Source organism: Myodes glareolus, chromosome 1, assembly GCF_982192425.1.
Source record: "Myodes glareolus chromosome 1, mMyoGla1.1, whole genome shotgun sequence".
Classification (NCBI taxonomy): domain Eukaryota; kingdom Metazoa; phylum Chordata; class Mammalia; order Rodentia; family Cricetidae; genus Myodes; species Myodes glareolus.
The window spans coordinates 35,268,308-35,495,918 of NC_142026.1; the positions used below are offsets into that span (position 1 = coordinate 35,268,308).

Here is a 227,611-nt window from a genome sequence, read left to right on the forward strand (position 1 = left end):
TCTGGCATCTATTCTACTCTGCCTGCTTTTTTGGTCCTAAGTCAATTGACCTTTTCTCAAAACGTGCAGCCACCAGTAAGTCTGAATACGAAGCAATCTCTCTCTCTCTCTCTCTCTCTCTCTCTCTTTTTCCACAGCCACCCACAGAGAATTTTCTTATTCTAAAACCTTTGAATTTCCACATGAATCTTGGGCTTATTTTGTCTGTTTCTACAGAATAGTTTCCTGGAATTTTGATTAGATAAGGACAGTAGGAATCTTAGAAATACCATAAACTTTGAATTCATGAGCATTAATTTAGATGACTTTAAATTTCTGTAAGCAATGTTTTAGATTTTCACTGTAGAGGTCTTGCATATACCTTTTTGTTAGATTTATTTCTAAGGAGTTTGCTAATATTATAAATGGTATTTACTTTTTTCATTTCCAACTGTTTCTTTTTAATATGGTGTTTTATATTAGGTCACTTTTATATATGGTGTTTTATATTAGTCCTGCACTTACTGACCTTGCTACGCTCATAGTCTAATGACTGCTTCTTTGTATATTTCTTTGGCTTTTCTAAGTAGACAAGCAAGTTGCCTGTAAATGATGACATTGATATATCTTTTCAAACATGTACCCTTTTCACCGGCTTTCTTTCTCACCTTGCTGAGAACCACAAACCCATTGCAAAAAAAAAAAAAAATGGTTAGGAGACCGACCTTCAGTCTTAGAGAAAGTGTTGAATATTTGAATTTTAATATTTTTATCTATTTGGTGTGTGTGTATTTGTGTTCAGCTTATGAATGGTACCAGTAGCAGGTTTTCTGTAGTTCCTGTCTACCTCAGTTTCCTATTTTGCTGTCAGCAGGGAGCTCACAACACTCCCACCCTTAGCTACTGTGCAGGACTTCTTAGGTACTAAGTTACGGCTCAAACATCACTTTCTTCTCCGTTATTTTCTGATAAAGCTTATCTAGAACTAGGGATAATTTCTTTCCCTCATGTGTTTGATAGAATTCAACAACCTAGGACTTACGGATGGAAACTTTCCTTACAGAGAAATTTAAAACTTTTTTCAACACACGAGTCCTTCTGTCCCTCCCTCCTTCCCTTTCTTCCTTTCTTTCTCCCTTCTTCCATTTGAGACAGGGTCTCCTTACATAGCCTGAGTTAGCCTCAGATTTGCCCTCTGCTTGCCTCAGGCCCCTGAGAGCTGACTGGATATGGGTTCTTCCTTCAGCGTCAGTTTTGAGAATTGTACGATCCATGGCATGGTAGCTTCCCGTCTCGAGTGCTAGGTGTGCTAGCACAAAGTCACTCACAGGGTCCCTTCACGGACTTTCTGGGTCTACATACGGATTTGTAGTGATTTTTCTTTCAGCATCCTCTATATTGGCAGCTTATATTTTCTCCTTTTTTTCCTGTTCATCAGCCTTGCCAGAAATATTGATTTTATCTGTCTTTTCAAAACTGCAGTGTTCCTTTTTCTCTGCCGTCTGTCCTGTACTGCCGTCTGTCCTGTACTGCCGTCTGTCCTGTACTGCCGTCTGTCCTGTACTGTCCTCATTTGATCTCTTGTCTTAATTTACTCCTTTAAACTTTTCTACATTCTATTTATTCTCTCTCTCTCTCTCTCTCTCTCTCTCTCTCTCTCTCTCTCTCTCTGTGTGTGTGTGTGTGTGTGTGTGTGTGTGTGCGTGTGTGTACATATGTCACGATATGTAAAGGACAACTGGCAGGGGTTGGTTTTCTGCTCCTCCCCTGGGGGTCCTGGGAGTTGAACTCAGGTCTTGGCAGTAGACACTCCTACCTGCTGGGCCATCTCACTGGCCCTTCTTGGAAATTTTGGATAAATTCTTGATTGACAGATAATTCTTATCCACATCCCAGGAGGGGCTACTCTTGGTTTCCTGCTTCCTACACCAGAAACTTAAGTATTGATTTTGAAACACAGCGTCTCTTCTAGACGTTTCCAACTAAGGTCCTCTCTCCGAGCGCTGCCTCGGCTTTGTCTCCAAGCTTCGATAGGCAGTGTTTTCATTGGCGCCCAAGTCAAAATATTTGATGACTTTTTTTTCCTGGGACTTATTCTTGGAACCATCAATTATTCTGATTCATGTTGTTTAATTTTTAAATATTTGGAGGAAATTCAAAATATCCACTAGGTTTTTATTTTCAGTTTGTGTCTGTTGAGATCAGAAAGCATATTGTGTATGGATTTTTAGCTCCATGTAAATGCACTCAAACCTGTTCTTACTGAGCAGGCCCGGCTTCTCCAGAAGCATTCAGGCTGCTGGAGACAGTTCTGCAGCTCTGCACACTCGTTGATTTGTTTCCCGTCAGGTACTGAGAGGGAGGCGTTCATACCTTCCTTCAGGTGCCCACATGTCCCCGTGGGTCCTCGTGGGGTATGGAGACTTTTCCCATCAGGTACTGAAGGTGGGGCATTCCTGTCTCCAGGTGCCCTCATGTCCCTGTGTGGCCCCGTGGGGTATGGAGACTGTTTAACTTCAGAACTTCTGGGCTTTCCTGAGGACTTACTTTGGAAGTCATCCGCAGTCACCTTCACCCCTGTAATTTCCTTGTCTCTGCGTGTTTCCCATGGGCCCCTTGTCTCTGTAGTTAAGGAATAATTCTTTGTCTTGAAGCTCTGTTTCTGGGAGGACCATTCCTCATTGCTGCCTTCCAGGATTCTGAGTGCCCAGAGAAGTTACCAAGGCCAGCATGAGGTGAGGGGGAGGCCTGGTCACCAGGCGTGATGACAGATGTACAAGTCGCTGTTCTTGTAACTTATCTGTCCCTCGGCCCGCTTGACTGGCCCCAGATAGACCGCATCCATTGTCCTCCAGATCCATGCTGCGTTGCCATCATCTCCCACCCCTGTCAACACACACGGGGCCTATGGCAGTGGGAACAGGGTCACATGGTGTATCAGGCTCCTTCTGCTGTGTGTGACAATCCCTTGCTCCAGGGCCTCAGTTCCTATGCTGGGGCTTGCAGGGATCCACAACACAAACTTGCCATAGAAGCCACTTGTGTACTGTTCCCACTCAGAAATGATAATCATCACAGTCACTTAGTTGATGGGCATTTATAGGTGAGGTGTAGAGAGTCTTCAAGATCCAGAGAGGTCACCAAGAATCAAGGCAGGAAGGACAAAGTCCCAGCCTATGCTGGGCCTCTGAGCCCAAGGGTTTTGCCTGTGTGGCTGACCTTGAGAAGGTACAAAAATTCACCCTGTTTGAATTATGGAAGGAGTGCATTTTGTAAGCCTGTAGGCATGTCCAACCTGCGGCCCACAGACAGCGGGAATGGAACCCAGCTCATTCGTAGACCATAACGTCATGTTGAAGTGTCAAAAGTTGGACACCTGGGTAAGGCACTGAAGAATTTGCCAGCAAACCTTCCTGGCCCTGATCTGCATGGTAGCATCACAGAACCATTTTGTAGTGTGTCTCCCATGGTCTGTCTCGTGCCAATAGCAGGAGGGTTAGCTTTGACCAGATCTAGAACTTATACGGTCCTCTTCCAACACACCATTTCTAGGCCTCCCTTGTACTGGTGCCTACAGAGCAAGTTCCAGAGGCCCTGCCATCCTGCCCTACCGTAGGTCACATGTCTAACACAGCATCTCCCCAACACTCACTACAGTCCACCCGGTTCTTACTGGGGCTGTTGGGGTACACTTTAAGGAGTGTTGCATTCTGTTCCTGCACCCTTATGGGGTGTGTTTGGGTAGACTATTTAAAGGGAAGTAAGTGGACTAGCGATAGTTTCAATATACTCCCTTGAGGACTGGTGAGATTGCTGAGTGGGTGAAGTCCTGAGTTCAATCCCTGGACTGACCCATGTAGGCAAAGGAAAGGACCAACTCCTCCAAGTTGTTCTGACCTCCACACATAAGCCATGGCACCCATGTGCATGCACACACACACACACACACACACACACACACACACACACACATTGATATACACACTGGTATAAGCAAAATATATATGCAGAATATAATTCTAAAAACTTTTACCTGGGTGTGGTGGTGCACACCTTTAATTCCTGCACTCAGGAGATGGGAACAGACATCTTGAGTCTGAGGATAGCCTGGCCTATTTAGAGAGTCCCAGGCAAGCCAGGACTACATAGTAAGACCATGTCTAAAAAAAAAAATTGTGTCCTCTTGGCCTTTCCTGTGCTCATAGCTCTCATCTCTGTTAAGTGCAGCCATTGTGATTTATACTCATCTCCAAGGAGGTGGCCAGGGTGGGCCTGGGTCAAGTTCAGTCCCACTCTTGAAACAACATGGCATTTCCCTTGTGCTGATGATAGCTCAGGCCCTGGTCCCACAACACTCAGAGGCCCTGAGCATTGCTCATTGTATAGCTACTCTGACAATGCTATCAGTCCTTGGAGGACACCGGGACACTGGGTGTCCTGCGTACATATGGGACCTGGATTCCCTCCTCAGAGTCGGGGGTGCAGTCTGCAGTTCTGAAGTCAAAGAGTGAATGTCACCAAGGGTCAAAGACAATGGAGCTGGGGTACCCAGAGGTCCCTGGGCTCCAGGGAACTTGCTTCAAGCTAATGGGAAGACACGAATCATGGGATTCTGGGGACAGGAGACAATCCTCCAGTGAGAGAGCAATAGGTCGGACCAGTATAGGGGAAGGGCAGCTGTGAAAGTCCCTCTTCTGGCTCCATTTCCTTCTGAACTGGAGAGTAAGGAAGGACATCTGTCCAGGGGGACAATCCCTACCTGAGAGTGGAGAAGGTTTGAAATGACATCATCTTGGCACTCAAGTCTTTCATAGTCTTTAGAGTCTATATTTGCACCAAGAGATACAGAGAGCGGGGGTCCTCTCCACAGGGCACACGGGGGCATGAATGTATTCAACACCGAACACACAGTATTTCAATCCCAGGAGTTGTGTGGAGCAGAGGCAGAGCAAACACCCATTGCGGTCTCCTGCCTGTATCTGTTCTGACTGTCAAATGGATGGATCCCTGGGTCTCTGGGAGGCATATAACCACCCACCTCAGTGCCAGTCTGGAACATGGCAGCTGCCTCAAGACCACAGTGCCAGGCACTTGGAGTCTCACAGCCATCCCTTGAACAGGACTCCCTAGGGACCAAGTACCTCCACCAGCCACTCAAAGAAATAGCTCTGGTTCCCCATTTCCTTCCCAGAAGTTCCAGGGAGCTCTGCAGGTTGGTAGAGACTGGACCTGCCAGCCCAGCTCAGCTGTGGTCACTTCCCATGCTCTTGGCCTTCTGGAAGATGTTCTGCATGGCTGAGAGTCTGTCCTTATCCTGGATGTCAAAGACCTGAAACTGCAGTGGGCAGGGACAGAGGGTCACAGGGAGCCAGGCTGCACCTGTCTCAGACACCCCTCTCTGACCATCCTAGCTGTGAGTGTCCACCTGGTCCGTCACCCCTGCAGGTGGACCACCCCAGCACCCCTCCTCCAACAGCCCTGCCTCACACAATGTATGACACAGGAATGAACCCCTGCCCAAAGAGGTCCCACTAACAGTGGTTGAAGGCTTTTTCCCTGCACATTCCTGACTGAGAAATGTCAGGCATGCTTTGGAGGCAGTATTCGGGCCTGGGTGGATGAGTCCCTGCCTTTGTCGGGGATCAATGGGCTCTATAGGTGTAGAAAGAACAGCGGGTAGGCACCCCGAAACAGCAGACCAGAGAACATAAGGTCCTAAAGGGCGGGACTCTCAAAATGCCAAGTCCAGGAATACACAGGAAATTGATCCCAGAAGGTCCAGGGAAAGTCAAAGCCCCAAAGTAGAAAGGGCTCTGGGCATCTGCTGTGTGGTTTAAGGTAATTCTGTGGAACACGGGCGCAATCTCAGGCACTCTGCCCTGACTTCCAGAGAGCAACCTTACACCCATGGCACCTCTCCTGAGGTGGCATTTTTATGTCCCATCTGACCCTCCGCCATCCTTGAGTTCCTGTCCTGGGAGAGAGTGGTCAGGGTTCAAGACCAGGACTCTAAGCCCCTCCCCCCATGAAACAGCTGCACCCACCTTATCAAGCAGAAAATCAAAGTAAGCAGTGGTCCAGTAGGTGGGGTCACTGGCAGGGAGTTGCAGGAGTGCCTTGACTCCATTGTCAATGCGTGGTGGACGGCTGTGGCCCAGGTGGGTGACGTGGATCCGTAAGGACTCTTCGGGCTGGCTGGCGAAGTTTTCTACGCGTTGATAGATGACACCAAGGTCCAGGCCGCTGTCCTGCAGCAAATTGTGTTCCGGGTACAGGAAGTGGGGCAGGTTCCTGGTAGCCAGGCAGCAGAGCAGCACCACCAGCAGACGGTACACGGCGCCCTGCAGGTCCGTCCAGTCCTCGGGGGCTGGGAAGAGCACGGAGGCCCACAGCAGCACTGTCTGCAGGACACAAAGTCAGACCTGTCAAGGGGCAGCTGGACCGGCTCCCCACCACCCGTCTGTCCACTAGCCCTGCGCCAGCTTACATCCGCCAACCCTCCTCAACATCTCCGGGTGCTGAGTCACTCTGATATCTGCCACCCTAGCAGCTCCTGGGGCTCCCATCACCTTCTCTGCCTCTCCCTCTCCCCTCTGCACCTCCCTTTTCAACCTTTGCTGAACTCCGGTCAACTTCAGAACTCCACGGGGTTACCTGAGGCTTCCTCCATGTGGAGGCTTTCTTCATGTTCCTTCATTGATCTCTGTAGACCAGCCCTAAGGGCCCACCCCAAGCCCTCCTCCTCCTCCTCCTCCTCCTCCTCCTCCTCCTCCTCCTCCTCCTCCTCCTCTTTTCTGCTCCAAGACCCTTACTAGATTACCACCCCCATTACCCAACTTCATTTCTGTGCCCTCAAACCGTCTTCCTCCTCTACCATCTCTCAATTCATCTAGTGTATCAGACCCCAATGGCCACTGGAAACCAGAGCCCCACCTCGGGCAGAGGTCTGAGACAGCAGACTGACTCCCCAGAGTCAGTATCTGACGACACGGACCCAGCAGAGGGTCCTTTCCATCGTGAACACACACCCTGGGAGGGTCCCAGGGCTTCACAGTTCTACCCACTTGCCTCTCACTGCCCCGGGGGCTAAGGGTGATGGAACCCCTGTTCTTCATCTAGAGCGGAATGTAGATGTGACTGTCCTTCCCCAGGGAGCATAGGAAATTGGTTCCAGTCCATAGGGGAATCTGACGAGAGGACTCGTGCCGGGTAGAGGTCCAGCCCTGTGTGACCCAACCCAGTCATGTTTCCGATTGTAAGTCCTCCCATGACACCTGCCTAGGAATGGCCAAGGCCAGCATGATGTGCCATGACATCATTCTACAGCCATGCCTACGAGACCTCATGGATTGTGATCTCTTCCTCAGGTGAACCTGGAATCCTTGCCATACCTGTGACTGCTCATCACGGGAGCTGGGGTGAGGGACACACCCAGGGGGTCCCTGCCCTCTATCGTCTCGTCACAGATGTGAGAGACAGAGCAAGGTAGGTGATGAGCTACCATGCATACCTTCAAGTGGTCAAAAGTTAGGCCGGGGCTCTGGCTGCCACCTCGCCAGCTCTCTAGGTTCACCCGGTCGAGGATGGAGAGGCTGTCCAGGCGGTGACCAGGGAAGGAGCCTAGTGCACCAAGCAGGCGGCTGAGCAGGTAGCTGGTGGAGATCCTGAAAGCCAGACCCACCTGTCAGGTCTGGGGTTCACAGTGCCCAGCACCCTGTGTACCACCCAAAAGAAAAAGTCCAGGCAGCTGCTGCTCCCCAATACTAGAACCTCGTGAGTCCCATAGGAGGGTCCTATCCTTGCTGTGGTCATCCTGGGGCTCCACGACCTACGTCTCTCTTAGCAGTTGATTCTGTTTGCTAGCTTGAACATCTGGGGTTCAGACTCCCCATCAAAGACTGCAGGGATTATGGGAGACCTCAGCCAGCCCACCCTTTCTTTAGACTGGGGTTTGGTGGAGCTTTAGGCTGACAGAGGGTGTAGGCTCCACTCTAGGTTGTATTAGGAAAACCAAAGTCCCCTTGTCCACCATGGGAGCCAAAGGGTGGATAATATGTGGAGGGTCTTCATCTAGGACCCTTAGCACAGGGCCCAGAACATCACAGGTTCTTACTTCTGTGCTTGCTGAACCAAAATTGGGTAGGACCTCCACATCCTGTGAGTCTCAGTCCTAAAGGGTGGGCAGAGGTGGGGCAACAGGAAGGCCATGTTCTACTCGACCCCACCCTTCACCTGCCTTGGTGGGCTGGTGCTTACTCAGTATGCTTGGCACAGACCCTCTTCTGCATGAATGGGTCAGCAAGGGTGCAGGGTATGCGACCCACAGAGCCCTGCAAAAGCTTCAGAATGTCACAACAACATATAAATGTCACTTATAAGGAGCAACTCGGTTCCAAGACGGCAGCACCTTGGGCATGGGAGTATTTTGTAAGTCCCCCAGCAGAATCACTATGGTCTTGTAGGAGGGAGCCAGCGATGTCAGTCTTGGATGGGTCCCAGGCCCTGAGTCCTGCTGGCTGAGCTTCTGTCCCCTTCACCTTCTCACAGACATTGACTTGGTAGCAGGTAGCCCTCACTGAACTCACAGGCTTCAGGGGACTCAAAGAAGTCAGGGGTGGAGATAAGGGCCAGCACACGAAAGGAAACATCTACAACTAAACATCTCATGTGGGGGAACATTCTGAGAAGGGCTCTGTAAATCTGGCAATACCACCCCAAGTAAAAGGTGTTAGCAAGCCCAAGTTCCTTTTATCAGTGTGAGCATCCTTCATGTATGGATGTTCTCACTGTATGGGCATCCTCACTGTGTGAGCATCCTTGCTGTGTGAGGACCTTAGACAACCTCTCTGCTAGAGTTTAGCTGGCTATTGGTGAAAGACCCCCTCCCATACCACCTTCCACATTGGATATCTTACCATGACTTTATGCTATTGGTCACCCGTGCAGAAGATGGCCCAGCCATGTCCTCCTCAAAGCTCCCTGTGAGTCATTAAACACTAGAACTGCCCCAGAGATTCTAGAAACCTCAGCATGACACAGATGTCCACAGGGCAGAAACAGGCAAGAATCCCTCAGATCCTCCTACATGAGGCTCAGGGAGCATCAAGGTGTTTCTCCCTTCCCTCAGGTCCAGAGTGGCATTTACCTCCAGTGCTGGGCATTAGCTGGCACCAGGTCCACCCCGTGGCTGGCAATTCTTTTCAAGATGCCCTCAGGGAATCCAAGCTTCAACTGGGCCTGCTCCAAGGCAGGCACCCTGTGCTTCTTCCTCACCACAGGCACAACGTTGAAGCGGATCTTCCTCCAGCCGCTGGACACCAGCAGGGACAGGTGCAGCTGCCCTTCCTTCAGGTTAGCAGCATTCAGGGAACCTGCAACAACCTTCCATCAATCCAGCTCCCCTCTTCTGGGTCTAACCCTGCTTTGGTCTGGGACACCCTCCCTGCTGTCGTGACTGCCCTTCTCCGTATCTGCGGCTCCTCTACCTGCCCATAGGAACCATTGCACAACCCTACCCATGGAGCAATGCCAGCTGAGCTACGTCACAGCATCCTTCATAACAACGCCTTCCCTCATGAGCCTTCTGTCTGCTAGGCCCCTCTTAAATCTTGTGCCCTGAACCTGCTTCCCACACCTCCTGGACCTGTGGGATCTGCCCCATGTCTGTTCTACCTCTGCTCAAGTCAGCTCCATTCAGTGTCCAGGCTGGAGCCAGAAGAGAGACTAAATCCCAAGAAGCGCTGGACATGTATGGTGCTTAAAGGTGGAGTGTGAAGAGCTGGGCTGGTGGAGGTCCCCTGCCTCCCTGGGCAGCTCAGAGCCTGCAGCTCTTTTGGCGGATCACTGAGATAAAGACATCTCATTGCTTCATTCCGAACCTTTCCAGTCTTTAAGGAAAGTCAACAGGGTATTCTAGGGCCTAGCATCCCATGCCAGGGACTCTGTATCCCCTGGACACTGATAACTCTAAAGGACAGCCTTTAGCTATAGTGTTTGCAGTGTCTGCAGACTCACATCCCTACTCCAGCCAGCTGTGGCCAGGGAGAACAGACATAATAGCCCCGCTCACCTGAGTAATAGCAAAGCTCAGGGGATCAATCCCAGGCTGGACCTCTGCTGATGAGCTGGTGGGTTTGTGCCCATCGCATCGCCTACACCGAGAGCCTCCCTAACAACTCAGGTCAGAGCCACCCATGCATGCATGCATGCATGCTGGTCCTCATACCAGACAGGTGGGACTGGGCCACAAAGGACAGGAACAGCTTAGGATCAGGAGAGAACTGCCCATGTTGGGAAAGGCCCTGATATCCTGAGAGGAGGAACTAGGTGTCCCCATTTCCAGGCTGCCATGACCTAGAAATCCAGGCTAAGCCTGAACATTCTGTATGATGAGGTCTGTATCTACCTAACACTCCAGAAATTGGTTACCTAAATTACCTCATGAATGACACATTAAGACCGAGAGACTTCTCTCTCCTCTCCCTACTGAGACCTCCCCCTGAGCTCATGTCCCTGTCATGAAGCTCTAGGCCACCTAAGAGGGAACATTTCAGGATATTGGTGTATCCAGGAGCCTTCTACCTCTGTGCTCTCTTCCTTTCAAAACAAGTCAGCAACAGAGACAGTGAGGGGAATAACAAAGACACCCACGCCATCACACAGGCTCAGGATGGAACCGTTTCCCCTCCTACCCCAGTGCTGTCTATGCCCAGGGGCCTGGGTCAGAGGCCAGAACAGCCAATCGTCCGGAAGCTGGGTGTGCTCAAAACAGAATCCCCAGCCCAAGCCTTGCAACAGAGCCTCCATTGCAAGGAAAGAGCCAGGCCTTGCTGTGTATCCCTTCAGCTCCCATGATCTGCAGGATAACTCTGAGGCAACCTCTGGAATCCTTCATCCTGCATGAGCCTCAGTTTCCCCATGAAACGGGAGAGGACCCTCTCGGCTCAGCATTTAAACGTCTCCTTGTCTTCCTCTAGTCACACATTTTTATTTGTGAAATGGCAGCCTGGAAGACAGCCAGCCACACCTGTTCTCACCAGGCTACCTTTAAGCCAGGCCTGGCTGGTCTCACCGGTTCCAGGGAGTGGATAGCTGAACCCTGTCACCAGCAATAGCTTCCCTTTTAAGGAATGTGTTGGAAGCAATGCCTGGAATGTCCCACGGGCCCTACTCAGCCACAGCAGCAGGAATGGGCCTAGGCTAGGGGGTCTCCTTTCTCAGTCAGGAGGCAACCTGGTTATGCATGTGGGGCCTAGAAGTTTGGACTGTCCTTGATGACCCATAACTTGGGAAATCTCCTAGTTACCCCATAGGTCTGTGAGCCTGCAGAAGCCAGGGCCAGCTGGCAGTGGCAATGACTGTGTTAGGTCAAGCAAAAAGTCAGAAATGGTCCTGCTGAGTTTGAGGGTTCAAGAGATGACCAGGTAAGATGCCCAAGGAGCTGCAAAACACCAGACGCTTAATAACAGTCTCTGGCCACCTGAAGGTCAGTCTTCTGCTCCAGGACACCCGGCCTAGCAGGTCTGGGAGGGACCGCCCGCAGAAGCTGACCCCTAATGTTGGAAGCCTAAGAGCCCAAGGGCTTCCTGAATCCTGCAGCCCAGACTGAAACCTAGGTGCCCAGCTGTGGGCTCTGCTAGACACTCTTCCCCAGGGCCCTGGGAAGAAACAGCAGTCCACTGCCCCAGGCTCCACTATCCCTGGACATGCAGCCAGGCCGAGACTCCACACATTAGGGATCTCAGGCATGTTACTGCCCTCTGGGGGAGGCAACTACCCATTCACTGACGACACAGTATAAATACCAGGAAGCTGACTTGGGAAGACAAACATATGAGAAAACAGCAACTGCCACCATCATGTGTCTGTCTCCTCCCAAGAAAAACAGGGCATTCTCTTTTGGCCTCCAGTGCCCTATCAACCTGACATCTTATACCTGAACTCAAGAGGACGAGTGTCTTCACTTAGGGTCCCCAATCTTCTTGCTTATCACAGGCTGTACCTACTATTGTGTAAAGAGACTGGCTGCTTCTGGTCATGCTGAGACCTACTTGAAGCTCTGATACCCCAGATTTCATAAACAAGATGTCCCGCAAGAGACTGAGGCTGGGTCCCTGGCATATTTGAAAATACTCAGTCTGGGTCTTAATGTACCAAGTTAGCATCTCAGTCATAAATTGGAACAGGCAGGCACAGATGCCTGTATAGAGAGAGGCACACATTCACACATATGCATTCACATGTGTACTCATGTCTGTTCACACCCCCACATACTCATATGTATGCACACTAGCATGTGTTTGCATCCTGACTCACATACAGTCTGACCAATGGTGACCGAGGCTGAAGTGGGGACAGGCGTTAAGCATCACCAACCATAGACTGTAACAGGTAGCAGACTGATTTCCAAGAACCCTGCCAGAGACCCTGTGTGGCAAGCTGGCCAGCCAAACCACAGGCTTGCCCTAAACTCTCAGACATTTGTAAAGTGACATTCGTTAAAATGACTTCCCCAAAGCACCATGCAGAAACAGGTCACATGTGATTCACAACCTGTTTTCTTAGGGACGCTGGGGGTTCAGGGGCCAGAACAAGTCTCCTGGCTCACGGGGCCCCCAACACACAGTGCCAACTCACACTGTACTCATATGCACAGGGAATACACACACGCGCACACACACACACACTTGCACACACACGCACATACACACACACACACACACACACACACACACACACACACACGGGCCCCCAACACACAATGCCAACTCACACTGTGCTCATATGCACAGCGAATACACACACACACACACACACACACACACACACACACACACACGGACCTGTATGCAGCCCCCCTGAGCCAGTCCATACCCTGAGCCCTCAAACACAGTGGTCACACACATATATGCACACACATATTATACATATGTGCAGAGTACCTCCCCACTCCTCACCCCATTACCTGGCGGGACGAGGCTGTGGTGCTTGCAGTGTACAATAGCAGCCACCAGAAGATCTTTAAGGACACACAGTACTTTACTGGGTACAATGTGGCCACGGCACTTGTCTCTGCTCTCTGAAGAGACGTTGAAGACATCACCAGTCATCCATGGCTCCAAGCCAGATGCTTCCTTGAGGACACCCAGGCGACAGACTGCAGGGCCATCCCTCGGCTCAGTGGCTTCTGGCTCCTCAATCAGGAGAGCCTCGGCGTCCACCCCCAGGGGCACCTCCACATCCAGCGGGTCCTCTGAGGAGCGTAGTGCAAACTGGAAGGCCTCCAGGTCTCGAGAATAGTCGACAAGGAAGCGGGGGTCCAAGGCGTGGACACGCTCCAGCACAGTGAGCAGGATGTTCTCCGCTCTCTGGTAGTCCTGGACACGGGGTGACTCCCGGGACTGGATGGCCAACAGATAGTGGTGCCACAGGGGCACCTGCTCGGTCATGTCTGGAGCAAAGACACATGGGGCTGGCATCCCTGAGCAGTAGGTGGCAGGGCCTAGGGGCCCTTGGGGACGGCTCTTCAGCTGGCGCAGACTGGCGAGGAGGAAGCGGTACCTGCCCAGGTGAGGCGAAGGTCTGCAGGCAGGGCCCAGCTCTCCACAGGCAGGGTTCCAGAGGGGCAGGCGCCGTGCAGCAGGTTAAATAGCTGAACCAAGGCCAAGGCCTTTGAAGTGGGGTGAGTCAGTACCTAACAATTAAAAGTATCACAGGGGGCTGTCCAGGGAGGCGGAGGCCCAATTGCTTACTACTCTCCTCTCTCCCTCTTCCCTCCTGAACATTAGGTTCAAAACACAGTGGCCTAACCTGGAAGAGAGCAGGTGTGTCTAATGCTTCACACACACCCCTCACCCGGACTCTGTATGAGTCCTCTCCTCTCTAAGGCGGCTGGGAGAGGAGCAAGACTCAGGCCTGACCTGGGTAGTACCTCCTAACATTCCCCAGATACCAGTGTAAATCAACCCATCTCCATTTGTCATTCATATAATTGGCCAGCTCGGCCCCTCGGGGTGCCTGTCCCACCCCTCCAGTCTCCCTCTGAGAAGAGTTAGCACGCACCTGCCTGGAGCTGCTGCCTTCTAGGAGAGAAGAAGCCTCTGACTCCACCTCATGGCTGGAAAGTCTTACCCTACCGAGCCACCTGCCAGTGCCCTGCCCACCGTCTCCTCCCTGCTCAATGTCATGCAAGTCCAAACAGGCAGGAGGGAGCCGCCCCTAGCGACCCTTGGCCCTTAGAGGAGCCCCAGTTGCACAGGGAGCAGCTCGGCTTCTAGTCTGCAAACAGCCAACAAGGCGACAGCCCCATGGGTGTCACGGAGATTCCATCTCTGCAGCCACACCACGCGTGACCTCTGACCCCAGCCATCTGCACTAAGTCAGAGCTACCAGATGATAGGATAGGAAAACCACCCTTCTTTGGAGTGGCTGCTCAGAGCCTCTGAGGGGTTGCGGCCTGCAGGCAGGCCTCTGTGAGTCTCCGTGACAGAAACGGTCTTCCTTCCCTACAGCCTAGTGCAGCTCTGGCTGCTGGGCTGCCCAGCGTGTGGCTCACCCTCTCCAAGGCTGTTCAGGTTTCAGAGAGCTGCCTCTGCCCTTCACGCTGCTTTCTCTGCCCCACCCAGCTCCCCCACTGCGCCGTAGTCTGTGAGAGGTAGGCCCTGCAGCCCTAGATAGCCCAGCTCTGACACACCAGGCCAGACAGCTCCTTCCTGGTTGAGACCCTGGGCTTTTCCACACAACCTCACAGAAGTCCCTTCAAGCCACCTAGGAGACGGGACCACCCCCCAACCAAGGTGCTGCCTAAGAGTCTCACCCTCTGCTGCCCCTCCCCCTCTGCGACCTGGCGTGTCCAGCAGGCCAAAACTCTGTCCTTCCTTACTAGACCTTTCTAGAGGATAGTGAAAGCTCCCCGTGACTGGGGCGGTGTTGTCATTCTCCTCCGTGTGCTCTCCATCTGGTCTCGATACCGAATGGTCAGCACCACGAGAGATGGCCAGGGAAGAAGAGCATTCCCTGGGCTCTGCTTGGATGTCTAAAGACACTATAAGCAGGCAGTGGAGAGAGGAAGGTGGAGCTGGTGGCTGTGTTTGACTTTGAAGGGACCTACAGGAAGGGCCCAAGCCTACCACCCTGCAGACCCCAGAGCGACGATATATAAAATAGGGAAAATGGAGGAGACAGGGAAACCAGAGTGGTCAGTGTAGCTGACAGAGCCCATGGGTTTCACAAGACCTTGGTGATTGGGGCCAACCGCAAATGTATTGATTCAACCTCTCAGTGTAGCACAGGGACAAGTACACTGATTCTGTGCCTCGGGAATTCCCAAATGTTCTGGCAGGGAGGGGACACTCCAGTCTAGATGGAAGCATAGAATGAATCTCAATATGAGGTGCAGGCGCTACACGGCCTCAACATTTCACACATGGCCCCATGGCTGTAAACTCTCCATGGATATTGCCCAGAGCCATTGTGAGTCCCCTGGGCTACCAGGTCTCCCTAGTAGACCTGGCTTCCTGGGCACAGAGCCTGGAAACCCTGGGTCAGGGTAAAAATGGCTGAGCTCCCTCAGAGAACTCCAGGAAGCATTGTGGGGTTCTTCTGGATCTAGCTACAGCTGCCTCAGTGGCATAAAGCTGCCTCTACCTCATCCTCTAGAGCTCCTACCTCACGTCTCTTATGAGGAATATTGAGGTGGCATCCAAGGCCACCAAATAAAGTTCCCAGTCCTTACCATCTCCTTGTGAGGGCCACACAGGCTCTGTCACTGCAAGTGGCCAGTTGTCAGGCTGCCGCAGTGGGCTAGAAAAGTCTGGGCTTTCCTTGCCTTGATCTCCACCCAACCTCACAGATGTTTCCTAAAGTCACTCAGGGAAACTCAGCCACCCCTGAGCAAGGTCTGCCTAAAGTCCTTGTCATCTGGCTGCCCCTCCCCTCCTGTGACCTGAAGACACACACACCACCACACCAGGACTCAGCAACCTGGCTCCTGCATTCCCAGTCTTTCCACCAGTCCTACATGGCCACATCGACTTCCCAGGCCACCATTTCTACTCTCTACTAGGCAGTTCTGTGCCAACCTTCAGGATTTGCAGCAATGACCAAAGGGAAACTCATAAGAAGGCAGGCACTGTCTGGTACCCTAAGAAAGGCCAATGAGGTCCACTGACATTCGTGGTAGATTCTGGGATGGACCCCTTCTCTGTTGTGAGCTGTGCTGGTTCTCTCTGGCACTCTGTGGTCTGACAGGATCCCTATGCCCAGAGTGCCTGTTACCTGTTAAAGCTCAGACATGGACACAGAAAGTCAGGTTCCGGGCGCAGGTGTTCAGAGGTCCTCTGCGTGACCCACAGAGAGTCACTGTCTTTCTGGGCTCAGAGTCCTTGACCAAGAATGGGAGATCACAGGACACTCTGTGATCCACACTCTGGCAATGCCCAGTAGATTCTTGACTACCCAGAGACCCTTGACACAAGGTATTTCCTGGGGAAGCAAGTGACCACAACAAGATGGGTAGCCAGGATCTCAAATGGAATAGTGGGGCTCACCATGCTGAACAAACCCTAGACCTCTCTCACAGGCTATACCCATTGCCTGCTACGTGGCATCTAACTCCGGCATGGATGACTGATACTGCATACAGCACCCAGCTAAGTTGGGATTTCTGAGATTCACGCTGGACACGCGAGAAGGTCATAAGCATTCCTTGTTACGGAATGGTGAGAGACTTGCGTTTTATGTGCTCAGCCTGCCCCCACCCCCACCCCATGAGGTGGAGCATGTGTGCGCCCACTGAGAAGGGTCAGAACAAGAGAGACGACTGTCTACACTTGGTGACCTAACGCTCACGGCAGCTGAAGTCATTGTTGGCTCACATGCCAGTCCCGCAGCCCACCTAAGGGTGCTTATGAGAACTCCATGGTCACCATCTGTGGCATAAGCAAGTATCGGGGGCAAATACACTTCAGGAAGGGCAGGAGCCAGGGACAAAGAGCTGGGAATGGTCTGGAGGACAAGATGGAGTCAACAGGGTGAGCTCCAGCATGGAAGCAGGCCTGGGAAACCCTAGCCACCCAGTTAAGGGCAGAGTTGAGCAGGGTCCATTGTGTCTGTCACCAAGCTGGATCTCAAGAGAAGGCAGATGTCCACAGTCATACCAGGACAGTGGTTCTCAACCTCCTAATGCCATGACCCTTTAATATAATACTTCATGTTGTGGTGACCCCCCAACCATAAAATTATTTTTGCTGCTGCTTCATAACTGTAATTTTACTACTGTTAGGAATCATAATGTAAGTATCTGATAGCAGGCTATCTGATATGTGACTCCTGTGAAAGGGTCATCTGACCCCCGAGGGGTCATGACCCACAGACCCACAGACCGAGAACCATTGTCCTAGGAGGTAAGGGAGGAACTGTCTTCAAGGCTGGGTTTGCTCAACTGACAGCCTGGAGCTGATCCGCTGTGCGTTTGCTGGGACTGGAGCAATGGAATCCAAGCTTAGAGCTGACAGGCGGGGAAGAGGGACAGGCAGGACGGTAGCTCCCAGGAGCCTCAGCTTCACCAAAGGATGACCAAGAGACTCCAGACAGGAACTGGAGCTACTGCCTTCTGGTTGTTTCCTTCCCTCACACAGCTAGGACACCAGAGCACGCCCCACAAAGTGTTCAAGCTGTAAACCAAAACCCTGCTGGCCTCTCCTTTCCCTCTGTTCCTTAGTCAGGGGAAAGATAATGCTAGCATCAGGGCCCGAGGTGGGAAAGTTCTGCAAGAGAGGGAGGCTCAGCCCCACCTCCTCCTTCCACCTGCCCAGCGTCTGTCCACACAGAGGAGGTGCAAGGCCACACAAGAAGACCATCTTCCCATCCGTCCCTTGCATTCTTCCTTGCTCCTTCCACTCACCCCTGTAGTTCAGGGGTGCAGTACAGTCTCCCTGCTCAAGTTTCACCTTCTCCCCCGCCCCCTTTGTTACTCAACCTTGGGCCTCTATCAGAGAGATGATCTGGGCCTCAGGCACCTCTGACACCATATGTAGGAAACTTATAATATGTGCAGCTCTTCTGTGTCTAGTGATTTACTGGGGACATGTTCTACAGGGCTCTGGGACACACACTCTGCTGACCCAAGACTGGGCTCACCAACTGTCATCCACCCTCAGAATGTCCTTACCATCACCCCACAGCTGCCCCAAAGGGACACTGTGAGCCCTGCCTGCTACTCAGTTACGTGGGGGGTTCAAGCAGCCCTGGTACTCAGCAAGCGGAGGTATGGGACTGTTCAGGGGAGCATGGAACACAAAAGATAGACAAAGGGAAGTGGCACCAGAATAAGGGTGAAAGAGAGTGTTGGGGGACCTGTCAAGCCATGGAAACACAAGTGTGGATCACCTCAACACATGGGGTACACAAGGCCGTTCTACCTGACCCATGGCCACCTAATCAGCCCAGGACAGACTAGAAGCTAGCCAATTCTGGGTTTAGAATCTGCGGGTACGGTCTCTGCTAGGTCTCCCTTTGCCTCCATGTTTACGAGAAAGATTTTTTGCTGTTGTTGGGTTTGGGTTTAGGACTTTATTGAATAAATAAGCACAGTGTTTATTATTTTAACCATATTAAAGTATGCATTAAAATGACATTAAAAAGTTCACATTGTTCAGCCACCACTCCTACCATCTACCTTCCTTTCTTGGAGACAGTGTCTCACTGCGTATCCCTGGCTGGCCTGGAATTTGCTATGTAAACTAGACTAGCCTTGAACTCAGAGAGATCCACTTGTCTCTGTCTCCTGAGAGCCAGATATCTCCTGAGAACACCACCATGCCCAGCTAGACTCTTGTCTTCTGGAGCAGAAGCTGTGTCACCATGAGACACTCGCCCCTTACACACCTCGTCAGTCGTAGCAGCATGGGGAGAAGGGTTGCCTCTGTAGATATGGCAGCCCTAGGAACTTCATAGAGAAGGAATTGCACGGTCCTGTCTTGTTATGACTGGCTTAGTTCACTCAACCTGACGTCCTCCAGGTCCATCCCTGCCACAACATGTGTCAGAACGTCCCTTCTGCTAAACACGGAGCAGTCATCCAACTGTACAGACAGCCAAATGTTGCTTATCTATTCACCCGCCAGCAGACACTCGGTTGCTAGGAACATGGCGGCCAGATCTCTCCATCTCTGTTTTCTGTTCTTCTGGGTACACACCCAGATGTGGAATTGCTCGATCACGTGGCCTGTGTTTGATTTTTGAGGAAGTCCCCTGCTGCTATCAGTCAGCCTTACCATTGCACATTCCGGCAGCATCGAAGGCCTCCAGTTAATCCACGTCCTCATCAACATACTTTTCTCCTTTCTTAACAGCAGCCACCCTAATGGGTGTGACGTTCATTGGTACAGTTTTCCCCTAATAATTAGTAAGGTCGGACATTTCTGTAGGCTTGCGAGCCCTTTGTGTGTGTCCAACAGAGAAATATCTAGTCCCATGCTTGATTTATTAAATTGTGCTGTATTGCTGAGTGCTTGAAAAATTTTAGATATTCTAGATTCTATTCCTCTATCAGATGGACGATTTACAAGTATTCTCTCACATACTATCCTGGCTGTTGTCTTTTCTCTTTCTGAATATTGCCCCGAGGTATGAAATGCTTTAATGTTTATGAAGTTCAAGTTATCTGTTATTGTTGACAGCCAGGCTTGCCTGACTGTATCCAGGAAGTAACGACCAGATCCGGTGTGTTGGGCCTTCCTCATTTCTTTACACTGTGGTCCTTGCCAAACTGGGAACGACCAGTAGCCCCACCCCCTCTCCTGTCACTGAAGGCAGTCTCTTCCTGGTTGTACCTTGGGATTCCTTGAGAATGGATGACAGAGGGCAGGGTCCCTGAGCCACCCTGGCAGTCACAATCCAGGACCATTATCCACCAACCACCATCCTTTGAACGGGCCAGGTGAGCACTGAGTGGGTAGAGAGCAAGGTTCTCCTCTGCCCATGGGGACCCCTCAGGTCATCCTTATCTGGACCCTTCAGATGTAGTTAGCATCTCTTCTTTATGCCATCGGCTGGCTCTATGAATGTTGTAATTTGCCACCCTGACCCAAACCTTTCTGGAGTAGGAAAGGGACATTGGAAGTCCTCATGAGGGAACCTGTCTGTACCTTCTGTGTCAAGGCTGGGCGCCCACAGCCTCACCTCAACCCTGCCCTGGCCTCTCCACCTCACTCAACGGCCAAGAATGAGGATAGTGTCATTCAGTATCTGAAGGAGCCCTGATGCCTAGCCCTGTTGGGCTCTGATATCCTCCGAGCCCAGTTCATGTGGGGGACAACTCTTGTTGGGAAGAGGGTGGCGGTCACATAGGAATGCCATGTCCTGTCCTTGCTTCACAGCCCCAGGATAGCCTTGTCTGGCCGGAAGTGCTCTGGAATCTGACTTGCTGTCTACGGCCATCTCTGTCCCTTTGGTGGCTCTGTGCCCCGGAGACAGGGCGGACTCCACAGGTGCTGAACCCACAGGTCCAGAGGCAGCAGCCATTGCTCACAGGGAGTGGTTACTGAGGGTAGCCAAGGCTGGGCTGACCAGGGTGCAGCCCCTTTGCTGTCAGAAGTGCATGCCCTGTAGGCTCTGGAGGAAGTGCCCTGTGCACTGGACTTCTTCTGGTTCACTAGAACGCTGTTCGGTACCAAGGCTAACCTCCCACCATCACCAGGGTGTCTGTGCCTATCCAGACCGGTGGCCAGCCATGACAGTGCTCATATTCGGTACCAGAGAGCTATGAATTGTCCTCCAAGGAACTGGAAATCCAGGGTTTGCGGTGTCCTGGAGCTGATTCAGGTGAGGTTTCAGGTGTGGAGGAAGGAATGACAACAAACCCCCCTCTGAAAAGGAGTCTCCCTATGAGTACGGAAGTATTGAACAACCTGCCAGACAGGTGGCCACAGACAGAAGCAAATCAGTCATACGTCAGGAGGATGGACAATAGAGCCAGAGCCTGGACTTGATAACTACAGTGGAACTCGTTCCCCATACTTCAGGACAGGAGGTTCGGGGTACTGGGTCCAACAGTCCAGTCTGTTAGGAGGGGGGGAGTCAGGACTGGACGAGACCCTCCTGAGCCCTGCTATCCTCAATGGCCAGTCCCACAGGGTTCATTATAAAGTATGCTCTGGGATGACCATGAAGATTCTCCTTGCCATCAATAGCCCTGGACCAGAAGCTACATTCATGGACCACACAGAGCATTGGGGGTGGATGCAAAGGCAGGGTCTTAGGCTCCTGTGCGTGGCCAAGAGGGGTGAACTGGTGAACAATGCCAAGGTCCTCTCAGAAAACCCAGAGGAGGACAGACCAAGATGGTTGTCAGCTCATAGAGTGCATCCTAGAGACTGAATATGGAGATCAGACGATATGCCTGAGAGGGGACAGGGTGGCCCCACCTGAGAACCAGCCCTCCAAGTCCTAGGACATTCTGAAGATGCCTCGCTATCGTGAGCATGCGATGCCAGAAAAGCACATGCATGTCCCACACAAAGAAAACCTATTGGTGCTTTCCATGTCAAATTCTATTGAATAACAGTAAGTACACAGGTTTAGCAGTTTCAACAACGTACAGTTTTCTTACAATTCCACCATCCTTGGTCACCTGGCCCGGGGGGAAGGCAGATTCCTTTATTCCAATTATAATTACTAATGTTAACTTTGGTATCATGCACTATGCAGTAAATATATCTCTATATCTGCATGCATATGTATAGGTTACAACACAATGAACAGAAAGAGGCTGCAGCAAAGTTCAAAAGGTCTCAGGAGTAGGTTGAGAATCTGTGCCGATAAGAGTATGAACCAGACCGATGCCAACAGGATAACTGGTGAGAGATGTGATTCTGTACAGCCTAGACAGGGCACACTGCAGAGCAGGTAACCTGCCAGGCTCCAAGGGGGAAGCATGCAGAAGATGGAGCCCCCTTTGCTCCTGGGGAAGGTCTGTTCCTCCCTAATCCTTGGACATCCATGACATACATCTCACTACTGATCCTAAAGTTCTTGGCACATTAACTAAGTTAGTTTGTGACCCTGAACGGAGAACGGGCTTGTGGTCTGCACCTTCGGGTGTGGTCGGCAAACAAACAGTCTCTCTGGACGGTAAATGGGGGCTCTAGGAAGAGGCTAGTCCCGCCGTTGGGTCAGCTTCACTCCAGGTCTCCAGGGAAACCGCTTCGGCCAACAGTGTTCCTTAGCCCTCACAACAAGCCCTTACTCCTATTTCCAGGGAAACCCAGCCCTCGGCGTCCTGGTTGCCGCAGCAACACTCATGGGCTTGTTTGGTGTGTGGTCTCCACAATCAAGGTGGGGCAGTTGGGCACCCGGGAGCAAGTGAATTCAACAGGGCAGAACCAGCATAGTGGCCCCAGGTACTGCACACCGGTGTGGGGAGGCACAGAGAGGAGGGGATTGGGAGGTTGAGGTTCAAGAAGGAGACGTGCTGAAGAGTCCAGGCACTGCTCTGAGGTTCTGTGCTCTCGGCCAGAATGAGCTCCACCTCCAGCAATCCTGAAGACGGGGACGCCACTGAGCAGTCTCAGCTGGGGCTGGCCACCGTGATCCAGGTCAGTGAAGTGGCTGCCCTTTGTGACCCCTGGAGAGCAGGTCTTGAGAGCACTTTTCCATAGGACGTTGCAGGGAAGGCTGCTGGACCTCCCAGGGGCATGCACAGCACGTGCTCATAGTGAATATGAGCGTGTAAGCACAGACCTTTAGACTGGCGCAGCAGCTCAGAAGGAGCCCTGGGCTTGCAGCCTGCACATCAAGGTGGGGGGAATAGGGGCTCCTCTGTTCTGGTAGCCAGGTATGGGAGCAGTTGGAGCTGAACTGGAAGGGAGACTTCAAATTGAGGGTACCCCCCAATACCCACTCTGTAAGCTGCATAAGTCTCTTTTCTATCATCATGGAACTTGCTTGCAAAACAGCACTGATGGAATCACCCATCCCCACAGCCCCGTCCTCCTCGCTGCCTCCCATTCCTCAAAGCTCATCTACTTGCCGGTCCTGCTGTACCTCATCCTAAGCCTCCACATCCTGCTTGCCCTTCACCGTCATCATCCAACCACGCCAGCCAGGCAGTGCCCATCCCCTGGGGATCGCAGTGTGCCCCAGATGGTCCTGCTGACTCAGGGCATTCATTAATCCAGCTCCCAGCCCCTCAAAGCCATGCTGCAGGGGGTTGACGTGGTCCTAGGTAAACAGTGCATCAGATCCCCTGGAAGGAATAGCTGCACAGAAGGAGACAAGTGGCTAAATGACATGGTAGCACCTTTGCACACATAGGCATACACATCTGCCCACATAGGACAGACCATGACACAAACAGAGTATTAAAGCCAGTTGGGGTGGAGGAGACGGCTCAGTGGGTGATGGCTGTTGCCATCAAGTCGGATGACCCGAGTCTGATCCCTGGGAGTCATGTGGTGAAGAGGTCCAAATGCCAAAATTTGTTCTCTGACCTCCCCACATACCTTATGGCACGCGTACACACACACACACACACACACACACACACACACACACACACATCAACCCCGCACACAAATAAATAAGTGTAATTAAGAAATAGGTTAGCTGATGCAATAAGACAAGAGATTGGAGGCCACCCTGCAAGCTCCACCTGACAGGGTCGCGGGCTAAGTTCTGAGAGCAAGACTGATGGTGGGTTCAGAAGGAGTGGTCAGCACACCACAGCTCACAAAATACTCCAGCCTAGCACATCTGAGCTTCACATCACCCTGTAAGGACCTGGTCAGCTCCTTTGAGGCTTCAGGGTGGAAGTGAGTGACTGTGTGTTTGCCAGGGGATTTGAGAGAGAAACCCAGGGTGACGCAAACACCTCTGGGCACCGGTGATGGGGGCTTCTGCCTGCACCTAATCCCACTGTCCCTGGGAAGCTGTCACCTGAGAGTCATACAGGGCCTGGTGAGACTGTTCTGTCTGCCGGGCCACACCCGCTATTTGCACAGCTGTGATTGAGATCTCTGTGCAATTACATCAGGTGAGCATGCAGCAGGAAGGCGCCATGAGATACCCAGATAGGCATATCAGACTTGTGGCAGGACCCTAGGGACCTCCAGCTCCTCTGGCTACACACAGGAAACTGTGGGACCCAGAGAAGGCCAGAGCTTGAGTGGTGGAAGCTTCCTATATGACCAGGAGCGTGGTCTTTGACATCAACCTGCCTCCTGAGACAGGAAGAGCTCCTCAGCATCCCTCTTCCTCTGGCCAGAGTCTGCACATCTGCACACCCTCCCCCAACAGCCTCTGCACAGTGCCCCAGAGCCCCACCCCCCAGGCCTTTTGAGAGCTAGAACTGGAGACAAGGATCAGGCTTGGGAGCCCTGAGCTTGATCCTGATGGGCGGGGCACACTGACTCGGTGAGTTCAAAGACCCCTAAAATTGCATATGCAATGAGGGGCTCTCTGTGCACCAGGAGATGGAGCTTCCTGAATCCTCTCAGACCCAGGTGATGCGAGCGAGCGGTGTGGGAAGAGTCCCCACTCTGGACTTGGTTGCTTTAACAGCATAGAACTTTTCGAACTATTTCTTTTGGGTTAAGTTCTAGTTTTCTGGGAACTTGTCCATTATAAATTTTCATATTTGTTGGCAAAAGCTGTTGCTATGGTTTGGGTGTGGTTTGAATGTGCCCCCAAAGGGTTCACGAGCTGGAAGTCTAGGGGGTGACGGTAATGAAGAGTGGAAAGTGTTTAGGTCATAGGGTACTGGTCCCAGAAGGGATTGGTGGCTTCTTTCTGGCCCCCATTTCCTTCTAGGATGAGTTGTTAAAAAAAAGAAAAAAAAGGTAGCAAATCTGGCTCCTGCACTCTCCGGCTCCTTCCTTCCCTACATCATATACCCTTTTCTTTCACACATACGTCCACCACAATGGCTTCTGCCATGTTGGGCGATAGCCAGGCATCTCACCAGTACCCGTCAGAGGTCCTGTCTCCAGCTCCATGACCTAAATGACCCCCATTTCTATCTATACGAGGGCCAGGCTCACCGTAGCAGCAAGACATGAACAAGGGTAGTGGCTCATATGCTTCTGACTTCTTAATATCACAGGACCTGAAGCAGAGAGAGCAACCACCTCTGCTTTCCAAAGGGTCTGAAAAAAAGGTGTCCAGAACTTAGGACATGCTTCTTAAATACAAGAAAGTGTTAGACTAACCAGGGTGAGGGGGGTCTCCCAGAGCATCATGAGCTTCTTCTTCTCCTTGGCTGGTAATTTATGACTCTAGTCTTAGTTGGGGTTCCTATCGCTGTAATAAAACACCATGATCAAAAACAACCCGGGGAGGAAAGGGTTTATTTCACCTTACAGCTGTAGTCCATCATCCGGGGAAGTCAGGGCAGGAACCTGGAGACAGGAACTGAAGCAGAGGCCATGAGGGAATGCTCCTTAGTGGCTTGCTCAGCCTGATTTCTTATATAATGAAGGACCACCTGTCCAGGGGTGGTACTGTCCAGACAGCAGCCCTCAAGACTTGCATATAGGCCAGTCTTACAAAGGCATTTGTCACTATACAGGCCCCCACATAGTTTCATCTTCCCAAATTGTCATTCTCATTAAACACCAACTCTCCCAGCCTGTGGGAGCCACCAGCTTGCTCTCTGTCTCTGTGTATTTGAACCTCACGAGGACGGAACTGTCTGTCAACTTATTTCACTTAGCATAGTGTCTTCTCAAGGTCCTCCCAGGTCATAGCATGGCTGAGGGACAGTCCCTCCTGTGGATGGACCATGCATTGCTCACCAAGTCATTCCTCCATGGACCACTGAGAGCATCAGTGGGCTACAGGCTCAAATGCCTGGATCTCTGGTTTCATTTTTATAGGGCCTGTCCTAGAAGAATTGAGGGATCCAGCGCTAAATCCACAAGAACCTGCCTTATTTTTCAGTGACTCCCCTATTTTACATTCCCCACTTTCTTTTGCGAACACATGTGTCTAAAGCAAGACGTTAGCTGTAGGAACTGTTCTCACCCACCACTCATTCAACTGCTGACCACAGCTGATTCGTCAACGCTCTGGACCCACCTGTTCTAATACCAGCTACCCAGGGGTAGTGCTAGGGCCTAGCCTTACAGGAGGAAACACGTTAGACACTGTCGTCGTTTGCTGCCCTTTGCCCTCTGACTGGCTAGCTAAATCAAAGATTCCCCCCAAAACACTCAGGCATCACCTGTCGATGATTTAAAGGGTGCCTTCAGGGAAATTTACAACGTGATGCCTGGGAGAGCAGATGCCGGGGTACACGCTGGCCCCAGCCCTGCAGCCACACCAAGCCCCTCACTGGGGCATTCATGGGTGCTTCCTGTGTAAATACTACTGATTATATCCCCGGGGACTGAAGTACTAGATCACCAGATGTCTTGGGGGTGGGCAGAAAGATCCAGAGCTCTCACCCTGCCTTTGCCATTCTGGAGTTCCCCAGGGACCCAGCGACTCCCCCTCACACTCCCCTTTCAAAGTCACTCCTCGCTCCTAAGATCAAGGGTGTGCGGTCCCAGGAGGGCAGCCCGCTCAAGGACAGGAGCTGATGGTGGCCCAAATGTGGCCTGGCCAAGGTGCTAACCACATGCCAGCTAGGGAAGGACACACCGACTAGCTCTGTTCCCAGGGCCACATGTTCAGACACCAATACCACTGCACTGACCAGATGGACCACATCTTCTGCTCAGACTTCTCTTACCCGTGTTCCAGAGACAGGCCCCGCCCTCCTCGGCAGAACATCCCAAACCTTGACAATGGCACTCAAGTTTTCTACCATGTCTATCCCACCTCCCCTCTCTCTGCTTCCTCCTGTCTCCTTGCTCTTTATCCGGGACCTTTGCTTGCTCTACGGGCCTGCTGTCTTCCCCAGGATGCCTGTGCGGGTGTCGGGACATAGGAGCAGACAAGACAGACAGCATCTCCATCCTGCTGAGCATTCCCTGCTGTGAGTCATTTTGTAGTTAGTGAATCATACCTTTGGCCATTCCAACACGGCTCCCAATTACTTGTGTTGGGAACCTGTCTGAGCCTGTTTGGATGCCAAGCATTGTGATGGGGGTGGAAGGATAAGTTGTCCCCGTCATCCTCAACCCCTGCACCAACATCTAGTCCCCTCATGACTTTAGACGCTCCTGCTCCAGGGGCAATCAATGCCCATACCCCAGCTTGACAGATATAGTCAGGGGTGGGAGTGAGGGGTGTCAGTCAAAACAGATGTAAAGCCAGCCTGTGAGACACAGAAGTAGGCATTACCAGGTACCGAGTCCAGGGGTACCGACCAAACCCTCTGCAGGAGGACAAAGTGCTCTGTGCCTACAATTGGGCCTGCTCTTGATCAGGCCAATTCACTGAGGGGGTGCAAGAGGGTCCATGGGCATCCAACCAGGTGCACACAAGGCAGGGGAATATTCAGAGACCTGGCTGTCCAGAAAACTAGTCCCACAGGTATCTGGGGACCCAGGGTTGAGTCTCAGAACTAACACAGACCCTGCCAGCAGTGCTAAACTTGCCCAGCCCAGGCTTTCCCACACAGAGGGAGAAGGGCAGAATTTCCAAGATAACTGATTTAAAAACATCTGCTCCTGGACAGTGGACAGCGCTAAGGAACTACAAACAACCTAACCTGCCTCAACTCACACACTGTCATAGGTTCTCATACTGTCCATCATGATGGAGCCCCTGCGTTCCAGCTGCTGGGTAGGCCCTGCAGCCCTTCTGCAGTACTGGATGGGGCCACACGGGGGCACTGTTGGAGCTCAGCATTCAGACATTAGCAGCAAGCCTAGCTACCCCTGCACTGCACTGAGATAGAGACAGGACAGCTCTCGGCTCTAGGACTCCGTCACCCAGTCATATCCTGCCTACTGCCTAGATTAGGGCCTGAGATAGCACCCATGTTACATTGGGCTTGTCTGTTGAATGCCCTCTCCCTCGGAGACTTTGGGGGGCCCTGTCCTGCTTGCTACTGAGTTCTTTATTTGAAAGGTATGGGTGAGTTCTGCCTTTCTCCACACCTGAAGCAGCCAAGCTCCTTTTTAAGTCCATTCTGCCCTCCCCTGAGTACCAGCACCTAGACGGTCCCCCTGTTTGTGACCACAGTCGTGAGCAAGACGCTGTGAATTAGCTTTGCCCTTTCTGCTGTTGACCCCCTTTGTCTCCATGTCACACCAGCCCTGCCACAGGAAGACCCTGACGGTGCTCAGGGAGTAGGCCAGTGCTGCTGGCACTGTAAGAGGACTCCGGGGAGTCCATCAAGGGGAACTTAGGGGTAGTGGGAGCTTCACACGCACGCCTTTGCAGTTCCTGCTTGGTTCTGGTTCAGATGGGAGCATGGAAGCCAGCCCTCTTACACCCCTGGAGAGTTTAATGAGTTTTGTTTGTTTGTTTTGCTTTGTCTTGTTTTTTGTTTTTTTATCCTTCACCTGCATCCCAGAAGGTACCAGGCTACCCGCTGGGACCACTTGGGGTGCCTGTCTCTGTGTGCTCTGTTCTGCAACAGTGAGAGGCCACCCAAACCCTGCTCAAGAAGCCCCCTGCAGTAAACACACTTTGACTCTCCCTCCTGCCCTACCTAGACAGCAGCCCAGGCAGAGCACTGGGGACTGAAAGAGGCCTTGCTCCTCTGAGTCTGGGATCCCCACCGGTCCTTAGCAGTGGGTTGTGCTTAGATGTCACCTGGATAACCCTTCAGGGTGATCACCATCCCAAATCTGGAAGGGTCATGGCTGTGGGGCAGGAGCCTCGGAGGATAGGAAAGGGCCTGATCTGGAGCCCATCCTTGTGATAGGCTCCTTTCCTGGATATGAACCCACACCGAGGACTGGAGCCCTGCCCCTGACCTCATCCTCTCATCCACAACAACTGCTGCCCCCCCACACAATGTTTGAGTCAAGATCAAGAGTGAGGGAGGATGCATACCCCACCCCCCAGAACTCCCCATTCCTGTCAGTCTCTAGGCAAGGGCAAAAGTGCAGTGTGAGGTTCCTAGGCCACAGGAGAATGGGGAGGCCAGTTTACAAGGAAGATCTGAGCAGTTTACATTCCCAGGGGACCAGGGGGGTGGTGGGTAGTGTTGGGGCACTATTGGGAAGTGTAGGCAGTTGGTGCTTAGCCTCCCTCCTTTCCAGACCTGAACCCCAGCCTTCACTCAACAGCCCCTGGGGCCCTGGAACCCAGGATTGCCTGAATTTCATAATCCATCACTTCACTGACGGTGGTGTGATATATCCGTGGTCACCTTTCATTTGATGGCACAGCGGGGACCCCTCCTCAGTTCTCTTAGAAGGGAGTTCTGCTCTGACTCTGAGAGTGAGGTAAAGAGGTCAGTCCTCTAGATGGGACTCCCTCCACACAACCACAGAATAGGAGACAATGGCGTTTGTCCCCACTGTCTCAAACAAACCCTCTTGGGGCTAGATCTACATGCATAGGCCACTGACAGGGGCGGTGGCCTCCCTGGGGTCTTTGGCATAGGTTAAGCTGGGCAACACAATAGGAAGGAGCTGGTCCACAATAGCGAACGTGGACCAGCTCATCTGAATCCGATGTCTTTTAGGAAAGTGACCATGGAAGTTCCTTTTGCCAAACCTTGGCGTCCTTCCAAAAGTCCGAGGATCCCCCCCCCCCCCAGGAGGCTATCCAGGTCCCGCTAGAACCTTCCCCCAAACCAGGCTGGATAGGAAAAATCCTGGCCCTGGAGATGGTGACCCACCCAGGCTGGGAGGCCACTGGTGGCAACATGGACAAAGTCTGTGGGGCACACGCTGGAAACTCCCCTAGTCCCACTCCCCACCTCGGGCCAGACTTGGGGATGGGGAAAGAGGCGGTCCCGGGTAAGATCCCACGAGATCCAAGCCCGGGTCAGCACAGACCTCCTCGCAGGATGTAGCAGAGCCCCGCGCCCCTCCCCCGAGCCGTTTGTGTGGAGGCGGGGCGGCCCCCGCTTGCAATCCTCCCGCGCGCCGCTAGGGACCAGAGGCGGGAGGGGAGGGCGGGCTGCCAGGGACGCGCCCCTCCCGTTCCCCCTCCGCACCCCTCCTGCTCTGGCTGGGCGTCGACCCATCGCAGGCACCCGGCCACAGCTGGAACCTATTACGCCCCCAGCGCCTCTCGGGACGTCCCGGCTAATAAGTGACCCTCTGTAAACGTTAGGAATGAGTCAAGTTTGTGCTGCGCTGCTGCTTTCCCGTTAGCGGGTGGCGCCGTTGATGCTCCGGGGAGAGGAGGGAGGGGAGGCAGGCTCCTTCCGGCCTGGAGGGAACCTCTAAAAGGAGCCAGCATCACGTCTTTAATCTGGGGGCCTGGGGTGCTGTTTGCTACCCCACTAGGCCTTAGGTTTCTCCTATGCAAAACAGGGCAGCCACGACTAGGCGCTTCCAACTCTTAGAAAAGCAGGCGAGGCCTTGGTGGTCTTGGGAAGATGTAGCAAGCAGAGCTCTGTTCCTCACCAGTGGAGCTGCTGCACCCAAGGAAATTTGTTTACCACCCACTCAGAGCAAGACTGGGAGGTCCTCTGGAGGGAAGCAAAGTGAAGGCACCTTCCAAGACCACCTAGGGGAGTAAATGCAAAACCTTAAGAAAGTAAGCCTTTGCCCAGCCTGAAGGGGCAGACTAGCCAGGCCCTGAACTCATTCATCTGCAGCATTTGACCTTTGAAGGGTTCTTGGGAGACTAGGACAGGCCCTGTCCAGGGCCCTGGAGAATTTGGATACTGGGGAGACTCCAATGTGACTAACCTAAGAGAGGAGTCAACTGGGCAGTAGCACACACCTTTAATCCCAGCACTCAGGAGACAGAGGCAAGTGGATCTCTACAGTCGAGGTCAACTTGGCCTACAGCGCCAATTCCAGGATAGCTAGGGCTACACAGAGAAACCCTGTCTCAGAAAGAAGGTGGGGGTGGTCATTATATTTAGGAGGACTAAGTGAAAGTCCTGGTTTATCTCCACAGAGATGTTCAGGATTCAGAGTAGAAAGAGGCCTGGCTACAGTCAAGAGGAGGTATGGATAAGGAAGGGGGGCCGCTTGGAGAAGCGGGACCTCCCCACCAACACAGGCCTGAGAGTCAGAACCAGCAGGGCTCCAGATAGAAAAGGTTGTCGGTGGGAGTCAGGAGACCACTGAGTGTCACCTGAAGGAGCCCTAGGTGGGAAAGGGATCTGGGGAGTTCCACTGTGGCTGCTACCCTGGGGAGCTCTGGGAGTGGAGCTGCCGGCGTCCATCACCAGTCGTTAGCCCAATGCCTCTAATTCAAACATCCTTCATGCACAGGGCAGGTGGGCCACTGTGGGTTGTTCTTAATCCTCATCATATTGTCCCATATCTGGAAGTTTCCAGCTGACACGGAACAAGTCTGCCCACAGGACCTAACAAGGTCTCAATCCTAGGCCCATTGTTTCCCAAAAACTGTGCCTCCCCTCAAGAAAATGTTGCTGAGAATCTGAGAGACCAAACACCATGTCTAGGTAGACAAGAAGCTGATGACCTTGAGTTTTAGGGCCTGAGTTTCCAAAGCCAGAGGCCCACAGTCGCACTAAGTCTTGGGACCAAGAGGCTTATGGCTCCAAGCTTTCAGTCTGAAGTTTATTGCTTTGGGTGCTTGAGACCAAGGGCCATTGCTCTGGGCTCAGACTACCTGCCGGTGTCCTCCGTTCTAGGTACCCCAACTTGCCTCTAGAACCCTCAGTAGCTCTTCCAGATTCTTCTGGGGCTTGCAGTCTACCAAGTCTAGGCTCCACCCTTGGGTTCTTCACTGAGTTCTGACTTTCTCGTTAGCTTTCTTCACTTACGAGTTTCTGCCCTCAGTTGCTATCTTGAACACTTCAGCTGCCATGCCCGGCATTAGAATGGCTCACGGCTCCAGGTGTCAGGCTTCTTGGCTCCTCGCACCCTTTAATGCAGCTGCTTCTACTTCTAGCTACTTCTGCTAAGACTTAGAAGCTTGAGGTCTTGTCTCTAATTCATTCAGCCAGTCCAGCCCGTGTTGCTCATGCTAAAGACCACAATGCGGACAAAGAAACCATTCCGGAACAAGTTTTTTATTGGCTCTGATGTTGCAACACCAGAGGGTTGAAGACAGGAGACGGCTCTAACTCGAGAAGAGTGACCGGCAAGCTGCTTAGATAGCTGGGAAGGGGCGCCACACGCTTGCGGTCAGTCAACCACAAGCCTCATGTTTTCTACTGAGCGACTAGAGAAAGTGCCCGCCCTTTAGTTTGAGTCGGCCCAGGACTTAGCCCAATCTGCTTAGCGCTAGAAAAAGGCTTCGAGGTGAGTTGTGCTGACCTCAGCTAGGAAGCCTCGCAAACAGCCATTTTCTTGATCACCTCATTTCTGCCAAAGCACGGCCTGAGGCTGGCACAATGCCACCCCACAAGTGGGCAGACTTAAGGAATGTGGCTTGAGTGACCAGTCATGCCCCACTTTGCTATCCCCAGGACTCTTTGCTACATGGAAGTGACCATGTGGTGGCACTCATTGACCCCAGTGAGCTTGCGCGAGGGGCCTGCAGGTCGCTCAGGGCCTGCAAGAACCAGAGCTCTGGGTGTTTTTCAGAAGCTGGAAGACACCATCCTGAGCCCCATGGCCAGCAGGGAGGACCGGGCACTGACTGTCCGTGGAGAAAGCCAGCGGGCCTTACCCACCCCTGTGCCAGCCCGTATCCGAGAGATCGTATCAAGCAGCCTGGTGGAAGAGCCACTCTCAGGTGAGGGTGCTGAAGCTGCTCAGGTACCTGTGGGACCTCAGAGCAGCACACTGGAGTCTGACCTTAGGGAGCCATACCGTTAGGACTGTCTGTGGCCCTTGCTGCCCATCCCAGACTCTCCTAGCCCCATTTTTCCCAAATGGGAAACAATCTCCCCATTGGGTCCCCAGGAGTCATACAGAGGCTGTTATCAATGCTATATGGAGGTGATCTCTGTGTTGTGACACCGTTATGTCATTGTGTCTTGAATTTATCCATCTTCATTTTTTTTTCCCTCCAGAGTGAAAATCCTAAAGATTGACATTTCAGTTTAAGTTGAGCCCAGACATCCTGGACTTTGTCTTTGCCCTCCATCCAGCCCCATGCACATCCTACGATCACACTGCAGGAACAGGCTCCGAGGAGTTCATCCCTGCATGGAGGCCAAATAGGAGTCAGGCTCCCTGTCCCCCACTTGAGCTCATGGCTCCCTTCTGCTGGGGTCTTGATGACCCCTTTGTGTCGCAAGGGCCTGTCTAATCTTCTGATGGCCCCAGGCTACTGTTGGGAAAGAACAGAGAAACACCGCTGCATATTTGGAAAAGCAATCTTTCTGGTGGCAGGGTCCTGCTACCCCAAAGCAGCATTTCCACTACTGCTCAGGAGCCAGACACGATGGGTGGTACCCAGTGTCCTTCACACATGCTTTCATGGGTAGGGACTTGGCCTGGCCGTGCATGAGTCTGAGAAAGTTAAAGATGTTTACTAAAGGCAATAAGGGTAGGAAGGGTGCTTCGTTACAGGAGAGGAAGTGAAGTTCCTTATGGAAGCTCTCTCCTGTTGGTACAAACCTAGAAGTAGGATGTTTGAGGAGGGCCCTGGCCTGATCTTGATGCTGTGCTCACCACAGGGCTGCGGGAGCTGCCAGCTACTACAACCCATACACAGGAGGAGAGCGAACTCCTGCAAGAGGAGCTGGCCCGGTTGGAGGACCTGTTGGCTCAGGCAGATGCTGAGCGGGAGGAACTGGTTAGCAGGTGTCACACGGTCAGCCAGAGGGTGAGTGTGCAGCTGGTATCTGCCGGCCAGTGCTCCCGGTCGAGCCCTTGTTAGGGACCACCTCCCAGGACTGGTGATTATAGTGGTGGGTCCGTTAGTTAGTCTCGGGACCTGGGCAATAGATGGGCTAGTCATAAGCAAGTGAAACCGATGTCCCCTTCAGACATATGTCTGCTCCAGGAGCCCTATGGTGTGACCTGGTCAATGATGACCCACTGGTCCCAGGGCTTTGTCAGTCATAATCACAGAGCCAGCTTCTGAACAGAAGGGAGAGCCAGGAAGGGCTGGCCTCACACCCCAGGCAGAGCCTGTGTGCAAACACTTCTGCCCCAGCCCCCAGCCCTTTCTCATGCACCTACTTACTGCCAGGTCTTGGAATGGGAGAAGTGAGGGGTGACTTCTGAGGTATAGGCTTCAACCAGAGGTTTGGGGGGATGCCTGTGGGCCAGGGGATGCCTTTTTCTATGAAGATAAAGAAAACCGGGCAGAAAAGTGAAGGCGTTGTCCAGGCCGGAGCCCTTTGCACACGTTATTCTCTCCGAGTCACGAGAGCTTCAGAAGCAGAACTGAAGGACAGGACAGGGAAGGGAGAAGAGTGGGGGCTCTGACTCCCTAGCATCTACCACCAGGCCATCCATGTACCTAGCCCGAGCTCTGTGTGGCAGGCCAGATGAGGAAGCTAAGGCTCAGCCCTGGCCAGTGTTCCCCAACACAATGGTTCTTGTGCCCGCCTGGGGGGTGGTCACATAGCAGATATATTGCACATAATATATTTACATTATGATTCACAACAGTAACAAAATTACAGTCATGAAATATCGACAAAATGGTTTATAGCTGGGGAGGTCACCACAACATGAGGAACTGTATTAAAAGGTCGCAGCATTAGGAAGGCTGAGAACCAACCACCCTAATGCCTTACAACCATGCCCAGGCCCAGTCCCGCCCTGGATCTGCTCGTCCTACAGCATGTAATGGTGACAAACCAGAGGCTTGCCATGCTTGGCCATGCCTTGCCCATGTCTCCGAGTACAACCACATTAGCCCTAAGATGCCCACCTGCCGCTGGGTCCCAGTTCTCTGATGCCCTTTCCACCAAGCATGGGAAATGCTGTTTTCTTTAGCTCCATTCCCTAGAGTCCCTCTAAGAAAGACCGCGAGGACCTTCTTATCACGGCCTCGCTCAGGAGCTCCATGAAGCTACTCTTCCTGTGAGCCTCTGCCCTAGTGCATTCTGGGGGTAGGGATCTTCCTAGCACAGGGCGGGAGATGTTGGGAAGGGACCTCAGGGAATAGAAGCTGCAGATGTCCTTCCAAAGAGGAGTAAACTAATAAGCCATGAGTCAGAGCTCAGCCCAGAGCCAGCTACATGGGGGTGCTAGGAGACCCTGCCCCAAACTCTCCCCAGCACACAGGGGGAACTGGGCGAGGGGTGTCCAGCATGTCCTCCTCAGATGACAATACTGTGCCTTATCATTGGAGTCCTCTGATCCCAAATGTCACACTGCTGGTGGCTGGGAAACAGGTCTTTGGCCATCGGCCACTCCTGTGTCCCATCACCGTGCCCTGCTGCGCTTTGTATTTTCTTCCCAGAACTTCCTGGACCCCATGACTTCCTAGGCTCTGGGTTCAGATCCCCACTATAGTAATGGCTGAGAGGCTCTGAGCGGTAGGCCTTGGGTGTGCCTTCCTGACTCCCGCATGTTCCCAGCCTCCTTTCCTAGCCCCTTGGGATAATACTCTGTATTGGTAGCAAGGGGACTTGGCTTCATGTGAGTTAGTTCCCACCTCCTAAGAATGGGGGTTGAGAGTGGAGGTACAGCTTGGAAAATAGGTCAGGTCAGAGGGTCCACATTCATGCCCCATGCAGGCATGGCAGAGCCTGCTTTTCAGCTGTCCCTGCTCCAGCCACCTGGAGTGAAGTATCTCCAGGGACCTCCGGAGCCCTGCCCCCTGCTGCTCCCACCACTTCCATAGTATTCCCAGGACTAATAGCACCCAAGCATCATCCGCTCAACCAGTATGCTTCCCTTCCCCCTCCTCTGTGGGCCACAGGCACTGGACAGAGAAGCAGGGTATAAACAGGTCCCTGGGAGGTCCTGTCTCCTGCCTCTGCCCAGAGTGAGCTTTATGTCAAAGACGTCCTACCTGGATGACTAGAGAGAGGTAGACCAGGTGGGCTCACCTTCCTTCCTAGCTGCAGGCCCGCCTGGATACCACTGAGGCCCGGCTTCGAAAGTCAGAGCTGGAACATAGCATGGACTTGGAGGAGGCCCTTAGCCGGCTGGAGGCCTCACAGCAGAGGTGAGGCCCAATGGACAGGCTATCGGGGTTGCAGGAGTGCGGCCATCATCCCAGAGGGGGCAGACCTCACTCTGCCTCACAACTACTGGCCAACCCATCAAAGCTATTCTGAATTAATTTTGACTGTGAAAATTGGCACAGGGGAAGGACCCTTGGAAGGAGGGGTCACCGTCAAGTAGAGCTGGGTACCATGCCGCTCCCCCTTGCTTTCCACTGGAAATAATTCCCATATCCTCACATACAGCTTCTCACCCTCAGGGCCAGGGAGAGCGAGAGGGGAGAGAAAGGGCAGTCTGTAGAGTGGGCAGCAGGTTCCCTTCCCTTCCCTTCCCTTCCCTTCCCTTCCCTTCCCTTCCCTTCCCTTCCCTTCCCTTCCCTTCCCTTCCCTTCCCTTCCCTTCCCTTCCCTTCTCTTCCCTTCCCTTTCTTCCCTGTGGCACAGGCCAAGGCACAGATAGTACAGACCTGAGAGCCCTCTCATCACTGCTGGGTGAGAGAGACTCCTTTCAGTCTCTTTAATAGTGTTTACCTTTACCCCTGAGTACAGGAAGCAAAGACATCGGAGAGGCTTGAAGCCTTAATACCCCAAAGTTGGGGCCAGGGTTCTTAAGAGAGGCCATCTACAAGTGACAGCCGGCATTAGAGATGGCCTTGTTGTCCTCTGCCCACACTCCTTAGTATATATTCCCACCCCTGGACATGGGAGCATCCATGTCAGGCCCAGAGCAACTGAGGGGAAATCTGCTCACTCCTCCCCATCCACTGCAGGAGTAGGTTTGGGCTCATGGGCAGCCTCCCAAGGCACAGCCATTGCCAAAGGCTCCCTGACCCCATTCCCTGAGTGCGATGCCAGGAGGCTTGGCCATCACTGTTGGTGGGTTACCACAGTCAACCATGAGCCATTGGCATACACAATCCTGGGTGCCCTTCTCTAGCTCCCCCTACCACGCCAACCACAACGGCAGAACTCTTGGCTCCAAGCCTCTCCGATGTCAACAGGCCCTTTTGTTCAGACTTGGCAAGAATGCACCACACCCCAGTCCCAGAAACAGCCCTTAGAGCCCCACTTGAGCCGATCTCGCCGTCACCAACATCCTGCGGTTGGCTTATCCTCCAGGATTCTGGCCGAGGGAGAAAATGCTGAAGAGCATTTTGAAAACCCATGTTGAGGGGGAAGAAGAGCCCCAGGGGAGCCTGATGCCTGAAAAGCTGACAGGATGGCTAGCATCTCCCAGAGGTGCCCAGCTCCTGCCAGCCTGCCCCTCCAAGGCTCCCTTTGAGCCTCCCGTACTTTATAAATTTCTTACAGGGAAAGGAGTGGCCAGGGGTAAGGGAGAACTTGGGAGAACAGGAGTCTTGGGAAGGAAAGATGATGCTGAGCTGGCCCTGGGGAGAGTTCTTCTGATGCTGGCTTCGTGTGGGGCTCATTGTAGGTGGTTGGTGCCACTTGGGAGCACAGGCGGGGGCGTGCACCTGAGCAAGCACGGGAGCCTCGGGGCACCGTGTAGGCCCTTGGTTTAGACCCACAGTTTGGACCCCCAGGCTCCGTGTGCCTCCTTAGGAAGTCACCACACATGAAGCTGTGGGTTTTGTCCATCTAGGAGCATGGGCCTCTCCCAAGTAAACACCCTCCTGCGGGGACAGCTGGAGCACATGCAGAAGGCCAATGACACACTGGCAAGGGAACTGGCCAGAACAACACACAGCTTGCTCCGCCTGCAGGGTGAGCTGGAGCTGCGGGAGGTATGTCGCTGGTCCCCAGAGCCGACCGTGGTAGGTGGGCAGCAAGGATCAGGCAGGGGGATGCTGGCTTCATACAATCCTTCTTGGTAGAAGACCTCACCATCCACCTTCTTGGTCACAGCAGTCTGTGTCATGAGGGACAGCTCAGTCCCCTCTCCCCTTAGGGAAAGAAGAACAAGACTGGAGGGTTCTTGGGTCATTCCTGGCTCTGATGTGGGACATTGTTGGCTGCACAGAGAGGCTGCTTAAAGGACCTGTGTCACATAGCTGTCCTTAAGCTCCTAGCCAGACACCACCAGAGATCCATAGTCTTGCCTACTCGAAGTGTAGTCTCAGGGAATAGAGTTACAGGCCTTGGGAGGTATCTGGGTCTGGTCTACTGATCTGTCAATGGACGTGGGACCTCCTGAGAAGGGCGTGGTCTTGGAGAGGTGACACTTTACAACTGAAGCTAAAGGAGTTCTTTGAGAGCCCTGCTCCAAAGGAGTCTGGATGCACATCCAAGTGTTCTGCACACACCAGTAGCAAGATTTCCCTTTTGAAGTCCCTTGAAGAATAGATGCTCTCCATATGAAAGCAGGAGCTGAGATCACTGGGCCTGGGTCCATATACATCCCTTCATACAAATCCATGTCAGAGAGGCCATCACTGCCCTTCCCTCCAAGGTCAGGAAAGGCAGCCATAGAGACCCCCTGTGCCCTGCCCCCTGTCCCCTGCTCCCAGCCCCCGTTCCACATCTGCCATGCCTGGCAGCAACTACAGTTGACACACCTGCTGTCACCACTTCTGCAGGAGACAGGAGGATATCCTCGACAGTTAAGGTATGAGGAAGAGGCACCAGAGAGCCGGGTCTGTCGTCCCAGGAGGTCTGGGAATAGGCTTGCTGAGGCAGATAACAGCCATTGCCCTGCCCACATTATGTATCTGGGTGTGGTTCATGCCACCCACCTGAGTGGCCTCCACCAAACCATGTTACCCAAGCAGGGTCCATGGTCACCTTGACTTTGCTCGTTATGGGTCAGGTCCTTCCTCTCAGGCCTGTGAAGGGCTCGGCCTGTGAAGGGCTCTGCCTCTGGACTGTTTGCTGCTGCCAACAAGGCTGAGCCTCCCCTAACCCTAACTCGACACGAGACTGTTGGTCTCCTTGCTCAGGCGACTTCTCCCACCTCGTTTTGACTTTGGCAGGCTGTTGCTTTCTATGACACACCCCAGTGTGGGTTCTTCCTGTTTATTCTGCTTATCCAGCCTCTGTCCTTCCTCATGCCCGGAAAGGACCGTTAACCCTTTCAGTATTACCTATGCCCACCTCCCCCTCCTCTCATGCCAACAAGGGGTCTGTGCCAATCTTACACCATCGCTAGTCTGCAGAATCATTCTGAGTTACTTTGCCTCTTTTACCCTGAGCCAGGCTAATTTCTTCAGACTCATGTTCCCTTCAAATCTTTAATCACCTTGGGCTCTGCCTCCTTGACTTAAAATACGAACAGCAGACTTTTCATCTGTAGGCGAACAGATGGAGTCTTTTGTAAACATCCCCCTCCCTGGCTGGTGTGGATCCCAAGCAGCTATGTTGTGCTTGGTGTCTGATGTTCCACCCTCGGCCACCGCCCGAGTCTGAGCCCATTGTTTCTGCTGACTTCTGCGTTGTCTCCTTATGTCACTGGTGATCTTTGATTCTCTAACAGAGAGCTGGTTATTTTCCTTGGAACTTCCTGAAAATTCTTTGAAACTGGGATGAATGCAGGATTTTCCCAGAAAGGATTTTTAACTGCGTTTGATGGGGGCCTAGAGCCTCCAATAGTCTTTGAGCCACACTGCAATAGGCTTTCGGCTTCTGCATTTGTAAAAACATAGATTGTGTGCGCTTAGGCTACATGATGCTTCATAGTGGTTCCAGGCACAGGGAAGAGCTGTTTCTTTTGTTTATTTGCTCTAACATTTTAGACAGGCAGCTTCTCTGCAAGACAGTGTGTGTGTGTGTGTGTGTGTGTGTGTGTGTGTGTGTGTGTGTAAGCCTGTGTGTATGGTATGTGTAAGACTTGTATATGTGAAGATAAAAGTGTATTGTGTATATGTGCATGTGTGGGAGTGTGGTAAGTGTGCACGTGGAAGTTCACTGTGGTGAATGACTGTCTGAGTGTGTCAGGATATGTGAGTGTTTAAGTTTCTGAGAGCTGTATGAATATAGTGTGTTGTTTGTATGGGTGTATGTTTGTGTGCACGTGAATCTGCATGTCTGTGTCTCTATGTGAGTGCTGGTATATTAGAACAGGATGAAAGTGTAAGCGTGTGCTTGTGGCACGTAAGAGGTCTTCTTGTTCTCTAGTCTACTCAGTTTTAATGTGTTGAGTGCAGCTTTGGATGTCCACATGTTACATGGTGCCGGGTTTCTCGCCTGTACCTGGCTGCACTGCTCCCTGGGCTAGCCTACTCAGCCTTGTCAAGAAGCGGAAAGGTCTAGAATTTCATGCTCCTATGAGACAGGAGCCAGTACGCCTCATCTCTGGGATGTGACAGAGTACAATCAAGTGTTCCTTGCTGTGTCCCAAGGTGTACAAAAGTGTGGTCCTGAGATCAGGACCCACAGAGGGCTCAGACACGGGGTCTGCTGAAGAGCTGGGAATGGCCTCACATAGGAAGAGGCGTGGCTTTTAGACGGACATAGGGAGAGTGTCCGTCCGAAAGCCATGCTGAAGAGTCCTAGGTGGAGCTAAATCATGCAGGGACCTGCAAGGAGCTATAATGGAGCAATTGATACAGAGAACGCTGTAGGTCACAGGGGTCAGCATACAGGACACAGTGAGATATGATGATAGGAAGGTAGCATATAGACCCCAAGAGCCTTCTGGTTCCCACTGTTCGCTAAAAGCTGTGAGCACATGTTATGATGGGCATGTCACTTCACCATCACCAGCCTCCTCCTCCTCCTCCTGCTGCCTGGCTTCTCTGCTGACTCCTCTGCTGCTGGCTGCTCTAGGGTTCTATTGGTTCTAAGAAGCTGTTACCCAGTTTCTTAGCCCCTACAGGGCACGGGTCCTGCACATCTTGTAGAACCTCCTAGCATTAGACCTCCCATGGCACTAAGGGGACAGGGGAGCAGCTCCTCCCTCAGAGGGCATTACCAGTTCCTGGGTGGGACAGTACTCCCTGCTACCATGGTAGGACCTGAAAACAGTCCTCTCTTGGAGGACATGGCAGTACCTCCCATGTGGCGTTGGGAAGCCCGTGGGATGGATATGAGGCTTGGATACCTAATATGTGACACAGGTTCCCCTTGAAGTCGATGATAGGGTGATAAGAGGGGGAAGGGACGTGGCCTAGTAAAGGCAACCTCTTATTATCAGACCCAAAGGTTGGGCCTGAGACAGACTCGGGACATCTTCCCCCTGTGGAGACAAGCCAAAGCTCTGCAGACACACCTGGCTGAGCTCCGGGCATCCACTGAGAGGTAAGCAGAAGTGCCCACCCCGTGGCACCTGAGTGGTAGGACACGACTCCTCCTGGGCTACAATTGTGCTGGTTCTGGCTGTCCCCTGGGAAGGCGGACAGCTGGGGAAGAGATGGGTAGGAGGAGGAAAGGTCAAAGGAAGGCAGGGCACTGGCACATGTGTGGGAGGGTGGACACTGGCTTTCATAGGGTTTCAGGGATCCATCTAGGCCTTTCTGAACATCTCATGGTGATCCTAGGCATGCCCAGTTACCCTCAATGTAATCATACCCCCTTTTACACAGGAGGAAATAAAGGCCCAGATGCCAATGTCTTACTCAAAGTTGTCATTTCTGGTCAGGCCCATGCCTGTTCACTCTTCTTTGACTCTATCCACGCCATTCTATGACATAGAAGCCAATTCATAGCATACAGTAGGGCTTCTCCTGAAAATGGTCATTGTTCATGTGACCTGCCTCTCCCTCTGAGATCTCGCTTGCAACATCCTGGGTCCTAAACTCCCAGCAGCGTCATGAGGCTCAGTCAAGGTACCACTCTTATATTCCAGGGGTCTCGCTGACGTTCGAGCGGACATGGCCCAGACGGCCCAGCGCTTGCACGTGGCCTGCCTGAGCCTCGACTCCCACCTGCAGCTGACAGCCAGCAGCACGACCCGTGACCTGGAGCAGCGGCTGAGGGAGCAGGCCAGGGAAATGCTGCAGCTGCAGGGCCACTGGGCGGCTGAGAAGGTGGCGCTACAAGCCAGGTGGGCCCTGGGCTCTGCCTGGTTAGTGGAGGGATGCCCACGAGGCATGGACTTGAGAAGAAGTGGAGAGAATGGTTGTAGTTTTTCCGGGTGATGGCACCCAGCATTCTGACACGGGGCTGCAGATCTGAGTCAGGGTGAGAGCATGAGCCATGACAGCTGAGCTTCAAGATAGCAGGAGTTATCAGGGTTCTATAGCAGGGAAAGCATCCAGTCGGGACATGGACTGAGGTATAGCCTTAGCACTGTGTGGAGGCCGTACCACAGGGAGGGGTCCTGATGGGCCTCTCATCATCACCCCGTCTCTCTCCAGACTTTCAGAGCAGACCCTGTTGGTAGAGAAGCTCTCTAAGCAGAAGGAAGACGGAGAGAGATCCATCTTGACACTCAAGACAGACATCCAGAAACTGGTTTGTGGGGTGGGAGATTGGGGTGCTTTGCCATGGGGGCATGTCTGCTCGGCTCAGGGCTCTCTGTCCACAGAAATCCCAGCGCAGTGGGGGCCAAGTGGTGGTTGATGAACTAACGGATGAAGTTGAAGCCCTGCACCATGTCCTGGCCAGCATCAAGGAGGTATGGTCTTGCCTGGTGTTCTTCCTGGGTGCAGAAGGCCTCTGGGAGCACTGATTTTAGTGGATCCTCATCCAGAAGGTACTGTTTAATGGTGGCCCTGTACTCTCTCCTCTTCTGTCTCTCTCTGTATGACCTGAAGGTGGCCCAGTCAGATGTAATGAGTACAGAGCTGACCTGGACCAGCAGCAGTGAAGTCAGGGAGGTACAGGGCCGACTGAGAAGCCCCCCTCGTTCTGTGTCACCCCACCGGCACATGTCCCCAACACTGAGCAGTTCTCCAGTCGGCCTGGATTCTGCACTTCAGGCTGTGCAAGCAGCCATTGAGAGGCGGCAGCAGAGGGAGCAGGTGTGTGACCACAGTCCACAGGATCACCAGAGCCACAAATCTTGCCCAGCCGGGGCACCTTTATAGAACTTTTCACAACCTGCCCTGGTGCAGGGGGTGAGGGGGGGTGGAGGGGGGTTGGTGGCCAGGTCTCCATGGAGCCTGCTGCTGAGCTCCAAAGCCTGGAAAGGGGCTTCAGGTGTCGGGAGGCACTTCTGAGAGAATCGAGGAGCTCTGGATGGCTGTTGGTGCTCACTATGGGTTCTTTTACCCCGGCAGGAGCTGCGTCTGAGGCTGGAGTCCTCCCAGGAGGAAGCAGCCAGGCTCCGGGAGCAGCTGTCCGGGTACCGGCAGGAGCTGCGGGCCTCACAGAGACTTCTGCAGGATAGGGCACAGGAGCATGAGGGTCTCCTGGGGCAGCTGGAGGCCCAAAGGCAGGAGGCCCAGCACTGCCTGTCATCTATCCATCTCCTGGAAAGGTGATGGGAACGTCAGGGTGGGACGAGTCAATACTGTGAGCTCTCACGGGAGGAGCGAGAAAAGGCCGTATCTCCAGGGAAGACCTTCTGGTGACCAGGCTACCCCTCACTATGCACCCCCTTTTCCTGGATTGAGTAGCTCCTCTCCCTCTTCCATGCCCCCTATACTGTCCCTGATCTGGCTTTTCCTTCCCTAGAAATCAAAAGCACCGTTTGCACATGCCCTAAGCTCTCTGCAGGACCAGGCCCATATCCTATCCCCAGAAGCTTCGGCCTCATGCAGCCTTTGTCCTTCTACCACCCCTGCCCCAGACTCCCCTCTAGATGACCTTTCTCTACCGGTGACCCTCTACCATGGCCAAAAGAACCCCACTCCCCACATACCCTGTGGCTTCCGTGGCTCCCTTGCAGCTACGATAGAGTTCTGGCTAGTTTCTACACAGGACTCTTTGACCTGGGACTGGAAAGAACCAGGGCCACAGAGTGTACAGGGAATCTCTGGGATCTAATGGATGCAAGCTGAGTAAGAACCAGATGTTAGCCATGAGTCTGGAAACCTTCCTGAAGGAGATGTACAATGCCCCAGGGAGCAGGGGCAACTATGCCCCCTTTACCATGGTTTGGGGACAGACCACACATCCATCACAGCTCCTCCAAGCAGACTACACATTTTCTGGGTGCTGTGGCACACAAAAAGAGTATGAATCAGTCTGTCCTGGAGAGACACAGAGCAGGAGGGCACAGGGGTGGGCAGATCAGGGCAGCCTTACCCAGGGGCTGAAATCCAAAGGCAGCAGTAACAAGATCACAGAGGGCAGGGAGGCCTTCCCAGAGGGAAGGCAGCACTATGTGGGGCAGTCTATAGGGAGACTTCGGTGAGCCCGTTGGGCAGGCAGGGCCATGTCACAGAAGGAGGTCTATCCACATCTCCAAAAACAGAGGCCACAAGAGGCCACATGGGATGGGGTGGCTGTGGGGTGCTGGAGCAGAGCAGAAGCAGCAGGGGCATGCTGGGAGGATATCAGCTGGACACAATGGGCCCATGCAGTGTCAGATCCAAATGACCTTCAGGAAATGGGATCTGATATTCAGAGGACAGGGTAAGAGAAGCGTGGCTAAGCACCCAGAGTTCCATGGCCACTGCACAGGGGTTTCAGGACCCACAGGCGTGTAGGCCTGAGGGCTGAGGGACAGATCGGGTAGACCAGGGAGGTGTCGCTTCTATGGTGGCTTGCAAGGATGGGGTGGACATTACCTGTGTGGCAGAGAGAGATCTGTGACGACTGCCCAGACTTGGCCTATGTGGCAGAGAGCTGGACCCTAAGCTCCTGCAAAGGAAGGGGAAGGCTGGTCTAGCCAGACAGTGGCCATGTCATCTCAGCCAGCTAGTGAGGGCCTGAGGCTTTGGGTCACAGTGTCAACTCTTCTTCCTGTTCCTCCCTGAACTCCGTCTGCCTTTGAGACCCCTGAGGACCTGCACCCACCTCAATCTCTACGGACACATACCCTATTGATCCATACCCACTCACCCCTGACCACTCTCCCCACTCCAGTAAATCTTGATGGCCTCAGGGGCTTCCCCCCTGAAGCATGGCTTGAGGCGACCTCTCCCTTTGCTCCTGCTCCCAGGGAGAAAGCAGCCTTGGAGACAACAATGAAGGAGCTAAGAGCTCAAGCAGACATTCGGGATGCAGAGACACAGAAGCTGGAGGTCACAAATGCAGAGCTGCGGAGAAGCCTCTTGCTGCGGGCAGAGCAGAAAGTCGAGCTGGCCCAGCGGAGTGAGCGGAGCCTACGTGAGCTGGAGGCCAGGTGGGTCCTAGAGGGGCTGCAGGCTGGCAGGGTCCCTTTGGCTGTGAGACCACAAGTGAGACACCAACAATGCATCAGGGGCAGTGGGCAGGCAGCTCCTCCTGAGCAGGGTAGCACACAACCCACATCCCCACACCTCTATCAGCCCAATGCCTGGCCCTATGTATACAAACCTCCCATGTTTATACTTCACCCAGGCATACAGCCAAAGGCTGCTCTCGAGGGGGCACCCTGCAGCTTTGGGGCTCCCTGGGCTTAAAGGGGTTTGTTAGAGTTTTCCTGCCTATAAGTCTTATGGAGGCATCTCTGAAGAGACCACTTGACTTTGCCTTCTGGCCCTGGGCTTCAGTCAGGGCCGCCTGAAACAGCTGGAAGAGAAGGTCTCTGGACTCAGGAAGGAGTTGGCCACAGCCCGGGAAGCACTAAGCTCAATGCAGCTGCAGAGGGACATCGTGGAGTCCGAGAGGGAGAGCCTGCGTGATGCCCTGGCCCGGGTATGTGCCCCAGTACACATCGTCCTTGCCTCTGTCCTTACTCACACGGCCTGGTCCACTACCTGGGCTCCTGGTCACCACCTTTGTACACCAGCCTCACTCTTGACACTTTGCCCTCCCAACCCTTCTGGCCACATCTTCTAGGGAATCCTCCCTAGGCCACCAGTCACCATCTCTAGTCAGAACCTTAATTCTCCTGGGAAGAATCTGAAGCCTCTCCCCGGAGCCAGCTCTGGGTGACCACCACGTCTTTGCAGGCCGAATCTAGCAACGCTGATTTGGAACTGATGGTGGCACGGCTGAAGTCGGAAGGCATAGAGCATCGGGACTCACTGGCCAAGATGACATCCTTGGTGGAAGGGCTTTCCCAGGACAAAGGCACCCTAAACCACCTGGTGCTTCAGGTAAGGCAAGAGCCAAGGCCTCAGTTTCTCCTAAGGTGCCCCTGAACCTTCTCTGAGGGATTGTCCTGTCATCCATCCCTCAGAACACCTTCCTACCTAGACTGAGACCACCATCCCAAGGGTAGGTGCTAGAGATGGGAAGCAGGCCCCAACCACCAACAATAGCCAGTCCTGAAGGAGGGGGTCACAGCATCTCCATGGAAGGCCTACATGGGTGACTGGCTCGTGGGGACTAGAGGTGTGTGGTCCACAGATTAAATGTCTTCCTACCTGCTCTGCAGCTAGAGCAGGAGCGGGACCAGCTTCGGGAGCAGCAGAAGATTCTGGAACAGGAGCAAGCCGACGTCAGGGAGCAGCTGGCACAGACAGAGCAGCAGCTAGGTCTCATTAGGGCTGAGCGGAGAAGTCTGCAGGAGACTTGTGGGCACCTGGAGCAAAAGCAGGGACACCTAGAGGGGCAGGTGGCCCTTCTCGGGCAGGAGAGTGCCCAGCTTCGGGAGCAGGTGGACCAGGTGAGACCAGGCAGTGAGCAGTCAAGCATCTGTCTTGCTATTGCTGGTTGTACCTCTAAAGAGGGGTGGAGAGAGGGCTCAGGGGATAAAGAGCCGGGTACACAAGCATGGGGACCTGAATTGAGGTTATCAGGACCTAGAGGATGGAGGAGCCACCAGCAGCATATGTGATCCCTGTGGGAGCTTCAGTGAGCAGGGGTAGGGAGTTTGCAGAAGGGAGCTTTAAGTCAGACCTGTTCTCCACGTTTGGGATGGGGCTCTGCTCCTGGCCCCTGGGACTTGGTCTGTGTGCTCACAGTTGAACTCGCCTGCCACTCATCATTTAAACATCTGTGTTTTTGTTTAGTTCCTATCTTTCGGTTGTTGGGGGTTTTGTTTTATTTTATGTTTATGTACAGGTGTACATGCACATGTGTGTACATCCATATGTGCATATCCATATGATGATCAGAAGACAACCTCAGATGTAATTCATATTGGGTTTTTTCTTTTTAATTTTTTTTATTTTAAAGTGTTGAAGTGTCTTGCCCACGTGTATGTCCGTGCACTACCTGGATGCAGTGCCTGTGGAGGCCAGAAAAGGGTGTCCTAGAACTGGAGTTACAGATAATTGCCAACTGCCATATAGGTGCTGGGAATCGAACCAGGGTCTTCTGAAAGAACAGCCAGGGCTCTTAACAACTAAGCCAACTCTCCAGCCCCTTCCACCTTGTTCATGAGAGAGGGTCTTTTGCTGGTCCGGAGCTCACTTAGCTAGACATGCTTATCAGTGACCATGGGGGATTCCTTGGTCTCTGCCCAGTGCTGGGACTACAAGAACATACCACCATGTTCAGATTTTTTTCAACATTAGCTTTGGGGTTGAACTCGGGTGTCAATGGAAGTTTCTCTCCTGCCCAGTCCTACAGTCATTCAGCCCCCAACAAAACACACAGAAGCTTATATTGATTATAAACTGTTTGGCCTATTAGCTCAGGCTAATTATTATTAACTAGCTCTTACAACATAAATTAGCCCATAATTCTTGTCTATGTTTAACCATGTGTCTTGGTACCTGTTATCAGTGAGGCATTCTTATCTTGTGTCCTCTGCCTCTGACTGGTGACTGCAGACTGAGCCTTTCCCCTTCCCAGAACTTTCCTAGTCTGATCACCCTGCCTATACTTCCTGCCTGGCTACTGGTCAATCAGCATTTTATTAAACCAATACAAGTGACAAATCTCTGCAGGGTACAAGACCATTATCCCACAGTACTCTTCACCCACTGAGCTATAGGAGAATCACTCAGTGTGGACTGATTCTGAAGCCATTTTTGGTCTTTTACAATACATTTTGTGCAGAAACTGTGTTTCTGGTGGGTTTCAGACCTCTGGTGACATCCGGGAATCCTTGTGGGACAGCGTGACCTCTCCCCATTCTCAGGCCCTTATTCTTATCATAATGTTCCCCATTTTTGGTAAGTCATAATCAGTATGCAGTATTGGTGACAGACAGGACAATGAGTTTGATAATGGTGTACCCTGTAGATGATCAGTCAAGACAGAGAATGTGCTCACCAGTCCAAAAGCTTCCTCATAGGCCACCCAGTTCTTGCTCAAATTCCTAAAGTCCCAGGAGCCTCTGGTCCAACATGGAGCACCCTGCACTGGTTGTGTGGGCCACTTGTACCAAGGTTCTCTCTCTCCACACACCCTGTAAGACTCATCTATGTAAGTGCATGTAACATAGCTCTTTGCTTTTGCACATAACTACACACTGTGGTAAGTATAAACACAGCTCCTTCCTCACTGCTTCTGCACACCTGTGCTATTTCTGGCTTGGGCAGTAGACACAAGGCTCCTGAAAACCTCTGTATACTCATTTCTCAGTATTCTTGAGCAAATACAAAGAGTGAAAATGAGGGGGTCGTTGGGAAGGAGTGCGCTGATTGAGAAGTGGCCCTAGCATTCCAGCTGCTCCTTGACCTTGTCAGCATTTGATATTATCTGTTTGATTTTTTAAGCTCTTCTGTGTGTGATATTCTACATGCTGAGGCTTTGATTCCTGTTTCCAAGGTAACTAATGGTGTTTGGGGCACATTTTCAGGTGCCTGTTGAATTTGTGTCTTTTTTAGGATTTTGTGTGTTTTGTAAATGTAGATTTTGTGTTTTAGTCTATATAGGAGTTTTTCATATATATGGATACAAGTACTTTGTCAGACAGATGTACTGTGAATACTTTCTCCAGCTAGTGTCTTATCTTTCCATTTTCTTGTTTTTTTTTTCTTTTTTTTCCTTTTTTTTTCTTTTTGGTTTATTGAGACAGGGTTTCTCTGTGTAGCCCTGGATATCCTAGAACTCACTCTGTAGACCAGGTTGGCCTTGAACTCACAGATATTCACCTGCTTCTGCCTCCCGAGTATTGGGATTAAAAGTATGCACCATCATCCAGCTCCATTTTCTTAATGGTATTTTTGAAGAACATCAAGATTTAATTTTGACAACTTTCTTTTACATTTTTAATCATTGCTCTGTTTTGTTGTGGTGGACTTGTTGTTTCTGTTTGGTTTTGAAACAGTAGCCAGAAACTCACTATGTAGCCCACCTTGGCCTCAAATGTAGCAATCCTCCTTCCTTAATCTCCCTAACTGCTAGGGTTATACAAATGAACCACCAGGCCAGGCTCTCTTTATCTTACAGTCAGTATTTCCTATGTCCTGCAGTTTTTGCAATGACGAAAAGATCACCTTCTGTGTTTTCATGTGGCCTTGGTTGAGGCCTTCAGTCCACTTCAGATCAATTTCGTGGATCTCAGTGTATGTAACAACACAGGTTCTTGTGCCCATCTAAGAGCCACTGAGTCAGACACTCCCTCAGTAAGGCTTTGAAAGATGGATTTCAGTTATCCTCCAGGTGACTCTGGTATCATCAGAGCATAAGAAGCACAGGTAGGGGTGCGTTCACCCTCTGATACAAGGGGACTGATCGAATGAGAGCTCACCAAGGCCAGCTGGACTGGGACTGAACGAGCATGTGATCAAACCGGAGTCTCTAAATGTGACTGACATGGGAGCTGACTGAGAAGCCATTGACAATGGCACTGGGTCTTGTTTTGTCTGCATGTACTGGCTTTCTGGGATCCTAGTCTGTTTGGATGCTCACCTTCCTAGACCTGGAGGGAGAGGGGAGGAACTTGAACTTCCCACAGGGCAGGAAACCCTGACTGCTCTTAGGACTGGAGAGGGAGGAGGAGAGGGAGTAGGGGGAGGAGGAAAGGGAGTGGGAAGAATGGGAGGGTATGGGGAGGAGGGGAGGAAGTGGAAATTTTTATAAACAAATAAATTAATTAATTAAAAAAAAGCACAGGTGGGCGGGGGTGGGGTGAGGTGGGAACTAACACCTGCTGTCTCCCATGCTAATCTTCTCTTGACCAGGCCCTGTTTCAAGGGACTCCCATGTTTGGGTTGCCTTGCTGGGTGAGTTACTGTCCTGTCATTGTGGCAAAGCATCTGACATATTAGTTGTGGTGGTTTGAATGAGAATGGCCTCCATAAGCTCATATGTTTGAATGCTTAGTAGCTAAGGACTGTTTGAAAGGATTAGAAGGATTAGGAGGTGTGGCCTTGTTGGAGGAAGTGTGTCACTGAAGGCGAACTTTGAAGTTTCAAAAAGCCCACAGCAGGCCCAGTCTCTCTCTCTCTCCTTCTCTCTCTCTCTCTCTCCCCTTCTCTCTCTTTCTTTCTTTCTCTCTCTCTCTCTCACTCTCTCTCTCTCTTTCTCTCTCTCTCTCAGCCTGTGGATCAGTAGTTCTCAGCTACTTCTCTACCTAGAAATACCCAGTTCTGTCACAGTGCACCAAGGTTTCAGAGTGGCCGCTCCCTCTGTTGGAAAGTCCATACGTGATTTGATGGGTGTCCATACGTGATTTGATGGGTGTCGATGCTTCTCATGTCTACCCACCTTCTCTACGGTCACATCCATACAACTCTGCATCGCATTCCTCTTCCCGCGCCTTCTCACCTCCCACAGCCTCTTCCCATTGACTCACTCTCTTCATTGTCCCACGGCCCCTCTTTCCTCCCCTAGGTCACCTGCAAGAAGCAGGCCCTGGAGAAGCAGCTGGCACAGAGCCTCCAGGACCAGGAGGCTCAGATGGACGTTCTGCAGGAAGCTCTCCACAAGAAGAACACTCTTTCGGAGGAGCAGGCCCAACTACTGGCTAAGCAAGAAGCCCTGGAAAGACATAGTGAGCTTGTGACTAAGGAGGCAGCCGATCTGAGGTACCAGTGAGACCACTAGTTGGGGCACACCTCTCATGATCCTGCCTTCAGGCAGCCCATGGGGTTATGACTTCAGGGGTGCTACATAGACACAGTGGCATAGGGCAGGGCATGTCTGCTATCAGCATATGGTATTACGGGTTGTACAGAGAGGAGGCACTGTGCCTTTGAGATGGTTCAGTATTCGATGAGGGACCCTGGGGTCACCTTCCTGAAGACAGGGGCAACCCTGTGAGACCAGAAACTCAGCTGAGACCAGTAAAAGAAAGATATGCCATTTCTTCCTGAAGAATGAGGAGTTCAGGTCGGCTGTGTCTGGAAGCTTCTACGACCTCAGAGATCCTTCCCCTCCTCCCTCTGTTGAGTGCCTCCGAGATTTCATTCCCAGGGAGACACCTAGAGGTAGCAAGAGAGCCTGCCTGAAGTTCTATCCAGCAGCTGTTCCCTTACAGTCCTGGGAGACAGAGAGACGAAACTGTGCAGCCTGGAGTAGGGTCCACCCAGGGAATCATGGTCCTGACCGTGGAGGTTGGGAAAGCCTCACAACCAACAGGACAACATGCAAAACTTGGAGTGGGAACACGGCGGCAAGAACAGTGGTGGCTTAGACTGGTCCCACAGCCTCTGCAGGGACCCAAGGCTGGTTGGTGCTTTCTCTCCCTAGAGCCTGTTCAGTCATGGAGGGCTGGCTTCCTCCGGGAACTCCAGAAACTACGGCCATGGGGAACTAGAGAGACCCAGACCTTTAACTTCTCAGAACCGAACTTTCTGAATAAAGGCTGGTGCAGACCTCCGAATGACAGGTTTGGGGGAAGTTTCCCAGGTGGACAAGAGCAGAGTGGGTCCTGAGCCCTAGAAACATATTGCTACCCAGAATGTGAACCTGACTTCCGTGAGCCTGGTCAGAGTCCTCCATGGGTAGAGTCCCGCCCCCACGCTCCCCTGGCTCCAGGCTTGACCTCTGATCCCAGAGCCAATGCATATGGCAGCCCTGAAGAACCACCGATGTACCATGATGGCCAGTTTTGGTGGCAGGACTTGCCTGAACTAAACCTCTATCCATTCACGGAGTACTGGCTGCTCATCAGTGAGCTGGGCCAGGCTTACATCTGTCCATGTGATGTATACACCTGTACATCACCGTGCAGCTGGTCCACTCCCCATATGTCTTCCCCTTGTAACACCAGGCTTCCGCTCTTGATCTCAACCACAGTGAGAGGCTCTTGGGACTCTGGGAAAAGAAACTGGACACACGCTCAGATTCCCAGGTGTTGAGCAGACCCACATCAGAGGGTCAGAGGTCAGGTCCCCTAGACAAAACCAGGTACAGTTCTAGGAGGGGCCTTCAAGGCAGCCCAGAGGAAGGATGTTCTCCATACACAGTTGAGAAGAACACCTCGGCAGAGGACGTATTGCCTCGTAGAGCGGAAAATGTGTAGTTAACAAGAAGGGCAGGCTATGGTGAGGCCAAGAGTGAGGTTTCAAGAGTTTGTAGCCTGGGCCCAGGGAACTTTTTCCTCACACAGCAGGAGGTCCTGGCAGGTTTCTGGTGCTCTCCAAGACAACACAGGAGCTGTGGCGAAACTCTCAGACCGGTTAAGGACCATGGCCTCCCTCGTCCATTGAGCGCACACCTTGATGTCATGTTATGATGCACATTAAATTGGGGTGCTCGTGGTGTCACCAGAGTCCAGTGACAAATCATGCCGGTGGCTCTGGGCTGGCAGATCACTGTCAGCTGACGTTCAGAAAGTCAAGCTGTTGGCAGTTACCTCACCCCCACCCCCGGAAGCAGGCACTGTTGTGGGGTGGTACACCTCGCTCCAAGACGTACCTCTGAATGGTGGCCTCTGCCTTCAGATCTGGGCTCCATTTCCCACCGTGGATCACACTGCCTGCAACACTCTAGCTCTGCTGGTTGTTCTGAGGGTGAGCCCTCCCTTGCCAAGGGTGTGATGCTTCATGCATTAGATGCCCCACCCTGTCTACAACAGTTTCCCGTTTGTGGGCATTCCAGTCAAATCCAGCTCCCGCCCCGCGTCAAGCCATAGTGAGCAACCTGTCTTGCCCTGGGTAAAGTCAGCACTCTTAGTCTCCCCCACCACTCCTGCGCTACCACTAGGCAGGTTGCCTGTAGCCCTTTGCTAATCTGGGGTATGATTAATGATGCTGCCTGGCTGGACTTTGAATTTTCCTGGGCTCTGCTCTCTCATGGTACAGTAAAGTACGTTTCATGGGTTTTTTGTTTTTTGTTTTTTTTTTTTTTTTTGGTCTTGATTTGAAGTTTTCTTTGTAACTGTTATTTTTCTCATTTTGCTGACTTTGTTAATGATTATCAAGAACTCTTTACATAGGATGGATGCTTATCCCTATGTTTATATACTAAATACAGATTTTCTTCCAGTTCTGCCTCTTGTCATCTTTTTTTTTAATTTTTAAAGACCAGTTTCTTAGGTTAGCAGTCGAAGTGATGGGTTTCATTACCTGCCCTTTCCTTCCAACTTTATTTATAGAATCTCCTCTATGGAAAACCACCCCTCCCTCCTTTAAGTATATCCAGATCTGCTGGCCTCTTTATTTTTTTTTTTTAATTGTGGCTTTCGTGTCAGGCTTAAGATTAAAATATCTTCCGCATCTGTTCTATTTTTACAGTTCTGAGTTATTATGCGATGACTTGTTTATTTTGTTTTGTTTCTGAATTTGTTTTTTTTTTATTTGGCCCGAAACATGTTTTTGTGTAGAGTGCAACCGATTCTTACATGTTCAAGCTATGAGGCACCTCGGGACCACGTGGGTGATGTGCCTGCTCTCTGATGCTTCTCCACAGGGCCGAGAGGGACTCTCTGGAGAACAGCCTCTTTGAGGCTCAGCGGCTGGTAACACAGCTGCAGGCCCAGCAGGAACAGCTAGAAGGAGAGGCCCAGGCCGCTCGGCTGGCTTGCAGGGCTTTGCAAGGTGCGGCAGTGAGTGGACCCTCTCTGCCCTGACCCCCAAGTCACTGTTGGGGTGAACTCAGTCCCTATAGGTGCTGTTCTCTCTCCCTGGGCCCTGTAAGGGAAGACCCAAGGGCTTAGAGCTTGTGTGGGATGTACAGGGCGGATGGGGGGGGGGGGGTGCCTGGCCCCTTCTGCTCTGTAGCCGACTCTGAGCTCAGACCTGAGGTGCAGTCACAGGGATGGTATAGTGGCTTCCTGCCCCGCACCCATTCCCAGTGTTTGTGTCCCCGCTTGGCCTACCCACCGTGTGCTAGCAGAGCAGGCAACCACGTCTTAAGTGGGTAACTTTGAAGGACAGAGGGCACCGTGATCTGACGCTCCTGACCCTTCGCAGTGGAGATAGAGCGGCTGAGAGGTGACTGGGAAGTCGGCGAGACAAAGCTGCAGCAGGAGCTGGGACAGTGGAAGCAGCAGGCCGCGCAGCAGAAGCAGGAGGCACAGCTGGCCTTGGAGCGCCAGGGACTGGCCCACAGAGAGGACCTGGCACGGCTGCAGAGGGAGAAGGTCTGCCGTGTCCTCTGTGTCCTCCCAACAGGCCGAGGTGGAAGAACAGGGGGAGGGACCTGGCAGGGAAGGCCTTGTACGGTATGGGGGAGGGGCAACTGATGTGCAGAGCAGGCTCTTGCTTGGAGAAGGAACTGAGGCTGAAGATCCATTATCCTGGCTTCAGGCCGCTATAGAGACCAAACGGTTTCACACCTGTCAGACTGGACCACTAGGGTCATGCGACCCTGGAGGCCTTGTTTGTTCCATCCCATTCTTCTACCCACACATCCATCCATCCGTCCATCTGTCCGTCCGTCCATCCATCCATCCACACATTTACCCATCCATATAGACATGCACCCATCTGTCTATCCAAACACACACAGCCATATATCCATCCCTCCATCTATGTGTATATCTATCTACCTGTCCATCCATTCAGCCAGCCAGCCAGCTAGCCAGCCAGCCATTTATCTATATACTCATCCTTCTTTATGTCCATGCCCCTGTACCAGTGACATTTGGTAGAGATTCAGGAGCATCTTAAGATCTGCTAGATTACTGTGGAATGGCAGATGCTGAGACCCAGAGAGGCCCTTCCCAGCTTCTGTTTGTAGAGAAGACAAAGGGAGAACTGATTGCTGGACCACCGATCCCTAGCTCTTTGGGGCTAGGAGGTTGATAAATCTCAGAGCTTCAAGTGCCAACCAGTCTCCCAGTCCTGACCTCACAACCTACCCTTTGCCTTGGCCAGGAGACCCTCAGTTTATCCCTGGCAGAGCAGAAAGAGGTGGCTGCCCAATGGATGGAACGGCAAAAGGAACTGGTGACAAGAAGTAGAGCTGAGAGGGAGGCTCTGGAGGGAGAAATTCAGAGCCTGAAGCAGGAGCGGGATGAGAGCCTCCTCCAGCTGGAGCATGAGATGCAGCAGGTGACGGCAGCACTGGAACTGGGGTCCTTTCCCGCTGCGCTCTCTTCTGGGTCCCAGCACAAGGGCTACAGTGAGGCTTCCCCCATGCAAATGCATCCTTTACAGGCTGCTACAGCTTTGAGCTGCCACGGGAATCCTGCTGAACAGACATCCACCCACCCACACATCCACCCATCTATACACCCATCCGTTCATCCACACGCCCATATATCAACCATCCATCTACACATTCATATGTCATCTAACCAACCATCCCTTCACACACACACACACAATCACACTTATATCTTTATCTATTTCCTTGCACATTCACCCACCTGCCCATCCACACACTTGGATGTCCTTCCACTCATCCATCTTCCTTCTACTTTCTTGACTATCCATCTTTCTTTCTATGTTCACTGACCTCTGCTTACACACGTGGCCATCCAGAAACACACACAGCTCTCCATCCACACAGCTGACCATGCATCCATTAATTTTCCCAGCCATCCCTCTGTCAGTTTCCCTGGCCATCCATCGATCTACCCACTGAGATGCCCTCTCAGCTAGCCATGCATTCAGCTATCTACCCAGGTACCCAACTCTTCATCCATGTATCTGTCAACTCCCTCACCTGATCAGCCAGTTACCCCATTATCTGCAAGGTCCAGCCACACAACTCTCATCCAACCTGAGCGTTCTTCCATCCCACAAATCTAGACACTGGGTGGGAAAGGTTACCCTTGAGCCCAGGCTTTTCCAAGAAATTGGCCCGTCCTCAAGAATTCATTGCTGAGTAAATTGAGCAGACAAGTACACACACGCAAGCATGCCATCACAGTGAGCAAGGACGAAGATCTCTCTGCACTGATGGCAAATTGCAAGGAGAGGATGTAGGTGACTGGGAGAGGTGGGGGTTGTGACAAGACTGTGTTTCTAATTAACTAACAATCAACATTCTAGCCTCATAAGTTATTTGACCAGTAGGAAATTGAGAAGGGCATGTGTTGGTCTCCTGTCCATGCACACTCTGGACATGGGAGTTATGATTTCAACTGTGTCCTGTACTGGAGGAAGCTAAGGCCTTGCAAGAGGAGCAGGGTGTTGAAATGGGAGCAAGAGGCTGGGATGAGTGCATTCAGTAGTATCTGGGATGCATGTGTCAGTTTAGGCCCCAGCATCTGTGTGAACTGGATGACAAGGACTGCAGAGGAGCCCTGAAGACCCTACACACCAGGTTCAAGTAATGGAAAACAGAGCTGTTTCCAAGCAGGAGTAATATGAAGGGGGCTGGGGTAGAGAGGCTGAAGTCAGAGAGGACACAGAGAGCTTAAAGCTGAAAAAGCTCCACCTGTGAAGGATCCTGTGACATCATCCCCATGCATGTGTGAGAAAATGCTCAGAGAAGCAATCTACCTGGGGCAGTGGTCAAGGCCCAACACAGTCCCTCACTGCCGTCTGAGACCACCCACCAGGCCATACCACCTATTCCCATCAGACTGAAGCTTCCTGATCTCAGAAACAGCTCCAAGAAAGGAGCGTCAATAAGAGAGAACAAGCTGAGAAGATGGCCTCCAATGGTTTCCCCGGACCCACAACAGGACCACAATAACATTGTGCTCCAGTGCTATAATCCAGAAAGCCAGGCGTGTGGGCAGTGGTCACCACAGCAGCCAGTGGACTCTCCCTGGCCCTCTGCCCACACCATCTGCTCCCCCTCATGTCAACATGAAGAAACGGTGCCTGGTGGGGAAGATCTGGCAAGCAGAACTCGCATGCCACGCCTCTTAGAAGAAACTGACAATTTCAACCATAAGGCAATCTTCGGGAGACCTCAGGCAAGAAGAGAGAGTCCGCATGGACCAGGCCTCAAAGAAACAAGACAATTGGCTATGAAGGACCATTTCCCCTTAATTCTCCACTCTTGTAGTCTGCTGGGCCTGAGTCGTGACCTGCTCACCTCTCCGCAGTGAAAGTTACACTCTGTCCTTCATGAAGTTTTGCTTACGATTTCAACAAGTATTTATATTCTTGCCATGTCCATTAGTGAGAACTTCAAGAAGGGAAATCAAGACCCCAGGTCTCAAAGGTCTCACAGGCCAGGGGTGGGCGGGTTACCAGAATAAGTTACTAGAATGAGGCAGAAGAAAGCAAGCATGTGTTCTGACAGGGAGAGGATAGGTGAAGACCAAAGGGTTTTTTTTGGGGGGGGGGGTTGTTTGTTTGTTTGTTTGTTGTTTTAATTCTTTGAAACGTGAAGAGTGGCATTCCTGCCTTGCCACCTCTTCTTCAGGGACTACTGTCATTCTTAAATTCCTCAGCGATACAACCCATCCTAGCTGCCGTGGGTTAGATGTATGGTGGCTGGAAGCTAAGGGGGTGCTCTCCCGCTACCCCTACTTCTGACCAGCCTCTCTGTGAGTGTGGGAAGTACCGTGACCCACAACTGGAGAGTCAGGGGAAGGACTGGATCATGAGGAATGTGCTGTGCTTGCTGCTGTAGTTTTATCTCAATCAGGACAAGCCAGGGCACCAGTTTCAGTGCAGCTCCCAGTGGGACCAGCCCATCACACTCCTAGCCTGTCTGTATTCACCAACCAGAACTCTCCCTGAGCTGGTATCCGAGGCTCTTGGGACTTCTCTGCCTGGCATGATCAATGATACAACTGGGACATGGTTAAAATCTGTTTCCAGCCCTGCCATTCGAGGAGTTGGGTCTCCCCGAGTCTGGCTGTTGTGTCCTGCTCACACCCTTGGTGAGACAGACATTCTTGGGGTATAGTGCCATCAGCGGCTTCTTCGTGATCACTGTAGGAAGCGGTAACCGGGACAATAGGGAATCATGAAACACCAGTCTGTCCAGTGAGAACCAGACCTCTGGCCATGGAAAAGTGGGAGCAGCATGTAAGATTGTTGAACCCCTGAAGAGGAGAGTAGGATGCAGGAGTATGTTGCCATTAAAGGCCTGAGCTCAGGACCACCCCCTGCCCAATGGCAGGCAATGAAAACAAAAGCTGGTAAGCCTGACAGGAAACTTGACACGGGGCATCCTGTTGTGCCTCAGACAGGGAGCCCTAGCAGTTCTACTGAGCCCCCTGACTCCTCAGCTCGCTCACAAGCTCTGTCTCCTCATATCCAGGCGTTGTCTCTGAAGGAAGCAGAGAAGAACCTGCTGAGCAAGGAGCTCTCTGGGGCTAACAAAGAGCTGGAACGGACCCGCCAGGAGGCCCAGCACCAGCAAGCGCAGGCTGAGGTGAGGCCCGCTGATGACAGTTCCCAGGCAAAGGTCAGACAACTGCCTGGTCCTGTAGGGCCAAGCAAATCCTGGCAGAACACCCAGAATATCCTCGTTCTGTCTGCTCCTAGAAGTATACCCCCCTCTTTGTATCTTCCTGAGTCTTACGTTCCCTTGGCCTCCAAGTTTCCTGCTGGAAGAAACTACGATCTCAAAGGCAGAAATAGCCCAGTGATTATGGCTCTCTATGGCTTGGCCCCTGCCTGTGCTGGCTATGGGCACTGGGACTCTTCTGGCTTGGTGCTCCCAGGACTTGATCAAGACTGACAGGAGGGCCAGGCTGGATCATATACTGGATGGCAACAGCCAGGAGAGTAGACCCAGGCCTATGTCCCCACCTTCTGGTCTATATAGCACCTACATAGAACCTTGTCTGCCTGTGCTCAAGCTAGTTCTAATAAAGTCCAGCTGTGGGAGGACATACAACTAATCTTACTGGTGGAGACTGCCATTCAGAGGAGGTTGTTCCTGCGGCCAGTCTTTGGCTCTTGGAATCTGTTCTTGTTACCCACATGGGCGATGAGAGAAGATCACCCAGCTGGAGCAAGAGGCAGGTGCACAGAGGTGGCAGGCCCTTGGGGAGGATGTCCTGGTGGCTTTGATGGAAGTAGGCAGGGGCTGGTCCCCAGTGCTGTGCAGTAGGAAATGGTGTGGCAATTAGGTATGATCCCCCAGTACACATACTCTGAACCCCCCATCACAGATTAGGACAACCGAAGTGGTACCCAGGCTCCAGAAGCTTCCCTCTGGCTCCTCTTCCTCTTGTTCTGTCTTCTCTCACCCCTAGTCCCTCACTAGGGCTGGACAGCCCTTCCTTGGCATGGGCCCGGAGGAGGGACTCTATGGCTGTGTTCTTCTTTCCAAGTAGCACCTTTCCCAATCTCTGCCCTCTGGGCAGGAAAGCATCCTGAGACCCTGGGAGCTGCTGCTTCCTCATAGACCAGCCTCTGCAGCTTCTGGAGTCTTCTTTCACGCTGGCCAAATCTCCCCCTGGGCTAGGGACCAGGCCTTCCAGCCAACTCGGCTCCTCGGGGAACTCATTAAGGGTTCTTTTGCCACCTCGGCTTAGAAAATGGAAATTAAAACCCACTGAGAGAGGGGAAGTACAGCCAAGGAACCCCAGCTGTGGGGTGACATGGCACTGAGCCACTGATGGGTGGAGGGGCCTGAGTCATCATTGCCTCCAGGAGCTGGTCCCCAAGATTCACAGGGAACCGCAACCTCACTGAGCAAGCAATTCTGGACCATGTGGGCACAAAACCATTGACCTGGTCATCCTAGGTGACTCGTGCTCATTGAGAAGTAGAGCAGGGGCCAAAGGCCAGAGCGAGAGGTGGGGCTGATGGAAGCCTCTCTGTAGCCTTAACCCCAGGTGGTGGCCTGCAGAACGCAGGGGTGGGGGTGGGGCCTCCACGGAGCACCGGTGCCTCTCTGTAAAACTGCAGGTTCTGGAGGGGCCCTGACACCACCTGCCTAGATGTCTCTATCCCCAGCCTATCGGGCACAGTAGCCTATCATAGGGAAAGAGTGCTTTCTTCCAAATGCTGAGGTCCTTGCAGTCCTGGGAAAGAACAATGTGAGGCCTAGGATGGGGCCCAGAGTGAGTGGGGAAGAATCCTAACCAGGGACTGCACTGGGCCTCATCAAGGTGAGGAGAGGAACATCTTTGAACAAGGAAGTGCTTCAGACTGAACCCAGGAGCTGGTGCCTAGAGGACCTCAGTCTCCTCTGGGTGCTCAGCAGTCTGCAGGAATCGTCCGTGGTACAACAGGACAGAAGACCTGGGCTGCACTGAGTCCAGGGCACTGCACAGCTGCCAGGCTATGATGGCAGCATCCGACATATGGAACTAGGACACAAACATTCAGGGCACATTTATTTATAGATGGCAGGATGGTAGCTGTCCCCTATTGCCACCTACCTATTGGAAAGTTCAGGAAACTGGGTACCAGGTGGACAGGACGCATCTGGTGAGCAGTGCCCAGGCCCATTCCACATCTCTCTCTCCACTGGGATTTCCGCCTCCTTGTCCCTCCCCAACCCGACATTGACCATAGTGGATGTCCCAGGACCAGCCAGACCTGAGTGACCTGAGTAGCAGGAAGTTTTACTGGGGTAGAGGTTCAGCCCCAGATCCATTGCTTGCCCAGTAATGCCACTGAGGGCAGGACCTGTTCACTTGTTAAGCAACTGTTCCTGTCCCCTCTTCATGTAAAGTGGGCTAAACAGAACTGTTAGACAGAAAAGGACACCTGAGCCCCGCCCCCCCACCAACCAGGCCATGTCCACTCACTTGCTATGAGCTGATGGCTTAGGAATCCCAGAAGGGTGCTAGAGAGATGGCTCAGCGGTTAAGAGCATTGCCTGCTCTTCCAAAAGTCCTGAGTTCAATTCCCGGCAACCACATGGTGGCTCACAACCATCTGTAATGAGATCTGGCTCCCTCTTCTGGTCTATAGACATACACACGGACAGAATACTGTATATATAATAAGTAAATAAATTAAAAAAAAAAAAAGGAATCCCAGAAGGAAAGTGAAGAGTTGTGGGCATGGGCCTCCCCTCAGAGCATCCATACCACGTTCCATCTCATGGCCTGGCAGTCGGGCCGCAGTCCAGCCTCCCAGAAACCCAGTGGTCCCTCTCTCCCCAGGCCACCATCACCGCCATGACGGAAGAGCTGAGGACTCTCCAGGTCCAGTTTGAGGTGGCCATCTCCACCCACCAGAGGGAAGCCGAAACTCTGAGAGAAAAGCTCCGGGAGATAGCGGCTGAGCGGAGCAGTGTGAGGAGGGAGGTGAGGAGATGGTACTGAGAGGGGAAGGATGCAGGAGAAAAGAAGATACCACGAGACCAGCAAGAGTCAAATGGACTGCACATTTGGTTCAGCAACCAGGGGCATCTCTCCGAGGGGCGAAATGGTACCTGGCTCCTGACGTCAGCTGGGGAAAGCGGGCCATGGCTTAGTATTATTTCTAGACCAAAGTGATAGAGTGGGCTTTAAGAGACCTGACGGGACGGAGCTGAGCCACAGCTAAGTGAAAGCAGAGCCACTGTAGTTAGCTGCAGGTAGATGTGAGGCCCAGTCATGGCTACCACCGGTCCTGTCTCCTCCCAGGGAGACCACAGAGCATCTGTGCTCGTGATGGGACAGTCAGAGCCTGGGTACCCGGGGACACTAGCCATGGACAATTGATCAGAACCATGGCATAGGCTCCAGGGTCTCCCCAGCCTAACCTTCACCTCTACACAGTTCAGAGACCAGAAGTCAGAAACAGGGAGCTGTCATTGCACAGTGACTTCCAAAGCCTGTCTGAGGGACCACTGTGGCACAAGGGTGGGAGATGCTATCTAAAAATCTGTCCACCTAATGAGCCACGGGGAGCCTTACAAGAGGCATGGTGCTGGGGTGGCGTGAAGCTGAGTTTAGAATATGCAGGGCAGAAAGGCAGAAGTGGGATGGTGGTGGGATTTTCAGGGACAATCATGGGCCCCGATGCTCACACAGAGGCTCCAGGAGTCACATGATCACAACAGGATGGGGGACAGTCTTGGGCGGGGCCAGAAGAGGCCAGGGCTAGGCCAGGCAGGGGCCCAGCAGGCCGGCGGATGGAAAGGTGTTTCTGAGGAGTTCTGACAGGACTTGGGGGCTCCTGGGAGAGGCAAGGGCAGGAGGGTATGTGGATTGAGGATGGAGGGGGGTCAGCCAGAACCCAGGTGGGGCCTGTGGGGACAAAGCGGCCTCACAGCTTCTGGGCTGTGTGCCAAGGCTGGCAGGCAGGGCAGCTGGCCTGGTGTGGTGAGGAGAGGGGCTCTCCCTCCCCAAGCACACCCCAAGGGGCCGGCCAAGAGCCCGGGAGAGGAAGAGAGCATGACTGAACATGACGGGCTGTTTATATTGGCCCCAAAGAGAACGGGCTCCTTCCAACAGATTTCAAAGCCGAGGCCTGGTCAGCGACCACATGGAGAAGCAAAGTGTAATTTCAAAACTGGGGGCAGAAAGAGGAGGATCTGGAGGGGGGGGGGGGCTCTTTGTTCTGGTCAGATGAAGGATATGAACCTCACAGCAAAGTCAAGTTTTCAGTAAGGAAGCCTCCCAGAAAGTGATAAGGAGTGACGGGAGTCTGAAAAGGTGGGGGATGGGATGGAAAAAAGAAATGATTGCAGAAGGGTGTCCCGGGGGCCAGGTTGGCTCACAGTTCCCCCACTTTCAACTGCGGGAACTTGCATGTTCTCACAGACCTTCTTGGGGTTCACACCCACGTAAATACGCACACAGATATGTAAGCCTACATGTTGATAACCTCTCATTTGTATGCACATATGTGCACATCTCGTGCAACCTAAGACAGCACACATCTATGAACACAGATACACGCTGGTATTTGCACACTGAGCAATGTGCATAGGCACACCTAAGGCATTCACACACACTTGCAGGGCTTACAAACGAAAGCACAGACATCAAGAAGCATATGCATGTGCATGTAGATGAATAGCAAACACATATGCATACTTAGAAGCACACCCATCATACATGTGTAAACATACATTTATATGCATGCACACATATCCTTTGGGTGTGCACAAGGCACACATGAATACCTCATGGATGCATGCATGAATGCACACACAGGCTACCCCGCTGTCACCTCTCCCCTGCTTGCCTTGCTGCCCTCCTCCCTGCAGAGCTCTGGAGTTGCCTCCCTGCAGGAAATTTCAAAAGAGACTGTTTATACAACTTCTAGTAAAGAAATAATTATTATAATCACATTAAGCGATTTGGCTGTAAAATTCCTGCAAAAGGGATGGATATCCTCAAGAGGCGGTGGGTGGGGGTGCTGGACAGCGAGGGAGGAGGTGTCCTGGCAGCAGGGGGGCCCTTCCCCCATTTGTTTTGCTTATTTTCATCTCCCCTACTCCGGGAAATGAGTGCAGCTCCTTTTATGATGGACAGGCCCTTTCCCTGGTCCTTGACCTTCTGGGTGGATTCTGCTGAGCTCAGCGGAAAATGCTCTGCACGGTTGTGGCTCCCACATGTGGGGGGTGGGTGGGGAGCAGTGGGGAGGCCCTGGCCCTTCCCAAAAACAGAACAACAATAACAGCGGGCGTACTCTGGAGCCAGGCCGGCCGGGGGCCTGGACAATGTCCCGTGAAAACAGCTAGCAGAGAGGGGTTTGCTTTTGGCAAACCAGCAACTCAGCATCACTGAGTTCTTGTGGCTTCCTCTCTCAACATGTCCCTGCTGGCTTCCTCCACCTCCTCCCCAGGGACGCTTGAGAGCCAGGATGGAGCCTTCTCTGAGGCTTCTGGTCAGACTTGTAGGTTGGGACTGGGAGGCCTCAGCAAGTCTATATCCCATAGCCTGGGAGTTAAGAGTGTGCTGGCCCTTCTCTGGACCCTTCCATATAGAACCTGGGTGCCCAGAGATGCTTTAAGCCCCAGGGCAGGAAACCAGGATTTAGTACCCCTGCAGTATGAAAGTCCTAGCCTCAATTCCAGAATGATGGGGTCATCCTCTGGGCCATGGGCCAGCCAGCAGGAGATGGGAACTTACACTGTGACCCCTTGCCTTCCCTGGGTCAGTTCACAGAGGTACTAAGTGGCCTCCCTTATGTTTGAGGGTATCCATGCCCCTGCCTTGGAGACTCCGTGATACTGATAGCCTTCTGCTTCAGCAATGGAGCAGCCTGGCCTGAGAAGCCCTGGGTCTGCTGGAGAATTTGAAGAGCACAGGTGCCTGAGCTCTCCCTCCTCCCCTCCTGTCTCCCTCACTGTTAAGAGGCTGGAGAGGATGGTTGAGCTCACTATGACTATGTGACTATGTAGTTACTGGTGCTAAGCACCCGGCTGCTGGCCCACACTACCTATATAGTTATCCAAAGGGAGGAGCAGGCCCCGGGTTAGCAGGTAAAAAGAGCTATCAGTAGTCGAAGGTACATGTAAACAAAACTATGCCCCAGGAAGGCCCTGCTGAACGCCGATCCACATCCCAGCATTCTACAGAGTGAACTTAGCGTGGAGCCGGCTCCAGGAACAGTCAAGGCGAAAGCTATCTGGGCCTTGTACCCCGGGGACCTGCTTTCTCTCGCAAGCGCCGGGTGACTCAGGGATCTCCAGCTAGAGTCAGAATCCTGTACCCTCCCTGGTTCCTGGAGCAGCTGCCTGTGCACCCACGGGTCCCCAAACTGGTCACTAGAGCACATTTCTCCTGTAGGCTGAGGGGCTACAGGCCCAGCTGAACATGGCCCATGAACGGCTGTCTGAACTGCGCCAAGAGCTTCAGGACAGTGAATCGAGCCGTGAGGGGCTCCGCAGGGAGGCCTTGGAGGCCCGCCGGGCACTGGACGATGAGGCTCAAGAGAAGAGTGTGCTGCAGCACTCCAACACCAAGCTACGGGCCACCATCCACAGGGCTGAGCAAGAGAAAGCCAGGTACGGACAGGACTTGATGGGTACCCTATAGAGTAGTTCCAGGAAGAGCCTGCAGCCCTGCTATTCAGTCAGGTCATAGTGAAAGAGTGCAGGGCAGGGGTAGCCTGTGAGCTGGGTCAGAAAGACAGTGAAAGCAACCTTCAGCTACCCCGATTAAAATGCCTGCAAACGCTAGTCTATTCGGGGAGGCTAAGGACCAAGACAACCTGTTCCTGTCCTCAAGGAGTTCCCGTCCAGCAGACTTAACAGGTGAGGGAACTGGAGTCGCTGTGAGTGGCTCAGGAGGCTGGGCTGGACAAGGGATCTTTGGGGGTGTGATAGAGGGGTAAGAAAGGTGGGCTAAAGAGGAGCTGAGAAGTGAAAGTGGACAGGGGCGCCCTTCTTGGTACTAAGACTTGGGTAGACTCTGAATCAAGGGTAACGGAAGCCCTCCAGAGGTCAGGTCATAAGGCAGCGCATAATGCACACACAAAGAATAGCATCTCCCTGGGGAGGGTCTGTCTGATGAGCTCTGGGCCCAGTGTCCAGCCAGCCTATGGCCTGCTTAGTTTTAAGAGGTCCAAGGAGGAGCAGGAGCAAAGGCTGCTGGTACTTCAGGAGGCCCAAGCAGCAGCTCAGAAGGACGCCTGCGAGCTGAGGACCAGGCTGCAGGAGTTGGAACAGGCTCAGGCGGATACCCGCCGGAAGCTCCAGGAGAGCCACAGACAGGTGAGGGGACCTCCACCCAACCAGGCTGCCCCAGGTCCTCCTCCCCTGTTCCTGTCTCATAGCCATCCTGGGTGCCAGTTTCTAGTCCTGCTCTTTTCTGTAGAGTGACACTGGCCAGAGCTACTCCCCTAGGGAGAGCTATAACCAACACACGGCTGCTTCTCATCCTCACCCAAAGAGCCCCGCGTGTGTGTCTGCAGAGTAAGAGAGGCTGGATCCCAAGCCCTCTGGCCTGAACTGAGGTCCCTCGAATGTGGACAGCTCCTAAATGGAGGCCACGTGACAAGAGGAAAGGCAGGGGCTATGGGGACTGCTGGGTCCCTGACCCCTCAGCACCACCCCTACACCCTAGATAAGGACACTGGAAGCTGAGAACCTGAGGAAGAGAAAGGAGGTGAACGAGCTGCAGGCCCAAGTCTCTCGGGATGCACAGCAGCGACGGAAGAACCTGCAGGAAGCACTGGAGCTGCAGAGGCAGGTAGCTGAGGCCCAGGCTGCCTGTGACGGTGCCCAGAAGGAGGTAGGAAGGCTTTTCGCCCCTCTTAGGGGGACCACTGAGCTCTGGTACACACGGGGACTGAGACAAGGTCCATGGGAACATCTATGGGGGAGGCAGGAGGCAATGAGTAGGGTTGGTGGAAAGAGGCCTGATGTCCATTTCCGTCTTCATCCGCTGTCCCCGTGATAACCTGATCATGTGCAGCAAGGGGTGGGTGAAAGGAATCTGAGGGCAAGGGGGTTGGTTAAGCTCTAACCTCTTAATTTCCCCAGATTTGTTTTAGGAAAGAGCCAAATCTTGCCCAGGTGCTAGGCAGAATTCTGGGCAGGAGCCAGGTAGGGAGGCCTCAGGACACGGAGTTAATGCCTAGACCTTGCCTGCCCACATCACACATGCCCACCCTTTGCACACACACCCCTGTACCCTGGACTCACACAGTCCCTGGGCCAGCTCCCAAGACACTGTCTAACCACAGCCCAGGACTGTAGTTCAGTGTACTAAAGGTACTGCATGCCTCCAGGGACAGAGGGGCCTTTCTGAGCCCAGCAGTCCCCAGCTTTCCTACCCGAACTGCATGCCTGGCCACCCTGAACACCAGTCATGCCTAGAATGTAGGGGCTTAGCTCCCAAGCTCAGGCGACCCAGAATGACCTCAGCCCCACACCTCCTTCTGTGAATAGGGCCATTGTTAGGCTGCAGTCACCCAGAAAGGGACATGAGGCCAGGCTCCCCTTGCTGGCTCATGGGAAGGGGCCAGCTGCCTTTCCGTCTTCTCCACGCCTGTGCATCCCAGCTCATGCATGCATGAGTATGTAGAGCACAGGTATTGTCCCATGGCAAGAAACATAGCAAAGCACGCTTTGGTCATGACTGGGCTCTGAAGTGGCCGATGAAGAAGAGTGGCTGAGGTGGGTCCCTAGCAGGAGAGGGCAGCCAGTCTGTGGCCCTTGCTAGCTGCAGTTTTGCAGACAGCTGCCAGCAGAGTTCCTTGCTGCCGATGGATACGCCATGATGCTGAGGCGGCAGTCCTAACCTGACTTGGGTATACCCACCTGCTAAACACTAGGAGACAGAGCTAGGGCACCTTCCAGCTAAAACCTGTCTTGAAATGATGCTTCAAGGGGTGTGCAGAACAGTGTTTTCCTCCTGGCCTGGCTGAGCCACTGATTCAACCAGCCTAGATGTCGGAATCCTACATCTGAGTGCCAACATCCTTCCAACAGGTTCTAGGGCTACAGCAGAAGTTGGCCGAAGTCGAGGCAGCAGGGGAGGCCCAAGCAAAACAGCTGGAGGGACAACTCTGTGAGAGCCAGAGAGCTGAGCAGGCCCTGCGGACCGAGCTGCACAAACTCACCAGGAAGCTACAACAGGCCAGAAACAAGGTTGACAGCCTCCAGGGCAGCCTGGACAATACCTGTAGCCGGGTCCACATCCTGGAGCAGGAACTGGCCCAGGCTGAGGGTGCCAGGCACAATGCAGAGGCCCAGCTGGGCCGACTGTGCTCCACACTCCGCAGTAGCCTAGGGCTCTGGAGTCAAAGCCACGTGACCTCTCCAGAGAGGTCCCATTCTCCCACAACAGGTCAGTGACTTCGGCTCTGTTATGTTCCCAACCTGAGTAACCCAGCCTCTCCTTAGGCCTAACAACCCACATAATAAGGAGGCCAGACCAGTCCCAACAATTTTAGGAGTCTGTGCTTACCAGAGCTTTGCTCCCAGCTCCTACAGGCAGGATATCTATGTGTCTGCTCCTACCCACATCCCCTCGGCTCTCACCTCCTGCAGGCAGCTCCCAGACTCGCCCTGGACGGCAAAAGGCCAGTCCTGCTTCTAGATCCTATTCTCCATCCCGATGGCCCTCACCTGTACCTGGAGACCCCGACTCACAGATCATAGATGTGGCCTCTGTCAGGGATGCCCTGAGGGACTTGGTGCAAAAGCTTCAAGAAGCCCAGAAGGAGCGGGTAAAAGGGATTCAGGTCTTCCACCCCTATATGGGCATATACCCCCAGGGACTCTGGGAGGCAGGGAGGAGTTTAATCACTCACTGTCTATGTGTCTGTCCATTTCTGGGCCTGCCGAGAGGCTGGGAAACACTCTGTGGTCAGTTTTTAGACTGCCCCGTGGTGACAAACACCAGGAATGCCAGCACCTCTCAGACCAACTGTCTCACGTGGCACAGGGTCACTCTGTCCTTCAGGGTAGGCAGCAGCAAATGCCCTGGAGCTCACATTGCTGAAGCTTTTAGAGTCTGAGACACACTGCATTATACGCCTGGGCAGGACACCTGAGTGTTCCCCATGATCTCTCACATGAAGGCCTTCTCCCTTCCTATTAACCAATGCCTCTGGTGCCAGGACTCCACAAGGGACACAGTGGCTGTCCCCTTATGACTTCCTTGGTAACAGATGAGTTCGGGACAGACCATAGTCACAGAGACCACAGGGGTTGTCTACCTTTTCTCTTTGGGCTCCCCCTTCCCACAGTGCTAGATCTGGGGACAAATTTCACAGCTCTAATCCTTAGTCCACTGTTTCAGCCTCCTATGCCCACCCCTGGAAGCTCCCCACTCTATGTCCATGCCCCACCAAATCTAGGTTCCTCAGGCTCTGCCCAAAGCCAGCCTTTATGCCTTCCAAAGCTAGCGTCATCCACCATAGCTGGTTCCCCTACACCTTATGGTTTCACAACTCTGTTCCATATGTTATGGGCTAGATCAGAAGATGCCTGCCTGGCCTCCCAGCTCACTAGTAAATATTTTGCCTCCTCCCTCTTGCCTGCCAGAACTCACCCTGCTGAATTCTTTCTTTCTGCCTAGGACAACTCTTGCATCCAGGTGGCCAGTTTGAGCAGCCGCTTGAGAGAGGCAGAGAGCGAGCTCATCCACCTACAGAGCCGTGTGGAGCAGCTACAGAGGGAACTAGCAGATGCAGCAGAAGGTGGATCTCTCCTTCCTATGAGGGGGCCCTTCCATGGCCCTTCCTTAGCCACTTTCAGCGTATGGTCTCAGGAGGGCTCTGGGCTAGGCCTGGGACCGTACCCAATCCCCAGGATGGCTCAATGCCACCTTTCTCAGTAATGACTTCCTATTAGAGGGGTGGACTCCAGAGACCTCTGGGACCTGCTGAATCTCACCATATCCCCCCCCCCCACCTCCTGTACTTCCATCCCAAGCCATCTGCAACTGTGCCCTCTACTTGGCACCCTCCCTTCCAGAAAGTCACATGACTCCCCTTGTCACCTCCTCAGAGAGGCCCTTTGCTGCCCTCCCCCCACTATTTTAAACTTACTGCTTCCATTAAAAAGGCAGTATGTGGTATGTGGGGGAGTGGCAGCCCAGAGCCCAAGAAAGAAAAAGGGAAGGATGATGGGTAAAGAAAGCAAGACAGATACAGGGAGCAGTGACCCAAGGTCAGACGATCAGCCCCAGGACCACTCCTCGCACCCCAGCTGAGAAGGGGAACCTCTCCCATCCCTGCACCCAGGTGACCCTTGCCTCAAGTCACTGAGTCTATTTGCGGTCTGTGAGCTGGGGAGGGGCAGTACCAAGTGGCAGTTACCCCTTAGATCTGCCAAGCTTGGGAGCCTCAAGCCACACTGCTTTGCCCCCAGGCCAACGCAGGGCAGAGAGTGCACTGCACAGTGCCCAGGCAACTCAGGTCCTGCAGAAGGAGGCACTCCAGAGGCTGGAAGCAGAGCATCTGGCAAGGACACGGGCTGCAAGCCAGGAGAGGCGGAGGATGCAGGTAAGACTCCGGGGACGTTGCTACAGACAAACCAGATGGTCATCAGAACATGGGTCTTGGGCCCATCCCAAGCGCAGTTATTTTTGAGGTGGTTCTAGACTTTATTGTACAGACTGGCAAAACTGAGATCTGGTAGGGGCAGAGCTGGCAAGGGGCAGAGCTAGGCTGAATTCCTGCCTTCCAGGTCCACCCATTTATCTGAGGCCCCACAAGCAGGCACAAGGAGGTCCTCCTTAGCTCTGAGATCCTCATGGGGCCCTTGGCTGTTGCTCCTGGCCTGCTTTTTATTCTACATCACTCAGACACAGAAGGGTTTGCGTGGGACTTATGTACATTTTCCTATGCTGAGTACTGTGCTATGGGTAGCTGCTGGAGTTTTCATGTTAGTTGAGGACATGGGGCCTAGAAACCCTAGAGAGGGAGCAGTCAAGCCATAGATCAGGACCTGGCTCTGGCCTCCTTCTGCCTTCTCAGTAAAGGGATTCTACCATGAACTACAGGTAAAGGAATGCAGAAAATGCTAAGCTTTCCCTGGTCAGGGGTGGGACTCCAGAGTTCAGCTGAAGCCTTCCCAAATGTTCCGGGCAGGCCCAGATGTGTAGGGAAGAACACACCCAGCTGGAAGGCCTCCACCAAGTATTGGGAAAACGGGATCCCCTGGGCCGATTGCCAGAAGGATAAAGTTGGCAACCATGGATGGGAATGGGGGAATGCAGTAAAAACTGCTGGTCACTTGTCCCCAAGTACCCCTCCAAGGAGGGAGCGGCAAGTGAATAACAACCTTTCGACATCATGGGGTCACAGGCTTCTATCTAAGTTTCAACCGGAGAGGCAACTACTGGGCCAGACTGGTCACCAGCCTCACTCAGGCCTACACTCCCTCTCTCCACGCGGGGATCATGGGGGGAGTCTAGCCACCCTCAGAGGACTGCTGCCCAGAGCAGTCAGGTGGGCAGGGGCCTCCCTCGGCCTATAACGAGGAGCCTCTTGCTGGGAGACAGAAGGCAGAAGACAGAGCCTCTCCTGCCTCCAGGAGCAGCTTCCTCAATCTGCCCAGGAGGTTTCAGAAAGACCCCTCTAGGCACAGCTGCTGTGCAGTGTGTGTGTGTGTGTGTGTGTGTGTGTGTGTGTGTGTGTGTGTGTAGCGTGCTTCTCCTAATGTAGTGACCCCACATCGATGGATGGAGACAATGGCCTTGGTTGCAGTTAAATGGCTTAGATGGGCAGTGGCAGGATTGGTGTACTTGGGAGATGACTGGGCTAGGTCAGTTTTATTTTACATGTATATTCACTTTGTGTGTGTGTGTGTTCTCCAAGCAGAGCTGAAACTAGCTTATCGCTTATGGGTTATTCATTTGGAAAGGGGCTTTCTAAACCTTTACAAAGCTATGACTGATATTCTGCCAATGTGATGTCTCTCCTGAATTCCCCAGGCCAAGAGAAGGGTGTTGATGTCTACTATGACTTTTTTGTCACTATTTTTTAAAGATTTATTTATTGTTTATTTAATGCACAATGAGTGTTTGCCTGCATGTGGATCTGCACACCAGAAGAGGGTATTGGGTACCATAGGACTACAGTCACAGATGGTTGTGAGCTTCCATGTGGTGCTGGGATTTGAACCCGGGGGCTCTACAAGAGCAGCTACTGGTTCTTAACTGCTGAGCTGTCTCTCCAGCTCCTCTTTCTGTCACTCAGCTGTTTCTGTGGATCTTCAGCACAGACTCAATGGCACGCTCCTCCTAAGGTAGTGCCCCACACCGGCGTACAGAGCAGAACGGCCTTGGCTCCAGTTAAATGCTGTGTCCTCAGTCGTGCCTGACCCAAAGCTGACGGGAGCCCCACTGCACTCATCTGCCCAGCTAAGCTGTCGCGTTTTTGCCCTTTATGTTCATTCCCAGCTGTTTCTATCCATCCTTGCCTTTTCAGGGTGTTTACCCCGCACACACACAAGTGCCACGTGATGAGATGCGATTTCTCCTCGGAGTGCATCCGTGCTTACTTCTCTGAGCTTTCTTCTTACCCACAAGAAGGAAATTCATTCTTTGTTTTCCCGTCTTCCTCCAGCCTCAGTTCTCAGGTCTCTCCCTAGGGTTGTCTCAAGGGTGATCATCGCTAGTTGTGCTCAGGGGTCCTCCCACTGCTGGTCTAGGTCTGCTTTCCATGTCCTGTGACTCTTTGGGTCCTTACTCCTTCCCCCTGTGTCTTGGTACCAAGATCTGTCTGTCTGTTCCTGGACCTCCTGCTGCCTGCCACCACATCCCACGCTTGTGTTTTGAGCTTCCATGTCCTTTTCTGCTGCAGATCCGGGCTTTCTAGCCTGAGCTTGGCCAACAGCTTCCCTGGACTTTGCAGCTTGTGACCGTGAGCTCGTGATCTAAATTCCCTCGTGCAGGAAGCCCATTCCCTGAGACAGCACTGGCACAGAGAGCCTCTCCAGGGGAGATCTGGCAGGATCCCCACCAAAGGCCTGGAGAAGGCCCTCCAGGCTTGCTAGGGCAAGTCCAGCTCCTTGCCATTCTAAGACTGAGGTTCTGGACCTGGGCCAAGTACCACTTAGCTTCTAGGGCTCGGGCTCCCAACCATGGGCCCTCTTGGGTTGACTCACAGAAACAGAGTGTGAGCTAGGCAACTCAAGACAGTTCCTGCTCCTCTTCTGATCCCAGCTCAAAGCTCCTGTGTGACAGGATGGAGCTGAGCAGTAAGCTAACCCATCCACAGATGTGTAGACTTCACACCCCCTACCTAGTGCCTTGCTAGGTGACCTCACAGGATCTCAGCACAGCAGGGTGATGCAAGGGTCCCTAGGAACCTGACTGGTATATGGTTTCAATGGACCAGTCCAGATGACGTCACTGGTGAGAAAGCACCATGTGAGCCAGTTCCCCTGGGAGGGAGCTGCTTTCTCTTAGACTTCAGGTTACTTGTTGCTCTCTGAGCAGCATCTCAGGTGCGTTGTAAAGATGTGACTCTTTGCATTTGTTTTCTGGGGCTTTCTCCAAGGTAGAAGCCAAAAGGCTCACTTGTCTTTAAAATTCAAATGCGTTGCCAAGTCTAGGTGTGGTGGTGAATCTAGCACTCAAGAAGCAGAGGCAGAAGGATTGCCACAAGTTCAAAGGCAACCTGCTTCATATAACAAGAAAGCTCCAAGCCAGGCAGGGCTGTGTGAATTACCAAAATGTTGGCTTGCCACAGTCCCTCTTAACCCCTTTGGCTGTCTCCTTGTGAGACTTCTCCACCAGCAGAGCTGAATCCCCTGCCTTCTGCTCACATCCTTCCCACTTCAGAAACATCTCCCCAGCCACTCCAGATGCTGATGCAGGAAAATTGAAAGTTCAAGGGCATTGAACTAAAACATTGAGGGAGTTCAAGGACAGCCTGGGCAACATGATGAAACCCTGAGTCCAGGAAAATGGCTGACGATATGGCTCAGTAGTAGAGCTTTTGTCTAGCGTATGCAAGGCCCTAGGCTCAATCTCCAGTACAAGAATAGACCAAACAAACAAGCAAACCCCTTTTCTTTATCACTCTCTTCTTAATGCTTTGTCCTAACCTCAAGTCTCCTGATCCTGAGTCCCAAGTTAGACTCCTGGCCCCTGTCTCCCACTTCTCCTTCCTGTCACCGTTCCCCCAAATCCAGAACTTGGGTCATCAGTCTTCCCTGCTCCCTGGGCTGTGACTGGCATTTTTCTGCTCGTTGGAACTCTGGCTCCTCACCTTAAAAACAATACTCACTTTAGTCAGAAGGCCTCAAACCTAACCCCTCTGAAGAGTACTCTTCCAGATTTTATTTTTAACTTTGCGTATCTGTGAAGAGGGGACCTCTGCTATTGTTGGAAGTCAGAATGGGGACAGAGCCAGTGGGAACTCAATGATACTCTATTCTGACATCTTAGGCTGAAGAGAAAGGCAGGAAAAGGTTCCAGCATCCCCCTGTGTAGAGAACCCTGATGGCCTGCATCAGAGTAGTGCCTCTTGCTTCCAAAGACCCTCTGTCCTGGGAACAAAGAGACAAAGACATGCTTTCCCAGCGACACTGTTGTAGAGGGGCGCTCTGCTTCAAGCTTGCCAGGGTGGGGTCCTGAGGAGGACAGGGGACCAACTCATCCACATGAGCCAGGTGGGATTGGGAGATCTCCCCTTGGGGCCTCCCACCCTCAAGGTGCAAGGAGCAGCTCTGTGTCTCTCTGCTCTCCCCTGTCCACAATCACCTCTGAATTCAATGAAGCATTCACTTTGTTTTTATAGCAGAACCTATCAACATTATGCCATCTTTTTTCCATAACCCTAGAAAAGTGCCATTTGTTCCTGGCCAGCTGGAGACCTGGGGACATGGCTACCCTTATGGCTTCCTCGTACCGCCCCGCTTGCCACATCTGGGTAGTTGCCGGCCCCCACAGGGCTGGCCTAGTGCCCTCCTGGTTCTGCCAAACCTAGGGCATATTCCAAAGCAAGCCCTGAATTTTCTACAACTTCTTTCACTTTCACGGACTGATTCCCCCTTCTCCTCCCCACCACCACTTGGTTCACATAAGCCAATGTGTTTGTCAAGAAAAAGTTAATTAAAAACATATTTTTCTAATTAAATGGTAGGCTGTGCTATGCAAACAGTACAACTCTTGTTTGAGAGCAACTCCTTCCCGTTGCCAGGGCTACTCCAGGACCAGCAGAACAACAGGGCACACAGGGCTGCCCTGAGAATCTAGACGAACAACAAGGCACACATGGCTATCCTGGGACCCAAGAGAAAAATGTGACACAAAGGTTATTCAGGGGACCCAGCAGAATGACAGACACAGAGGACTGTCCTAGGGACCCAGCAGAATGACAGGACACACAGGACTACCCCCAGGGAGCCGTTATATGTCCAGCCATGTCCACAGCATGAGGACATTCATCCACCCATCACCAGGACCCATGCATCTGGATAGGATTTCAAGCAGAGGAATCAAGAATCCCCCCCCACTTCCCATGTACATTCCTCATGCCCCAGTGGAGAGGCCACTGATGCCTCTGTGGCACCAGGTCACAGCCCCGTAGTCCCAGCGGCGCCTGAAGAGTCCTTGGACTCCTGCCCAGGCCTCCCCTGTGACAAGCACACCCTGAACAACTCCACTGGCATTACACAGTCCACTGCTCTCTCTCTCTCTCTCTCTCTCTCTCTCTCTCTCTCTCTCTCTCTCTCTCTCCTGCCAGCATGTGAAAGCCTCAGGACCAAGCTCTGGGTTCCAGTCCGGAGGCACCTGGCCTGCCTTGGAAGCGCACGTTTGCTGGGGCTGACACCGCAGACATGAGGCCATGGTTGCTGTCAACTGTTTGCAGCTGTAATCCCTTAATGATGTCACATTTGTTTGGATTTATCTGTGCTAAGAATATTTCATGCTATAAAAAGAATTGTTGCGCTTCCTGCCCTTGTCTATCAATGGAGGGATAGAAACTGCACAGGGATCAGCTTTTCAAGACAGGTTGCCTACTCCACCCTACAGCCCCGGCTGCGAACGCTGATCTCCATTCCGCACCAGTCTTTGTCTCTGCCACTTTTTGGATGGGCGTGTCATTTGGGAGTTAGGCATGTCAAGAGCCTCTGTATACATCTGCTCAACACCCCCAACCTCAGCAGGCTTACACACAGGTGCAAATTGTTACATGAATGCATGCATATGCACAATGGTTTACTGGGTGAAGGTGTGTCTGGACCCATACACCCTGCTGTCCCTAACCATTGCATTGCTAGTCTGTTATTCTTAATCTGCCTTACTCAAAATCTGTCTTTTCAGATAATCAACTTTTATCTCTTCTCTCGTTTGCATCTCATCTATGCATTTCAACTCTTATCTCAAATAATACTCTATGTTATTGGGGGGTTTTTTCTGTTTTCTGTTTTGTTAATGTGGAATGCATGGCCGGTTGGTGTTTGAGCTTCTTCAGTTTCCCCTAGCTGTGATTTGGTGTGTGTCCTGCAGTAGCTTTTGTTTGTTTGTCTGGTTGGTTGGTTTCATTTTTTTCAGAGTCACGTAGCCCAGGCTAGCCTCAGTACCTAACTAAGGGTGACTTAGAACTTCTAATTTTCCTGCCTCTATCTCCCTAGTACTTCCTTTACAGGAAGACACCATCATGCCTGGTTTATGTGGTGCTAGGGATCAAACGCAGGACTTCACACATGCTAGGCACGCACTCTACCAGCTGAGCTGGGCCTCCCTTGTGTACATGCTCCCTAGAGGGGTTGGGCTCTGGTGCAGCAGAAGATGGCTTGCTTGAATCAGTTTCATGTGGGTCTTTATGTCTGTGTGGGCTTGACGGCTGTTTGTTGGCTGGGTGCTTTTGGTTTGGTTTTGTCTGTTTACAAGGCAGATGATATCTGAGATATGCTAGCAAAATTTTGGAGGAGAATATTAAAACCACGGTGGCCAGCGTGATCAGATAGGTGAATGAGCACAGAGCAGACAGGGGTGTGTCTGTGACCTCAGCATTGAGGAGCGGGCAGGTGGAGCCCTGAGCACACTGACCAACCAGCTTAGTGGAATAAAGGAGCTCTAGGTTCAGTAAGATGCCCTGTCTCAAAAATTGAGGAGGAGCTGGAAAATGGCTCGGGGGTTAAAAGCACTTGCTTCCTTTGCGGAGAACCTGAGTATATATGATTCACAGCACCCACATGGTGGTTCTCAACATTCCATAACTCCAGTTCTAGGGAATCCAATCAAACAAAGCTCGTTTCTGGCCTTCTCAGGCACCGGGCATGCATGCAGTACACACATGTACATGCAGGCAAATACTCTCACACATAAAACAAAAATAAATTAAAAAAAAACTAAGGTGGAGAATAATCATGGACGATGTACAACATCCTTCTAGCTTCCCCATGTAAAGGCATAAGCACCTATACACGTGTGCACAAGCCTTATGAACACATACATACTTGCCCCTCAACTCCCCATCAGTTGGGCCCCAAGGAACAGGTCTAGGGTTCTTGATAACCTATTCCGTCCTTTTATTAAAAAAGAGATTTATGGGGCTGGAGAGATGGCTCAGCGGCTAAGAGCATTGCCTGCTTTTCCAAAGGTCCTGAGTTCAATTCCCAGCAACCACATGGTGGCTCACAACCATCTGTAATGAGGCCTGGTACCCTCTTCTGGACTGAAGAAAGACTATTGTATACATAATAAGCAAATAAATAAATATTTAAAAAATAATAAAAAAGAGATTTATTTATTTATTATATGTACAGTGTTCTGCCTGCATGTATGCCTGCATGCCAGATCTGCATGTATGCCTGCATGTATGCCTGCATGCCAGATCTGCATGCCCCAGTTAAAGCACAGCACATTATGCTCAACTGTGGCCTTGGCTATCTCATCTGCACACACCTGCAGGCTCTCCAGCAGACGCCATGGCTCTCAGGTTCTCTCTCTCTCTCTCTCTCTCTCTCTCTCTCTCTCTCTCTCTCTCTTCCTAGGAGCAAGTAGACACCCTGCGCCAGGCCCTGGAAGAGAGCAGCAGGCACAGTCAGAGCCTTATAGAGAAGGGAAGGCAGCTGGAGCCCCTGCAGCAGGTAAGGGACCCCAGGAGGAAAGGGTCTACCTGTCACCAGTGCGACGCGCATCCTGACCAGCAGGAATGAACGCCACTAAAAACGAGAATTCCTTCCCTGGTCACGTCTTTATTCGGAGCATTTGATTGAGGAAAATTGGGGGAAGGGAAGATAGAGCAGGGACGAGAGAAAACTTAGAGAGAGGAAGTAGAGCCCAGAGGCAGCTGCTTTTAAACGGTGGAGAGGCTTGAGCGCTGTCCTGATTGGTTAATGCCATTCTGCTGGTCTGAGCATGTGCAAGCAAGGGTGCAGGCAAGGGTGCTCAGCCCCACGTGGCTAAGCCAGGTATACCTCCAAACTGCAGGACCACCTGTGCCTCCAGGTGGCTTCCTACAGGAAGGCAGCTGGAGCCCCTGCAGCAGGTAAGGGACCCCAGGAGGAAAGGGTCTACCTGTCACCAGGAGGCAATGAACCTTCTCACGGTGGCAAGATGCTGCATCTGAATACCTAAAATGTTCTTCAGCCTAAAAGGAGGCCTAGAGGCCATGGTGGCCCACACCTTTAATCCCAGCACTCCAGAGGCAGAGGCAGGTATGTGTTAGAGGCCAGCCTGGTCTACAAGAGCAAGTGCCAGGACAGGCTCCAAAGCTACACAGAGAAACCCTGTCTCGAAAAACCACAAAAAAATACTTTACATTCAAAGGGAGTGGCACTATTAGGAGGTGTGACCTTGTTGGAGTCCATGTGGTCTTGGTGGAGGAAGTGTGTCACTGTGAAGGCTGGCTTTGAGGTCTCGTATATGTTCAAGCCATGCCCAGTGAGTCAGATCACTTCCTGTCGCCTGCGGGATCAAGATGTAAGACCCTTCAGGGCATTCTTCAGCACCATGTCTAGCTACTTGCCACCTTGCTTCCCACCTGGAAAATAATGGACTAAACTTCTGAACTGTAAGCAAGCCACTACAATTAAATGTTTTCATTTAAGGGGGGTGAGGGGAAGCCTAGGCAGATGCCAGAGGCAAGTGTGAAGTTGTGCAGAGACCCAGACAGCATCCAATTCCCAGATGACAGGCAGGAAAACCGGTTGGAAGGACACCACAGGGAGTCAGAGGACTACTTTCTTGCTTCACAATAGGCACCTCCAAAGGAGGGGTTATTCGCAGGTGTATAGTTTGGGGGGCGGGGGGAATAAGTAAGCTGAGCCCAAGACCGTCCTCAGACAGACTGCCTGTCCCCATCCCTGGCCCACGCACATGCAGCTTCTCTCCACCCAGGTGCGCCTGCAGAGTCGCAGGGAACAGGAAGCTGCAGCGACACAGCGGGCAGAGAGGCGAGCCCTGAGGGAGCAAACGACTTTTCTGCGCACCGAGCGGGCCCGCCTACAGGGGGAGCTCGCGTCCCTGCGCACGCGCCTCATACAGGTATTGGTTTTGAGGCGGAAAAGATTCCTAGAGATGGAGGGAAGGGCTGCAAGAAGTGGGGAAGATCCACGGGTGGCCATAGAGCGGATGCTGAGAAAGGAAAGATTGGTCCAGCAGGCTTCAGTGTCTGCATTTCGCCTGGCAATGGTGCCAAGTTCAGAGCCAGCCCCAAAGCTTCCAAGCACCTTGTAGAGACCTCTGGTGGTGGCAATGCACCCATCTTGATTGTTGTTGAGGGAGGTGAAACATCCTCCTTGGGCCACCCCTGACTTTGTGGCCAGCTCTGCCCCAAAATGAGCTACCTCCTAGGTCCCTGGGTCCTGCTCACAGTGGAAACAGCACCCGACTTTGAGGATGTCATGCGCTACGTCGGTTCTGCAAACCTCTCTCCATAGTCACAGCCTTCCCCCCCACCACTCCACCACACACACCTTATTTCTCATGAAGAGTACCACTGAGCTCGTGTAGAACAGAGCAGACAGGCAGGCCATGAGACCAGGGCAGAGTTGATGCTGTGTAGGACTAGGGATGGTCATTGCTCAGCACAAGTCAGGGTGCAAGACAGAATTCGTGCAGTCCAGTGTCCACTATGCTACAAAGAAGCAGGAAGGAGCAGGACACGGCCCATTCAAGCTAGCTTTGCAGAGTACCGGGCTAGACTGTGATCACAGAGCTCTGATACCTTCACTGACCTCTCCAAAATAGAAAAGGCCCAGAGTACTGGCTCCAGAGAGAGTCAGGGTGAGATGGCATGTGGAAGACTTGAAGGGAGGATAAAATCTCCCAGGCTGGCCAAGTAGCATCAGCAACCTGATTACTCAGGGCTTTGGGTCTCCATTTGCAAAACAGCGAAGCAGGAATGTTTGTGTTCAGACACTGAGGGCCTCAGGCATGGGTTCCAAGGTAGGCTGCCCCTCTCAAGGCCTCTTGACTCACCCTCCACCCCAGCCTGCTCAGGGCACAGGAGCCAGCAGGCCAGGGTAGTTACAAAAGCCACCAACCAACTTATCCGTAAAAGGCCACCTGCCTTCCCACAAAGGAAAGGTGGTATCAGCAGGATATAGTCACCGGAGTCTTCACGTAGTTGCTGGAGGGAAAGATGAGCTATTCCCAGCCTGAGCCTGGGCGGGGAGTAGGATCGTGCCTTCCCGGAGGTTGCTAGGGCAAGGGGAGGTGGCACTGCCTAGGGGTAACAGAGCAAGCTATGGGCATAATGCCAATATTGGGTCCTTGGGGCCTAAGAAGGGGAGGGCAGGAACAGCTAATTAGTTCCAGGAGGTCAGCTGTGAGGGGCCCACAAACCCATAAACCCTTTATTGGTGTCTCAGGAGGGGAAACCCGGATGCGGACATTATTTATTTTGGATTTCACTTTTCTCTTCTCTTTATAACATGCATTTCTAGCAGCGTAGCTAGATTTTTTTTTTTTTTAAAGAAACAGGGTTCCCTTTTTAGTGGAGAGACCTCTTTGTTTTTCTCAGTGCTGAAGAAGAAAGTTTTTATTTTTTTAGGGCTCAGACCCTGACCTTATAACCTTGCCCGTGCAAGCAGCTCACTATACCCCAAGGTCCCTGAGAGTTTCGTGTGGGCTCCAGGCCCCAGATGAGAAAAGTGGGTTTTCCTAGCACTGGAAAGGGTGCTGCATGGCACTGAACATGACCCCAGCAGGCCAGCAGCAGGCACAGAGGCAGACTGGCTCTAATCCTGCCTTGGTGATGGCTGGCCTGGTGAGACTATAAAGCCAGGGTCCCCTAAGTTTCCAAGAGCACTGTGCAGCCACTTCAGGCTCCTGGTGCGAGTAGGTAGGCTTCTGCTGATCTCAAAGGAGAGGATGCTTCATCAGCTCTGTCTTCCTGAGGTCCCAGCTGCAGGGTTAAAGGATCCCTGGCCTCCACATGGAAAATGATTGTGTCTCATAGCTAACTTCCAGGCTACTCCAGGATACTAGCCTGTATCCCTCCTGGTGGGGGTGAGTGACTAAGACGGCTCTGTCCCAGGATGGACGGCAGAGAGAGCTATGCCACTCTGACACAGGTTTGTTGGCACTGTGACAATGACCATAGTCAGATCCGTGGCTTTGGCCATGCATTGCAAAAGGGCATAGGGGCATGTAGGGCTCAAGAAGCCTGAGGGAGTCTTGTAAGAGGTAGAGACATAGGTCTTCAAATGCCACATCCCTTACCAAGGATCACTACACGAACTTCTGCTGATCCAAAACAGGGAAGGCACTTGCCCCTTCTCCTTAACTCCTGCTGTGGCTGCAGATGCTGATAGACATGGACAGGGGGCAGTACCCTTGCCAACAGGAGATTTGGATTCCGTCCCAGAAGCACCCTTTACTCTCCAGAGGGACGTCTAACCTAATATTGCACCTTTTCCAAAAAGACCCTAAATTCCACCACGGTTCTGCCTCCCTCTCCCTGCAGGCAGAGCAGGAGACCATGAAGAAGGAGGAGGACACAGCAATGCTGGGGGCCAAGAAGGAGCTGCTGCTCCAGTCTCTGAGCAGCCTACAGCAGGAAGTAGACGGGGCCCTGCGGCAGAGCCAGCAGCTGCAGGTGGGCTGAGTTGATGGAGTTCTATGGTATGCAGGCTTAAGGGTAAACCTGGGGCAGGTTCAAATGGTGTGGCCCTCAAGGGGTGGGCCCACATGTATCTCCGGCCTGTGAATGTCACCTGTGTATACATGCACATGTACAGAAAGGCAGCTAGACAGGTCACTGTCTGTGACAAGTACCAAGCTGAGACTGAGACAACAGTGAAATCCACCAGAGACCCCTTCAGAGTTCCAGTCAGAACTGGGTCAGCACTAGGGACAGTCTTTTAGGAGCAGGGGAGGGGGAGGACTGGTGAGGCCCTTTGTGAGCTGGGCTGAATGGCACAAGGAACAGAATGGAGGATCAAGCATGCTTGGAGGATGGAGCCATATATGTCTTCTAGGTCCAGGGCCTGATACTAACCTATGCTCCTTTGAGGGTTCGGTCTCCCCTTCCACCATGGGACACCCCCCATTCCAGTCGACTGCCTTTAGGGAGGATAAATAATCATCAAAATTCAGTGACCTCCAAGGGAACCTGGGATGCTGTTCACACAGATTTAAGGCCCACTCCTGGGGCCTGTGGCTTGGGCTCCAGCCCAGCAAAACCCTTAGCAGGTGGCCTGGACTCAAAACCTGTGGGCTGAATATGTATGCCAGCTCCAGGTCTGTTGCTGGTTCTGGGCCAGGGCCAGCACCCCAGCCGAAAGCAGTGGGGCCAAGACAGGAAGTACAGCCCCAAAGATAGGGTGGGGCATCCCACTGGACCTGACCCCGGGATCCCGGCAGCCCTCAGTGCCTGTGTTCTCACTCCAGGCCCAGATGGCTGAGCTGGAACAGGCCCACACCCAGCGGCTCCAAGAACTGGCTGCCCAGCACCAGCGGGACCTGGCAGCTGAGGCCGAGAGGCTCCACGAGGCCCAGCTGCAGGCCACACAGGCTCTAGAGTCCCGTGAGCAGATACACCAGCAGAAGGTGATGGTCCTGGAAAGGCAGGTAGGGCCAGCAGCCCCTGTCCTCTGATCAGGGCTGCATAAGGGAAAAGGAAGGGCCCCTGTTCCCATGGCACCCCAAGGGTAACCATATGACCTCTGTTGGGAGCCTTGGTTCCTAGTATACGCTGTATATCTGCTCTTTTGTGAGTGACTCCATGGATCATCCACAGATCAATGAGTAGTAGAACATGGGCTCTGGACCTCCACTGCCCTGCCCCCTGAGAGGATGATTCCAGTCAGAGATAGCCATGACCATGACCACGAGGGACATGCAGAGACTGCCTGTTGTATACAGCTAGCAGTGGTGGCCCCACACTTGTCCTTTGAGTCATGGGGAGAGCATCAGCACGTGAGCAGCTTAGTGGGTTGGGAAAGTGCAACTGAGCACAGAGCCTCAGGAGTACTGTATGCACACAAGTACATGTGTGCTGAGCCTCAGGAGTGTGCATACAGTGCACACACACAAGTACACGTGTGCTGAGCCTGCTGCAGCCTGCAGCTGAACTACTGAGTCATAAGAACCTTAGGACCATTGATGGCCAAAACCCCTTATTTTACGGAAAGGAAACAGAGATACAGAGAGGCAAAGTAACTGCCCAATATTACCTTCAATTTAGTTTCCATGACCCACTAGCAATGCTTATTTTAACCCAGTCATCCTAAGTATATTTCTGGCCTTAACAGAAAAAAAAATCCCCTTCACTATTCACAGGATGCTAACTGATGTCCTCATAGCAGGCCTAATCAGATTAAATGAGTCCTTCTGCCTGTCTACCTACTGTTTCTAGCCCATGCACACTCCCTTGGGAGCTCTGGGCTGCAGCCTCCCCCCGCCCTTCCTGATGTAACTCTCCATGGGTCACTTTCCACCTGACTGAAGCTCTACTTTGTCCCTAGGTGGCTAGCCTGAAGAAGCAACTAGACCAGGCAGTGCGGCGGCAACAGCAACAGGCCCACAGCGACTAGGCATTCTGAGCTAAGCAATGGCCTCCACTGTAGTTCCTTCACTACCTCCCTGTGCTGGGTGGCCTGCAGCAACCAGCCGGAACAACAGGCTCTGGGGGAGATGTTAGCGCCCTGTGCTACTGGGGAAACTGGTGCTATGCCCACTATACTGGAGGGGTCAAGCCCAGCAAGCACTAGTGTGTCGTGAGAAGATGCACGTTTAGGCAGCTACCAACCAAAGCACATTATTCCTTCAACTCCTCCTCAGACTGCAGAAATCCTGCCTGTGGGGAACACATAGGTTGGGCTGGACCATACTGTTGGTCACTGCTCTTGAATATTCTGTCCTGCTGCAAGGAGCAGGCGCATTGACCACCCCTCAGCCCATACCAGGTCCAGGGGATCCATTCCCACACTGGCCCTGCTACTTGGGCCAAGCACTGGTGGCTGGGCCCTGTCAGACCAGCTCCCTCACCATGGGCTGCATTCCATGCCCTCAGATCTGTAAACACAGGGAAACACATGGAAAACATTTCCACCAGCAAGAGCCAAAAACACAGTGTCCTGCAAGGCCAGCCACCACACCCCATATCCAGAGGCCACAGAGTCTTCCACATCCAGGAACTGCAGTCCCGGTGCCGTGGCAGGTGGCTGAAAATGGCTCAGCTACAAGTCTGTGACTCGCTGGCTATGGGAGATAAGAAGCTGCCCCAGCATCTCCCATTTCCATACCAAAAGTGCTGGCAAATGACAGTAGGGAGTCCTGCTCTGGTGCAATGAAGACACCGAGGCCATCGTTTTGCCAGAACCTGCTCCTGTCTCACCTGTTGGCATCTGTAAACCTCTCTCCTATTCAGCAGTGGTCAGAATGACTTCTCTTCCCCTCCAACCAGCCTCTTTGGCCTTATAAATGACATTTCCAGTACCTCTGGGCTACCGGTGAGCCTGGTAAGTGCTTGCCTACACCATAGGGTGAAGGTTGATCCGCAGCTTGTGCTTCTGCCCAAACCTCCCAAAGCATCTTCGAGGATCCTGCCCCAGGCTCCTGGAGCCCATTCAGCCGCAGTCATGTAGCTGTGGCCGAGGTGTGTGACAGCCTGTCATTGACTTCAAGACCTCCAGACTTTAAACCAGCCATCCATCAGACCTTTGCCTAAACTTAGGAGCCAGACCCTACACAGCCGAGGTGGGAAGACAGGCTGGTTCACTAAAGACAGTGTGAAGAAAGATTCTGAAGTTCGGGCCCAGGCTCTGAAAGGAAGAGCACAGAGACCCCTTGGCAATGGCTTCCCTGGACAAAGGACAAGCTGGTGGTGGCAAAGGTAGCCTGGTCTATGCCCACCTACAGTTTCCAGGTACCAGCCAACACTGAGCCTAGCGTAGGAGAGTGGATGGCCTGACCCATTAAGGACTGAGAAAGTGGGGCTTTCTAGTTGGCCCTCACCTTCCTCCTTCCCTTGGCTGCAGTTCCCTTGGAATAGTATTGACCTCCCTGCTCAAGGTCCCAAGAGTGGCCCAGAAGCTGGCAGTTGCCCCAGGAGGCCAGGGAGCTCCTCCATTGCGCATTCAAGGAGCCCACGTGCGGTGTCAATGCCTCTTCCTGTCCTCGCAGGGCTCACTGGTGTCATGGGGACATCAGTGGAATTGAAGCTGCCTGCTGAGGAGGTATCCCGTAAATGTACCTGCAAGCTGAGGGCATGCTTTAGCAGTGAGGGGCCTGGGTACTTCTCAGCACCAAAGTGAAAGACACTGTGGTCCAGCCAAGGTGCTCCCTGGTGATCTGGGGCCTTTACACGGGCTGCTCGGAAGAACATTGAGTACAATGAGGGCTTTCGAGAATGCTGCACTTTGAGTATTTAAATCGCTGCAGGGGATATTGCTTTTACTTATTCAACATAAAAGAATGTATTTGGGGAAAAGGGATTTTTCTAAAAAATATACTGCATTTCTCTACACATTTTCGAAGGCGTGTGCACATTCGTGTGTGTCAGAGTCTGGTGACTCCTGCCCTGGGCAGAGGGCTGGTGCTTGTGAAAGGCCTTCCCAGCCACACTCTGAGACCACTGTGTGTGGGTGAGGAAGCTGCAGCTGGGGTGAACGATTCAGGCTTATGCAGGTGGTGGGGGACCCAGCCTTCTGGCTCTTGTCCGCCCCAGAGTCTGAGAGGAAAGGGTTCTGAAACCTCACTACTGGAATTGCCCAGCTCCAGTTCCAAGGGAAGGCAGGCAGTTTCCTTTATTTGGACTGCCCCACATTTGGTTCCTAGCCTGTACGAAGTCTGATGGATTGCAACATCCACTTGAGAGGTGCTGGCTTCAGATGGGTGCCTCATCTCTGCCCCTAACCTGAGCAATCTGAACAGGCTCTCTGGATGTCTATAAAAATGAGGAAGTGGCCCTCAGGCCTGGTCTTGCCACGGTGGAGCCTCAGGGCTCCTCATAGAGCCTGGAGTTAACACATATGTCGTTAGACCTGGAACCCATGTGTAGCTCCAGAGATGAGCCTCTACCTGCCCATCCCCTTCAGGGGTTGGGGAGCACAAAATACAGGTGAGGTATCTCCCGAGGCTCTGAAGACAGGAGAGAGATAGACAAACAGGTACACATACACACTGAGGGCCCAGAATCAGGCATTGATCCTGATTCTTATCATTGATCCGGATCCGGTTCTTACCAGAGATAACACAAAATCTGACAGACACATGCCATCGTGCAACCTCCACTGAGGGATTTGGAACATACTGAGGGGACTAACATCCTTATTCCCTTGACCAGGGGGCTCTGGCCACGCCCACCCTTGGGTGCCCCAGTTTGGAGCCACCGGCCTTACCAGCCTCTCAGGTCAGTGTAGGGAGAAGACAAACAGAAGAGAAGGGCTTGGGCCCAGGAAGAGCTTGTAGAAAAGGTCAGACTACAAGCTCGGTGTCACATCAAGGTTGGTCAGCCTCAGACCTGGAGCAGAAGGCAAAGGCTCCTCTTGACTATGCTGGAGCAGGATGCAATCGACATGCCCTGCTCATTTGAGATGTCCAAAACACTGACCTTTTTTAAAAAATACATCCCGTGTGGTGCAACAATGAAGATGCATCTGAGAAATGTCACTGGACAACTTGGTCACTGCAGAGCATCACGGAGTTTGTTACACAAACCGAGATCCCTGCAGTATTCTTGGGTGATCCAGTCTTTGGAGACCATCTGGAATATGTGATCCGTGCCTGACTGGAAGATTGTTATACAAGAAAATAAAACCTCGCAGGAGGCAAGTAAAGATCACACCGCCACACATGATCCGAACCCCACTCCTTCAGAGGGGAAACCTGAGCTGTTCCTGCCTCCAGAACACACACTTAGGGTGGCTGTAAGGGGCACACTGCTCTGAGTGCTGTTTCCAAAATGTTTTCCTTGGCATGATGTCATCAGAGTTTCCCCAAGGCCTTTAAAAATATCCCAGCAGTGTGACTTTATCAGCTGCGGTTTCTCCAGGTCTACAGGCCTATCCTGTGTCAGCTGCCTCAGTTTTCAGGAAGCAGGAAATAGAGTTGTCCCTGAAGGAGATGGCCTCCAATGTACCTGGTGGAGCTCAGGCCCACATCTGCACGTGTTTCCGGCCACCCTGTACCTCAAGTAGACTCAGAGTTTCCCATAGGCCAATTCCTGCATCACTACCCACTCAAGTGAGCGGGAAAGTTCTGCCTGAGCCTCACCTGCGTTGGCCTTTTCAGTTCCCATTTGCTTGAAACAAAGCAAGTTGTAGCCATTTGGGGAGCACATGCTGAGCTCCAGCTAACTGTCTCCCTGAGATCAATAGCAAAGGTCGCATCATGGGTGCTGGGGTTGGCAGGCCCCATGTGCAGATGCTGTGCAGGTATGGCTTCCTTCCCCCCTGTCAAGGCGGACTGTCTAGTCTCACCTATGGGTACACTATGTGCTTCTCCTCAGGAGCAGGGCCCCACCTCTCCCATCCCATCCTGGAACAGTCGAGGGTCACTAGTGGGGAGGGGGCTTCTGGTTGTACCGCATGATGGAAAGAGCTGCTGCAGGGGAGCGTGGGTTTCTCTAGCTACATCCAAAGGGAAGGAGGGAAAAGGCAGGGGTGGGCGGTGGCCTCAGGTCCGCTGTGTGGGACCAGCTGACTAGTCCAATCCCCCAACCAGGCAGAACAACGATGGTGTTCCCCATCTTGACCTTCACGGTTTCCTAAGGCCTGAACATCTGGTGGGTGGCTCTGGGGCTCCCCCACCGAAACAGGCGCACACAGTCGGGCCCTAAATTAAAGTGTCACAGGCCTCTTGGGGGGCTCAAGTTTCCTGAGAACATGAGCCTGCTTGATAAAACGATTTTGGTTGTGATAAATGTGGATTTTCTGTGGTAGAGACAAAGGCGCCCTTGAGTCCAGGGGGGGACCTAAAACAGCACGTTGCTGAAAAGTATTTCCTGACAATATTTTTAGCACCTGAAAAAAAAAAAAACAATTTTCCCCTCGAGTTCTGCCTGTGTGTGTGTGTGTGTGTGTGTGTGTGTGTGTGTGTGAGTGAGTGAAATAATGCCCAGCAACAACAGTGAGGTCTGTGTTAGCCCCCCACTCCACCCCCAAACCCTGCCCTCACTGAAAGTCTGCACGGGGCACCCAGTTGGAGATAGAGATCAGTGCCACCTCTCTTGATGGAGATGGGAGGACCCAGCCTGCACTTGTACCTTCCCACAAGCCCTGCTCTGGGATAATAAGCCTGTGTCCTCTACCCTGCAGCGGGTCAGGGGGTTCTTGTGGGAAGCAGTCCGGACCCCATGTGCCGCCCACTACTTTACATACCTGGAAGGACAGTCTTCAATCGATGCATCTATTGAGCGCCACTGTGTACCTGGCAGTGTGCTGAGTCCTGAGGCACCCCGGACTCAGTTCCCAAGCTGACCCCAGCCCAAGTCCAGACGTGGGGCTTTGCTAGGATCTTCTGAGGCGCATCCTTGGGGGAAGGGTGGTGGGGTTGAGGTGGGAGCTGGGGCCAGGCATTCAGAGTAAAGCACGGCTGTACGGTTGGAGAGAGCAGAGCTGGCTAGTGATGGGTTTGTTTAGTGTCCCAGGGGCAGGAAGGCAAATCTGTATTCCCCTAAACTTCCACCCTTAGGACTGCATTTCCATGTGAGAAAGCCTGTGAGACAGGAGATTGAAGCTTCCTAGCAGGTGCGGAACCCAACAAAGAGGCTAGAGTTCCTGGGTCCCCAGAGTTCCTGGGTCCCCAGAATAGTGACCAAGCCTGCTGGAAGCCTTGAGAGGCCTGGTCCTGATGACCCTGACTTGGCTTGGTCAGTGAAGCCAGGGAACTTCCCACAAAGCCTTCTTAAATCCAGGAGCCTGGCCCGAGGGCTGATCTTTTGTTGTTGTTGTTTGGTTTGGTTGTTTTTGGAGATGTGGTTCTCTGTGTAGTTCCCTGACTGTCCTGGAACTCACTCTAGCCTCAGACTCAGAGATCCACCTGCCTCTGCCTCCTGAGTGCTGGGATTAAAGGCGTGCGCCACCACCTCTGTCACCAGGGGCTGACCTTCTATAGCTAACTGTCGAGGTGAACCTTTCCCATCTCCAGCCTTGGCTTATCCCTCTGCAAAACAAGATTGCTACACAAAGGGAGGTGTGTGGGCAAGAGCAAGGCAAGTCAGGCACTAGGCATAGGACGGAAGGAAGTGGCCACTTTCAGACTCTTGCCAGTACAAACAAAGATGTCCTTAAATCTAGTGCCAGTCCCTGACATCACAGTGGTAAGGCTGCTGAGAAGAGGATCTGTATAAGCTAGGAACCCCTGACTGACACACATAGAACTCTCTGCTATACCTTAAAAAATAGCAAGTAATGTTCCTTGCTCTAACTGAAAACACAGCACACGCTTGTTAGAGAGATGTCAGGAAACACGGAAAACGCAAAGCCAGCATAAAACCACCCAGAATCTCAGCAACAGCAGCCGTTACTCTTGCAGGTTTTTTTTTTTCATCTTCTTCTTCTCTTTGAGAGAAATCGTCTTGTCTTTGGGGATCACAGATTTGACTTATAGCTATATGTCACCCAATAGTAGGATGTGGGAGCGGACAAGGGGACTGAGGTTCTAGGAGTCAAATCCCTGGAGTGATTCTGGGGACACAGAAATGGGTTAGATTGCACTCCTAAGGCAGGACAGCCACTTAAAAAGCAATTCTCAAGATGAGCAAGGAAGGTTAAGGCACCATAACAACTAATTTGTCCCAGGGCCTGGATATTGGCCTATCCCATGGGTCTCCCTGACACTTTCCAGCTGTGGTAGGTGTCTGATCCCTTCAGAAAAATAACCCTTACATAGGGAGAAAGATGTGTAAGTCTTCAAGTCTCCCAGGCCCAAGGTTCACCTCCAATGAAACCAGATAAGGAACAGACCCTGGGACAGGCTTCAGCTGGCATCGAAAGTTGGTGACCTAGGCTAGGATTGGAGTGTGGCCACACTTGGTTCATCTACGTGCTGCAGGACAAAGTGGGCCCAGACTGACATTCTATCAGGGAAAGATGCTCTGGACAGACAGGGACCCAGAGGACACTCAGGAAACCTGTCCAAAATCAGGCCTTAGGGCAACCAGTCAGCTTCAGAACTGCTCGATTAGCCCAGGCGCCCCTGCCGAGAAAAGGCAGTTCCTCACCTCATGAATGCCCAACTGCAAGGGAGCTCCAGAAGCTAGGGGGTCTCGGGGCACCCAGAACTAGTCCGACTTTAAGCGCCTAGAGACAGGGAAACCTGGGACCTCGCTCTGGCTCCCTCCCGTCCAGAAGACCAGCAAGTTAAAACTGCCACTATTTGCATGACCCCGCCTCTCCCCGCCCCTCCCGGGTGGCCGCCAGGGCTGACTATTTAAACCCTGGGACCGGAGGTGGGTCGGCGGTCCGCGATCCTGCCTCGCGCCTTCCTAAGCAGTGCTGCGCCTAGAGTGCGGCGCGAGCTAGCGACAGGCGACAGTGCGGCCAGTCGGCCGTGCGGTGACTGCGGCCACCTGCTCGAGCACCCTGATCCGCTCTCAGAGCCCGGCGATGCGCTGCGGCGCCGCATGGGCGCTGCTGCTGGCCGCAGCCCTGGGGCTCGGGGCTCGCGGGGTGCGCTCTGCGGTGCCCCTCGCCGACTTCTACCCGTTCGGCACGAAGCGCGGCGACGCCGTCACCCCAAAGCAGGACGACGGCGGCTCAGGGCTGCAGCCCCTCTCGGTGCCCTTCCCGTTCTTCGGCGCCGAGCACTCCGGACTCTACGTGAGTAACCCCGAGATCGAGGGGGCTCCAGGGAGGGCGTCGCTGCCCTCCTCCCCAACTCCCGCTGCTGCTGCGGCCAGCATCTTGGCACCGCGGCAGCCAGAGGTGGAATGAGGACAGCGCTTCCTCTCTCCCGCCGCCAAGACCGGACAGCGGCTGGCTGGAGAGGCGTGGGCAGGGCGGGGCGAGCAGCCGCCAGGGCACCTAGGCGACAGCCAGGCCAGCGGAGCGCGGCGCGCCCCTCCGGCTCATGGCCCGACCTGTTGGGACATTGGCAGAGTTGTTCGCCAGGCATCCACAGAGCTACCAAGTGGGGACCCTCGCTCCTGTTCCTTTACAGAGCTATGTGGCAGTGGGTATATGGCCTCTGGTCACAGTTTTCCCAGTGGGGCATCTGGCTTGTGATGGCCTCAGCCCTCTCTAGGCCACTTCAGCCTCACACGCAGTTAACCACCCAAGGCCCGGGGCCAGGAGGAATTCTGGCGTGACATGCTTAATTGTAGAAGACCTGCGCTGGGCAGGGCTGGCAGCTAGGGGCAGTGTGGAGGGGTTTACGCCTCTCTCCCATTCTTAGTCCAGAGGTTGGTCATCCAGGCTCAGACTCTCTAAATGGGACTCCCGAAGGTAATTCCCAGCCCCCAACACGGATGCTGGAAAGGTGTCAGTGGATAACAAAGCCTGAGTCTCCTTGTTCCCAGGATCTGACCCCGAGCCAAGCACTTGTGCACAGCGGGGATGGGGGTGGGGAGTGGGGGGTGGGTATGAGCTGTGGTGAAATGACCACTTAGCGCCAGCCCTGACGTTTTCTTCGAAATCACCCAATCGGCTTAGAAACATCTGAGCCAACTTGGTCTACAGTTAAAACACCATCTTAACCACAGCCTCTGCCACATTCAATGCCAATCACTATTAGCACTACCACCTCCACTATCAGTACTACCACTGGCTCCTCACCTCTGTCACAAGCACTGCCTCTTTCGGCCCCATATGGGCATCCCCGCCATCTTGAGCAATGCCTCCATCACCAGCCACATAGTCTGCATTCTCATCCTCCTGACATGGACGGTTGCCCACCAACTTGTCCACCACCACTATCTCCAAAACACCGATCCCCACAGCTGCCACCATCAACCCACACAGTCCACCACTGTGGCACTCCACAGCCTTCTTGTGCCCACTCAGAATGGCCTCCTCACCTTGGTGGCAGGGTCTGGTGACATGAACAGGGAGGGCATGGAGAGAGAGGAGAGAGAGGCAGCCATCACTGAAAATCCCTCTGGCCTGGGACTTGTAAGCTGTAGACAGGAAGAACTGCGCTCGGGGTCTGCCCAGCAGGAAGAGGCCTGTACATCTCAGGAACGTGAAGACCCATCCTAACAGAGCTCTGTCAATATGTTCTTTGAGCGTTCTGGCTAGCCTTGAATTTTCCACTCCCACATCGCAGGTGAAAATATTATTGAAATGGTTGACCCTCTTAGCACGAGAAACCAATCTCTGGCTCTAGGAAAACATACGCCCTACAGGAGCCTCTCCCTATTCATACACTGTAAAAAGCACCCGCTGATGTGGACATGGTGTGCACAGTGTACCCTGCCTTTCCCTCTGCTCAATGGAAAAGAACGTGGACTTCTTCAGGAAGCCCTGCCCATTTATCTAGCCTGAAGCAGCACTTTCACAGGTGGGTAGGTGACTGTCAAGGCTATGTGGAGAAAAGGAGGCATTGTCTCAAGAGCAGGGTGTCTGCTGAGTGTCCCCAGGCCCCTCAGGCTGAGAGGATGCCCCTGCTCTGGCCCTCATCCAACCCCACATAGCAAGAGATGGCGTCAGCAGCTCTCCTTGCCCTCACGGCGTGGTTAAAAGTAGGTTCGTTGAAGGAATGAGTGAAAGAACGCATGCCCCAATTTTCTGTGTCACCCCACATCCCAGCGGGAATCAGAAGTGCCCTGCATGAGACTGGCGCTCCTTGTGACTTCCTTAGAGAAATGCAGACACTTTCCTAGCATGTCAGCTCCAGCTTGAGGGTGGCCCCTTTCTAGAAAGGACCTTGTGTTCTGCTGCTTCCTCGTGCCATAGTAGCTGGCCCGGAAATTACTGAGCGCACACGTTGTTGCTGAGGTTTTTTGAAGCTCCTGAGGTAAGAAGTTCCTGGTGGGTTTGGGGTACTGCCCACTGCCTGCTGACTGGAACTTTTACCGCCAGACACTTAGTAAAGATTGAAGCTGCAATATGGCCTGCCGGGCCTGAATCGTGTCTCGCTTGGCACTGGGAGCCTCCTCTGTGGCCTTGGGTGGCGTATGACCTGTCCGCTTCTAAGGGAGTACCATGTGAGCTATGTCCTTCAGGGTGCTGGGCTCCTCCAAGGGCCAGGAGTCTGTTAAGGTGGTACAGCGGCTGAAGTGTGATCAGGGATCTCCCAGCTGTGTATCCAGCCCGAGCAGGGTGAAGGAGCCAACAGGGTGCTGGCACTCTGGGAAGCCGTCTCCACCCATCCTCCAGGTAGCTCCTCCAGCCATGTTAAGGCTCATGCACTCTGATCATCCCTGACCATTGCGCCTGAGAAACTACTTGCTATACTGGTCTCTGGGAAAACTCTGGAGGCAGTGCATGAAATATAGAGCCTGGGGTGGGAAAACGGCGAGGATTTAGAGGTCAGAGGGTGAGCCCAAAGGTGAGAAGGACAGTTAATAGTCAGCTTGACTCGAACTCTTGATGACCAAAACATCACTTCTCACACCCTTGAGGCAAGGTTTGATTCCACACCATCAGATGTGCTGACCTTCCTACCCTTAGAGCACAGTCTGTCTCTACCCTGTAGATACCGGGCCGAAGAGACTTTTCTTCTTCTTCTTCTTCTTCTTCTTTCTTCTTCTTCTTCTTCTTCTTCTTCTTCTTCTTCTTCTTCTTCTTCTTCTTCTTCTTCTTCTTCTTCTTCTTCTTCTTCTTCTTCTTCTTCTTCTTCTTCTTCTTCTCCTCCTCCTCCTCCTCCTCCTCCTCCTCCTTCTTCCTCTTCCTCTTCCTCCTCCTCTTCCTCTTCCTCCTCCTCCTTCTCCTCCCCCTTCTCCTCCTCCTCCTCCTCCTTTTCTTCTTCTTCTTCTTCTTCTTCTTCTTCTTCTTCTTCTTCTTCTTCTTCTTCTTCTTCTTCTTCTTCATATTCTATGTGCAACTTTGTCATCTCTGCCTTGTTGTTCCTCTCGTGAGCCTTGGTTTGGCTCTGGCATAGTAGACAGTGATTTCTCCCTCTGATGACAGGGCTTCCTTGTATACTTGTACTTGGGCCTGGGTCTCAGCAGGTCACTGTGTGTGTCAGAGAGGATTTTCTAGATGCTCGGAGCTGGTAGCCAGGCGTCCTGTACAGGGAGGACTAGACTTGGGAAAGTAGAACCAGTCTGTGAGTGAGACGTGCAGGTGAGGAAGCTGAACTTAGGGTTCAGACGTATCCAGCTGCCTTCTTACTGTGCCCCTGCATGGGGGCCCAAACTGAAGTCCTCTTTGCTCCCTACACCACTTCTCGGAATCTGCAGTCACTGTGGTCCAGGCTCTGTCCCCTGCAAGTGCATCTTCACTGGATGTCCAGTTCCTAACCTTCCTTACCATCTGCCTCCTCTACTTGTAGACACAGCAGAGCTGAGAGCACCAATGAGATCCGTGTCTCTTCCCCTTCCCACACTTGCCTGGCTCCTCTAAGAGGCCTTTCCTGAACAGGTCCCTCACTGCCAAGCCCTGCCTCTTTATTTCTCTGAATGTGGCTGATGCTTGTCTTATGGCTAAGATGTGAACCCCCCAAAGGCCCAGGACAACAAGAGAAGGTGTATAGAGATAGCACAGACAGTAGCAGCCCGGCTAGGGTAGGCACGACTTCTCGTTCCGACTTCCAGAACTCTCACAGCACCATGCCGATGGTGGCCTTTATTCTTTCTCTGGTAAGGACAAAAGGATGTGAAGTTGGATGTTTCCTATCCAGCCTGGCAGCCTCTCCTTTTCAATTGAAGCATTTATAGTGTTTGCGTTTGATAACGGTTACCAGTATGGCTGACTTGGCCTCCTGATTTACTATTCACATGTGAAATTAATTACTTTTCTCCTCCAGTAGCATTTGAAGTAACTCCCAGTACTAGTCAGCAGGGGTGGAGCTCCTAGATAGGCACCAGCCCGATTTTTCCCATGTTCGATGATGTAAGTTCTGTGTTCAGCACTGGGACCTTACCATCGGGCTACAGAGAGTAACCAACAGCTTTAGCCTATATGTTGGGGAGCATGTGGGACACCTTTGGCCAACTCCTTCAAATTCAATGTCAGGACCTTAAAATAGCATCCATCTATTTCCCCATGCTGCCGCATGCTATTGTCATAGTTTCACAGAGGTATTAAGCCCAAATAATACACTGCTAATATTTTGCTGTAAGCAGCCAATTGTCATCTATAGAGACTTTAAAATTGGACAGTCTTTTCTGTTTACCCAGTTTTGCTGTTTCCAGATTTCATTTCTTACGTACAGCAAGACTTCCTGTGGCATTTCTTGTAGTGTTCACTTGCTGTGCATAAATTACCTGTGAAACGGGTTTGCTCACCTTCCTTTTGAGAGCTGTGTCTGCAGTGTGGCTGTGGGATTCTGGGTTGAACATCCCATTTTTAAAGGAAGTGTTCCACTGGCTTTGCACAGTTCCTAACAGTTCCTCCTGCCATTCTCGTGTGGGTAGACGGGGTCTAACATGTCTTCTTCCCTCTGACTGCAAGATTTCCCTTTTGCCCCTGCTTCCCAGAGATTTGAGTCTCAGGTGTGTTATTGTGGCATTTTTTAAAGTATTTCTTCTGCCCAAGGTTCATACATACTTACAGCCTGTGGTTATATGGTTTTCATGAAATTTGAGAAATTTCTGTTGTCTTCAAGTAATTCTTCTGTCCTTTGCGGCCCTCATTTGAAGACTCACGGTGGGCACTTCCTACTGTGTGCTGCTACCCAGAGCTCACCGAAATGTTCTTCTGTCATTGGTGGTCCCTTCCCCTGGGCCCTTTATTTTCAGTAGACTATTTTTATTACATGTTATTGATTTGCGAAGATGGGTGCATATCATAGCACACATTCGAAGGCCAAAGGATAATTTACAGGAGTTGGTTCTCTCATTCCACCGTGTAGGTTCCGGGGACAGAATTCAGGGAGCCAGGTTTAGAGGTAAACACCTGTACCTGCTGAGCCATCTCATTGACCTGATTTGGATATGTCTTTTCTTTTTTTAATTTTCTGTTTTCTGTTTTATTTCTTTTATTTAAAATAAGTTCTTTTCTCATATAATAGCATATTGTATCCTGATTATGATTTTCCTTTCCTCTTTTCCTCCCAATTCCTCCCCCCATATCCTCTCCCAAAAGATTCATTCCCCTTCTGCCTCTTATTAGAAAAGAACAGACTTTTAACAGATAATAATAAAATGTAATGAGATAAATTTAAAAAAAAAACTATTACGTTGAAGTTGGATAAGAAAAGTCAACAGAAGAAAAAGATCCCAAGGGAAGGTACAAGAATCAGAGACCCACTCATTCACACACTCAGGAGTCTTATGAAAACACTAACCTGGAAGCCATAATATAAACACGAAGGACCCAGTACAGACCCAGGCAGGCCCTGTGCATGCTGCTTCAGTCTCTGAATTCATGTGAGCTCCGGTCATATTGATTTAGAGGGTCTTGGTTTGTTTTTGTTATTGTTTTTTGTTTGTTTGTTTTTTGCTGTGTTGTTTTACTGTTGGCCCAGCGACCTGAATTCACTGCTGTTTCAGCCTCTGACTGCAGCTCCGCCATCACTCTCCCGCTGTTCAGGCCAAGCCTCGGCGTGACTCCCCTTCCCACCAGAACTGCATGCGGGAAAATGTAATTTTTAACTTAGTTTCTATCGTTCTATTTTACCAATAAAGACCCGGGAATCAGATGCTGGGGTGAAAACCTGCTAGCTCAGAGAAGCCCGAGAAGCAACCAATTGACCTTCCTCCTTAGGCATTTCTAAGAAAGACAGGCATTTCTCTGTCTTTTTTCCAGACTCCCTCTAATTTTCTATGCCTACTTCCTGTCACCTAGTTGCTGGCTCTGCCTCCTGACCCAAGGTTTTATTTAATTAATGCAAACTCAGGGTTCACAGTGATCAAATATCCCGCAGTGTGTGTGTGTGTGTGTGTGTGTGTGTGTGTGTGTGTCTGTCTGTCTGTCTGTCTGTCTGTCTGTCTGTATCTGTGTCTGTCTGTCTGTCTGTCTGTCTGTATCTGTGTCTGCCTGTCTGTTTGTCTGTCTGTCTGTCTTCCATCTCCTCTGGCTCTTAAGTCTTTCTGCCTACTCTCCTATGGTGTTCTCTGAGCTCTGAGAGGAGAGATTTGATGGAAACATTCTATTTAGGGTCAAATGTTCCAAAGTCTTTCACTCTCTGTGCAATGTAGGTCTCTGTATCTGTTTCCATATTCTTCAGGAGAAGCTTCTTTGATGCTGGCTGAGCAAGGCACTGATTTCTGGGTATAACAGAATGTCACTGGGAGTCATTTTATCACTACAACTTTTTTAGACCAGTAGTATTTGGTTTTACCCTAAGTCCCTCAGGTATCTATCTATCTAGTCTCTGGTTCTTGGTCACTCAAGCAGTGTCAGATTTGGGCTCCATTTCATGGAGTGGGCCTTATGTCAAATCAGATATTCGTTGGCTACTCCCACAAGGTTTGTGCCACCATTGCCCTAGCATATCGTGCAGACAGGACAGCATTGTAGATTGAATGGTTTGTGGCTGCCTTGATGTTTGCGTTTCTCTTTTGGTAGAATGCAGACTATCTTCCTGTACCAAAGACACTAACTAGCATGTAGAGATGAAGGCTTTCTATAGGTACCAGCTCGAACTGTCTATGTTCAATGAATTGTGTAGGTATTGTCTTCAACAATGGGGCCTTGCTGTCAGATTATGGAGAGCAACTTATTGTCTTGGCAATAGCCTGGATTGTTTGGGGATTCCCATGGGCCCCCTTTGGTCAGTAGCTCAAATTAGGTATCCCAATACCAGCACTGGAAGCTTCATTTGGTGACAAAGAAATGTCCTGTTGAGATTCTGTCTCACCATCATCCCATCATTTAGGGATCATTGTGTATATATATATATATATATATATATATATATATATATATATATATATATATTATGTATATATATGTATATATATTGTGTATATATATTATGTGTGTGTGTGTAATCTAAATGAAATCTCTCTCTCTCTCTCTCTGTGTGTGTGTGTGTGTGTGTGTGTGTGTAGTTTTAGGAAGCTTCTACTGTATTAGGTTTCCATACTATCCTTCAAATTGTCCTTAATTTTATCTCTTTCTGTAGTCTCACTCTCAATCTTCTCTCTCCTTCCCCTCCTCACCTGATCCTCCTATTCCAGTCCCCATATCCAGTCATACTTATCTATTCTATTCGCCCCCCCTTTTTTAACAAGATCTATTTGTAATCTCTGGTCTCTTACTCTATACCTGCTCTCTGTGGTTCTAGAGATTGTAGCTTGGTTATCATTGACTTAACAGCTAATACCCACATATAAGCAAATACATTGTCTTATTGTCTTTCTAAGTCAGGGATACCTCACTCACTCACAATTCAGAATTGTCTTTCTAAGTCTGGGATACCTCACTCAGGATGACTTTTTTTTCTAGTTCTGTCAATTGGCCTGCAAATTTCATGATGTAATTTTTTTTTAGCGTCTAAGCAATACTCCATTGTGTAAATGCACCACATTTTCTTCATCCATTCCTCCATCAAGGGACATCTAGGTTGTCTCCACTTTCTGGCTATTATGAATAGAGCAGTAATGAACATGGTTGAGTAGTGTCTTTGCAATAAGATGAAGCATCCTTTGGGTATATGCCCAAGAGTTACCACTGGTATAGATGGGTCTTGAGGTGTTTCTAATTGCTGTGTTTTCATGGTCACTGATAGTCTGATCTGCAGTGACCAATCTTCCTGTTCATATCATTCAACGGCCTTTGTTTTGCTTTTGTCCTTGTTTTCAATTCTGAGGATTAAACACAGGGTTTGGGCATGCTAGGTAAGTGTTCTGTCACTTAGGTACATTCTCAGCCCTTGTTTTTTCAAGACAGGATCTCACTATTTGTCTTAGACTAGCTTTGAACTAGTAATCCTCCTGCCTCAGTTGCCCCAGTGCTAAGATTAAAGGCATTTGCTAGTATGCCTGACTCAATGTATTTTTATTTTAGCTTTTTTATCTGTTTGTGTGTACATATTCACAAATATGAGTGAGCATCCATGTTCGTGTGCGTGTGCATGTGTGTGTGTGTGGACCAGAATGAACCCTGGACATCTTCCTTTGTCTCAAAAGCCAAAGTTTTTGAGTTTTTGAGACAAGATCTCTCATTAGCCTGGAGCTCACCAGTTCAACTAGACTGAATGGCCAGGAAGTCCTAGGGAGCCACCCATTCCCTTTCCCCCAGCACTGGGATTACAAGTGTGAGCCACGACACTCAGCCCTGTTATATGTGTTCTAGGCTCACACTCAAATCTTCATGCTTGTGTAGCAAGCACTTTACTGAGTGAGCTATCTCCTGGCCCTCAACTGTTTTATTTTTTTACTCATAGTTTTATTTGGATTGTTTCTGCATTTTTAATTTCTCTTTTCCTTCCATTGATGTCTTATATTTATAATAGTGGCTTCAGTACTAATTTTAGAAAGTAATTTTACTGAAGTACTTTGACTGTGCATAGGCCTGAAAAATAAACTAAAAAGAATAGTAAACAAATACGGAATTCCGAATGTAGTTTTGTGCTTCACTGAGGTATGCGTTTGTAGCTCTGAAACTAATGAATGGAAGGGTAAACATACAGAGAATGATGTGAATGTCCTAGTTTCTCCCCGTGACTGTGATGAAACACTAACAAAGAAAAAGCAACTTAGAAGAAGAAAGGATTTATCTAGCTTACGCTTCCAAGTCACAATCCATCATTAAGGGACATCAGGGCAAGAGCCATGAGAAACGCTGCTTGCTGGCTCGTCCTCTGGCTTACATGCTTGCAGGCTCCTGCTTAGCCAGCTTTACTCTACATCCCAGGACCAACTGCCTTGGTGTGGTACTGCCCACACCAGGCTGGACCCTCCTCCATCAGCTAGTAATCAAGACAGCGCATCTACACATGGGGTCACAGGCCTCTCGGATCTAGGTAACTCCTCAGTGAGGGCTTTCCTCTCAGTTGACTCTGGGCTGTGTCGAGTTGACAAAGCTAAAAGGGACAGTGAGCATCACTGTGAGAGATGACAACTGCAGATTCAGAGAGGAGGAGGCACAAATGAAGTGTGGCTTTGTGTCGGGTTTGAGTTGGACGGGTCATTTTAAACATGCAGTACCTATACCTCTGTATGTATTGTGATAGTGGATCCTGATGTGGCTATGTATGCGTGACATATGTACATATGCATTCATGCAGTCCCATCAGAAATCGTCCTCCGGGGTGATGAGTGGAGCTGAAAATTCTCATCAGCTAAGAACATTATGGTGACTTCATGTGACACATTACTGGTGTGCTTGTGATGAGCAAAGCTGTCTACACAGCTGGTCAAGCAAGTGAGGCTGCCTAGCTAGCGAGCCCCGGGGATCCGGTTTCTACCCTCCCCAGTGCTGGGATGACAAGCATGCCATGACACCTATCTTTTTAATGTGGGTTCTGAGGATCAAACTCATGTCCTTGTGCTTTTGAGGCAGGACTGAGCCATCTTCCCAGCCTGATGTGTGTGTGTGTGTGTGTGTGTATACACACTTCTTTACAAATCAGGGCAAACTATTTGCTCAACCAGCCTTCCATTATTAAGCCCCACTGTATACAACCACGGCCTTGCCCCCTTGCACTTGGGAATCAGTATATGCTTGTGTCTCCTAAAGGCTCTGGAGGCCTGGTTGGGAGTACAAAGAGAGAGACTGAGGCAGATTCTAGGCAGACCTCTGACCCTGAACTTCCACACCAAGGTCAGCCTAGCCCACGCTATCCTCTGAGCTTGTACAGAGCTTGTCAAGGGTCAGACATATCCCCTCGGGCCAGTGAGACTGACCTTGGGCAGGCATCTGCCCCCTTTGCTAGATGGCAGGGTGGGAAGTGGAGCAGGCCCGGGAGCCTTAGAGGCCCACTGGGGATGAGATCCCAGAGGAAGGACCACTGTACCCTAAAGTCCCAGCTCTGTGTGGGAAGCAGGAGGCCACAGGCTTGGCCTGGAAAGTCTACCTCTGACATGGACGCCGCAGCGCCACTGGAAGGCCATCAAGGCCCAAAGTCTCAAGAGAGTACAGGAGGCAAGTGGCCTAGCCAGGGACAGACACAAAAGAAGGTTTGGACACTAGGCAAGGTATGGTCATAACACACTGGCTGGGCATGTCCAGGGTGAGTGGGTTCTGGCCCTGCTGAACGTGAAATTTAAGGAGTTTCTGACCAGGTGTGTTGAAGGTGACACAAAGGCTCCATTTACATAGGACAGTTTGAGACAGAGGGAGACAGAACATGAGAGAGAGAGCATCACTGACCACACTCAGTCACAAGCTTACACCAAGCACAGGTTCAATAGCATCAGAAAGTGGTAACTGAGGGCCGAGGGCAAGAGAAAGGATGTACCCCTCCCAACCTGAGCACAGACCGCAGCTCAAAGGACCCCTCCTCCTGGACATTATCCTGACTGTCCCTAGTGACTCTCCTGTCCCTCCCACAACCACGTATACAGCTCTGTGATGCCTAACCCTGTACCAAGGTGTTTTGCTGGGGGTGGGATGGGGAGACCTTCCCTCCATGGCTGAGAAGAAAGGATGCTCACACAGCAGCCCTCCCCGCCTGCTGCCTAGGACACCAGCCCCCACTGTGCCTGCAGAAGGAATCTCAACTGCCCAGAAAGCTGCCAGGAAATGAATGACATGCCTACAGTCATCAAAACAAGTGTCAAAAGCCTGGGGTCAGGAGAGCTTTGTTATTTGGGCTGGGAGAGAGAAGTCCAAGCCAAAGGAAGGAACCCAGGTGACCCCTCGCTGATCTGATGTTTGCATAACTGGTGCAGCCTCTCTGGTAAGCCAGAGCCCCTACCCAGAGCAGCCTCTGGCCTTGGACTCCAGGGTGTTGGCCCAGGCTCAGGCCACATTGCACTTAGTCTCTCAGGCCATTTCCACGTTCCTGACTTCAAACAAGTCGGAAATGCCAACAGCCCTGCCTCTCCGCTTCCTCCAGCCAGGGCTGCCTTCCGGCAGGAGCCAGAGGAGGGAAATGGGGGTGGGGGGAGGCAACGGGAGAGTGTGGATATGCTGGCATGGAGGCAGCCCCACACCATCCAGGATGCTCCGCCTCCTCCACCTCCCGCTGTGTTCACAGTCACTGCTGCTTCCTGAGACCTCCCGGCCTCCCAAAGCAGCTGGGCAGCTGGACAGCTGACAAGGACTCTTCCCCGGGGAAATCTCAGCCTGGTCCTGGTAAAGCTAGCTACAGTCAAGGAGGGGAGGGCACCCCTGGGAAGCAGGGACCATCTATACTCACCTCTGTCCACTGCAGACTTTACCAGCAATCATCCTGAAAGGTCCTCCTGGGACCTCTGTCACCCACGCTGGGCTGTGATGTGACATCCAGGTGGCAGCCTTGTTTAATCTCAACAACAGGTGCTCAGCCCGAAGAGAAGACAATGTTCCTGGACTGGCCCAAAAGCTGCAGGTCCCAGAGGAGACCTGGGAGTGGCCAACAGGAAGGCCCTGCCTAACTTTCAGGGAAGGGCTGGGAAAGGCAATGAATGACTGGTAACCAAAGCCAGGCATATAGTAGCATCCTCAGCCTACAGATCCCTAGAGAACGTGGCCCCCTCCTTGCCCAGGCTGGCAGGCTTCCTGGGGGGCTAGCATTTCTGCAAGGGTCTAGATGAGTATCAACACGACTCCTCTTGGTACAGCATCTGGACTCATGATTGGGTTTTTGAGGAGCCAGTGGCCGAACAGAAGACTGTCTGGTAGTCACCTCTGAAGCCTGGACAATACATGACAGCTATTCATGTAGGAATGCCTGGCATCCACAGCTCCCAGGGGCACCAGTCAGGGACTCAAGTCTCATTCATTCTCCTTGTTTTCCATGCTACACTGCGTGCCTCACAGAGTGGTACTGAAGTACAGAAAAACTATAATAAACTTGACATCCGGGGAGACACAGCATCTCTCAGGACCTGAAGGAGAGGGCTACCAAACACCCCCTAGATCTCTGGCCTGGGCCTTGCGTACCTCCACAAGAGATTCATGGACCCCATCTAGAGAAAGGAAGCCCACGAAGCTCTGCCCAGGAAAGGGAGCTTGCCAGCCCAGCATCTGGGCCCCAGTACCTGCTTGGCTGTGGTCCTGGTGCTGCGCTGTCCTGGCAGGGGAACAGTGCCAGCTTGTTCTGCCTCCTTCTTGGACACCCGCACCCCCGGCTCTGGTCCTGCTCCTACTCTGAGAAGAACAGTAGCAGTCTGGGATGGAACATAGGAGACCACAAAGACCAGGGGCCTCTTCTGTACACATGGCACATCTCACACCCTGAGGCAGGAAGGAAAACTCAGGACGCTGCGGGTGGCCAAATGAGTGGGTAACTGTGGGGAGGGGCAGTGCAGCAGGACCCCACCCTGCAGGTAGCCCATCTCCATTGGTCACCCAAGTCCAGTCTCAAAGACACTGACCCCTCCCCCCTCCTAGGAAGAGTCGCCTTTGCCACCTGGAAAAGGCCCAGAGCTGTCCACTCTACGTGCATCCCACCTCTGGGCAGCCACCCCTGTCCAGCCCCTGAACATAGCATTGACAAGACCCCTCCACAGTCTACCCCAGCCACAAGCAAGCACCACCTTCCTTCCCTCACTGTGTCCAGGGTGGCTCATCCCTGCTCCTGATTTCACTGTCTGCACCTCGTCATTACCGTGTGGCTGGCAGAAAAGACGATGAGATATTTATGTGTTTTTACAGTGCTAGACAGTCAGGGCTGTTCTGGGGTTTGTTTTCGTTAAAATTTGCACCTTTATTGAAGTAAAATTGGCAAAATGACCTAAGTATATGTATTCAGGTTTTATGCCATGCAGCAATTTGGGATATGCCGAGAATGACTGCCGTGGCAAAGCCAGAGCGTTCCTTCGCGTGTGCTCCCACAGGTGGGAGGTGGTCTAGTATCAAGCAAATGATGCTGTATTTCTAATGCAGCCATCACCACTGGACTGCAGCACTTACATAACTAAATGGTAAAGACTAGAATGCCATTTCAACTGCTGCTTGTCACGCCCACTCCCCTCTCCAAGTCTTAAAGCCATATTTCTACTCCCTGCTCTGTGGGTTCAGTGTTCTTAGATTCCACACATGAGCTCATGTGGCAGTTGTCTTTCCGGACCCGGGTTATCCCACTTCTCCTGGGGTCGTCCAGGCTCAGCCCATGCTGTTGCAAATGGGAGATTGTTTTCTTTTACAGCTGAGAAGTATTCCAGTGTGTGTAACCCTAACCCTAGCCCTGTTCATATGTATGTGCGTGCGTATGTGTGTGTGTGTACATACATATATGTTCATGGATGTGCATTCATGGGTGGGTGTGAGCACGTGTGGATGAGTGCATCTTGTGTGGGCATGTACGTGGGTGTGCATGGTCATAAACCTGCTTGCTGATGAGGCTGATGGCTTGAGCCCAGGCCCTGGAACCCCTATCATAGAAGGAGTGAATGACTCCCACCATTATCCACTGACCTCTACTGACCTCTACATACATATGTAGCCTCCCTCATCATACTCACAAATAACCAAATAAATGATTTTAGTGTGTGGGAGGCTGGAGAGATGGCCCAGTGGCTAAGAGCACTGGCTGTTCTTCCAGAGGACCCAAATTCCTTTCCCACCACCATGGCAGCTCACCCCTGTCTGTGATTCCCGTTCTAGGGGATCCGACACCCTCACACCAATTCACATAAAATAAAATATTAAAAAAATGAAAAAAATAAGGTGGAGGGCAATATAGGGAGAAACTCAGTGTTCTCTGGCCTCTGGAGATGTATACATATGCGCACACATATACATACACACACAAAAGAAAAACCAAAACCATTTTGAGAACACAGTTAAAAGGACATGCTCTAACAGACATTAAAACAAACATTTACCGTGATGGATGGGTAAAGTCCAGGAGGTCTCAACCCTACACAAAGAACTGTAGTGAACTAAGGAACGCTGAGAGCAGGAGAAACAGCCTTCCTCAGGGAAGAGCACACCAGTTGGTCATCCAATACCAAATGGTCAGTCCTGAAAACTTAGATACAAAAAACATTATAGAGGCTGAGCAGTTGTAGTTGAGTATTTAGTAATATTTATGTATATGCATATATGTATGTAACAACAATTAATGAAAAAGAAAGGCCATTAATTTGAAAGAGAGCAAGGAGGGGTATGTGGGAAGGTTTGGAGGGCGTCTGAACCTGGATCTCTTTATCCTCTGGGATTGGCCATACCCAGCTTTTATGTGTGTACTGGGATTTTCTCCCTCAATTGTAATTTAGATTGATGAAAATTAGTTCAACCGTAAATAAATTTGTTTCTAATGTAAGCCATATCTTCCTAACAAAACCCCAGTTTGATAACCATGAGTAACTTATCCCACGCACATACGTATCTCCAGACTCAGACGATTACAAACCTGATGCTCTCAGTAACTGTCCATCCAGAACAGGTCATGTGAGCCCCCCAAAGAGTTCCTCTGTCTACACTTCTTTACTGAGTGTCTGGGGACAGCACGAAGGCCCATGTAGATGCCTCACATGTCGTGGGTTTGCTCTCTTAGCTGAGAAGCTTGGCTCTTACTTCAAGCCTGCTCTTTATCCCCAAGAGGACAATATTTCATCTCTCAAGGCTGCGCTCCGCAAACACAATCCAAGGAAATGACCTTGCCGATAGCCAACAGGGACTGGCATTCTTGTTTCCAGCAGAAGTCTAGGCTCAGGGCCACAGTGAATGCTTCCTCCGTCAGGTTACTCCTCCGCCCACATATTCTTGACCAAACATTTTACCAGACAACATTCTGAAATGCCCCACCGTGGTCACGAAGTAGCCTATTTCCATTTGCCCTCTCATCTACTGAGACCCCATTAGGAGCGTTCGGGTGTAAAGCCATTACATCTGCCTGATGAGTGTGAAGTAATGTTTACCTCTAGTGATTCATTTGCCCCTTATTTGATGATAATACAACCGTGCCAGCTTTCCTTTGGCTAGCATCTGGTTTAGCTTCAAACCAGAACCTTTAATTCATTTTAACGTATTGTGTGGCTGGAAGAGATGTCTTCATCTCTCTCCCTCATGCTATTGGTTCCCTCTGGCTCACAACTGATTCTATCTCTGCCCCTTACTGTTTGTTCTATCTGGTTCATCCTTAATATTTTTCATCATATTTTGAATATTTTAACTGCCCTATCTTATCTCTCTCCATCAAGGATGTTCAGCTCCTGGGGTCTCAACAATTCTCCAGATGGTACAGATACCATGAGTATTAATAGGCCCCGTTATACCTTTACTCCCCATTGGAACAGCTGTGGCCTGAGGGGACCTCAGTTTGATGCCTTTTCCAGTCTGTATGCTTTTTCTGTCTTGAGTTTTAATTTGTAGATTTTCGTCACTAGTTCATTAACTATAGCGTTCCTTTTGGTCATTGTCCACTTGGATTTAAGCTCTAGCTTCTTCCTTCTTTCCTTCTTAAATCTCTGACCTTACATTTCCTGCCACCTTGAAGTTGACCCAACTTCTTTAAGTATGGGTCTATATTTCTCGGTATGCCTTTGTTACTGCTGGTGTGAACTGTCTTCATTTAACTTCTGAGTCTAGGGCTTTATGTTGGCACCGTTGTCTTCTGGTGCGGTGGAGATGTAACTCCACTGTTCTCAAGCTTCCATAGGTCCCAGGAAAAGTCAGCTGTCTGCACATGAGCCCCCCCCCCCCCACTTGTTAGCTCTCTTCTTTCAGAATGGCTTCCTGCAGTTGGTTTCCTACTTTTCTAGCATGGGTTCAGTGGGGCTTTATTTTTTGTTTTCCCAGCTACTTGATCCCTGAGGTTATTGAATGTACAGCTCCATGTCCTTCATTAATTCTGAAAGGTTCTCGCACTGTCTGTCTCCTTTCCTTCTGTCTGGTGTTTGTGTTGGTTCTTTTGTGCCTCTCACCTTTATTCTAATTCCTCCATCTTATCATCCACGTTCTCAAACCAGATAGTTTCTTAACTGACCTGTCTTTTGGTTTCAGTCCACTGCTTTTCTGTAATTGCAGCAAATCGATTTTGAAATCTCGCTACTTTATTATATGTATTTGATTCCTTGTTATATTTAGCTTTGGAAATACCTTCTTATTTTTTTCAGGTTTTTCAAGACAGGGTTTCTCTGTGTAGCTTTGAAGACTGTCCTGGAACTTGCTCTGTAGACCAAGCTAGCCTTGAATTTACAGAGATCTAGCTGCCTCTGCCTCCCAAGTGTTGGGATTAAAGGCGTGTGCCACCACTGCCGAGTTGAAAATACCTTCTTTTATAATTATCATCAAGATTTTTTTTTTATCACAACCATTTTCTCCCAATTTTTATTATAATAAAATATACAGCTTCAGTGTTAGGTATAAACAGTTCAGCAGTGTTAACGTGCATCTAATTGCTGTGTTAACCATTACCCTCTGTTGTGCTCTTCCACAACCTGGGTCTCACAACCTGGACTAGGGACAAGGTATTGAAGAAAGGACAGGCCCACAGGCGCATGTACAGAGAGCTGAGGTCATACGGCTTGGGTTATCTGATGGAGAAGCTGCAGTACCCTGGAAGCTCAGCATGTCTATTATATACAGGGAGCTGAGGTTATTGTATACAGCTGAGCAGGAAGCAGGCTTAGCTCATCTTGGTGGGAGCAGTCTCTGTAGGAAAGCAGTCTTCTGGCTGTACATATCTAGAGGGAGAAAGCTATGGTGGACATTTTCTGCACACATTGTCAACATTTGTACTCAGACCCAAGGAAGCCTTTGCTGTTCCCATGGATCTGAGGCATCAGGGTCCTAGACATGACTGTGTCCATGCCAATAATACACATCCACTCAGGACCTTAATTCCTCCCTATAACCACCACCCATCCAAGCAAATCTTTGTATCTTCCAAAACTGAAACCCTATACTGATTAAGTAACAACTCCCGATTGCCCCCTTCCTTAGCCCATGAAAAATACCAATCTTCCTTCTACCCTCTGTGAGTTTAATGATCTGGAGGCTTTGAATAGATGGAGTTATGCAGTATTTATTTTTATATTTCACTCATCAGGATGCCATTAAATTTCATCCACATTATCGCGTGTCAAGGTGTTTTTCCTTTTAATAATGCCCATTCTTTGCGTGTGCTATATTGTCTTCTTGGCACATTTGTTCATCAGTAGACTTTTGGGTTGCTCCCAGTGTTTAGATATTGCTAATAATGCTGTGATATAAACGATGCCATACAGTGCTAGTACAGATCTCAGAATGAAGCCCAGAGTATGACCACACACCACTGCCTGACATCCTGTGAGGTCAGAGCTAGTCCACCTGACTGCTGTAGCAAAGTATCCTTACACTGTGCAACCTGGAAGCAATAGGAATTAATTAATTAATTAAGTCCAAGGCACTACCAGAATCCATAACTGGTGAGGCCTCTTTCTTGTTCATAGATGGGAGTCTTGCTATGTCTTCACATGGCAGAAGGGACCCTGAGCTTCTTTCCTAAGGGCATTTATCTCATTCACACGGGCTCTACCCTCATTACTGCGCCCTTGACGTAACGATTTTCACACATGGCAGGTAGTATAGCCAAGTCTTAGAGGTGAGAAAACCAGAATGCAGAGAGGCAAGCTAAATTGTCTCAGACTGCATAGCTAGTGAGTTGCAGAGTTGGGACCAAAGCTTCCTGACCATCCTGAGGTTCAAACACACACTGTCCAACTTGACCATCACAGACTTTACAAGCCCTGCTGGCCCCTGAGCCTCCTGTTTACTCTCACACACTTGGCAATGAAAGAATGCTGACCCACCTCCCAAGGCACTGGCTAGAGTACGGCCTGGGTAGCAAGCAGAGCCACTTGTTAGCAGCAGGTCAGAGCCTGGCCCTGAGTACACAACCTGCATGAGAGGATAGAACAGAACCACATGGTTCCATTTCAGGGGTAAGGGGCTGCCAGCCGGCCTGGGATGTCTGCCTGAGCTGGATCACCCTGAAAGGATGCTCGGGGTAGGACAACCGAGATGCCGCTGGGCTGACCACCTTCTGCGGTGCCCAGTCCATACCCGTCCTGGTTTTCTGCCTCACAGGTGAACAATAACGGGATCATCTCCTTCCTGAAGGAGGTTTCTCAGTTCACCCCTGTGGCCTTCCCCATTGCCAAAGACCGCTGTGTGGTAGCAGCCTTCTGGGCGGATGTGGACAACCGGCGTGCCGGCGACGTCTACTACCGGGAGGCCACCGACCCGGCCGTTCTGCGGAGAGCCACAGAGGACATCAGACGGTACTTCCCTGAGCTCCCGGACTTCTCTGCTACCTGGGTTTTTGTTGCCACCTGGTACCCGCGTGACCTTCTTTGGAGGCAGCTCCTCTTCCCCCGTGAGTCCAGGTGGCTGTGTGGCCTGGGAGGGAGGCTGTGTGGTTGGACTCTGGGCTTCAGGTCGTGCCACTTTTTTCTGAGCTCACAGGGCCAGGGTGGAGCAGGACAGAGCCTCGCCCTTCCAGGCCCAGCACAGCAGTTGGCACAAGGGAGCTGTGTAGGTGCTAGGAGGATTGCTGTCGGAATGGCTTAGTTCTTGAACAGTTCCAAGGTGGGGCGGAGGGAGGGAGGGTCTGTTCTTGGCGGGATATTTTTTGTTTGGTTGGTTCTTGTAGGTTTGGTGTGTGTGTGTGTGTGTGTGTGTGTGTGTGTGTGTGTGTGTTAGAGAGAGAGAGAGAGAAAGAGAGAGAGAGAGAGGTGTATTCACGCATGCATCTTCAAGTGTGCATGCCTATGGACAGGCCAGAGGAAGACATTGGGTGTCCTGTTCTGTGTCATTTTCTCCCTTATATTATCTAGACAGGGGCCAGCAGTAAACTTTGGGCTAGGCTAGCAGCCAGCAAAACTCAAGCAATCCCCCTGTCTCCACCACCCCAGCACTGGGCCACACAGGCTTATGTGCGGCCATGTTCCAGTTTGTACTAGTGCTGGATCTTCATTTTCACACGCGTGTTGCGAGCACTTGTACAGCTGAACCACCAGCACAACCCTTGCTGGTGTTTTTTTGTTTGTTTGTGCGTTTTGGAGTAAGGTATCATGTAAACCAGGTTGGCTTCAAACTCACTATGGAGCTTCAATTCCTGACCCTCTCACCTCAGACTCCAGAGTGCTGGGTCTCCAGGTATGTGCCAGGATACCTGACCATTCCATTTCACTCCTTGATGGAGTGGCTGAGCCCTTTGTGTCTTTGGTGAGTGTGGTTGGCTGATGTTGCCCATCTAGATGGGTACTTTCCAGCACTTACTATACATAGGCCTATTCTGGATACTGAGCCACATAGAAAGAGGCCCTGGGATGCAAGTGGCCTTTCAAAGCTGTTTACTCACACAATAAGGGCTTTTGTAAGGGCACCTTCTGGGTGACAGCCCTGGAAAAAATCAACAAGACAAGCCCACACTGTGGGGCTTACACGGGCCCCTAACAAAGACAGCAGGCACTGGGATGTGCTCAGAAGTGCAGTCTGTCCAGGTAGCACCTTCTGGGGAGACTCATCAACACTATGTGAATCTGTGTATCTCATTGCTCTACAGCTCTGACCACTGACCTTTGTGACTGTCACCTTTCCTGCCACCACACAAAGCATTACCATCCGTCTGTTTACTGTCTCTCCTGCCAAATTTTATATAAGAATGATTCCCGCTCAGCTCTCCATTGTTCCCAATGGTTGAAACAACCTTGGACTGTGAGGAGGGCCCCTGTACTACCAGTGCCTTATGCATGGCCGTTCGAGATTCTACTGTGACACGCATCTCCAGAGCAGGCTGCTGCCCTCGCAGGGTCTCCTACAGGCGTCCATTTGGAGGTGTCTGTTTCCTGCACCCCAGATAAGCACTCTGTCATTTTTCTTCTTTGCTAACACTGCAGGCAAATCAAGGAAAGCTTTTTTAAAACTTAGACATCTTTGGCTTCTACAAATGTTAGATTTTTTTCTAGTATCATTGCTAGGGCTGATGTATTTATTCATGCCTCCTGACAATTTCTCTTAATACTTATGGTCTTTTTTTATTGTTCTAAGTTCTTCTGGATATGAAGGGTAGCAGCAGTCTTATCTGCTGCATGTTATGAATACATTTTTTGCTACTGTCTCCAAACATTTTAATATCACAACACTTTTCCCACTCAGAGGCTTTGTCCATAAATGTATTGATCTCTCTTTTGGTCTTTGCCATTAATAAGCATCATAGAAGTACTTCTCTGAGATGCAACATGTATTACCCAGTGTTTTCTTCTAGGAATTCTATGATGTTTGTTTTAAAAACATACTTGAGCCAAGCGCTGGTGGCACACGCCTTTAATCCCTGCACTGGGGGGGGGGAGGGGGGAGGCAGAGGCAGAAGCAGGTGGATCTCTGTGAGTTGGAGGCCAGCCTGGTCTATAAGAGCGAGTTTCAGGATAAGCACCAAAGCTACAGAGAAACCCTGTCACGAAAAAAGAAAAAGAAAAAGAATACTTGATTTGGGATTTGTTTTCATGCATGGTGTGAAGCGAGACAGGCTGCTAGCTTTGCCCATTTTCAGTTTCCTATGTGTCCCAAGATCATTTCTTCACCCCAGTCTGAAATGCCTTCTTGGGGTACACTGCTTAGCGATGTTTGTGGAGTGAAGGTCCATAAACTCTAATAGTAGAAGCTGCTCTCTCTCTCTCCCCTTCTTACCACAGAGATTTTGTGGGTTTGACTAAGGGAGTACTTCAGCCTATACAGAAGCCTGAGCCCCTTGTGGCTGGGGACCACATCTGCTCCAGGTGTTCTGGCCCTGTCCCTTAACATTCGGGTAGGCTGTAGAGATAGACAAAACCACTATGGTCCTACCTTGCTTGGAAAAGAAAGGGCCTTTGATGTGGGGCAGGGAATGCAGCCAGTCACAGCTATCTCCTTCTCCTGGCAGGTGAACACATTCCAAATAGTGCTCATCACCGATGGCCGGTTCTCCTTCACCATCTTCAACTACGAGGCCATCCTGTGGACCACAGGCACACACGCCAGCAGCGGGGGTGATGCTGACGGCTTGGGAGGCATTGCAGCCCAGGTAGGCCAGGCTGGAATTGGCGTCCAGCGTTCAGGGGCCCCTGCTCCTCCAGTCAAGGGACCATAGACAGAAGCGGTAGGCAGACATCCACTGTAGCAGATACCTGCTCCCCTCCATGCAGAGATCAGTCTGTGGCAGCCACGGTGACTCTGTCTCTCAGGCCTCTCAGTGCCCAGAACCACAAGAGCCTCTGGTACCTTTGTCCCCTCCTCCCTGATAAGGGTCTCTGTCCCATCCCTCAAGCCATGCTCCTCCGCTCACCTCTGGTCCCCAACTTTCTCCTGGGGCAACACTTCCATGGGCCTTAGATGAGGCCTAGATGCTGAGTGCGTGAGTGCTGGAAGCTAGGGAGGAAGTCCAGCACCACGTTTGACTGGAGGGACTACTGAAGTCAACATTCCCCAGCATCCACCGTGTCCTCTGCTTACAAGGCCATCCCTCCACCATCCTTGACTTGGCCATCCTGAGAGAGGACTCAGTGACTGTAAGGAGACCTGCCTCCTTCTCTGCCCCGCTCCCAGGCAGGTTTCAACGCAGGTGATGGGCACCGTTACTTCAACATCCCTGGGTCACGCACAGCAGACATGGCTGAGGTGGAGACCACCACCAACGTGGGCGTGCCCGGGCGCTGGGCGTTTAGAATCGATGATGCCCAGGTGCGCGTGGGGGGCTGCGGCCATACAAGTAAGAGGCTCAGGGAGGGGAGGGCTGAGGAACCCTGTGGCAGTAGGGGTGGGACTCAGGGGCTAGAACCCATCCCCCACCTCCCTAAACCCCCATCCACCCACCCCTGCCCCACAGCCCATCCTGTCCCGTGCCTCAGGTGATGGGGTCTTCCGGGAGAGGGCTAGAACAGGGTCCCTGCCCACATCCCACCCGTGCCTCCATCTCAGGGGTGAGGGTGGGGACACAGGGACCTCCATAGGCCTGATGGTAGTGACAAGCCAGAGCATCGTATGGTCCTTCTGGTCTAGTAGGAAAAAACAGTCAGGTGACCCTGGTAGCACAGACTGACCATGCTCCCACTCAGGAACCCCAACTCTACCACCATGTGGTCTCTAGAAGGTACCATACCTAGAAATACCCTGCCCACAATGCAGAGGTATCAAAGCACTGGCTGACTGACCAGTAGATCCCTTCATCACAAACCCCCCTAAATCTGAGCTGAAGACATGCGTCTGCTGGAACCCACCCCACACACTTGTTGGTCATGTGGATGAGGCCACAGAACAGGGTGCTTTTCCTTGGCATTGAGTCCCCTGAAGAGAACTCAACTGGGAAATTACACAGAGCAGCCACAGGTCAGGGGGACCGTGGGGTGAAGGGGAGACGAGGATCAGTGTACTCAGGACATGTAGGGCTGGGGAGGGGGAAGTTGCACACACTTGACATGCGGGGTACATAGCAGGCCAGCCTGGGAAGCCGAAGCTGAATTCCATGCCATCCCAGTCCCAGAGCAGCAAGTGGAACACTTAAGAGGGCAGAACCCCAGAGCAGCCCCAGCCCTGCTCCTGGCCAGCAGTCAGCTCTGATACGAGGACCCTGGCCAGTGGCATCTCAAGTGGTCCTGTAGGTGCTGCTTGCAGTGGGGGCTGGGAAATCAGGTCTCCTGCCAAAGGCCGGAGTATTAGGTTCTGGCTGAGGAGCAAGGGGCACAGATGGGCAGACCATATTTTTCAAGCTGCTACAGCTCAGCTGGAGGGGGACTCTCTGAAGAGCATCCCACCAGGCTCTTCCGGATGCCCCCCATTGCAGAGCACCGCCCCCAGGTCTATGTGATAAGACGGAACAAGAACAACAGGAACAGGGACGTAGCTATCCTGCAAGCCCGGGGGCAATTGTGCGATGTTATAGAAACATGAGAGTGCTCAGAAGGGAGGGCAAACAGTACCTTAGAGGTGGCACCTGGTGTCTGGAAGTCTGACTCCTAAGCAAACCCAGCTTCTGGCCATGGCTGCAAAGAGCAGCCAAATTTCAAGTAGACCAGGTGAGCACAGGGCTGCTAAATGATCCCAGTTGACAGAAAGGTCAGCTCCCTGATCAGAAGACACCACAGTCTGGAGAGTGTGGGGGACCACTAATCCTCCCTAGAGTCCTCCTCCTAGCAATAGGCAATTGGAGTCCTTGAGACTTTTTCATCTCCTGCCTATTTGTGATTCCACTTATTTCAGGAGCCCAGCCAGAAATTACAGAATGGAGTTTGGGGGTTGCTGTGGTCCCAGGGGAACCCCGGGAGGCCTTCCTAAGAGCCCATGCTGTGAGAAGCACTGGCTGTGCCAGCTTCTCATTTTATACATGTAGGGACCAGGATGGCTGAGAAGTGGCCGTGGTAGAAGTAAGAAGGATTAGAGAGATAAGAGGAGTTGTGGGTACAGGTGATTCTGGGGGTGTCTGTCTCCACAGGAAGCTAGAGTCAGAGCCTAGGACAGTAAGCCTAGAACAATCAGCAAGAGACCCTGGCAAGAGTCCCTGCAGGCAAAGTGGGGTCCAGCTCAAAGACCCAGAAACCGAACACAAAGATGCACTGTCACCAATGTGGTGGTCACTAAACTGATCCCTTGGTGGAGGGAAGGGAGATGTAGCCATTGCAGGTGGCTGTGGCTCTCCTGCCCACATTCTTGATGCAGTGGCATGAGGCTTGGGCTCCTTCCTGTGTCCGCAGCCTCTGTGTGTCTGGCCCTGCGTCCGTGCCTCAATGGCGGCAAGTGCATCGATGACTGCGTCACAGGCAACCCCTCCTACACCTGCTCTTGCCTCGCGGGCTTCACAGGGCGGAGATGCCACCTGGGTGAGTCACTGGCACCCAGGTGGGGACAAGGTGCCCACTGATTGCCCTGCACGCTATCACTCCCCCACCCACTGGTCATATGCCAGGCTCAGGGGGATACTGACGGTAGTTTGGAGGGCTAAGGTGCTCATGATGGGGAAACTGATGGAGCTATGGCTGTGTGGCAGCGAGTACTGCTGCTCCTAGCCACTCTGACAAGTTAAGGCCTGTCTGGGTTCGGGGCTTAGTCTGTCCTCCACCCCTACCCAAAGCCCTGGCAATTCCTTCACAGTTTCCTCTACTGAGGCCCCAGCCTGCTCCATGTTTCAGATGTAAACGAGTGTGCCTCCCACCCATGCCAAAATGGTGGGACCTGCACCCACGGTGTCAACAGCTTCAGCTGCCAGTGCCCCGTCGGCTTCAAGGGACTCACCTGTGAATCAGGTAAGAAGGCACCGACCCTGCTAGCTGCAAGACACAAGGCACGCAGCTAGGGAAGAGTGAGACTGAGGACCGCAGAAGGACTTGGCACCAGCGTGGGCAGCCTAGAAAGTTCTGTCATAAGGGAGTGCAGGAGCCCGATGTCTTCTGGTGTGGGCAGGAGCAAATATGGGTGAGTGTAGCAAACACAGACTTTCTGGACCGGATGTTTCAGAATAGATGAGAGCCCAGGTCCTGCACTGGCCAGGGTCAGAGTCAGGAGTCTTCTGGGAGTGAGAAGGTGGAGGATTTCTGGGATGAGGTGGGGAGGGGCAAGGCACATGCTCACAGAGCACAGACTTTCTGCCACACTGGCCCTGAAGTAACTGCTGGGAAGGTGCAGGGTGGGGTCCTGCTGCTTTTCCACTGCTGCTTTCCGACCATTGGAGCCCTTTGTGTTCACAGTTCCAGCTCATCTGAAGCATCCCCCAATAGATTCAGGTTCCAGGTTCCTACTGTCCACTGGTACCGTCTGAGGCTCTCCTCCTTGCCCTGCACTGTCCCAGAAAGTGGACATTCTAGTCTCCAGCATCACCATGTGGTCTACTCCAAGGCAGCCCCTGAATGTCAAACACTGTGACCACCACACCCGACCCAGCTCAGCCAAACAAGCACCCCTTTCCACCCCCATAGTATCCTACATAGTTGAGCCACCATTATAAAATACTACTACAGCGTTGCAATTAGGATTCTTAGACTCTTTCTATGCACCAACCTTTTCCTAAAGAAATTTTTATGCAATCCCAGGTACATAGGTACACAAAATCATTATATAAATCAAATATTTACTGATGATAAATCATATTGAAATTTATCTGTAAACTACCGAATATACATATAATTTTCACTACTGATTAAAGATGAAAGCAGCCAGGAATGGTGGTGAGTTCCTTTAAAGTCAGAACTTAGGAAGCAGAGACAAGTAGATCTTTATAAGTTTGAGGTTAGCCTGGTCTACATGGAGGGTTCCAGGTCAGCCAAGGCTACATGGTGAGACCATTTCTCAAATAATAAGGAGAGAAAAAAAATGTGCCATCAAATTTGAATACTAACAAGGTATATGTGCCTATTTATTTACGTAAAAAATTGAATTGTGGCTGTGTATTTGATAATGAAGGGCATCTTCAGTAGTTCAGAGCTGATGAATATTTTGATTTTATAATTATCGATGACAAGAATACTGCTTCACATAAATGTATAGTACAAAATGACAGAAGTATGCTTAACGCCATCAGAAATACTGAAAACAGCCCTGGTCCCAGCCAAAATCCATGGTGTTTGGGAGATGGCTCAGCAAAGCACTTGCCACTCAAGCGTGAGAACTTGAAATGGATTCCTGCAGCCCATCTTCAAGATCCAGGTGCTGTAGTAGGTACTTGGAACCATCCAGAGACAAATAAGATGCCCCCTAGAGCTTACTGACCAGCCATCCTACCCTAAATTGGCAACGTCCAAGCCTGTCTCAAAAAACAAGGCAAACAGTGCCTAAAGGATGGCACCAGAGATTAACGTCTGGTCACCACTCACATGCAAGTGCACACACGTGTATGTATGTATGCATACACACACAAATTAATTCAACTGGGTTTTTTGTTTGTTTGTTTTTGAGTTGACTCCGGTAAAACAGCAGTTTTAAAACTCAAACTCTCAGGCCAGGCATGGTGATTCAGGCCTTTAATCCCAGCAAAAGGGAGGCAGAGGCAGGCAGATCTCTGTGAGTTCAAGGCCAGACTGTTCTACGTAGTGAGTTCTAGGACACCCAGGGCTCTGTAGACAAACCCTGTCTCAAAAAAAAAAAAAAAAGTCAAGTTCCCTCTAAGATCCCACAATTTAAAGCTAATACTAATTTGATACTTCCGTGCTGAGGAAGGATAGTAGGTAAGCACCGAAAGCCTTTGCTTACATAAGACATGATATTTGCACTAGAAGAAAAGTGTGGTTGGTGAGCGTGGTTTCAGGCAGGGTTGGTCACTGGTCTTGCCCTACACGATGGCATGTGGAGTGTGGAGTGTTCACACTGTGTTCAGCATTAAGGCAGCCCTGAAGCTGAGAGTCAACACAGTGCACACTGCCAAAACCACCTCACATCCAGGATGCATTTCACTTTGAACTTTTAGTTATGCAGTCAGAAGTACTTTGCTGTTGCAAATTTTTCACAATATCCGATTTCAGTTATGCAGCCACATATGGGATTGGCAATGCACAGTTAAGAACGTAGGATTCAGATCATGTGTGTTCAAATAGCTTCCATCTCAATACCTCAGTCTAGAAAAACAAGCCGATCAAGATTCATGGTCACAAGAAGCTAAGTGCTAATTTCAGGGTACACACACACACACACACACACACACAACACACACGAAGGAACGAGTTTGTGAAAGAAATGAAAAGGAAATGTGATTTTTCAGTGCAAAGATGGGAAGAGGGGTTTGCAGTGAACACTCAGCTGTCCACTGTGGACAAGGCTACATTGTTCCAGCCCAAACCAGAGCCTGGTTGGTCGGAACACATTCTGGGCTAAAGAGTTTTTCCTCAAGCAGGGACTAGACCCTACTTGCCCTCCCTGCGCCAGCAGAGCTAGGTGTTGGAGCTACTGTGCAGACCCAGATGGCCTACTGCTCTGTCCACCTGCCAAAGCCCAGGGAGACCCGAAGGGTTGCTACCATGCTGTCCAGGGAAGGACTCAGCCCCAGTTCCGTAGGCACTGAGACAGGCTGGAAGCCCCAGGTTCCAGTAGCACTCTGGATGGATGGTAGAAGCTGGTTCCATTCTCCCTACATCCTGTCCAGCATCCGTGCCCCTCCTCCGTTCCAGGTTTGCTGAACGAGAACCAATTCATATAGAGCTTTGGGTACCCTTGGAACTGCCCTAGCCAGGCCTCCTCCCAGCCTGTCTCACCCTCCAGAAACAACCAGGATCCCTCTCATTGAGCCTAGAGCTGTCAAGGGTGAAGCTCAGTGCCTGTCCTCAGGGACTTCTTCTCATCAGGCCTCCAATGCCCTGTCTACTCCTCATTTGTAGCCCAGTCTCCCTGTGACAACAAAGTGTGTCAAAATGGCGGCCAGTGCCAGGCAGAGAGCAGCTCTGCAACATGTGTGTGCCAGGCTGGGTACACTGGGGCCACCTGTGAGACAGGTGAGTGACCTACACACAGGATGGGAGGTGGGGGACTATGGGTGGCAGGGAGTGCCTGGGAGGGCTCCCTTCTGGCCAGGTTCAGTTTGGTCACAGTCTGGCTTAAGCTAACCCTGTATCTTTACTGCCCCAAGATGTGGATGAATGCAGCTCTGACCCATGCCTGAATGGAGGATCATGTGTTGACCTGGTTGGAAACTACAGTTGTGTCTGTGTGGAGCCCTTCGAGGGACCTCGATGTGAGACAGGTAGCTGCCACATAGTCCTCCACCATGACTGCAGCTTGTGCAGTGGCTGTCATTTTAGCCACTCCTGGTTCCTTCCTCCCTTCCTGCCCCTCTTCTCAGCAGTCACCAAACGGAGAGAGCAGGGGGCAGCTAGGTTGGGCAGGCCTTTTCCTCCCTGGGCATTGGTCTCCATCTAGAACACAAAGGAGCAGATGACACCATTCTCAAGTCCGTGTTTTCAACTCAGAGGATTCTATGCTCTTTAGTGCCGTCCCTTTCCTGGCACACAGGGGAAAGAGCTGTGGGGAGCAGACAGAAAACTGGCCTTTGACACATGGGACCAAGTATGCTCTTTCCTACCCTACCTCATATTTTAAATGTTGGCTGTGCCTTGGTAGATCGATGACAAAGCCAGCTAGAGATTGCAAAGCATGGTGTAAAAACAAGATAAAAGGCCAGGCGGTGGTGGCGCTCTCCTTTAATCCCAGCACCCAGGGAGGCAGAGGCAGACAGATCTCTGTGAGTTCAAGGCCAGACTGGTCTATAAGAGTAAGTTCCTGGGCAGCTGGACAGCTAGGGCTGTTACACAGAGAAACCCTACTCAAATAAAAACAAAACAAACGGCAGTGTCAAATAGAGCTCAATAAAAATAAACAAACAAACAAACAAACAAATAAATAAATAAGATAAAACTGCAGTGTCTAACTCCGCAGAGCCTGGCTAAATTTAGGGTTCACAGTTTACTCACAAGGAAGACCTAGATGGATAGATACTGTCAGATGCCAGAGCAAGAGGACAGGGCAGGCCCTGGTGAAAACAAACAAACGAACAAATAAACAACAACCAGATTATCTAATCTGCTGCTAGTTAGCTGCCCAGGAAATTCCTCTTTCACAATCAACAGCTAGAAACCCAGACAAAATCTATAAAATTGCTGTCTTCAGCCATTAGACCAGACTGCACAGAGTTATCAACCCTAGAGAAGGGTCCAGAACAAGCCCTATCCTTGCCCCCCAGATCCTGCTTGGGGTATTCCAGGCCATCGTGTGGCCCAAGTGACCAGTCCCTCTGACTTGAGGAGGAAAGTCCAATGCAACAGCAGCTAAAATGGGGAGGTGGGGAAGCAGAGCAGCTGGAGTTCTGGTGGAAGGGAGGATCCTGGCAGCAGGAGGCCCCCCTGTTTTGACTTGGCAGATCTGGGTCAGGGATTTTACCAGGCTGGGAAAGAACCACTGGAAATCAGGGAACCCAGCAGCTCCTCAGCTCAACAGGGCTGGGGAGAAATCCAAGGAGCTGTGGAGCTCAGAGAGCCCACACCCTGGGCCAGGGTGGAGCAGAGCCTCTCTTGAGCAGGAGCTACTTTGGAAGAGAGGAAGAAGTTGCTAGAGGACTATACTGGCCTGGGCCTGCTCCCAATAAACCTTAGAAAAAAAATGCAAAAGGACCAACAAACCCCAAGCCTTAATTGTGTGCAGAATAAAATCCTACAGACTTACCACAGAATAACAGGAATCTGACAGAAACCAACACCTAAAAATTACCTCATTGAAGTCATTAGGTATGAATTCAAAGAAGTAAAATAATCTACAGAGAGATGAAAGAATTACTAGGTACAAATAATCAACTAATAAAAATAGGATTCATAGTCTCAAGACTGTTAAGGCAGGAAACATAACGAGAAGAGGGAGATATGTTTAGCATTCCTAGCAGAGAAAACTGTGTCTGAATTTCTAGAGTCCAACCGGTAGTGGTGACAGCTGGTGAGACATTGAACAACAACGACAACAACAACGAAAAAAAAAACAACAATGTGCTAAGAGAGAAAATAGAAACAACAGACAAGGCAGAGAGTAAGACTGGAAGAAATAACTGAGCACCAGGGGTTGTAAAATAACGTGAACATCTGGCATGAGAATCTGAAGTCTGAGAAGGAGATGAGGGAGGGAGTTACACAAACAGAAGTCGTAGCCAAACATTTCCCAAATTTGATAAAAATTGTATCCCACGTTTTCAAGAAATGCACGTGAGTCTACAGAGTCACACTACGACCAATCTTCTGGACGTTAGAGATAAAGAACTCATCTTCAAAGCCGCTGAGGGGGGCAGTGGACGGAGCTGAAGAGATGGCTCAGGAGTTAGGGGCTCTTGTTGGTCTTCTAGTGGACCTGAGTTCCATTCCCAGCATCCATGGGGCTAACAACCACCTACATCTCCAGTTCCAGAGACTCTGAAACCCACCTCTGGCCTCTAGCACCTGAACAAATGTGACATACATGTAATCATAAATAATAGTAAACCATTTTCTAAAATGTAAGTCAGCAGAAGGAAAGACCGTTTCACATCTAGAGAAGCATGAGCAACAGCAGATGCTCACTAGGAGCCAGGCAAGCCCAGCATCACCAGCCTAGTGCTACAGAACTACATTCCAGAACCGAGGAGAGATGAAGACCTGCTTGCAGAAGCATTCAACAGCATACCTTTCTCCTGAAAAGTGTTAAAGAAGCCAGGTGGAGGTGGCACACACCTTTATCCCAGCCAGATCTCTGGGTTAGAGGCCAGTCTTGTTTACAGAGCGAGTTCCAGGACAGTTAGGACTACACAGAGAAATCCTGTCTCAAAACAAAACAAAACAAAACAAAAACAAAAAAAGGGAGAAAGAATGTTAAAGGAAATTCTTTAGACAGAAGAAAATTATCTAAGACAAAAACATAGATCTACTCAGAAGAATAAAATGTGAGACGCCCAATGGGGAACTCACAGGGAGGCCAGGTTCTCCTCCATATCCAGCAGCCATGGCTGCTCTTGCCCCAGCAATTCTCTATTAATCACTGTCTTTCTCGCAGGAAGCTACCCGGTGCCTTCCCCCTGCCTCTCCAACCCCTGCCAGAACGGGGGCACCTGTGTGGATGCGGATCCAGGATACGTGTGCGAGTGTCCTGAAGGCTTCATGGGCTTGGACTGCACAGAGAGTATGTTGGGGCTGCCAGGGCTGTGTCCCAGGGCTGGGGCAAGAGAAGGGGGTGGGCTGCCTATGGCAACATCCTCCCTTGGGTTATACACGAAGGAAACTCTACGAGGAAAAAAAAATGTGTGAGTGTGCTCAGTTGTTTTGTTTTTGGGGGGAGCGGGGGTCATAGGATTGGCCAGGGTTAACAGAGGGAGGCTTTTGCCCATGGAAGCTTCTCTCTTGTCCCCACGCAGGGATCCCCAATGACTGCGAGTGCCGGAACGGAGGCAGATGCCTGGGTGCCAACACCACCCTCTGCCAGTGTCCTCCGGGCTTCTTCGGGCTCCTTTGTGAATTTGGTAGGTTTTCTGCCCGATCCCTGGATATCATTAGCAGGGTCACTGGGTCTTGGGAGGTGGGCACCTTCATCAAGAAAACAAGGTCCCCGGGAAGATGAGTGGGCACTGACGGAGCTTCTTCCTTCGCAGAAGTCACAGCCACACCCTGCAACATGAACACGCAGTGTCCAGACGGAGGCTACTGCATGGAGTACGGCGGGAGCTACCTATGCGTCTGCCACACAGATCACAACATCAGCCACTGTGAGTGGCTAGGGGCAGGCCACCAGGGATCCTGGACAGTGGTCTAGCAGGAGAAGGTGCAGGTGATGCCACAGAGCCAGGGTTAACAGAGATGACAACAGCTTCACTTGCATTGGTTGCAGGGGTATCCTTCAGTCCCCGAGGGAAAACATTTTGACAATGATACAGCACCACAAACTACCTTCCCTTAGTCCTTAATGCATACAATTTTGTGTGACCGATGCATTTACTACCGTTAGTGTAAAGGTACTGATCGGTTAAGTGGTGTGTAATTATACAGATCTGACAGTGCTACAGGTCAGAGATACCTTGTTGGAGAGGAAGCTTGAATGTTGCTAAAATCAAAAAGCAGGAGAAACTCCGGGGGAGGAGGGGTGAGGCCTTAGGGCTAAGGTGAGCTATACAGATGCACGCAGAGTGTATTTTTAAGAGGCCTTGGTTTCCGCCAGAAGGGCCCGCAAGGTGACCCTGGCAGGCCCGTGCTCCAGTACAGCATTTTCCCTCTTCCCCCAGCTCTGCCGTCACCCTGCGACTCAGACCCTTGCTTTAATGGAGGCTCCTGTGATGCCCACGACGACTCCTATACATGCGAGTGCCCTCGTGGATTCCACGGCAGGCACTGCGAGAAAGGTGACGTGTACGCGGGACAGGGAGGGAAGTGGGGTGAGAGATGGGGCGGGGCGTGCTCTGGAGCGCAGCTGGGGGCGGGGCAGGCCCCGGTCCTGTCTCCGCGGTCAGCACCACGGAGAGCTCCCAGCCCGCAAGCCCACAGCTGTTTGTGCGCCATCTCTCTCATCTCTTCTTCCCTTAGGTACTTTGCTCTGTGGAGTTCTTTGCTCCATCTAGGGCAGCATGTGCCTCGCCATCTTTGACAGTTAACTTTTTCGTCACTTTTGTCACAGCACTTCGTCACTGGTTTGCATGCCTCAAGAGGCTTCATTTTTCCCTCAGCATTTTTCCAAATAGATTTTAGAATAATTATAGTGAACTTAAATTTTTTTCCATTCTGATTTTCTTAAATTTAGCTTAACATAGAGGATGCAGACATTTTACATATATCCACTTAGAATTTAAGCGTTCTTCCATAATGCATTGCAGGTGTTGCCATCTTCACCAGTGCCACGCAGGATTATCCCTTCCGTGCAATAACCCGCGGTGACTCCCACTCTCACAAACCAAGCATCTCAGACATCCCCTTGACTGAAGGCCTTTGTAACCTGACTCAGGGCTATGGGCATCCCACAGCCTGACTATTCAGGAGGGCCAAGACCATAGTGGATATATAAGGAGCCTCCCATATCACCTCTCCTTCTGTGTGTCACGGGTGTCTGAGATCTTCGCAACTGCCTCTGTCCCTGAAGCAGCAGAGAGGTCTGCTAAAGAGAAAGCCTTCTGCATGGCTACCCCTGAAACCCCATCTGCTCTGAGGGAGACCTGTGCATTTGCTAAGGTGGTATAGGAATGATGAGACAGAGACACTTGTCCCTGTAAGCCTAGCCTGGAGAGGGCGTGATCTCTGGGAAGGATATCCCAGGGAGCTGTGAATTCTGTGGCTGGGGGGTCCAGAATAGATTCTGGAAGGGCCCTGTATGTGTCTGCTGTGACTTGGGGCTCAATTCTCCAGTAAAGAGAGAACTGGCAGGGTCAGGGTTTATAGCCTGTGAGCTCCACCCACCCTTTGTTTAAACCTGGCTGATTTGGCTCCTGCTATATTGGGTCTTGGGGCAGAGCTGAGAAGCAGGTCTGACTTCAGACCCATCCAGTACCTACCAAAGGGCTGGAAAAGCAGAGTACGGTAACAGGAATTCTGCACCACTAGGAGGCTAACCCATGTTCACCATCTTTCTCTGTCTTTGCACACAGCCCGGCCACATCTCTGCAGCTCTGGGCCCTGCCGGAATGGGGGCACATGCAAAGAAACAGGCAATGAGTACCACTGCACCTGCCCTTATCGCTTCACCGGGAGACACTGTGAGATTGGTGCGGCCCCAGGGCAGGGATGGATGGTGAGGGACATGCAGCTGGCCAAGCCCTGACCGCCAAGCACCTGCTTCTCAGGAACACCTTCCTGAAGTCTTGTTTCTGGGATGGTGGGAACTTGGAGAGGTTGGCATCTATAACACTTGACTGTAATGGGTATCTTCTGCCTCCAGGAAAGCCAGACTCCTGTGCCTCTGGTCCCTGTCACAATGGTGGCACTTGCTTTCACTACATTGGCAAATACAAGTGTGATTGCCCTCCAGGCTTCTCTGGGCGGCACTGTGAGATAGGTAAGGTGGCAGCAGCCAGGGATCCTCTCCTGGGCACATGTGAAAACCGGATCAAGGGGCAGAACTGGGCTGGGAGGGGTGGGGAGTGAACTGAGTAAAGGAAGCAGGATGCCTCCGTACAACACAGAAGATCTGGAGAGAAACATGGTGAAAGAGGTCTTCTATGTTCTTGCAGCCCCCTCCCCCTGCTTCCGGAGTCCATGCCTGAATGGAGGTATCTGTGAGGATCTAGGAGCAGATTTCTTCTGCCACTGCCAGCCAGGGTATACAGGACACCGGTGTCAGGCAGGTGAGAGCCAGGTGGGTGGGCTGGGAGCACAGCATCTTTTGAAGATCCCCTAAGAGTTGGGCAGGGTAGGGAAGGTGTCCTAGTTACTTTGCTGCTGCTGTGACCTAGCACTATGACCAAGGCAGCTTACAGACAGGTTTATTGGGAGTTTACAGTCCATAGGGTGAGTCCGTGACCATCATGGTAGGGAGCATGGCAGCAGGCAGACATGGTGCTGGAGCAGCAGCTGAGGCTTACATCCTGATACACAAGCATGAGGCAGAAAGAAAAAACTAACTGGAAATAGCACTGACTTTTGAAACCTCAAAGCCTGGCTCCAGTGATACAAACTCTATCAACACCACACCTCCTTACCCTTCCCAAACAGTTCCACCAACTGGGGACCAAGTATTCAAATATATGAGTTTATGGGGGCCATTCTCATTCAAACCACTGTGGGAAAGGGAAAATCAGTTTCAGAGGTGTCAGCCCCCAGAAACCAAGCCCTGTCCCCGTGAGCGGGTGATGTAGACGTCAGGCCTCCCTGGTCACATGGAAGAATAGAGACTGAACTAAGTGGACATGCTGACGCTCAGGAAATGCTGATGTTCTCTTGCAGAGGTGGACTGTGGTCGCCCTGAGGAGGTGAAGCATGCAACCATGCGCTTCAATGGAACTCACGTAGGCTCAGTGGCCCTGTACACATGTGACCGTGGTTTCAGCCTGAGTGCTCTCGGCCACATACGTGTCTGCCAGCCACAAGGTGTCTGGAGTCAGCCTCCCCAGTGCATTGGTGATTCTGTGGGCCCTCAGGGATGGGTGGGCAGGGCCAACAGCTTTCTCTCACAGCCATTTGCGGTTATACAGAGCCTGCACGCAAGCCCCTCCCCCATCTCCTCTGTAAATGGAGGCTGTACATCCTGTGGAGACACAGGTGATTGCTATCAGCTTTGTTCTGGGCTATTCCTATTTAGAGTGTCCCTGTCCTCAGAGCGACCACCAGCAGACTGAACAGCAACTGCAGACCCACAACTGCAGGTAAAGCAGCTGAGGCCAAGACTTAATCCAAGCACAGGGTCCTAAGAAAGCAGATCTCAGTTCAGGGCCCCACCCAGAGCTGTAGAATCAAACTGTATTTAAGCAAAATCCTAGCCCTCACCTCTCACTGGAGGAGTGCTATTCCAGGCAGCATCCTCTCCAGGGTTGTCCTGACTGGAACTCTGGAGCTGTGAGGCTCTTACCATGGCCGCAAGTGCATGGACACCAAGCCTGTGTATGCAGCTCTGCCACCAGGAACCATGTGATTGTAGGGCAGTTCTCATGACGCCTACACCGGGACAGCACCTACGACAATTACCATTTCCCAAATGCCTGGAGAAGCCCACCCCACTGTGTGGCCCCACCAAGATAAAGAGTTCTGAAGAGGCCAACCTGGCCTCAGGCATCTTTCCTCTACTCCTGCCCTCCCAAGTCGCATGGTGCCTCTCTCAGCTCCACTTTCCCCCCCCCCCCAACATGTTGCCAGGCATGGTGCCCTGGAGAGAAGAGGGCTCCAGGAAGGAGAAGAGGTCCTGAGAATCACAGCCTCCAATGATGGGTCCATGTGGCAGCTATCAATGGGGACAGAATAGAGAAGATGGTTACACAGTATAGAAGGATACTCGTCGCCGTATATAGTGACAGTAGGCAAAAGGTCACTTGGCGCTGGCCATGTACAAAGGGATCAGTAAAAATCAAGTAGAAAGATGAGACTTTGAACCACAAAAGTCAAAATAACTAGCATAATTTATTACTGAACATTGATGAAGAATAGGTCGGTAAGTTGAAAGACAGTTGGGAGAGTTTTCCCAGAAAAAAAAAAAAAAAAAGAGGAGCAGGTTGTGCACCAAAGAAAGTGTAGAGCCTGGAGGGGAGCAGCAGCTCCAAGCCTGAGACGTCAGAATATCATGGGGTAACAGCAAAACCTTGACTAGCCAGGGGGGATAGCATGGTGAAGGATTCACCTCAGCATCAGACTTCTCAACAACAGTGTCAGAGGGGAGAGAGAACATTCTCTTTAGTGGCAGTTGGGTGAGGACAGAGACAGTCACCCTGGCTGAACTGGAGGTAAACACCATGAGACCAGTAGACTCACATCTGTGAACCTGTCAGAGCTGAGGGTCCAGAATGTCAGGCATCCTTTCCTATGTGAGACAGGCTGCTGGCACTTTTATCTCAGGGCAGGGACCCACCCTGAGTAGGGGTGATAGGGAAGGGGAAATGAGCCACAAAGCAGGGCAAATCCCCTAGGGCAGGCACAGTGGAGTGATGGCAGAGATGCCGAAGTCACAGAGCAAGTCTTCACACAGCCACCAGTTCTCACCCACAGGAACCTGCCACATGCCTGTGAAACCTGGGCAGGTCTGAAGACAGCCACCCCATTCTCCCACAAGACTGAGACCCGAAACCCAGCAGGAGAGGCCTGCTCTAGCCCTCAAGAATTTAAAACTAACCCCCAGATGCCTCCAGCAACAGTGAATGACCCAGTAACATCAGAGGCAGGCAGATCAGCCTGCAGGCTGCAGGGCAGAGAAAAGCTTTTCAGCCTAGGGAAGAAATGCCCTACTTAGGTCTGTCCTGTGTTTACCCTATGTTGGAGGAACAAGAAATTACAACAGATAATCTAGGAAAGAAATTATTAAAACAGGTCTACAAATGCCCAGATATTGGAACTCACAAGCAAGGAGTTTTTTAAATTGCCACTTTAAAATGCCACTATTAAAATAGAAAGAAAAGAAAAGAAAAAAAAGAAAGAAAGAAAGAAAGAAAGAAAGAAAGAAAGAAAGAAAGAAAGAAAGAAAATACAGCTGGGCGGTGGTGCATGCCTTTAATCCCAGCACTTAGGAGGCAGAAGCAGGTGGATCTCGGTGAGTTCAAGGCCAGCCTGGTCTCCCAAGCAAGTTCCAGGACAGCCAAGACTATTATACAGAGAAACCCTGACTTGAAAAAAACAAACAAACAAAAAACAAAAAAGGAAAGAAAGAAGAAAGAAAGAATCCAACTGAATGAGATAATAAAGAAATTTAAATAACAAAATAGAGACTCTAAACTGAAAATGCAACAGTAAGATAATTACTGGAATAGACTGGCTTAAACTGGATTTCCAACAGAATAGACACAGTAGGAAAAACAATCACAGCATAACAAAATTATACAAACTGCAAATCAGAGAGAAAATAATTTAAGGGAACTATAAATTGTGAAAAAATAATTTCTAAATGACAGAGACTATTTGTTGAGAATAGTATTGCCTTAATTCTAAACTACATAGACTTATAAAATTTGAGATTATAGACTAATATTCCTGAGAATAAAGACAAAAAAAATTTTAATGAAATATTACTAAATCAAACCTAGTATCACATAAAAGACTAATGTCTCAGCGAGTGGGATTATCTCAGGAGCAAAGGCTGGCACAGCATCTGAAAGTTGATCCACACTCGCAATATTAGGAAACAAGAGAAACCATGTGATTCTCATTTGCTCCAGGACAATCCCTCCGCAGACCTTAGCTGTTAGAAAACAAACTCCTCACCAACTAAAAACAGAAGGCGTTTTTTCCTCAGTCAGATTAAGGGCATCCATGAAAACTCTACAGCCAACAAAGATTAATAGTGGAAGGCTGCCCACCACGGGGAAAGGCCACTCCGTCACTGCTTCCCCGCATTGCCCAGGAGGTCCTGAACGCTGCTAAGGTGAGACACTGCCACAGAAGGCTTAGCCATCAGCAAGGAAAGGAGGGGTCAGCTGTGTGCACAGAAAACCCTAAGCAGATGCTACCAGAGAAACTGCTGACACAACGCACGGGTGAATGAGATTACAGGAAATGAGGCAGGCTATAGAACGATCCAGTTCCCATAGACTCACCGGGAACATTGGAAAATGCAGTAGAATGGTACTGTGCACAGCAGCATCAGAGCTACAGCTTCTGCGTGTGTAAAGCTAAGGCTAAAAGGTACAGAGAAAGCATATGGGAATATGTTCCTGACAGCTAAAATAACATGGTATGCATCTGACAAACACGGCATTTGTTTCCAGTCATTAATAACAGTGATTGACTCCAGGGGTGGGATGGGGCAGAGACTTACATGTCACTTTTGTGTGGGGAATATTGGTACACATCTTTTTTACTTGAATGCAGAAAGATTCCTTGGACCACAAAAAAAAAAAAAAAAAAAAAAAAACGTGGGAAAGAAAGAAATGGACAAATTGGGGTATGTAAAAATTAGAAAGTTAAAGCTTTGAAGAAAGTAACAGAAAGCGAGAGGATGTGTATGTATGACTATAGATAGGTCAGTTAGGTCTCGAGACAGAGACAGACAGAGGACCAACTTCGAGACCACTTGGAGAATGCCAGTGAATCAATATGAAAACAATAAGCTCCACAGGGAGGGAAATAGGCGAAACGCACTTCACAGAAGAAGACCTGTAGGATGCCAACGGACATGGAAATGAGCATTTTTCTTTGCAGTAATCAGGGAAATGTAACTGCCAATCAAGCAGCTAGACGCATTTTTCTGGCCACATCTGAGAAGTCTGGACGTCTGTTGGTGAGAACACGGACAACAAGTTGTCTTATCAGTCACTAGAGGGACTCTAAGTTGCCAGAAGCGCTTGGAAATGATTTGACAATTTGCTTGTTGAGTTGACTACCAATACAGCCTAGGTCTCAACAATCCCATTTCCCAGTAAACCTGAGAAACTCACCTATCTACACCAGGGTATTTGGAGAACTTCTACAGCAGCAGCCTTTGTAGTTACCAGAAAAAGAAAAAAAACAAAAAAAAAACCAAAAAAACTAGAGTCAACTCAAGTGTTCGTCAATAAGAAGTATGATATAATCAATGTTGGAGCATTAACAGCAGTGGCAGCGGTCAACCACAGGGACCCACACAATATGGAGGTCTCCCACTAAGGAAAGGTTAGGTGAGAAAGAATGCCAATCATGGCACTCTGTCAAAGTTCAGAAGCAACAAAAACAAAGCCAGGTCTTGTTCAGGTAATTCAAAAAAGTTTAAGAACTGATTTTAGGCCTGGGAATGGTGGCACATGCCTTTAATCTCAGTACTCCAGAGACGGAGGCAGGGGGATCTATGAGTTCAAGGCCAGCCTAGTTTACAAAAAGAGTTACAGGCTGACCACAGCTACATAGTGAAATCCTGTCTCCAAAAATGAGTTTAAAACATAACTTTAAAGACACCAAGAAATGACAGACACAGGCATTGGGTGTGTACAGCAGGGAGGAACCTGTAAGCCAATGGAAATACCACTCTGGCTTCTGGTCCCAGCACTGCCAGTCACCCCCACCGATTTCTTTCTTCAGATGATTTTTAGATTTCTTTACCTTATGTGTATTAGTGTTTTGCCTGCATTTATGTGTGTACACCATGTGTGTCCCTGAGGAGGCAAAGAGAGGACACTGGATCCTCTGGAACTGGAGTTACAGAGCCACCATGCGGGTGCTGGAACCAAACCTGGGTCCTCTGTGAGAGCAATAGATGCCCTTAAGCACTGCAGTATCTCTCCCGCCCCCATCATTTATTTACTTCTCAAGTGTGGCATTAGACTTCTCTCAAATCGAACATTCAAATTCAGGAGCACAACTTCCGGTTTAAAAGCAGCAGGTGGTGAACTTTTTAAAGCCACAGACTGTCCCCCGAAACATGCTAGTTTCACGTGTGTCTGCTACACACAGAAATAGCAAGGTCAGACATCAGGTGTTTCCTGCCAAGCCTGGGAGGCTGTGGGTCCAGCGGGTCTTCTGAGAGACTCTTGAGTGGTTCAGAAGCAACCCCAGTCATTGTGTATTTATGAGCCGGGCATGAGACTTCCATGGATGACATGATTTGGCTGAAGCATCAAGGGGTACTGTAAACTTGTCCCGGGCCTCGGTGCTACTTCCTAACCCTTTGCATCTAGAGTAATAATGGCCGCCTTGCTTTGTTCTTGGGATCTCTCCTTAGAAGTAGATGAGTGCCGGTCTCAGCCATGCCTGCATGGAGGCTCCTGCCAGGACCTCACCGCTGCTTACCAGTGCCTCTGCAGCCCAGGGTATGAAGGAGTTCACTGTGAGCTAGGTAAGAGGTCTGCTCAAAACACTGGGGTTCCCCAGCATGGCCGCCTTGTTCACCACTCCTTCCCTTGGACAGAGCTCTGCCTAAGTAACCATCCCATCCCCTGCTGGCTCTCCTAGGGCCATTCTTATGGTCAGGAGAGATTTAAATATGTCTCTGTCCCCTCCTGCCCTGAGGACTGAGAGCTCATCTGAAAATCCTTGGCCTAGGAATCAGTCTCAGACCTGGGGGTGGGGCAGAGGAGATGGACAAGTTGCAGCCCTTGACCCTGGAGAGAGCAGAGGCCTGACCAATATATGACAGGGTGAGGCCTGCATCCCTCGCGCCTGTGTGGGGCGCTATGCCCCAAAACAGAGATGCTGGCTTCTGGAAGGGCAAAGCCTGGGAGCTGTTCCCAGTTGTAATGCTAGAGTGCATTCAAGTGTGGAGGACAGCAGCAGCGACAGGGAGTTAGGGATGCTTCATCAGAGACGGGTAAAATGCCAACCAAGGAGGGACAAGTGTTGGTGACAGAAGAAAGGCTGTGCTCCAGAGTTGGGATCCCCGGGACTGAGGCCTCAGGGCCTTGCTGGTCGGCAGGGAGCAATTAGAATCCTGGGGGACATGCGGGGAGCTCCAGTATGAACCAGTGCCATCCCCTGTCTATGCAGAGACAGACGAGTGTCAAGCACAGCCCTGTAGAAATGGAGGTTCCTGCAGGGACCTCCCCGGGGCTTTCATCTGCCAGTGCCCTGAAGGTTTCACGGGAGTCCACTGTGAAACAGGTAGGGTTCTTTCAGGTGGGTCCCACAGAACCAGGGCTGCTAAGAGATTGGAGGGAAGTCAGGAGCCATCCTCCTGCTGAACAAGCCACCCAGGGAAAGAAAACCCCCAAGGCTGTGGTGACCTGGAGGGAGGAAGGAACTGGGTGGTGGGAGGGATCCCTGAGAGCCCCTCCTACCCACAGGTGCGCCATACCCCTCTCCTGGCCACTGCTCCTTGCCTCCCCCTATCCCTTCTTCCCGCTGTACTCTCCTCCCTCCCCCAGAGTCCCTCCCTGCAGCTCGGGCCAACCCTTTGGGTGTTCTCCAGAGGTGGACGCCTGTGCCTCCAGCCCCTGCCAGCACGGAGGCCGGTGTGAGGACGGTGGTGGGGCCTACCTGTGCGTGTGTCCAGAGGGCTTCTTTGGCTACCACTGCGAGACAGGTAGGATCTCAGGCCTCTCTGCCCCCTGGGGCCCTTCCCTAGTCCTCTGATCTCCTTGGTGGCCCTGTTTGCTGCCTTCATCTTCCTCTGCTTCGACTTCCAGGAAGACAGGCTCAGTCCATAGCTCCACATCCACCCTAACTGGCTCTGCTGTCCCTAGAGAGGCTGAGCTTATAGCCCCAGAGCCCCACACTCACTGTCATTTCTGAGAACTCTCTCCCCTATTAGCACATGGTAGGTCCCTCAGCCAGGCCTTTCCTGGCACTGGCACTGGTAGCAGCTTATCCCTGCTCACCATTGCTCCCAGCACCAGAGTACTACTGGACAGCATTCTAGTCCATTCTAGAATGGTCTCTGTCTCAGCCTGAAACTGAGCCCCTCCTGGATGGGAGCACTGATTAAGAGCCAAGATTGTTTTGGCTATGCAGTGCCCCGCAGGTAGCACTTAGCTATACAAGGCACAGAGTGACAGCAGATGCCATGACACCGCCCCATTCCTCCCTGACCCAGTCACCTATGCAACAAGAGGCCTAGGTACAAAAAAAAAAAAAAAGAAAGAAAAAAAAAAACCAAAAAAAAAAAAAACAATTCCCCTTCTCACTGCTATTTCTCCCCCTCAGTGAGTGACCCCTGCTTCTCTAGCCCCTGTGGGGGTCGCGGCTACTGCTTGGCCAGCAACGGGTCCCACAGCTGTACCTGCAAAGTGGGCTACACAGGCAAGGACTGCACCAAAGGTGAGGGCCAGGAGCTCCCGGAAGGAGGATGGAGGAGCAAGGGGGCCAGAAGGTAGGCCAGGGGCCAAGTGTCTAGGGCAGACAGCTGCTGACTTAGGTCCCCTTCTTGAGAGCAGGGAGGTGGTACCAACAGCCACACATGTGGAAACACAGACTTCCAAGGGTCATGGCAGCCCAAATGAGAAGGCTCCCTGCCAGCAATGGCCTGGGTGACCAAGCCCCAGAAACAATCTAGGTGACTTGACTGGGGAGCTGCTCTTTCAAGCTTAAAGTCTAACCCCTGCACCTTCTTTGTGTTTGGCAACAACTCTGAAGAGCTCCTCCCACCAACAGCTCTCAGGGTAGAGAGGGTGGAGGAGAGTGGGGTCTCCATCTCCTGGAGCCCACCTGAGGGCACCATGGCCAGACAGGTGCTGGACGGCTATGCAGTCACCTACGCCTCCTCAGACGGATCCTCCCGGCGCACGGACTTCGTGGACCGGAGCCGCTCCTCTCACCAGCTGCGAGCCCTAGCAGCCGGCCGTGCCTACAATATCTCGGTTTTCTCCGTCAAACGAAACACCAACAACAAGAACGACATCAGCAGGCCCGCAGCTCTGCTTACCCGCACCCGTGAGTTCCTGAAGGTGTCCTGGCCACCGCTGCCCAGGGGAGGAACCTGTCCCTACCTATGGTTTAGTGGACATCTCTGTGTGGGGGCTGCCCTTCCCTATTGGGTAGATCAGAGAAGAGATCAGGTAGAAAGGAGCAGGCACTGGGCTGGGCAATGAGGAGCAGGAGGTGTGGCATCAACTGAACATCCTGTGGCCCCGTAGGACCCCGCCCTGTGGAAGACTTTGAGGTCACCAACATTTCAGCCAATGCCATCTCAGTGCAGTGGGCTCTCCACAGGATCCAGCATGCTACTGTCAGCAGGGTTCGAGTGTCCATCCTCTACCCTGAGGCCTCAGTGGCCCAGTCCACTGAGGTGGACAGGAGTGTGGACCGACTCACATTTGGGTAAGAGCAGTTGTCGCAGGAACACAGGGGCCCAGGGTGTTGTTTGTGAATCCATACACTTACTATCCTTCACCTGAGTGGGGCTGGGGCCTGAGTGAGCCAGCCTCACTGGGGACATGTGCATGTGCATGTGTGCGTGCGTGCGTGCGTGCGTGCGTGCGTGCATGCATGTGTGTGTGTGTGCTGTCCTACCTTGTGTAGCCCCAAGCCTACAAACAGCAGTACTCTAACAGTATTGCCAGGACTCCTGAAAGTGTAAGAACGCCCTAAAATCCAGGTTTATTCTAGGTTTATAGGCGTGTCCTTCACAGAATTGTCCAAACTATTTTTTCTTTATTTTTTTAGATTGAGTTATTTAATTTTACGTGTATAAGTGTTTTGCTCTCGCGGATGTCTGTGCACCTTGTGCCACAGAGGACTCCTGAAACTGAAGTTATGGACGGTTGTGAGCCACCGTGTGGGTGCTGGGAATGGAACCCAGGTCCTCTGTAAGAACAAGTGCTCTTACCCACTGAGCCACCTTTCCAGCTCTCTCAACTAGTCATCCACCTGTGCTGAGGGCAGGCTGCCTTTGTTCGTGGCCTCCCGGGTTCTTTCCTTCATCTCTCTGCAGATCGCCTGTCTCTTCAGTCCATTTGTTAGAGACTGCACTATCTCCCTTTCCATCTTGGCTTGACCTCCAAGGTGGGCTGGCTGCTTAGATCTCTGTCAGTAGATCTGCATCATGTCTTCTTAGGCAGCTCCTGACTGCTCCCCTTCCCTTTGAATGTGCCATTCTTCCATTGTTGTGATTTTGTTTTACTAAAACTGCACATTTGAACCAGGCAATGCGGAACTCCAGGACTGATTCTCCTCTTCCATTTTGATTTGGCTTTAAGTTTTTTGTCCCTTGGCTTGCATGGTCACTTTTCCCATTTTCTCTGGATATGCAGCTGGTGTTGGAATACCCTGCTCCTTAATGCCTGGCTCCCCAAATAGGAAGAAAAGAAAACTGAAGTTGGCAGGGGGGCACTGGCTTTTGAATTTTCTGGATGTTACATCACTGGGTGCGATGGGACTAGCAACAGTGGAGGGGGAGCAACAACTGTGGCCCCCGTGTCCTCTGTGATCAGAAGCAGCAAGTGGAGACCCCTAACACTTGGAGTGAGGTTTCTTTCTGCCCTGCCAGCATTCTGGAGGTTGCTCTAAAATCCAGATCATGGCAAGGACATTACATGGATCCACACAGAGACTTTCTCAGGTTGTCCCATTTCTGGACTTCCCATCTGAACATCTGTCCTCTGAGCACACTGTGGCTATGTCCAGACGCTTCTCTCATTTCACTAGATAGTGGGGAAACCTCCCAACCCTGGACCACTACAGTCCAAGGACTGACTGCTGATCTGCCCCTCATGGGGGTGCCCTCAACACTAGCAGCAAAATACCCCATTCCTGGTCACACAGAGCTAGCCACAGACCCCTATATGTCCCTCTCTTCCTTGCCCCCTTCTGGCAGGGACCTGCTGCCAGGAAGAAGATACACTGTACGGCTAACCACCCTCAGTGGGCCTGGAGGAGCCGAGCACCCTACTGAGAGCCTGGCCTCAGCACCACTGAACGTGTGGACCCGTAAGTGGACAGGCACAGTTTCTCCCTGCAGTCCTCTGTCGCACTTGGCACCCTCCTGATATTCTGTCCCTTCCAAAGTGTCCTTATACTATAAGCCCAGCCCTTGCCCTCCCCGAGATCTCTTCCCGGAGGCAGAAGCCCTCTGCCAGAGACATTGTCCAAGACTGCCTCCAGCACCTGAGAACACCAAGACATTCCGCAGTGTGCCCTCTGTGGAACACAGCAGAGTCCAAGGAGCAAGCTGGGATGAGGACACCGAGGGCTTAGGGGCCATGTGACCAGCCCACTCTAGATGCACTTCTTGGCGTTGCACATGCTCTTTCCATGGTATGGGTTGTGAGAAGGCAGGCTGTGAGCAGTGGAACTTGGTGAAGCAAGGATGACTAGTGAGGACAACTCCACCCCTCCCAGACTCAGGACTGTCCATTTGTGGCGCTCAGACACTTGAGGAGGCATGTTGGATCAGTGACCCAACCTCTGCATACAAGTTCCCCACGCTCCCCCGGGGTGACAGTGTCACCAATAACCAAGGCTGGTCTCAGATGCAGCTCCTGATCCCTCTCAGTTCTTAGGTGATGTTTTTGCCAGATGCCCTTTGACCTGACTCTTGCTTTCTCCGTCCATTCCTCATTCAGGGCCTTTGCCTCCAGCGAACCTGACTGCCTCTCGAGTCACAGACACCTCTGCCCACATGGTATGGGATGCCCCCGCTCCAGGTATCTCACTGGAGGCTTATGTCATCAATGTGACCACCAGTCAGAGCACCAAAAGCCGCTACATCCCCAATGGGAAGCTGGTGTCCTACACAGTGCGGGACCTGCTGCCAGGTCGGCGGTACCAGCTCTCAGTTACGGCTGTGCAGAGCACGGAGCAGGGCCAGCTGCACAGCGAGCCTGCCCACCTCTACATCATCACCTGTGAGTTCTCTGACAGGAGGGGGCTGGGAGCCGGTCAGACCCACTGCTGCTGCTTGGGTGTCCTCACCCAGAGGAGGTAGCATAGACAACTGGCATGGGCCATTCTTGGGAATAGAGACACAGGCGCAAGAATGGCGGCTTTTTACCCACGGGTAAGAAAGGACAATTGACAAGGTTAGCAATCTGGAAATACATGTTTGTCAAGCCTTCACCAATCCAATCTAGGCAGGCTTAGCAGCAAATGCAGGACCTCATCCTGAAAGAGCCACCAAGCAGGCAACAAGAAAGAGGCCCAGGCCTGACCCAAAAGGAGTCACTGAACGTGAGCACAAGAGAGGCCAGAGACTACAAGTGGCTTGGGAGGACAGGAAGGGACATTTGGACAGAGAAGCGCAAAAGCGAAAAGCTGGGGTGTGACATTCAGGCCCCAAGGGTGACAGGGCACCCTGCGGGAACCCATGAATGTCCTCGTGCCCTTTATTACATTCGCAAACCTCACACGAGGTGTGTAAAAGCTTCAGCAGTGCTGAGCACACTGAGAGGACAAGCAGGAGCACAGGGACAGACCGCAGGACCTAAGAGCAGGGCAATGGGCCCACAGAAGCTGTCCTGGGTCCCTCCTCCTTCCTCTTCCCAGCCCAGGAGGTTGCTTTGTGAACACAACAGCCTATACAGTGCTTATCTGTGATGCTAATTCTCAGTCCCAACCCTGCCATTCTACCAGCTGGGCTCCAGGCAAACCTGCCAGGTAGAAAGCCAGGTGGGGTCTCGCTGTGAGCCTGTGATTACAACAGATCAGAGCCAGGATGGGGCAGATAAAGGAGGAGGCGGAAGGATACTCCAGGGTGACAAGGCCTGAAGCTGCCCATCAGGAAAACTGCTGACTCACAAGGCTGTGATCCAATCTGCTTAGCAGATGAAGGCTCTGCCAGGGAGTGTCGGGGAGCCGGCCTTCCAGGCCAGTGTGTCTCTTGCAGCACAAATGCATGGCCTCTGCTTAAGAAGGATATAGCAGATAATACAGGCTTCTTGGGCAACATGTACCCCTCTCTGCCCTTGCCTAAGTAGGAGCCGCCACTTTCCTGCAGTAGAGGCAGAGACAGGGACACAAGGCAACCTAGTTGGTGGCTATTTCTCCTTCCTTTCCTGCAGCCTCCAGGGATGGCACTGACAGACGTTGGCACCAGGGAGGACACCACCTACGGATGCTCAGAAACAGACCAGCCCCCGTGCGCCTTCCAGAGCTGCGCCTGCTCAATGACCACAGTGCCCCTGAAACACCAACTCAGGCGCCCAGGTACACATGCTAGCCCCGGCCCTGGGTTCCTAGGCTGTGCTCAACCCTTGACCCTTCTACCCTGTCTGCAGGTTCTCGGAGCTTGTAGATGGAAGAGCAAGAGTGAGTGCCAGGTTTGGTGGCTTACCCAGCAAATCAGTCACTGTGAGATCACGTGAGTATTGCAAACTTCCTGGCACCAACTTGGTAATCAACCCTAGTGGCCTCGCTGCCCTTGCCCCTGGCGTAAAAAATGTTGAGGCCCTTAAAACTAGATCGCACTAGCCTGTGAGTGCTCCATGATCCTGACCGTGTGGAAGGTTTTAGACTTCAAGGGTAGCAGGAAAGGAGCCTGCCATCCACAGTGGGAAGGCTGACCAGGTTAAGGGCACTCCAAGAGTCTGCCTGTGAGAGACCAGGCACCGAACCTCATGGGATTCCCCAGCTCTTTGGTGGCTGAGAATGTTCGAGGGTGGGGAGCAGAGGGCATGAATAGGGAGGGGAGGGGCAATGGGGAGCAGGGGGACCATGACAAAAGGACAACATTAAGCCAAGTTTGCAAGAGAGAGGATGCCTGCTGAAGGGCAAGCTGAGATGTGGAGTGCCAAGGCAGAGGACATGAGACTTGCAGACACAGAGCAACAGCAATGCCTATGGGCAGATTAAGTTCTGTAGAGAGGACTTGCAGCTAGAGCCAAGAACCCAGGCTGCTGAAAATGCTGAAAAGGAAGAAAATATACCCACCCACCCAGGGAACAGGGCTTCAGGGAAGAGGACAGGAGAACCTGAGCCTGGGAAAGCGAAAGAGCCCCACACCTGAGCCGTACAACAAGGAGCCCCCTTAGGAAGCAGCTCTGAGAAAGTAGAAAGCATGTCTCTCAGAGGGGCAGTAGGAGCGAGGCCCAGCCTCGATGGGAGACAGGGCTGGGACTACAGTGCTCTTTGCCAGTGTGTAGCATCAATGGATGGGCTGGCAGGGATGGGCCTAGGCATGAAGCAAGGGCCATGTGGTCACCCTTAGCTTCTCCTAGAACCCACCACTCCGGTGCCGCTCAAGAACACAGAGGAGGCTCCTGAGCAGGTCCGCCTGGCCCTCCAACTATCCAAGAACAGCAGCAAGGACCCAGAAAGTAAGTCACATGTGTGGACGGGATGGGAGCTGGCTTATTCTTCATAGCTACCACAGTGAGAACACCACAGTGGGAAGTTAGGAGGCACAGGTTCTGCCCAAGGGGCAGCTGGGCACCCCATCTGGAAAACAGTCCCCTGCATCATGAGTGAGAGGGGCCGGTGAACAGGGCCAACCCAGGGTCTGTCTTGGAAAGATGAATCCATCCTACCTCTTCCCAGTAGCCGCCCACACCTTGCCCCTCACCTGCCCTGGGGATCCACTTCAGGCTACCCAAGTCCTGCCTTGAGGGATGTCCTCCCAAGTCTGGCAACCTATAGGGCTACTCAGCCTGCACCATCTGATCAGCTGGCTGTTCCCACACAGCATTGCGTGTGTTTCCAGAACTCTGGGCTAGCAGTCAGTAGCACAAACCGATGCCTGCTCCTTCAACCGTCAGACTCTTGCTCCGTCCTTCTCCCTCTGATCCCTCTAGGGATTATGGATGAGAGTTTCCTAGGACCCAGAATTCTTTCCTCCTCTGAGTCACATCAGGGTCTACATTGTGTTCACCTAGCTCAAAGAAGACCTGAGTATCTGTGGGAGTGGGACCCTCAAGGTCACCTCACCTGAAAAGCCTGCCCTCCAAGGACACCTGTCCCTACTAAGGGCACTTACAGTACCAGAGGGTACATTTGCAAACAGGGCCACTGATCCCTGAATATTCTCCCCAGCCCAGGGACACCTGTACCAGCTTTAGTGTGTACCCTGTGCACACTGGGAGGGTGGTTTGTAGCACGAACAATAAAAGCCCAGAGACAGATATTGGGGTTCAACCTAAAAACCAGACAAGCAAAGCCGCCAAGCCACTAGGGAAGTCTCACCTCTACCAAGGCTGCACAACCACAGACTAAGCAGACAGAAACTCTCTCTCCTCCCATTTTATATTCCCTCTAGTGCTGGGACTAAAAGTGTATGACTCCCTAGTACTGGGACTAAAGGTGTGAGCCACCACCGTCTGGACTTGTCTCTGTATTGAAGATACCCTGCTGCTTTTGGAGCGGATACAACAGACTCACTGGATAATCACACAGGGTTTCTCTACACAGCCCAGGCTGGCCTCTAACTTGTGATCCTCCTGCCTCAGTTTCCCAAGCAGGATTACAAGCGTGTGCCACCATACCTGACTTGTTTCATTCTTTAAAGCCTAATATCCTGTTTTTGTTCACTGGAAAGGCCTTAGGCAGGACAGCTCAGGTTGAGTGTCAGCTCCAGACATGTTTCCATGAATGTAGGGAAACAAGCAATTTTCAGACCAAGGCAAGATAAAGACTAAGCCCAGCATACACTGTATCAAACATAAGAGTCAGCGGGACTGTGCTCGCTCACCTGAAAGGGTTCTCATTAGACAAAGACGGGACAAGAACGCTAATGACAGCTGTTCTCGTGTACTGGGCCAGATGACCAGGAGATGCAGCCTGCAGGGCTGGCAGGCCTCCCCAGGCCCTGAACTGACACTGCCTTCCTGTTCCCAGGTGCCCCTGGTAGCTGTTCAGAAGATGCCTGTCAGAATGGAGGCACCTGTGTGCCAGGTGCCAATGCCCACAGCTGTGACTGCAGGCCTGGGTTCAAAGGCAGACACTGTGAGCTTGGTGAGTCAGAGCTGGCTACTGCCTCAGGGCAGTTGTCACCGTGACCTGGGACTTGGCCCTGGAAGGCTGAGCATACAAACTGGCTATCCCTAAGGGCTTCCAATCTGTAAGGGCTTACAAGGCAGGAGCCAGAAGAGCCCAGGTAGGAAGGATGGTGGATGTGGGACCTGAAGGATGGACCATGAACCAACCACAAGGACATGGGGCTGCTTAAGGCGCTGCCCAGGACAGAGCCTAGGATATCAGGAATGAGTGGTGATTGCAAGGCAACATTTCAGGCTCCAGACTGATGATGAGAGGGAATATATTTGGGCTGAGGACCAAAAGTGTTGGAAGCTCCCACAAAGACATAAAATAATCCTGAGGCCACAGGAGCCTTAAGGAAAACCAGCCTGGTGAAACTGAGCGCCCTGAGGCAAGGCCCCAAGTCCAGAAAGAAGCTGACACAGATCCCCAGGCTCACACAGGCTACAGGGCTCTTCCCAGGCAAAGGTCTCTCTTGAGAGGCAGAAACAGAGCCTCCTCCTTAAGGCTGGCCTTTCTTTCTCCTTTGTGCCACAGCCTGTGAAAAAGTGCCTCGCCCCTGCACACGGCTGTTCTCGGAGACAAAGTCGTTTCCTGTCTGGGAAGGAGATGTCTGCCACCACGTGTAAGTCAGCTCTGCCTCTGCCTTTGTGCCCTGAAGTTGTGTCTTTATTCCCCCGAGGAGGGATGGACACTGCAGACACTGGCTTGGGCCACTTCTGTCTAAACTATCTGCCCAGCCTATGAAGCCCAAGAACTGACTAAAGAGAACACGGGCGGAGGAGCCCTCACACAGTCCCAGGACCTGACTCTCCTCCTTCCCTTAAAGCCCAAACATCAATCAGCACATGAGAGCCCCAGGCCCAGCTCTACTACTACCCCAGAGTGATGGGGCGTTGAGCAAATCACTCCTGCCTCGGTTTCTCCACCTGGACTAGGAGGAAGGACTGCTTGTCTCATCTCTTGAGACCCTCCTTGCTATAGCACACATGACTGGGTCATGTGTCTGAGGGCCTGCTGTGCTGTGCTGTTCCAGGCACTCAGGGAGCCCGATGCCTGTGCTCTAGATAAGGATAGCCATAGCAAAGGCACATCTCTGCACAGTGTAGGAGAAATCAGGGAGTGCCAGGAAAGAAGAGAGACAAAAGCATAAGACAAGGAGAACAAGGAATGGAGGGGACAGGAGTAGGCTTCATGGGAGAGAGACACTATCAGAGAGAAAAGAATGTTCCAGACATCAGGTACATGTGTTGCAAGGTGCCCAATATGTCTGAGGAACAACAGAGGCCAACAGAGCAGAGAATAATGTGGGAGCAGAAGACAAGAGGGTTCCTGGGATCTTGGAGACCCTCAGACAAACCGTGGCATTTGTTCCCCATGAACTGCAGAGACCCCAAAGGTGATGTGTGACCACGCTGTTCAAGCCACTCTGGATGCTCAGAGGAGGAAGCAGGTCAAAGAACAGAAGAAAGACGGCAGAAAGTGTCCCCAAGCTTGATGCAAAGCCAGGCTTAGACAGAAAGGGAAGAGGTCAAAGGTCCTAATCTATATGGGTTTGGGGAAGCAGCCTTGACCACCATTCACCCTGGACCCACAATGGCAATCTGATGTTAGTCTGCACCTACCATAGTCCCCCGGCTTCCAGCTCTTCTGGTTACACCGGAGCCTGCCTCTGTGTTAGATGCCCCCGTCATGTGAGGAGAATCCTGCACTCACCAAACTTTCTGTCCTGCTCTTGTAGCCTATATGTATCTTTGAAGAGACTCCCCTGTAGCTAACATATAGGTGGGTCTTGCTTATATTCTTTCTGATTGGTCTTATTAGAGTGTTTAGATCACTTTACAATGATCATAATGGGTGGTGTGGCTGGGATTGAATCTACATATCGATTTCTACTTTTTCCATCTGGACCTTACTGCTTTTTCCTCTTCTCTGGCTGAGTCACCGATTATAATTGTTTCATTTTGTCCCGGAGTCACTCTAGGACTTTCGATGCACAGCTTCAGTTTGTCTCCACTTACCTTGAGTTACCTGCATACAACTGCAGTTACAGGAGACTTAGTTACAGGAGACTTACTTCCATCCACAGCAGGAAACATCCCAGTGCTGTCAGCCATTCATCGCTATGCAATGCTGAAGGCCTTGCTTTTCCAACACTCATCATTCCTTTGTGAAACTTAAGATTCCATCTTCTATCATTTTCCTTCTTTGGAAAACTTACTGGAACATTTCTGAGGACACAGATTCATAGGTGATGGTTCTCTGCTCTCGTTGGTCTGAAAGACCACTTTGGGCATAAATATTTACTAAGTATAGGATGATTAGTTGACAGCTGATTGTTTCAGCACACCAGGTTAGAAGTATCTTTATGACAACATGCTTGGCACACACAATGACAAGGGAGGATTTATTTTGGCTTGCAGTTACAGAGGTTTCAGTCCATGACGGTGAAGGTCACGGTGAGGTGGAAGAGCTCCTGGCATAGCCCCCTGGCTTTCTCCTTTACCCACTTGTACTGTGCGCAGGCCCACAGTCTGTGGGATGGTGCCATCCACATCACGGCAGCCTTCTCTTCTCAGTGCTGCCAGCAAACACCCCAGACACAACCAAGGATGTGCTTCTAGGTACCACCGAGATGACAGATTTGGCCCTGTCACCACCCATGTCTTCTCCATCCCTGTGGCTCCTTTTTTATTTCCTCTTTATTGCTGTTTCTGACCAACTTGATCATGTGCTTTGGTTTTGATAGTTTATTTTTATTCCCTGAGTATTTATTTATTTACTTACTTACTTATTTTGAGGTAGAGTTTCTCTTTGTAGTCCTGCCTGTCCTGAAATTAGCTAATGTAGACCAGGCTGGCCTCAAACTCACAGAGATCTACTTGCCTCTGCCTCCCGAGTGCTAGAATTAAAGGTTTGCAGCGCCACACGGGTTCCTTCTCTGGAATTTGTTAATCTTGTATTTCTGGGGCTTTAGCTTTTGTCAAATCTGAGCCATTGCTCATATCCTCTTTGTTCCTCCATTTCTCTTCTCTCCTAGAGCTCGATTATGAATATATTTGACCAATATTGTCCCTCAGGTCACTGTAGATCTTTCCATTGTCTTAGTGTTGTGGATGGTGTATATGTGTGTATATCTATGCTTCCTGTTGGGTAGTTTGCATTGCTATGTGTTCAATGCCACACACTTTCTCTTTTGCATCATCTAGTTTGTTATCAATCCAATTCAACAATTCAACAGCAATTTCAGATACTTGTCGATGGTTGTGGGATTAGATTTTTGGGTTTTTTTTTTTGTCACTTTTTTTTCAGTCTTAAGATTAAACCCAAGGCTGCCCAGCAAGTGCTGTGCCACTGAGCCCCAGCCCCAGCCCAGACACCGTGATCATTATTGTCAGCCACTTCTCTCTTCGTTTTGCTGATATTTCCCTGGAGCTTATTGAACACGTGGGACAAACGGGTAGCAGATACTTCAGAGGTTTTCCTCTCATTTCTGAATTGTTTTCTATTCAGTTATTTTCTCCAGGTTATATATCATATGCAGCTTTTATATTTGATTTTGATTTTTGGTTCTTATGATTCTTTGAATGTATAATTTATCAGATGCTGAACATTATAAATTTCATATTACTAGGTGGTGAATTTATTTGAAAGAGATTTTTGTTGTTTTGTTTTCTGCAAAACAGGCTTTGGTCTTTTTGAAGATTTAGGATGATTTTAGAGACTTTATCTAGGGCTAATTTCACCCTCTTCTGTGGCACTATCTTCCTGGAGTCAAACAAGATCTTAGCACTCTTGGCTCAGGTCTGGCCTTGCTGCTCAGGACTTTAGGCCTGTGTGTGCACAGCTCGCCTCTCGTGACAGGTTTCCAGACTACACCCATGGATCCCTCTCTACTCCAGAGCACCCCCAAGTTCCAGCTGCCTCTGCCTCTCCAACTCGAGCCTGCCTCCTCAACACTGACCACTGCCTACTCCCAGCAAATGCTCCAGCCTGCATGGCAATATTCCTCTCACATTCCCCTCTTCTCAGGGCAGGCGATTTTTCTCAGTTATGCCCCCTCGCCCCTCCAGTTCTCTGGTAGCTGAAGCTGAATGTCAACTCCAGATCCTCTTCCCTCGCAGCCAGAAGTCCTCCCAAACTAGTGCAAGCAGGAGCTTTTCTGCCAGCTCCCTGGGTTTCTTTTCAATGGATCAGACACAGAAATTCTAACAGGCCCACGCACAGTCCCATTCCCACAGAATGCTGTGAGAAGATCTATGAGTATATCCCACTACACATGAAATGGAGACTTGGGAGCTAAACAGGCTTGCTAGCATAGCCTAATTAAAAAACTGGATGGGCAGACTTCATCAGGCTTCCTGGTCCATACTGCCTGCCTTAGAGGCTTCCAGGGCCAGACTGTGTTCTTGAAACATTCATAGAACAGAAGAGTTGGGTTTCCTGATTTGCTTTCTACTGTTGTGACAAAGAACAACCAAAAACAACTTGGGGAGGAGAGTGTTTATCTCAGTCTTTACAGGGTGTTATCCGGGAAAGCTGAGGCAGGAACATAACCACGACAGGAACATGGAGTCAGGAACTAAAGCAGAGAGCACGAAGAGTCCTGCTTGCTGACTCGCTCCCCATGGCTGACTGGACAAGCTGCCCTATACCATCAGGACCACCTGCCCAAGGGTTACACTATCCACACCGGTCTGGACCCGCCCACATCAATCATTAATCAAGAAAAGGTTCCCACACACTTGTCAGACTATAGGCTAATCTGATAGAAGCATTTCCTCAATTAAAGTTCCCTCTTTCCATATGACCCTATCTTGTGCCAAGCTGACCAACAAAACAAGCAAGCAAGCAAATAAACAAAAACACTAACTAGCACACTGAGCCAGACTGTCCCACAGCCTCAGGACAAGTGGCCTGCCCCAGCAATGTCCTGTCACTGAAAATTCAGTGACTCCTCTCACCACCTTGGTTTTGTCAGCATTTGTGAAACTGTACCCTGAAATGAATACCTCTTTATGTATGCTAGACTTTACATACACCCCCAGTAACACTGTATTAAGAAAATAGTAGGCCCTGCCTCTGTCCATATGGAGGCTTGCAGCCTAGATGAAACAGTTAGACGCCTCTCTCCCGGCGTCTGGTTTCACAGTTTTCTCGTGACAACAGGTATAAGAAAGTCTACAGAGTTCACCAGGACGTCTGCTTTAAGGAGCGTTGTGAGAGCACAAGCCTCAGGAAACCCCAAGCAGGTACCTCACATGCAGTTCTGTGGGTGGGTGGGTAACGGGGGTGAGGGCGTTGGAGCAAGCCAGGCTGCTTGCCCAACACCTCATGTGTGGCTGGACTCTGCTCAGAAATGGATGCCCACACCCGCACATGAGGGGGCACAGACAGGCCCAGCTGTGCCTGGAGGCGGTCACTCCGGTCCTTCACAGAGAATCGGTGCTGTGATGGGAAAGCACAGGATGTTACTGACAGGCCCACGTGTGTAAGGGCAAGTTTAGAAGATCCTTTTACATCCACTCACAGCCAGGCTTCCCCCCAGTTCAAGGTAGTCACAAGATGCATCGCTGTTTAGGATCTTGCTCAAAGTTCTACCGAGAGCATCATGTTCCGACAATGAGAGTCCACCTTCAGGTATGGTCTCCATGATCACCTGAAGCCGCACACCACATCCTTGCTCTGCATGACTAAATCTGAGCAGAGGCAGCTGCAGCATGCGGTCACCAGGAGTGCTGCCTGACCTGAGTGTGTCACTACCTCCCAGGGCAGCTCCTGCTTGCTTCCTTCCTTCCACACTCTTCCCACAATGCCAGGGTACTTCCTGCTCAATCCCCAACAGCCGCCTTCAGCTGGTATGTGCATCCACCAGACTGAGAGGGCAGGCGCTCGTCAGTCTGTATGTGGGCTTGGCTGGGTTATAGATGAGGAACAGAGAAGCTTAACAGGTGGGGTTTAAGGTGCACAAGGTTCGTTTTCACTAAACTGGTTTTCTTCATTATTTCAGGAAACAAAGTAACAGTCAAACACTGAAGAAAGCTTAAGGCACACTCCTTCATACCAAGATCTGTTGAGAACTGGAGACACCATCACACCCAGCACCCTGAGCACTGAGATCCTTTACCAGACACTGATGGCACAGACTCAGCACTGTGCTCTTACAGACCCAACCAGGAAGGCTCCAGAATTCCCTGACTAGAGCCTCCCTGTAGATACAACCTGGTCTGGCCTTGAATACCAATCTGCTTTCAGGTGGAAATGAGACTTTAAGGGGTAGGGGCAACTCTCTCTCTCTCTCTCTCTCTTTCTCTCTCTCTCTCTCTGCAGATCAGTGCCTGGCCCCTTTAGGGCAGTGGACCTGGGTGGTAGAAGGGATACCCTGGAGGTGCTGGGAAGGATCTAAGAAAGTACCCCCAAACCCTATGAATGGCATTCTACTGGTAAAATAGGATGGGAGCCTTGTCGTGTAACATCCAGGTGATCCTAAACACAGCCTCTCACTGTGGGGGTTAGGTGGATCCTGGAATTCTAAGCACCAATATCCCTGAAATGAAGGAAACTTTGTCTGTTTGCTCCAGTATGCCCCACCCACCTCCCATGTATAAACTGTGAGATGTTAAAGGGCATTGGATGTTTTTCCACAACGGTCTGGAAAATACTGGGTTACTCTGTGGAAACCCCTGTATAGCCCAAACTCAGCTCCAAACTCAGCCCCACAGTGACTTCCTATTGACGTAACATCAATTGGGAACGACAGATTGGCTGGCCCAAGATAATTTACTCCTCTCCCTTGGGAGAGCCAGAACAGTTCACTTTTCCTGTGTTGGGAGAGAGGCGTATCTGGAAACCAGCCACATCAGCAGTCAGCTTTTTCTTCTACAGTAGAGGACATCAAGGAGAAATGTCACCCAAGGTCTAAGAACAACCACAAACAAAGGAGCTCCAGGCAACGCTCATCCTAAGAAAAACTGCTCACAGTAAGGGATAGGACGTGAGCAAAGACGGATGGGGCATCAGGACAGCAGGCTCTCAGACATGCCCACGCAGCAGGGCCTTTGCATCCTCACCGTTTCAGCTATGGAAACCCTGTATGAAGAGCTGCTGACAACACTCAAATCCTGTCCACGCAACAGCATCACCTTTCACCTCAGCCTCCAAGAATGCAAACACAAAGCACCCTCCAACACTTGTGAGCAACTTAAACCCATGAACAGAAGTTCAGAAATTATTTGGTTTTAAAATATTTATGTGGCAATAAATCACTTGAAATATTAATGTACCTTTTAAGAACTCACCCAGAAAACCCATTTTTATAAAAATTAATAATCCCCAGCTACTTATCACATACTGACTTAGAGAACTCTTATTTCCAGAGCAACAGGGAAAACAGACAGGAAGGGCACAAGCACGCACGCACACACTCACAGAAAACACCATTCAATGCTGCCCTGGGAAAATGACCCAGTGCCATCACCAGCAGAAGGCAGCAGAGGACAGCAGCCTGTTGATTCAAATTTAAAGGATGGGCTGAACCCAGGTGTCCTCATAGAGGTACCTGTGTTCTCACTTCCAGCCCTCTGCATCACAGCCAGCAGGAATTCTGGCAATGCAGGAATGAATACAGGTCCCCTGGGGAACAGTGCCTGCTGCCTCTAGAGAAAGACAGTGGGCATATAAAGGAGTCTCAGTTTGCTGCTCCTGCTTGAAAGGGTCAGCAGGTACTGGTAACACTGCCCACCTCAAGAATTTTCAAAACGTAGGAAGATAAGGTCCAAAACTTAACTTAAAAATGACACGAGACAAGTTCTTGGCTGCAGTCAGTCTCCCCTAAGTTCTCTGTCCTCTGATTTCTAGAAGATGGACAACCAGACCCGCACATCCAAGGATTCCTGCAAGGGAAGCCCTGAAGCATCTGTAATCTTAACCCAGGCTGCTGTTTCTGCAGCTGTAGTCAATACCTCTGTGAGCAGCAAGTGTGCAAATTACCTGGGTGAGCAGGCTTAGTCAGTGGTGCTTCTCTATGCTTGGAAACCCGCCCCAGATTCCAGCACCAGAGAAGTGTCTCTTGAACCCTCAAAACCTCAAGAAGAAAGGACTCAGCTTTCACAAGAGATGCAAAAAGGGCCACGTGGAAACCGAGGAGCTCTACCCTGCTCCTCTCATGTATACTAACCTAAAGAAGAAATGCCAATTACTACTACGACAGAGTTTAGACACTCGGTCTACAACTCAGGAGTTGGCAGGGCAGACAAAGGCTCAAGCAGTATTTTGGGTTTTCAGATGGTGTGACCTCTCTGGCACCCACCCAACTCTGCTACTGTACTGCCAACACAGTCACAGATGTAGACAGCATGGTTGTATCCCAGTAACTCTTCATCCACAGAAACAAGCAGTAGGCCATAGTTGGCAGGTACCTGGTTTAGATCTAGACCTCGGTCTTCTGTACAGAAAGACATCTTCCGAAGGACAAACTGCCATCAAGGCATGACGACCCCTGAACGTCACAGGAGAAAAGGAGCCAAGATCCTTGCTCAGAAGCCTAAGCTATGCATCCACCATAAAGCAGCAAGAGCTACTCTGCTCAAATCTGAAGGGAACACAGAGTGGTACAGGGTGGGCAGGCTCCTGGAGACAGTGCCCAAGGCTTCTTGTAATCCGTGCCTCAAGCAGATGGTATGGCCTACAAAGACAAATACACTTCACCCAGCCTCCTTTCCACTCCACTCTCAACAAGGCTCTAAGCAGCTGTCTTCTCCTGTAGTGAGGTCAGAAAAAAAAAAAATCCCTCAAGAACAAAGCCTGCCGGACTGGAGATCCAGCACCAACCGGAGGCCTCCTGTCCTCAGTTCATAAAAACAAACTTGAAAGAAAAACGTGTATTTTCACTAAACATTGCTGAGCCTGTGCATTATGCAATTTTTTTCCTTTTCATGTCAAAAACTCACACTGGCTCGTCTCCTCTCCAGAGACCTGGGGATGGGGGCGGGGGCAAAGACAGGGCTCAGAGACCAGGTCCACAGACATCTATGTCAACTTCCATGCGACAGTGAGACCTGCCACCATCCCGCTACATCAGCTACAGCATTAGCAGTGAATGGCAAGACCAAGTGACATCACTGGAACCGTAGATGAAACCTTTACAGTAATGACCTCAGGAGCCTCACCCGCCAGGCCAACGCTGCCACATTCCCACTTCCAGTTGGAGCCTATGGTTCAGACAGGACCCAGCCTACTGAATGCTGAGTGTGAAGCTGGCACACTGATGCCGAGGAAGTTGTGTGTAACATTCCAAACATGCCTCTGCTTTCTCACACATCTTTCTGAAGCAGGTGTATTTCCTTCCAAAACAGTCACTGTCCACTTGGGAAATGTCACAATAGAATCAGAAGATTGACAAGGTGTAAAGATTTATTTTGGGGTCAAAGTGAAGACGCAGTCATGACTTGTTGGGCTTACCGTTTGCTAATCAAAACATGGGATGAGCAGACACCTAATTAAGCTCAGGGTTAGCATTCTATTTAGCTCTGATGGAGCCCAAGGCCAAATATCCTACATTCAGGGAAAGTGGAGGCCACTTCAGTGCCCCAAAGTAGAAGAGTGAGCAGCAAAGAACGAGCATCACTGTTCTCACAGAGCTTTGTCTGTGGCTGTTGGTGGTAGACAGGACGGCTTGCTGTGTCTTACTTTGTGTGGAGAGTCCAATAGGCAAAGACATGGCCTTGCCAGGGGTTGGCCTGCCTCGCAGACCTGCCATAGTGGGAGCTCTAATTGGATGGGAGTCTGGGATGACGGCTTTTCTCTGTGAATGCTCTTCTCTTTGCAGTCAGGCTTTAGGTGAGTCCAAAGCCTCCATGCCTTGGTGCTGATTCCTCACAAAATACACCTCATATCCAGCAAGATCTCTACTTTAGACAGAAGTAAATATGTCAAGCCCATTTACCATTCAAAATTGTTATAGTCACAGTACTTTACTGTGCCAGGTCTTGGAGCAGTTTCTCAGCTTGGACACTGCTTTGTGGACCTGATCATTCATGTGCACTGCAAGGAAGGGTATTTTGCAGCATCCCTGGATTCTACTCTCAAGATCCCAGAGCCCTGACACACAGAAAAATCTCCAAAGATTGTCAGATGTCTTGAGAATCAGGGCATCCCCATCTAAGCATTGGGTTCTGTCTATATAGGAGACACAAGGCCCATAGAGGAATTTCACATGACTATTAAATGTCACTAAGTAGAAAAAATATATTACCAAGCATTTCTGATTTTGGCTCTATCATCAAAAAAGCTTTCTGCATCATCAACCCTGTGCGATTTCCTGAGGAAGGGCCACAGACAACTTTCTAGGAGGCCTCAATCCTCTGAGCCTTAGCTCCATCAAACCAGGTCTTTCCTCAGAGCTCACTTCATGCCAGCACCAGTACTTAACAGCACTCTGAGACACTCACCATGCTCCCCAGGCTGATATCCATGCCAGGGTATCTGAAAGATCCCTAGAACAAACCAAAATCAGACCTGGGGGCTGTGTTCTTCCCCATCTATCACACAGAAGGCAGAAGGGAAGTCCCTCAGAGACCACTCCCAGCCCCTGAAGTGCTGGTTCTGAGCCCGTTCACTCTGGCAGCACAGGCTAAAGAGCCAGAACCAGGCCTTGAAGTGGCTATTAGCCACATAAAGGCCAACTTGCCCAAGCAGGAAGGGTCACCATCTCACAGATGAGAAGAATGTTTTGCTAGTCCGAAGACTGCAAAACTCAACACATTACTAACCAACGCCTTTCACTCTGCTGTACACTGAATACGTTAGAGGGCCGTGAAATGTCGGATTAAAAACATGACTATTTTGTGGAAAATCTGCTACTTGTTTTCATGAAATAAAGTGTTATGACATACTACCCTCATGTTACATTCTCATGATTTTACCGTTATTACTACAAGGAAACACACAGCGCTCTTGAGCCACAAAGCACCTCTTTCTCTACATGATTTTAGAATTAACACCAATGTATTTCAACAGAGAAAGATACCAAACTTGGATGGGTGGCATCCCCTGGATTTTAACAGCTGAGTCCTTCATTTAGGATGCAATGGGCCTCCACAGAAGCCACAAGACTGCAACAAAGCATCTCCTATCTGGTTTGATGTACCTACATCTCCAGTGGATCATAACAGTTTTTTTTTTTCTTTTTTCTATCAAATGAGCAGTGTTAGTATGAAAAATGCTTGAAGATTCAGGTGATTGCCCCAAAGCTTTGAGAATATGGGAATGATCTCCGGCATCTCTGGACCCTTCTGTCCCATCCTCCATCACAGCTACTCTTCATCTTCCTCCTCTTCATCCTCCTCCTCTTCCTCTGATGCATGGCTCTCAGATTCTTCTTCTTCTCTATCCAAGAGCTTTTTAAAAACCTCAAACTCCTCAGCAGAGGAACGTGCTGTCCTGGTCAAAAACTCAGCTTCAGAAACCCTGAGAATGTCCTTCAGTAAAGGGTTAGGGATCTGTGTCTGTCCTTTCTTATCAGGGGTTTGGTACCGTCCAAGGCGTTCCAGGTACATGTGTCTCTGTTTGATCTTGGTTATTGAATACTGTAAGAAATCATTCTTGACTATGTCCAGATGCTTAAGTCCCATCCGAAAATATGCATACTGGAAGATACAAACATGTTTAGGAACCTATGTAGAGAACCTTAAAGCCTATCGTCCCAATTCAAAACAAACTTTAGTGCAAAAACATTAGAAAAGAATTGCCCAATTAGGAGTGGTAGAATAGCTACTCTCTAATACCAATACTTGTGTGAAGTCTGACAGTTTTCAAAGCATTTCAAAATTCATGCTGAGAAAAATGCAGCAGAAAACAAATGGGTGTGTAGGGGTAAGTTTTTCTTTAAACAGGGGAACAAAAATTCTAAGCGTAGAAAAATCCAACCCAAAGATGCTTAGGAGTTTTAAAATCTGTGTGCATGCACAATTATTTGAGTGTGTTACAGGATGCTTGTGAAGGCCAAAGGCCAGCCTAGCTGGTTAACGAGCCTCCAGGAATTCGCCTGCCTCCACCCCACAACTCCCCAATTCTGACAGGTCCCCAGAATCTGGTCCTCACGCTGGCACAGGGTTTTCATTTGTTTGTCTGTTTTGAGACGGGTCTCTACATAGCCCTGGTTGTCCTGGAACTCACCTTATAGACCAGGCTGGCCTTAAACTCAGAGGTCCACCTGCCTTTGCCGCCTTCCACAGCTGCACAGGTGCTTTTGACCTTCTCTGTCACATCTGTTACTAAACTATTAGGACAACTGTCACATTTCCAAACCCCACTCACTCTAAGGGTAGGAACATTTTAGCTTTCTCAATAGTAGTTATTTCAGAGTACCTACTTGGACCTGGAATGGGGCCAGGTCCCTCACTGTCAAGGAAGTAAAGTGGAAGGACAGGTTTGCTTTGGGGGGAGAAGAGAAGAACTGAGCTGTATTGTTCTAGAAGAGAAGCTTTGAGCTCTACTCAGAGGCTTCTTGTCCACACAGCTGACCTTACTCAACTTAAAAATCTGAAATCAAGAGTCTAGTCACGTATTCTCACCTGGAATTTGTACTCTAGTTCACTGGGGTCCGCCTGAAGAACACCTGGGCACCTGTGCAAAAGCTCAGTGATCTGCTGCGCTGTGAACATGCACCTCTCCTTGAGGACCTTCACAATACCATCAATGTCCCGCTGGCGCATGGTGAACACCTCAGGGCAACCGTGGAGCACTCTCTTCAGTTTCCCTGTAGAATATTAAGAAAAGGAAAGCATGTAACTTCAGGTATTCTGGAAAGCCAAGGGCTAAACAATAGCTAGGGGCTGGCAGATGTGTTGGTCAGTGGGTAAAGGCACCCGCCACCAAGCCTTGAGTTCAATCTCAAGGACAACTGACTCTCGAAGTTGTCTTATGGCATCCACGTAAGCCCCGGAACATGTGCCACCAAACACACTCACAGATACAGACACACACAGACTCTGAGAGGGGGAGGGGACAAGGACCCCCTCCCTTCATAGGATTGCTGACTTCAGACTCTGCCTTCTATGAAGCACCCTGGAAACGTATCCTCTCAGATCCAACAGCCCACCCTAACCTGGCCTCCAAGTGTCATCTCGTGGGCCTCCAAGTGTCCTCTCGTGGGCCTCTGAGTGTCCTCTCGTGGGCCTCTGAGTGTCCTCTCGTGGGCCACATTAGTAACTGTATCCAGACAACTGCTATAAACAGGGGCTGTCCCAGGCAAAGCGGAGTAAATGGTCTTCTTTTAATAGTTGGACCAATTTTCTTAGGAATACTGGCAAATTTAATAGCTGGAACTAATTTTCCCAACAGCCTAGCTGGTCACTGTCTCTGCTTGACTGCCGTGTGAAGAGGACTTTCCAAAGGGTGAGCTTTTTTTTGTTTTGTTTTTTGTTTCTTTGTTTTGTTTTTGAGACAGGATTTCTCTGTGTAGGTGGGGCTGTCCTGGAACTCACAGAGATCCGCCTGCCTCTAGCTTCCAAGTGCTGGGATTTAAGGTGTACGCCACCACGCCCAGACAAAGTGTGCACTTTGCTTTCACCTCTCAAGCTGTGCTTCAATACTGACTGAGCTTAGACTCAGAGGACACTAAAGGAAAATCTGTCTAGAGGAACATAGTTATCTTTCTGCTTATCTCCTAGAGAAGGAAGCCTGCAGAGGTACCAAACAGTGGACTCTAAACTTCCCCTACTTGGGGTTAAAAGTCTTACCAGGAACAGTCAATAATAAAAAGAAATAAAAAGGGGTCAGATGGGTAGACATCACTGGAGATTTCCATCTCCCTTCTCCAGAGGAATGACAACAGTTAGCAGGAGGCCACTCTGCAGCTTTCCAGGAACCTGGCACTACCAGGTCTAAATTTTTGTACAGGATGTTTTTGCAGAGGTCACCCATATGCATATACATACCATTACCACATAGCAAAACTAAGTCACCAAAAACAGACTTCATGTTCCCACTGTTCTGGAGCTAGAGACCTTGTTCTGGCCTTGGTTCTCTCCTCCTGGCTAATCTGTCTGCAACCCTCTTACAACACCTCCTGCAGAGGGCCCATCACACCTCTCCTCAGAGAACCTTCCAGCCTCACTTCACCTTACTAAGGTGTGTTTAGTCCACAGACCACATGCATCCCAGGATAGCTAGAAATGCAACCCAACACATTTGTATGTGACCTGTCATGTCACAGTACCAGAAGGCTGGACTAAGGCAGGCTATTTTTTCACTAACTCTGACTCCTCTCACACTACAACGTCTGCTGCTTCATCTACCTTCTCCAAGGCCGAGCTTCCGCAGGTAACTGGACCGCTTCTTCATCTGCACTGGAGACAGTTTCAGTAACTGTGGACTTTTCTTCAAAACCATAAATAAAGGTTCTGGGTGCAATCCCAAGAGTAGAAATTCTGAAATTATGTCCAGCAGCTGTTGAGGATGGACACATGGCTGTACATTGAGCAAGCTATTAATATGAGCTTGATCAAAACCCATGTCCTGGAGGGAACTGATGACGTTTGCAAGTTCCATGGCCTTAGGATCCACAAAAGGCTTCTGTTCCTCATGAAGACACTGAACAAGATGTGTCCTGTACTCTGGTTCCTGCACATACGTTTTGGGTCTAACACAGGAGGATTCTTGAAGGTTCTCTCCACTGGGTACTGTAGTCAGTTTGCAAAACAAAGAACGACTCATCCTTTTACAGTCTCTGAGATGAGGGGTCCGCCTGGCCAAACAGGTCCAGGAGAGGGTCATTAGTCGGTGCCAGTCGGGAACCTGTAAGACAGAGCCAAAACAGAATCAGTTCCACCTCAGGATAATAACCACCACAAGATCATGGAGCCCGAGTATTTTGGATCTTGGCCCATAGAAGCTAACAGTTTTTGTAAACAATCTGTAAAACCCCTGGGCCTAAAAGGTCTCCAGGGAAGGAAATTAGTATATAGACGACAGCACTTACAGAAGATATAGGAGCCGGGCACAGCCAATACTCTGAGCTTTATGGACGACTGCTAGTCATTAATATTTGGCTGAAAATTCTAAACCGCAGACAAGACACCAGATAGATGCACTACCTAAACTGATTCCAACAAAGGATAACTGTTTCGATGCTCCCTTTCATTAAAGGAAAAATATTCTTGGGCAGGAGTCTTTCAATTCTCGGTGTCTGGGACCAGCACATAAAAAATTAGGCACCCGGTGCCCGCCAGACTGGTCTCCAAACCCTCTCTAGCACGACCAGCCTCCCCTCTCTCCGTCTTGGTGGTTCAGGTCTCCTAAACCCACAGCCGTCACATTAGCCGAAATTTCATAGAAGCCAGTGGCTCATCTCAGTACCGGGCTGTCTATGCACCCGCCAGCCGGGAGCGCTATTGCCACAAAGAGGCCGGATGTGATCACAAATAACCAGCGGCAGGGCCTCCTGCATGTTCCGCCCGCAGCAGCGGTGAACCCCGGACCTATGGCAATCTCACCTGCCTGCCCAGAGCAGCCATGGAGCCCCAGCGACGAACGTAACTGGATGGCCGGAAGGGGCGGTCCTTCCTGGCCCACAATGTCCGTCCTCCAGTCTGTGTCCGCCGCAGTCCTGAGAGCCAGCGTTCCTCCGTTCCGCGGCCAAGTTTTTAATCCCCTGGGCTTTTGCCGCTTGCAGAGGCAGCTTCTCTCAGCTGTGCAGACAGGGCTCTGCCAGGAACAAGCAAGACTACAGGGGTTTCTCAACGGCCCTTCAGAGTACGGGAGAAGCTAAGCTCATGCCATCATTTCCTGTCGTAAACCACACTTACAGGCGCGCCGGGGGAGACGGGACACAAAAACGAAGCAAGCGTTAAAAATTCTATAAGCCCTAGCTCATGAACTGGTTTTTTGGAGCCTATTCCCTTTGGAGAGATACCTTGCAGAGCCTCGATCCAGGGAGGAGGGGCTTGGTCCTGCCTCAACTTAATATGCCAGACTTCGTTGACTCCCCATGGGAAACCTCACCCTTTCTGAGGAATGGAGTGGGTGGGTGGGAGGTTGGGTGAAGGGAAGACTGGGGAACTGTGATTGATATGTAAAATGAAAAAAAAAGAAAACTTTTAAATAATTTTTTTAAAAGATTCTATAAGGCCAAATAACCTAACTGTAATTGTGGAGTTAGAATGTCACAGACCAGAACCAAACTATCATGGATTATCTTTTAGCCTTTTTGAAATTCATTCACTGTCCACCTGTCCAACTAAACAGTTTTGTGACTATGAAGGCCTTTAAAATATAGTCTTAGACCACCATTGGTTCTCACCAGTCCAAAAGCTAATCATATAATTAGTTAACACCTAAAAATACTGTTTGCAGTTTTGCTTTCACCTTCCTGTCTCTATCCCCATCGATGTGTCTGCTAAGTGTCTTGATTTATGGTTTTGTTCTGTAGCTAATAATATCTCACCTAACTATACCCACAGTGGAATCTTTTGAAGCAACCAAAATTCATCCTCCCGGGCTCACCTTTGAAGTGAATACTAGTTTTGGTAGACACTGTAATACAGCAATAACTTCTCAGGACAGCCCCAAATTCTTCCTGAAATGGTAAGCTGGATCCAGACCCAGATAAAGGTATTTGGTAAATTGTATTGTTTAAAAATGCATGTTTAGGGTCAGCAAGATGGCTCAGCAATTAAGATACTTGCCATACCAGTTTGATGACCCGAGTTTGACCCTAGAAACCCATGTAAAAGTGTAAAAGAGCAAACTCACTCTGCAAATTTGTCTACCTTCACACACACACACACACACACACACACACTGGCACACATGCCCATATAAGTTGTTTGTTTGTTTTTTTTTTTAAATTCTGTGTTCAACATGAATGCCTGGCCACACACACCAAAAGAAGCCAGTCTTTAGAGACTGAAGAGATGGCTCAGCAAATCAGCAGCACAAGCATAAGGACTGCAGTTCAGGTCCCAATACCCACATAAAAATCCAGGTGTGATCCCATGCATGCCTTTAATCCCAACACGGAGAGGGAAGGGAAATTCCAAGAGGAAAAATTATCTGCTGCCAACTCAGAACCTTAGTCTCCAAGGTTTGAGAGCTTTTGTATTATTTGGTTTTGTTTTCCTGCAAAGAACACCCATAAGACATCAGACTATAACCAAAAGCTTTATATTTTTTCTAATATAGAAATGGTTCTTAGAAAGCTGCATTTTTGCTTCCTCAGTCCTACTACACTGTCTGAAAAAAAATCTGCAATATCTTGTGCTCTATGTGTAATAAAGATTACAAGGAAAAACATTTGTTTCATTCTAAGAAACAGAGCTCATCTGAAATCAAAAGCTAAAATGTCACCAACTTCTGGAGATTGGGCCTGGAAACCCTCAGTCGCAGTAGAGTTGACAAAGGATGTCTGAAAGTGCTGGGAGGGTATTATGGGTTGACAGATGGCTGACAGGCCTAAAGTCCCAGAGTAAACCAGGATAGATTGCTCTTTTAGCTGTGGTAAGTGGGGTACAGAAATGGAAAAAAACAAGTACTTCTCATGTCCCATAGAGTCCTAGCCAGGGTAACTTAACTAATTAAGTAGCTTTAATTTGGAAAAAATTCAAGAAAGGAAATATTCTGGTTATTTTTGTCTAGCCAGCTCTATGGACTCTACACCATCTATCACAGATACCAAGTCAGTGGGAAATACTCTCTCTCCCTCTCCCCCTCCCTCCCTCCCTCCCTGTGGAGGGCCGCAACCACATTCTCCATTGCTTCAAGGGACAAAGGTAGAGATTGACCTCTGTGACCTCAAGGTGTGGTAGTACACGCCTTTGGTCCCAATGCCTGGGAGGCAGAGACAGGCAGATCTCTTGTGAGTTCAAGGTGCTGTAGCACACGCCTTTAATCCCAGCGCATGTGCTTGGTAACTCTCTACTGCTGTGTCCCTGCCTACTTCCGAGGCATCATCTGGGATAATGGGCAGCGGACCAATCCAAGAGTGACACGTCAGAAGCGAGGACTGTTTCCTTTATAAGGGCTGGGTTCCCCTCATTCTGGGTCTCCGCTTTGGAAGCTGATGCTCTCCCTCTCAAGACGCATTAAAGCTTTACTGCAGAAGAATCCTAAGTGCCCCGCGTCGTTCTTGCGGACAAGAAGGTAGCGCGGGACACCTCCCTCCCTCCCTCCCTCCCTCCCTCCCTCCCTCTCTCTCTCTCTCTCTCTCTCTCTCACACACACACACACACACACACACACACACACAGAAAGAGCTGGGCATGGTGTTACATCTTTAATCCTACCACGCAGATCTCTATGACTTCAAGGCCAGCCACAGTTACATGGTAAGATCCTGTCTCAAAATCTTATAAGCAAAGAACAACAAAAACAGAATTGAACTACTCCTCATGTCTTTCTGAGGCTCACAAGTTAAAGTCCTTTAATAATACAAAGTAACTGAACACTAGAATGCTTTTTTTCAAGGTTATAAAAAATTACTTACAAGTCTTTCATAAACCTAAAACCAATATATATGTATATATAGTATTGCAGGCTTGTTTTAGCACTTGCACAGAAATCTGTAGAAAGAGAATTCATCCCAGTTCTTCAGAATGTCCTTTCTCCTTGTAGGAAGCCCTGAAATCCATACAATTTCCCAAATCAAGTAGAAGATAGCAGGAGAGAGCTTTCATTCAGCTGACTGGCAGAGATGGATCCTCAGAATGCAAGCAGTGCTGGTCACCAGGAGCCTCCCTGGGAGCAGGAGGTCCACTGAAATCCTTTGTGTGAGTCACTTCACTTGGACTCCTGCTCCCAAGCTCCAAATTTGCAGCTGACAACAGGCCAGTTTCTAAAAGGTGAAAAAAAAATCACATTGCATGTTAACAATAATATTCTAAAATACTTTGTTTAGAAACAACAGAATTGGGGGAGGGTAGGCAGTGGCTTCTGAAACTCCAGGGTAATATTCTAGAGGTATAGATCCTGCTGAGATACTGTGTGTGTGCGTGCACATGCACACACTAATCTCCAGCCTGGTTCCTCAGGAGCTCTGACTTGGAGCTAGGGAGTCTTTTTCTAAAGAGACATGACGCCCCATCTAGCCCCTCAGCATCATGGACAGCATCTGTACCCTGACCCCTCTTGGGACTAGTCAACCGGCTGACTCTTCAACTACTATATTCTCATCTCTCCCGGCCAAGGTTACTAAAAGCACTTATCCTTCCTCTAAGGTCCATAGCCACACCCAAGTGGCACCTAAGGGTCTCTGCACAGTCAAGCCCCAGATTCTGGTCTATGTATCTAGGACAGTGTGGTGGAAGAAGCCTCATCCAGGAAGGAGGCCTAGTCACCTTCCCATCCCAAACAAAGACACAGGAAAGGGAGGGAGGAGGGGAGGCTGAGACTTCTCACCTGGCTGGTTGGTCCGACACACCTCTTCCCAGGTGTAGTTAGCAAGGTTCACAGGTTGTGTCACCCAGGGGTCTAAGATCAGCTTCTCTAAAGTGGTCCGCTCCTCAGGGGAAGGTTGCAGCAGCCCAGACAGAAGAGTCATAAGATCTAAGGACATAAAGAACACAGGTGGAACCAGGCCAAGTCAAACGGAACACATCTCAAACTTCAAGGTGTCCTGTTTCACGTAACCTCTCACAAAGCAAGGAAGCAGCCTGGAGTCCTAGGGCTTGAAGGCCTGCCCTAGTATTGTCAAAGAATACCTTTATATATCTATCACTTCCAAAATGGAAGCGTGGAAGTTGAGATTCAGCTCAATCAAACCTCAGGTGGTCTGCTTTCAAGGTGTGTTGGCTAGTTTTATATCAATCTGACACAAACAAAATTTATTTGGAATGGACAGTGGTGGCACACACCTTTAATCCTAGCACTCAAGAGGCAGACGCTGACAGATCTGAGTCTATAGAGCGAGTTCCAGAACAGGATTCAAAGAGACACAGACAAACCCTGTCTCGAACCCTCCACCCCCGCCCCCACAACAACAACAAAAAAAGTTATTTGGGAAGAACTGCGATTGAGAAAATGCCACCACCAGATTGGCCTGTGGGACATTTTCTTGATTGAAGTGGGAGGGCCCAGATCACTGTGGATAGTGCCACCTATGGGCTAGTGGCCTGGGTGGTATAAGAAAGCAGATTGAAGCTGGATGGTGGTGGCACATGCCTTTAATCCTAGCACTCAGGAGGAAGAGACAGGCGGATCTCTGTGAGTTTAAGGTCAGCCTACAGAGAGAGTTCTAGGATAGCCAGGGATACACACAGAAACTCTGTCTCAAATAAAATAAAATAAAATAAAATAAAATAAAATAAAATAAAATAAGGGAAGGAAGGGAGGGAGTGAGGGAGGGAGAGAGGGAGGGAAGGAAGAGGGAGGGAAGGAAGGCTGAGCAAGCTACGAGGAGCAAGCTAGCAAGCAGCAGCTCCAGATTCCAGCCCTACTTCCCCCAGTGATGTCTAACTGTGAGCTGAAATGCTTTCCTTCCCAAGGTGCTTTTGGACATGGTGTTTTATCCCAGCAATGGAAACCCTAAAGATGACACAGGAGCTCTGACTGTGAGTGGCTGAGAATGAGCATGACATGCAAGGGAAGGTGGCAGGCAACTGAAGCACCCCAGATCATTCTGAGGGGAGGCAGCTTGAGCTCTAGCAGGAGCCCAACCTCAAACTGTATTTGGGCCCTGTCTCCTCCAAGTATGTGTATGTGTTGGCCAGGGCCTCTGGCCGCACAGCAGGAACCCAGTTGTGTAATGAGAAGCCATGGAGCAGTCCCGGAGCAGAGCAGTACACCACATAAACGGCAGCATCGTAGGGACCCACTAGTGAAGTTCTAAAATCCTCTTTCAGGCTGCTGTGGCTGATATGTCCCTCCGAAGTCTGTGTGTTGGAGAGCTCACCCCTAATGAGATGGTACAGGGCAGTGGGGTGCTGGGAGGCGTTAGGAGAAGCAGTGAATGAGAAGAAAGACTGGAGTTGGTGTCCGAAGAGGTAGAAAAGACTGGTTCTCCATCTTCACTGTGAGGATACAGCAAGAAGGTGCCATCCACAAGCTGAAAAGAGGCCTCACTGAGAACTGAATCTGCCACCACCTTTCCTCAGACTTTCAGCTCCTGCTACTTTGAATGGTCATCTGTTGTTTCAGGCCCTATCCTAAGCAGAGGCTAAGACACAGACTGAAGATCTGTCACCACGTGGGTCCTCCCAGTGAGTGAGTGCTGTGGGACCACAGGATATTAGAGTAGAAGGGGTCCCAGCTGACACCTGACCGCACTGCCCGCTCCATGAGCTCCTCCAGGATCCAGGCACCTGAAGTACCTGCTCCAAGCTTAGAAAGTCAAAGTCCACTTGACCCCCTGGCCTTCATTACAGATACAAATTACCACTAGGCCTAACTTGTTGTCACAATTGCTCACAGGGCTCATGGTAAGACTGACATTTTCTATGTGAGCTTCTGAGGGTCAAGTCTCCCATGTACTGACACCACCCTCCTTCACAAATGGGGCTCCAGACTTAAGTTAAACGTTTGATCTCACAGATGCTCCCACAGATAAGCTTACTGGATGCAAAATATCACTTTCAAGAGGGCCTTTAAGATCCAAGGGACACTAATAAAAATTACCAAAATGTTTTGAGTCATATTAAAATTATTATGCTCAGATCAAAATGTTGGAATAAAAATGATAACAGAACTAATCAGGTTAGACAAAGAGGAGACAGAAACAAAATGTTGAGTTCTCAGGCAATGGCATCACTCACCACCTGGAGCTTATGCTCACCTTGGGAAACCAGGAACGGGGGATGAATGACTGCCTCCATGGTCTCCTCCACTTCACAGAAGGGATTCTCCTCGAAGATAAGCGTGTAGAGAGTGACCCCCAGAGACCACATCTCCAGCTCTGGCCCTCTATAGCTGCAAGGAGGAACCAAGAGCACTCAGCACAAAGCTCACCGAGTCAGCCCCCTCTCTGAATGTCAGAGCCTTCCAACCCCAGTCAGAGACTTACATTCTCACAGTCCACATAGGGCTGCCCCAAGTAAGAGACACTCTAAATGATCCAGAAAAGGGGGGATTCCCAGAGGCGGGGAGAGGAGAGGACCGGAAAGCAAGTCACAACTTGGTTGTCAGTAAGGGCCATAGGCAACATCAGAATAAGCGCTGGTATACCCTACAGAAAGACCATGTGGTTAAAAAGGGGAGGGGGCACCTAAAGTCAAAGCAAACAGGAAAAACACAAGAGGACAAAGTTTAGTGACAGCTGAGGGGTCAGAGAAATGAATGGTAGGATGGAGGAGTTTATCAGGAACTAGGGCCGCCTGGAAGACTAGGCCTGGGGGAGGAGGGAGGTGCTATCCTCACTTCACCCATGCTACCAGCCACATCAGGTAGATTGTCTAAAGGTTGCCTATGGTTTGCCGACCCCGAGGAAGAACAATATAAAAACAAGAAGGAAGAAAAAACGTTCTTACAGATAGAATCTGGAATCAGGATTCAGAAAGCCTTTTGCCTGATGAGATGGAGATGTGTGTGCAATGTGGAAGGAAGCATGCAGAATGAGACAAGGTCCTGACCGAGAGGTCTAAAGTAGGACCAGCACACACACAACTGTAAAGGAGGGCCAGGGAGTAGGAAGCACAGTGTAAACAGGACACATGGGGAAGGCACTTGCCACAGATGGCTAAGTACTGAGATGGAAGCATCATAGCCTGGGTGTGGAGCAGCCAACCAGTCACACAAAGCATGTAGAAGGAGCCAGTTTACATGTAGCCTCTCTTCAATGTCACCTATATTTCAACCACTACAGGATGGTACCAGAGCACGACACTCACTGGGAATAGGAACAACCAATTCCTGAATCAGACCTGAAGAGAAACTTCAGTCCACCTGAAGAGAAACTTCAGTCCCTTCAACACCTTGCTATGGTAGCTCTGAACACAGAGACTCCAAAAGGGAAAGTTTTCCTGCCCCCTTCAGTCTCTGCTAGTAGCACAAAGCCTAGTCATGCTGCATACAAGGGCCAGCCCAGCGGATTAAGGAGACCAAGCTCCAGGAATCAGTGAAAGCTAACTCAACATTCACTTTCTGATTGTGACTTGAAAAGTGCCCTGAGAAGACACAGGCCTGGGTCCTGGTCACTTCTCAACCCCACTGCCTGAAGGTTTCTCACACAAGGTAGGATAGTAGTTGAGCAGACAACCAAGACCTGATGAGGCTCAACGTGAAATCTAGTTTTGACCTATCTGCTGACTCAACACACTGTTCTGTAAGACCACACAGAGCTAAACATTCTGTCCCTCTAACCACCCACTCTCTTCCTGAGACACCTGACTAAGATTTGTGCAAGAAGAGGAAGATACCATTGTGTGAATGAGACTAAGGAAGGTCATTTTATACAGATACACCTGTTAGTGTGTAGCAAAGACCACAATCCCTGCATGTACAGCACAAACCACTATCAGCAATTTCTATGCAGTCCCTACACATATGGGCAATGAGCTTCATTTCAATTCTTTTTCTCACATCCCAAGAAAAGAGGTCTTTTCAGGTCAGGTTCCTGCTGCCCACAGATTCCCCAACTACAGAGCAACAAACTCAGCCTTTACCCCCAGAGCCTGCTTCCCCTGAGCTCAGAGCCAAGAATCTGAGCCCCAACAGTTCCTTTACATCATTCCTCAAGCTCTCAATCTTCCTATTGAACCTTTTGTATAGTCAGCCCAACACTATTATTGAGATTTAGATTGCTGGAACTAGAGATACCTCCACAGTAAGGGCACTGGCTGCTCTTCCAGGGAACTTGGGTTCCATTCCTAGTATCCACAGAGCAGCTCACAACTGTCTGTAATTTCAGTCCAAGAGGTTCTGTCTTAGTTAGGTTTCTATTCCTGTGATAAACACTATGAAAAGCAACTTGGGGAGGAAAGAGTTTGTCTTACAGGTCATCATCAGGAGAGTCAAGACAGGAATGTGGGGCAGGAACTGAAAGTTAATCATGATGAGTGCTGCTAACTTGCGCAGCCTGCTTTCCTATGCAGTCAGACCACTCAGCTAGGGAAGCACACTGCACAGTGAGCTAGACCCTCCCACATCACCAGTCAAGAAAATACCCCAAAGACCAATCTGGTGGGACATTTTCTCAACTGAAGTTCTCTTCTTCCCAAATGACTCTAGGGTCAGTTGACAAAAAGCTAGCCAGGACAACTGACTATTTGTCAACCTGAAACAATTTATTTATTTATCCCAAGTTCTCATATTAATATCAATATCACAATATAAGACATTCCAGATTTTAAGTCTCGCAGTCCTTAAAAGTTGAGCCTCTTTAAAGCATTCAAAGTTTCCCTGAAACATGCAAAGCTCTCTAAAATCCCAACGTCTCTTAGCCATGAGCTCCTGTAAAACAAAAAATAAGTTATATAACTTTCTTACACTGAAAGGGAAGAACCAGAGTAGTCTCAATAAAAACAAAGGAAAATCAGAACTCCAACAGTATAACTGACTCCGTGTTCACTGTCTGGGACTCAGGGTCTTCTGGGCTCTAGAGAGCTTGTACAGTTCTACTCTCCAGCGCTGGCATCCACAGCACACCCAGCTTGTTTCACCTCCATCCACTCCTACTGCTGTCCTTCATGACCGTCCTATGGTACTAGCATCTCTAAAATGTTGGGGTCTCCACTCTGCATAGACCTCACCTTTAATAATAGCTATCTGGGCTTTCTTCTGGGACTCTAACCCTGCAATATGGTGCGAAGCCTCAATTTCTCTCCTAGGGCTTTCTCTCCAAATTACTCCTAGGGCTTTAACTAAAACTAATGCTGGCCTTTCACCAATGGCCTCTCCTGATCTCCTACGGCACCAAGCCTCAGCCGTTCTCAATGACTCCTTTTGTGTCTTCAAAACCAATACCATTTGGGAGACTCTTACATATTGCCAAGTTTGGCTGCTGGCCCAGGGTCAGAAGCCAGCACTGGTCCCCTCTGAACCACAGCTTCTGTGTACTGACCTTGAGGAATCTTCCAGAAGATTTAGCCTCAATGATGCTGGTCTCTTGTTAATTCCAGCTGATTCTTCAGCCCCCATCTGAACAGACTGTCCCACCAAAGCCAATGTTTCACTTTGGTGGTGCTGGTCTCTTAATTAATCACTGCTGGTTCTTTAGCTCGACTGACCAGAACCAGATGCTTATTCAAATTATCAAACAGCCCCATACAGTATTTAAGGACTCTCAAACTTTACTTTGAAACTTCCTAAGCCAGGCCTCCATTGTCTGCACTATTCTCAATATTCTTAACTTCCAAGCTCCCACAGAACAGTTCACTGAGCTCTGAACACTTAAAGGTCTTTCCAATCTGAAGTCCAATCCACCACAATCCTTCCAAAAACACATGATGAGGTCTGTCACAACAACACCCTACAACCTGGCACCAATTTCTTAGTTAAGGGTTTCTACTGCTGTGATAAAACACAATGACCAAAATCAACTTGGGGAGGAAAGGGTTTATTTCATCTTAAGTCTCAGGTCACAAACTACCACTGACAGAAGTCAGGACAACAACTCAAAAAGGAACCTGGAAGCAAGAATTGAAGAGGTGTCTTAGTTACTTTTCTACTGCTATGATAAAGCATGACCGAGACAACTTATAAAAGAAAGCTTTTGATTGCTCACAGTTTCAGAGGACTAGAGTACCTAATGGTGAAGAGCAAAAGCTTTACAGCATGCTGTGAGTTCTCATCGTCCTGATGCAAGGAGGAGACAGAGCTAAGTGTGAAGGATGCCAGTCTTCTGAAATCTCAGTCTGCCTCTAGTGACACAGCAATTCTAAAAAGGCCATACCTCCTAATCCTTCGCAAACAATTCCACCAACTGGGGCCCAAGTATCCAAACATGAGCTTGTGAAGAGCCATTCTCATTCAAGCCCTCACAAGAGACCATGGAGGAGTACTGCTGACTGGCTTGCTCCTCATGACTTGCTCAGACTGATTTCTTATAGTATCCAGGACCACTGACCTGAGTAGCACCATTCAGCCCATCCAATCATTAATCAAGAAAGTGGTCCACATGCTTGTCTGACCACAGGCCAATCTTGTGGGAGCATTTGCTCAATTAACATTCCCAAATGACTCTAGTTTGTGTTAAGTTGACAAAACATTAACCAGGACAGAATTGAAAACCCTTATCTGGTCTCTGCAGTCACTGAACATGCTATACAAACATACCTACAGGCTGAACATGCTACACAGACACACCTGCAGGCAAAACACACATATACATAAATAAAAATAAAGCTGGGCAGTGGTGGCGCATGCCTTTAATCCCAGCCCTGAGGAGGTAGAGGCAGGTGAATCTCTGAGTGCGAGGCCAGCCAGGTCTACAAGAGCTACAGAAAAACCCTGTCTCAAAAACCAATAAGTAAATAAATAAATGAATGAATGAATAAAATAAAAATAAATAAGCTGGACAGTGGTGGTGAATGCCTTTAATCCTAGACTCAGGAGGCTGAAGCAGGAGGATCTCTGTGAATTCAAGGCCAGCCTGATCTACAGAGTGAGTTCCAGGACAGCAGGGCTGTTATACAGACAGAGAGATAACACTGTGAAGTAACAACTAGTCCTGATATCCAATAAGTACAGCAAGTCATAGAGTCACTCAGCGCACTCCAGCTTTTGAGATCTTCCTCTTTATCTTGTATTTTTCTAACTTTCTGTATCATCAAACTCCAAACAATCAAAAGTTGAAATGGTGGAATCAACCCCTTCCTTCCTATTGTACACTGATTTTCCAGAACATTACCCTCGTTACTCAATAAAACACTCCAAACTGAAACCACTTCTTCCTAAAATCACAACATTCATGGGCACAACGCAAGACAGGAGGAAGGTAAACTCCAGGATCATGTGATACGTACGGATTTCCCATGAGAACTTCAGGTGCACAGTACTCGATTGTCCCACAGAAAGTATAAAATAGTTTGCCTCTCTCTAAGTAGGCAGCTGAGCCAAAATCTATCAACTTAATTGTGAAGTCCTCGGCAATGACGATGTTCTCATCCTTGATGTCTCTGTGGATGATGCCTTTGGAGCGAAGGTATCCTACAGCAGACACCAGCTGGAATCAGAGGCCAGGAGAATACTTCAAAAGCAATTCAAGCAAAAAGGCATTTACAAGAGATATTAGGAAGAAAAAAATTAAAACAACAGTAAGGGAAAAAACCATTCTCCAGTGCGTAGGCCTGGGTGCTGGAGATATGGTTCACAGGAGGCACAGCTGTTCTGTGAGTCCATCACTGTGCCTGGCACTGGCCAGCAAGCAACAGCAAGTAACTCATGCCTCATGATATCTCTGTTGAACTAACCCAAAAGAGCCTCCCAGCAGGCACTTGCCCTATAACCATGTCAGGAGAAAGACAGGCCACCAAGTAGATACTTAGAAAAATGTAGGCCACTGAGGGATTACTGTTGGTCGGTATCACATGCAAAGTACTCTTGCAGAGACACTGTGTGGATAACACAGCTCACGGGGAAGGAAAGAGTCTTGCGCAGCAGTTTAAAGTCAGCAGGAGCAGATAATCCTGACGCAGGGCTCCAGCAGCTCCTCTGTGTGCTGTGTTGGCCAGCCAGCACATCTACCCCTATGTGGAGTAAGTGGTTCCACAGGAAGCAGGTTGTATATAAGCACTCTGCCTCTGGAAGGCAGGCATTCTAACACACATCTGCCCTGGCATGTTGTGTCTTTAAAGTGGACGTCTGCTAAGCAAGCTTCCTGTGGCCTTCAGCAAGACTATTTGCACCACAATTTGGATACCAACTAGAGCAATCAATTTAGTGATTTCTTGGACATCAATCATTTTGCTCTTTAGAGATAATTTTATACTTCCAAATGAAAAATGTTTGAATCAGAAAGATAGTTAATAGCACGTCAACTAAGCTCAATCAATTAAAAAATAAAGTACACATTATAAACACTTGCCTGTATATTTACACATATAGATTTATGATTACACACATGCATATAAGTACATATTCATGTACACGCACCCATGTATGCATATACTTGAACATTCATTAACATATGAACATACATGCATGCATGCATACATAGACACATACATGCTACAATCCAATCAGGAGACTTGGGCCAGGGGAGAATCTTGCTATGTAGACCAGAGTGGCCTTGAATTTTCTATCCTCCTGCTATAGCAACAGGGGTACTGAAATTATAGGTATGTGCTGTACATTTAGTCAGAAACCTTTGTTGTTGTTTTTTGGTTTTTTTTTTGAGACAGACAGGGTTTCTCTGTGTAACAGCTCTGACTGTCCTGGAACTAGTTCTTGTAGACCAGGCTGGCCTCGAACTCACAGAGATCCACCTACCTCTCTGCCTCCCAAGTTGGGATTAAAGACACTACCACCACCACCTGGCTAGAAGCCATGTTTTTAACAAGACTATAAAATCACTATAACCAAACTGTACTGAGCTCATCCTTCCTTTCCACAAGTCCCAGCTCTGCTATATACATGGTGCTGATCCCCAAGCACCAGTGCTGATGGATGGATGGATGGATGGATGATAAACAGATAGATAATAGGAAGGGAGGGAGGGAATTTATAATCTTCCAATAAGTAGTGTAGGAGTGGGGCTACTCAGGCCGTGGTAACACAAACCTTTAATCCCAGCACTCTGGAGGCAGAGGCAGGCTGATCTCTGTGAGTTCAAGGCCAGGCTGGTCTACAAGAGCTAGTTCCAGGACAGGTTCCAAAGCTACAGAGAAACCCTATCTTGAAAAACAAAACAAAACCAAAAACAAAACCAAAAAAAAAAAAAAAAAAAAACAAAAAACCAGGGGCTGGAGAAATGGTTCAGAACTGTTCTTCCAGAGGTCCTGGGTTCAATTCCCAGCACCCAATTGACACACATGATAGCTCATTACTGTAATTCCAGTTCCAGGAGACCTGACACCCATGGCAAAACACCAATGCACAGGGAAAAAAAAATAAACAAACTTAGAAGAAGTGTGAGAGTGGTGGTGGGGCACTCTTTTGGCAACCACAATGGTCAAAACAGCACAGAGCCCGAGAAATTTTCAGAAACCCAAATAGCTTTGAGGAGCTTACTACACTCAAGAACCATAAATTAAAGAAGCTTTCACTAGGAATCACATCCCTTTCAGGAACTAATCAAAGGACAAATATAAATGATCCACACATTTCTGGGAGCACAGAGGCAGGAACCACTGCCTGCTAGGTACTCAGAACAAGAGTCACTGTCTTTGTCCTCCTTTCCTTCTGTTCTCAGATGCCTTCCAGATTTGCTGATCACTTTCCCATGCCTATGAAACAGCAAGTGAGCAAATATCCACACACATTTCAATACAAAACAGATCAAGACAAACTTTGTAACATGGGATAGCTCAAACTGCAATCTTCATGCTTCTTTACGTGATCTCTGATTTAATCCCAACACTCTTTTCATGCAGTCGCCAGTGTTTTCAATTGCGCACATTAGATGGTTAAGGCTACACACAAGTCTCGTGATTGGTAAGGACAGATTCAGATCAAAGGCACAGGGCTCACAACCAGAATGATCTCTTTGTTGTTTAATGTTTGTGACTGGCACAAAAACAACATGCAGACATGAATAAACTTTAATCACTAAAATACACTTCCCTGATAATTCCTTTCTACCTCACTTTCTCTACACTTCAGTCATACAACTCTCTCTTCAAAGTATGTATCTTATCTCATAAACACCAAGGCTGAAGGCTAACACTGGCTCACTGAGGAGACTGACTACATGCACTGACCCTTGCAGGCATAGGATTCAATCACCCAACCCCACAGCCCTGGCCCACTCTCACTTGTCGAAAGATATAACTCGCCAGGGGCTCATCCAAGCAGGGATGGCGGTCAATAAAAGCAAAGAGGTCCAGGCCAGAGCCATGTTTTTCCATCACTAGCTGGAAGAATCCTTGGTTTTCAAATATATCCAGAACCTGAAAGAGACAAGACCAGGTCTAGTTTTGTCTGGAAATATCTCCAATCAACAAATTAATGTTAGAGAAGCAACATGAGGGTGTCAGCAGACAGAAAACCACCACCTACCTTGATTATGTTGGCATGTTCCACCTTGGACAGAATTGCGATCTCCAAAGTAACTTTTCCAAGTTTGGGATCCTCAATCCAACAATCCTCCAAAACCTTCTCCTTCTTAATAAACTTCACCACCACCTATATGGGAGAAGAAGAGCATATCTCTACCATCTGTTAAACCTGGTACCCACTACTGGCTTACACTTTTCTCCCTCCCCCAAGACCACAGTCATGGAAGAACAAGTCCCTGTAGGAAGTCCCTGCAACAGGAGACAGGAAGGAGGCAGCAGCCAAACAGAAATGCTGGTAATTTCTACCTGCCTATTATGGGTAAGATGGGACAGATGGGGATCCCTGGAGGGCCTGAGGAACAATAGCCTCTGCTGGAGAAAAAAAAAAAAAAGTCTTACGGCAAGTGTTCCCACAATACTCTACATCACACCCAAGAGAATGAAATAATCCTAAAAAGTAGAGAAAATAAAGAAAACTAATGGGTAGACAAGTGTCAGTCCTGATGTTGAGATTAACCAGGGAGTTCCTCAAGCCTGATGGCTGTAGTGAACATGAGAAACACCACCGGGCAACAACAGGTGGCATTCAGTTACCAGGTGTAATGGGACTAAGTTCCACTGTAGAGAAGAAAGACTGCATGTCATTCACTACAAGACAGGCTTGCCACTCAGCGGATGGGCTACTATGTGGAATGCTAGGCACACAGGTAAAGCAGCCCCGGGTAAGAATTCCAGCAGGGCCTTTCTGTGTATCAGTGAGAGACACTGTCATGTTACAAGGAGCTGATCCTCTACTGCAAAGTAGACAGTAAATAATATCATGTACTATGCAATGATGAGTGCCCAGAAAAAAAAAAAGAAATGATGAGGCATGAAGTGGGCAGGCGCAAGAGAGGAAAGCTGGAACAAAAGCCAGCAAGGCCCAGACCTGTAGGAAGCCAAGCAAGGGTGTAGGAGGAGCAGCAGCAGTCTGAAGTCTCCGAACACTACACAACTATCCTACACCTGATCAAGTGAGAAGAGATCTAGTTTGGGTGAAGCAGACAGACTCTAAAGATGACAGGGAAGGAGGGAGATGTGAGAGAACTCAGAAAGATGAGGCAGAAGCAAGCCAGTAGCGTACTGAAGAATTGAGGAGGGAGGGCTCAGTGCCTAAGAAGGGCGGTCAACAGCCAGCAGGTGGTCTGCTTCAGACATCCTAAGTAGACATGCCTACTGCCCATCCGCCTGCACAGAGAAAGATAACGAAAAAGGCAGGCAATCTCCAAGAACTACCTACTACACATGCCTGAATTGAGTGTCACAGAAATAAAAGAGGAGATTGATTAAGAACAAAAAATAAAGACTTTTATTAAAATAAATCTTTAGGTATCCAGATCAAAGTCTTACCACACGTATCGGGCAAAAATACAAACTCCTCAATATTTCCTGGTAAATTCTGAAGTAAGGTCAGGAGTCTAAGGTCATCATTAGTTACATATTAAGTTCAAGGCAGCCTGGCCTAGGTAAGACCTTGTCTCAAAAAAAAAAAAAAAAGTAAATTTAACCATAGGACAAACTCATACACTGATATTACAAAAACACTATTGAAAGAAATTAAGGATGCATATAAACCGAAAGACATCCTGTTAATGGAGCAGAAAAGAGATTACTAATACAGTAAGAATCCCCAAATAAAGCTCCACATTGCTATAATAACCCAGTGAGTAGTTTTCCTGCAGATAAGGACAAGGGGATCCAAACTTCTTATGAAATTGCAAGACAGTCAAAACAGTCTTGAAAAACAGTTGAAATACTAACATTTTTCAATTTTATAACTTACTACAAAGCTGTAATAATTAAAACAGTGCAGTTTAAGGATAGTCACATAGATCAATGAAATAAAACTCAAAGTCAGAAACAAACCCACACATCCACAGCCAGTTATTTTTGACCTGGGTATCAAAGAATAGTCTTAAGAAATAGTGCTGGCAGCTGTTGGTCCAGACTTGAACAAGGTAAGAAAGATCCTTTCCTCCCCTCCCCATCTATCTATCTATCTCATTCCACTCCATCATCAGATCTTTCTGCCTGCCTATCAGCTTGCTTCGAAAAGTTAAAAATCACACTAGTAATCAAAACATACATAACCTCAGAACAGAAGGAAGTACTGTAGACCAGAAAAGTCCAAGAATTGTTCAAAGAAAAGTGCTACCCTGGAAATACCCTGGATACCAGTGAAATCGTTAGAGCAATCTTAAGGCTTGTAAATACATATAACAGATATTTAAAAACATTAAAAAGGAACTGACTCAATACTATTTCTTTTCACTTTCAAAATATAAGGAACAAAATAAAGACAAGCATTACAAGTTTAGAATAAAAGACAACAAAGGAATGGTGTTGGTATTCACATTCAATAGAGAAACTGAGGCTGGGGACATGGCACAGCGGTTAAAGGGTCTGATACACAAGTGTGAGGACTAAAGTTCAGAACATCATGACCATGGTGGCCTGCCCCGCTCTCATTAGATGAAGACAAGGAATCCGAGCACAAACTGACTGGCTAAACTAGCTATACTGGCAAGCTCTGGGTTCAACTGAGTGGCCCTGCCTCAGTAGGGTAGAGTGAGTGGGAGTCACAACATCAAATCTGGACCTCCACACTGTATGCATACTCATGAGCATGCATAATACCCACAGGCATGTACACCACATGTGTAAAAATGTAATAAAATGAACCTACCTCACAAAAAGTTTATGCAAGGAATCCAGCAAATCTTCAGGATACCAAGTGAATAGGGAATCATCAATTTTAGGGCTGCCAAGATGGCTCAGTAAGTAAAGGTGCTTTGTTGCCAAGACTGATAACCTTAGTTCAATCCCTAGAATCCAGACAGTGGAAGTAGAAAATCAACTCATCCAAGTTGTTCTCTGGCCTCCACATCCTCTGTGTAGCATGCACTTACACATATACATACAATACTAATTTAAAAAATTTTAAGACAGTTCTTTCTATGTAGACCAGGCAAGCCTCAAGCTCACAGAAATCCACCTGCATCTGCCTCCTGAGTGCTGGGATTAAAGTCATGTACCACCATGCCTGGTCTATAATCAAGAATTTTTAAATAAAAATAAATAATACAATAGTTAATCAAAGCCAGCAATGCATTGAAAACTATTATACACAACTAAGATGGAAGCCAGGAGCACAAGAAAATCCATTAATGTTATCATTATGTTACAGGAAACAGGAGTACAACCATGTCAATAAGTGCTGGAAAGACATAACTCAATAGTTGACCACCCAATTTTTTAATGATTTATTTATTTATTTATTTTTGTTTTTGAGACAGGGTTTCTCTGTGTAACAACCCTAGCTGTCCTGGAACTAGCTCTTGTAGACCAGGCCGGCCTCTGCCTTCCAAGTGCTAGGATTGAAGATGTGCACCACCGTCCGACATGATTTTTTAAATTTTTTTTATAATTTATTTATCTTTATTTTATGTGCATTGGTGAGAAGGTGTCAGATCCCCTGGAAATGGATCTTCATACAGTTGTGAGCTGTCATGTGGGTGCTGAGAATTGAACCAGGGTCCTCTGGAAGAGCAGTCAGCACTCTTAACCACTGAGCCATTTCTCCAGTCCCCCGACATGATTTTTTTAAAAAAATTTTAATGTTTGTTGTTCTGCCTGCATGTATATCTGTATAGGGCACTGGATCCTCTGGAATTGGAGTTATAGACAGTTGTGAGCCACCATGTGGATGCTAGGAATTAAACTCTGGAAGAACAGCCAAAGCTCTTAACCACTGAGCCATCTCCCTAGCCCCTCAAACTCATTCTTTAAAAAAAAAAAAAAATCAGGGACCAGTGAGATGGCTCAGTGGGTAAAGGACCACCTGAATTTGATCCCTAGTACCCATATGGTGAAAGAAGAGAACCAACTCCTGTGAGTTTTCACTGACCTTGTGCATGTACTCATTCTCTCTCTCTCTCATTCACTCAAATAAATAAATATCAAAAAATTACCAATCCAGCTGGACTAATAATAAAATGTAATATCTTCAAATAAGATGTGCTCATTGGAAAATGAAAGGTACCTACCACAGTGATATAATTGTTAAGTAATACTGTTCCAGGGTCCTAGCCAATGTGACAGGAAGGAGGAAGGATGAAAAGTGAACCAAAGAAAGGAAAGACAAAACTGCCATGCTATGGAGACGAAAATCTTAAAATATCTTCTGAAAATTACTAGACCCAGAAAGACTATGAAACAGCAACTCTGACACAGTTGTTTGGTACATTCTAGCAACAAGTGGTAAGAAAGAACTCTGTGGCAATACTCCAGGATCTGCTGGTGATCCATGCCCGGTGACAGTATCATTGCAAGGAGTGGAGGCTGCTTCTGAGTAGGAGGGTTGGAACTAAAATCACAAATACCAGTGGGATTTGGGAGCAAAGAACAGTGAGTTCTAAGGCTTGGGTTCAAGAGGAATACATAGGAATAACCCTCATGACTGGAGAGGGAGGCCAACTGGAGGAATCAGTGTACCTAAAAGAATGCCAGGCACCCAAGAGGCATGAAATACAAACCCAGCTGAGAGATATCTTAAGAGCTATCATAAGAAATTTTGGGTAGACCCTAACTGTGTTTATTAGCTAGCTTGCTTCTTTGTTTGGTGAGGACACATTTTTCCAGTTAAATAGAGGAGGTCCTAAGTTTGGTTTTAAAAGCAAGTTTGCATGCTCATGAGGCAACAGTATGCCATGTGAACAGTAGAAAAATAGTATAAGAGAGTTCAGAAGAGAGGAAGTAACAACACAGAAAAGGCCTGGCCAGGGTCCAAGAGCCTGCAAGAAAGCAAGGTCTGAATGAGAAACTCAACACAGTTATTCTGGAGTTAAGAGTGTGTACTGAAGAAGCTTCCACCTATATCCAGAAAGCACCCATATCCTGGTATCTCCTCCTCCATTACAAGTCTCAGAGCTATAGATCAGGGACCTCCAGTAGGGCCATCCCCACATGAACCCAAGCACCTCTTTGTTGTGCTCCTTTTCCACTGCAGTCCACACAAAGCCAAAGGCCCCACTTCCAAGCGGGCTGATGGTGCTATACTTATGGGAGTATTCACCCTCACAGGCCGCCAGCCCCTCCAGCTCTGCGGGTGTTGGGGATTCCTCAAACCAAGGTTTGGCTCTGAGCATCTGTAGAGACAAAGAAAGGTCTGGGAGATCACAAGCCACCTCATCTCCATCAACAGCACTGACATCCATGCTGTTCTTATCTCCTGTGCTCACAGGGGCCTAGTCTGAAAGCCTATGGAGCCCTGTGACAGTGTCCACCCACCAACCCAAACTGATTTATGTCTAAATGCACCTACACTTCACTGCACAAGGCATATATTCAGTCAAAGCCCCCCATTTGCTTTATACTTACACAGGTACTAGAAGACAATGTTAAGACAGACAGACCCTCCACCCATTCCAGCCAAAAGGGCAGCAGAGCCACCTGGGAAACCTGCAGCACAGAAGAAAGTGAACAGAAGAGTAAGCTGACCACAGATACCAACCTCTCCAAAGTCAGATCCAGAGTGCTCAGGCATGGAGTGGGTAGAACTAGGCAGGCTGGCAAGGAACAGGCGGGTTCGGGTGGTTGAATCCCGGTGGCTATGTAAGAGGTCCTTCACCAGCCAGCAGCAGAACAAGGTAGCGGAGCCCTGGAGCTCTACTCGCTTCACTTCAAACTGTATACCTGAAAGGCAGGGAGGTGAGGGAGTACAGAGCTCTGCCAATCCCTCCAATGACCTCATTTAACATTGCTATGATTTAAAAAGCCTCTTCCCCAGAACATACTCAGTCGTAAGCCATCTCGGTGGTAGCAGCTTCCAGAGTAGACGCCCTCCTGGATATCCGGCTGTAGGGTGGGGGCCCCAGGTGCCACAGGAGTGGAAGTGATCTGGACACTCAGCTTGGGCTTCTCCGCTGATAGGCACATACCATCAGTACTGGGATGATCTGGTACAGGAGGGCCACAGCCTGGGCTTTCTATGTCACTGGTTTCATAGTGTTCAGATACCAAAGAGATGTCAGACAGTTCTGCTCTATTACGTCCTGCGTCCATCTCCTGGAACTGTCGGCCTTCACCAAGGTCAAAATAGGTGCCAGTCAGGAGCAACATCTCTCGGTCACCTAGAATATCTGAACTCTGCCTGTGCAAAGCACCCACGTCTAAATCTGAGCCCACCACTGAAGGAGAAGGTGTCTCGCTGAGTTCAGACGTGGTACAGGAACAATGTGATGGAGTTCTGTCTGTCTGATCATTGAGAAAGAGCTCCCTAAGGTTCCAGGAATAAGAATTCACATTAGTCTCCTGGGCTTCCACTGCCTCCAGGACACCAGGGAGGTCGGTGGCCAAGGCATAGCAGGCTGAGGAGCTGCCTGAGCGGCTAGCATGCAGGTCTCGGCCTCCCAGATCACAGAAGGACACAGGGGCAGTGAAAGGAGGATGTTCTGCAGGGACAAGCTCCATACAGGAGATGCCCAGAGCTCCCCCAAAGCTCGACTTGGACAACTGCTCCTTAATCAAGCAAGTCTGCAGCTCTTCCCGGTCATTTCTCACTCCTGGCCATGGTTCATCCAGAGTGGGTGTCCCAAGCAAAACACATGCCATTCCAGAGGGGCTGGGAGCCAAGTCCTGGCCTCGCTGCTGTAAGATCCACTCACTTCTATACTGTGGGCAGTGTGTCAGGAAGCTCCCTCCTGCTAGCTGCCCTGTGGTGTGGGGCTCAGGCATGGTGGCATCAGCCCAGGGCTTTGGACTACTGGGACTGCTAACGCCCATCAGTTCCAGCTGAGCTTCCTGATGTAGACTACACACGTCCATGCTGCTGCTCCTGTTCTTAGCTGGGACTAGCGGCTCAGAAACTTCACAGGAAGCAAGCAGTTTTGCATCCTTTGGTTTGGACCTGCTTTCTTCTAAAAGACCCTGTCTGCAGCTCTCTGCTGTGGAAGGATTCTCCTTCCCCAAGACATTGATATGCTGGTCTGTAGGCAGTAACTGCTCATCGTGGACTGGCGGGCTTCCTTTTGTGGTGTCTTGCTGGGCCTTAGGCAATAGCCATTTCCTGTGGGTTAGTGAGCTTTCTTCTGAGGTGTTTTTCTGAATCTCAGACAATAAATGTTCATTAAGGACTGGTGGGGATACTTCTGGAGTGTCTGGCTGGTTCGTAGACAGCAATTGTGCATCATGAGACAGCAGGTTTCTCTTTGGAATGCTTTGATGGTCTGTGGGCAATGAATGTTCACCATAAACTGAGTTGCTGTCCACCCTGGAGACAGGAATTTGGATGACAGTCACTAGTGGTAATGAGAGATCACACTGACATTCCCTCTATGAGAGACAAGTACAATGCATTTAGCATGATAAATTTATACCAGAAAGTCTCTCAATTTTATAACAAAGCTAAAAATTAAAGATCTACTCTTAAACATTCCTCATATAAATCTACATTTACCAAGAATGAATCAAAGAAAACTACTGAAATGGATTTCAGAGTGTTTAATAAACCCCATGAGGGCAGGCTACGGCTGGTTCTCAACACCATCTAACACCTGGCTGCACAGAGACTGGGGAGGCAGCTCAGAGAAGGCTGACAAAGCAATGCATTCAAGGAGCTGAGGTACGCGGCAAGGTGAAGGACCTTTACCCAGAAGGGCGAGGGTGAGCACACATCGTGTGAAGAAGCTGCACAAGTAGTGAGGAAATTGTGTGCTTAGAGCACACAGTCCAGGCAGGATGATCTACCTCCACCAGCCCATTCTTCATAGTGTCTGTTCACATCAACCATGACTAAGGACAAATACCTGGTAATCAAGATATACTATATGGTCTTGAATTGGGGGTCCCCGCAAATTGTATGGCAGAAGTCCATAAAGATGGGGGGGGGGGCGCCTTTAATCCCAGTATCAGAAGGCAGAGGCAGGTGTATCTCTTTGAGTTCTGTGCCAACCTGATCTACAGAGCAAGTTCCAGGACAGGCTCCAAAGTTATAGAGAAACCCTGTCTCAAAAAAAACAAAAAACCCAAAAGGTAGGGGAGCTTAGAGAAGTGTCACAGCGGATTTTGTGGGTGGAGTTCTAAAAGCAAAGGCAAAAAAGCAGAGATGAAAAGAAGGTCTGCAGAGACCAAACAAGAAAGGATTCTATCTACCCACCTCTCCCCTCCCTGGTGAGCCTAGCACTCTCCAGGAACAGATTACAGGGTCATTCTGAGGATGAAAGCACAGTGGATGCATACCAGAAGTGCCTCATTAAGACCTTGCCAAGAAGTCTGGACAGCCCCTGAGTGTGGTATCCACTCTCTTAGGATCTCCAAATGCTGGTGGATCCCAGTATTTGTTTTCCTCTCTACTGTCACACCTGTTCCCTTTCTACTGCAAACCCTGACAGATAGATTCTGAAATTTTAGGAAGGTCACAGGTCACAGTTGCTAGGGAAACTAGTAGATTGGGGACATGATCTTGTCCCTACAGCATGGCCTCTAAATCTTGCATTGCAAGGGACAATGGAAGGCTACCACTGGCATCTCAACAGCTCGGCAATGATTTGACCATGAACACTGTGCTAGCATCAAGTTTGGGAGCTGGAGACTTAGAATTCCTAATTTTTAGAATGACAAACCTGAAAACTACCCTAGCAATCAAGTATCACCTTTCACTAAATGGTACAGAGAGAGGTTTTTAAGTGACCCTTTGGAGCTAGGGAGCCCCTCTTATCCTACCAGCAGAAGTTCACATAAGACTACTGGGACTTATGTCCAGAGCTGCCCCAGGAACCTCAGGTCCTCTTGCCAGGGAGCACCAAGGGCTGGCTTTTAGAGAGCCAAGAACCCCAATTACTGACCAAGTTTTTGTTTTGTTTTGTTTTGTTTGAGCACCTGGCCTACCATGTAACAACTTACTCAGCTTCAGCATCAGTTCCTCAGAACACACAGTTCACTCCCTTACTTCCCTAACAAGTACTGACTTTTAGAAGTCTGACAATGGAAGCTTACCTTTCTGAGTACACTGTAACCTTTGGGGATGAGACCTGACGCCTTCTACAAGTTTGCTGAGTTAAGAGTAAATGAGTACACAAACAGATGAGTGAACAAAGGAATGAACCTCTGGAGGCACTAACTCTACATGGATGGACACTTACCAAGCTCCTAGAACATCATTAGTCACATTAAAGTGCTATGGTGACAGACAAATGAATTTTTATTTCTATAAAGTTTTCCAATATAAATTCTTTTTATTCAAAATTAATAACGTTATTTTAAAATATATGAAGAGAATAGTTTCAAATGATTTTCAAAGTTCTAAATTTCTATCTTTTAACATTTTCTTGAATTCTCAACAGGCTGCCTCCTTGCCCATAAAAGGAGAATAACATCATGTGTACTCTCTCACAGAGGTTGTAAGGACACAGTCAAGCAACAGGAAAAGGTACTAGTGTGTACAGAGCAGGTGAGCAGTACAAATTAGTCATCGCTGCCATTATTACCCATGACTTGGATATTCCCTAAACAGGTGTTTGGTAAACTTGCAACCTCCCACCAAAGCACTTACCCCAGGGAGGCTTGAGACGAATAAGAAGGAAGTATCTGGCATTCAGTTTCCAACTGTGTCTGAGTCCTAAAGGAGACTTGTGCTCCCATCATCTTCAAGGGCTTATCTTGTGATAGCACATGGTCATGGGCCAACGTCACGTCTACCCTTGGATCTAACAGCAAAATCAAGAGTTTTCTATTCCAAGACTCTGTTAAAGCACTCCTGTACCTTTATCAAAACCTCAAATACTCAGACAGCCTACACTTAGCATGTAAAACAGAAGAACACCAAGAGCTTTGCTTTCTGCTAGCACTGATTCCGCACATTGTTCCTGTTTCCTCACTTCTCTCCCCTCCCTAGAAGATCAGAGATCCTTCTACTCCAGGGCACCAGATTCACAGGCCCCAGCACAGCCCAGAAACCCCCAAGAGATCAGACTCTGGCTTTGCAAGTCTCACACCCTTCCAATATTCTGAGACAAAGGGGATCTTTTGGAATAGCAAGCTGACTGTTTACACTATCTCTACAAACCAGTCATTGAAGACCTTAAACTATTGGGATAAACATATTGAAGTCAATAGGCATACAACATAATTCATAAATAAATATGATATACTATAACAATTCAATCTTTTTTTTTTGGTCAAAACAGCTTTATTCATCAAACAATTCAATCTTATATTACATGAAACTATATAAATTTTATTTGGGGGATGGGGATTCCTGGAAGGCAGCTTTTTGTTTCCAGATAGGGTCTTTCTATGTATTCTAAGATGGCCTCAAATAACTGTAATCCTATAATTTGGGATTACAAGTATGTGCCACTACACCTGGCTTGGTTATAAATTCTCTTTAAATGGACAAGACTTTGGCCAGATATTTCTGTCTCACACATAGGCACAAGTGGTTCAGCCTTGGAGGACCTCCTAATTCCCTTCTAGATGCCAACATACTTGTAAAACCTACCCACAACGGTACCATCTCCAGGAAAGAAAAACAAGAGGTCATACAAGACAGAGCCTCCCACTACTCTGCCCACCTTTAAGCTTCTGGAGAGGTCATCAATGACTTCTGCTCTCCTCATCTCTGTCACAGAGCCACCAGCCTATAAGGGGCTGGGCAGCCACAGAAACCCAGTGTGAAGCAGGCTGTGCCTTACCGTGTGCTCCACTGGCCAGTTCCCAGTCCTGCTGGGCATCAGAGCTCATCTCTCCAGGCCCAGTCTTACTGCCAATGTCCAGGCAGTTGACAAGGTCTGGCAGCTGTACAGAACTGTCATATGCAGGGTCCATGTAGTGGTAGAAACCAGGAATCAAGAAAGTGATGTTCTAGAGAGCAAAGCAGTGATATTTCAGAATCTATGAGGACCCATTCTGACCCAATGAACACACCCTCCCAGGATAAAAATATTGGCAATGTGAACAGTTCAGGTGCTCAGTGGAGAAAATCTTGGGTCACATGTTTTTGGCTAATCTATATACCCTCTGACACTTGACACATAATGCACAGTTTTTTTCATTTTGTTTAATAAAAAGGCAAACAACACATTCTAAGTCAAGGTATACCTACACCTACATGTCTTCCAAGCAGAAATCTGGCCTGTGACTTCACATTTACCGAGAGCAGAGACCCTGTATTTGCCAAGCTAACATTTTACAGCTCTTGGTCCAAGAACACCGATAAGAACCAATCAGGGACCATATTACCACAGTAAGAGCTGCTCACACAGATGCTGCTTCTGAATATGTATGCAGCCTTCATCCTGGAAAGCTGCCTGAGGCCACAAGAATTCAAGCAACTCTAATCTCAATGAGAGTCAAATATGTATACCTGTAAGACTCTAAGAGGTCTCAACACCTGTAAGACTCCTCTAGAACACTGTCAACCAGGGATTCTGCTAGCTGCTTTTTAATCAAATAAACTCAACTGAACTAAACTTTAGGTTAGTTACTCTTTATGGTTTTATTGAAAAGCAGAATAACCTCTTTTTAGAGCCTCATAGAATACTCTAATCACCTGTCACACAGTCTAGTAGCACCCTGTAGAAATGACAAGAAAAGACTGCCATGGAGACAGTCCCCAAGTGATCAAGGTGCTTAGTAAAGGGCTGTTAAGTACCTGCAGCCGGGAACCAGGTGAGCTTGGTGGGCACTCAATAGGTGTCAAAAGTAGGGGAGAGATATGTAGGATTCTCTCCTATATATCCTACATATCCACCTGGCAGGACTGGGCGGCTTTCCAAGGCTGCTCCATGATACCCCTCTGGCATTTGGGAGGCATGTACCCTCCCAGTGGGCTCAGAACACCACTGGGATCCACCTCCTAAAGAAGAGGTTGTGGGAGCTGTGAGGCATGACTTCTGCAGCTGAGGTGAGACTTAAGAGGCAGGATGCTCCCATGAATGTTCTAAACAGCACCCGAGTCAAGAATGTAAGCTCTCAAGACTTCAGGATTCCACAATCACCTAGTGAGTCGCCCCAGTTGGCATCATGTGGAACAAAATGGCCTCTCCCTACTAAGCCTGGCCTAATAGGCTGACTCGACTTGGAATGCATTAAACATTGTCTTGGAGGCTTGTACAGAGCCACGATGAGACTGCACCCTACAAGTCTGGGTGAAAATAAGGGAGAAGTTAAAGCTAATGGCCTGTCTCCTGGTGAGTAAGAAGTCTACCCAAGTTCAATCCCAACTTCAGAAAGGAAGGTTATAGAACCCCTCCTTCTCCAGTGCCCACCACCAACCATGCTCAAGATGGGTGAACTAGCAGTATCCACAGTGTAACCAAAACATGGTTCAGTGGGCCAGACCAGAGCCAGCTGGGTGGAGACAGAGATCCCAGGCAGAAGACCCACTTCGTTCTCTGGAACAATTCAGGACAGTTCAAGAGAGGCCACTGATGTGGGGCCCAGGAATATGAGACAGTTGGTTGTAAATAGGATGAGGATAGCCGGTAAGCTCTATAGCCCGTGCAGAACAGTTTCCTCAGAGTACCAAGGAGTTGGAAAACTAGGTGAGCCTACCTTGCCCAGGAGCTCAGTCTTCCCATAACCAAACAACATTAGTGCAAAGCTGTGGTTGACACCATAAATTGTGCCATCAGGCAGGAGGGTGATGAGGCCACTGATGGTGCAGAACACCCACACAGATGCGTGGTAACCTGGTTCAGATGTAGCCTCACTGTCAGCTACAGCTTTTCCACTGGTGTTGGATTTCAGCTTCAGACTCAGAGGGAAGGTGGTACCATCTCTGGCTCTCCCAACAGACCTTTGAATCTTGAGACTCTGAAAGACAGGGAAGCCCCATTTCAGTACTACAGCAATACTAGCTATGTACACAGAATCCTGAGCTGTGATGTTTCAGATCCAAGCTCCACTCACATATCCATGCTAGGAACATCCCTCATCAATGGTGCTCTCCCTAACTATCCCTCAGTCCCACCCTGTTCAAAGAATTCAGAATACAGAACAGCAGCAGCAGGCTTGGAGGACTCAGGGTCCGGAACAAACGCATAATGAAAGGACCAAGGTACAAACCAATGAGAGGACTGGACCCAGACTCATCCCAAGCAGGCATTGTGCCAAACTATGGCCTGCTAGCAGCCACAGGCTGCACCCTTCTCAGCTCCAAGTCTGGAAGGGAAAGAACTGTCATGTTTCTCCAGCACCTCTTAGTTTCAGCGAATGTATAATCCATCTTTAGGAGTAGCTGTGATGATTAGGTTCACCATGACAGAATCTAGAACCACCTTCAAGACAGGCCTCTACGTATGCTGCCGATAGGGGAGCTTTTTTAACTGTACTGATTAAGGTGGGAAGATCTACCCACTGTGGGCAGCATCATTCCCTTGGACTGTGCAGGTGGAGAAAGGGAGTTGAGCAGCAGCAGGCAGTCATCACTCTCTGCTTCCTGATTGTGAGACAACGTGACCAGCCTCACACTCCTGCTGCCTTAGATGTACCCTTGAACGGTAAACTAAAACAAATCCTTTCTTTCTCAAGTTGCCTTCGTTAGTTTCTCTTTCACACAGTAGCAGGAAAAGCAACTAAGACAATAGCCATGATTCCACACCCGGTCTTCTGTCCCTCCAACCTAGAGGTATTGCTTTCCTGTTGTCACTGTCCACTCAGAGAACCATCTACCTTCTCAGCCCTTCTCCCAACATACAACCAAATCCTTACACTGCATACTGTCTACTTCTATCATTTGGAAGGCATGTGATTTTCCAATGGAGAATTTGATTAGAGCCAAGCAGGGTGGTGGTATAACTGTAATCCTAACACTTGGATGGCAAAGGCAGGTGGATCCCTGTGAGTTTGAGGCCAATATAGTCTACAGAAAGAGTTCCAGGACAGTGAAGACTACACAAAGAAACCTTGTCTCAAACTGTAGGGCCCACAGGTCTACCTCTCCTCCCGGGGCTCACATTGAGGATAGCTAGCAAGATCTGGCAAAACATCTTGTTGCAGTTTCCAGCAAAACATCCATCCTGTTTGTTCCTGTGCTCCTTCTGCCCCTGCTGGTGGCCTTACTCTGTTTTGGGCCTGGTAATTTCCTACCTGCCTGGGGGGATTTCCACTGTGCAGCAGTTAGGTATATAAGGTTTTTTTCTAAGCTTGAATAAATGGCATTCAGCATGTCTCTTGTGTGTTCCTTTATTCTCCAGGCCCTTGCCCGGCTCACAAACGGTAAAGTAATGCAAACTGTACCATAAAGAGTAACACAGGCGTTACATCAGATAAAATAAAAAAGCAAACTTGAGTAGTGCATTGAACCTAACCAGAATGAACCAGGTTTCAGGTGAGAGCCTAGACCTAGGTTTTCTTTTCTGCTGTTTCAGGGCCTATCCTGGAAAACATGAAAAGTTAGGGACCATGTTGGAGGCCTGGTGGCTCATCTACTCTGTCCTGAGCATAGTGAACCCCCAGGCCCTAAGTCCTGAACAACAGCCAAAAGCGAGGCAAGAGCAAGGATAGGCAGGGTTGGCAGGCAGAGAGTATAAATAGAAGGAGAAATGAGGAAGAAGAGAAGCAAGCAATGAGAACAAGGGAAGACGGACAGGGCCAAGCCGCCCAGCCAGCCACAGAGTCAGAGTGAAATTAAGATATACAGAAGTAAGAAAAGGGAAAAGCCCAGAGGCAAAAGTCAGTCAGGATAATTTAAGTTAAGAAAAGCTGACAAGAAACAAGCCAAGCTAAGGCCGGGCACTCATAACTAAGAATAAGCCTATGTGTGTGATTTATTTGGAAGATGGAATGGTGGACACCCCCCTCCCAAAAAAGCCAAAAGAGTAAATGTAGACAGAAGTTTCTGTCTCTCCCAGTCCTGCAGCCATTCAGTCCCAAATAAACACATAGAGGCTTAAATTAATCATAAACTATTTGGTCCATTGTTCAGGCTTATTACTAACTATACCTCAGAACTTAAATTAACCCATAATTCTTATCTACGTTTAGCCAAGTGGCTTGATACCTTTTATCTGTAAGGCAGTCTCATCTTTCTTCCTCTGTATCTGGATCACAACACCCACCTCTACCAATCCCACTTGACACCAATACCGATGAACCCAGCAATGAGAATCTGTTACAAGGGAAGGTGACTTGCTTTGGGCTGAGAATACACTGACATGTGTCTGCTCCTGCCATCTCCAGGACCCCTGCCTCAGGGAGTTAGAGGTAACCCTGAGAGCTGGTCAGCAACAGCTGTTGTAAAGGGCTCTACATACAGCACTGCCACCACCAATGCCCTGCCAAGCTGCAGGCAACTTCCTCAGAGTAGAATAGCAAGAGAATGCAGAGGCCAAGAAAATGCTTGTGAGTTTAAGGCCAACCTGGTCTACAGAGCAAGTTCCAGAACAGCCAAGGCTACATAGAGAAACCCCGTCTCAAAACACAAAAACAAAAAAAGTCTGGTGTATATCAGACTCTTCAGTAAAACCACCACAAGCAGGCCTGCATCTCATGAACTAGAAAAGCTGACACACAAGAAGTCAGCGTTGGGGACTGGGTTTAGTGAAGCACACCCAGTGCTTCTGTATGTCCTCTCCTTAGGGAAAAAAAAGGAGGAGGAGGAAGAAGGAAGGATGGAAGGAGAGAGAGGAAAGGAAGGAAGGGAGAGAGGGAGGGAGGAAGGGAGGGAGGCAGGCAGGCAGGCAGGCGAGAGACAAAAACTTCTTATAGAGTTAGCAAAACTAACCGTCCAAAACAGCTGTGCACTCAATTCATTCCTAAAGAAACAGAAATGGCAGCAGGTAAAGGTACGACTGTCAATTACCCTCTGTGAATGCCACACACAAGCTGAAAAGTGGAGACTTTAAGAAGTCAGTATGAATCAGGCTTTCACCGTACCCCAATCTCCCTGCCACTCCCTGTGAAATACAGCTGTCCACCTCCAGGAGGTGATGGCTGACTAACAAATACCAAGTGTGTCTGTGAGGGTGTCTCCAGGTATTGATGTGTGTCTGAGTAGTCTGAATAAGGAAGAGTCATGCTCAGTGTGGGTGGCACCATCCAGTCAACTCAAGGTTTGAAGAGAAAAATGAGGAAAGGAGCAATTGGAATCTCTCTTCTGCAGCTGGGATGCCCCATGTCAGAACTCCGGGCACTCTAACTTTGAGTTCTGGAACTCCCCCCAGAGGCCCTCAGGATTCTTAGACCTTCAGTCTTGGATGAGCAACACCCAGGACATACCCTAGGGTCTCCAGCTTGCAAGTAGCTGCATAATTAAGGCATCAACTCCCCCAACTAATTGTGTGTAGCTACACAAAAATCCTATCTGTTCAGTTTGAAGAACTCTAACCAGGATACAAGTTTACCCTACGCATCAACGTATCCTCCTAGGCCCTCAAGAAAGAGAGGGTTTAGGGGACAAGGTTTGTCAGTCAGGAGACAACATGACTCTAGGCGTTGGTGAAGCCTCAAAGCTCAGAGAACTAGAGTTGGAGCTTTGCCCCATCCAAGAATGGTCCTGATGTCAACTTACAGGGTCTAGTCGAAGAACTCAAGACCCAGTACCCAGTGCAAAGGGTTCAAACACCTACCTTTGGGACATGTTGACCAGGAGGAGGGAGCTGCATCGATGGAATCAAGTCTGTAACACACTGCCCAACTATATCCATTGGAGATGTGAACCCATGGAGATGAGCAAAGAGACTGTCACACGATGTGATAGTTCCCTGGGGAGATAAAAGTAATGCTTCTGACAGGCGCTTCTCACAATTGTCTTTAAACTTCACTGAAGTTTATGCTCTAATGTTTATAAACCAAATGCAAGAACAATGTCACAGCTCCAATATTCAAAGCCCAAGAGGAATGCCATGGGCTTTCACAAGAACAATACCATTTTCTCACTCTACCAAAGTGACTTTCTTGAGAACTCTCCAAAAGCCCTGGGTCAACTGGGGGGGGGGGGGGTGACGCAGTGAGTACAGCTTTAATACCAGCACTCAGGAGGCAAGAGCAGGCATATCTCTGTAAGTTCAAGGCAAGGCCAGCCTGGTCTACAGAGCGAGTTTCAGGACAGTCAAGGCTACACAGAGAAACCCTGCCTCAAAAAAACAACAACTGTAAACAGAGACTGCACTTTCATCTCCTGGCTGCCCAGACCCAAATAATCACACAGAAACTATATTAATTACAACACTGTTTGGCTGATGGCTCAGGCGTATTTCTAGCTAGCTCTTAAATGAACCCATTTCTATTAGGCTATCTATTGCCACGTGGCTGTAGTGTTACCTCATTTTCTATATCTCTCACTTTCTTGGCAGCTGGCAGCTGCTTGACGCCACCTACTCTCTCTATATATCTGTTAGGATTTTCCGCCTGGCTTTATTCTGTTATATGGCCAAAAGAGCTTTACTCATCAACCAATAAAAGCAACACATATACAAAAGGACATCCCACATCAAACAACAACAAAAAAGCCCCGATCCAGATCTTCAATAAAAACACCCCAGTTCATGTTTAAGTACTATTCTAAAAGAGTAGCATCTTTAAGCTTAAGAACAATCTTGAGTAGTTATGATTCTATTCCCATTTTATTGATAAGGAAATCTGAGGTATCAAGGACTGGACTCCTTGCTCAAGCATGCAGTTAGTAAGGGCCATAGCCAAGGCAAATCTCTAGTTAGCTTTGGCATTTCCTTCCTAAGTTATGAAAGGGGAGGAGAGCATTGTGTTAGCAGGAGATAGCTGCAATTTGGAAACATACTCACATCACTCTGGAAGGCAACCCAGGCTGAGACCCTCTCCACGGGCTCCAGAACCACTACACAACACAAGCCACGTTCTTGCTGCAACCTCTTTATCCACACAGAGACTGGAATCTTCTCCCCACTTCGGCTAACAACATCAACCTGTAGAAATATATTTCCTGTACCAGGGTGCACAGCAACTGCAGTGAATTCTGCAACTACCATGGCACAGTGCCTCTCATCAGGAGAGACCTTCCCCAGTGCTTCAACGCGTCAGTGCAGTCAGAAACCTACCAAAGTGTAAATAGTCTTCTAGTCCTCAGTGCTACAGTCTGACTGAATTTTTATCAAGAGGGTTTTCATATTCAGTGTGATGGCCAATTTTTAGTTGCCACCCTTGATTGAGAAACACCTAGAAAACGCCTGACACAAACATAGGGTGTACCTATGATGGTATTTGCAGAGTACTGGTATGTATCATTGAACCAAGAGGGTAAAACCACTCTTGAATGGGAGGCAGGCGCCTATAAGGAAAAGAAAAGCAGCAGGTAAGGAGAGCTCCCATGTACACTCAACAATCCTTTTACTGTTGGTGTTAGTGGGTTTTGTTGTTAGGATCTCACGTGGGCCAACCTGCTCTCAACCTCCCATGTTGCCTAAGATGCCTTTCAACTCCTGGTCTCCTATGTGGTGGGATTACAGGTATAAATTATCACTCCAGCTTTTCTGACGTGAGTGGGTGCTTTCTGCTGTGGCTATCACCCATGGACACTGAACTCCAGACTTCAGTTTTGAATGCACTCCTGCACCAGCAACATTCCAGGAGGTTTCATTCTCCAGACTGAGGCTGCATCATCAATCCCTGTGGTCCTGGGGCTTTTAGATTCCTAGACTGAGTCATTACTGATTCCACTGGGTCTGCAGCCTACAAACAGCTACTGTAGAACTATCCAGCTTCTAACCATACAAACCAATCTAATAAATCCCTTTATCCAGATACAGTGGCCCTGTGCATCTGAAAAACTGACCAATACACTCAGCTTCACAGTAAGGAAGGAGGAAAAAAAAGTGGAATCTGTAATTTCTTAACCACTATGTGGGTGGTGGTGGCACATACCTTTAATCTCAGCACTCGGGAGGCAGAGGTAGGCAGATCTCTCTGAGTTCAAAGCTAGCCTGGTCTACAGAGTGAGTTTCAGGACAGCCAGGGCTACACAGAGAAACCCTGTCTTGAAAAACAAAAGCAAAAATAAGGAAGGGAGGGAGGAAGGAAGGAAGAAAACATTAAGGACTGGAGAGATAGATAGTTCAGTGGTTAGAGTTCTTGCTGCTCTTTCAGAGGATCCAAGTTCAGTGCTACACTGGGCAACTCACAATTACCTGTAACTCCAGCCCCGGTGGCTATTACACCTTCCTCTGGCCTCCTTGAGTTCCCACATACATATGTACATACATGTAAACATGCACATAAATAAAAATAAAATTAAATATTTTAAAAAGAAAAAATAAAGAGGAATTAACATGTGCTGAAAGCTATAATTACTTTTTTGGTAGTTTTGGAAGTAATCAGCTTCTTGACCCAGTAATTTGTTGATACAACTGACCCTGACCAAGTTCTCATGCCTGGAGCTTAGTCTTCTGCATCCTATATTCAACTCACCTGTCAATGTCCCAGATATACCCAGCATATACTTAGGAGAGAGGACCAAAACTCTCCAGTAAAACACTCCTATCCCATCACCATATAGCAAATAAATGGAATGTGTGGCTTTAAAGATAAGAATCAGGTGCAGTGATAAAATTGTATCATTTCAGAGGGCTCTGGAAATAGCTCTACAGTTAAGTATTTGCCATACAAAGACAAGGACCTGAGTCAGGATCCCCAGAAACTCACTTAAATATTGGGTGGGAATGGAGGCCCACCTGTTAGTCCAGTCTCATAAGACAGAGACTGGACACCCAGAGCAAGTCAGCTAGCAAGACTTGGGTTTGACTAAGAGTCCCAGCCTCAATGAATAAGGCAAAAGAGTGATAGAGGATGATTTCTGACATCAACCTCAGGAGGGCACATGCATGCACACACATATGCATGTGCGCACACACACACACATACAAGAAAAAAAGGGGAATCTATCACTTTTCTGGAACTCTCACGTGATACCTGCAGTTTTTAAAAATGTAGTCCAAGCTTTAACCCTCACTAAAACATTAAAACAAAGTGCCACAGTCACTACATACATCCCTCTTAAATACTTTGGTTTTAAAGGGCCCGTCCTTCTTCACATCTGAAGAAGGGAAATAGTACCAGGACCATGTTCCAGTGAAGATGCTAAACTTAGGTGCTGCCAGACATATAGCAGAACAAAGCTCAAAGCCAAAAGTGAGGCAAGGAAATGAGAGCCCTTCCCTTTACATGCTATTCTTGCCTTAAAGACAGGCAAAGCACTGGGCAATGGTAGCACACGCCTTTAATCCCAGCACTCGAGAGGCAGAGACAGGTGGATCTCTGTGAATTAAAGGCAGCGACAGAGAAACCCTGTCTTGAAAAACCAAGAAATAAAAGGCAAAGCATTCTCCCCACCCCTACCCTACCTTACCCACACTCACTCACCACTGTGCCAAACACCACTGCAGCATGGCCATCGGCCTCCACATGCTCCTCACTTAGGGCTTCTACCACCTCGGAATCAGACTTGAGGAAGAACTGTGCAAGCTTCTGGCCAATCAGGTCATGACTGCTATACCCAAGGAGGCTGCAGGCTTTGTCATTGGCAACCAGAATCTGCAGAGGACACACATACTTCCCATCAGGGGCTCAGTGGTGCTCACACTCTGTACCTCAGATACACCCACCCAATCAAGGCCAGCTATAGCCAAGGCCCTCCACCAGCCAAGACAGGCACATGCCTATCAAGACTAGGAAGCTAGGAGAGGGCTGGAGAGATGGCTCAGCATAAAGGTGCTTACAGCCAAGACTAACAAGTTGAGTTCAATTCCTGGGATTCACAAGATAGGAGAAAACTGACTCCCACAGGGCTGTCCTCTGACCTCCACACTCACACTGTAGCACACATGCACCAACACACACACATTTGCACACACACACACAAATATAATATGATCAATTAACATAAGACTATTTTTAAAAATGAGGAAATTTGCATCATTCCACTCCTGTCTAACAGTCTCAGCTCCTGTAGAGATGAATGTACACAGTACAAATACATCTCATTCAGGCACTAAATTTCATTTACATAACTAAGTCAACATGCTAAAAGTATAACAGAGAATGCACCTCATATCCTTTCTCTCGAACCTTTGTCCAAAAAGGAAAAATTCTTGTCTCTTTTGCATCATATAGGTAAGATCAACTATCTTTCTAATTACATTTCAAACACAAATTTCTCTGTTGAAGGAACCAAGTTTGACAACTCCAAATCCCCATCTATGCTGGGCCTCAAACTGCAGCAAATACCTCTGTGGTCTTGGCATCCACGGTAAAGACAGCCTTGTTGGGGTTGCACACAGGAGTGGAGTGCAAGGGTGCAGAGCACCCTGAAGCCAGGCCACGTAGCAAGGAGCAGCAAGAAGTACTGCCCAGAGGCCCAGCTGCAGGGTCGGCATGCTCAGATGGAGCAGAACAGTGCAGTTTGCTTGTGCAAATGTTCTGGGCAGCCAGTGATGAGAGGCAGTAAGAACTCCATCTGTCTTCTGTGAGGAAAGGAAGGACAGAAAGTATTAGATCTCAGACAGCTACCAAAACAGGCCTCTAGAACAGGCAGTGTGTGGCCTGCACAGGACTCAAGCATTGTATAACCCACAAGTGCCAATGTGTGACTGAACGAATCTCTCCAAAACAACCCTCTAGGGCTCAATGGTATCCATCAATATTGTCTGAGACATACAGACAGCTCAACAACATTTCTGTCTAGGTCACACACTAAGGCCTTGCCCTTCACACCTAGAAAGTTCTTGCTTACAATGCCTCCTCTCTCAAATACCAGTCATCCCTAACAACTGCCTGGTCACTTGCTCCTGAGAACTGTCAGACAACTTAAAGGCTACCTGTTGCCCACCATCCTACCTGCTTCTTCCCATGAGCTCTGTCCCCATCACTCTAAAGGAGCTGCTCTTAGCCACCTCTCTAATAGTTCCAAAATGCTCAGCCCATCAGCAAACCTTCAGTCTTCACTCCACTCCACCTACCGGAAGCACTGAGCTCTCCAGTCAGACCCCTATCTGAACACCTGAGTGCTTTCCCTTCCCCTCTTCTCACCACCAACTGACCCATCCACCTCTCCCATTTCCCAGCACCTTTACTACCTTACTTGGCGCCTACACTTACCTCTAGCTCCAATCACTTCCAAGACCCAACTCCCCGTGCCTCCCACACTGGCCTCTTTCCTTCTGAAGTTTAAAGTCAAATGCATATAGCCTGAGTCTTCACCACTCTCCCACCCTGTCCTTTCTCCTTTCTTCTGTGCCTTCTTCTAGTACCTGACCTCAGCCTAACTTCCCCAAGGTCACCCACTTGCCTCAGCAGTGACCAAGTCAGTGCCCTACTCACACCTCTACCTTTTTGCCCTGTTCCCTGAGCAGCTGCCTGGGGTATCCTTCTGAAATCAATCTTCCATGTCAACACTGAAGCAAAGAACCTGGTCAATGCCAAGCAAAGCAGCCTCCTGGGAAGCTGTGGCCTCTGCCTTGCACCACTGGCCCTCTCCCAGGACCAAACATACCTGATGTCCCAGCAAGCTGCTCTGTGACCTCAAGACAGGATCCTAACCCTTACTGTGCTCTGTTCTGGCCCATGAACATCTGTCATCCTAAAAGACTTCCCTGCTGTCTAGATCCCCCTCAGTTTCAAGTACATATCTTACTGTCCTTCAATCCTTCCCCACCCCAACCCCACAACCCTGTCACACAACACTAGATAGGTTAGCTCTTTCCTCCCGGCTATGGTCCAGGCCCAGGGATGGCCCAGTACCTTGGAAGACACCTCTCCCTGGCAAGAAAACATAAACGATCTTTTGGTCCCTAATAAAACAGTTCCCAGGGGAGGAACTGCAACTCCATGTTTTTAGTTTACAAGGTTGATGCCCACAACATCACAAGATGATTACCAGAGAGTGCCATCCGGCTCTGGCAGAGTCTGGAAAGCCCATTCTTCCTGCTCAGGTGTCTATGGGCTATGGAGAGTGGCTTGCTGGGTTCAGAGGAGGTCTGAGAAGCTGGACCTTCCTGGGCAGGAGAACTCCCAGACAAGCATCTCCAGTCCTTAACAAAAATAGGTGGACTCCCATCCTCCATGAAGAGCAGGCCAACTGGTCACTAAGTTCCCAACTCCAACAGCCCTCAACTGGAAAACAAAGGGTGTATGATTAAGATCTGCAGTATAGAACACAGAAGCAGTCAAACCAGCCCAAGTCCTGGCGTCCCAGAGATCCTGATCTACAGAGTGAGGATAGTCAGGCCAAATCTGTGCTACAAGAAGCTTTTTCAGAGAAATACACAGAAAGGAGTGGAGAAACAAGAAGGGACGTGGAAAAGAAGCAAGGAGTACTGATGTGGGGGATGTCCTTCTGTAAATGTGTTGCTTTTATTGGTTGATAAAGCTGTTTTGGCCAATGGCTTAGCAGAGTAAAACCAGGCAGAGAGTAGGTGGAATCAGACAGACACCAGCCAGCCGCCAAGAAAACAAGACATGTAGAAAATGAGGTAATGCCACAACCGCGTGGCAATACATAGACTAATAGAAATGGGTTAAGATGTAAGAGCTAGGTAGAAATACACCTGAGCCATTGGCCAAACACTGTTATGATTAATATAGTTTCTGTGTGATTATTTGAGTCTGGGAAGCCAGGAAATGAAAGCACAGTCTTTGTTTACAGAGTGCAGTGGGGGTGAGCAACAAGAGAAGGCAGAAAATGCAGGTCCACACGTGAGGATATGTTCCATGATCAAGGTCTCTCTGGATGCCTTAAGAATCAGCCATACAAAGAACATCTTGAAGCATACAACAAAAGTAAAACCACATTCAGAGACAGGAGCAGTCAGGATAGTGTTGTTTCAACTCTATTCTGATATAAACGTAGACTCAAATACAGAAAAATCCCCTTGCCCTCACTGAATTTCCGAGTGACAAGACATTTCAGAACTACAACACAGTGTCACACTAGAAAACTAACCCACTCTCCAGTGTGTACGCTGAGTTCCGAGAGTTTTGTCCTATGTGCTTACTCTCATGACTTCCCACAGTGGACACAATGAGTGTCTCCATGCATCTTACTGCCATGTATGAGAACCTAAAGATTATATTAACAGTTCCCCATGCTTAAGGCCATTCCACAGACAGCCACGAAGAAGAAAGTATTCTCTGCCAGGAGTGGGCAAGGCCCACCTTGTAATCCAGTGATTGATAAAAACAAGAACACACTGTGGGGCCAGTATCAGGACTATAGTTGGATTCTCCCATGACATAGGGAGACCACAGGTCCAAAATACACCCACCTTAAGCATGAGCCCCTTCTTCTAGGCTACCTTCCAAAACCTCATAGTTCACAAAAGTCTGGCACACTTCTGAGGTCCACACCAGCCTTTTCCTATACAGCATTCCCATACTAGCACATTTAGACCTGAAAATTAGATAAGAAACTGCCTCACAAGAAGCACAAGTTAGGATAGGCAGGGGGCAAACCCTTGTGACATCTAGGAAGGGACAGGCACCTACTCTTACAAACCACCTGGACCTAGTAAGGAGTTCCTCGGAGCCCAGTCCTTGAGTTGTATACTGACTTTTAAGGTGGTCACAAAGTCTTTTTAAGCTAAGTAAGCTGTTGTGATACACCTCTGTAATCCCAGCTATTGAGAGGTGGAGGCAAGAAGCTCAGAAGTACAAGGACATCCTCAGTTACATAGTTAGCTCAAGACCAGCCAGGAATAGTGAGACCTTGTCTTAAAGAAAAAAGGTATTTCTTTAACAATGTAGGAAGGGGGAAGAGCAGCACCTGTTGTATTAGCAGGTTGTGAGCTTCAATATAACTTGGTAACAAGTTGATCACAGTGGAGTATCTGATATACTCAGAAGTCTACGGGCCTTAGTTAACAGCTCCTGAGCACAGCAGGGTAGGGACCCTTACACAGAAAGAACAAAATGCTGACATTACTACATGCTATGAAGCTATACAAAGTAAATAAATGGACAACAGGACATGGTCAATTTCAAAAGTAGACCAAGAAATACAAGTCTGACATACATGTGAAATCCATGAGGTCTCCCCCAGCACAATTGCACCGAACAGACAACTTGGCTTTTAAGTATTAGTTCCCGTGTAAAATAAGGATAACAGTAACTTACGCCCTATAGCACTCCTGCAGGATTTCAAGAGTCAAATCAGAACTGAGATCAAATAAATACTTAATAACTGGGATTTGCTAGTTTTAAATAGTTGAAGAACTTAGAGTGAAATTGCATCCTATGTTTTCCTCTGAACAAAAATTAGTTCTGGGTGAATTCAAGAACAGAAGATAAAAATTCAAGAAAATGTCAGAGACAGTAAGATGGCTCTGCTTGCCATGGAAGCCTGATAACCTGGAACCTATGTAAAAAGATGAAACAAGAAAGTCAACTCCACAAAGTTGTTCTCTGACCTCCCCTTGTGCACCTATGTACATACATGTAGATACACGCGTGCGTGCACACACACACACACACACACACCATATACACATACAATAACAACAAAATTAAAATATAAATGACTTTGATCCTCCAAAAAGAGAAAGAAAACGTCAAGGCTAGGAACATGATCTGAGCAACCCATGTAGTTTGCCAGCGCTCACCAAAAATGCCATTCCGCACATCTCTGAAACATTTGAAGGGAGAAGAACTTCCAAAAGGTAAAAATGACAAGAACTGAAAACAGAGAAGAGCTATCCTACAACCTCTAAAACAGGTCAGGAACTCCAGTAGAGAGCCAATTTGACCCCAACTCCATAAGACATCCTGTCCTAGTAACCTTCTCAGAAGCAAAGAATGCTAAACCAGGCACAAGGTTTTCAGAATTACACCTATCAAATATACTATGTTCAAACAAACTGAGAAGGAAAATTTCCTGAAAGACCACACTGCGGAGATCAAGTTAGAGAAATCCACACACATAGGCAGCAAGATAGACAAGGATAGTCAGACAGATAGATAGACAAAATAGTCCTTGTCTATTCAAGGCAGCATGGTTGCACAAGGTAAGAGCTAGTAAACCAGTTAGGAAGAAAGGCAAGTAGGCAAGAAGAAGACAGAAGGGAAGAAGGGAGGGAAGGCGAGGGGGAGTGGGGGGGAGAAAGAGGGCACGCAGGTAAAAAGAAAATTAAACAACTTAAATACTCTGAAAAAGAATGTTCTGATATAATCAACAGTAAAAGTAAAAGAATTGTGTACAAGAACCAGTCTTAAGCAGGGCGCACATCTGCTTTTAGTCCCAGCACTCAGGAGGCAGATCTCTGTGAGTTCAAGGCCAGTTTGGTTCACAAAGCGAGTTCCAGGACAGCCAGGACTGATACACAGAGAAACCCTGTCTTAAGAAACAAAAACAAGCGGGCGGTGGTGGCGCACACACCTTTAATCCCAGCACTTGGAAGGCAGAAGCAGGCGAATTCTGTGAGTTCAAGATAAATCTTAGAAGTGTAAGGAGTGAAAAACCTTCCAATTGCAAAAGGTTATGTACAATAAGATCCCTTTCCCTTTTTATTTTTGTTTTGTTTTGTTTTGTTTTGTTTTGTGGGTTCCCCCCCCCCCCTGAAACAGGGTTTCTCTGTAGCTTTGGAGCCTGCCCTGGAACTAACTCTTATAGACCCGGCTGGCCTCGAACTCACAGAGATCCGCCTGCCTCTGTCTCCGGAGTGCTGGGATTACCACCACCACCCAGCTCTTTTTTTTTGTTTTTGTTATGTTTTTTTCAAGAGAGGGGTTCTTTGTGTAACAATCCTGGCTGTCCTGGAACTCACTTTTTAAACCAGGCTGGCCTTGGAATCACCAAAATCCACCTGCCTCTGCCTCCCATGTGCTAGGATTAAAGGTGTGCACCACCACCGCCCAGGAAAGTCCTTTCTTTTAACATAAAAAAATCTAAATGCATTGCTTAAAGATATACACATGCAAGATAACACTTCAACAAGACTGAAAGCCTGTACATCAGGCAGATGGTTCCCTTGAATCTGGCAGAGCAATAAAATTAGGAGGCAAAATGGGGCGGCCTCCTACTTCCTAAGTTGGGGTGGCGGGTTTAAATGTGTTTGCTTTCATTGTTTAACACCTCTTTTTATGTGTGTGTGGGGGGGGGAATAGGTAGCTGTGTATGTATGTGCACCACGTGCATGTAGGAGCCTGAAGAACTCAGAAGAGACATCAGATTCCCAGGAACTGGAATTACAGACATTGAGTCACCATGTAGGGGTTGGGAACTGAACACAGGTCTTCTACAAAACAGTAAGTGCTCTTAACTGCTGAGCCATCTCTTCAAGACGCATTTTATTTTCATTATAATGCATGACTTTTAATGCATTTTTATTATATTTGTGTGTGGTCAGGGGAGAGTGAAGGAGGGAGGAAGGAAAGGAGGGAGGAAGGGGGAGCTCCCATATGTGGAGGTTGTTATGCCCAGATCACGGAGTCCCCCGAAAACCAACTAGGAGACCAAGTCCTGTATGTTAAAGCAAAGAGCCTTCATTCTTACAAAGTTTGCAACCTTGGACTCTCCATGTGTCCAGCCTATGGGAATGATAGAGAAGGCCCCCAAGCTTAGCTGGGGTTGGGTTGTTATAGTAGCAAAGGTGGGGGTGAGGGATTGCTAAGGTTCAGGACCACTGATTGGCTGACATTTGTCTAGGGGTGTCCTGGTGAAAAAACATGGGTGTGGGCTGACAGGTGATCCTATCTACAACATTGGAAAGTTAGGAATTTCCTTTGGACTGTCAGTTCCTGAGTAGTGCCTGGGTGGTCTCAGTTTGTGGTCTTTACCAGAACCAGGTATTGCCCTAGGGTAAACTACTGAGATTCAGGCCTCCTTCCTACAGAGGTCAGAGGCTCAGTTCTCTCTTTCCACCACGAGGGTCCCAGGGATCCAAACCAAACTGTCAGACTTTGGCAGCAAGTGCTGTTATCCCCTGAGCCATTTTGCTGAGCCCAAACTGTCGAGTTTTGATTCCTTTTGTTTTTTGAGGCAAGGTCTCCAGAGCACTCAAAGTGCTCAGAAGACAGGAAGGCACCATCAGCCTGACAACTGTTGTCTTTGTGTGGAGCTGAGTACTAGACCCAGAGTAAACCCCGTATAAGGACTATTTGCCCTCACTATTTTGCATATTGCATACATAGGCACAGACACTCAATATGCGATCCTAGAAAGCAACAACTCAATATGAAATAAAAGCAGCTACATAGAGTGTTCAAGGCTATATGACACACCACCTTGTCTAAAACAAAATAAAGATATGTAGGAGCTAGAAATGTATGACTTTGGAATGCATAACTTTCCTTCAAGTAGTAGCGTTTTAATATCAATGATGTACATCTTCTCTAGGCATCTAAATGCACTAATTACTGCTACAGCAAACAATGATACAATCACACTGTGGTTTTCTGCTTTTAGAACCAACCTATGACATTTAATTATGGCTCCCTAATACACTGCCAATGTCACCAAACCTTGTTTCGTTTTTTAGAAGTTGTATAACTTTATAACATATTGTTATAAAATCTTAATTTATAAAAGAAAAATACCATTCTTCAAGCTAAATTGTCAACGCTACAAATTTTTAATTTAAAAGTAATACAGGAACTGGAGAGATGGCTCCTTGTGTTATAAGTTTTTATTATGCAAACACGAGGACCTGAGTTTAAGTCTTTAATCAGGCATGGATGCACGTACCTGCAATCCCAGAATTAGGGAGATGAAGATAAGTGAATCCCCAGCGCTCACTGGCCCGCTAGCCTAACCTAAAAGGAAAGTTTGGGGCATTCCGGTGCTGGCGGCTTCTGTGCGCGGGTCAAACGGCCGGAACCCGCCACCACTCGGGCCGGGGCCGGGGCCGGGGCCGGGTGAAAGGAGTGAGGGCGCGCGAGGTAAGGGACCACGCCTCGCCGCCACCCGCAAGAGAACTTCAGAACACTGGTGTCTCACCTGAGGCCGGCTACCGTCCCGGACCGATTCACAACGTGAAGATCCCGCGCGCTTCTACCTACTGACCAATCGCAAACCGACGTGCGCAGAGTGACAGACGACAAGAACCAACCGGACACGCCTATGGGCGGGCCTCAGCGAAAGCGAGCTGCTGAGCGCGCGCAACGGTTGCTAGGGACTCACCGGACACCACCCTACCGCGCCTCCAAAGAGCCAAAAGAGATCGGTTTCTCTGTCGTTTCCGCCCCCCCCGCCCTACCCCACCCCCCACGCCAAGGGACTGTCGTTTACTCCCACAGCGGACCGAGGACGGTGAGCGACTCGCAGTCCTTCTTTCGACGGCCACATTCTCAAGGTGGGCGGGAGTGGAGGGGGGTGGGGGGGATGAGCGGAAGCGGACGACGCGGCGTGAAGTGGACGCGGCGAACTTGCGCCCCCGAGCCGGACCGTGGCCGCCCCTCCCTCCTGCTCCGAGCACCCGCGAAAACCCGCCCGTGGCGCCAGTCAATCAACGCGCAGGCGTGGAACAAAGCTGGCCCCTGACCCACCGGCCCGTCGTGCAGACACACATCAGCGAGGCTTCCCGAGGTCGCGCATCGCGCATGCAAGTCTCACCTGCCTCACCTGTGGCCTGTAGCGCTCTCCTGACCGCCGTACTTCCACGCCTCCGAAAGCCGACGTGGTGGTTTGGGCGAACCCGAAAGTTTGAAGTAGCTCCCATGCTTCCTGATGCCTTGCGGGGAAGTCAGCTTTCGCCTTGCTCGCCTAGACGCCACTCACTCCTCTTACACCTAGCTCAGGTGGAGCCGGCACCTACGGGAACTACAACTCCCATGAAGCACTGCGTTCACGCAAGCGCGACAACTCGCGCCTCTATGCTCGATTCCATTGGCTGACTGACGGGTCCGGGAATCCCGATTGGTCCATGGCCTGAGGTGACAGATTCCGGAAAGGGGAAGAGCAGCCAATATGGCGGCGGAGCGCGGCGCGGGGCAGCAACAGTCGCAGGAGATGATGGAGGGTGAGCGGCCCCTGCGGGCGACCGGGGAGCGGCGAGCTTGGGCTTGGGCGGGCACGGCCTCTTGCCGGATCGGAGCTCGGCCTCCAGCCTCCGGCCATAGCCGCGAATCTGTGACAGCTGCCAACCCGGTTGGACGGGGAGGAGAGGCTTGGAGCCCGGGAGCCCCGGCCCGAGGGCGGCAGCGGGCAGGGAAGACCAGAGCCCCGGGAACAGCGTGGCGCGAGCCCGCCCAGGAAAAGGGGACGGACGAGGAAGCCGCGGCTATGGGAACCTAGTCTTAAAGCTCCGAGATTGACAGGCGAGGAGGCGGGGGACTGTTCTCTGTCAGCTCGTTGGGGAACTGAGGTTTCAGGCGTGGGGACCTGCCAAGTCCATAGTTGTTCACGCGGCATGGATGGAAAAGTGTCTGCTCGGGAAGCGAATGGGTTGTGGCAGAGCGATGGGTGACAAGGAGATCCGGAGATTGAGTTTACGAGGCGGTGTCTTGTTTTCTTTACGTTCAGAATCTTGGAAGGACTAAATTCAACTTTGTTCCCTTTTTCATTGTGTTGAATTGTGTCATCATATACATACATACACACACACATATATATATTACATATGTGCATGTTTTCATACACAGTTGTTAGCTACATAATCGTTACATGTGTGCATATGTATGTGTGCATATATATATATATATATATATATATATATATCTGTGTGTGCGCGCGCACACATATATACATACACACACTTGTATACTATCCGTTGTAGCATCCGGCGAATCTGAACCCTTAAAGGTCTTTTAAAGACTCCTCTGTTTTGGTGAGTTTTCCTTCTGGAAGAACAGTCAGGCAGTAGTCACTCTTCTGAGAAGATTGCTAGGGAAGAGGGTTGCAGAGCAAGGAACAAGAGTGTTGGAAGAAAAGTCCAGTGTGTTTAAGTGGTGATGCTGCCCTGGGTTGGGCTTTGAAGAATCTCTGGATGTCATCCAGGCTGGGGACAGGTGGGGAGGACCAATAAATACCATTCCAGAGAAAGGAAACCCAGTCCAAAGCAAAGGAGTATGGAAGAGTTTGACCTAAATTAACAGTCAGATGAGATGGGGGCTGGGAAGAGCTGGCAAGGCTTCCCAGAAAAGGTTATGGAGAGCCTAAAAAGGGAGTCATGCTGGGGTTTTATTTTACCTTTGAATCTTTTCAAAGCAAGGAAATGCTTCTTCCTGTCCCACCCTTCCCTCCTCCAGTACCTTTCTCCCCCTTCTTCCTCTGTTTCTTAGTAAAGGGCAAATACAAAAGCCAGGTTTTTCTCTCTTCCAATCCCACACATGTCATTACCAGCTGACACTTGTATTTCTATAGCCTCGTGTCTTTTTTGGGGGGAGGGGACGTGTTTTTTTGTTGTTTTGTTTTGTTGGTTAGTTGGTTTTGGGGGGGTTGTTTGTTTGTTTGTTTGTTTTAAGATAGGGTCTCACTATGTAGCTTTGGCTGGCCTGGAGTTTGCTATGCAGACCAGGCTGACATAGAACTCAGAGATCCACCCATGCCAGTCTGCCAGAGTGCTGGAATTAAAGGCATGCACCACCATGCGTAGTGAGCTCCATGTTTTGTCACCTTCTCTGTCATGGCCAGTACCTTAAATCAAACCTTCCTCCTCCTGATACATTTTTTTTTCCTTTTTGTTAGGCTATCATACCCAGGGCCACACAGTCACATTTTTGCACATTGTCCCACACTGTAGAACCTCTACTGACCTGAGGATAAAGGCACAGGTTGCAGCAATTGTCCCTTCTGTCTTCTGATTCCTCAGAGACTGTTATACTGAACCTAGTCCCCTAATCCTGGATCACAGACTGTTGTGTGCATCTTGGTAACTCATGCATTCTCCATGTCTACACACAGACCACTCTTGTGCCCTTTCTCGTTTGGTCCTGATGGGGATCGGGGAGTGTACTCCCCTGACTCTCTTCTACAGATACAAAAATTGAGGTTTAGAAAAGAAGATTATTCACCAGAGCCACAGGTCATTGTTGCTTTCTCAAAGCCTGTTTATTTACTCTGAAAAACTTTGCATTGGTAACATTGTCATGCGATCTTTTCACATCAGTAGGTTACCTGGCATTTGGCACTTTAGACAGATTCTTATTTTCATTGGAGCTCCTCCCTGACCCTAGTCTGATTTTAGCTAGTCTTGATTTCTTTCAGAATGTGGGGCCCTGTAAATTGAACCAGTTTTTCATGGCCAAATGGATAGTGGGACATCAATGAAGGTATGTGATAGAGGGATCACCGTGGTCCCCTTTTGTGGTGGACATCAGGTCAACTGTGAGAATCACCTGGAAGGTACTTCGCTATGTGGTGCCATTAGTGTTCCTGATCACAGATGGCCTAGAGGCTTTTGGAACACTTGGGAGTTCTTTCCAAGCTCTTGGAGGGGAAGAACAGCATGTGAGTTGTGTCCATGTGTCCTCTCGGGTCCTGTCTCTGTGTCTTAAATAGTGCTGGGACATAGAAGACATTCAAGTGTTCATATAAACTGAATTCAACTGTTTCAGAAAGAAGTCTTGCTGATTTACAGCTTGTGGTAATCTGTTCTCTGTTCCTTAAATGGTCACATGAAGTGGACGTGAATTCTCACTGATGTGTTTGGGTTCAGTTGACAGGCGGGTTGAATCTGAAGAATCAGGTGATGAGGAAGGGAAGAAGCATGGCGGTGGCATCGTGACAGACCTCAGCCAGCAGAGCCTGAAGGATGGAGTAGAACAGGGGGCGGAAGACCCAGAAGGTACTGGGCGTGGTTAACCTTGAACTCACCATTGAAGGGGGAGTATGCTGTTGAAGATTGCTGCTTCTTTGCACGTCATGTTTCCTTGTGGAAGTAGTTGTGTTCTTCAAAGGTCCCCAGTAGATTGGGTAGCTGACAGAGGGCAGCCTGCTCTCTGGGGTGCTGCCTCAGCAACTAGCAGATTTACATTTATGGGTACAGTAGATCCATTTCTGCTGAAGGGACAGTACTATACTACTGATGATATTGGCACTAAAGTGTCACCTAGAGCAGAACCAGAAAATGGTTTTTTAATCCTTAACTCAGAAAGTAGAATTTGAAGAGAGCATAGTGATTGACTGCTATGCTTCTGTACCTGCCACAGTGATGAGAAGTCACTTCCTATGCAACCTTGACATTTGTTATTTGAGACAGGATCTCACTATGTAGCCAGGCTGGTCTTGAAACCATTATGTAGCCCAGTCTGGCCTCAGACTCAGAGATCTGCCTACCTCCTAAGGATATGTGCTACTATGCCTACATCCACCTCGACATTCATCTAGGCCTGAGAGTCACCTGTTACAAGCATAGATGTTAGGGAGATCACTCCATTTGGAACTGAGCAGCTTCCCATGGTAGTTTTATATCCTCCTCAGTAATGGCCTATGCTTACATGTTTGCTCAGAATATCAGTTTACATGGAAAAAATGACTGAAAATATATAACCACAGGAAAATGTCTCAGCTGAATTGTTGGGGAGGGACAAATTTGTAAGTAGGATGTATCTTAAAATATGACTTTTAGTTAAAAAGCATGAATATTTAATTTTACCTGCTTAAAAAGAAAACACATTAGCATTGCCGAGGACTTCTTTTAACAGAAGACTTGAGAGGAAACTGCCTCTTAACATTTCTCAGATTTGTATGGATTTTTCAGGTATTCATAATTATGCATTACCTTTATAAAAATAAATTTGCAAAAACATAGCTACTTTTTAAAATAGCATTGCTCACTGTGTGCCAGCAAAGATGATTGGTAACTATGGTAACCAAATTTTAAGGCAAAAGGAGATTACCACAAAAGTACCCACCACAGTTAGTTTGGAACTTCAGAGCTGATATTCTGGAGGTGATGTGGGTGGATAAAGCAAATGGGCGTTGTCATCATCATTCGATTTAGCACGGAAGGGCTGAGATCTATGCCACTGTAATATTAGGCTACCTGGAAGACTTGGAAGTTAGAGCAGCATGGTCCTAGGCTTCGTTTCCTGGCTAGCTGTGTTACTGTAGTGGGTTTCTCACTGTAAAAGAACTCTATTGTGTGATAGGTGAGGAGAGTAAAAGTCCCATGTTAGCCAAAGATCCCTACTGCAAGGCAGGCCAGTTGGGCTAGAGCCCAGCTTAGGAAAGTCCATGCTCTTACCTCCAGGTGACTAGAACACATAGTAATTCTCTGGGAACATGTATTTCTACTCCTTAAAAAAACTGGAACTGCTCATACTTACATAAGTTTCAGCAGAAGACATTCAAACGTCAATCATTATCTTTCTATTTTTCCTAACTTATGTATGTTTATCTACATTTCACATTTATGAGGTGTATATGTATACAGGTATGTACGTGTGCGTGTAGATGCCAGAAAACAGACTCAGGTGTTGTTCCCCAGTTTACTGTTTTTTGAGACAAGGTCTCTCACTGGCCTAAAAATGGCCATTTACACTGGACTGACTGCAGCAAGCCCACGTGTCTGAACTTCTCAAGTGCTGGGATTACAAGTATACCATCATGCTCAACTTTTCTATGTGTGTTCCAGATCTAACTCAGGTCCTGGGCTTGCACAACCCCTTCATTAAGTTGTCTCCCAACCCCTCTTCCCCTGCTTTTTTTCTTCAGTACTAAGGATTGAGCCCAGGGCCTCCTTACACCTGCTATACAAGACTCTACAGCTGAGCTATGTTCCTAGGCCCTTACTTTAAAAATTACAATTATGATGCTTTCAGAAGTTTGTTCTGCCAGGCAGTGGTGGTGCGCGCCTTTAATCTTAGCACTCGAGAGGCAGAGGCAGGTAAATTAAGTTCGAGGCCAGCCTGGTCTACAAGAGCTAGTTCCAGGACAGGCTCCAAAAGCCACAGAGAAACCCTGGGAGGGGGAACACCAAAGCAGAAGTTTGTTCCAGTTGGTAACTTTAGTCCATGTTAAACCAGTGTTTCAAGAAGGGACAGGAACAACACATGCTGGATGCTGTGTTAGACAGGAAATTTTGGGCTATGCAGCACATATCCTGAGAAGCCTAGGAGAGCCCCATTCTAACCCAGTGCAGCTGCCGGTTGTGCCTACTTTTAGTCTTCGTGTCTGGCTACTTGCCTTAGCTACGGTGCCTTCCTGTCACAACTTCCTGAGCTCATGGATGGTGAATTTTTGCTGTCTTTTGAGGATAAGGGGACTCTTGTAATGTCTTCTTGTTTGTCTAATTCCTTTTATTTAATACCAGATTAGTTCGTATACTGTAAATTATAGGTAAACAACAAAAGTAACATATTTTCGGAAATGGAAACTTTTATAATTTAATAAAATTACTTTCAAAAAAAAGTAACATATTTTAGTTGAGTACTGTTGATTGTTGTAGAGAAGACATCATGGAAAGTCAGTGAAGTAAATGGCCAGTTCTTCTTTGTTATTAAGCTGGTCCCCTGCCACATGCTTCTCTCTAAGGCCTCCAATGAAGAAACAGGCTGACCAGCACATAGTCTGCTAATGTTTGGAGGAGCCATATGTGGACTGAGGTCAAGAGTGTGTAAGCTGGCTCTACCATAGATGCAAGTGCATGTTTGCCCTGAGGAAAAGAAACACAGGAAAAGGGAGCCTAGGAAAAAATAGTAATAAGTGATAAGAAGTTAAAGAAATAGAGGCGAGAGTATTCTGGGACAAAACAGGGTTTAGACTCAAAGAAGCAAACAAAAAAAGCAGTCTGCTTCCTTCCTACAGAAGGTTTCAAGATAAAAAAATGTCTTAAAGGAAACACCATCTATGAAGCCATGAACCTAGGTGTGGTGGTACTTCTCTATCATCCCAGTATCTGGGACCTGAAACATTAGTATTAAAAATTCAAGGCCAAGGGCTGGAAAGGTAGCTTAGTTGTTAAGAGCACTGACTGCTCTTCCAAAAGACATGGGTTCAATTCCCAGAACCCACATATCAGCTCACAAGGACCTTGTAACTCTAGTTCTAGGGGACCCTCTACTGATCTTTCAAATGCTGGACAAACAGACATGTAAACAAAGCACCCGTGTACATAAAATAAGCATTTAAAAAGTTCAAGGCCAGCCTGAGTTACAGACTGAAACTGTGTCTGAGAAAAGGGGTGGGGGCAGAGATCCAGTCAAAATAGCTTTATTTGGATAGCAATGGCTACAAACTAAGGGAAAAAAAACTGAAAAACCACTAGGGAAAGCAGATGACACTTTGGTAGTAAAGGGAAATGCTGTTAATCTCAAGTGTTTTGGGGATATGTACACATGTATTTTCATTTCTCTGTTCCTTAATTCCTTCAGCATTATTTTTAATCAGGTTCTGATGAAATGCAAATGGCGCTTTCATATGAGACTCACCACTGCAGCAGGAAGCAGTTTGTATCTGGCTCTCTAGGGCGGATAGTCTCATGATATCCAAATGGGCTTCTCTGCTGGAATTAGTTCACCAGGCTTCCAGTTGAGAAGTACCCTTAAATTATTCAGTGAAGCTCTTTGATCCTGTCTGTTGAGCTCTGCTTCATTTTGTTTCCCTCTCTGTCAGGGAAGCATCTGTAGATGCTGGGCTACTTTCCAAAGCAGTAAAAGGCACATCCCAGAACATGTAATACGCCCAGCATGAGCTGTATTCAAGTGGCCCAATTTATTGCCACAAACAGAAGGAAAAGAAGACATGGGTAGAGAGGCTTCTGGCAACACAAATTTCAGGGATTCTAAGTCATGATGGGAATGTGCTTCCCAGCAGTGACTAGGCTTCCCTGGGTTCACCAAGACTCAGGCAGCTGCCTTCCTCCTCCTTCCCACCAAAAGCTTCAAGCTGCCTTTGGCTTCTTAGGAGGTTCAGAGGCACAGATGACTTTTGGAGGCTTTGCTATCACCCTTCTCATCTTCAGTGTCCCTTGCATCAAACTTCTCCAGTCGTAGGGCAGAGTAGCAACTCTTTATAAACAGAATTGTTCTTTTTGCTTGTTTGTTTTTAGAGGAACATGAGCTGACAGTGGATATGGAAACCATCAACCTGGACCGAGATGCAGAGGTAATGCTGCCTCCCTGACTCAGCCTCAAGGGGCATGGTTACAGATGACCCTAGCCATCAGCTTATCTTTTGTAAAGGTGGCAGATTAGTGACTAAAGAGATCACTCAAGCCTTTTTTGATTAGTTTGATTTCCTGTATTTTTACAATTTTTAACACCAGCAGTTGAAATCTGTTTCTGTTCAGAAATTTATTTCTATGGCAACTGAAATGCTTTTGATTCAAGTTATATGAATTCAGTGGTCATATTGTTTATATGGGTCCTTAAACCCCCAATTTTTGAAATAGTGTGGATGTGGATATGTGTCCAGTTGCTAGGGAATTGAATTCAGACTGACCACTGCATCAGTTTTACATAAAACTAACATAAATCACAACTAAACCAAGCGTCGACCTGCCAATCACAAATGGATCTACTAGCCTCACAGTCTCTCCCTTCCCTTCTCTTCTGGTATTCTCCTAAGCAGCTCCTGACTAGGTCTCCAGAAACTCTGATGGTTCTAAGCAAGATTCCTCTGTGTTTCAGGATGTTGATCTGAATCACTATCGTATTGGAAAGATTGAAGGCTTTGAGGTGCTGAAGAAAGTGAAGGTGAGAGGAATCTGTCCTTGCACACAAGGTGACTTGGTAACATTTACTTGGAGAATATGCATAATCCTTGTTCCCATCCTGTGGGTGGCACTGGCCTATATTCTTATGTTTCTATTCTGAATGGGACAGGTGGCATGTCTGGGCTGTGATACTGCCCTGGCAAGGCCTTGCAGTCTCCTGTACTAGCTCACTACAGTTAACTTTACTTCTCAAAATGGAGCGCAGTAAAGGTTCCTCCAACTGCGAGAACTTGACTTACACTCCAACCCTATTCAGGGCCTCCTTCCCCAAACAGGTATGCTCAGTTTGGGTCTTCCTGACTTTCCTTTGGGCCTGTGCTTGTTCTCAAGTAGAGGAGAGTAATTCCAGCTTCTTATCCACACTCACCTGCCCCTTGAAGGGCAGCATGAAATAGCCCAGGAGTGTGGGTGGCCCTGTGTTCCCCTTTGCCAATGCTGATCCTCTTCCTATCCTCCAGTCACTCTGCCTACGTCAAAATTTAATTAAATGCATTGAGAACCTGGAGGAACTGCAGAGTCTTCGAGAACTGGATCTCTATGATAATCAGATCAAGAAGATTGAGAATCTGGAGGCGCTGACAGAACTGGAGTGAGTAGGGAGACCCAGAGGAGATGAGATGGGTTGGGTGACTGGGGTGACCTACCCACTGCCTGGCCATAGTCCTGGAGAGCTGCCCTGTGCTAGAGCTCTAAAAGGGAGCAACAGTTTCTTCCGTGCCATTAACACTGAAGGCTGGAACTAGGCTTCTGACTGAGTTTATTCAGTAATGATGTCAGAACTGGGAAGTAGGATCTTTAATCCATAATCCCCTTTTTAAAAAAACAAGTGTCAGCCACATTTCTGACTAAAGGGATCAGCTTTACCTGGCTATAGCCTTATCTGGCTTCATTCCTTTGTTGGTGCTGGCTTTTGTTTTTTTTCTTTTTGAGATCATGTGTGAAGTAGCCCAGGCTGAACTGAATTCTCTGTAGCTGAGATGATCTTGAATCTTGAGCCTTCTGCCTCCACCTCTCCAGTACTGGCCTTACAGACATGTGCCACCATACCCATCTGTTTTGATTTTTCTTTGTTTCAGTTTTAGTCCAACACTACTCAGGTTGAACATGGTACTAGGTTCTGCCATGGACACAGGCATAAATGAAACCTGGTTTCTGCTCTAGATAGGGCAGTGTTCATAGCCTGCAGGTTGCCTTTACTGCTCTCCAGACGCCAGACAGCTTCATGGTCCCATAGGTCAGCTCCATTGTGAGCCAGTCAGTAAGTGATGGGGCCATGGTGAGATCCAACCTCCTAGTGACTGCAGATCCTGGAGGCAGATATTGTCTAAGTGGAATTCAGACTCCTATGTACCCTGTGTTCCTTCAAGAAATATTTTGCTTCTTTCCAGGATTCTAGATATTTCTTTTAATCTGCTGAGAAACATTGAAGGGATTGACAAACTGACACAGCTGAAAAAACTCTTCTTGGTCAACAATAAGATCAGTAAAATTGAGAACCTAAGTACCTTACATCAACTGCAGATGCTGGAGCTGGGCTCAAACCGCATCCGGGTAAGTACAGGTGGATCTGCAGTGGTGCACATAGGGTATGTGCTCGGCTGAGGCTTTGTTTTGTTCATGTTGTTTGAAGGATGCAGGGAAATAGTTAAGGAAAACTGCTAACTGGAAGCCAATATTTTTTTTTAATTCATTTATTTATTTTACATCCTGGCCACAGCCTCCCCTCCATCATTCCCTCCAGTTCCTCTCCCCCATTCCCCACCCTCAACCCCTCCTCTTCCATCTCCATCCAGGAAAGGACACGTCTCCTGTGAGTATCAATAAAACATGGTGTATCAAGCTGCAGTAAGACTAAGCACCTCCCCATGTGTTAAGTCTGGACAGGATGACCCAATATGAGGAGTAGGGTTCCAAAAGCCAGTAAAAGAATTGGGGACAGCCCCTGTTCCCGTTGTTAAGAGTCCCATAAGAGTACCAAGCTACACAACTGTAACATTTATACAGAGTGCCTAGGTCAGTCTCATGCAGGCTCCCTGGTTGTCGGTTCAGTCTAGTCTCCGTAAGCCCCTGTGAGTCCAGGTTAGTTGATTATGTGAACTTGGAAGCCAGTATTAATAAGAACTGTGCTCACACCAACTGATCTTGTCTGGTAATTAGCTTTCATGGCTCTTCATCTGTATTATGGTCCTGTGCCAAGCTACTGCCAACTGTGCTCCATAAAGAAAGCCAACTAAGCTTTCCTTTTAAATCTGTTCATAGTAGTTTTCTTCCATCTGTAACTGAGATGTGTTTCACACTTGCAGTGATCATGTGATAAGCAAGATTTTTACTGTTGAAATGCCCCCCAGAACACTGGGCTGGTCCTTCATCCCCTAAAAATGTCTTCTGGCAGAATTTGGTTAGATGGTCAAGATCCATTTGACCTTGAAAACATGGGTCAGAATGAAAATGAGAGGCCTTTTAAAAAAGGAGTGCTACAGTGTTCCACAGAAACAAAATGAAGTCTTTGGAGATAGGGTCTCACTCACTGTGTAACCCAGACTGTCCTGGAACTCAGAGATCTCCCAGTACCAGGATTAAAGGCATATACTACTACACCCAGCAAAACCCAAGTTTTTGCCAGTTGACACATAATGGCTAGGGAAAGTGCCTTGTATCTGACAGACAGGAACCTCAGGGGGTCATGTAAGTTCTGATATTGGAAGAGAATCTGCCAGGCAAAGGAGGGAGGCTTACCCATGGGCACACACAAGGGTTTTGTCAGTCTTAAGACTATATGAGCCTAATTTTGACATCTTGTGTCATAATGCTGTGTTTATCCTCAGTCTGCTTGGTTAGTGACTGAGGCAGGTATATTCATGCCTGTGTCTGCCACTCCATGTGTGAAGCAGCTCCCATTTGGTATTTGGAAATACTATACCACACTTTGTGGCCTGCCTTTATGGTTCTTCAAGAGCCATAAGGATACAAAACTAGGCCTAAGTAGATATGACTGCACCAAGGAAAAGCAAGGGAAGAGGAATGAGAACAGCCTTGGGGCATCCCTCATGGGCTTCTGAGATCAAAGTTCCCAGTATCTTGATTTCTGTAGAGGCCTAGGCTCATGGGGATGCATAGTCTCAAAAGCTGTATAGAATGAAATGCCACTTAGGCGAGAGAAATCGGCGAATTTATGAGTTTTCAAATAATCCCAGAGCTCTGAAAGTATGAGAGCTGGCCGGGAGGCAGAAGCGGGCGAGTTTCTGAACTGGAGGCCAGCCTAGTCTACAGGTATCCATAGTGAATTCCAGGACATCCAGGGCTATGCAGAGAATCTCTTGTTTCAAGAAACCAAAGAGAGAGAGAGAAGAAAAAAGTATGATTATTGGGTTTGGGAGTGAGCCCCAGGAATCAATCTTCAATCCTCCATCATTTTTGTCCTTTTCCATACTGTATATTTAAGAGACAGTTCATTAGAAAATTCCCAGAATCCAAACATCACAGAGCTTAGATTACCTCGTCCTATAGTCTAGATTCTTTACTTGATGTTTCATCTGTTTGACAGGCAATTGAAAATATCGACACGTTAACCAACCTGGAGAGTTTGTTTCTGGGGAAAAACAAAATTACAAAACTTCAGAACCTGGATGCACTTACCAACCTGACAGTCCTCAGTATGCAGGTACTGGGCCTCACCAGCTCCCAGCTTCTCATTCTCACAGGGCCAGACCCACCACACCCAACCTGATTTTATTCCCTTAGTATGTCTGTAGCCAACACTGTTTCACAGTCAGTAGATGGTGGAAACATTAGAATCCACAGACTATACATGCACATATATTCTAAACTAAAATTCTGTTCTTCTTATGTAATTTATTTTTCCTTTTAAGGATTTCAGTTTTAGGAGCTGGAAAGGTAGTTAAGAGCACCAGCTACCCTTCCAGAGGATCCAAGTTTGATTCCTAGCACCCACATGGTGACTCACAGCTGTCTGTAACTCGTTCCACAAAATCTGACACATTTCTTCTGGCCTCCACAGGCACCAGTCACATATGTGATGGTATACAGACAGACCGACCTCAGGCAAAACACACACACATAAATTTAATTTAATTTAATTTATAGAAGATAGAATTTCATTCCTTGGACTGAAGAGATGGTTCAGAAGTTAAGAGCACTGGTTGCCCTTCCACGTAATCCAGGTTCACTTCCTAGCACCCACATGGCAACTCACAAATATCTGTAACTCTAGTCCAATACCCTCTTCTGGCTTCTGAGGACACCAGGCGAGCATGTGATGCACAGACATACATGCAGGCAAATGTTTATGCATATAAAATAATAGTGGTGTTCATTCCTTTCTATATTGGCAGTTGAGCAATAAGTGAACTCTGTGGCCATCTTTAGAAGGGAGAGCTCACTCCAGTCCTCTCAAGTGTCTGTTCAGTGATAGAAATTCTCTATCTATATTACACAGAGAGGGCAGACCTTGTGGGACCATGGGTTTGAGGACAGTTCAGCTGTTCAGTACTAATGTATGTATACACTCGTTAACTTTTATCTTTAATTAAGACAGGGTCTCACTATGTAGCTCTTGATGGCCTGGAACTCACTATAAACCAGGCTGGTCTCAAACTTACAAGAGACCCAGCTTTCTCTGCCTCCTGCATACTGGGATTAGAGGTTTGCAGCACTATGCCTGATTTGTGTGGACTTTGTTGTTGGTTTTTAAGATTTTGTTTTTGTTTGGCAGCAAATTAGTAGAATCAGACTCCTTGAAGGACTAAAGGGAGATGTGCCTGGGTGTGCCTGGGATACCAGTGGCAGGTTCCACTGACAGCCAATTATGGCACAGGAACCTCTTAGACTGAGTAAAGCAAGTACCTTACAGATGGCTTCAAAGAGAAGTTTTTGAACTGTAATTGAGTTGTAAGATACTCTAAAAGAAATGAAAATTGCTTCCTTTCAAAACAAAAATGAGCCGGGCGGTGGTGGCATATGCCTTTAATTCCGGCACTCGGGAGGCAGAGGCAGGAGGATCTCTGTGAGTTCGAGGCCAGCCTTGTCTACAGAGCTAGTTCCAGGACAGGCTCCAAAGCTACAGAGAAACCCTGTCGCAAAAAAAAAAAAAAAAAAAAAAAAAAATAGGGCAGGAGAGATGACTCAGTGAGTAAAGGTGCTTGTTGCCAAGCCTGATGATCTGAGTTCAATTCCCCAGGTCCCCATATAATGGACAGAGCAGATTTCCTGCAAGTTCTCTGATGTCTACCAGTACACCCACATATACATACTCTACATACTAAATATTAAAACAAAAATAAAACCCATGATACTTTGAGGAGAGCTAGAAAGCAGATGAGAGCGCTGGATGCTCTTCCAGAGAACCTGGGTTCATCCTCAATGCCCACATGGCAGCTCCAACAACCTCTTCTGGCCTCAGCACCAGGCAGGCATGTGGTACACAAACATACATACAGATAGAACACCCATACACAAAAAACAAAAAATGTTTTCATTGATACTTTTGAGATTTTTAAATTGTTATAGTAAGTGGTTCAGCAAGATGGCAGAGGAGGTAAAGACTTCTGTCACCAAAACTAACCACCTGCCTGGCAGCAGTGATACACACCTTTAATCCCAGCACTCTGTAGAGGCAGGCAGATCTCTGTGAGTTCAAGGACAACCTAATATACAGAGCTAGTTCCAGGACAGCTCGGGCTGTCACACAGAACAAAAAACCGTTTATATTCAGTCCCTAGCACCCATATGATAGAAGAAGCAAATTGACGTTATCCCCTGACCTCATGTACCCGCCATTACATGGTCATATGCACATATATACACAAGACAAATCTATTTCTTAATTACTTCAAATAAACCTTCAGATGCATCTAAAAAAAAGTGAGATTTTCATATAAAAACCCTGAACTTCAACTTGATATTCAACCCAGTACAACAGACCCAAAATGTTAGCCTTCTTCTCTTAAGTTCCATTCAAGAATATTTTAAGTTTTTTTTATTTTATTGTGTTTGTTTTAGTTATACAGACAGGGTGTTTCTGTGTAGCTCTGGCTATCCTGGAACTCATTCTGTAGACCAGGCTGGCTTAGAACTCAGATCCGCCTGCCTTGCCTCCTGAATGCCTGTTTTTTATTTTTATATGTGTGGCTGTTTTGCCTGCATGTATGTCAGTGTACCACATGTATACCTACTGCTCTTGGAGGCCAGAAAAAGGCATCAGATACCCCGGAACTGGAGTGACATGATCGTGAGCAGCTGTGTCCGTTCTGGGAATGAAACCTAGGTCTTCTGAAAGGCTAGCCAATGCTCTTAATCACTGAACCTCTTCTTCACCCATCTACCCCCCACCTCCCAACACTTTTTAAATAAAATAGGATAAATGGGAAACTTCATTTCTAAAGCCCTTGTATTTCTCACCTTCTGTGTAACTGACTGCTCTTTTTCGTTTTCTTTTAACATTTTCCTGTGTGTGGTATGAATGTATGTGGTATGATTGTGTGTTCATGCACGTGTGTTTATGTGTGTGCTTGTGGAGACCCCAGATTAGATTAAAGTTGGGAATCACCCTCGATCACTCTTCCACCTTATTCATAGAGTGAGTCTCTTAGTCAACCCAGAACTAATTTTATGGCTAGTTTTGCTGACCAGCTTGCTCTGAGAATCACCTATCTCTGGCCTTCCATGGCTGGAATCACAGGCAAGCCGCCATACTCACCTGGCATTTATGTGAGTTCTGGAAGTTCAAATTTGGGTCCTCAAGCTTAAGTGGAAGATATTTTAACTACTGAACTATCTCCTCAGCCCCAAGAATGATACTTTTTAATTCTCTTCTACAGAGCAATCGGCTAACAAAGATTGAGGGTCTACAGAGCTTGGTGAACCTGCGTGAACTATACCTCAGCCACAATGGTATCGAGGTTATCGAGGGCCTGGAGAACAACGTAAGAGCCCATTGGTCTGTCTGAGGGAGCTAAAGGGAGGTGGAGAGGAAGGGGCGGGTGCTGGCATCCATTGCCCTCCAGGCCTGGCCTCAGGTGAACATACTGCCTACAGGATGTAAGCTAAGGGCCCTCTACCCCAATGAGTCAAAGGGCCAACATGTCACATGGCAACCTGTGGGGTTTCAACACAGGTATCACAGACAGACATCCTCCTAGGACAGTTCACTGCACATCTGCCATGTATTCTAGGCCTTTGGGTGATTTAAAAATCCTTACCTGCCCCTGTATCACACAGATAACTAACACAAGTATTATCAGCTCTGTTCTTCCCATTACTCCCTCTGGCCACTGAACTTCCTGCCTTGCCTCAGCCTGCAAAGACTCCAGGGTGAGCCTAGCCTGCTTAGACGGAAGAACCATGCTCCCCTGGCCCCACTCCTGGAGTCCAGAGTGCTGAAGGTCTCCTCCTCCCCATTACCTTTCACCAATCTGTCCACTCCTCCCACCCTCCTCCAGCTTCCCATTCGAGAAGAGCTTCTCCTACTTACAGTTGTCTTTGATCTCACCTGTTTTTCCTCCAAACATGATTCAAGACAAATAAAATATTTTTTCTTGTTCAATTTTACTGGGGTTGTTTTGTTTTGTTTCGGAGGAATGTTTTTTGTTTATTTGGTTGATTGGTTACTTTTGTTAGATTGCCATCAAATGTGAAAAAATTAGGTCAGGTTTTTGTTCTTGGAATCATCATTATTCAAATCTCATCATAGGTTCCTTTGCCCTTTGTGCCCCATCAGTGAGATTCTGGAGGAAAACCAGTGTTCTGAGTTTAAGTTCAATTTGCATGTTCAAAGTTTGGTAACCTTCCTCTAACTTTGTAATCAAATTAAGGATTTAGCTAGCATGTGAAGCCACGTGTGGTAGCATACACCTATAATCACAGCACTTAAATGACGAAAGCAGGAGAATCAGAAGTTCAAGGCCAGCCTTGACTACATCGTGAGTTCAAGGCTAGCCTAGGCAGCGTGAGACCCTGTCTCAAACACACATATACAATTAAAACCAGCATGTGACCTTCTGTAGTATAGGATGATAGTTAAAAGGAGAGACGGAGGCAGCAGCTGGAGCAAGGGAACTTCAGAAAGCCTTGGGGCTGGGTGGGGTGCACGCACTGACAGCACCAGTACCCCTGCTCCTCACAGGTAACAGTCCCTTCTGGGGGACCATCGTGTCTATCTGCTCTGTAATCCCCTCATGGTGCAGGTCTGTCTTCAAACAAACAGGAAAGAAGTGTGAGTGTAGAGTCCTACCCAAGGCATCTATCTTATAGCTAAGTCTTGGTTACATGTCATGTCATTCCTGGGCCTCTGAAATAGAACAGAGAAATACTGTGTTAACAGTAACTGTGTCATCGTAATGTTTACCTTGATCAAATATGACAGTCTTTCAGATTTATTTCAGTATAAGTATTTACCTAATGTTCTCCCAAGTTTTATCTCTTAATCAAGAATTTACTTTCATGGCAGGAGAAAAAGAAGTGACTTTTCCCAAGTGGCACATGCACTGTCACTGGCCCACTTAACAATTGTTCTTTCTTCAGTGTCCCAAGGCACCTGTCTTATGGATTTGGCTCTTCTGTGCCCTGAGATTTTCCCTTCATTAACCAAAAATGTTTGTTCTGGCTCTTGACCTGGGTGTTTGTTTATTGTGTATATAAGTTGCCTTCCCTACACTGTTGTGTTGTTTTGTTTTTAATTAAAAAAAAATTCTTATTTGATTTTGTATAAGCACTCAAATCCTCCTCACACAGAAGGGGCTTAAGTGGATCTCAGGTCAGAAAGGTTAGTGAGCCGTCCTGGGGCCAGTGTCCACCACCAGCACTCTTCCCTGCTGAGCCTTGGACTCAGATCTATAGTGGGTTTCAGACTGCTACTGTTTTGCTAGTTTACAGTCTTGCACACTGGGCTGTCACAAAGTGCTGGGGAAGGATTCCATTGGTGGGCTTGTTCTGTCCCAGCCTGTACCTCGGGTTGGCACTATAGCCCCATATAGTTGTTTTATAGCTCTGTTGACTCTGAAGCTCCATGAATTGTTACTTGGTACTCTCATACCTGTGCTGCATATTTGGACTCAGTGCTTCTAGCATGTGTGCCAATGCTTGTGTGATGCTTGTATGGGATGTGGAGGCGGGAGGGTGGTACTGTGGAATCTTCAAGGGATTGGGAAGCCACACCTGTGACATTTTTTAATCAATAGCTACTGACTATGATTTTTTTTTTAAATTTCCATTAAAACTTGGAAAGATTTGGGATCAAGATACCAGGAATGCAGTAGAAAACGAGGACCATGAGTCTCTAAAGTGCTGAGAGATCTTTAGGGCAGATGGGGGAAGGACTTAACAGACTTCCAGCCAGCTGTAAGATTGCCATGGAGTCTAGGAAAGCATCCCAGTGCTTTGTTAAAACATATTGGCAAGCACTATAAGTTACGGTAGACTTAATTTTCACCATGACATTGTTCTGCTGTTGAATCTTGAAACTATAACCATGAAAACAGTTATAAAGCCGGGCAGTGGTGGCGCATGCCTTTAATCCCAGCACTCAGGAGACAGAGGCAGGTTGGTCTCTGTGAGTTCGAGGCTAACCTGGTCTACAGAGGTAGCTGTTAAGACACCCAGGGCTGCACAAAGAAACCCTGTCTGGTGGGGGGCGGGGGGGAGATAGGACACAATCCTGCATCCTGCAGGATACTTGGTACCCACAGAAACCATCTTCAGCTGCTAAGGTTCCACTTGCCTTCATTGCCTTCCTAAGTCCTAGCAGGCCCCAGTATTAGCCCTTCAGTACCTAGGCCATCCTGGCATTGCCCCAGGTAGGTAGCTTTGTCCAAGACAGGAAGGCCTCTTTGTTATTTCTCCCACCTCTACTGTGTTCCTGGAGTATCTTATCCTCACCCAAACCTCAAGCTCCTTGGCCTCACTGAAGAGAGGAATTCCACTGTCAGTAATTCAGTACTGTATTTCCTCACAGTAAGCACTAAAGACTTGCTACAATAGTTGTCATTCCTTCCTCAAAGTCACTGCTCTCCCAAGACCCCAAGAACAGGAGCAAGGGTCTCACTGGGGTCCTCCGCAGTTATGGGGCCTCAGACTGACACAAAGTTTAGGAACGGTGAGGGCTTCATGCGGTTTTGAACAAAAACACTGTATCAGGTCCAGCTGAGGAAGCCACAGGAAGTAGGTAGGTGGTATCAATCCAGCTCTATCAAAGTCGCCCCAAGGCATATAGAGGGTGGCTCTGCAGCCTTCAGCTCAGCCTCACACTGTTGCATGTGGTTACATGCTGCTACTGAAGTTAAGTAACACAGAAAAAAATTTTCTTATTTTAGAACAAACTCACCATGTTGGACATTGCATCAAATAGGATAAAAAAGATTGAAAATATCAGCCATCTAACAGAACTGCAAGAATTCTGGGTAAGTCTTAAACGTAGTGGGATTGGCATCTCTCTTTGGCTCAGGGTCCTGTTGAGTAAAACATGTGAATGAATGAAAGTCTGCTAGTCCTGGAAGCCTTGATGCCCAGTGTACCGTGCCTGTGTCCTGGGGATCGAATTCAAGTTGTTTCATGTGCTGTTACCCACTAAGCCATCTCACCATCCCTGCCTTCAATTTTTTTAGTACACTAATATAGATATATCATTTCATTTATTTATTTGTTTGTTTTGAGGCAGGTCTCCCTGTGTAGCCCTGACCATTCTGTAGCTCTCTATGTACACCAGGCTGACATCACAGATGTACCTGCCTGTGCCTCATAAGTGCTCTGATTAAAGGCATGAGCAACCATTCCCAGCTGAGCTTTAAGTATGTAAATGTATAGTTTTTGTGAAATAAAGAAAACAACATTTTTTTTACCCTCTAAAATTTTTCCTGGTCCTCCCAACCGTTAGTTTCTTCTGAAGCTCTCAGTATATGTGTGTTAGTCCTTTGGTAATTAGATCATAGCACATCTGTTGCTCATCTGCCGCTCCTTTCCCCAGGCTTTGCTCTAGATGAACCTCAGTTTATGTGATTTCTTTTTGTTGTTGTTGTTGTTTTGTTTTGTTTTGTTTTTGTTTTATTTGTTTTTCAAGATAGGGTTTCTCTGTGTAACTTTGGAGCCTGTCCCGGAACTCGCTCGGACTACCAGGCTGGCCTTGAACTCAGAGACCTGCCTCTGCCTCCCCATTGCTGGGAATAAAGGCATGCGCCACCCTTTCTATTGCTGTCTTCAAGATATTATTTTCCCTTCTGCAGTACCCAGTCCACTGTTAAGATCATTATTTAGCTACTTCAGTTTTTAGAGACTTATGTATTTATTTGTGTTTATGTGTCTTTATAGTACATAGGTGTATGTATGGGTACCTATGCCTGTGGGTGGCACAGAAGGTAGCGGTGACTTTCTCTGTTGTCCTCTGCCCGTTTATTTGAAGCAGAGTTTCTCCCTGAACCTGGGTCTGGCATTTATTTTCTCACTCCGCTAAGCTGGAAGCTAGCAAGCCCCTGTGATCCCATGTCTACCTCCTTTGGAGCTGCAGTTACATACACATGCAGGGTGCCTGACTTGTTGTTACACGGAATCCAAACTGTGGTCCTCATTATGCAGCAAGCTCTCATGACTCCTGAACCACCTCTCCAGCCCTAGGTTCATGGTAGCAGGAGCGCGCAGCTAGACTCTGGACCCCTCACAGCCGGGAAGGCTGAGAAATAGAGCAGGATCTCATGATACTGCTTTTCACCTTTTTATTCAGTCCAGGATCCCAGCCCAAAGGATGATGCCACCCATATTCAGGGTATGGCTTCCTTTCTTGGTTAAACTTCTTTGGAAGTCCTCTCAGACATCCCTAGACATCTCCTAGGTGAATCTAAGCCCAATCATGCTGACAGTAAAGTTAATCATACCTATTCAGTGAATTTTTGTTCTAGTTGTCTTTTTGGCTCTTTGAGAACATATTGTTAAGTTTTTTTTTTTAGTTAATATATATGTATGTGTGTCTGAGTATGAATTGTGCACACATGAGGACCTGTGCCTGTGGAGGTCATAAGATGGTATTGGATCCCTGGACCTGGAGTTACAGGGAGTGTGAGCCACCTGATACGACTGCTGAGACCCAAGCTCAGACCCTCTATGAGAACAGCACTTGCTCTTAAACTCTGAGCTGTCTCTTCAGCTGTATTGCTCTTTTTTTGTTTCTCACAGATTGAATTTCTTATTAGATTTTTGTGTTTCTTTGTCATTTTCTTCTTTACATGGCTAGTAACTTCTTGTATGTTGAGTATTGTGAAACTAAACAGTTGTATATCAGATTTGTGTTGTTTTTCTGAAAAATATATTGGACTTTGTATCTAGCAGGAAGTGAAGTCACTGCTAGACTTCAAGGCTTATTGCTGGGTTGAACCTGCATGTTTTGTCCTCTTAGGCTAACCAGCTCTATCCCTGTGTATTGCCCCTCTATGGCCTCTAGTAAATGTCATGGGACCACAGACATGTCCCCGCCCCATGCTGACCCTGGTAAATTTTAGCCCATACTCCCTACTCTCTGTATATGCCTTAGTCTTTGCTTCAAGATACAAGAAGGGAGACAGCACGGGATTTCTGGGTTTTGTTTTCCTATATCGCTCACTCTTACCTAGAAATTCGGACTTCCTCTCTCCCCACCTAAACATAATTCCACTTGACTTCAGTGTGGCTTCCAGAGCTTGTTTGACTCACCTTCCTTGTAAGAGGCCAGCCAGGTGACCACAGCACTCACCCATTTGTTTTTCCTCTCAGGAATCACTGGTTTGCACCGCCTGTTGTCCAGCTTATGAAAGCAGCTGTCCCCACACCGTGCCCTACTCTATTAGTTTATAGTCTAGCAGCAGTTGTTCCAGTGTTGATTGAAGCTGAAGCTGTATTTGCTTAATTTTGTATTTATGTCTCCCCACTAGTAAATGTCATGAAGACCAAAGAACAAAGTTGTTTAGGACTTTTTAATCTTTAAAAAATATAACCTAAAAGTTATTATCTGAACCTTCTTAGTATAGAATAGGATGTTGTGAAACACAGTCATGTTTGCGTGGCTACCACCACCATGCTTGTCTTACAAAACCGAAACTGCCCTCACTAAATACTAATGTCCTTCTACCATTCTCCTTTCTGACTTCATACAATTTTTGACCTTTTCTCACTGGCTGTTTCATCAATATAATGTCCTCCAGGCTCTTCCTTGTTTTAGCACAAGTGAGACTTTCCCTACTTTTGAAGGATGAATACTATTCTATTCTGTATATGTTGTTTCTTCTTTTGTCTCACCAACCCTTAGAACAATGCTCAATACAGATTTGATGAGTCCAAAAGAGGGAGTTAGGGAAGGAAGGTTTGTCAGTTGAGTGAGGCTAACCGTGTTAATGTTAGAACCGAGCTTACACATGTCAAGAGAGGTGAGCATTCTGCTGCTAGAAACAGGAGAAGTAATCATTGCTGGAAAATACCCAGACACTCCCTGACTTATTCCATTTTTTTTTAATTTAGATTTATGTATTTATTATGTATACAGTGTTCTGTCTGCCTGTTAGCCTGCAGGCCAGAAGAGGGCATCAGATCTCATTATAGATGGTTGTGAACCACCATGTGGGTGCTGGGAATTGAACTCAGGATCTCTGGAAGAACAGTCAATGTCCTTAACCTCTGAGCCATCTCTCCAGTCCACTTATTCCATTTTTAAAAAATAATAAGAATACAGCATTTTGTCTGTGAAGTTGGCAGATTTGTGAAATATGATTGCAGCCAATCTGTAGTACAGCAACCCCTGTGCTTAGCACAAATATTTGGAAGCATTTAGAACCTTAAACATACCCACTCACCGAAGCACGGTGGTGTCACATTCAGGATCCTAACAATATGATGAGACATACATGTAAAGAAGTAGTCTTGTGTCATACAATGGAACACTTCTGAGAAATATATCATTGGGAGCTTTTGTTATATGAGCATCATAGAGTAAATAGACAAAGACAGCTATGATGTCTCTAGATAACATAATGTAGGGCTTGGCTAGATGGACCTGGGGTCCAACATGAGATATAGTCTTTTGTTGGCCAAAATGTCATCAGGTGGCACATGATTTATTTCCCATAGTAGTAAAAGCTTTGTTGTGTTTCTTGATAATAAAAATGCATGTTTATTATATATGTATAAAGGTCAGGTTTAAAGAGGAAAGGAAGGCCTTTTAGCATATATTCTATCCACCTTTTAGATACACTTTTTAGATGTACTATTATATATGAAACTTAGGAACATTTCACATGATGCATGAGTATGATGGTCACCTGAAAGGCCAAGATTACTTTCTATAATGTATGGAACCTTAAAAGTGACAAGAAAACAACCAGTAGAAAAATAGGAGGCAGGTAAGTTTGGGCAGTGTGTAGCAGTTTGTCTTATTCCTGCTCTTTGATATGTTCCATGGTTACAGTCTGGACCTAGGACGATGGCACAGGTCCCTGGAGGGCCCACTCCTCTGCCCCCTTATCCTTACCAGACTGATAAAGCAGACATCATGCTGAGCAAAATCTACAGTAGGAAGGAGAACCTGGTGCAGCAGCCTACTTGCTGCTGACACCTACTCTGGCAGCAGACGTTGCCTGTGTCACCAGCAAATGAGTGAATCAGATGCTTCTCTTCTCAATGTGCCTCTGCTGGCCTCAGCCCACTGGGCCTCTCGGAACTTCTGTCCTGTGTTTGCAGTCAGCGGTAAGCAGCCTAGTGGTTGCTGGCAGAGGCTGTATAGCCCAGCCCAGCATCCTGCACACTGACAGCGCTTGCTCTCGCTGTCTCTCTCTCCCACACACACAACTACTCTCTTCTCTGCAAACATTTGTACTTAGTTGACACTCTCCGACACCACTTCAGTCTGTCTACACTGTTGGTGATACTAATGTCCCTCTCTAATAACCTAACATCTCAGTTCCTCCACCTGTTCATCTTTATATCCTTTTCCAAGAACTTCAGACTCACATTGGCCTGATTACATTCTGATTCCACTTGACCTCACTTCTGCTGCTGCTCACCCATTGTCCCTTCTCAGTTCTCCTTAACAGCCAGTCCTTGTCTAGCCTGGCAGCAGGGGTGGACCCTTTTCCACTGAAGTTGAGCCAGACAGAGGGGCAGCAAAGGAGGCTTATGATGTCAGGCTTGGACTTGCCATGTTAGGTGATTGCCTGTGTGGAGCAGACATCCATCTTCCTGAGCCTGCTGCAATTAAGCATGCAGCCACCAGCATGACCTGGCAGCCAGCATCTGGGTATCCCAGTGGGTCAGTGCCCACACTCTGCCCTTTATGCGCTGCTTTTAATTCCACTCTACCAGTGGACACATTCCAGATTCAACATCCTTTCAATTCTGCATCTTTCTTTCACCTCCCAACAACAATAATACTTGATTCCTGTACATTTCTCAAAATAGATAGCCAGCCACTGGCCCTCCATTCTCCTGTCTCCCTGAGTCTTTCTTGGTTGTCTTTGCTTCTTTTCTATTCTGCACCCACAGGAATGCTCCAGCATTCAGTCTTCACTTTTCTTTCTCCTTGACAGCCCTATCCAATCTCACAGATTTAAATGTCACCACTGTGCTCCTGGCAGCCAGCTTCTCTTTCTAGCTCCACTGTCTTTCCTGGATCCAGCTGTCTGCTCTTGTGTTGAGCCATCACCCAAATAGTACAAGTCCAAGCCCGAGCTTATGCATTATCCCCACAGTCCCTCAGTGACTCTATCCTTCCAGATCCTCAAGCCAGAAGTCTTGGCACCCTCCTAAACTTCCCCGTTCCTGTGTATCAGATCCACTCCAACATCTAAATATTTGCTCTGCTTTCAAAGTGCATCCAAAACCCCCGTCTCTTCCCACCTCTGCTGCTGCCACTTGCCCAGCATCCTTTCCCTGTACTGTTCTGATGGCCTTCTGACCTGAAGCCCTGCATCCACCCTCCAAATAAAATCCTTGTGCTTGCTTTGGCTGCACATATACTACATTTTGAACAATAGAGAGATTAGCATTGCTCTCATGCAAAGATGACAGATATTTATGAAACATTCCATATCTTTATTGTGTGTGAGTTAATAAAAAGACAAGAACTAGGGCAAAAAGCATTAAAAATGTTCTAGAAAAAAAAAACCTGTATGGACTCCCATTCCATTTAGGAATAAAAGTATAATTCCTACAAAGTTCCATGATCCCCTCAATGACTCTCACTGTTGTATTGCCCATCCCTTCCCTCCCTTTCTCCACAAATAACATCGCTCTGCCAAATCCTGCATTCTTCAGGGCTTCACACAGGATAGGACCCCATGAATCATCAGTGCAGGAGAAACAACAGTCCCAGGACCTATACTGACCAGGTACTTCAAACCCAAAGGAATGGTACCAGGTCAAGTCCTATGGACAGTGAAGTCTTAAGATAAGTGCCTGAGAAGCCATGGAAATTAATCTTGAGATGCTCCCCTCCACTGCATTCTCATCCAGTGGCCCTTCATCCTGATGCATTCTTTCACTTCCCCTCTGCTTCACATGTAACCTGTCTGTCCCATGGTAGGTTCTCGGGCTGCAGAGGTCTTGTCTCCCAGGAGTGGTGCCCTGCTTCTTCCTACAGCTGCTTGCTGCAAACCCTGCAGCCTGGAGTATCTACAGACATGACTTCCGACTTCTGCATGGGCAGAACAGAAGCCACAGGTGGAGCCTAAAGTTTGGTGCTAGACTTGGCAGCTAGTCCTGACTTTATTGTCTGTCTTCAAACCCATAAGTACAGTAGACTGCATCTAGCCTAAGTGACATGAGTGTCCAATTGTGCACACTCCTAACATCTATAGTTAATCCATAGTTAGTGGTGTCATGTTGGTTCTAAGTCAGCCATGGTACACCATAGAAAGTAGCACACTCAACTAGTCATGATTTTTCTCTATCCTGTAGAACAAGCTGTTGGTTAAACATTTGCTAGCATACCATGGCCCACATCTAGGTGGCTACTTTGCTAAAGGTACCCTTCCCAAGCCTCTGCCTCAGCACTTAGACTGGAAAATGGGTTTGGACAGTTTAACCTGGTACTGTAGGTTCTTACTCAAGGTAGCTTTGCCTCAAAAATTGACCCCAATGTGAAACAACATGCATCTATTGAACAGTGTGGGAGTCAACCAGTTCGGTCTCACCTTGATGGCACATTTGAAAAGAGAGCGCACACTCCTGCCATGCTCAGACCCCCACCATGTAGGGTTCAGTGTCCCTCATCTGGTGTTGGCAGTGTTTGTCAGCCTTTGGTGGCCTTTGCATATAGGAGCTAGACCTCCTCAGAAATGTACCACAAAGGTGATCTAAGAGTCATGTTTGGAGTAGAGCAGCCTCTGGCCAGCTGCATTACAGTCAGCACAGTCTCAGCCTTGGTAACAATTAGTGAGAGCCAGTATGTAGGAAGAGTAGCCAGGCCCGCTTTGGATCTGCTTGAGGGCCAGGTGTATAGCCAGTACCACTCTGCTCTTCTTAATGAACTTAGTGTGCGTGTGAGCAGGTGGAGCTTTCACAATGCTGCTAAAAGGCAACCAGGAAGAGCCAAGTGGTGATAGAAGGATCTGTGAGGGATTGGGATAAGGAGAACTATAGAGCCGTGGTTCTCAAGTTGTAGGTTGCAACCCCTTTGGCAAACCTCTTCTCCAAAAATACGTACATTACAATTCATAACAGCAAAATTACAGTTATGTTTTCGGGATCCTGGTCTGTTTGGATGCTCACCTTCCTGAACCTGGAGGGAGAGGGGAGGAACTTAGATTTCCCACAGGGCAGGAAACCCTGACTGCTCTTGGGATTGGAGAGGGAGGAGGAGAGGGAGTGGGGGGAGCGGGAGCGGGAGGGTATTGGGAGGAGGGGAGGAAGTGGAAATTCTTTAAATAAATAAATAAGGAAAAAAATTACAATTATGGAGTAGCAACGAAAATAATTTAATGTCTGGGGGTCCCCACAACATGAGGAACTGTAGGGTCACAGCATTAGGAGGGCTGAGGTCTAGTGCTGTTGTGTGTTTTAATGGCCCCTGTCTCATATTTGGGGATCCCGGCACATAGGGGCCAGAGCTGATCTCTAACAGCCTTTTCCTCATGTGTTCCTTCAGATGAATGACAATCTCCTGGAGAGCTGGAGTGACCTTGATGAGCTGAAGGGTGCCAGGAACCTGGAAACCGTGTACCTGGAGCGCAACCCCCTGCAGAAGGACCCACAGTACCGGCGGAAGGTCATGCTGGCCCTACCCTCCGTACGGCAGATCGATGCCACTTTCGTCAGGTTCTGAGTCCTCCTTGCTCCTCACCTGGTCCCTCTCCTCGACAGAACTTCCCAGCCACGGTTTTTTAATCTACCTATTGCTCCTGAAGTCGTCACTATACCAACAGTCACAACCCAATGGCAATAATAAGGCACTGGTGATAGTTGGCCTACGATGCCACACACCATTTGGAGATGCCAACACTATTAAATCTTGCCACGCGGTCTTCCTGGTGAATTGGTGACGGTTATTATAGCCATGGAGAAAATGCAGGGCATGTTACAGTCATTTGTTCTTCTTGTCTGTCTACGTCCTTAGCCTGGTGGGCATTTCGGGCTGCTACAGCAGGCCCTCAAGTCAGTTTGCAGGGTTTAAGCAGTCATGACCCACAACAGCACATTTGATAGTCATTCAGACCAATTTTGGAAAGAAAAAAAATTGTATTTAAAAAAAATAATTGAGTAAAATCTATTCGGATCTCAGATGCTATAGCCCTTAGAGCCTTCCCATCGTGAGCACACTGGGCACTGTATGACCCTTTCCCACTTGGTGAGAGCCGAGATGCGGAGAGCTTCATTACACACCCCAGCTGTGTTGAACCTAAGTGGTTCTTAAAAACATAAGTAACTAAGCTTTCGGCCACTAGTCACATGGCCTCCTGTTCTTACCCATGGTTCTCTTGGCCTTATATGAAGTTTCTCTGAGCAAGCCACTGGGGCATGAATCTAATGCTCCAAATGCATTGTCATCCCTGGGAGCCTCAAATCTCCTATTTCACACAGTAAGGACTGAATGTGGTCACCAAAGGCTCCTCAGCTTCCAGGATTCTCGTTCTACATAGTCTAAGATGGGGCCCCTAACTGCCATGTGTGGCAGTTACTGTTCATATCTAAGTCTGTTGAATTTATTTTATCATCATTTGTGCTCACACTGCGTCTCTTCAGAGCCACATCTAATGGGAGGCATCCCATTTCCATCATTACAGAAGGTTCTAGGCAACACTGCTCCAGACTTTGTTCAGTATCGGGACAGCCTGCCTTGAGCTGTGAGGCCTGTGCCCAGGTGTCCAAGCTAACCAGTTGGCCAGCTGACAAGGAGTTTGTAACATCAGAATGCTTACATGGGATTTAACATCCACTCACGATTCTAATTCTCACCAAAATAAACTGTATGATATGAATCTGTGCAGCATCTCCCTGTCATGAAACAAACTCTTAGCGAGAAAAGGTGGGAGGAGCAGTTTTCAGAGAACATTGTGCCACAGCCCTGAGATTGTGCCAAAGAGTGTTTGGACACAGAAGGACCGAAATGTAGGTGTCTCTTCTGCAGTCACAGGAGCCCGACACACGTGCACATGATTCTGTAGCATGTGCAGAGAGAAGTAGTACTGAGGGAGCAGCAGGCACAAAAGTGGCACAACCATCTCGAGAATGCATGTGTAACATTCAGTTGTAGGAGAATCTT

The 227,611-nt window shown here is 49.3% G+C and overlaps 6 protein-coding genes and 1 non-coding gene across 15 annotated transcripts; 4 read left to right on the forward strand and 3 right to left on the reverse strand.

The window, feature by feature from the left end:
• Window positions 1-4,785: 4,785 nt before the first annotated feature.
• On the reverse strand, window positions 4,786-14,162 carry Mab21l4 (mab-21 like 4). The gene is made up of 6 exons (XM_048441751.3): window positions 14,041-14,162; window positions 12,944-13,672; window positions 9,125-9,350; window positions 7,490-7,643; window positions 6,024-6,380; window positions 4,786-5,314 (listed from the first exon to the last, which is right to left on the reverse strand). The coding sequence occupies exons 2-6, from the start codon at window positions 13,455-13,457 to the stop codon at window positions 5,222-5,224; spliced, it is 1,344 nt and encodes a 447-aa protein (XP_048297708.3). The 5' UTR covers window positions 13,458-13,672; window positions 14,041-14,162; the 3' UTR covers window positions 4,786-5,221.
• Window positions 14,163-22,481: 8,319 nt separating this feature from the next.
• Window positions 22,482-85,301, forward strand: Crocc2 (ciliary rootlet coiled-coil, rootletin family member 2). Its single transcript, XM_087905706.1, has 33 exons — window positions 22,482-22,574; window positions 32,562-32,712; window positions 33,602-33,750; window positions 35,948-36,054; window positions 37,655-37,796; window positions 41,141-41,244; window positions 41,792-41,989; window positions 42,303-42,399; window positions 42,473-42,562; window positions 42,702-42,908; window positions 43,167-43,366; window positions 44,996-45,178; window positions 45,528-45,672; window positions 45,930-46,076; window positions 46,358-46,588; window positions 50,653-50,846; window positions 53,674-53,801; window positions 54,177-54,346; window positions 55,083-55,259; window positions 58,381-58,494; window positions 61,190-61,333; window positions 64,754-64,971; window positions 65,520-65,679; window positions 66,032-66,199; window positions 67,402-67,759; window positions 67,963-68,141; window positions 68,996-69,116; window positions 69,790-69,923; window positions 77,377-77,472; window positions 78,725-78,871; window positions 81,297-81,428; window positions 82,223-82,402; window positions 83,299-85,301. The coding sequence occupies exons 1-33, from the start codon at window positions 22,497-22,499 to the stop codon at window positions 83,365-83,367; spliced, it is 5,118 nt and encodes a 1,705-aa protein (XP_087761832.1). The 5' UTR covers window positions 22,482-22,496; the 3' UTR covers window positions 83,368-85,301.
• Window positions 85,302-90,248: 4,947 nt separating this feature from the next.
• On the forward strand, window positions 90,249-151,113 carry Sned1 (sushi, nidogen and EGF like domains 1). The gene is given in 32 exon segments (XM_087905717.1): window positions 90,249-90,597; window positions 108,931-109,182; window positions 109,184-109,219; window positions 111,767-111,907; window positions 112,429-112,591; window positions 114,570-114,695; window positions 115,005-115,118; window positions 118,176-118,289; window positions 118,424-118,537; window positions 121,360-121,485; window positions 121,718-121,822; window positions 121,952-122,065; window positions 122,579-122,695; window positions 123,929-124,045; window positions 124,219-124,335; window positions 124,511-124,624; window positions 125,223-125,396; window positions 130,606-130,719; window positions 131,367-131,480; window positions 131,788-131,901; window positions 132,522-132,635; window positions 132,951-133,247; window positions 133,451-133,634; window positions 135,130-135,242; window positions 135,878-136,159; window positions 137,312-137,456; window positions 137,528-137,610; window positions 138,467-138,565; window positions 140,079-140,195; window positions 140,757-140,844; window positions 145,389-145,471; window positions 146,230-151,113. Coding segments are annotated over 32 exon segments (4,230 nt in total). The 5' UTR covers window positions 90,249-90,384; the 3' UTR covers window positions 146,256-151,113.
• Mterf4 (mitochondrial transcription termination factor 4) lies at window positions 149,613-155,840 on the reverse strand. 2 transcript variants are annotated; one of them, XM_048441931.3, is made up of 4 exons: window positions 155,714-155,840; window positions 154,517-155,015; window positions 152,792-152,976; window positions 149,613-151,864 (listed from the first exon to the last, which is right to left on the reverse strand). In XM_048441931.3, exons 1-4 carry the CDS (start codon window positions 155,732-155,734, stop codon window positions 151,532-151,534), a joined length of 1,038 nt encoding a protein of 345 aa, XP_048297888.2. In that variant the 5' UTR covers window positions 155,735-155,840; the 3' UTR covers window positions 149,613-151,531. The 2 variants fall into 2 exon arrangements, with proteins under 2 accessions (XP_048297888.2, XP_048297889.2); XM_048441932.3 differs by lacking the exon at window positions 155,714-155,840 and adding an exon at window positions 155,200-155,586.
• Window positions 155,841-158,591: 2,751 nt separating this feature from the next.
• Window positions 158,592-200,001, reverse strand: Pask (PAS domain containing serine/threonine kinase). Of its 5 annotated transcripts, none has more exons than XM_048441936.3 (18): window positions 199,857-200,001; window positions 193,182-193,417; window positions 191,534-191,769; window positions 190,670-190,840; window positions 188,080-188,220; window positions 186,907-187,041; window positions 182,891-183,151; window positions 181,030-181,198; window positions 179,889-180,042; window positions 176,134-177,608; window positions 175,851-176,032; window positions 175,318-175,485; window positions 170,301-170,426; window positions 170,057-170,191; window positions 167,108-167,307; window positions 161,983-162,116; window positions 159,612-159,758; window positions 158,592-159,048 (listed from the first exon to the last, which is right to left on the reverse strand). In XM_048441936.3, exons 2-18 carry the CDS (start codon window positions 193,366-193,368, stop codon window positions 158,891-158,893), a joined length of 4,179 nt encoding a protein of 1,392 aa, XP_048297893.2. In that variant the 5' UTR covers window positions 193,369-193,417; window positions 199,857-200,001; the 3' UTR covers window positions 158,592-158,890. The 5 variants fall into 5 exon arrangements, 4 of the variants coding, with proteins under 4 accessions (XP_048297893.2, XP_048297892.2, XP_048297891.2 ...); XM_048441935.3 differs by having other exon boundaries at window positions 199,848-199,988; XM_048441934.3 differs by lacking the exon at window positions 199,857-200,001 and adding an exon at window positions 199,233-199,378.
• Window positions 200,002-200,104: 103 nt separating this feature from the next.
• On the forward strand, window positions 200,105-227,327 carry Ppp1r7 (protein phosphatase 1 regulatory subunit 7). 4 transcript variants are annotated; one of them, XM_048441940.3, is made up of 11 exons: window positions 200,105-200,253; window positions 202,891-203,019; window positions 207,226-207,281; window positions 207,806-207,871; window positions 208,350-208,480; window positions 209,280-209,442; window positions 211,436-211,552; window positions 214,728-214,832; window positions 218,217-218,303; window positions 224,435-224,571; window positions 225,998-226,133. In XM_048441940.3, exons 1-11 carry the CDS (start codon window positions 200,202-200,204, stop codon window positions 225,999-226,001), a joined length of 1,047 nt encoding a protein of 348 aa, XP_048297897.1. In that variant the 5' UTR covers window positions 200,105-200,201; the 3' UTR covers window positions 226,002-226,133. The 4 variants fall into 4 exon arrangements, with proteins under 4 accessions (XP_048297897.1, XP_048297896.1, XP_048297898.1 ...); XM_048441939.3 differs by lacking the exon at window positions 224,435-224,571 and having other exon boundaries at window positions 225,998-227,327; XM_048441941.3 differs by lacking the exons at window positions 211,436-211,552; window positions 224,435-224,571 and having other exon boundaries at window positions 225,998-227,327.
• Window positions 223,845-223,946, forward strand: LOC125405427 (U6 spliceosomal RNA). Its single transcript, XR_007233566.1, has one exon. It is a non-coding gene; the product is annotated as a U6 spliceosomal RNA (small nuclear RNA).
• Window positions 227,328-227,611: the final 284 nt, after the last annotated feature.

Excerpts from the sequence above, each read along its gene's own strand:
- Pask (XM_048441936.3), bottom strand. The coding sequence starts at position 193,368 with ATGGAGGATGGGAGTCCACCTATTTTTGTTAAGGACTGGAGATGCTTG. Across the intron at positions 176,033-176,133 it reads CCGAGATGGCTTACGACTGA|GTATACAGTTTGAAGTGAAG; the intron begins GTATGTTCTGGG and ends CCTGCCTTTCAG. Across the intron at positions 159,049-159,611 it reads GTGTCGGACCAACCAGCCAG|AAACTGGCCTGTTGTCAGCT; the intron begins GTGAGAAGTCTC and ends TTCACCTTTTAG.
- Mterf4 (XM_048441931.3), bottom strand. The coding sequence starts at position 155,734 with ATGGCTGCTCTGGGCAGGCAG. Across the intron at positions 155,016-155,713 it reads TGGCTGCTCTGGGCAGGCAG|GTTCCCGACTGGCACCGACT; the intron begins GTGAGATTGCCA and ends TCTGTCTTACAG. Across the intron at positions 152,977-154,516 it reads GAAGCTCGGCCTTGGAGAAG|GGAAACTGAAGAGAGTGCTC; the intron begins GTAGATGAAGCA and ends AATATTCTACAG.
- Crocc2 (XM_087905706.1), top strand. The coding sequence starts at position 22,497 with ATGAGCTCCACCTCCAGCAATCCTGAAGACGGGGACGCCACTGAGCAG. Across the intron at positions 45,179-45,527 it reads CTACGTGAGCTGGAGGCCAG|TCAGGGCCGCCTGAAACAGC; the intron begins GTGGGTCCTAGA and ends CCTGGGCTTCAG. Across the intron at positions 81,429-82,222 it reads GGCAGAGCCAGCAGCTGCAG|GCCCAGATGGCTGAGCTGGA; the intron begins GTGGGCTGAGTT and ends TTCTCACTCCAG.
- Ppp1r7 (XM_048441939.3), top strand. The coding sequence starts at position 200,202 with ATGGCGGCGGAGCGCGGCGCGGGGCAGCAACAGTCGCAGGAGATGATG. Across the intron at positions 209,443-211,435 it reads TGGGCTCAAACCGCATCCGG|GCAATTGAAAATATCGACAC; the intron begins GTAAGTACAGGT and ends TCTGTTTGACAG. Across the intron at positions 218,304-225,997 it reads CAGAACTGCAAGAATTCTGG|ATGAATGACAATCTCCTGGA; the intron begins GTAAGTCTTAAA and ends GTGTTCCTTCAG.
- Mab21l4 (XM_048441751.3), bottom strand. The coding sequence starts at position 13,457 with ATGCCAGCCCCATGTGTCTTTGCTCCAGACATGACCGAGCAGGTGCCC. Across the intron at positions 7,644-9,124 it reads GCTAATGCCCAGCACTGGAG|GATCTCCACCAGCTACCTGC; the intron begins GTAAATGCCACT and ends TCTGGCTTTCAG. Across the intron at positions 5,315-6,023 it reads TTGATTTTCTGCTTGATAAG|TTTCAGGTCTTTGACATCCA; the intron begins GTGGGTGCAGCT and ends TGCCCACTGCAG.